This window comes from Nannobrachium achirus (genome assembly GCF_963921795.1).
Source record: "Nannobrachium achirus genome assembly, chromosome: 4".
Taxonomy (NCBI): Eukaryota; Metazoa; Chordata; class Actinopteri; order Myctophiformes; family Myctophidae; genus Nannobrachium; species Nannobrachium achirus.
Genome location: NC_137813.1, coordinates 58,059,653 through 58,328,941, shown reverse-complemented (window position 1 = coordinate 58,328,941; position 269,289 = coordinate 58,059,653). Strand labels below are relative to the sequence as shown.

The window sequence follows — 269,289 nt, the reverse complement described above, 5'->3', positions numbered from 1 at the left end:
ACTTTAGTAGAAAATGTGAGTACTTTTTCCACCTCTGCTAATGACGTCAGCACGTACACAAGTAATGCGGAAGCAATTTGAAAGTAAAATATAACAACTTCAGAGCTCTAGTTCTCATCCAGTATAAATCAGAGAGTTACCAGCCTGGTATGAAAATGCTCAGAATATTTTTCAGTATTATCTGGGTGGCAAGGTGTGTTATATAATGCAATCAATCATGTATTTTAACTCACGTTGTGTATTGCTATTGTGTCAATGGGAACCCACGGACAGCACGTGACCGCCGTCGGTCGTCCCTTTAGTCAAACGGTGACTGGTGGGGAGTCAGAATGTGACTCAGCGCCGTTCTGCCCATACGTCAGAATATGACTCCCAGGCAGTGAGACTGTGTTGTTTAGTGTGTATACTTTTTTTTAGGGAAGAGGGTCCCATTGTCCTTGATTTACATCTACAATGGAAAATACACCTTTAAATAAATAAATGGGGGATCTTAAAAGACAGATTGGTGTCTTCAGGAAGTGTGGATTTGTAAAGGATAACAATTACCTAATAAATATATCTAATACGGCCACTTGTATGCTTATATATCACACAGGCACTTATATGTCAGTGAGTCGAGTGTCAACGGTAACTGCGTGCATGTGCAATTTATTGACGGTGTAATAGACTTCCTTTGTACTGTATTCAAAGTGTGTGAATCGTAAGAGCCTTTGTTTGTGGGGTTATAAATCGAGTGAAGCTGGAGGCTTTCTCGGTCTTCTTGGGGACCACTTTGAGCGATGGTCACTGCATTTTAGGCTAGAGCTCATCGTCGTTGTGGACGCCCAGCTGGAGATGACGGTCGGGGGCGGCTCTTCGTCGAGACCGGGGCGCCGGCCGATACGTTGGCCGTCGTTGCCTTCACGCTGCGCCGGTTGCCGAACCGCCTTGCTGGCGAGTGGTTTCCTGGGCGCTTTGACCAGAATTAAAGTAATGAATAGGAATTATCTTTTAATTAAACAGTGGGTGGCTCTTAAAAGAGCCTTTGTTTGGGTTCTTGTTGTGGATACTGAGCTCCATGTCATGTCCTAGTTCCTCTAAAATGACACATTTAACATTGGAGTAATTGATTGAGCTTCAAATGTTAGTTAGCACGCTGCAGAATATAGTCACATTGGCAAACGTTTTTATTTGAGTTATGATTATTATTATTTTTTTTATTATTTCCTTACGAGCGAGCCCACACTGTTTCGTAGGAACAGTACTTCAAATTTTATATAGATATTTTTTGAAATCTCTATGGGAAAAAAAATATGGGTTTTCAATCTATAGCATCATAAAATGTCTCCCTATAACCTAGCTCACATTCAAGATGCCTTCAAAAATAGCTTAATATAGATATAAACAGCGGAGGGATCAGACTGAAACCGTGGCCAAATATAGGCATGTCATATGTCATGATTACGTCATAGACGACAGCCATTGAGTCACTTACAGTATTTACAGGCTGTGAGATTGGGAACATACTGCATTAATCAGTCATTCACTTACTCAGGCAGTTAATCAAGCAATCAAGATATTCTGCAAACATGGTCGATTACATTAACAAGCCCAGAGGAAAGATGTCCGCTTATGCTTATTATGTCAAGATCAGCCGAGAGGAACTAATGAAGAAGCGATTGGTTAGTCAACTTCACAGTGTTCTCAGAGACATGCTCACAGGGGTGGAGGGACCTCAAGTGCGAGGACAAGAAGAAGTTTGAGGACATGGCCCGGACCGACATGGAGCGCTACAATCGGGAGATGAAGAGCTACATTCCTTCTAGCTACATTCCTTCTAAAAAGCCAGCCAGAAGAAGCGCGCGTTCTTCGCGTTCATCAGCGATAAGCGCGACAAGATTAAGGAGTTAAACCTGGGCAGCATCGGGGAGAAGGTCATGGCGCTGGGGAAGCTGTGGAACGAGCTGAATCCCGAGGACAGGGCTCCTTATGAGAGGAAGGCTGCCTATTAGGGGGATGAGTACAACTAGAAAGATGGAATTGGAAATTGTGAGTGTGGTTGCTGACGGTTCCTGACCAGTGGAGTGATATGGATTTTTGAAGTGGTGGCCCTCTACATTCATGACGTCATGTGCTCTCCACGTGCACGCGCATGTGTGCACGCATGCCTGCTGCTAGTTGAAATACTGTATTCACACACACTTTTAATGTAATTATATTTCTTATTATTTAGTTACATTGTTAATTTGTTGTTTTTATTTGTTTCAATTAATTCATTATTAATATTAATTAATGTTGTTTCACCCACACACAATAAAGTCTGCTAGCTCCATTCGGAACCTCTCCCTCAGCTATGCAGCTCTGACAAAATAAGTGTTTTAAACTCTTTTATTTCAACACGCTGCTTCATTTTTCCGCCACGCTTGAGAAGTAAACCCATGAGAGCCCGGGATAGGATATTACTTTTTGGATTGAATGTTCACAAAAGGTAAGGAGTGTTCGCGACTGGCGGAGCTTCCCTGCAACGGACTGATTGTGGATGACAAGAGTGTGGAACCTCATCTCGGAGCTGCATAGCGGAGGGAGCGGTTCCGAAAGGAGCTAAACGTCTGCAAAGAATGCTGGGCGAACATGCTGCTAGCCGCATTTACAACTGTAAATGAGGACGTAGGTGAGAACTGCCTACCAGAGTATTGTTATGCAAAGCAGCCAGGTAGGGAATTGTAGGCTAGTGCTGACTGCGCCGTCCATCACATAACGTATTGGCGGCGTGCATGTGGGCCATGCGTTCGTGCAGCTTGATAAGTCTGGGCTCGCAGAGCCCATGGCATCTCACCCCTGTTCCTGACTATATTCTACAATAAGCTAACTGTCATGTGAAGCTCGACCTATTGATTCTCACTCATATCGATTCCCTATCCCTGCCATTTCCAATGGCAGCGGAAAAGTTACCCTAAAAGTCTATAAAGTTTCCCTAGGACTATAATGTGTAGTTTCAAGTGTAGTTGCCTATTTATTTTCTGGAGAGCCAAAGTGTCATGTGAAGCTTGACCAATTTAGCCTCGCAAGCCATCCCGAGCTACGTCATCACCAATGTGCTTCCTTTCTCTCTTCCTTTCTCTCCCCTGGGAGAGTCTGGCTGTTGCGAGGCTATGACCAATTAGCCCTTGGGACCGCGCCGTCTATTGTGTGTTTCATTGATCCCCACTCAAAAACTACATTGTTTTTTCACAGTAGACATATAAAATTCTTATGAGTACTGTGATTAATGTTTTCATATTGAATTCGTACGCACTAATGAGAAAGACCGATTTTATCAAATGCTATTTAAAACAGGCAAATATACAGGGCACCTAAGACATCTCCATGGCAACCATGAAGAAAACATTACACAAAGCTGACATTTCTCGCCCAAAAAGACTAACATTAGCGTAATAAATTGATTTTTCCTAACAAACTTGCAGCAGGTATACCATAGACTACTAATAGTTAATTAATAATTCATAACGGTTTTGGACTACTTTTATATACCAGTTTATATTTTCGCTATTGCCTGTCGTTCACTGACACTGTAGTCTCTGGAACGTGGGCGTTTCATACTACCATTATCATAGAATAAGTGGTAACATTATTTTTCTGCTTTCAATTCTAAAAGTAGAGATTAGATTATGAAAGGAAGGTGATTAGGTGATGAAAACTAGCAAAACTATACCAGTCATTCACTTTGATCAACGCGATGCATCTCCCGTCCAATGTAATTGTGATGGATGTCAAACAAACGTTAATCACGTCGTATTTAATTATACTTTATCTGTTACAGATGATTGTCCAAATAAACCGTACGTTATTTAAACTGTGAGCCATTTATAGACAATATGCAGTGTTGCCCTGGACATCGTTGTAGGCTGTTTAATAGGTCTGCATTAACATATGAACTGAACGAGTAGGCCTATGCATGATCAAGTTATCAATGATTTAACTCCATGATTGGGACTTAGGTGTGAAGTCATTAAAATATCGTAGCCTACCCTAAACAAATCACAAAAGCAACGCAAAGTACCTTCATTGATGAGCTGCTGCTTCTTCCTGTCATCTGATCAGTGTCCACACAGTGGATTAATTCGAGTTGCATTTTATCAAATTAAACTAACAGAACAAAAAACAATGTGCTGAACCAATGCGAGTCTTTGAGAAAATTACAGTTAGTATCTTCACCAATAATGAGCACATTTCTAGAGACACGGTAACACATTCATTGTACTAAATGACAAGAAAGCATAGATTCAGAAGGATATGGAAACCAGTGAAATAACAAGTTACCTCAGTAATTTATTCAAAGTTAAAGATATTACATAACAGCAGCAAACTGTGGCTGACCCAGCAACGACTTAACACACATATTTTCTGCATTTTGAGTGGATTTCACACCAGCCTGAACTTAACACAGCAGGTGTCAAAGAGCAGCACAATGATACATAGCATGCACAGAAAAAAGACACCTAAAAGTGTGATGAATCTTTATTTTCCAGAATCGTTTTAAAATGGGCACATCATTATATGTTCAATCATGAATGTAGACCCATCTCATAAGACTGCTGTCTGCATTATGACACAATCCATGTCACAATAATTTCCCAGATCTTGTGGTTTGTGTCCCAGACTCCTGCAGCTCTGCAACCCACGTCAAGTAGTCTGTAACACATATCATCACATAACAATGAAATTATGAAAGTACTCAAAGCACTCGATGGATTATTCATTCATGTATATCCAATTAAGTTTGTATAATTTAATCTCGGGTGTTCTGTTCTGTATTATTTAGGCTCTGTAGATTATTTAGAGCCAAAACTGTGAGCATAACCTTTAACACTCACTACATTCTAAATACTGTACTACCACGCCAGGACAAGTAGACGGAATGGCATCCGAGCCTGAATCTAACTGTACCAGCACATCAACTTGAAGATTGAGATAAAACAATTAACCTTATAATAAACCTTTAATATTTGACTGTGCAGTAAATCATATAGCACTGAACAGGGTCGTAGTATATAGTATGTAGGTGGAGCACTGTGACAAGACGAACGTAATCTAAACACTTCAAACACATTAACAGCTGTCTTAAGGTTAGATCTTTTCAACAGAAAATGAACAAATCACAAACCGTTGCTAGCACCAACTTTGGCAACGTGACTGCAGAGATATGAACAGAAATGATACGCGATGACACAATGTGTAGCATTGCAATGATCGTGAGCCATTATAGCTATATTAAAGATCGGGGCATATTGATTGGCCACTGCTTAATATATCTTAACCATTTGCAGCTGTAAATATTCACGCTAAATGTGAAACCGCCTGCTGCCATCAATCTTGTCTCATATTGTCTATGATCGCCACGAACGTTATAATGATCCATGTTAATGCGTCGTCAACACGGTTGATTCTATAGTCTGCGTTCATTGTAAATGTTAATGAGTATATCAAACAATGAGCATCATCACAAAACAAATATTACCTTCACAGGAGTTATCGTTGTGTTGATATGATCAGAGTTTGTTTACCACTTCGTCCACTACGGGTACTTCCGGGTACTTCCAGCTTCTTCCATCAAGGAACGTGATTGGCCGAAACCAACACCGAAACAGCTGAGCCGTATAAGGAACACACGCTTTGATTGGTTTATACTTCGGTTGCCAGGTATCGTGTTGCCAGATTTTTAATAATAAGTAGTGAAATTATATATTACGTTTTCTTATTGTGAAGTTCGCGTTCAGACTGGAAACATCTGATACTGTGTTCACAAAGAATTTATCTACACAATACTAAAAAAAATATCCTATTTTATGATGGGGATCAACCAAAACCTTAAGTAAAGCCGATACAGTTTTATTTCATGTGTCTAAATCCTCAATTCTCCATTCTGGACTGGACAGGACAGGCACGGGACAGACAAACCCAAGCCTTGGAAGTGGTTCTCACCTCTTCAACAAGCCTTGGAAGCGTTTCTCACCGCTTCAAAAACAACAATAAAAATCACACCCAATGTGAAGTGAGCGGTGGTCGTGCATGCTTGCATAACATCTTCAGACTAGAATTTAAGTCTAGGGTGTACAGGCTATGCTACACACACTCATTTTGCTATGGCAAAACGCTGATAGCTGGAGAGGAACTGGTCAGAAATCATCAATTTCGTGCACTTGGTGAAAAGTTTTTGATTTTTGGTATGGTGTTAGGTATGGGTATAAGGTTTTCAAAAACCATCGCAAACAAGTTGGGCACGCCCCCTAGTGGTCTGTTTGCAACGAATCAAATATTATGTACTTCAGTATATGGTTGAAACCCCAAATAATTGATAAAAGAGATTTTTCAATGGATTCTGTTACTATTGGGTATGATGAACAACATACTAAAAGTTTATGAAAAAATAACTACCGGAAAGGTGTCATTTTCAAGATGGCGTCCACGATGGCTGCCGGGAGCTGAAAATGCCTATAAACTGGGTTTTAATGTGTAAAAATTCATAATAAATCTGCACTTGGTGAAAGGTTTTTGATTTTTGGTATGGTGTTAGGTATGGGTATAAGGTTTTCAAAAACCATCGCAAACAAGTTGGGCACAAGTTGGGGTTTCAACCATGTACTGACCAATCTACTATTGAATTAATTGCAGACCGACCACTAGGGGGCATGCCCAACTTGTTTGCGATGGTTTTTGAAAACCTTATACCCATACCTAACACCATACCAAAATTCAAAAACTCTTCATCAAGTGCAGATTTATTATGATTTTTTTACATTAAAACCCAGTTCATAGGCATTTTCAGCTCCTGGCAGCCATCGTGGACGCCATCTTGAAAATGGTGCCTTTCCGGTAGTCATTTTTTCCAGAATTTTTAGTATGTTGTTTATCATACCCAATAGTAACAGAATCCATTGAAAAATCTCTTTTATCAATTATTTGGGGGTTTAACCATATACTGACGTATCTGATATTTGATTCATTGCAAACAGACCACTAGGGGGCGTGCCCAACTTGTTTGCGATGGTTTTTGAAAACCTTATACCCATACCTAACACCATACCAAAAATCAAAAACTTTTCACCAAGTGCAGATTTATTATGAATTTCTACACATTAAAACCCAGTTTATAGGCATTTTCAGCTCCCGGCAGCCATCGTGGACGCCATCTTGAAAATGACACCTTTCCGGTAGTTATTTTTTCATAAATCTTTAGTATGTTGTTCATCATACCCAATAGTAACAGAATCCATTGAAAAATCTCTTTTATCAATTATTTGGGGTTTCAACCATATACTGAAGTACATAATATTTGATTCATTGCAAACAGACCACTAGGGGGCGTGCCCAACTTGTTTGCGATGGTTTTTGAAAACCTTATACCCATACCTAACACCATACCAAAAATCAAAAACGTTTCACCAAGTGCACGAACTTTACCACTTCCTCTCCAGCTATGAGGAAAAAGACTACAGACATACAACATATGACATCACTAGACAAACATGATGCTACGCACACACATTTTACTATGGCAAAACGCTGAGGAAAAAGGCTACTGTATGGACACACACCCATTTTGCTATGGCAAAACGCTGAGGAAAAATCAAACCTTGGTTCGAAGTGAAGCGGTGAATCTGTCTATAAAATTGTCTAGAGCTACGTACGGGACAGATAAAACCTGTTCATTCTGGACTGAAATGACCATATATGGACATGGGGGACACACATTTACGGACAGATAAAACCTGTTCATTCTGGACTGAAATGACCATATATGGACATGGGGACACACAAAGCCACTCCTTGGAAGCGGCTTTCACCGCTTCAAAAAGGCTAGAGACATACGACATATGACATCACTAGACAAACATGATGCTACGCACACACATTTTACTATGGCAAAACGCTGAGGAAAAAGGCTGCGGACACACGCACAGCCACTTATAGGAGCGGTTTGCACCGCTCAAAAAAGATTTGGTAGAAGACTTGGATTGTGTGACGCTCTGACTGTGTGTTTAGCAGCTGTGCAGAGTGTGTGTTACTTTGCACAGGAGGAAAAGGACATTTTACTGACACTCCCATTCAGAGACACAGCAACAGCAAGCTGTTTTTTTCTCCGCTTTTTTTTAGCCATCTTTAATGTGGAGCTTTAAAAAAGCCAATGTTCGACGTGAAGCCAAATTGTGATTAGACCCGCCCTGTAAAAAAAAGGAAATTAAAAAGAAATGTTCAGGAGGAATGAGGGTCTGTCCGAACCAATCGTAGTCACATTTCTTCAATAATGATAGTCAATAGTCAACTTGGAGTGACAAGTCATACGGTACATAATGTCATAGATGGCTGACGTCACATGCTGGTCACTTGAAGTCTGAGAAGTTCCTTATTGGAGACCCCTGTTGTGGATACTGAGCTCCATGTCATTTCCTAGTTCCTCTAAAATGAAACATTTAACATTGGAGTAATTGATTGAGCTTCAAATGTTAGTTAGCACGCTGCAGAATATAGTCACATTGGCAAACATAAGAAATGAAGGAAAAACAACAATTTATTTGATTAAGAGGGGGTCCCCGGTGAAAATAGTTTATATAGCATCACAAACATTTGACCTTTTTATTCCTCCATTTATGTTGGCTATTCAAAAAAATATCAGGTCTACAAGATCACAGTGTGTCACATCATCTGCTATTTTGACATAATTAGAAAATTATCTGAAATGTTTAAAAAGGGACAAAAATGTCCATGATGATGATGATGATGATGATGATGATGATGTTAATATGATCATACTGTATCTGTTTTATCAAACATAAAACTTTTTGCAAGGAAGGTTCTATATCTATCTATCTATCTATCTATCTATCTATCTATCTATCTATCTATCTATCTATCTATCCCACCCACCCTCCTTCCTTCCTTCAAGTTCGAGACGTTTGCCTGTGACCCAAACTAGAGAGACCTACAAGCACACAACGTGTTTCACTACTTTATTGATGGAATTTTTGCTATCTATATAACATGTTAGCCTTTGCTTAAGACAGCAAGGTCGTCAAGTGCTACTGTAAGTCATACATAAGTCACTAGCAGAGGTCAGTATTTGCAATGTTACAGGTTATGAAAGCAAACAAGGTGTGTATATGCGGTAAATAGCACCTGGATGATATGATCTGTATTAAATTCAATCAGTTTTATTTTCTCTAATCCTTTGAGTATGAATGTATCTTCATGATCAGCTGGGCTGAACTGATGTGAACCATAGAGGAGTGACTTGCCAGAGATCCTTAACCACAATTAACCATGTTGGTGTCACCTATGGACATGTACTGTACTGAACTGTAAACTGTTACTGAGGGATATGAAAAGACAATGAATTAGAGGAAGAACGGAGGGAATATAACATGGCATTATGGACTGAGATAATGGGTTAGAGTGGGGTGGTTCTGTGCCTTTCCTCCTTCCTGCTGCAGGTAACGTGATGGTGATACCTGTCGCTCTGCCATTGGATGGCAAGAGCATAAAGGAGCGAGCATTCGGCAGCGCGAGAGAGAGACACGCCGCTGAAACCGAACAGACGCCGACACCACGCTGGTTGTGACCAGGTCCACGTCCAACTAAGCCACGCCGTTCGTCCGACAGAGAACACCGATGCAAAGACCCGCTGATATGCCTACGAGCCCTGCTTTAAAGGGACGTTTCCACTGAGCTACGATCGTGTGAGTGTGACGCCACATTGACAATAGATTACCGTTGCTGACGGCCTATCTTCTTTCCCAGTGTTCCCGTGCGCCGCGGAGCTCATCGCTGACGGCTCGACGAGGATCGCCGCTTCCTTCCCAGTGTTCCCGTGTGCTTCAGAGCAGCATCGCCGACGGCTCGACGGCCCGCCAGGGACGCCCGATTCGCCGTGACGACAGCACTGTTGACTACTGTAACACGCCAGCCAACCCGGCCTAAAAGGGACGGTCAATCCGAGCTCTAACATTGTGTGAGTGTGATGCCACATTGATCTCTTCACTCCATCGCTTACCGAGCCTTTGTTTCCCTCCTCAGCCACCATCGACACCACGCTGTTCTCCGGGACTCGTTGCCAGGCAACCACGGGGCTTCCATCCACCTAGAGCCACGAGTGGGTGGAGCCGGTGGACAGTGACATTATCCGGCCCGACTGGGCAGCGATTGGAGGAGAACGGACTATCGGAAGGTTGGGCTCTGGGGCCGAGGTTTGGGGGTTTTATAATAGGTTTTGTTATTTTATTATTAATTCTTATGAATTTGATGCTATGGAAATTGTATTGTATTATTCTAATGCTATTTTAGTATTGGGAGTGTGACGGCTATAGTTGTTTGAGAGGGGCTACTTGCAGAAGGGGAATTATACTCAGTGGGGTCCATCACCTGTCCTCTACTGCCCCCTTATGGTGGACGTGCACATTTTGGGGTTTTATTATTGAACCAATTTAATTAGAAGTGTATTGCCGTGTGCATTTGACTTGATTTGCGGTGACATCCTTTTTACTGAAGTGTGGAGTGCTGTGAAGTGTATTGATCCTTGGGGCTGTTAGTGGGGATTTTGGGGGGGACAAGCGCTGGGTTTAAAACCTATTTCCTGTGGCTGATTAAGGGGGATAACTATTGCTTGCCCGTTATACACTGCTAATTGCTAAATCTTATTGCATTTCCTTTCTGTATATTAATTAGCCTGTCAACTGTTTTGCTTGTCTTGTGTATTGATCATTTTATATTCAACACAACCATTTTATGTAATCTAGATTGTTAATAAAGGTTTTGTACACTTTCTATCAACGACTGGCCTGCTGTTGTGGTACCTCAGGGGTATTGAATATTTGGAGCCCTTGCTGGGCGACATAAATTGGCGTTGTCGGCAGGATCCCTGACACCCACAACAGTATGAGTGAGGAGCAGTCAGTTATGGAAAATGTAGAAGAGCCTTCAACCGAACCGCTAGATTTATCTAATAACGATTCAACAGAGTCATTACGTACGTCAGGCATGAACGCAGTTATGATGCCTTGGTTTATGGGGGCCTCCTGGGTTCCTAAATTCAGCGGAGGGGGAGGGGCGGTTAAGTTTAGCCAGTGGCGGGCTCAGGTTGAATCCTTTCTACGGGCTCAAATGCTAAACCCCCAACAGAAAATGGACTTCTTGTTGAGTGCCCTAGATGGCAGTGCCCATAGAGAGGCCATGTTATTACCCCACGCTGATAAAAACGCTGATCAGATCTTGCAGGCCCTAAGTCAAAAGTATGGGGACCACCGTTCCGTAGAGACTCTCCGAGAAGAGTATTTTGATTGTAAGCAGGCAGCGGGGGAAGGGGTTGAGGATTTCATCCTTCGCCTCCGTGAGAGTTTCAACAGGTGGCAGATGAGCGATCCAAGCCACGCTGGGCCTATAGATGGAGTGCTGCGGTCGCAGTTCTCCAGGGGACTTAAGGAAGGGCCGGTGAAACAAGAGTTACAACGCCACCTGAGGAGAACCCCAAACCTGACCTTTGATGCAGTCTGTAGAGAAGCAAAGTTCCTGGAGAAGGAAGGAAAGGCCCAAGGGGGGGAGGCCATGGCCTGTCAGGCTCGAGCTACACCACAGCCTTCTGCACCAGAAACACAGTCCTTACAGCAGTTAAAAGAGTCCCTCCGAGCAGAACTGAAACAAGAGATACAGGAACAGGTGACCCTGCTGGGAAAGACCATCGTTGATGAAATTCGTGGTCAGTTTTCAGGCTCGCAGCCGGATCCCGGGCCGGCATCTCAGTGGGGCAGGCCAGCTGCTGCACCGCCGTCCAGCCGACGTGGACGTCCCGACGCCCGGGAGCCACGAGATTATCAGTGGGACGACCAAGGACGTCCCATCTGCCGGGACTGCGGAGAAGCAGGGCACGTACAGCGGTATTGCCCACGCAGGCCAACATCTGCGCAGGGTTTTCGGCCCCACCGGTCACTGCAGGGCGAGTGACCGGGATGGGAACATCCTCCGAGTCCCTAGAACATTCTGTCATGGTGGGCCGCTGTCCAGAGGTCGAGGTCCTGATACGTGGAGAGAGGGTTCCTTGTGTTCTGGACACTGGCTCTCAAGTGACTCTGTTCAGCCAGTCCCTGTTTAAGCGATGCTTTGGCGATGCTGTGATGCTAGGAGCTGAAGACCTTTCCTGGTTGACTCTTAGGGCAGCTAACGGCCTACAGATCCCTTATGTAGGGTACGCAGTTCTGGACTTTACCATTGGAGGGATAGAGGTGCCGGGTCGGGGCATCGTGATCGTAAAAGATGACTGTATGAGCACTGACTATGGACTACTGGGCATGAACGTGATGTCCGAATGCTGGGAGGCCCTGTTTAAGGAAGGCCGTCCGAGGCAGGCCGCTTTCAAGTCCCTCTTCTCCCCAGCTGCCCGGAAGGTGTGGGAAAAGGCGTTCACCATCTGCCGACGAATACAAGTCACCCCCACCCAAGATATGACCCAAGGCGTGGCCAAACTGGAACGACAGGCACCCATCTTGGTGCCGCCGGAGTCCGAGATCATCGTCTGGGCCTACGTCCCTCAGGCCTTGGGTGGAGAAGACTGCCCTGTGCTGGTCGAAGACCTCCCTGACGGCCAGGGCATGGAAGAGCGCAGCTGGCGGGTTGCCAGGACTTTGAGCTGGGCTCGAGGAGGCAAGGTGCCTCTCCGAATCTGCAACCCTAACCTCACTCCTGTACACCTCCCACAGAAACAAGCACTGGCTGTAGTGTCCCGAATCGACCCGCTGGAGGTGCATGGAGCGAAAGAGCTGGTGATCAGAGACACCGAACCTGGGGTGCTGGAGGTGGATGTGCGATCCGTGACCCATGCACCGATCGCGGACCACCCAGCCCTAAAGTTGGAGGGTGATCAGCTTGCGGCGGGAGAACAACAACAGCTCACCGCCCTCATAGGTCAGTGGACACATGTCTTTGCCAGCCATGAGGAGGACTTTGGCCACACCACCGCAGTCCGTCATCAGATCCCCACTGCTGAGGCACCCCCTATTCGAGAACGTTACCGCCCTGTTCCCCCTAAACTGTACTCTGAGCTGCGGCTGCTGCTGCAGGGGATGATCGATGGCAAGGTGATCAAAGAGAGCTCTAGTCCCTGGGCTGCACCGGTGGTGCTAGTACGCAAGAAAGACGGCTCCTGGCGCTTTTGCGTCGATTACCGCAAATTGAACTCTGTCACTCACAAAGATGCGTACCCCTTGCCCAGGATCGAGGAATCCCTGACCAGTTTGACACAAGCAGCCTGGTACAGTACCCTTGATCTGGCCAGCGGATACTGGCAGGTGGAGGTGACTCCGGAGGACAAAGAAAAGACTGCTTTTACAACTCCGTTGGGGCTCTACCAGTTTGAGAGGATGCCCTTTGGGTTGTGTAACGCACCCGCCACCTTCCAGCGGCTCATGCAACGCTGCTTGGGAGGACAGGTGCATGACCATCTGCTCATCTATTTAGATGATGTCATCGTGTACTCCCCTGATTTCCAGAGCCACCTCAAGCATCTAGAGCAAGTGTTCCAGCGCCTACAAGACCATGGCCTCAAGCTCCAACCGGCTAAATGCAAGCTCTTCAGACGCCAGGTGACCTACCTTGGACATGTGGTCAGTGCCGAGGGGGTTTCCACAGATCCGGAGAAGACTCATGCAGTCGTCAACTGGCCGGTCCCGACTACAGTGAAGCAGGTCCGCTCCTTCCTTGGGTTCGTAGGCTACTACAGGAGATACATCAAGGCCTTTTCCCGAGTGGCAGCCCCACTGAATCACCTGCTCCAAGGGGTGACCGGCCGCCCCTCTGTCCCCGTGAATTGGACACCAGACTGTCAGAGGGCTTTTGAGCAGCTGAAACGGGCCCTCCTCGGTGCCCCTATCCTGGCCTTTGCCGACTTTGCCCAGCCCTTCAAGGTTTACACCGATGCCAGCTTGGAGGGCTTGGGCGCAGTGCTATCACAGGTGCAGGATGGACGAGAGAGAGTCATTGCCTATGCCAGCCGCAGCCTCAACCCAACTGAACGCAACGATCAGAACTATAGCTCCTTCAAGTTAGAATTGCTGGCCCTTAATTGGGCAGTGACCGAGAAATTCAAGGACTACCTGTGGGGGGCGCAGTTCACCATTTATACGGACAATAACCCCCTAGTGCACTTGAACACGGCCCGACTAGGGGCGGTCGAACAGAGGTGGGCTGCTCAACTTGCCAACTACTCATTCGACATAAAGTACCGCCCTGGCACCGCCAACAAAAACGCAGATCTGTTGTCCAGACTGCCAGAGACTATGACTGCAATGGCTCAGGTGGTTGAGGTACCGGACGGCCCAACAGATGGATTGAGGCCGGAGCCGGCTACCACCACCACCGCCCCGGAGACGATGCTCTGGCAAGCATGGCAGCAGGAGGATGCAGAGTTGGGTCACGTCCGGAAATGGCTGCAAGCAGGTGAACCACCATCTCGAGATGTCAGACGATGCCTATCTCCTTACCTGTCTAAGCTGTTACTGGAGTGGGACCGTCTGGACCTACATAAGGATCTGTTGGTGCGGGTTTGGGAGGAGCCCGATACCAAGACTGTGGCACGTCAGCTGATAGTCCCTCCTGCCAGAACGTATGCACTCTGGAAGGAGTACCACCAAGCAGCCGGCCACTCCAGCGCTGAGAAGGTATTGTCTATCCTGCGTCGGCGTTTCTTCTGGACTGGTATGGGGAAGGATGTGCGGGGTTGGACTGCAGACTGTCCAAGGTGTGTCGTGAGTAAGGCCGGAACTGAGCCCCGTGCCCCGTTGATGTCCATTCAAAGCAGTTACCCCTTTGAGGTGGTCGGTCTGGACTACTTGTCCTTGGGCAGGCCCAACGATACGTATCCGTACATACTGGTCATAACTGACTTGTTCTCCCGTTACGCCTTGGCAGTGCCAACCAAAGACCAGACGGCTGCAGCTACAGTGAAGGCGCTATGGTCAGCGTTGATCCAACCTTTCGGATGCCCAGAGAGGTTTGTGACAGACCAAGGGCCTGCGTTTGAGTCCAACCTGATGCGGCAGCTTTGTGACCTCTATGGTTGCACGAAGAGCCGGACCACACCTTATCATCCCATGGGGAATGGGACTTGTGAGCGCTTTAACAAGACCCTAATCAGCCTGCTGAGCACGCTGGAGCCTGAAGTCCAACCCCTGTGGCACCAGCGGCTCCCCTTCCTGGTTCAAGCATATAACAACTCAACACATGCAACCACAGGGATGACACCGCACTACGTCTTGTTCGGCCGACATGCCAGACTACCCGTTGACATGCTTCATGAAGTATCACCCCCGCAACAGAAGGACTCCTTAGAAGGATGGGTGCAAAACCACCATGAACGCTTAACAGCTGCTTATACCCAGGTGAAGAACAATGCCTCTCAACGTCAGGCCTGGGATCAAGCCCGCTACAACAAGAGGGCCAGACCGCTCCCGTTATTGCCAGGCGAACGGGTTCTAGTGAGGAACTTCAGGTGGCGGGCCCAGGGGAAGCTTGCCCCACGTTGGGTTCCGAACCCCTATGTGCTTGTCTCCCAACTACGTCCTGAGCAACCGGTGTACATCGTCCGTCCCGAAGGAAGGGGGGGCCCTACTCGTACCCTCCATCGCAATAATCTGCGGCCATGTCCTGCAGATGTTGGAAACGGGCCAGAAGAAACGGCACCCTGTACTCCTCCTGAAGAACCTCCCGGGGAATCCAACTGCCCCGCCATTCCCTTTCTCCCATTGCTTGCACCTAACCCTGCCACCCAAATGGGTCCACATTGTCCAGCTGCATCCCCGATTCCGCCACCTGGACCTATCCAAGTCGAGCACGAAGCAATACCCCTTGGCCCCGATGTCCAGATGGCGCCCATTCCTCGATTAGAGGAGCCCCTCATGCCCCCTACCCCTGAACTGGCCAATGCCCCGGGTCCGTCTGCACCCCCTACCCCAGATATCCCCAAAGTGCCCATTCTCCCATTAGAGGAGGCCACTGTCTCCCCTGCCCCTGAACCGGTAGATGTCCCCGGTTCTCCTGAGCCCGCCCAAGCAGGTCCTAGCAGGTTGGTCATTAATGAGGGTTTTGTTTCTACTGATAGAAGTGTAAGCGGTGCCCCTACGTTGTTGGGTGGGAGGGTTGCGTTTCACCCCCCAGAGCCTGAAGAGGACCAAAGCCGGGACCAAGACAATGTAGGGAAGGGTCAATCGGTGGGAACTAACCTTCGTTGCTCTCGGCGTGCGAACTTTGGTATGCGCCCATTACGGTTCCGACAACTCTAGTGGTCGGGACGACCACTGACAAAGTGGGGGGGAATTATGTCACCTATGGACATGTACTGTACTGAACTGTAAACTGTTACTGAGGGATATGAAAAGACAATGAATTAGAGGAAGAACGGAGGGAATATAACATGGCATTATGGACTGAGATAATGGGTTAGAGTGGGGTGGTTCTGTGCCTTTCCTCCTTCCTGCTGCAGGTAACGTGATGGTGATACCTGTCGCTCTGCCATTGGATGGCAAGAGCATAAAGGAGCGAGCATTCGGCAGCGCGAGAGAGAGACACGCCGCTGAAACCGAACAGACGCCGACACCACGCTGGTTGTGACCAGGTCCACGTCCAACTAAGCCACGCCGTTCGTCCGACAGAGAACACCGATGCAAAGACCCGCTGATATGCCTACGAGCCCTGCTTTAAAGGGACGTTTCCACTGAGCTACGATCGTGTGAGTGTGACGCCACATTGACAATAGATTACCGTTGCTGACGGCCTATCTTCTTTCACAGAACCAATTTAATTAGAAGTGTATTGCCGTGTGCATTTGACTTGATTTGCGGTGACATCCTTTTTACTGAAGTGTGGAGTGCTGTGAAGTGTATTGATCCTTGGGGCTGTTAGTGGGGATTTTGGGGGGGACAAGCGCTGGGTTTAAAACCTATTTCCTGTGGCTGATTAAGGGGGATAACTATTGCTTGCCCGTTATACACTGCTAATTGCTAAATCTTATTGCATTTCCTTTCTGTATATTAATTAGCCTGTCAACTGTTTTGCTTGTCTTGTGTATTGATCATTTTATATTCAACACAACCATTTTATGTAATCTAGATTGTTAATAAAGGTTTTGTACACTTTCTATCAACGACTGGCCTGCTGTTGTGGTACCTCAGGGGTATTGAATATTTGGAGCCCTTGCTGGGCGACATTGGCTCTATGTTTTAGCAAATATTCAAAGATTTCCCACAAAAGTTCATGTAAGATTTGTCTAAAACAGTGAAAATAGCCCATCTACAAGCTCAGGGCACTTTAAGCTTGTAAATCAGTCATTTTCACAAGTTGTCATAATATGACAGTATGGATCAGGAATTATGGATTAAGTAGGTTGTAAGTTGAAGCATATAACACAAAACAACAACCTGTGAGCGGGTGTAAGTGGGTGCAGTGATCCAAATGCAGTATTTTGGGTGACTATGTTTAATGTGCCACAACCCAAGCCAAGAATATTGGTGTAGTCAACTAGTCGTGGAGTCAGACCTGAATCTAAACATTCTGGGAATCACCAAGGCTATCTAATCAGTGTGAATTCTAACAGGCACATTCACACAATTGAAAAAGCATTATGTTATTGCATGCTAGTATTACTATCAGAGAGAGATGACCATAAATGTTTATCATACTCTACCCTTGATCATGCAGCTCAGCTGTCAGATAGATGACTCGTGATTGCCATCTGCCGGTGAAATGCATGTAATGCAGTCAAAGTAAAAGCTGCTGTATGGCCATAAGTTGCTAATACTAGACTATTTGTCTTGCACTGACTGCTACATGGTAAAACAAAACTCATGTCTATAAAACACTTAACAGGGTTACAATAATACACTATTTGTATAGCACCTTTCATGGCTTGAAATGCGGCTCAATATGACGTACTTAACAGAAAAACTGCATATTAATAAGGAGCAGAAAAGTAAAAGCGTAAAATATTTGAAACTTCAATAAGGACTAACATAAAAACGAAACCTTTTCAAAACAGTGCGGACATGAATAACGTAATAATGTGTGTGTGTGTGTGTGTGTGTGTGTGTGTGTGTGTGTGTGTGTGTGTGTGTGCGTGTGCGTGTGTGTGTGTGTGTGCGCGTGCGCGCGCGCTATGGACCAAAGCTACACCGTTTTCAAACACACTGGACAAGAAGGCAAGGTTGGAGTTGAGATATAGTCGGGGGATATCTTTAGAAATAGTGTCAAATCCTGGAATAAATTCCTTACCAAAACATTTCTTCACCAATGTGTTTGTAAAGGTGTCTAGTAACACATCTCACAAAGACTGAAATTCAGTTTCCCTAGGAAAATCTTTGACAGCTAGGGTAATTCTTGGTCTCATTCACTCACTATACACTATACTATAGGGGAAAAAAATCACTCCCAAAAAATATGGGATGTGAGGGGTCTAACTAGGTGTTTTCGATTATTCTGAATCTATTGCAAGCATTTGTTTTGCACCAAAAACATTCCTTGGGCTAGACATGGACCCCCATACCGCTGTGAAAAGTGATGACTCATCACTAAACCATCATTTTATGGGCTGTTTTTAGCCCAATGAATGTTTTTTTTTGTGCAAAACAAATGCTTGCAATGGATTCAGAATAATAAACCCTTTTGCAAATCCCGCCCCATTCTGCCCTGTTACTATGATGGGACACTTGACTCTGGGCAGATTGTTTTTATAGTGGCAGTGAATGGGATTTTTTTTCCCTTCATAGCCTCATTACAGCTATATAAAGTACCAAAGGAAAAACATCTAGGTGATATTAATAAAAAGGGAAGACAAAGTAGTTACATTGCAAAACAGGGGGTTTACCCGAAAATATATGTTTTAATGTGTTTAATCCCAGTGGGACAGAATCCTCTTTTCAGATTCTTTTATAGTGGAAGTGGATGGGATTTTTTTCCCCTTCATAGCCTCATTACAGCTATATAAAGTACCACAAAAAACACATCTACGTGATATTAATAAAAAGGGAAGAAAACGGTACAGTAATTACATAGCAAAACAGTAGTTTTCCCCCTGAAAATAAATGTTTTAATTAGTTTAATCCTCTGGATCAGAGAGAGAATAAAAATAGAAAGAGAAGCGCATTGCATCCTGGGTAGGAAGATAGTCCCCCCAGGAATCCGCGGAGAAAAATTCTTGATTCCGCGGAGAACAATCCTGATTCTGCGGAATTCTGTGGTGAACAATTCTTGATTCCACGGACATTAATAAACAACCTAAAATGACCAGTTATCAAGCTAAAAATGATATAGTTCTAATAATCAAGTAAAACCCTTCATGAAATAGCTACAATTAATTGTAATTAGTGGTTAGACTTAGAATAATCAAATAATCATTTTTGAGAATACAAATCTAATATTAAATCTATTATTTCTTTAATTGTTATTGTTTTTAATAATTACTTTCTGTTGCAAAGACTATATTGTCATGCAAATTAACCAATGCCCATAGTAACCACATTTTAGAGGATACCTAGTATGGGTGTAATATTTATTTATTCTCTTCTGCATTAGCATTGTTATTGCCAGGACCATTATAGAGGCAGAGAGAGAGGAACTATAGTTCAGGACACAGTTTCTGTCAGGAACGAATGTGGGACCGGACCAATACAGCGTCAGTGCAACTAGCAGGAGGGAAGCTAAGCTATTCCCCAGGCTCTGTATGAAGTGGCCACTTGCCAGACCATGTACACATCGTTTTATAATAGTAGTAATGACTACTCCCGACGCTCTGCTGCCACTCGCGACCGCTATTCCGCGGACGTCAGAAAAGTCCGCGAACGGCCGAGAAATCCGCGGGTGGTCGCGAATTCCGCGGAAAATTCTGCGATCGCGGAATCGCGGATTCCTGGGGGGACTAGGAAGAGGACAGAACTATAATGCTTCTCCTCACATAATAGGCTGGCTTTTCGTAATTCTGCCCATTTAAAATATATGTACCCAATCGTGACTCTTAGACCATTGATATGGTCCATGTGAACTAGATGGTTGAAGCTTATTCATTATGATGAGCGAGATCACGGCCGAGATCGTGGCCGTACCGGGCGATCTCCGTGTCGCGCACTGCGGACAGTTGTTGAAAGCCACATTTAACATTCTCCACTGCACAAACTCCACCCCCGATAGCAAAAAGTGAATGGTTTTTTCTGGTTGGCCAGTCAGGGAGTCTCAGGGACCAATCAGAAGGCTGACAAACGGTCTATTAAAAACACCTAGTTAGCCCCCTCACATCCCACTTAAAGCTTTTTTTGAGCGGTGGTAGACCGCTCCATAGCATGGCCGTGTGTGTATCCGTGTATGTATGTATGTATGTATGTATGTATGTGTGTATGTAGCCCGAAGTATGTAGTGTGTATGTAGCACTCAGTGACCAGAGAGGGTGCTGTTGAGTCTAGTCTGAGCATCAACTGCAATACTCTCTCTCTCTCTCTCTCTCTCTCTCTCACACACATACGCACACGCACGCACGCACGCACACACACACACACACACACACACACACACACCACGACCACCGCTCAGTTCACACGCAGGGTTTCCTGCAGCACTTTATTGGCCAGGGGGGCCCCCTGGCCTAAAATCTGGCCCCCCTGGCCTAAAATCTGTAGCACCTGGCCAAGAGACAAGAGTCAACCTCTCCTTTTATGTTGAGGGCAAAAATAAGAATTAGTCTAAAATAAGGGAATTCATTTAGTTGTGTTTTCCGTCATCATGGGCACATTCATGTGTTTTTTATAGGGCAAAAATAAGAATTAATATTAAAAATTAAGTGAATTAATTACTCGAATTAATTAATTAATTATCAAAAATCTTCGCTGCACGCGCTTTGCGCGTGCGGCATGAGTTCCCCCCCTGGTCAAGACTTTTTCCTGCAGGAAATCCTGCACACGGGTGTGATTTTTTGTTGGGAGTGATTTTTTCCCCTATAGTATAGTGTATAGTGAATGAATGAGACCCAGAATTACCCTAGCTGTCAAAGATTTTCCTAGGGAAACTGAATTTCAGTCTTTGTGAGATGTGTTACTAGACACCTTTACAAACACATTGGTGAAGAAATGTTTTGGTAAGGAATTTATTCCAGGACTTTTTAAGATATCCCCTGACTAATAGGCATGCAAATGGCTTGAACCTCCAGATTCCAAGATGGCATTTCAGATATGGCACCCTTGAGTGCAGGTAGTGCATAAGCAGTTTGAAGGGAAAGGGTGTGTGTGCGTGCGTGCGTGCGTGCGTGCGTGCGTGTGCGTGTGATGAAAAAGATACAAATATGTATATTTTTCATAGAGTTCAGAATCAAGTATCATTATTATGTGTGTTAATGCATATCAGAGTAAATAAATGAAAAGGTGGTGATAGAACTGATGAATACATAACACATTTTTTTTCTCCTGCTGGGAGCAAAGGTTGCTCTTAGGCGCCGTACAAACATTTGCAATAGCTAAGGTCACGTGACTCACATGATTTTTTGTCTCTTGCAAATCTCTTGGCCAAAAGACAGCCTTCGGTTGAGCAAGAGACACGGCAACGACATGAAACCACGTGACTTACATAGAGAATGAATTGGACCCCCGTGATTGTGGCCTCACTTCTCTCGGTTTTTTGTCCAGGAAGAGTTCTCCCAATTAAAGTGAGGTCTGGGGCACCCATATTTCCCTGAAATGTCAGTTTCCCCATAAGATTTCCAAACTCACAAAAAATAGCACACTGCTATTTTTGAAAACATATAGATTTTCTTTGGGAGCGGGGACAAATTATAGGAATATTCTTGAGTTTTATTTGTTTACTTATTTAACTAAATACAGACAACATCAAATCTTGATAATGCATTGTGTGTGTCCACACCCTGTCCTGATGTCACCATACCAGCATTGATTAACAGCTGGAACCAGCTGTCTTCTCTGCGAGTGTTTGAGATTCAAGGTTCAGTGTTTGCATGTTTTGAATTCCTTTGTCAAGTTAGTCTTACTTGTTGTGTTTAGGTGGCAGATAGTTTAGGAAGCTACTTGTTTTTTTTCTGATGAGAGCACAATGGTACTCTTAGATCATTCAGGCGTTCTGGCACTGTTGGTATTAACAACTGTCAGTGTCGCAAACGCCATTCGTGCTTCAAAAGATGGATCCATGATCGATGCTGAGGGAAGGGAATATAAATTGACCGGACTGACAACTGATACTACTGCTTTCAAGAGCACAGCTCAGTCTTCTGGTGATGCCTCCAATATACGTATAAAGTGCACAGGGACTGCAATGCTTATCATGATACATGCAGACCTGTATAACAATGGACGCCACATATCTCCTGGAGAAGTCTGTTTAGGACAAGCATTGCATCCGTGCAATCCTCAGTGCCAAGCTTTTGCTGTCAGCGACACTGAATATATCATTGAAGCGGAACTGCAAGATTGTGGCTCCAGGTTAACTGTAAGTACCTGATTATTGTTATCTTGCCCTTTTTATTTAAAGCTGCAATCTGGAACTTGTTTTAATGACACGTTAATTATTTTCACCTATCTGTATGGTAAGGTATGTGCAGTGGTTTGGATGCGGTCTCCCTATTCTTCCATCGAGACATTTACATCTTGGTGCAAGCCAGGCCTAGGCTACACGGAGCTGGATTTTTGATATATCCAGGTTTTTCAGATATCCACATATAAAAATATCTAGGTCCACACGGAGCTGGATATTTCATATATCCCGGTTTTTCAGATATCCACATAGAAAAATATCTAGGTCCACACGACAAAGATATCTAGGTCTAACAAGCACACACACAGTGAAGTCTTCAGAGATATCCGGGTATCATGACTACACGGATCCAGTGAAGCGGATATTTTTCAGTGTCTCCACTTATTTATCTGGATTGAAAAATATCCAGATCCACTGCCAAAATATCCAGCTTCGTGTGGCTACAAGCCTCAACAGCACCAAAAAATGTCTAGATTCACAAATATCCAGCTCCGTGTAGCCATGGTAGCTCATGAGAGCACAATAAGCATAAAGGCCCATTCCCCCTGGGCCAGATAACAAAAAATATATATATTTCTCCATTCAAGTGGATGGTAAGATACAAATAAAAAATATCTGTCACAGATACATTTTTGTATCTGTGTCTTACCATCCACTTGAATGGAAAAATATATATATATATATTTTATCTCTTTATCTGGCCCAGTGGGCATGGGCCTTAATAGTTACGTATTGCAGCTTTGATGGATTAATCTCAATTTTGGTTTTCCACCACATTTCATCCATAAACTTCAAAGGAGTGTGTTGCACATTTTCAATCATATCTTTATATAACTGGCGCTCAACTAATGGCCAATGTAGGATGGTACCCTTTGAAGTGTCCACAGCCGATCTCCGAGATGCAGAGCAAGTAGACAGACATGGTGACTTCTTATAAAGAGCATTAGTGAAGAACAATTGCATGAAGATATCGTCGTTGTCCGATGAAAACCTTGTATGTCCAAAACCGTTTGTTTTGCATTTATCATTTTAAAAATGATTCAAACTAGTGAAAACAGCCGATCTACAAGCACACAACGCGTTGCGTGCTTGTAGATCTGCTGTTTTACTACTTTTGTGCGACGGCCTTGTGGAGATACGAGGTTTCCACCTGACAACGACTATTTAACATGGCTCCTTTTAAAGACATCAACTCACAGATGACAAAGATGGCTGTGTTAAATCCACAGACAACTGATGACTTATTGATCTACTCTAATGAGCTGATGTTCACACCGACCGCCAGATACCATGGCATCATAAGGATGAACAAAGTTGTGGTGCCCGTCTCCTGTCATTATAAAAGGTTTGACATTTTATCGTGCTCTGTTGCATTGTATCCTCTCCATGTCCTACTTTGTCGTTTGTTGAACGGGGGGAAAATCAAATAATAATAATAATAATAATAATAATAATAATAATAATAATCTACAAACTCGCCACCCGTCCAGTCCTGAGCTTGTTGATCTATTTCTTCAACTGAATATGTAAGTTTATAAGAAGTACATTTTAAACTTTCCCCCCTCTTTTGTTGTTATTTTGCTTATGATGACTGAGACAACATGGTAAATGTGGTTAATTAAGTTAATTTTGTCAGTCACACTCTCATTCCCTCACACAGGACTCACTTGGTGAGCAGTCACCCTGAACAGCCGTCGCTGGCAATTGCTACGCCTTCCTCCGAGTTCTCACTAAGGCTAATGACCGGTAATTATGTCAAAGTATACACACACACACACACACACACACACACACACACACACACACACACACACACACACACACACACACACACACACACACACACACACACACACACACACACACACACACACACACACACACACACACACACACACACACACACACGCACGCATGCGCACGCAAAGCCAACAGCACAATAACCTAATTCAGGGGTCTTCAACGTTTTCAGGCCAGGGACCCCTTAGATGAGAGGGAGAAGAAGCAGGGACCCCCAACATTAGATTCCGTATAGTTCCATTGTTTGACAGCACAATCATCAGTGTATTTTGGAATCATGTCAATTTGTGTTTTCAGATATTTAACCACTTGAACCGTCAATACTTGATAAACTTGACCACAGTACTCCGTCTGCTCTTTTTCCCCTCTACACCAGGGGTCTTCAACGGGGGGTCCTCAGAGTTACTACAGGGGGTCCTCCAAATCTTCCAATCCTATTAACAACTTGAACCCTAGTGTCTATATTCTGAGAAATGTAGCCAAAAATAGCTGATCTACAAGCTCACAACGCCTCGCGCTGCGAGGCGTTGTGAGCTCGTAGATCGGCTATTTTCGGCAAAGAGGTTTGGTGTAGAGGGGAAAAAGAGCAGACCATGTTCAGAGTAAAAGGTCCAGTTTATTAGGTGATGACGGCTCAAGTGGTTAAATAACTGAAAACACAAATTGACATGAATCCAAAATACACCGATTTTGCTGTCAAACGATGAAACAATATGGAATCTATGAACAGGTTGTGAGGGTCCCTACTTCATCTCTCTCTCCACTAAGGGGTCCTTGGCCTGGAAACGTTGAAGACCCCTGCTCTACACCAAAGCTCTTTGCTGAAAATAGCCGATCTACAAGCTCACAACACCTCGCAGCAAGAGGCATTGTGAGTTTGTAGATCTGCTATTTTTGGCAAAATAATTCTCTGAATATGGACGCTAGGGTTCAAGTGGTTCATTTAAAAAAACCTTTCTATCACACAAAGATTTGAAGGACCCCCTGTAGTAACTCTGAGGACCCCAAAGGGGTCCCGGACCCCCTGTTGAAGACCCCTGACCTAATTTACTGGCTTAGGGGACCCCTGGGGTCAAGGCCTGTTTGATAATCTGTCCTTGAGAGCATAATTGCTGTCTGGAAATATGGATCGAAAGTAGTTCTTATTTAGTTCATACTTTTCTTTGATATTTATATCCATAAAAACCCACAGACACATAATACAAAACAGCCAAACGACATGCTTGAAGCACATTGTGGAGATGCAGTACAAGGTTTCTGCCTGACAAAAATGACATCTTTATTCGTATGCAGATAACTGGAGAAATGAAAGGTCCTCAAATGCCTTGTACCTGGGAGAAACACTCTACATCAAAGCGTCCTACGACGGTCCCGGTCACGAGTTGAGACGGTTGTTTGTGGATAACTGCGTCGCGACTTTGGACCCTGATGTGGCCTCAGTTCCGAGATACTACTTCATTGATAACCATGGGTAACTAGGACACATGCACCCACACAGATGCACATTATACATGTCTTGTTGATACAAACACTGTATAGGAGTGTAGAGGTTTTCAGCGACTCATACAAGTACAGTATGTGCAGTGAAATGCTTCACAGACTTTGCCAACAATATATATTCTTAAGAGTGCAATTTTCATTTTTTTTTTTAATGTGTTAGGTGTTTCACCGATGCAAAAGATGAACGTTCAAATGCTCAGTATGAAACACGAGTGAGATCCAACATCCTTAATGTCAAGAATCAAAAATCAAGAATCACGAATCCTTTCAACAGCCTTCAACTGAAGCTGGAAGCGTTCTTATTCCACGATCCACGAAACACTGTGAGTCGTTCATGAACGATTACAGGTCTCATACATCGGTACAACTGGAGTTTCTTTTTATTTTATTTTGCTCTCTGTCCTACTGTAGGTTTTCATCACATGCAAGCTAAAGGCTACGACTGAAGGAAGCAGCCCGACCGACAAGGCCTGCAATTATACACATTCAAGGTTATATCACTGATGTATTTTTATAGATTTTGTAATACAGTGACCAGAATGGCCATGCACAGCAATGTGTGTACAACACTGTACATTATGGCAAGTGAGCGTAACCACTTGAACCCTAGGTATTCTATTATGGGGCAGACATTTGATTAAAAAATAAACCAGTAAGATCAGGATGTTTTAACCTGCCGGTGCTGCACTAATGTGTTGTATGTACTTGTCTATGGTATTCATGTTTTTGTCCAAATAAATAATAATAAATAATTGGGAGATAAGCAACCGTCGGGTCGAATACACAAACTTTAGAAGGCAATCATAGCCAATCAGGAGGGAATATGGGAATGAGACAGATACATGTTGATGACATGACTTGTGAAGCGGGTGAGCTTTTGATTTAATTGTATTTATTTATTTATTTTATTGCCGGTGGAGAAGTTTTATCCCTGCTTCTAGTCAGACTGAATGAAATGCATGCATTTACGTTTAGGAAATGTAGACTGCCTGATATTTATGTTTTATATCACAAGGCACCCCTATCTTGGTCAGATTTTGGTAATTATATGAATTGTAATGTATTAATTCTAAAATGACTAAACTAGCACATCGTTTTTTTTTTTAATGGTGTATGGCATGACAAATGGGTCAAGTGGTTAAGAATATGTCCCCCATTCACATGAAACAGTTTGGATGTAAGCATTATGGCTTTTTGATACCTCTTTTTAGATGGACAAATGTGGATGTGGATCATAATGATGATGATGATGATGTCTGTAGCTGTTGTGAAACTACCTGTAACAAATATCCTCCCAAAGGCAACAGCAACACTAACCTACTACAACATGCAGGTATGTTGACGTGGGATGTTTAGTTGTGTTTCCTGATGTTGTGTTTTACTAAAGTATAAGTAGAAATATCACAATAGCAATACTATTACAAGTAAACATCCAAATTTTTACTTTTAGTGAAACAGTATCAACCACATTATGTGAACCCATTTCACAAATTCGATTGCCTGATTTTGAATAGCCAACACATGCTTCAGTACTAACATTCTGTAACTTTATTTATTTTTATTTTATTTTGTCAGATACTGCGATTTATGGCATGGAGACACTCGATGTGATGGTATTGACCAGAGAGTAGCATGATAATCACCTTTTGAATAATAAACAATCACAACTGAATATATTGTTTTTTTTGTTTTGTTTTTTTGTTTTGTTTTTATTATTCATGGTATTCATTGTGCATGCATGTGAATTTTTGAAGTCTCTTTTTTTAACCTTTATTTAACCAGATAAAAACACATTGAGACATAATCTCTTTTACGAGTGTGACCCCCCGGCTCCACCGAGCGTCGCGTCAACGTCAACGCTGGGAACGCTCCCGTTCTAATCAATGAAGGGTGCTCCACTGCCGCCATCAACGTCGGCGTCGGATGCTCAAATTCACCCGGTTCATTTTTTGACGCCGTCCGACGCGGGCACGACGCCGTCATTTTGGTGGAGCCCTAGCCTTACCTGGCCAAGAGGCAGAAATAAAAATTACACAATCCTTGCTTTACATACAAGACATAAACAACAAAAATAGAACATCCATGATACACAAACAGATACCTAATAACAACTCCAAAAATACAAAATGTACACTAAATAAAAAACTAGTTTACATTTCTCAGGTAGCAATACATGCAGTGTGCACAATGTACTCAAAAGGAATACATGCAGTGTGCACAATGTACCCAAAAGGAAGAGATCTACAGAGCAATTATTACAGGTCTGAACAAGTGTAAGTGTTTGTAGCTCTGTCTAGAGCAGGGGTGGGCAACTTTGATGATGGCGAGGGCCACTATATTTCCACCTTCACTGCAGAGGGCCACATTGCATATTGCTATGTCCTACTTTGTCATATCTCATACAAAAGAAGCATAAATAGCAGATCAGCTCAAAAACGCATCGCGCTGCGATGCGTTTTGAGCTTGTAGATCAGCTATTTTTGCTTCTTTTGAATTGGAATCCTGAATTATTTGTTGTTGTTTTTTTATTGGAATCCTGAAATGTAACATTTTGATTTAATTTCAAACACATTTAATTATATACTCAGGTTAAATTTATGAACCTAAATACAAATACTTTGGACATGAAAAAATACATTTTAATAGGCCTACTACTATAATAGTCATTAAGCTACTAATATAGACTGACGGAATTACATGTTCATGTTGGAATTGTAACAGCTGAAATCAATAATATATCAGTATTCCGGTATTAACCTGCGGGCCGCATTAAGTAAAGGTGGGGGCCGCATGTGGCCCCTGGGCCGCCAGTTGCCCATGTATGGTCTAGAGTGATTCTCAAAGGAATTAACACAGCCAATTTGAGTCTGGACTGAAGGTCATTCCATGACCATGGGCCAAAAAAAAGAGAGGCTTTTTTTTGCCTCCCTCAGATGTAAATGCAGGTACTACACAGCGTAACCAGGCATTTGATCTGAGATTTAGCCCATTCTTGACCAGTTCAAATTTGGAGGAAATGTAAAAAGGAAGCTCACCAAGTATCGCTTTGTATACAAAATTCAATGTTGTAACCTGCGAGATGTCAGTGAAGACCAATCAACTGCAGCATACAACGTGCAGTGATGAGTCCTGAAAGGCGAATTTGTTATGAATCTCAGAGCTGCATGATAAAGGGGAAATCCCCTTAAGGCAAACCCTGATAAGGCAAACGCCGTTAAGACAAACAACAGAGTAGCCTCCTTTTGTTATGGTGAAATGAATAAAGATACAAAAGCTACAACAAGCAATACAAAAGATACAAAAGCAATACAATGGTTATATGTCACAGTTATTGTCCACGACATTACAAGTGGCGCGAAGAGCGGGCCAGGCGCCGGCCGCGCGAGTTACGAAGCCGTGGTGAATGCAATCGTTATATTTATGCCGCACGATAAACGCACAATAAACGCATGAATGGGATCATGAAACGCGATGCAAGTGAGCTCACATTTCACCATAACAAAAAGGAGGTTTAGTACAAACAAAAGGAGGTTTAGCCCCATGATAAAGTAGATCCAATTTGGCCAAAGTGGAGGCACAAGCAAACCTATAGTATAAATGGTGTCCCCATAATCAAGCTGGGACAAGAACAGACCATTTACCAATCGTTTGCAGGAGGAACGAGCAAAACAGGCCTTCAATCTGTAGAAAAAACCTGAAGTGAATTTAAGCTTCTTTCCTAGAGCATCAATATGAAATTTAAAGTTGAGATGTTTATCCAGCCAGAAACCTAGATATTTATAACGCTCCACCCACTCAATGGGGGTACCATCTAGAGTGGCGATATTTACTGTTATTGGATACGCTATAGTGTGTGTGTGTGTGTGTGTGTGTGTGTGTGCGTGTGTGCGTGTGTGCGTGTGTGTGTGTGTGTGTGTGTGTGTGTGTGTGTGTGTGTGTGTGTGTGTGTGTGTGTGTCCGATGTACAAGCCTTGTAGATCTTTTTGGAATATCCAACATATAAATGGAAAATAAAGGATACAATGATTGTGATATGTGAAATACTTTTCCAAATGTTAGTACACCCACTCAATGGCTTTTTTTTTCTCTATTGAAAACTGTAGGGGTTAAGTGTCTATGATTTCATTTGGCTGCTGTTAAGTGTCTACTTTTAATCTATTTTGGGGCACTTTTTTTTTTAAATAGTGAAAATGCATCGTAATGGCATGGTGTAGGTCAGCCATTTGCAATTTGGCATAATGGCAAAGTCTGAAGCATAGACTGTAAAAAAAATATGGACGATGCGAAGCCATTGGTTTCTATGTGGAGAAAATGACGCTTTTTTGTCCCTTGTATGGGTGTCGCCAAGACTCGCCATCATTGTTTGAATGGTACCCCAGGAATCATAAGGAATGCTATTGGCTTCCAACGGTCACGTGGAACCGCAGGGATACATGGGAGAATGTGGTGTTGAGCCTCCGGAAATACAGCACACGAAGAAGAACACAGCCGGCTGGTATCAATTTAGTTGCAACTTTATCATCAATTTTAACATAAATGGTAATTGAAAGGCAGTTTTTCACTAGCGACAGGAACCATAAAGTATTTATGACGATGTTTATTAAGGTTAGAAAATCAAAGAGGTGAATGAATGGTACCTCGCGGGGGGAAAACAGCGCAACTAACGGCCAATCATGGGATCTTTCTGTTCCGGGAAAGCTTCATGAACAATCCAGCCAGCGACACCCCTGGTCTGAAGTGGTTAATGTAAATAACTCACAGTAAAACCACAATAATAAAACACTTCCGTGTTTAAATTTAAAGCACACACAAAGCATATATTATGGTTCCTGGGAGACGAGCTCTTTACTGTATGAGAGGCTCTGTGTGTGTGTGTTGCAGAACTCTTGATCAAAGCTTTCTCTCATGCATTTAGATAATCTCTCATTGAGATTCACTTGGTTCCAGATGCCATTGTTCTGAACTAAAGCCTTCAAAGTTGTATAATAGCCCCTGCTGTCTTCCTGAAACAATTGAGAAAACAAATCGGAAAACTTTCATGGCAGTCATACTATTTCTTGTATGTATGAGACATAAATAATGGTTTTGTTGGTAGTGAAATCAATGCATCCACCTACTGTACTCACCGGGGTTGTGACACTCAACAAGACTTCCTCACATGATTCTAGTGACAGTCTGACCCCTTCCTCAAGGCATCCTTCAAAAGCCTCAAAGCACTTTGTCATGTATTGATCAACTTCATCAATCCAATTCTGAAGTCTTGTTTCCACTAGGTCTGCTTTGAGGCAACCCTGAAATTATACAACTCAGAACTATGGCACCAAAATATGTAGTACAATAGCACTTGAAAGTGTGTGTGTGTGTGTGTGTGTGTGTGTGTGTGTGTGTGTGTGTGTGTGTGCTAATCTCACCAACCACAGTGTTTCATTTCTATTGCACTTAGTCTCTAACTACACTTTTAACACACACTAACAATTAAGGCAGATTTTGCCAATGTCAATAGTAGGACTATAACAAAACAACATGATGTTGTCTGTTGAAAGAAACAAACAAAAGAAAAACACATAATTAATGTTTCACTAAACACTCAAACCAGGTCGTGGGGGGAAGCCAAAGTGCAGGGGCTTATTTTTTGGAATGAGATGGTTCAAAATCCTAACTCCCACATTCTGTACAATACTTGATTGAATACGTTATTAGCCAGAAATGTAAAACAGCACATGATACAGTTTGACAATGAAGCTAAAAGTACCACATGAAAAAGTCCTGTGGACTTAATTGTTTCCATTGTGGTCATATGCATTGTATAATAACATTATTAAACAAATAAAATCTATAACCTCACGTACAGCACATTACATTGTGAAGCTTTGTGAGCTTGTAAATGGGCTATTTCATGAATGTACATATAAGAGGTCATGGTCGTGGTAGACTTATACATACATATGATATACTATACAAAATGTAGGCCTATGTAATCTGGCCATTAGAGAGAGGCCAACTTGAAAGTGGTTAATGTGCCATCATGTAAATGTCTTCCACACCTATTACAGGTGCAACAGGTATGGTATAACTGGGTGGGGCGTGCATTTCCAACTGGCATTGTTCCTGATTTGCATCGTTACAGAGTAGGACAATGCTCCCTGCTGGGACACTAGATATCCTGGTACGAGCCACTTCTGTACAAAGCTCTGAATCATTCATGGCTATCAATCATTCCTTAAGTAAGTGTTTTGTAGTAAATCTAATCAGCATGTCTATCAGTGGCTTCTCAAAGTGAAGGTTGGGGATTGAGGGGGTCTCCAGCATGGGTTCAGAATGTATTCAAATATTTGTAATCAAATGACTTTGTTTGTAAAACATATCTTGTCTTAACACATATTGTCATTTACAGAAGAGAAATGGGAGAGATAGAGGACATTTGATTAATTGCCCAATCATTTCAGTATTGTATAATAATTTTGAGTTGGTCTTTTAACCTAGCAGTGAATATAACCATGAATAAAGTGTAACACCACTACTGCACACGTGCACACGTGCAAATGTGTGTGTGTGTGTGTGTGTGTGTGTGTGTGTGTGTGTGTGTGTGTGTGTGTGTGTGTGCGTGTGCGTGTGCGCGCGTGCGTGCGCGTGCGCGCGGGCGCCTGATGTGCGTGATATTTATGTATTTTTTTTTATTTTATTCAACTTCTGTTTATATCTGGGTGTTATTGTAATGATGACAAAATGTGTTTCTGTTAAATGCAATTACCACCATCTGTCTGCGACTCTGCGGAATAAAATTAGGCCTTCTGTTGTTCAGTTCCAGTTAGGTGACAGTTGTGATAGCTATTTAAACAGTTCTGTCACATGCTCCTATAAGTGCATGGTGGCAGAAATAACATCTTATCTGTAGTAAATATGGCATCACTTTTTATTTGATTCTATACGGATCACAATGGTGAATTACGCATAACATTTTGATATATAATGACACCTTGAATCATGAAGTAGGCCTACTGCCTGAGAAGTGTGATACAGTTGATTGGATATTTAAATGTTTAGTTTACTGTAGCTTGAGAACAAATAAGTTATCTGTCCAAACTGTTCCAGCAGTTTTCATCATTAGTCAGATCAAAGTTGGATCAAATCCATCATGCTGCAGAAACTGAAGTGTGTTTGCTGGGGTCAGAAAACCTTATATTTATAGCAAAATGGATAGCAAAACAAGATTATGGTTTAATGTATTGTGTCACCGGGTATGTCTTCTAAGAGGATTGTGAGTATTGTTCTAAATTTAATATAGTTAAACATGTTTTAGAAGGAAAAATGTGGAGGGAACACTGTTCTCTGACTGTGGAAGGGTGATGTTTTAAGCCTATCACTTAAAAACTAGATCGCAGTTTTCTTCTCAGATATATTTGTGACAAAAAGTCACATGTGTGCTAAGTGTTCAGCTCTTTGTTGCATTAAATAATACACACTGTAGTTTGATATATCTTGTTTTAATCGTGGAGAAAACACACACACACACATGGCACATAAAGCCACCTAGACAAGAGGGGCTGTGTGTCTGTTGTCTCTACATGGTTCTCACGTGGTGTTTAAGTCCAGCCCCTTCAGAGCGTTCAGCACCAGTCTGACAGACTTTAGGAAAGGAAGGATAAACTACTGAGGAAAGAACAATGGCAGAAGTCGCACCAGCTCCAGCCCCGGCCAAGGCCGCCAAGAAGAAGGCAGCTTCCCGCCCCAAGAAGACCGGCCCCAGCGTCGCTGAGCTGGTCGTCAAGGCCGTGTCCGCCTCCAAGGAGCGGAGCGGTGTGTCTCTGGCTGCCGTCAAGAAAGCTCTGGCTGCCGGCGGCTACGATGTGGAGAAGAACAAGGCCCGCGTCAAGATCGCCGTCAAGAGCCTGGTCGCTAAAGGCACCCTGGTCCAGCTCAAAGGCACTGGCGCGTCTGGCTCTTTCAAGATGAACAAGAAGGCAGAGGCGGTGAAGGCGAAGAAGCCCGCTGCAAAGAAGGCAGTTAAAGCAAAGAAGCCCGCTGCCGCCAAGAAACCCGCAGCGGCTAAGAAGCCCAAGAAGGCGGCAGCAAAGAAGCCCGCAGCCGCCAAGAAATCACCCAAGAAAGCCAAGAAGCCTGCCGCCAAGAAAGTAGCAGCTAAAAGCCCCAAGAAGGCCGCCAAGGGCCCCAAGAAAGTGGCGAAGAAGCCCGCAGCAGCCAAGAAAGCTCCAGCAAAGAAGGTTGCCAAACCCATGGCAGCAAAGAAGGCAGCCCCCAAAAAGAAGTAAATCATCTGTTCCATCTCTACCCACAAAAGGCTCTTTTAAGAGCCAACCACTTTATTTTATAAGAGCTTCCTCACTTTTATATGCTGGAATAATAACCTGTCTTTGTGTTAATGGTCTAATGCCACTCACAAATAATTAATGACACAACAGTCTAGACATAAATGTATTTATGACAAGTTAATAAAGATAACCACAGCCTAACTTCCTACATTTTGAATATGGACATTTCTCTCACTTTAGCTATAGAGCTTGCAAACCCACCCACCTCCCCTATGACCTAATTTTGTTAATCCATAAATCACTATTAGATTCGCCATTGTCCTGACTAGTAGGTCTATGTGTTGGTATTGAATAGGCTAGTAGCCACTAGCCTACTACCATTGTTGTTCAGAATCATAGATATTATAGACAGTAACCCTGGTCCACCTCAAATAAACGAGACAAGAATTCCGTATTAATACTTAATTATTGATGAATTATTATAACTTTATTTAGGTTATGTCTGTGACAATACAAACGTTTAAATGCTATGGCCCAGAGGGTGTATTAGGCATGTTATTCAGTAACACCAAATGTACATTGACAAGAATATGAATGGGGGGATAGTTACAAAAATTAACAATTATTATGAAATAGAGAACTTGACTAGCAATACCGGTATTACTATAAACTAGGGGGTGATGTGACCAAAATGAACAAGGGGGGAAGGGGTGGCAACGCCCACGCAGTCTGCCTGTCCTCCCTTACGTCGAGGCCGGCTACAGACCTAAAGGCACAAAAACGAGTGCGTGTCGTGTGGGGGAGGCGGGGGGCAGGCACAGCGCAATGCATTCCGGATGGGAGTCGAGTGGTTTGAAGTCGAGTGCGAGTCGTGTGGTGTTGTGTGGTTGCGTCCAACTTGCTCACGACTCGCAACGAGACAGTTGTAGGCGAGCACTGGGGAGCAGACAAGCTGCACTTGATGAGACAGAAGGCAGGGTTCAGCTGCCAACCAATAGGAGAGAACCACCGTTCTGCGGCGAAACTGGGCAGAGCACACTTGTAGTCCACTACACTACAGTGCGTTGAGCCTTCGGTCTGCAGTGATCATCGCGCTGTCTCTCCTCTTCCCTCGTTCTCCTGGCCATTTCAAGCCGCTTCTCCCTCCTTCTCCTTCTCCTCGCCACCAACACCGCCAATACAAGCGCCCTTTTGCGTCCTCTAAACAACATTTTGCCCAACAGGTGTCACCAAGCAGCAGCAGTACTGTCCACCGACGCCAACTCCAAAAAGACTACACGCTCGAAATCCACTTACACTTCCGCCTCTCGCTGGACGGCCCACGTCCGCAAAGCATTGTGGGAAATGTATTCTTTTTTGGAACAGACTTTCCAAACGGAATAGACTCGCACTGAACACAGAACGTTCCAGTCTGAGTGCGGCCTGAGTGAGTGAACACACATAAAAAGGCATGGCTCAGCGCTCTAGAATCATTCTCTTCTGCATCTTCAACTGAACTGAAGCTAGAAAATGAGTGGGCGTGGAAAAAGGCGGAAAGGGACTGGGAAAAGGAGGCGCCAAGCGTCATCGCAAGGTTCTCCGTGATAACATCCAGGGAATCACCAAGCCCGCTATCCGCCGCCTGGCTCGCCGTGGCGGTGTGAAGCGTATCTCCGGTCTGATCTACGAGGAGACCCGCGGTGTCCTCAAGGTGTTCCTGGAGAATGTGATTCGTGATGCCGTCACCTACACCGAGCACGCCAAGAGAAAGACCGTGACCGCCATGGATGTCGTCTATGCTCTGAAGAGACAGGGACGCACTCTGTACGGCTTCGGAGGTTAATGACTATGACTTTATCTACCCAATAACCCAAAGGCTCTTTTAAGAGCCGCCCACACGTTATGTAACGAGTTTATTCCCACTTGTGTGCATAACTACAGCTTTGAAAATCTACATGTGAATATATTTATGAATACAATATGATCAGTTAACTAGACAAATATTGTTCCTTCGAAACAATTGTGGGCTCGCTTCAAGCCAGAAAACAATGGCTATAAAATCACAAAATGTCAAGATCGCAGGCAGTGCTCACTTTGACGTTACTGACGTCAAAGATTGGTCCATTTTGTTCCAAAAAATTGTTATGCAAAAGTTGACCCGCTGGTGGCGCTATAACAGGCCAATGTGAGAAGGGTGGTATCTGTTCCTTGACCTATTGGGAATGTGCTTGCAAGATTTCACGCACATTGCAGGCTGTGTTCATGATTTGAGGTGTTTTTGGCTTTGGCCACTTTATCGCTGCTTGCAGCTATATTTATTATTATAATATTTTTGTGTGTGTGTGTGTGTGTGCACTTCATAGGCATATTAGATAAAGGTCCTTAGATAGTGTGTAGAATGTTTCATGCAAATTGCTAAAGAAATCCTAACAGCTTTAAGCGTTTCACAAACTGCTCAAAATGATATAGCGCCCCCGTTTGGCCAATTGGGGTAAGATTGGTTTTAGTGATATTTGGACTAACACTCTACATCTTTGCCAAATGCCATGAACATGTTACTTTGCATGTATGATTTAGAGGCAGAAGAATAATTTGCATAAAACTGCAATATTCATTGAATTTATTAAAAAAGCATGTTTCAATTTTAAAGAAATCCGATCTGACAGATCTTTAGAGATTGGTCCAAAGTTCACGTAAAAAAAGTTTTGTGCACGTGGAGCGAAAATTCCATTTTGAGCAGTTTTACAAACTGCTCAAAATGGCGGAAAATTTAAGGGCGGAGCTTACTTAACAACGACACAGATGTCTTCCGCTTGAGTCAAAGCACGCGTGTAACAAGTTGCATGTCTTCAAACAAAACGAGTCATGACTTATGCCCGTTTGAAGTTTGAATTTTCAAACGCTTCGTATAGCGCCCCCCTTTGGCCGATTGGAATAAAATTGGTTTCGGTGATACTTTGACTAACCCTCCACATCTTTGCCAAATGCCATGAACGTGTAACTTTGCATGTATGATTTAGAGGCCGAAGAATAATTTCCATAAAACCGCAATATTGATTGAATTATTAAAAAATTATATTTCACTTTAAAAGAAATCCGCCGAGATAAATCTGACCGTATTGGTCCAAAGTTCATGTGAAAAAAGTTTTGTGCGCGTAACGAAAAAAACCCAGGAGGAGATAGATTTTTACTGTTTTTCATATTATTCCGAATTGTGGGAGACCTAAAGGTCAGAGGTCAAAAGTTAGAGGGTAAAAGTTGTTCGGCATGAGGAGACGCATACATGTATACAGGTTTCATGGCTGTACCTAAAACACAGCATGAGCTATCCCTGTTCAAAGTTCGCACTTTCGAAGGCTTCCTACAGCGCCACCATTTGGCCGATTGCTGTATAAAATAATAGCACACTTCGCCACTGTAAGCTGAACACATTGATGTTTTTATTTTCATTTTCTCACTAAGTATGTAGGAGTAGAAAGGAACCGAAGTTCCCGTCTACAGTATGCATGATATGACTGATAGATAAATAATGACAACATCTAAAGTGTGCTCGCCTTTATAGGCGAGCCCACAATTATCCAAAACATGAATATACTGTGCTGTTACAATATAGATATAATTTTGTAATTCGACACGCACGAACAGGCAGAAACGGCTATTTCCACATTTGCCCAAATTAAACTTGTCTTTACTTGTAGAATAAGTTGTGATTTGAATATTAACTTGAAATAGAATCATATTACGCTCTGCGATGAACCATAGTACAACTGGGTTTAAACAAGCACTTTTGGCTGCCATTCGCTATAAACATGTAGAGGCGGTAAACACTGAGTTCATGATCTTGAAATACTCAGAATACAGAGTTTACATTGCATTGTCCCAACTGAAGTTAACTGGATTGATGGAACTAAATCGATTCTGCTTTTATTGTCTTGAAGTAATAAACGGGCTAGGAATGGAGAAAAATAAAGTCACACACACACACACACACACACACACACACACACACACACACACACACACACACACACACACACACACACACACACACACACACACACACACACAGAGAGAGAGAGAACACACACAGAGAGAGAGAAAGAGAGAGTGCACCCGTTTCGCTATTTTGTCCAGAAGAGCGGAATCAAATGTACACATTATAATACTTAGCCTAATTAACTATTTCTTATATTATAGACTAATATTGGGAATAATGCCAGTGTCTCAATGAATTGACAGATTGGTATAGTCTATACCTTTTGTTAGTCAAGAAAGCACTATGGCTTGTTTCCATTGGGGACCTTTATGGACATTAAAATACACATTTAACCTTAGTGCATATTTAGCCGCTCAAATAATACAGGGACAATAGAGCGCGCGAGCGGGAGAAATACTACAGAAATAAAGACACCGCCCTCTTTGTGGGAGGATCAGATCAGCCAATCATCTGCTGGGAGTCACACAACCACATTGGCATTGGCTGTGTATAAGTAATGGTGCGACCGCGGTCCCCAACACATTCGACACTACGAGCCACTGATAGATACCTTCAAAATGCCCGAGCCAGCAGCCAAGCCAGCGCCCAAGAAGGGCTCCAAGAAAGCCGTCTCCAAGACCGCCGCCAAGGGCGGAAAGAAGCGCAGAAAGTCCAGGAAGGAGAGCTACGCCATCTACGTGTACAAGGTGCTGAAGCAGGTCCACCCTGACACCGGTATCTCTTCCAAGGCCATGGGCATCATGAACTCCTTTGTCAACGACATCTTTGAGCGCATCGCCGGTGAAGCCTCTCGTCTGGCTCACTACAACAAGCGCTCCACCATCTCATCCAGGGAGATTCAGACCGCCGTCCGCCTGCTGCTCCCCGGTGAGCTGGCCAAGCACGCCGTGTCTGAGGGCACCAAGGCTGTCACCAAGTACACCAGCTCCAAATAAACTGACTATTCTACTGTACTAAAACCAACGGTCCTTTTAAGGACCACCCATATTTTCAAAGAAGGAGTTGATCCAAATGCTAACCATATAGCCTGTCTAAAATCATTATCAGATATTGTGATGACGGGTGACACGAAACTAGATATACAATCAGACATGGCAAATTATTAAGTAACGCTGGCTACTAGCATAACAGTCCTTGTATTACAGTAGCATAGATTTATTATTTAAACCATAAACTTAAAATAATGGGTGCATCGCTATGCTTGTAAAAATGTATAGGATATTCATTTCACATCGGTCATGAGTGTTGGCCTAGTTTTTATTTTGGCAGCCAAGTATGTTGTGAAGTGTAGATGATTATGCTAAAATGTTAATAAAAGTTGTCATGCGTGAAACGACCCACAGAGCTAACAATTTAACAGATTGAATACATCCGAGTAATGAGTCTATTCTGAAATGGTGTTTTAAGTAAAATACGGTACTTTAAGTGCACCTACTGCTATAAATTCTATCATTGTTATAAACTCGTGTAGAATAATAAAGTAACCACAGTGCTTATTTCACTAGGATATTACAGTAAGGTATTGTGGGCACTAAAAAGTTATATTACTTTTTTTCTCCTCATAGGGTATAAGGAGCAACTCTTTGTTGAATTAGTGGGTGGCTCTTAAAAGAGCCTTTGTGGGGTTTATTCAGACGAATTAGGTTTATTTCTTGGCGGCTTTCTCGGTCTTCTTGGGCAGCAGGACGGCCTGGATGTTGGGCAGCACACCGCCCTGAGCGATGGTCACTCCGCCCAGGAGTTTGTTGAGCTCCTCGTCGTTGCGGACGGCCAGCTGGAGGTGACGGGGGATGATACGAGTCTTCTTGTTGTCACGGGCAGCGTTTCCAGCCAACTCCAGGATCTCAGCGGTCAGGTACTCGAGGACAGCCGCCAGATAAACCGGGGCGCCGGCGCCGACTCTCTGGGCATAGTTGCCTTTACGCAGCAGCCTGTGGACGCGACCCACGGGGAACTGGAGCCCGGCACGGGATGAGCGGGTCTTAGCCTTCGCCCTGGCCTTTCCGCCTGTTTTGCTTTTTTAAAGTACTTTATTAAGATTTGCAGGGTTTACAATCATTGAGCATGTACATTACAGTGAAAATAGTCATACAAATATATAACAAACGTATTACAGCAAGTAAGGAATACATGTATTTAAGGGCATTACTTTTCTTTTTGTTCTCTCTCCTTTATACCTCCCCTTTTTACATTAAAGCCACAATCGGCCTTTAAATATTAAAAAAAAAGAGTATAAATAGACAAGATATGAAAATGGACAGTTATTACACAGTAATAAAAAAAATGTTTTTTTTTTTTTTTTTTCCTTCAGTGTCAACAGGTGCCATGGCTTTAGTCTCTTTTGTCGAGAGTCAAGTGTTCTTTGCCTTTTAAGTTCCGTTATGATTTGCTTGTAAACCACCTCTCCTGAGATGTACTCCTGGTTTATAACCTGTTTTGCTTTTTTTTAATTTTTAAATAAACTTTATTGAAATTTGGCAGTTTACAATCATTTCAGCACTTTCAAAATACATACAATTCAACAAAAGCACTTTCAAAATACATACAATTCAAATGCATTCAAATACAAAATAATAGTCGCATATAGAATATATTTGTAAGATCATTACTTTCCGTTTTAACCCCTCCGTTTTAACCCCTCCCCTTATTCAATATCAAGTCCAATTCTTTAGCAACAAAAAAAAAGACATAATAGAAAAATAGAAATATAATAAATATAAGAGCAAAGTAGTATATATTACAAAGTCAAAAGGTGCCACGGCTTCATTATAGCTTGTTCAGAATCCAATGTTCTTTGTCTCTTCAACTCAGTAATTATCTGTTTAAAGACCACCTCTCCAGAGATAACCTGTTTTGCTTTTTAAATAAACTTTATTGAAAATTTTGCAGGTTTTACAATCATTTCAAGCAATCAAACAGGCATATGAATACAGTCATTTTAAGCAGTAGACTACAAAAATGCATATGAAAACAATCATACAGTAATTACACAATTATATTACTACATGTAAGGGCATTACTTCTCTTTTTTTTTCACTCCCCCTTTTTTTTTACATTGAAGCCAAAAGGCCTATAAATACAAAAATATAAAATAGAAAAGAAAAAAAAAAAATAGAATATATTTTTTTTTCTCTCTTTTTTTTTCTTTCTTTTTTTTTAACAGTACTTTTTAAAGTGCCAAAAGGTGCCATGGCTTGAGTATTCTTTGTTTTGAGTCCAGTGTTCTTTGCCTTTTCAGTTCAGTTCTTATCTGCTTGAATACAACTTCCCCAGATATGGATTCCTGGTGAATCACCATGGCACATCTAGTGTTCCATAACTTGTTTACCACAGTGCAAATCACAGACCAATAGAAGTCATGATCCATAGCAGACATTTTTTCCTCAAACACACCATACATAACAGCGTTATAAGTCACCTTGATTTTAAAACCGATGAGTGTCATCTTCCCCCAGACATATCTTGACCTCTGGCAGTCTACAAGCAGGTGTTCTATTGACTCATCGTCATTACAATTTCCCATTGGACATTTCACCGTTGTCACAAAGCAGCTCCATTTTACAACTGCTCTAACAGCTAGCCTCCTAACAGAGACAAGCCACATTACATCCCTCTTTTTTTCAGATAAGTTTTTGCTCCATATATTTTTCAAGCACACCTGTTTCTGCACATCATCAAGACCTTTATAGGGGAAGATGCCACCATACAGATCATCACAAATAATAGAATAAATATGCTTACTGGACATTTCGATCCAGTCAATGTTCAGGTGTTCAGAGTTGGCTAATAAATCCCCATACATTAATTTATAATAAGGTACTGAGCTCCTTGCCCTACCCTTCTTTTTGGACCAGCTTAAAACCTCTCCAATCCACAGAGCTTTCCTTTTAAACCCAGATGCAACATTTTTACAAAAAGAAATTTTTAGTTTGAGCCCAAAGTCCACAGCCCCCAGCCCCCCTTTCTTTTTACTTTTATAGAGCACATAGAGAACTTTTATAACCTGTTTTGCTTTTTTTTTTTTTAAATAAACTTTATTGAAATTTGGCAGTTTACAATCATTTCAGCACTTTCAAAATACATACAATTCAAAAGCAACACTTTCAAAATTCAAATGCATTTAAATACAAAATAATAGACGCATATAGAATATATTTGTAAGGTCATTACTTTCCGTTTTAACCCCTCCCCTTATTCAATATCAGGTCCGAGTCTTTAGCAACAAAAAACATAATAGAAAAATAGAAATATAATAAATATAAGAGCAAAGTAGTACATATTACAAAGTCAAAAGGTGCCACGGCTTCATTATAGCTTGTTTAGAGTCCAAAGTTCTTTGTCTCTTCAAAAGACCACCTCTCCAGAGATGGCCTCCTGCTTAATAGTCATTGCACAACGTGTATTCCACAGCTTATTCACTGTGGTACATACAACAGACCAATAAAAGTCCTGGTCCATGGGTGAAAGCTTCTCGTCAAAAACACCATACATTACCGCGTTATAACTCAGTTTTACAGTGAAACCAATGCGGGCCATTTTCCCCCACACATACTGCGATCTGGAACAATCAACCAGCAGGTGCTCTATAGTTTCATCTTCGTCACAATTAACAAATGGGCATTTAACTGTTGTTACATAACAACTCCATTTTACAACTGCCCTAACGGCTAGTCGTCTTACAGTAACAAGCCACATGACGTCTCTCTTTTTTTCAGACAAGTTTTTACTCCAAATATTTTTTAGACACACCTGCTTCTGGTTGTCATCCAGATCCCTGTAGGGGAAAACGCCACCATACAAATCATCACATATCACACCATAGATTTTCTTGCTCGACATTTCAGTCCAATCAATATTCAGATGTGCAGAATTACACAATAAATCACCATACATGATTTTAAAATAGGGAAAAGAGTTCCTTGCTCGGCCCATCTTTTTGGTCCAGCTTAAAGCCTCGCCAATCCATACTGCACTTCTTTTAAAGCCGGAAGCTACATTTTTACAGAAGGCAATTTTTAGTTTTAATCCCAGGTCAACAGCTCCAAGACCTCCAAAACGCTTATTTTTATATAAGAGGTTTCTTTTGGTCACCTCCCTGGTGGTTCCCCAAATAAAGTTGACCAATAATTTATTTAACTTTTTCAGTGTCTGGTCCTTGGGAGGAAAAATCGTTGCGAGAAATAGTAGTTTTGATACAACACATGATTTTATAATTATAATCTTCATTTTATAGCGACATGATTTATTTTCCCATTTATCTAATTCTTCTTTTATAATTTTTTCCTTGTCATCCCAGTTTTTCCCATAGCTATCACTGTTACTGAACTTGATGCCCAAGACTGTCAATGTTTCACTGTCTTTTATATTTACTGTTGGCCGGGCCTCCCTCCTCCCGAACCAGACACCCTCCGTTTTATCTGGATTCAGCTTAGAACCCGAGACCTCTTCATAAAGTGCCAAGTGCTCATTTATAACGTCTAGCTCAAACTGATTTTTTATTATGATGGTCACGTCGTCAGCGTAGGCCAGGACGACCACCCTCTCACCGTTACTGGTTTTTATACCTGAGAGTCTTTTATCATTTTTAATTATTTTTAACAAAGGGTTAATGGCTAAAATATAGAGCGCTGCGGACAGCGGACAACCCTGTTTTACGCCCCTCTTAATATCAAAACTTTCAGTCAAAACACCATTTACATTTACCTGTACTGTAGACTCCGCATAAAGTAACTTAATTAAATTAATAAATTCATTCTTAAAACCATATGCATTTAAGACCTCCCATAAATACTCCCTTGAAATATAGTCAAAGGCCTTTTTTTGGTCTAAACTTACTATAAAAAACTCCTCTTTAACATCACCACCAGTAATTTCTCTCAACAGACCCAAATTGTCCCACATAAGCCTACCCTTAATGGCACAAGTTTGTTCTTTTTCAATAATTTTATCCAAATCATTATTTAATCTACTTACCACTATTTTAGCAAGAATTTTATAATCTACATTCATTAATGTGACATGTCTCCAATTATCTAAATTATGCACTAAACCTTTTTTATATATTAAAGAAATAATACCGTGATAAAAGGAAGTATGCATTTTGCCTGCTTTAATTCCATCATTAAAGGCTGAAGTTAGCATGTCCACCAAATCCTCTGTACAGGAGAGATATATCTCACTAGGCAGGCCATCTGGGCCTGACGACTTACCCTTACTTAAAAGTGAGATTGCTTCTCTTACTTCATTTTTTGTAATTTCCCCACCTGCTGAATTAAGGCCAACCTCGCTTAAAATAGAATAAAGAAATCTATGCAACTTTGTCTTATCAATATTAATTTTCTGATACATTTTCTCACATAGTTCTCTTATGGTTTCCCTTTTTCTTTTCTCTTCTTCTATTAATTGACCATTGTCATTTAAAATTGCACCAAAATGTTTACTTTGTAGTTTCTTTTTGTGGATACTAATTAAACTCTGTGCATTACTGGGACAATCTGTGTCCCCCATACCTGCCTGTAGGCGGAGGCAATATGATACGTCGTTTAATTTGGCCAATTGAGTTTCCATTTCCGTCAAAAGCTCTATATCCCCCTCTGTTTTATCTGCTTTTGTTTTGAGTTCTACATAATCAGCCATCAAAGTATTATATTTTTCATTTGTTTCCTGGTTCAATATTTTAGACTTGTATTTAAAGAAAAAACGTAGGCGCTCTTTCATCACTTCCCACAACTCAGTATATGATTCCGTTAATACATGTAACGTCTTAGTAATAGCAACCTCTCGTTTTAGCTCTGCACGCACATCCTGATTCTTTAAACTGCTCACATTCATCCTCCAAAAACCTTTCTTTTCTGTTTGACCAAGCCTTAAAAGGACCACTACAGCCAAATGATCAGAGTTGACCAAAACACGGGTTTTATAGTTAATAGGAGTAATATTATCGTTAACATAAATGTGGTCTATCCTTGTTTTAACGTTTCTGTCAAAACGAGTAAAACCCACCTCAGTTGGATGCAGCATTCTAAACACATCTTTGACTCCACAAAATTCACTCATTTTCTTCAATTCAATACCCTCCCTATTACGACCACGGGGATTTACATGCACAGTAGAAATTCGATCATTTCCCCCAGTATAGGCGTTAAAATCTCCACAAAGAATCGTATGGTAACTAACAGTTAATAACTCATATAGTTTTTTAAATATTCTTACTTTTGCTGCTGAATCTGGTGGTGTGTACACGTTTATAATTCTCAGTTTTAAGTTTAAATAAAAACAATCAATTAATAAAATTCTGCCTGGGACTATTTCTCTTTTCTTAATAATTTCAGCTTTACTATTAAAAAATATGCCTACCCCGTCAGCTTTATCAATACCTATAGAGACAACAGACGTGCCTTTTTCCCACATATCAGTTACATCAGAGACATCATGTTGTGTTGTCAGACGCAGTTCTTGTGCACATATGACATCATACCTTGTGTCATGGAGGATGCTCATCTTAGCCTTTCTGTTCTCCAAAGACTTAATTCCTCTCAAGTTGCAAGTAGCGATTGAGAGTGTAGCCATGATGACAAGGTGTGAGTGTTAATCAAGCTTTCATTTGTGTCTATATTTCTTTTCTTCATTCGCCAAAGGCGACGTCTGTCTCTTTTTGTTAACACTCACGTGAGCTCCATCTCCTCCGTCAGCAGCAGCGGGGAGAAGCTCCTCTCCTCCGCCCGAAACAAAGCTGTTGTCGCTCGGCTCACTCGGCTCCTCGCTTGCCGAGTCATAATCTGACTCCTCGCCCTTCTCCTCATCACGTTGCTCATCATCCTCAGCTCCCTTCTCCTCCTCGACGCCAGAAGAGTCGGACCAGGGAGGCAGGATGTTTTTCACAGCGTTCTCCAGCTGTCTGACCGCCTCCTCCGTCTCCTCTGCAGCGGCTGCCTCTGGACAAGAGGGTGGCGGCGACTGCTGCTGCTGTCCCACCATCTGAACGATCGCCCCTCCGGAGCGCGCTGCGGCTGCTCTCATGTTGGCGGCTGAGAAAGAACTTCTCCCACGGCCTCTCCCTCTGCCTGGCACCATCTGCTGGTTCCCCTTCTTCGTCTCGGCTGTCGTCCCAGCTTCACCGCGCTCCCCTCTCGGAGTTGGTGTTGAAGCGCCGGGTTCCAGCTGAGTGCGACCTCTCCCAGTCACCAGCTTAGAGAGGGAACTCAGGATTGAGATTTGCCTGTAGTTGTCAGGGTCAGGCTCCTCCCTCCCCGTCCCCGCTGTCATCCCAGCTTCACTGCGCTCCTCAGTCGGAGTTGGTGTTGTAGCGCTGGGTTCCAGCTGCGGACGGCTCTGCTGCCCACTGTCAGCCGACTGTGGGGTGCTGTCATCATCTGGTGGCGGCACCATGTTATAGTAAGAGGGCGTCACCTGCTGTCTGCTGCTCCTTAGTAGCTCCACGACCTGTCTCTGCTGTTCCGCTGCTTGATCTTTGCGCTGTTCTTTAGCCTTGTTGCTGTAAGACTTAGGGCACTGGAAATATGAGTGCCCGAGCTCTCCACACAGGCTGCATACCGCGTTGTTCTGGCAGTCCTTCGCCTTGTGTCCCAGGCCCGAACACTTCCAGCACTTGACTTCCTTGCACTCCCGGACCTGATGCGCTGTACTGCCGCACACGAAGCACCTGGTCTCCTGGCCCGGGTAGAACACACGGCCGTTGTATGGGCCCAGAGAGATGGAACTGGGCAAGCACATCCGTTTACCGTTGGTGTCGAGCTTGATCTCCACCTTGTACTTTCGTACTCCATACCATATCCCGAAGGAATCCACCGGCTTGTACGGTTTCTCTAGCAGGTTGCAGTAGCGCTTCAAGTATAGCTCCACGTCGTGGTCTGAGACCCGTCCGGTCCAAAACTTAACCACCACGTTCACCACACTGATGCTAATAGAAGACTCTATGGACCAGTACTTCCATTTCTCCTCCTCGACCTCAGAAGCGTACTGCTCAAGAAAGCGACGCAGCGTCGTCTCTTGAAAAAAGCACAACTCGAACTCACGCCGGTTCGGCAAAGCGATAAAAGAGTAGATATCCTTTGCACTAACAAGCTTGCTCTTAAACAAAAGCTCTTTCCCCACAAACTCCCGGGTGGGGAGGTCTGCTTCGCCCGTATACTTTAACCGAGCCCAGTTATGAACGTAACGGGAGGCAAACGTAGACGACATAATTACTACATTGTTACACCGTCTACAACGTGTAGGTTATTTCTGGAGTATAAGCTCGAAGAAAATGTCCTCGCCCATCATTCCCCATCACCTCGCCCGCTCATTCTGAAGGTTTATTTCTAGAGTAAAGCTCGAAGAAAAATAACCTGTTTTGCCTCGGCCGCTCATTTTGTGGATTTTATTTCTAGAGTATAAGCTCGAAGAAATGTGATGGAGGAGAGGAATACGAGACCTTTTATACGTTTGACTCTGTAACACACTATTATGTGATTGGTGGGACAGACTCTGTGTGCGCCCCACCAATCATAAAAAGGAGTGTGTGCGCGGGCTGAGTGTGTATGAGCTCCCCACCAATCACTACTAGTGGCGTGATCGGCTCCTCCCAGTCTAAACTCTGGTTCCTCCCAAACAAGGAGGTTCCTGACCACAGACCAATCAGAGAAAGACGGCGTCTCAGAGTCGCTGAGATAAAAAGAAAGAGTTTGCGCTCGTTCTATCACAACTTCTTTGTTAACGTAGAAGAGAGGAAATGGCCAGAACCAAGCAGACCGCGCGCAAGTCCACCGGAGGCAAAGCCCCCAGGAAGCAGCTCGCCACCAAGGCAGCTCGCAAGAGCGCGCCGGCAACCGGTGGAGTGAAGAAGCCTCACCGTTACCGTCCCGGTACAGTGGCTCTGAGGGAGATCCGTCGCTACCAGAAATCCACCGAGCTGCTGATCCGCAAACTGCCCTTCCAGCGCCTGGTGAGGGAGATCGCACAGGACTTCAAGACCGACCTGCGCTTCCAGAGCTCCGCCGTCATGGCTCTGCAGGAGTCCGCCGAAGCTTATCTGGTCGGTCTGTTTGAAGACACCAACCTGTGCGCCATCCACGCCAAGAGGGTGACCATCATGCCCAAAGACATCCAGCTGGCCCGTCGTATCCGTGGAGAACGTGCTTAAACTTTGTTGATCACTGTCTGAACCCCAAAACGGCTCTTTTAAGAGCCACCCATCTATTTATTTAAAGAGCTTTTCCTCATTTGACTATTTCATTTGACTATTTCTGTACAAAAACTTGCGTAGCGGTTCCATGTTCTGTTTTGGTGTGGGGCCTCATACAACATCTTCACATGTAGGCTACGCCAACTATTATTAGCCCCGAATAAAATGTCCACTTCTGAGGACGTAAGGGAGGACAGGCAGACCTTTCTGCTTGGGCGTTAACCCTTCCCCCCCTCACCCAACGAGAAGCCGCTTTCTTATGCCAATAAAGCTCCATTGAATTGACTGTAGCCCACAGTCCCACACACACTGACAAAGCATTATTGCTAGTCAACTCTATTTCATTATTTGCTTATTTTATTTGTTCTTGTATCTTTTCAAGTGCCATCACTGATGCAATAATGTATATGCATATGGTGTTACAAGATACACCATTTGCTCTGGACCATAATATTAACGTATTATTAATACTAATAAAGAAACTTGGCATAGCTCATGCAGTCTTGTAAAATGCATACCTTTTACAGTGTAGTTATATCACTGGTGTTTCACATGACATAGATTAAAACAACAATGCTTTGCACCAACACAGGTAGTTTAGGTATTATGCAGCCATATAAGTTGCATATTTGTGATAGTATGCTTTTAATTTGCCTGTTAAAATATTGTATCATGAAAACAGCAAAAATGCAGATCTATAAGCTAAAACACGTAAGCTTGTAGATTGGCTATTTTAACTAATTTTAACTAATTTAGACAAATCTTACACGATCATTTGTGGAAAAGCTTTGAATATGTCCAATATAGGACCAACATGGTTTTGTGTTGGTGATTATAAAGATACATTCATACGAAGGATTAGGGGAATGAAATGACCACTTTCGGAGTTAAACCAACGCCTGGTTTTATGGTGTAGACTTTGAGTATCATTTTGCGGTTATAGCGCCATATACTGATTATTATTAGACTTTGTTGATTTAATGATGTATTATTATAATAGCCTAATGTTACTTATTTTAATAGTGTGAAAATTCTATTTCACTATAATACCACTAGAGGTCAAAGCCTGCTTATGGAAAACCTTGGCTTGCACATTAATGCATTCAAATCACACAGTAGTTTGTAAAGGAGAAAAGCTTTTAATCATATTAGTCTAGACCAGAGTTGAGATATTCTCTCCTAAATGATGTCCTCTACCTAATTGAGTTATTGGATAAAAACAACATTTAGGTAACTATAGATGACATGACTGGACTAAGGAAAGGGTCAAAATAAGCATGATGGCTTCTTCCTCTCCTTGCACTGTATGTTGTTTCCTTATTGTTCTATTTTATGCATTAACAATGTCTTAATACAACTAAACTAAACTATACAATTAGGGGGAAAGGGCACAGGGGCAGAGGCAATCAATATATGTCAAACGAATTAATTTAACACCAGTAACGGAGCTAAAAGAACTGAGTCTGTTCTGGCATTCCTTGCATGAGTGTTGCCAAAGTGCTTGAGTTCATGATTCAGTTTTTTCTCTGTGAAATATTGACACATATAGTATTTACTAAGCAGTGACAAACACTTGAGAAACATTTACATCTTCCCAGTAGGTTTTGTTAAGGAACCATTGGTGAAAGTCTTTGAGATTAAACTTTCAACAGTTGTTGCAATGCAAAGGTTTCTCTATTGCGTGTGTGTGTGTGTGTGTGTGTGTGTGTGTGTGTGTGTGTGTGTGTGTGTGTGTGTGTGTGCGCGTGTGCGTGTGCGCGTGCGTGCGTGCGCGTGTGTGTGTGTGTGTGTGTGTGTGCGTGTGTGTGTGTGTGTTCCCCCGCCAACCCCCAAGGTCTGTGCCCAAGCCCCTGCCAGACTCATCAGAGACAATAAAAGCTTCAGATCAAACCCAGTAACCACAACTGCAGTGAGGGTCTTTCCATTCACAGCTACAGGAGAGAATAGAATAGAACTGATCAGATTCAGAACACTGGAACCTATACTACTCTGTCAGCTGAATTGACTTTAGAACCAGGATTCACATGCAGTGAAAGTCAACTTCAGGGAACATTCTATAAAAAGGGTGCGTTAAAACCACCGTTTCACCGTCTGATTTTATCTGTCCTGTGTGTCATGACGTCTTTAAAGATCCTGTTGTCCTGTCGAGTAGTAGTAGAAAATTACGGAATGGCCGGTTTGTAAGGAAACGTCATCAACGCATAATCCACCCTGCAACCTGGCTCTGAAGAACCTGTGTGAAACTGTCTCACAGGAGAGACACCAGAGAGCTTCAAAATGCCAGAGAACATCATCCAGATCGGAGGATCTCTGCAGTCTGCACGCAGAGAAACTCAAACTCTTCTGTCTGGAATGTCAACAGATGGTGTGTCTTGTATGTCTTCATTCAGAAAAAACACACCAAGCAGAAATCACTGACATTGTTACAGACGAAACTGGACGTTTTCAATGTATTTAAAACAAACTGTGACCAAACGGCAGAATACATTCAGATCCAGACCCTGAACACAGAATGGCAGATGAAGGAACATTTTAAGAAGCTTCATAAGTTTTCTACACGAGGAAGAGGAGGGTCGGATCTGCACTAAGAGAGAAAGAGCAGCAGAAGAGTCAGACGATGAAGGAAAGGCTTGAGGATCTGGACAGGAAGATATCGACCCTTTCACACACGATCAGAGACGTAGAGGAGGATCTGAGAGCTGAACACATCTCATTCCTGCAGAACTACAGAGCCACAAAGGAAAGAGTCCAGCTCACACTGCAGGACCCACAGCTGGACTCAGAAGCAGTGATAGATATGGCCAAACACCTGGGCAACCTGACCTTCAGAGTGAGGGAAAAGATGAAGAACATTGTCTCCTACACCCCTGTCATTCTGGGCTACAGCGCTGCCAATCCAAGGCTCAAATCCTGTCTGAAGGTCTCAAAAGCAGCAGCTTCCTGACAACCCAGAAAGGTTTAACTCCCTCTGCGTTGTGCTGGGTTCTGAGCGGCCTGACAGGTTCAGGGTCCTTTCAGAGGAAGAGAAGTGGATGGGGGTTGAATACTGGGATATGGGTTCATAATAATGTATGAGTTTATTTGTACAGTGATTACTGTTATTATTATTTTAAACAAAGTAACAACATGCTTTGCAGAAATGTTAAAAACAGAAAACAATACTATCAACAACACATTAGGCAGGTGTATATAGAAAGCATTCAACTCAGGGTCAACCACCGATCTCTCATTTAGGCAGAATAGAGGACCATAGTCCAGCTGGACTGGATGGAATAGAATAGAGGGAAGCTGACATTCTCCGATCCTGATACTAACACAAACATAAAACACACTTTCGCTGCCACACTCTTTTACCCTGGTCACAACCTCCCTCTAAAGATGTTACCAGGGAAGGTCATGTGACTCAGAAGCAATGATTAGACTATGGAAACAATGATGTGAAGTGATGTTTCTGTGACGAGGTTGTGGATTTTTCATGATCCATGATGACTGCATTTGTGTGATGCCTAGAAGAAGATTAGCATATACAGTATGTTGTATGGACTCAGGGCTATTGTTCTAAAGAGTCTTAATTGGTTGTCTACTTCTTCTAATCTCTAAACAGCTTTTTCATAAACAAATACTAGTAGCCTAACCTTCGATGATCCTGTCACGGTACAACATATTTAGCCAATGGATTAATTTGTGGTCTGATTTCTCTGTAAAGAAAACTGTATGTGATGGAATTATGCTTAATTCAAATAAAAATCTGTCCAAAGTGTGTGTATAGCCTATATGTATTTTTCTTCTTCAATCTGTGCCATATGTTATGACTTCAGGCAGAATCAAACAACGGACAAAATAGCATGGGTAAATAAAAACATTATTCCGCAAATTATTCCACAAATTAATTATTCAAAACTTGTGATCCGTTTCCATTAAATAGTTCTAAAGTAAGATCATGTCCAACTAGTTCATAGGGTGTTTTATTGAGAAGGCCTCATTTCTTAAGCAAGTTGAATTAATTGGTACAAAGTCTTTCGGTTACACCAATTGACATGTTTGTCATCATTCCTCCAAATATTACATCAATATTGAATAAAACCTTGACCTTTTCATTATAGGTCCTCAAAAAGAATACATTTTGCAAGTAACCGTTATCTTTATTTTCTAATGTCCCTTAAATTTAACTAGATCATATCTATGGACACAACATGAAAATAGATCTATATTTTCCCATTTATTCAAAGCATTTCCATGTTTATACTTATGTATCTTCATAAAATGTTATGAAAAACACCAATTGTGTTGGGGTCGGGGAATAATAGAATAATAGAATGTGCATGTGCATTTTTCATTGCAATGCTGAACACCTAAAAGCAAATAGGCTAAATTCTACTCTATACACGTGTGGAAAATATATGGAGACAGCAATTGTTTTGAAGTTTAATTTTTTTTCTACAAAAAATGTTTCGTTGCATTTGCTATTCCCCTTTTAGTGTTGAAAATCATCAACATCTCCATAACAGACATGTTTCAGACAGTAAATTAAGGCATTTGACAACACATATATGCTACGAACATTCATAACAGCTCTTTAGACTCAAATGGCACATAAGACATTAATGTAGTTAACAGTTGAACTTAAAGTGGGTACATGTATGTATTTATTTATTTACTTTGCTAAATGCTGAATAACTCTACATTCCGAGAGTCTTATTTTTCTCCCCCTCCCCAGTAACAATGGTCTCCCATCCCCATCACCCCAGCACTTTAGAAAACACTGCCCACGGCACTCTAAACACCTCAAGGCACACTTCAATTTATATACATGAAAAATAGCATTTATTTTTTAATTTTTGTATATGTATTTATTGAAAGAATAATGCTAAGTGGTTCTCTCTACTGATTGGATACAATTGGTATCCAGACCTAAACATTTATATTCTGTTTACTAAAGAGCTGGGGAGACAGGGAGATCTCTGTTATTTAGAATATCAGAATATAGACTTTCTCCCCACCCGCCTTTTCTACAAAAACACATCACCTAAACCCATTTTAACTGTAAGATATGCTACATGTTTTTCGAGCAAGGACAGGCAACATTCTTAGAGATTTAATCTGATGATGAAATGTACATCAGTCATAATGGCTATGACTCCTGAAGGATCTGCACTGATGCTCTTCAATAAGCTGAGTTACCAGATCTTTCCACCAGAGGGTGATGCTGTTCCACCACACATGCACAGCACACCTCTAGGATTGTTTCATCAGATCAGGGCAGTCTTCTTCTCCATCATCTCTTGAGTGATTTAACAGTTTCCTCCAACGTCCTCTGTCACTTCGCTTTAATATAATACATAGTGTTCATTTATCGTTGTTTTATAACTCAAGAGATTGTAATCTCTGCAGTATTAAACTAGAACTGCACTCTGTCGAGTTGCCAACTTGCGCCTTGCACATGTAGGCCATGTACTTGTGCGCCAGCAGAGCGCGCCATGAGATGCGCTCACCACTGTCATCACCAGGAATGCTGGTCCCTCAATGGCTGTTAATGATGACTTTGCCAGAAATGCTGGACCCTGATGGGTCCAGCTATGGACTATGGGCTTAAACACGGACAGACACCAACATACATGCATACGTACATACGCAGTCGAACGCAGCACTTGCGCGCTCCGCTGGCGCAAGTCATCACCGCATAGTATTTCTACCGTGGCACCTATGATGCCACGACGAGGTCCGACATCAGCTCCTCTTTCCACGGCGACTCCTCCTCCTCCTCCGCCACCTCCCTCTTTCCCGTTCGTCTGGAGGAGAGGAAGAGGAGGTGGTAGTGGTAGCACCACCCTTCTTCTCCCTGGTGCTCCTCTGCAGGGACATGCAGGGACAGCCCGGGAAAAAGAGTTGGAGAGGCCCTCATTGCGCGCTATAGAGAGAGAGATCTCTCTATAGCGCTGCTGCTACTATTTATTTATTTATTCATCATTCCATAATACAGTATAAACTAGTAAGACACCTCAGGGCGACACGCGCCAATTCGTGGCCATCTGGCCCGGACCAGAGATCCCTGGTATCCATATATGGAGATCCATGTATGGTATATGGAGATATGCCCAAACATGCTTACTCAGTTATTTGTTATGTGAAAGTCCTATGATGTCTATGTGACATCTGGCATCATACCCTTTCGTGCCCATACATGGAGATCCCTGTCTGTAGAACCAGCCACACATATATGGGCGGTCTTGGACATCTGTCTTGGCCATTTTTGGTTTCTGTTAGTGTGGTATGTGGCCGATGTGGCCTCCATATATGGGCATTCCCATATGAAGTACTGTTAGATATTGATGACATCAGGGAACTCCATATATGGGCATAAAAGGGATTCTGTTAGTTTGACATCACAGTGACGCCAGAGTGTGATGTCAGAGCGGCAAACCCATTCTGTTAAGAGCGGTTCATGGACATGCACTCCGATTTTATTTCCAAGTTACAATGACAAGCAATTACAAGCTTGTAGATCGGCTAGTTTAAATCATTTAAAATTATAAATACAATGCTGGCTTTCAAGCAATTTCAAGGGGCACACATGACCCTTCTCAGGGGCACACCAAAGGTCCCCAGGCACAGTGGTTGAGAAACACTGCCTTACAGTGGTTCTCACAAGGACCAATGGCCCTGTTGTAGAATTCTTCAAACATCATACTTATATAAATAATAACATAATAAATTGAATTCTTAGAGGGTGGAGTATAATGAATACAACATTTATTAACAATATATTCAAGAGCTCTGAGACAACACACGTGCAGAGTGTTGCCTCCCGTTTCTCAGGCATGGTCCCATTATATACACTGACAGGAATACAGGAATAGCAGGGGTAAATCAGAGACATCCATATAAGGCTTCAGTCAGGAACAGTTAGATGACAGGACACGACATTCTGGTGGCAGGTGAGGGAGTGACTCATTCCACAGTTCGACTAAAGCCTAGGATATAAACCCTGACATGACACTATGCCAATGACATGACCTCTGGTTACTTTAGAAACAAATGAATAGTTACATTTATCTAGATATCTATCACATTCCTTTCTCTGATCATATATGGTCATATAATGGTCATTAACAGTAAATGTAATGATTTGTTTTCCATCTCCAGGAGGATATTTATTAAACACATTTTAATGTGGTAGGGGCGAAAAAACCAATGATGCATATCTTGGGAAAATTCCATCCTACGACCCTCAGGTTTGAGCGATCACTTCGTAAAGCCAGCATTTTGTTTGTGTATGTGTTTCTTTTGCACTCTCCTCCACATGAACTCGACATGAATGAGTCCCTTCTCTTCTTGGTTCTTCTCTTCTTTCCTTATTTGGGCAATGTCGACACAGGGCGACGTCCTTCCTAGCAGCCGGATTGACCACCGTGGCCTTCAGCGTCCTTCATGGTTATGTCATGGCAATCGGCAATCGGGTTGGGATGCAGGCCGGCAATTCCATGACATCTTTTGGTTCCATACATCTCCTTTTTTTTTTTTATGGCTCCGTCTCATTTCATTTGTATGGCTTAGTTTTTTAATTTTACAAACTGGAAATAGAAAGCTCAGCACCAAGGGTTATGACATCCTATACTAGAATAATTATTATAATCTATACGCTATGAATATTCTGTATTTTCCAACATGGCAATGGGAAGCATTTATCACTTAAACCATATTCAATTTGTAGTACAACATGGTCATAAATAGTTCAATAATGAATGATATCTTATATTTTTACATACCTTAATTTGTGGAAGTATTTTCTTACCATAGTGTTTAGACACATTTGACATATTATTCCTTCCATTTGTAGAAGTGTTCCTTTACCATATTGACAATGTTTTTTAGAAACATCTGACATCTCCTGTAATTACATTCCATCTATCCGACAACATTTCATAGCATAGACAACATTGTTACTGGTTTAGTTTAGTTAGTTTATGTTAACAACGCATACAGTATGTTGGGAAGAAAAGAATAAATCTGTTAGAACATTCACGACTTAACATGTGTCTTAAGACCCCCAGAGTATTTCAGCACCTATAAATTGGAAAATCCTTTCATGGGAGGACCCAATTTTGCATTAAAACACTTGACACCTTTCTCCGTGCCTAAGTGATTCGTGGGAGAAAACAATCTTTCATTAGACAATCCCATGACATATAGGAGAAGACACGTTTCTCCTTACCTAGAACTGAAAATCATATCATGATTTGTGGGAAAAGACAATCTTTCATTAGACCAATCCCATGACATACAATTTATTTAATTTCCGTCCAAAATGGGACTCAGGATCCCTATAGAGAGAAATCAAAAATATAGTTAGCGTGACTTTTCTTTCACCTTACATACTCCGTATAATGCATTCAACATTATTATCCAACAAACCAGTGATTCTCAAAAAACACTGTCCCATTCATTCTACCCGGGTATCACTCAATCATATTAGACTTACACTCTTTGAATTCCCTTCAGTGGCCACAGTCACTCCTTGCATTTCAATTCAGTGAATTTCTATACAAATTCTTCTTCTTTTATAATCCATATTCTCCTTCTTCTTCTACGAATTCTTTATATCCTATCTTCTTATAATTCTCTCATCACCTCCCCCCTTATTTTTGAGAAGCACTGGTAGAGCAGGCAATGATCAGCTGACTGCCACGTCACCTGTTATTGAATGCAACCGCATTGACCCACTCGAAGCACTGGTAATATAAACCCAGTTCCCAGACTTCAACATGAAGCTCACACTCTCCAAACCGAAGCATTTCGGCACCAAATAAAATGCATTCTTTAAATATACTCCTAAACCCAGGTTCAACCCGAGTATGACCTACAGTACAAGCCCACAAAGGTTGCCCTTGCGACGCGCAGCGCAACACAGAATAACTACCAGGAGCATTTCTCTATACAGACAACTCTCAAAACAGCCCACTGGTTAAGCCTGTACTTAATTTAACAACTTAAATAGTAACCCTCCTTATGCACCGAAACATGTATTATTTTCCTAGGATCATATATTATATTCCTAGGCTCAGGACCCATTCCTTGGGTTACGTAGGAAATTAATACAATTCTATATTGTCTATTAGTAGGTCAATTCTATTGTCTATTAGTAGGTCAATACACTTAACATATAGATCAATCCGCTCTGGTAATGTACTGAACTACTCTAACAAGTTTCCACATTACTCCTATAGATAATCTATGAGAAATAACAGTACTATAGGCCAAACCGTATAGCGGATTTAGTACCTCCAAACTCAACCTCATGTACGATCTACTTCCAATCTTTGAATGCTATACAACAGATATTTATTCCAACCTTGTCAATTAATGTCCCTTGAAGACAACTATTATTCAACTACCCCCCTTTTTCCTTGTGGGCGTGAGCCTATCACAATCTGGGACAGCTGAAACGACTCCTCCAAGCTTTTTTTTTTTCCCCCAATGTTTCATGTCGGACTTTTCCAACCCACCTCAGACCTTAAGGGTAAGTGGCCACACCAGCTGTGATTGGACCTAAAAATAAAAATACAATTTGTGCTGTCCTCCTGTATGTCCTATTGCAGAGCTAGACAATAGTGTGTGCCATACATTACTTATACACCAGTACACCACCTCTAGACTTTATTTGAGTTATCATTACCACCAGTATTGGAGACCACTAGTGTTGTATGTTCATACATTCAAAATAAGAGTTATATTCTAATTATTTATTATTTATGTCTAAGACATTAGACCCCTTTATTCATATAAAAATGCATTATTCCTACTTTAATCTCAATAGATTTAAGATGACTACTCTATTTAGCCGGAAGAGAACAACATTTGTTATTGGCCTACGACAGGGATTCATTTAAATACTATCTTAAAATAGTTATCATTATTCTAATTACAGTCTTATCAAGATGCCACTGTTGTGTTCTTAAATCCCCTGCCACTGCACTATTTTACATGATCTGGGTCCAATATTAATGACAATGCGACACTTATTCTATGTAAGTGTAAAAATTAGGCTTTTATGGTTAGACAAATCCAACTTATTCCTTTGTGACCCCCCCTCTTTAAGCTCAAAGGACTATTCTATGGCTACTGTAGTAGGGGTGTAACGATATAGTAACTGTATCGAAATATCGTTTTTAACTTAAAAAATCGAAGTAGATCGAAATGAAAACAGCTAATATCGAATCGTATCGTTTTATTTTGTATCGTATCGAATCGGCAGGGTAAAGAATCGATTGTATCGATACTACCTACTTGTCCATTGTATTTGGCATTTTTAAGAAGAACAAATTAAAAGGAGGGGTTTAATTTATTTTCCTTTCCATATAGCTACACTGGTCCATCGATAAATGTGTGTAATCTCTGGGTTCATGTCAAGATGCAGGTCTGTCAATATACAATGTCCACGTATTTGGCAGATAATCACTGTGTTTACTTATTTATATCCATAATAATACATGTTTCCCTTAAAAACCTGCACTATCCACACCTTTCACACAGATACCCCTATACTGTAGGGCTAAAGAACATTTTATGGGTGAAATAATTTCCAGTGAGACAATTCTCTTCACAGACTGTCCTATGCCTGGCAAGGTTAAGAACCATCCCAGTATACATAGTTATGGGCATATTAACTAAGCATACTACTACTGTAAAGTATTTTAAATAGGGTTTAAATTTCACAGAATACTTCATTCCCATTCACCCTCTTTTAGTTAGGCCTATATTTCAAATCCAAAATATCATGGTTTCAAACACTCTACAAAACTCTACATGTTCTTTAAACAATTTTGATTGAGTTATAAGTAAATGGTTTATCTATATTCTGGTTTGTATCACCCTGGCATAGGACTATATTTATCTAGATAGTAAAGTTGCATTTTTTATCATATGGAAGCCACTTATTCCTAGAGAAACAGCCTTTCTACTCACAGTCAGCTCACTACGGATCCATCAATGTCCCACCGCCACACCGCGCTCCACCCGGAGAGGAAATGCACCCACTCAAGAAAAAAAAAAAATAGTCAACGGAAAGACAAAATCATTAGTTCATCAAGAGAGTCCATTCTTCCCATGTGACTCCAGGAATGTTCGTCATCAGAGTCTCTGTCCTTGTTGCCAGTTGCCACCTGGCGACCTTCGTGTGCCCTGGTGACCTCTGTGTGCCCTTCACAGTAGGTCATGCCAATCTCAAAATGTCTCTGGAATTAGATTCCTTCTTAGTCATTGTGTTTCCCCATGTCAACACATGTCGTTCTGGAAGGGTGAATGTACGTGCAGTTTTCCTCCCAGTAATAGCATTTTGCGACAAGTGAGACACTACATAGACACGCAGTGAGCAGCTGAATGGATTCCCCATTTTGTTCACCACTACCATGTAGTGAATCCGTTTGTCTATGTTTTGAAAAGTTGGCCTTACCCAATATGATCAAACAACACAACCATACACTATCTTTACACTAATGCTACGATTATCTTCATATCCTGGTATGTAATTATAATTTCAATGATGATGCATAAGTAGTAAATGTCATGCGATCTTATTTTACAGTTACACAGAATCTTCCTTCAAGCAATTCTGTAAATACTATGGACCGAACAGCTGCTGTGAGAGAATTATTTCTATTACGTCCTGACTCCGGAATACATGCACTGTCCGTATACCGTTTTATACTAACCTTCTTATAGTCAGTTTTCTAGATCTGACTACTAACCTGTCCTCCATTAATAACAGGTACAAAAGTAGATGATATTATAATATTATGTCTATTTTGCACATGGGAAAACCCAAATATATATTGGATAATTTCACTACCGATCTAACAATATTAACTACATACATTCGCCACTATTTTTTAGTGCCCGTTCGTCAGCTCACTTTTCTAGATACATTTATATGTTACATCTCCACTTAAAAGCTAGTCATATAAACGATCAGTTAGCTTATTTTTTCTCAAAGAAATTGTCATGTCCCTGCTTAGACCCAGAAATAAACTAGAAGCAGTGCTCCTTTGAACACTGGTCTTCACACGAGCCGAAGTAGATGTGTGAAAATATACTGGCCGATTGGCAACTCTTTTAACTATTCTATATTTTAAAACAGATTTCACTGAAACAGATAAACATTTTTTTTTAATAAAATGAATAAAAGTTTTAGCCAACCATATATACTTTGCACTCCTGTTATTTTCCACCCTTAGTCCTTGCCTGATCTACAAAGATAACAGCCTGACAACAAGCTGACTACAGCCTATTTTAAATTAATGTTCATTAGTTTATATGGTCACTTTTATCTTGACAACATAACAGCTAAACTGTAGGTTAAAGCATTCATTTTTGGACAATCTTTCCTTCAGTCCACTGGCTGACATACTCCTCTTTCCAGATGAGCGTACAAAGGCAAAATAGGCCCAAATATCGAAACAGCCATTCCACCCAGACTGACACCCATTTGGGATGGACTACAGAAACGTCACCCTCACAACAGGGGTCGTTTCCCACAGCCCCTCACGTTCTCAAAGTATGGCACCTGTTCCTTCATGTCCATCTATTCTACACTGTCCCCAAGATAAAAAATTGCATAATGACAATTCACAGCCCAAGCTGTCTTTTCAATGAACTATTAAACTTCTTGAGACTCTCACCCACAAATACAATACTTAATTCCTGCCACAAAGAATAGACTGCTATACCAACCTTAATTCAACCCTGGTAAAGTCATCTAAGTTAAGCTTTAGAGGTCAACCCAGAATGGTCTGGTCAACACATTCTACATGTAAATACATCCATTAACCTTCAAACATCACTGTTTACCAAACAATGAGATACTCTGTCACAACTATAGCCTAGTTTCCAATCACTGCAACTACAGTATACATTCACAGTACAGTATACAGCCTCAATAGTCAAACTGACTTCTATGTCCTACTTAAATATTAAGACAAAATTAAGCCTTCATTAACCATTATAAATTACAATCAATATATTTTCCAACATGCCTTGGAAACAGCTGATCTTACTATTAACGAGAGTAGCGGTCTGTTATGCTACAACCTTATAATATCCTACTCTCATTAGGTCTGTCCTGACGCCCAATGTGTCCCTGGGTTTTAGAGTTTAACTAAATACCGTCTATTTAATTGTGCAGAGGTTCCCCTTGCTATAAGAAATGATTAGACTAGCATTGGCGCACGAGAACAATTGTCTACTTAATGTAGACCTATACGTTTCTCCGTATGGCCGGTGCGCTTCTATAATAGCAAGCAAAGGAACCATGCATTATCTGCTCTGACACTGCATCTCCGCATGGCTGTGAGCGCATTTAAAAATAGCAGACATACAAGCCCACAGCGCCGTGCATTTCAACGTGCTGTCAGCTTGTAGTTTGACCAGGTCCGTGAAGTGAACAGAAAGAACATTTCCGGTCTGGGAGCCGGCAGAAATAAGCCAGGCTCCAAGAGCTTCAAACCCAACGTGCAGTACATAAGGTATTATTATAGCCGGCTTTAGGGGTACCCTTATTCTGAAGAGACCAGCGCCGGAAGCTTCATTCTGCTAACGCTATTTCTGCTCACTTCACATAGGCGCTCTGTCAACCCCCACCACGCGTAACTGTTGTACGGCGAAAATAGAACGCAACCGAAGCAGGCAGCTGCCGTGTCAGACAGACTCACAAGAGTTTGACAGGTCTAGACTCATTATAATAGGGGTTTTGTTGTAGCTCTAACACTTTAGACAAATAATAATGTGTAATTTGAAGTCTATAGGCTTAAATTATAGCCTAAAATTTTCCCAGCCGACCATGGCGGTCGGATTTTTTATTACCAGTCAAACTGAAACTCCGGCATTCCCTCCCAATAGTTTCTTCATTTCAGATATTTTGATCGCTCGACCACGACTGACTATTTATATAAGGTAACAGACTCTCCCGTTGCCTGGTATTTTTTACAATAGCATCAGTTATTTGATATAGGCCAAAAATGTATTTCCTTACATTTTACACACTCACATTCACACCCCCATGCAGCAGCTCGAGTCTTACGCTTTTCACAACATTTTTAATTGTGGCAGAACCTATATACAGTCTACCCAATGTCCTAATGACATAAGACCTTTTTTATTCTCCTAGGCCATTTTTACCCCAGACAGAGAAAAGAAAAGATAATAGCCTACCGATTCCTATTTTGGTTCTGGTTTCAACTACCCACTTCTAGTTGATTATCATAAATGCATAATTAATATCATTACCATGTAATATATTAAATTCATACTATATCATCCCCCCTTTTGTGAGCAACTTTCACAGGAGATGGATGCCCATAAAGGCACCTCAAATTAGGCACATCCAGAAAGATGCTCACAACACATTGAATTTAAAACATTAGTTGTACAGTATCCCCTGTACTTGTATGAAATAGTTATTTAACAACCAAGTCCGGCTTTCATAGTTAAATATATCACGTCTGGTTACGACTATTTCATAATTACATATTTCACGCCTGGTTACGTGTTATTTACGTTCTTTAACGTCTCGTCTCTCACGAAGATTTACTCGCCCACGCGCGGCGTCCTAGAGAATATTTCGTCATGCAATATCCTAAACCGAGATGATTATTTCCGAAAGGCGATTCCCCAATCGATAATCAACCCTAACCCTGGTTCCCTACAGGTACTGTACTTAAACAGAAACAACCCACGATCACGTGGAGCTATGTATTAAATAGCTTTCACCCCGAATTCCACGGGCAGACACCTTCTATCCATGCAAGGCATCTCAATATTAAATTTTGTGCATGAAGTACGACAGCCGCATCTTAATGTTGTGGCCTGTCCTGGGTACATGCAATTACAATGACCACGTCTGGCCTCCCAAATAATATTGTATACACGATACTCTCACCCCGTTAAGTTCGACCGGCGATTCCCTGTCCGTCAGCCGCCCTGAATCAATAGCCAGTTCTGTACAGAAAAAGAGAAAAGCTGACAGACAGATTATGCCAGGCGGCAAGGACCTCCACTGTTGTAGAATTCTTCAAACATCATACTTATATAAATAATAACATAATAAATTGAATTCTTAGAGGGTGGAGTATAATGAATACAACATTTATTAACAATATATTCAAGAGCTCTGAGACAACACACGTGCAGAGTGTTGCCTCCCGTTTCTCAGGCATGGTCCCATTATATACACTGACAGGAATACAGGAATAGCAGGGGTAAATCAGAGACATCCATATAAGGCTTCAGTCAGGAACAGTTAGATGACAGGACACGACATTCTGGTGGCAGGTGAGGGAGTGACTCATTCCACAGTTCGACTAAAGCCTAGGATATAAACCCTGACATGACACTATGCCAATGACATGACCTCTGGTTACTTTAGAAACAAATGAATAGTTACATTTATCTAGATATCTATCACAGCCCCCAAATTGAGCTGCATTTGGCTGAGGACCCTTTGTGCGAAGGACCCCCAGAAGAGATGTTAATGCATATGACAAATGGTTAATGCATATGAGAAATCACATGTGAAAATGAAGAGTGACAAACCCCAAACTTAAAAAACTAAACGGTACTAAATGATTAATCATTGTTCTCATTTCCTACCATCGCCTAATAATCATCATCATGATGTTCCACAGTTATACTGACCTTCCGTGGTAACATCGTCAGAGGGAGAGTTTCAAATGTGTGGATGTATGGAACAAGCTTGTTGGTGAACGTGTGTGTGAAGGTGTGTATGTGTGTGTTGGTGTCAGGGTCAGAGAACGACAGCTTTCCTCTGTTCCAGTCCAGCTTGACTCTGATCTTCTGAGGTTTCTGCTTCAATGAGATCTCAGTGAATGGCCCTGGTGTGCAGGCTACACTGTATGTACCTTCGTCGAACTCCATTCTCCAAGATAGACGTGGCATGTCGTCTGTGTCCTCGCGGAACTCTTCAGACACACCCACATCCCAGTTTGTATTGTCTCCAACCTCCACATCCCAGCTGTGAATCCCTGAGTCAAAGCGCTCTGAAGCCTGGACAACCATGTGTTCAAACTCTGTGAAGGGATTCTGGATCTCTGGATCATATCTCAGAATGGTCATATCATCAGACAGGACAAGTCTTTCATAGACAGTGCAGGGGTCCAGAATGACAGGATGGTAGGAGACAATGTCCTTCATCTTTTCCCAGACTCTGAAGGTCAGGTTGCCCAGGTGTTTGGCCACGTCTAACAGCTCCCATGCGTAGTCCCGCGGGTCCTCCAATGTGAACTGGGCTCTTTCCATTGTAGTCTTGTAGTTCTGAAGGAATGAGATGTGTTCAGCTCTCAGCTCCTCCTCTATGGCTCCGATTGTGTGTGAAAGGGTTGATATATCTCTGTTAAGACCCTCAATCTTCTCGTTCAACATCTGACTCTTCTGCTGCTCTTCTGCTCTCACTGCAGTGATCCTAGCCTCCTCTTCTTCACGAAGGAACAGATGGAGGCTCCTAAACTGTTCCCTAATCAGCCTCACTGTGTCCTGGCCCTGGCGCTTGATGCATTTTGATGTGTTCTTGACACATTTAGTTTTAAATGCATTGAATGTCTTTAGTTTCTCTTTTAAAGGCTTCAGTGATTCCTGGATTACATCCTTGTGGTCCAGTGCAGCTTCATCGATGGGTCTGAAACTGTGGTTTGTGTGTTTGTTTGAATGAAGACACACATTGCACATTGGCTGTTGACATTCCAGACAGAAGAGCTTGAGCTTCTCAGAGTGCAGACTGCAGAGATCGCCAGACCCTGATGAAGTTCTCTGACGTTTTGAAGGTCTCTGATGTCTCTCCTGCTGGGCTGGCATTGCAGGGCGGCGTGAGGGGGCGCAGGCTCTGCTACCCTGTGTGAAGGCCTCACACAGGTTCCTCAGAGCCAGGTTACAGGGTGGATCGTCCGTTGAGGATGTTTTCTTACAAACTGGACATTCAGTTATTTTCTTCTCTCTCCACCATTTCCGCACACAGGCTTTGCAGAAGCTGTGGCTACACGGCAGGAGAACAGGATCTTTAAAGATGTCATGACAAACAGGACAGGAAAAATCCTCTTCTGAAAGAGATGACTTGGAAGCCATTTGGAATGAAAGCCACAAACAGTCTCTGCTCAAAGCAACAAAAAAACAGCCAGCCGGTCAGTGGTGGTAACACTTCCTCCTCTAGAAAGTTGACTTGTGGTTCTTCTTCAAGTCTGTTCTGCTGAAAGTGGTCCAGTGGTCTGGGTCAGTATTCCCTCCTGTAGCTGTGGATGGAAAGACAGTCTGTCTTCCCTCACTGGAAGTTGTGTTTGGTCCGAATAGCTGAAGCTTTTATTCTCTCTGATGAGTCCGGCAGGGGGTGGAGCTTTGACACATACCACAGCTGATTAACAATGTGGTGTAAAGTAACTAAGTACTTTTACTTAAGTACTGTACTTAAGTACAGTTTTGAGGTATTTGTACTTTACTTGAGTATTTCCAATACCTTTACTTCTACTCCACCGCATTTCAGAGGCAAATATTGTACTTTTACTCCACTACATTTATTTGAAAACTTTAGTTACTAGTTACTTTGCAGATCTAAATTACAATAGTATAAAACATACATAAACCACTTAAGCCTGATTTTATACGGTGGCCATTTGAAAATAGGCGATCTACAAGCTCACAACGCGTCGCGATGTGAGCTTGTAGATATTTTCGAGTATTTTCAAACATTTTGTACTTTTACTTTTGGTACTTTAAGTACTTATTGATCCCAATACTTTCACACTTTTACTCAAGTACATTTTGAATTCTGGACATTTACTTGAACCAGAGTACATCTGCCGTGCAGTATTGATACTTTTACTTAAGTACAAAATGTGAGTACTTTTTCCACCACTGATAATGGTCTCTCAAACTGATGGTTATGGTAAATACAATCACTACATCATAATAACATATGTGATATTGTATGATTAACAATTCTGACAAAACCCATACTGTAAGAGGCCGATGCTCTAGGGCAGGCCTATATGAAATGCAAAGAGACACACATAAAGCAATAAAATGTGTGTGTGTGTGTGTGTGTGTGTGTGTGTGTGTGTGTGTGTGTGTGTGTGTGTGTGTGTGTGTGTGTGTGTGTGTGTGTGTGTGTGTAAATGTTTGCAGTGTTTCTACAAATCTATACATTTCCCCAAAAAAGTGTTTAAAGGTAATTGCTTTGTGTATACAGTGTTTCTACAATTGTCAATGTCTTTCTTCTCAAAAGTGGTAAAAAAATATGTTTTTATGTTGAACAGCTGTATCTTAAAGACTTTCATCAGTGGTTGAGTTTACTCCAAACTGAGTGTCTTAACTACGACAGTGTAAAAGGTTCTCACAGTTTCTACAGTAAATCTATATTTCAATTATATCCCCCCAGAGTGGATTAGTCGCTAAATTAACAATATACAAACGTACATATACGGACTCAATCACCATGGCAACAAAATATGTTGGAATGTCATAACAGACGGTAGTGGTGTTAATTTTGTTAGACAAATATTATCGATTGATATATGCGCTGAGTGAGGAATGACCAACTCAAATGAATCATACAATACTGAACATGCTCTGGAAACTAATCAAATCTCCACTCTGAAATAAACTATGATTTTTATGAATGGTTTTCAGGCCAGCCAGCCACACAATTAAACTCTCTCAGCGTTATGTATAAAATAAAAATGAGGATTTTACTGTGTACATGATTATTAGCATAATTCTACTAACTCTGTAATTTGATTATAGTTATTTAAATATATTCTGAACTTTTCCCCCAGATGCTGGAGACCCCTTCAACCCCCAATCTCCACTTTGAGAAGACACTGATAGACACGCTAATTAGATCTAGACATTCACACTTACTTAAAGATGGATGATGTGTCATGAATGATTCAGAGCTTTTTACAGAAGTGGCTCATTCCATGACTATGAATATCTAAAGTCCCAGAAGGGAGTTCTGACTATGAATATCTAAAGTCCCAGAAGGGAGTTCATTGTCTTGCACTGCTGCACCGGCCTACTCTGTAACGATGCAACTCCAGAACAATACCTGTTGAAAATGCACGCCCCACCCGTGTATGCCTTACAAGTTGCACATGTACAGTAGCCAGTAAGTGTGGAAGAAATGTACACATGACACATTAACAACTTTCATGGCCTCTTCATTCTTTTGGCAATTAAAAGGCAAATGTACAAAAATGTACAAACATAGGAGAGCTACAATCAGTTACAGCCTGTCCTGCTCCAGCCTACCACTGTACCCCATCTTAAAAATATAAATAATGGGGTGAAGAAGAAAGAAAATAAATAACTTCAGCCAAATAGCCAAAACTTCAGCCAAACTTCAACTGATTTAGATACAGAAGAATAATTTGCATAAAACCGCAATATTCATTGAATTATTAAAAAAATATATTATTTAACGTACACACTTCTCACCCCATAGCCTGTGTAGATATAGGTCCAAATTTCTTGTGAAAAAAACTTTTGTGCGCGTAACGCAAAAATCCCAGGAGGAGATAGATTTTTACTGTTTTTCATATCATTCAAAATGGTGGGAGATCTAAAGGTCAAAAGTCAGAGTGTCAAAGTTGTTCGGCATGAGGTGTCCAGGTGTCATGGCTGTACGTCAAACAGAGCATGAGCTATATACCTGTTCAAAGTTTGCACTTTCAAAGGCTTCATAAGTTCCTACAGCGTCACCCTTTGGCCGATCGAATATTAAAAGACGGAGCAATCCTGCAAACTTTGGAAGCTAATATTAGCCAATCAGGATGGAATATGAAATATCAGAGGATCAGACTTGATCACATGACTATAGAGATACTGTGTACTGATTTGTGTTATTTTTGGAGAAAATCTGAAGGAGTAATATCCAAAAATGTGTTTTACATAAGTTGGCCCAAGGGTGGCACTATAAAAGGCTGATGTGAAAAATGCAGTGAAAAGGTTTTTCCTTGGCCTCTAGGGACTGCGTGTACAAAGTTTGACACTGATCGGTGGAGTTATAGGTAAAACCACAAATCGGCCTGTTATAGTGCCACCATGAGGCTGATTTAAAAAATATATATAATAAGAAGCATTTCTTCCTCGGCCTAGTGGGAATGTGTGTGTGCGATTTCATGATAATTGCATTTTGCGTTTGTGATTTGAGGCATTTTGTTCAAAATGGCTCAATCATACAAACTTTGGAAGCAAATCTTAGCCAATCAGGATGGAATATGCAAAATCGGACAGATCCATGTCGATCACATGTCTGTCGAGATACAGAAATGTGTTTTGCGAACATCAGTCACGGTGGCGCTAGAACAGGCCCATTTGAAAAATGTGGGTCAGAGGTTCTGAATTGGCATCCAGGGAGTGTGTGCTCATTTTGGCAGCAACCGGGCCAACAGCGACTGAGATTAGGTGGTAACAAACTGCGAGGACACACGGACGGACGCATGCACGGACACACACACACACACACGGACGGACGGAGGGGAAAACATACTCTCCCCCATGCCTTCGGCTGGTGGAGACAATTACAGTACAAAACTTGATGCGAGTCCAGGGGTGCCGCAGAATACTTTGAAGATATCTGGAATTCACCAATATCACTTCAGTATAACCACTTAAGACCCTCTATACTTAATAAAATGGACCCGAGTCACACTGCACTTGGTGAGATCTTTTCACCGAATCTCTTTGCCAAAAATAGCAGCGCATCGTGAGCTTGTAGATCTGCTATTTTTGGTGAATGTGAACTGGGGGTGAATGTCCCCAGAAAAATGTATTTTCAATCTGTCCTATGATGGAAAGTGATATTCTCTCATGTTTTCCTTAACATACTGTATGTAAGTGGGACTTAAAGTATGCTACTATTTACAGTAATATGACATGCAAGGTTCTAAAATTAACTGTCATTCAGGGGTGCTGTGGATGAAAATGTTATTTCCAGGGGTGCACTGAGTCAAAACATTTTGAGAACCAATGGTGTAGATATTAAAAGCAAAAGCTAAACATGGAGTGCAGAGGTCAATTAAAGCTATACTGTGTAAGTTGCTCAACTTGTGGTCAGTAGCTCTATAGCAAACCTCGGTCGCGTCCGCGTCTTTCGGCCGTTTTTCGGTTCTCACACCCCCGCGTCTGCCTCCACCTCGCCGAGATCTATCTTTTGAGGGGTCCCTGTTCCTGTGCGTTCAGCCATTCCGGAGATACACTCCTTCACCCATGCTTTATATACTCTATGGCTTCACCGTGCACCCGAGTATATAGACACACGGGAGACTACAAATATGGCGACCCCACTCCAAGATGCGCTGTGATTGGCCGGCAGTGTATAACCCTCGCTGTGATTGGCCGGTAGTATGATGACGTCATTTTGCCGCGAAATTCTCCCCCCCTCACGGCTCATAGAAAACATATAAAGAGAAGGCTTTTGAAGCTGAAAATAACGGAGTGGGGGTTCTAAAACTTTCGCGATTTAACAGTTAGGACCATTTTAAGATTTGTTTTATAAAAAAAGTTACATGGTATAACTTTAAGTCAGTGGTCTGTTGAATACACAGATGAGAGAAAGGTGTGTAGAATGTGTAACACTGTTAAGGGCTGAAAACCTAAACAAGCTCACATCAAAACTCAAAGGAGTTTTAGACCTCAGTCAGAAAAGCAGTGCTATGTTCTTTAGTTTGACAGATCCATGGGTGTTTTTGTATCTTCATGTCGCTGGCTTCCATTGAGAATGAGTGGTAGCCTGTAGCTTTGTATCTGTATCTACCAAAGTTGGTCATAAATATCTTACAAACAAGATGTCTGCAACAAAGTGTGAAGTATTTTATAAAAAATCAACATAATTGTTACATTAAATATATATATATATATATATATATATATATATATATATATATACACAAACACAAAACATGCTTTAAGACTATACAAAACAGTTTAATGTATATATTTATTTAGTGTAATTTTTCTTTCACAATAATGAAAAGAGAGAGACACAGATGCGTTTGTGTCTCCATCCAGAATCAATTGGGGTAAATCAAATTATGAGTCAAAAACAAAAACTTTTAAGTCGATCGGCACGGAGCCCCCTAATTAGAATGTCGATATGGGAGTCTATTGGCATTGAAAAAGCTAGAGAGGATCTAGACTTTACTGAATTTCTCACACATTTTGCTCTGTTCATCCAGTACACCCTGCAGATCTTTGGCCAACAAGCAAACTCTGCTCATAAACATATTCACGGCTGACTTCTTCAGCTTCTGACTGTCTTTCCCTGTAAAGTACAGGTCCATCTCTCTTTCAATGCTCTGAAGCACCCGCTCAGATGACATGCCCTCTATGTGAGTCGTACTGTACATAGCCTGTGATAGCACTGCCATTCTCAGTGCCTCGGGCTGAGAGTTAGACAGGACATACCTCCTCAGTTCATCCATCCCAGAATGGATCAACACCACACAACTCTCCATATCAGTGGCACAAGCCCTGTAGTCCTGCACTATCTTTTCCAACATCTTCCTGTTCACACGCTTCTTGCGGGCAATAACTGCTTGGGCGCCCACGCCCCCCACTGAAGCAGTCAACATGCCAGCACCCACAGCTGTAACAACCAGAGACACCCCCAAGGTAAAGGGAGCCAGGGCTAGGCCCACCACGGTCGCGACACCGCCCACGGCACCAGTTGTGCCCCCAGCAATTCCCTCGTTCTTGGTCTTCTTCTTCGCCTTGTCCAGGCTGTTGGAAATGCCATTGAGGTCGGAGATGTGGCCCTGCAGGGTGGTGCTACGTTGATCAAGGAGGAGGTTATAGAGACGTAGAGCTTTCTTCACGTTCATGGCTCTCTGGTTGAACTCCCTGTATAGGGTAAAATGACGGAACAGATTGAAGGAAAGGTCATCATTCTATGAAACTGCACTCATGGTTAGACCTGAGATATTCTTAGTTGCAGTTGCACATTGCAAACGGCACAGCACACAACTACAGTAACTCAAGCTCAAAATCAAGGCCTATTGTAAACATGCAATTACTTGAGAAGTCATGGAATGATACATATCTTTTGATAAAAAGCTAACTTGATAACATTTGGAGACAGGCATAATAATATATTATAACAGTAAGGCACAGGACGGAATTCACACAGGATGGAATTAATTTGCAAGTGTGATTCGAGTTCCGGTTGTTTGTTTAAGTTGGACAAAATTCGGACAAATATTTTCCCAAATATGGATATGACTGACGTCTGATATCATAGATGTCTTACATATATGGTACGGTAACCGCCAGACAAAAAAGAGGCTATTTTTATTGAGAACGAGCGACTTTTAAAACGGGGGAGAAGCTCTGCTCTGGGCCGCATATCACATGTTTGGAAGCTCGGGGAGAGTTTGGGATTCTTCAATATCACTTCACTATGCTTAGTAAAACAGACCTGATTTGCACTGTACTTGATGAGTTCTTTTTCCATAAATACTGACTCTCTTCACCAAAAATAGTAGATCTACAAAGATATGCATGTTTACATAACGTAATATGATATAAGATTAAAAGGGTAATAATAATAACAATTGTTTTTGGTGTCTACGGCAGGCAGTTTCAATGTTAATGACCATGGCCCGTGTACCCTTTGGAGCCGGTGTACAGTCATTGTACATGTCTCATAGTGACCATGGTGCGTGATCACTCGCTGGCTGCCTTTCGTGTACAATTCTGTGCCGACTATGTTTTATCAATGGGGGGCAGCAGAGAGCTATAGTCTAGCCTACTACTGCCTGGTTGGTTCCCAAAGTGTGGTTTGGGGACCCCGGGTTTCCAGGGGGTCCCTGGCTGGTTCCCAAAGTGTGGTTTGGGGACCCCCAGGGTTTCCATGGCTGGTTCACAACAGCCTAGTACATTCATGGCTGGTTCCCAAAGTGTGGTTCGGGGACCTCTGGGGGGCCCTACAGGGTTTCAAAGGGGTCCTTGGCTGGTTCCCAAAGTGTGGTTCGGGGACCTCTCTGGGTCCCTGAGGGGTTTCTGGGGCCTTGGCCTCGGACTGCAGAGTCCGGGGACTACCGATCAGGGACCACCTCCAGGGACCCCTGGCGATATGACTGTGGACCTCAGATATGGCTTTGGAGAACCAGACGGGCCGCTGCTCCGCTCCTGTCCGACTTTGGGGCCTCGGCCTGGGACTGCAGAGTAGCCAGGGACCCTCCGGAGCTCTGGGGACCCCCGGGGACCACCGCCAAAAAGCTAAAAAATTACCAAATGATCCCCCCAAAGGGGCTGCTCACAGGGAATTCCCGGGGACCATGACTCCTGGTGCTCCGGAACGACGCACCAGGTCGCGCCCCTAGTGGAGGACCCCCCGCCACTGCAGTGCAAATAAAATGCTGTAACTCGATCTAGGAGCGACCGGGAGAGCTGGGGCCGGTACCCACGCGTCCGCCTCGGCGGCCCGGAGACGGCCGTTCACAGAGCGCCACCTAGTGGCAGACCCCTGCAACTGCAGTCCGCTAAAAAGGCTTTAACTCGGCCCCGGAGCGACCGGGAGAGACGGGGACCCCTGGAGCTCCAGGGACCCCCAGGGACCCCAGCGCCACCGGGAAAAGAAATATGGAAAATACTCAAGTAGCCGATCTACAAGCTATTGCTCCACTCCAAGGACCAAGGACCGAGGCCCGGACGGGGAGGGGGTCCGCAGACCCCCGCTTCTCAGGAGGGTCTCCCGGGGGTAAAACGTATATATTACACTATAAGTGTAATAGTGTAATAGCACAATATGTGTAAATAGTGTAATAATGTAACAGGTTTAATAGTGTAATAGGTGTAATAGTGTAATAGTGTAATAGTGTAATAAGTCTAATAGTGTAATAGTGCATTACATGTAATAGTGTAATAGTGTAATAGGTTTAATAGTGTAACAGCACAGGCCACCAGAGTCCAATACAGCCCAATAGAGTCCAGCACACTTAAGTCCAGCCCAGTCCTGCACAGTGGGAGTATAGACAAGGGAAGGGGGTGCATTTATGTATGCACCAGGCCATTACAGGCCGGATCTAGCTGGAATAGGCCAGACCAGGGTGCACATGACTGCATATAAGTCAGTACTCTATTCAAGCCTTGACATGTTCATGTAAAACTATTGGCCATGTACACAAACTCATGTTAAACTATTGCCCGTGTACACAGGGGTTAATTGCATGTGTAGGGAGCTGCAGGGCTGGCTGTAGCCTGGAGCATCCTGATGGAGACTGTTGGAGTCTGGTGCAGTCCTGTCCACCCTGGTCTGGCCTATTCAAGCTGGATCCGGCCTGTAATGGCATGGTGCAGCCATCAAAATACCCCCCTTCCCAGGTCTATACTCACACTGGGAAGGACTGGGCTGGACTTAGGTGTGCTGGGCTCTATTGGGCTCTGGTGGGCTGTATTGGGCTCTGGTGCGCGATGCTTTCCTGTGCTGGGCTCTGTTGGGCTATACGAGGCAGTACTGTATTAAAGCCTTGACATGTTCATGTAAAACTATTGGCCGTGTACACTAAGGCATGTAGAAACTATTGCCCGTGTACACAGTGGATAATCCCATCAACGAGGAGCTACAGGACTGGCGGGAGCCTTGAGCAGCCCGGTGGAGACTGCTGGAGTCTGGTGCAGTCCTGTGCACCCTGGTCTGGCCTATTCCAGCCGGATCCAGCCTACTGTAGCCTAATGAAGCCATCTAACCTCTCCACTTCCCTAATATATTCTACCACTGTGCTGGACTTGGATGTGCTGGGCTGTGCTGGACTCTATCAGGCTGTGGTGGGCTGTTTTGGGCTCTGGTGGGCTATGCCGGGCTCTGGTAGGCTATACAGGGCAGTACTGTACTATAGCCTAGACATGTTCATGTAAAACTATTGGCCGTGTACACTAAGGCATGTAGAAACTATTGCCCGTGTACACAGTGGATAATCCCATCAACGAGGAGCTACAGGACTGGCGGGAGCCTTGAGCAGCCCGGTGGAGACTGCTGGAGTCTGGTGCAGTCCTGTGCACCCTGGTCTGGCCTATTCCAGCCGGATCCAGCCTACTGTAGCCTAATGAAGCCATCTAACCTCTCCACTTCCCTAATCTATTCTACCACTGTGCTGGACTTGGATGTGCTGGGCTGTGCTGGACTCTTATCAGGCTGTGGTGGGCTGTTTTGGGCTCTGTGGGCTATGCTGGGCTCTGGTAGGCTATACAGGGCAGTACTGTACTATAGCCTAGACATGTTCATGTAAAACTATTGGCCGTGTACACTAAGGCATGTAGAAACTATTGCCCGTGTACACAGTGGATAATCCCATCAACGAGGAGCTACAGGACTGGCGGGAGCCTTGAGCAGCCCGGTGGAGACTGCTGGAGTCTGGTGCAGTCCTGTGCACCCTGGTCTGGCCTATTCCAGCCGGATCCAGCCTACTGTAGCCTAGTGAAGCCATCTAACTTCTCCACTTCCCTAATCTATTCTCCCACTGTGCTGGACTTGGATGTGCTGGGCTGTGCTGGACTCTATCAGGCTCTGGTGGGCTGTTTTGGGCTCTGGTGGGCTATGCTGGGCTCTGGTAGGCTATACAGGGCAGTACTGTACTATAGCCTAGACATGTTCATGTAAAACTATTGGCCGTGTACACTAAGGCATGTAGAAACTATTGCCCGTGTACACAGTGGATAATCCCATCAACGAGGAGCTACAGGACTGGCGGGAGCCTGGAGCAGCCCGGTGGAGACTGCTTGAGTCTGGTGCAGTCCTGTGCACCCTGGTCTGGCCTATTCCAGCCGGATCCAGCCTAGTGTAGCCTAGTGAAGCCATCTAACCTCTCCACTTCCCTAATATATTCTCCCACTGTGCTGGATTTGGATGTGCTGGGCTGTGCTGGACTCTTTCGGGCTCTGGTGGGCTGTTTTGGGCTCTGGTGGGCTGTGCTGGGCTCTGGTAGGCTGTACGGGGCAGCAATGTACTAAAGCTTAGACATGTTCATGTAAAACTATTGGCCGTGTACACAAAGGCATGTAGAAACTATTGCCCGTGTACACAGTGGATAATCCCATCAACGAGGAGCTACAGGACTGGCGGGAGCCTGGAGCAGCCTGGTGGAGACTGCTGGAGTCTGGTGCAGTCCTGTGCACCCTGGTCTGGCCTATTCCAGCCGGATCCAGCCTAGTGTAGCCTAGTGAAGCCATCTAACCTCCCCACTTCCCTAATATATTCTCCCACTGTGCTGGACTTGGATGTGCTGGGCTGTGCTGGACTCTATCGGGCTCTGGTGGGCTGTTTTGGGATCTGGTGGGCTGTGCTGCGCTCTGGTGGGCTGTGCTGGGCTCTGGTAGGCTGTTCGGGGCAGTACTGTACTGAAGCTTAGACATGTTCATGTAAAACTATTGGCCGTGTACACAAAGGCATGTAGAAACTATTGCCCGTGTACAGAGTGGATAATCCCATCAACGAGGAGCTACAGGACTGGGGGGAGCCTGGAGCAGGTGGAGTCTGGTGCACCCTTGTCTGGCCTGTAATGGCTTGTGCAGCCATCTAACTACCCCCAGTCCCTGGTTTTAACTCCCACTAGGCTGGACTTAGTGTGTTGGACTCTATTGGGCTCTGCTGGGCTGTATTTGTTTCTGGTGGGCTGTACTGGGCTCTGGTGGGCTGTGCTGTGCTGTTCTAGGCTCTGTTGGGCTATACAAGGCAGTACAGTACTAAAGTTTAGACATGTTCATGTAAAACTATTGGCCGTGTAAACAAACTCATGTAAAACTATTGCCTGTGTACACAGTGTATAATCGCATGTGCAAGGATCTACAGGGCAAGCTGGAGCCTGGAGCAGCCTGGTGGAGTCTGGTGTAGTGCTGTGCACCCTGGTCTGGCCTATTCAAGCCAGGTCCAGCCTGTAATGGCCTGGTGGAGACATCTAACTACCCCCCTTCCCTGGTCTATACTCCTACTTGGCAGGACTGGGCTGAACTTAGGTGTGCTGGACTCTATGGGGCTCCTGTGGGCTGTATTTGTCTCTGGTGGGCTGTGCTGTGCTTTGCTGGGCTCTGTTAGGCTGTATGGGGCAGTACTGTACTATAGCCTAGAAATATTCATGTAAAACTATTGGCTGTGCGTGCACACAAACTCATGTGGTAACTCAATATGGTTATTGTGAGGCTAAAGATGCTTTCCATCATAGTGACATGCAGAAAAAACTGTCCATATAGTATGGTTTACATAGAAGTCAGGCAGTTGTCCTTCACGTATTCATATATATTTAATGTATTTATTCCATAAATATTTTTTGGGTGAGGGGGGCTCAACCCAATACAGCAGATCTACAAGCACCTCGCAGATCTACAAGCACCTGCCAGGGACACAGTTTGGTTGGCCTGCATAAGCCTTGCTCAACACACTACTACACCAACCATCACCTGCCTACCAATCAGGTCACCAAGCCAGGAGTGTTCAATTAGTGCCTGTCTTTTGATCAGTGCCTCCTGCCAAGTGGCCTCAGTCTTTCTTTGGAGTTCACTAGGAGAGAAGCATGTTTGAGCTCAGTGCAAAGTGTGTTTGTTTTCCATTTGGACTTACTGTGTTTTGTTGGTGTGTTTGCAAACAAGACCAAAGGAATAACATTATGCACATCGCCTAACTTGTGAGAAAGTCCTGCTGGGCAAAACCTTCTCACTTAATATTTGACAGTTTGTCCTGTTTGGTAGCACAAAAAGAGTTGAGGCGTTTGTAAAACACGGTCTTGTGAAAATAGCAGATATACATGCTCACAATGCCTCACAACGCAAGGCGGCGTGAGCTTGTAGATCTGCTATTTTCAACATTTTAATATTTAATTTGTTATTTTAAAGGTATTAAAAAGGTCCTTAAATTGTATCTTAAAAAATGTGCAGATAGCCTCTGTACACTGTTGAGTGGAAAAAAAAAACAATGTTCACATTAAGCTAATCATTTGGGACCACCCAAGATCATTTGGAGACCCCTCTGGGGCACTGTGCCAGGATCTCACCAGCACTGTAGCTCCCCACACTTGAGATTAACAACTCTGTACACGGGGAATAGATATACATGAGTTTGTGTACACGGCCAATAGTTTATTTACATTAACATGTCTAAGCTTTAGTACAGTACTGCCTCGTGTAGCCCAACAGAGTTCAACTCAGCACCGCACAGCCCACCAGAGCCCAATACAGCCCACCAGAGCCCAATAGAGTCCAGCACACCTAAGTCTAGGCCAGTCCTGCCCAGTGGTATTGTAGACCAGGGAAGGGGGGTATTCTTATGGCTGCACCAGGCCATTACAGGCCGGATCCAGCTTGAATAGGCCAGACCAGGGTAGACAGGACTGCACCAGACTCCACCAGGCTGCTCCATACTCCAGCCAGCTCTGTAGATCCTGTGTACACGGCACTCCTAACTCGAACGGTCAAGGGAAAGGGTCGTTTTAGGCGTCAAAACGGGCCCTTTGTCCTTAAAATGAATAAAAAAATCAAAAAAATATGTTTTGTTTTAGGCCGGACAAACTTTTCATATTTGAAGCATGCCCGATCCGATGGAATGGGTTTCGTGTCTCTCCGACACTTTGAACCCTTTACGATTGCGAAAAAGACACCGAAACCCGAATTTTTGTCCTTAAAATCAATAAAAAAAACAAAAAAAATCTGTTTGTTTCACGCAGGAAATACTTTTCATATTTGAAGGATGCCTGATCCAATGGAATGGGTTTCGTGTCTCTCCGACAATTTGAACCCTTTACGATTGCGAAAAAGACACGAAATTTGCACGCCACCAACACGATTACACATTCTTTCGGATAAAAGACACTTATTCTGACTTACTTTTTGACGCTGAATCCAACAAACCCGGTCTCGTGTCTCTACGACACTCCTAACTCGAAAGGTCAAGGAAAAAGCCACTGTGTACACGGGCCATAGTTTTACATGACTTTGTGTACACGGCCAATAGTTTTACATGAACATATCTGGGCTTTAGTACTGTTCTGCCTCGTATAGCCCAACAGAGCCCAGCACAGCACAGCACAGCCCACCAGAGCCCAATACAGCCCACCAGAGCCCAAAACAGCCCACCAGAGCCTGATAGAGTCCAGCACAGCCCAGCACATCCAAGTCCAGCACAGTGGGAGAATAGATTAGGGAAGTGGAGAGGTTAGATGGCTTCACTAGCCTACAGTAGGCTGGATCCGGCTGTTATAGGCCAGACCAGGGTGCACAGGACTGCACCAGACTCCACCAGGCTGCTCCATACTCCAGCCAGCTCTGTAGATCCTGTGTACACGGCACTCCTAACTCCAACGGTCAAGGGAAAGGGTCGTTTTAGGCGTCAAACCGGGCCCTTTGTCCTTAAAATGAATAAAAAAATCAAAAAAATATGTTTTGTTTTAGGCCGGATAAACTTTTCATATTTGAAGCATGCCCGATCCGATGGAATGGGTTTCGTGTCTCTCTGACACTTTGAACCCTTTACGATTGCGAAAAAGACACCGAAACCCGAATTTTTGTCCTTAAAATCAATAAAAAAATCTAAAAAAATCTGTTCGTTTCACGTAGGAAATACTTTTCATATTTGAAGGATGCCTGATCCAATGGAATGGGTTTCGTGTCTCTTCGACAATTTGAACCCTTTACGATTGCGAAAAAGACACGAAATTTGCACGCCACCAACACGATTACACATTCTTTCGGATAAAAGACACTTATTCTGACTTAATTTTTGACGCTGAATCCAACAAACCCGGACTCGTGTCTCTACGACACTCCTAACTCGAAAGGTCAAGGAAAAAGCCACTGTGTACACAGGCCATAGTTTTACATGACTTTGTGTACACGGCCAATAGTTTTACATGAACATATCTGGGCTTTAGTACTGTTCTGCCTCGTGTAGCCCAACAGAGTTCAACTCAGCACCGCACAGCCCACCAGAGCCCAATACAGCCCACCAGAGCCCAATAGAGTCCAGCACACCTAAGTCTAGGCCAGTCCTGCCCAGTGGTATTGTAGACCAGGGAAGGGGGGTATTCTTATGGCTGCACCAGGCCATTACAGGCCGGATCCAGCTTGAATAGGCCAGACCAGGGTAGACAGGACTGCACCAGACTCCACCAGGCTGCTCCATACTCCAGCCAGCTCTGTAGATCCTGTGTACACGGCACTCCTAACTCGAACGGTCAAGGGAAAGGGTCGTTTTAGGCGTCAAAACGGGCCCTTTGTCCTTAAAATGAATAAAAAAATCAAAAAAATATGTTTTGTTTTAGGCCGGACAAACTTTTCATATTTGAAGCATGCCCGATCCGATGGAATGGGTTTCGTGTCTCTCCGACACTTTGAACCCTTTACGATTGCGAAAAAGACACCGAAACCCGAATTTTTGTCCTTAAAATCAATAAAAAAAACAAAAAAAATCTGTTTGTTTCACGCAGGAAATACTTTTCATATTTGAAGGATGCCTGATCCAATGGAATGGGTTTCGTGTCTCTTCGACAATTTGAACCCTTTACGATTGCGAAAAAGACACGAAATTTGCACGCCACCAACACGATTACACATTCTTTCGGATAAAAGACACTTATTCTGACTTAATTTTTGACGCTGAATCCAACAAACCCGGACTCGTGTCTCTACGACACTCCTAACTCGAAAGGTCAAGGAAAAAGCCACTGTGTACACAGGCCATAGTTTTACATGAGTTTGTGTACACGGCCAATAGTTTTACATGAACATGTCTAGGCTTTAGTACTGTACTGCCTCATATAGCCCAACAGAGCCCAGCACAACACAGCACAGCCCACCAGAGTCCAATAGAGTGCAGCACACCTAAGTCCAGCCTATTCCTGCCCAGCAGGAGAATAGCCTAGGGAAGTGGGGTAGTTATGTGACTTCACTACGCTACACTAGGCTGGAATAGGCCAGACCAGGGTGCACCAGACTGCACCAGACTCCACCAGTCTCCATCAGGCTGCTGCAGGCTCCCACCAGCACTGTAGCTCCTCGTTCATGGGATTAACCACTGTGTACAAAGGCAATAGTTTCTATATGACTTTGTGTACACGGCCAATAGTTTTACATGAACATGTTTAGACTTTAGTAGAGTACTGCCTTGTATATCAGAGCCCAGTAAAGCCCACCAGAGCCCAATAGTCCAGCACAGCCCAGCACATCCAAGTCCAGCACAGTGGGAGAATAGATTAGGGAAGTGGAGAGGTTAGATGGCTTCACTAGGCTACACTAGGCTGGATCCGGCTGGAATAGGCCAGACCAGCAGTCTGCTCAAGGCTCCCGCCAGTCCTGTAGCTCCTTGTTGATGGGATTATCCACTGTGTACACGGGCAATAGTTTCTACATGCCTTAGTGTACACGGCCAATAGTTTTACATGAACATGCCTAGGCTATAGTACAGTACTGCCCTCTATAGCCTACCAGAGCCCAGCACAGCCCACCAGAGCCCAAAACAGCCCACCAGAGCCTGATAGAGTCCAGCACAGCCCAGCACATCCAAGTCCAGCACAGTGGGAGAATAGATTAGGGAAGTGGATAAGTTAGATGGCTTCACTAGGCTACAGTAGGCTGGATCCGGCTGGAATAGGCCAGACCAGGGTGCACAGGACTGCACCAGACTCCAGCAGTGTCCACCGGGCTGCTCAAGGCTCCCGCCAGTCCCTTAGCTCCTCGTTGATGGGATTATCCACTGTGTACACGGGCAATAGTTTCTACATGCCTTTGTGTACACGGCCAATAGTTTTACATGAACATGCCTAGGCTATAGTAGATTACTGCCCTGTATAGCCTACCAGAGCCCAGCACAGCCCACCAGAGCCTGATAGAGTCCAGCACAGCCCAGCACATCCAAGTCCAGCACAGTGGGAGAATAGATTAGGGAAGTGGAGAAGTTAGATAGCTTCACTAGGCTACAGTAGGCTGGATCCGGCTGGAATAGGCCAGACCAGGGTGCACAGGACTGCACCAGACTCCAGCAGTGTCCACCGGGCTGCTCAAGGCTCCCGCCAGTCCCTTAGCTCCTCGTTGATGGGATTATCCACTGTGTACACGGGCAATAGTTTCTACATGCCTTTGTGTACACGGCCAATGGTTTTACATGAACATGCCTAGGCTATAGTAGATTACTGCCCTGTATAGCCTACCAGAGCCCAGCACAGCCCACCAGAGCCTGATAGAGTCCAGCACAGCCCAGCACATCCAAGTCCAGCACAGTGGGAGAATAGATTAGGGAAGTGGAGAAGTTAGATGGCTTCACTAGGCTACAGTAGGCTGGATCCGGCTGGAATAGGCCAGACCAGGGTGCACAGGACTGCACCAGACTCCAGCAGTGTCCACCGGGCTGCTCAAGGCTCCCGCCAGTCCCTTACCTCCTCGTTGATGGGATTATCCACTGTGTACACGGGCAATAGTTTCTACATGCCTTTGTGTACACGGCCAATAGTTTTACATGAACATGCCTGGGCTATAGTAGATTACTGCCCTGTATAGCCTACCAGAGCCCAGCACAGCCCACCAGAGCCCAAAACAGCCCACCAGAGCCTGATAGAGTCCAGCACAGCCCAGCACATCCAAGTCCAGCACAGTGGGAGAATAGATTAGGGAAGTGGAGAAGTTAGATGGCTTCACTAGGCTACAGTAGGCTGGATCCGGCTGGAATAGGCCAGACCAGGGTGCACAGGACTGCACCAGACTCCAGCAGTCTCCACCGGGCTGCTCAAGGCTCCCGCCAGTCCTGTAGCTCCTCGTTGATGGGATTATCCACTGTGTACACGGGCAATAGTTTCTACATGCCTTAGTGTACACGGCCAATAGTTTTACATGAACATGTCTAGGCTATAGTACAGTACTGCCCTGTATTGCCTACCAGAGCCCAGCACAGCCCACCAGAGCCCAAAACAGCTCACCAGAGCCTGATAGAGTCCAGCACAGCCCAGCACATCCAAGTCCAGCACAGTGGGAGAATAGATTAGGGAAGTGGAGAGGTTAGATGGCTTCACTAGGCTACACTAGGCTGGATCCGGCTGGAATAGGCCAGACCAGGGTGCACAGGACTGCACCAGACTCCAGCAGTCTGCTCAAGGCTCCCGCCAGTCCTGTAGCTCCTCGTTGATGGGATTATCCACTGTGTACACAGGCAATAGTTTCTACATTCCTTAGTGTACACGGCCAATAGTTTTACATGAACATGTCTAGGCTAGTACAGTACTGCCCTGTATAGCCTACCAGAGCCCAGCACAGCCCACCAGAGCCCAAAACAGCCCACCAGAGCCTTTGTGACAGGTGATAGATTTAGAGCTACAAATTATGGTATGGAACTGCCAATGGAATTAGATCTACAAATCATGGGGATGCGACTAGTTTTAGAATTAGATCTACAAATCATGTGGATGTGACAGGTGATAGATTTAGAGCTACAAATTATGGTATGGATTAGATCTACAAATCATGGGGATTGGAATGGTTTTAGAATTAGATCTACAAATCATGTGGATGTGACTGATTTTAGAATTAGATCTAGAATGTGGATGTGACAAGTGATGGATTTAGGGCTACAAATTATGGTATGGAACTGCCGTTGGATTTAGATCTACAAATCATGGGGATGGGACTGGTTTTAGAATTAGATCTACAAATAATGTGGATTTGACAGGTGATAGATTTAGAGCTACAAATTATGCTATGGAACTGCCGATGGAATTAGATCTACAAATCATGGGGATGCGACTAGTTTTAGAATTAGATCTACAAATCATGTGGATGTGACAGGTGATAGATTTAGAGCTACAAATTATGGTATGGATTAGATCTACAAATCATGTGGATGTGAATGGTTTTAGAATTAGATCTACAAATCATGTGGATGTGACTGGTTTTAGAATTAGATCTACAAATCATGTGGATGTGACAGGTGATGGATTTAGAGCTACAAATTATGGTATGGAACTGCCGATGGAATTAGATCTACAAATCATGGGGATGTGAATGGTTTTAGAATTAGATCTACAAATCATGTGGATGTGACTGGTTTTAGAATTAGATCTACAAATCATGTGGATGTGACAGGTGATGGATTTAGAGCTACAAATTATGGTATGGAACTGCCGATGGAATTAGATCTACAAATCATGGGGATGCGACTAGTTTTAGAATTAGATCTACAAATCATGTGGATTTGACAGGTGATAGATTTAGAGCTACAAATTATGCTATGGAACTGCCGATGGAATTAGATCTACAAATCATGGGGATGCGACTAGTTTTAGAATTAGATCTACAAATCATGTGGATGTGACAGGTGATAGATTTAGAGCTACAAATTATGGTATGGATTAGATCTACAAATCATGTGGATGTGAATGGTTTTAGAATTAGATCTACAAATCATGTGGATGTGACTGGTTTTAGAATTAGATCTACAAATCATGTGGATGTGACAGGTGATGGATTTAGAGCTACAAATTATGGTATGGAACTGCCGATGGAATTAGATCTACAAATCATGGGGATGTGAATGGTTTTAGAATTAGATCTACAAATCATGTGGATGTGACTGGTTTTAGAATTAGATCTACAAATCATGTGGATGTGACAGGTGATGGATTTAGAGCTACAAATTATGGTATGGAACTGCCGATGGAATTAGATCTACAAATCATGGGGATGCGACTAGTTTTAGAATTAGATCTACAAATCATGTGGATGTGACAGGTGATAGATTTAGAGCTACAAATTATGGTATGGATTAGATCTACAAATCATGTTGATGTGAATGGTTTTAGAATTAGATCTACAAATCATGTGGATGTGACTGGTTTTAGAATTAGATCTACAAATCATGTGGATGTGACAGGTGATGGATTTAGAGCTACAAATCATGGTATGGAACTGCTGATGGAATTAGATCTACAAATCATGGGGATGGGACTGGTTTTGGAATTAGATATACAAATCATAGAAATGAACTGTCTGTAAAGTTAGATCTACAAATCACGGAGATGGGATAGTCTATCAAATTAGACAGTAATTTTTTCCATTCAGTAATGCTGGCTGTGTACACATGTCCACTTCCAATAGTTTTGGAAAATAGCCTGCCGCCCTGTGGAATTATGCTTGAACTGCAGAAAAGGACCCTAAATTAAAAAAAAAGAAACAAAAATCATCCGTGGGACTGATGGGCGAGCAAGTGGTGTCCACACGCAGAGGGGGCCCCGGAGGACATTTTGAGTCCACCCGGTGAATTTTCGCGCCCCCACAGTCCGCACAGTGGGGCCCGGAAATTTGGCTGTGTACACCGGCAATAGCTCATTGACTTCAGAGACACCAAAAACAATAGGGGTAATAATAATAATAATAATAAGGGTAATAATAATAATAATAATAATCAAAGTCGTGTACACTGTAGGGAGCTACAATGGAAAAAACTATGGCTCGTGGACCAACCGGTGACTTTGTACACGACTTCGTACATTTCCCATAGATTCTATGGGACTTGACCACTTGCTCCTGCCCTTCGTGTACACGGTCTGTGCCATCTATAGTTTCTTAATGGGGGGCAGCAGAGAGCCATATGTACACAGGCCCTAGGTGGTGTCCACGACCAGTAGTTTTACATGAACCCTCAGAGGGACACTGTGGGCTTATCAAGTGGTCCGTGGTGGTTCTCAAAGTGAGGTCGGGGGACCCTCAGAGGGACACTGTGGGCTTATCCATACCTTGGCTACAGGGGGGAAATAATTAAATGTACTTTTCATCGTGCCTGTTGCTAAGGTATGGCAACATGATTGGTGTCTTGCAAGACACCAGTCATGTTGCCATACCTTAGCCTTTCCTGAACTGACGCCGCTGTGAACATGTGTACACAGCCAGCATATTACTCAATGCCAAACTTTGCACACACACTCCTTGCCTGCCAATCCACAACCTCCACCCCTCCAGGGACCCCCAGGGCTTATCTCCCGATTAGGACACTTTCCAGCATAGTGACATGCAGAACAAACTGTCCATATAGTATGGTTTACATAAAAGTCAGTTGTCTTTCACACACACACACACACACACACACACACACACACACACACACACACACACACACACACACACACACACACATATATACATATATATATATATATATATATATATATATATATATATATATATATTTCATTTATTTATTTCATAAATATTTTTCATCACAATTGGGTTTGTGGGGAGCCATCCCTGCTTCAAGCTGTCACAGCACGGCACCAACACTTCAAACTAGTTAAAAAACCCAATACAGCAGATCTACAAGCACCTCACAGATCTACAAGCACCTCGCACATGCCAGGGACAGAGTAGGTTGGCCTGCATAAGCCTTGCTGTCAACACACTATACTACACCACTCAGGCCACCAAGCCAGGTGTGGTCAATTAGTGCCTTCTTTTGATCAGTGGCTTCTGCTTGATGAGTGGCACCAGTCTGTCTTTGTTCCCTGGTCAGTCAAGTTCACTGGGAGAGAATGTTTCAGATCAGTGCAAGTGTATTTGTTTTCCATTTGGACTTACTGTGTTTTGTTGGTACAGTATGCGTGCGACTAACTAATATTTCTGATAATTCCAATTTGTTTGTTGTTTAATTAGCCGGATTGTGAATGCCCTGCATTTTTCTTTCATCTTTAGAACCACACTTGTGTAACAAAACAGAGTGGTGATCATTTGGTGTGGGTGAAGAGAAGAAAAACATTTCATTAAAGGAGTAGTTCACCCCCAAAGTGACTTTTTTTCTATTGAACTCAAGTCTCCATGGCGTGAGTAATACATTGAAAAAATAAGTCATTTTGGGGGTGAACTACTCCTTGAATGTCAGTTTTGTGGTGTTTTGACTGGACACCCTGAGGATATTGCCAGATAGATAGACAGACAGACAGACAGACAGACAGACAGACAGAGAATTGTAGGCCTTGCATTTATTTGACTTGGTTCCAACAGATGGCGAAAATAGCTAATCTTCAAGCTCACAATGCCTCACTGTTTGGACAAAGAGTTGAGGCGTTACATTTTGTAAAACACGGCCTTGTGAAAATAGCAGATCTACATGCTCACAACACCTCACAACGCAGGGCGGCGTGAGCATGTAGATCTGATATTTTCACAATTTCTGCCCCTAATATTTAATTTATCATTTTAAAAGTATTAAAAAGTCCTTAAATTGTCTCTTTAGAAATGTGCAGATAGCCTCTGTATACTGTTGAGTGGAAAAACAATGTTTCACATTAAGCTAAACATTTGGGACCACCCAAGATCATTTGGAGACCCCTCTAGGGGTCCCATAGTTGAACCACTGACTTATAAGGGGAGTATGGAGACCCCTCTAGGGGTCCCATAGTTGAACCACTGACTTATAAGGGGAGTATATGAGGCTGGATCCGTCTGGAACACTGCACTAGGCTCTCGCCAGCTCTGTAGCTCTCCACACTTGAACAGTTGTGTCCTTAAATTCAATTATAATAATTAACCCCTGTATATACGGGCAATAGTTTTACATGACTTTGTGTACACAGCCAATAGTTTTACATGAACATGTTCAGGCTTTAGTACTGTACTGTCTCGTGTAGCCCAACAGAGCCCATCACAGCACAACATGGCCCACCAGAGCCCAATACAGCCTACCAGAGCCCAATAGACTCCAGCAAACCTAAGTCCAGCCCAGTCCTGCCGAGTAGGAGTATAGACCGGGGAAAGGGGGTAGTTAGATGACTCCACCAGGCCATTACTGTCCAGATCTGGCTTGAATAGGCCAGACCAGGGTAGACAGGACTGCACCAGACTCCACCAGGCTGCTCCAGCCAGCTCTGTAGATCCTTGCACATGCGATTAACCACTGTGTACACGGGCAATAGTTTTAAGTTTTACATGAACCCTCAGAGGGACACTGTGGGCTTATCAAGTGGTCCATGGCCGGTTCTCAAAGTGAGGTCGGGGGGCCCACAGTGTCCCTCTGAGGGGACACGGCACAGACCGTGTACACGAAGGGCAGGAGCAAGTGTTCAAGTCCCATAGAATCTATGGGAAATGTACACAGGCGTGTACAAAGTCACCAGTAGTTTTACATGAACCCTCAGAGGGACACTGTGGGCTTATCAAGTGGTCCATGGTCGGTTCTCAAAGTGAGGTCGGGGACCCTCACAGGGACACTGTGGGCTTATCAAGTGGTCCATGGTCGGTTCTCAAAGTGAGGTCGGGGGACCCTCAGAGGGACACTGTGGGCTTATCAAGTGGTCCATGGTCAGTTCTCAAAGTGAGGTCGGGGGACCCTCAGAGGGACACTGTGGGCTTATCAAGTGGTCCATGGTCGGTTCTCAAAGTGAGGTCGAGGGACCCTCAGAGGGACACTGGGCTTATCAAGTGGGAGCACAAAGTTGGTGAGGGGGGTACTAGCTATAGTAGGATGATCAGGCTTGTCGAGGCCAAAGGGTGTACTAGAGTCTTAATAGGCACCATTAGGTTGTTCTAGGCCGTTGTCTGCCCTTTAGCTGCTCACACAATTGAGACCAAACACTGTGTACAGGAGCCTTAGTTTGTGTGTACATGACCAATAGTTTTAAATGGATATTTCTAGTCCATCGCACACCGCTGCCTTGTGCACCCTTGGTTGGTTCGTCTGTTTGGGAAGGAGGGACTTTGAGGATGTGCCTCACTTTGAGAACCGACCATGGACCACTTGATAAGCCCACAGTGTCCCTCTGAGGGTCCCCCGATCTCACTTTGAGAACCGACCATGGACCACTTGATAAGCCCACGGTGTCCCTCTGAGGGTCCCTCGACCTCACTTTGAGAACCGACCATGGACCACTTGATAAGCCCACAGTGTCCCTCTGAGGGTTCATGTAAAACTACTGGTGACTTTGTACACGCCTGTGTACATTTCCCATAGATTCTATGGGACTTGAACACTTGCTCCTGCCCTTCGTGTACATGGTCTGTGCCGTGTCCCCTCAGAGGGACACTGTGGGCCCCCCGACCTCACTTTGAGAACCGGCCATGGACCACTTGATAAGCCCACAGTGTCCCTCTGAGGGTTCATGTAAAACTTAAAACTATTGCCCGTGTACACAGTGGTTAATCGCATGTGCAAGGATCTACAGAGCTGGCTGGAGCAGCCTGGTGGAGTCTGGTGCAGTCCTGTCTACCCTGGTCTGGCCTATTCAAGCCAGATCTGGACAGTAATGGCCTGGTGGAGTCATCTAACTACCCCCTTTCCCCGGTCTATACTCCTACTCGGCAGGACTGGGCTGGACTTAGGTTTGCTGGACTCTGTTGGGCTCTGGGGGGCTGTATTGGGCTCTGGTGGGCTGTGCTGTTCTGTGCTGGGCTCTGTTGGGCTATACGAGGCAGTACAGTACTAAAGCCTAGACATGTTCATGTAAAACTATTGGCTGTGTACACAAAGTCATGTAAAACTATTGCCCGTATATACAGGGGTTAATTATTATAATTGAATTTAAGGACACAACTGTTCAAGTTTGGAGAGCTACAGAGCTGGCGAGAGCCTAGTGCAGTGTTCCAGACGGATCCAGCCTCATATACTCCCCTTATAAGTCAGTGGTTCAACTATGGGACCCCTAGAGGGGTCTCCATACTCCCCTTATAAGTCAGTGGTTCAACTATGGGACCCCTAGAGGGGTCTCCAAATGATCTTGGGTGGTCCCAAATGTTTAGCTTAATGTGAAACATTGTTTTTCCACTCAACAGTATACAGAGGCTATCTGCACATTTCTAAAGAGACAATTTAAGGACTTTTTAATACTTTTAAAATTATAAATTAAATATTAGGGGCAGAAATTGTGAAAATATCAGATCTACATGCTCACGCCGCCCTGCGTTGTGAGGTTTTGTGAGCATGTAGATCTGCTATTTTCACAAGGCCGTGTTTTACAAAATGTAACGCCTCAACTCTTTGTCCAAACAGTGAGGCATTGTGAGCTTGAAGATTAGCTATTTTCGCCATCTGTTGGAACCAAGTCAAATAAATGCAAGGCCTACAATTCTCTGTCTGTCTGTCTGTCTGTCTGTCTGTCTGTCTGTCTGTCTGTCTGTCTATCTATCTGGCAATATCCTCAGGGTGTCCAGTCAAAACACCACAAAACTGACATTCAAGGAGTAGTTCACCCCCAAAATGACTTATTTTTTCAATGTATTACTCACGCCATGGAGACTTGAGTTCAATAGAAAAAAAGTCACTTTGGGGGTGAACTACTCCTTTAATGAAATGTTTTTCTTCTCTTCACCCACACCAAATGATCACCACTCTGTTTTGTTACACACGTGTGGTTCTAAAGATGAAAGAAAAATGCAGGGCATTCACAATCCGGCTAATTAAACAACAAACAAATTGGAATTATCAGAAATATTAGTTAGTCGCACGCATACTGTACCAACAAAACACAGTAAGTCCAAATGGAAAACAAATACACTTGCACTGATCTGAAACATTCTCTCCCAGTGAACTTGACTGACCAGGGAACAAAGACAGACTGGTGCCACTCATCAAGCAGAAGCCACTGATCAAAAGAAGGCACTAATTGACCACACCTGGCTTGGTGTGTTGACAGCAAGGCTTATGCAGGCCAACCTACTCTGTCCCTGGCATGTGCGAGGTGCTTGTAGATCTGTGAGGTGCTTGTAGATCTGCTGTATTGGGTTTTTTAACTAGTTTGAAGTGTTGGTGCCGTGCTGTGACAGCTTGAAGCAGGGATGGCTCTCCACAAACCCAATTGTGATGAAAAATATTTATGAAATAAATAAATGAAATATATATATATATATATATATATATATATATATATATATATATATATATATATATATATATATATATGTATATATATATATATATATATGTGTGTGTGTGTGTGTGTGTGTGTGTGTGTGTGTGTGTGTGTGTGTGTGTGTGTGTGTGAAAGACAACTGACTTTTATGTAAACCATACTATATGGACAGTTTGTTCTGCATGTCACTATGCTGGAAAGTGTCCTAATCGGGAGATAAGCCCTGGGGGTCCCTGGAGGGGTGGAGGTTGTGGATTGGCAGGCAAGGAGTGTGTGTGCAAAGTTTGGCATTGAGTAATATGCTGGCTGTGTACACATGTTCACAGCGGCGTCAGTTCAGGAAAGGCTAAGGTATGGCAACATGACTGGTGTCTTGCAAGACACCAATCATGTTGCCATACCTTAGCAACAGGCACGATGAAAAGTACATTTAATTATTTCCCCCCTGTAGCCAAGGTATGGCAGCTGCCATAGCTTGCCATACCCAATTGACGCCCCTGCATGTTCACCTCCAGTAGGTTGGGAAAGTAGCCTGCCACCCTGTGGAAATAGGCTTGAACTGCAAGATAGGACCCTAAAACAAATAAAATGGAATAAAAAAGCATCCGTAAGACGGATGGGCGAACAAGTGGTGTCCATACGTAGATGGGGTCCCAGAGGACATGTAGAGCCCACCCCCTTATTTTTCACGCCCCCAGGGAACACACAGCGGGGTTTGGAAATTTGTCGTGTACACCAGCCCTAGGACCTCGGCTTCGTGGACCGATTTAACGATAGGGGTAATAATAATAATAATAATAATAATAATTCATGGGTGCTGTGGATGAAAAGCTTATTTACAGGGGTGCCCTGAGTGAAACAAGCCCCTGCTATATAGGTTACTTTGTAACTTTGTACTTTGTCAGCTCTTACCTAGTTTCATCTTCTATGTTGAGGCCATAGAGTGATGGAGCCACATGTTATTCGAGTCTACAAGAATACAACAAGAGATGAGTTAGATGATGCAATGCACTTACTGGTTCTGTGTTGGGTCACCAAGGATAACAGCACAACCCAAAACTAAACCTAACGCAAAACAGAACTAAACATACATAGGCCCCACAAAACATGTTGTATTTACCAAGCATTGTCTTCAGCCATCTCAACAGACCGTCTATGTCCTCATTGTCCTGGGAAGAAGAGGTTTTTTATTGTCAGAAATTACAACATACTAGCTGCAGCCAATGCATTTACAGTGGTTTCTTTGTAATCCCACATTCAAAGGGATATTTCACTTGCAACGTAATGGAGAAGTCACGGCACCCTCACACATTAGAATGTCCCTCTAATGCGTAAGGGCCACAATGTTTTCATTACTTTTTCACAGCAATCCAAAGTTTCATTTATGATTTGTCATTTGTTTGTAAAATAGGCCCCCACTAACTTTGGAAGCCTATTACAGAGAACAAACGTAATATACTTTTTTATGACTTGCCTGAACATGTTCAGCTAAAATAGTAAAACATTGGCACATTGTGACACAATGTGCGTGTGTGTGCGCGTATGTGCGTTCATGCATGTGTGTATACGTGTGTGTGTGTCTCACCCTATCATCATACTCATCTAGGGACTCATAGATGCTGGAAGAATGTGACAACGCTGTCCTCCCTGTTTGGCTTGGTGAAGTTGAAGTTGTAGGTGTCGGTGGAGGGCTGAACGTTGGTGGAGGTGGCCGCTATTGCAGATGAGAGACACAGTTATTGAATGATTCACATTATTACATCCTGATATAATGCTATAATGTCTGTTTGAGGAAAATTCCAAATAGCAGAAAATCTACAAGCTCCCAATGCATTGTGAACTTGTTTATGACGCTATTCTTGAAATAATTTAAGATGAGAGGAGAGGCTTTAATTGTATAAAATATGGCATATCTACATAATACATGTTGCTCCTGTATCGTTTGTCAAAAGAGACCCAGAAGTGTGTATGTCTGTCTGTTATATATTGTTACTTATCTGTAACTTGTAACCTTAAAACTGCTGTGCTGACTCTGGGCAACTGATTTTAATAATAAAGGTATCTATCTATCTATCTATCTATCTATCTATCTATCTATCTCTCTCTCTCTCTCTCTCTCTCTCTCTCTCTCTCTCTCTCTCTCTCTCTCTCTCTCTCTCTCTCTCTCTCTATATATATATATATATATATATATATATCATCTATCTCTGTGTGTGTGTGTGTGTGTGTGTGTGTGTGTGTGTGTGTGTGTGTGTGTGTGTGTGTGGGTGTGTGTGGGTGTGGGTGTGCAAAACATTTTTCTGTAACAGTGGCAGAGATATAAGTAGGGGAAAAGTGTGACATGATGGACAGACTGACAGACAGACCATAGAGACCCCCAGAAGAGTAGATTTACCCTTTAATATATACTAATTTGACTTCTTGTTTTCAAAGTATCGCACAAATAGCAGTTGTGCAAGTGTGAGCTTGTAGATCTTCATTTTTGAAAAGCCGACATATACAAGGAAAATAAAAATAAAGGCTAAAATGATTGTGATGCTATAAACTACTTTTGCTGCAGATCGCCCTTCAAATGTTCAACATAAAGGTGTTATTACAAGCTCACAACACCACTTTATCACATCACCACTGTATGAATTTTAAAATAGGCTAAAATAATAAATACAAAAAATTACTTAAGTGGTTGAAGTTATACAGTGATTCCACCTTACAGCTGTTGCCTGTCCAGCAGTGTTGTTTGGTATCAACAGCTCAGCATCACTATCACGGGTCTGTACAGTCCATCACACAAATGAGTTATCCACTCACTCATCCTGTCCTGTTTTACTAACCTGCTCCCTCTCATTACCATACACACAGTGATTAACCTCAGCCTGCAGGTCATGTATCAAAATGATCAGGACAGCCATGGCTAGGCAGTGGGCACCCACATGGGCACCCAGTGCTTCGTTATGAAATGCTCCCACCTAGTGGGTAAATGTAGAATCGCATTTATTTGTCTCATCACTTCCAATTCAACTTGACTGTCTTATGATTGATTGAACTTGGTATCCTTGGCATCATTTCAGGGTGGTCTGTATCTCTATCTACTATGCTGTATTTCATAGTAACTGGGTGGTCAGTAATTCTCATTTTACGATCCTTCCCATTTAGGTTTAAATACAACCCCATGTAATGTGTTGTCCAGATGGTGGTAGTAGGATACAGCACATAGCAGAACAATTTAATGTATGGAGGAATTTAACCTTTGTACCAAATAATTCAACTTAACCCTTTCAACAAGTTCTGCATGATCTGCAATAACATTAGACGTATCATATTTCTACTACTAGTGAAAGTGCAGTTTTGTTGGCTCCAAACAAACCTCCTCCAAACCCACTGATGCACCCAGGCCTTTAGTTTAGTTTAGTTAGAAAGCAATGTCCACAGCTTCATATTTAACTTATCTTGCTCCACAGAGTGCGTACAAACAACAGCTTCTCCTATTGGCATTGTGCTCCGTCTCTGGTAGCTCTGTTCTGCAAAAACACTTGTCCACCCAGGTGCATGTCCTCCCCTCATGCAGGCCTACTTATGCCCTTGCTACCAGTCAATCAATTAGGCCTGCCCTTGGTGTACAAACTAGTAAATTACCTATCAAACGATTACAAATAATAATGCCAAATAATACTGAATATCACAAATATAATAATGAAAATACTATAATAATGAAAATAATAGCAACAATACAACAAACAAAACCAGTGCAATGGCTTATACAACTAGTAACTATTACATATTTCAATGTTTGGAATAATATGTAATAGTCAATGGAAGTAATTTAATGGATCACCAAACCTCTCAATATATAATTCAGTTGTGTATTGAGATTAAAGCTAATGACTGGGGGAATGAAGTCCTAACGTGTTAATGTGCAAGTAAAATCTATTACATCTGGACCATGTTACTTTGTCTACTTCGAAAAGTGTGTTTGCATTCATAGACCTTTAATAACATTGCGTATCTTTGTATGTTGAGTTAATCATGTAACTTGATGTGTCCATACTGTTGGTATTTAGTAATTAGGCAAGGTCAGGGGTGTCACACAATCACAAGGGGAGAAAAGTGGGACTGAATTACTAGCAGATGTGTGCAAGTCCCCAACACAGTCACAGTCAGTTTCACAAACAGTCTCTCACACACACGCACGCACGCACGCACGCACGCACGCACGCACGCACACACACACACACACACACACACACACACACACACACACACACACACACACACACACACAGTCCCATTGTTCCTATGTTTTAAGTTTAAGTTTATGGCTGTTGGCCTTGTTGAATTACAAATTGCTTACCATAGCTTCCTACTGGTCCACCTAAATGCAAGCATGTACTAAAAATACATATTTTATTATGTGTGGGCGGAGACAGTTGCGCCCATTCACATGCATTTCACTCTGGAAACAAGTATTTCCACCACACAACCAGTGGCATTAGCATTAATTTTGAAATGTATTGTCTAGTCATTTTTATGCCCTATGCATGTTAACCACGTGAACAGATCTCATTTGCCTTACAACTACAAAAAAAAGCACAATCACTGTTCAAACTTTTGTGCAGCACTCCATGCATTTTTAAAAGCAGCTAGTATACTGACAAGTTGGTGTAGGTCTATGCACACGCATAGTTTCTATATGCAATTTGATGTAGCCTTACCATGAAAAGGAATAATCTAAATCTTATCACGTAGTAGAAAATCGCTCTTTAAATAAGTTGGTGGGTGGCTCTTAAAAGAGCCGTTTTGGGGTTTGGACAGTGACAAAGGTCTAAGCACGTTCTCCACGGATACGACGGGCCAGCTGGATGTCTTTGGGCATGATAGTCACCCTCTTGGCGTGGATGGCGCACAGATTAGTGTCCTCGAACAGACCGACCAGATAAGCCTCGGCTGACTCCTGCAGAGCCATGACGGCGGAGCTCTGGAAGCGCAGGTCGGTCTTGAAGTCCTGGGCGATCTCCCTCACCAGGCGCTGGAAGGGCAGCTTGCGGATCAGCAGCTCGGTGGATTTCTGGTAGCGACGGATCTCCCTCAGAGCCACTGTACCGGGACGGTAACGGTGAGGCTTCTTCACTCCACCGGTTGCCGGCGCGCTCTTACGAGCTGCCTTGGTGGCGAGCTGCTTCCTGGGCGCTTTACCGCCGGTGGATTTACGAGCTGTCTGCTTGGTTCTTGCCATAGCTACTTCTGACTGAGTTGAGTGTAGAATGCAAGAACAGCGCAGACCGCCGCATTTTATCAGTGTCTGCGAGACGCCGTCATTCTCTGATTGGACAGTGGTCAGGAACCTCCTTCTTTAGGGAGGTACCATAAGTCACTTGCTACCGATTGGCGGGGAACACTTACACATTTCACACTGGAGCTGCTAACGCAATGGAATACTATAGTTTCCACTTTCCAGCAAACTGAAAATGCTTTGTCATGAGATATTGACAAGAAATAAACATTTGTACTTGAGTGACAATAACACTTGGATCTGTTGTATAAAGAATATGTATGCATATTAAATAATATACACTTGTCCAAATATATCATGGACAATGTATTATGCTTATAGAAAGTCAATGAATACAATATCATATTGTATTGTTGACTAAGAGGGCATATCTTGTCTTTAGATTATATTTAACACGGATGTGTATCAGCCTTCAATTAAGCATCAGCTTTCATTATGGATATAATTAACAAGGCACATTGCTTAAACAATAAACATGACAATAAGCTAATGAAAAGAAGAAAAAAAAAAGGAGCTTACATAAATTAAGCACATTTTAAAGAAATGGGAATAGAATTAATCTTTAAATTGAAAAAGTGGGTGGCTCTTAAAAGAGCCTTTTTGGGGTTTGTCAAACGATTGAAGTGGAATTATTTCTTGGCGGCTTTCTCGGTCTTCTTGGGCAGCAGAACAGCCTGGATGTTGGGCAGCACACCGCCCTGAGCGATGGTCACTCCACCCAGCAGTTTATTGAGCTCCTCGTCGTTGCGGACGGCCAGCTGCAGATGACGGGGGATGATACGAGTCTTCTTGTTGTCCCTGGCAGCGTTCCCAGCCAACTCCAGGATCTCAGCGGTCAGGTACTCGAGCACAGCCGCCAGATAGACAGGGGCGCCGGCACCGACACGCTGGCCATAGTTGCCTTTACGCAGCAGCCTGTGGACACGACCCACGGGGAACTGGAGCCCAGCACGGGATGAGCGGGTCTTGGCCTTAGCCCTCGCCTTTCCGCCTGTCTTACCTCTCCCTGACATTTTTAAGTTATATTTCTAGAGCAGTAGCTTGAAGAAAAGTGCGGGTTGAGAGGCGCGCGAGACATTTTATATCTTCGACTAAAGAAAGGAAAGTAGTGCCTGGGTGCGCCCCACCAATCACAACAAAGGATGAGAGCGCGGGGTGCGTGTGTTTGTGCTCCCCTCCAATCAGCATCATCGACGTCATATGGTTCCTCCCAGAGCCCTGCCCCCTGTCTAAAAGCTTTGGGTTCCTCCCCAAAGAACGAAAGAAGGAGGTTCCTCTGAGTCTGAGGACGTAAGGGAGGACAGGCAAAGCACTGCAGCAGCACCCCAGCACCCCCACTCCCCTATTCGTTTTTGGTCACAGCAGTTTACAGTAATATTGCCAATCTTTTCGATATATGATATATGATATGAGTATTTGTTTTATTTATTTTCCTATACTATCTAAATTGTATTGAGAAAACAATATCTATACCCTGTATAAAATGCCACAATGCAACATCAAGTAGCTCTGTTTATACAATGCTGTAGCCCCTCCAACTGTAAATATGTTCAACATTTTCATATTTATTTATATTTTTTACACTTGCTTTGGCAATGTAAACGTATGTTTGCTCATGCCAATAAAGCTCCTTTGAATTGAATATACAATCCCTATACTATACAATGTGTAATGGTGCTATTTTTTATCAAGTTGAATCAAAACGTCAGGACAACAGCCGCTTATAGTTTAACAAAATATCTAATATGGGTGGTTTGGCAAGGAAGTGGTTGGATTAGAAGCCAGGCCAGCTACGAAAATGTTCAACCTTGTAATAAATGAAATGTATTTTAGCAGGGACCCCATTTCCATCATGTTCTAAACGTATTTAGTCAGTGCTCATGTGTGACTGTGGTGCATAAGTACAATTGAGGATACTCTCATAAAACAATGTGGTTGGCTCTTAAAAGAGCCTTTGTGGGTATAAATATGGAACCGACAGCAGTTTACTTCTTTTTTGGGGCTGCCTTCTTTGCCGCCTTAGGTTTGGCAACCTTCTTGGCAGGAGATTTCTTGTCTGCTGCGGGCTTCTTCGCCACTTTCTTGGGGCTCTTGGTGGCCTTCTTCGGGCTTTTAGCCACTACTTTCTTGGCAGCGGGCTTCTTGGCTTTCTTCGGTGATTTCTTGGCGGCTGCGGGCTTCTTTGCTGCCGCCTTCTTGGGCTTCTTGGCCGCTTCGGGTTTCTTGGCAGCAGCGGGCTTCTTTGCTTTGACGGGTTTCTTAGCAGCAGGCTTCTTCGCCTTCACGGCTTCTGCATTCTTGTTCATCTTGAAAGAGCCAGACGCGCCGGTGCCTTTGAGCTGAACCAGAGTGCCTTTAGCGACCAGGCTCTTGACAGCGATCTTGACGCGGGCCTTGTTTTTCTCCACATCGTAGCCGCCGGCGGCCAGGGCTTTCTTGACCGCAGCCAGGGACACACCGCTCCGCTCCTTGGAGGCGGACACGGCCTTGACGACAAGCTCAGCGACGCTGGGGCCGGTCTTCTTGGGTCGGGGGGCGGCCTTCTTCTTGGCTGCTTTGACCGGGGCGGCGGCTGGAGCTGGGGCGACTTCTGCCATGATTCTCTTCTGGTTGGAGTTTCAAACGCACTGAAAAAAAGGCTGAGTGAGACTGATAGAGAATGTAGAGCAGGGGGAGGAACTTAAAGGACGTGTGAGAACCATGTAGACTCAACCCACTGGGTCAGTGCTCTGTGTGCTGCAGAATACTGACACAGTTGTGTTTTCTCCCCAACTAAAAGCAAATAAAACACAGGCAAATTATATTATTTAAGATGAAACAACACGTGGATCAGATAGCAGAGTAGTTTCACTTCATAATCAGATCGTGTAGAGCCCTAGGGACCCCTGAGTTTTGTTTTAGGACGTTTAGACCTCACTAGGACACTGTGATCATTCAATAAGCTCTTGCCCAGACAGCACAGCGGCGTCGCGCCTATTTAGCTTCGGCGGACAGCGCGACTTGGACGCAATGGGCCTCATTGGACCTCGCTACGTCCGCTACGTCCGCGCTGTACAGCAGCGCTGTGTGATGCTCATTGGGAAGATGCATTTGCTACGTCGCTGGCGATGCGGCAACGACATATCTACGCTCTCTGCGCGATATTAATGCCTACGGTTCGACACTTATTCTCCCTCCCCCCTCTCTTCTCCCTCCCGTCACCCCTTCTCCCCTCCCCTCACGCTCCCTTCTCACCCCATCCATTCTACACTTGCAAATGATGTTACTATGGTTTGTATTCTTACCTGCTAACTGCTGTCCTTACTGGCTGCTGCACCTGGTAATGGAAGACTTTCCTGTTCAGTTAAAACGCAACCATAAAAACCCTAATAAAAAGGGGCATTGTTGTGTCTGTGAAAAATCAGACCATCACGTACGTCCTAATAAACTTTAAAAGTGCAGGGCAGCACCAACAACAGCAGTAGTGTGAAAACGTACATCAATCGATCCCAGAGCATCACAACAGGGCAGGCAAAGCTAGTCAACAGATGCACACATCGAACGGAGGATCTAAACATAACAGTGAGACATGATGCAGTATTCAATATTTCATATTTATTTAACTGTTATTGTATATGCAGCAATAAACCTTCAAGCAATTGATAGAAAACAGATAGGCCTACATTTAAAATTGCCCTATTTAAGTTCCTATCACACAAACATTTGGAGGACCCCCGGTAGTAAATCTGAGGACCCCCTGTTGAAGACCCCTGATATAAGTTTAAAAAGAAAATCAGTATTCAAACATTTATGTACCAGAACAAATGTAGGCTATATACCATAATTATATAATGCACTTAACCATTTCCAATCAAATTTGAATGGAACAAGAACTCTTCACTGAGAGTAAAAACATTCACTGAAAAGGTAGGCCTTATGTTGGTGAAATGATCAGGCCATCACATAGTTTCCCAATGAACTTTACTTAGCAGCAGCAACAAGAGAACGATGCCCCAAAAAAACCCACAGAGCAGAATAGAACACCAGTCAGACAGTAAGACTTAACAGGCCTAGTAACATTATTACATTAACTGAAAAATTATGCTTATATTGTGTAGCTCATTAGGTGTTTAAAATGTTTTTTTTTAAACAGTTCCTCATTTTGCTGTGGGCCGCTTGACAAACCCCTCCAGGATCACTGCATGTCACCGGACCACCAGGCACATTTTGAGAACCACTTCCTTACGATATTCACATAAAGAATACAGCCTGTTCTAAATGAAATGATCAAATATCTATAATGTCTATAATAGACACACAAATTGCCTTCGGTATTCTGTCCTCCCTTATTTAAATTATGTATTTACCCAAGTGCTGCTTGGGTTCAGTGGCTGGTTAATTACAACATATAGCCTTCTGTGAGCCCATCATTATGAGGGTAAATTCATGTTCCTGGGTCAGTAGCTACGATGGTGGGGCCAGCCCAGTCTGTGTCTCCGGTCATACACAGCTTTCTAGCCATGGCGGGCCAGAGGCCGGCTCCGGAAGACTGCAGGGGGACTTGCAGCACCCCATGCTGCGGTGTCGTCCATGTGTTGATGGGGCGCACAAGCTGGATCTCACCGAGAACGCTAGCAGTCGCAGAACCAGGGGCTGAGGGCCAGCTGCACACAAGTGCAGACCGTGTGCAGGCTGCTGAAGATCTGGGGGAACGCACACGCCACGCACGCACACACGCACGCATGCACACACACACACAGAGAGAACAGTGATATTTAATTATCTGGATAAAATAAGTTAAATGGCTCTATATTGTGAAAGTTATTTTGATCGGCATTAATACAGAGAGCATTGATGGACTTGATCATTACTCCTAAGGACAAAGAGATGGAGAATGAGTATTTCTTTAAGGATTGTAGCACAGTATTCAAGATCAAGTGTGTGTGCGTGTGTGTGTGTGTGTGTGTATGTATGTATGTACCTGATAGATGTGGTTGAGTTTGAAGTGTTTGAGAAGCAACAGCAGGATGGTAGAGATGGCCTTCACAATGATCTCTTTGTGGCGATTGACATCAACACAGAGATTCATGTAACAGCCCCCCGGATTGATAGTGGACGTTAATGATGAGACAGTAGAGTTCCAAACAGATGCTGCTTTATTGTGGTGAAGCACCTGGTAGCACCGTGAAACTAGACAAATATGACAAAAAGAAATATGCATATTAAAGTGGGTCTAGTTACATAAATAATACAAAAGGTTGTCAAACAGTTGACCAAAGAAATAAACTACAGTTTGGCCTGACAACAAACAGACAAGATGCACTTTAAACTGTACAAATTGGACCTCTTAATACAATAAAACAATATTAATATGAAATTCACCATGAAAGTAAACAAACATAACCCTAAAGACAACATGCAAGTTGGATTCATTTAACATGGCATAAATGTAAATGAGTGAAAACACAGAAGAAATGTGGGTACTCTGCCACCTAGTGGACCTTTTAAAACACTACATACCAAAACTGCAGATATCAGATCAACAGTAATTAATCACAAATAGTAATAACCTTTAGTTGGTGGTCATTTACAATTCATGCTCTGCAACACTGTGGTTCTGCAGCCACAAATACTGTTCCCATAAGTTCTACAGTTTCACTGGGATTGTGAGTGCATCACATTATCAACAGGCATATTAACAACCATTTAGGCTTGAGGCTGATTCTAAAACACTTTCTAAAGCCTGACCTAAGTTTTCTGAAACCACAAATAGTATTACAAATTTACAAAAACAAATGTTGCTACATACTGTACAGTACATGTACTACACAACAATGTGTTCCCATCCATAATGGGTTAAATCCATAAAAGACTGTGTCACCACTTTAACCATTATTTTTTGGCTACTGGTATTCAAAAATAGCAGATCTACAAGCTTGTATCTGGGGGTCCCTGGAACATATTTTGAGATGGGGGTCAGCTGCAAAATACATATAATCTTGGGGGTCCTTGACATGAAAAGGTTAAAACTACATTAGGCAGCAGAAATTAAAGGAAAGGTCCAGCCAAGTTTGTGTTTACATATTCAGATCTTTGAGCAATGGAGTATTTAAGTTATAACAATTTGTTGGAGTACTTTGGTCGCGTCGTTTAAATCACACCCAAAACTATGTCTTGAATGCCATGGCCTCTTGTGTATTATTGCTTTAATTATTACATTGCAAGGAGCTCTCTACTGGAACCGTTGACTCCCCCCCCGACCCGACTCTGGATAAGCGGAATGTGGGTGTGAAACGAATCAATCAAAGATTAAGTCATCTTTTTACTGGTTCATTTTAACATTGGTTGGAGAGGTGGTTGCTGACATTACATCATTATCTTGTATTTCTGTATTATAGCTGTAGGAAAGAAAGAACTTAGGAATACACTTGCAGTGGAGTGTTATTGGTCCAACTCTCAGAACCTCAGTCTGTGTATTTTTTTTAAATATATATTTAGGGGGGCTTTTTCCGCTTTTATTGGTATACAATAGACTGATATGACATGGGGAGAGAGAAGCTTGTTAGGATCTTTACCAGCCTAGGTGCCCAGACTGCTACGCCAGCTGTCTGAATTAGGAGTCCAGGGCAGCCTGACGGAGGGTGTGGGATGGGTGGAGACATGACCTCGTCCCTCTCCAGGGGGAATGGCTCTGCCTCTATGGAGTTGCCGTTGTCATCTTTATCCTCGTGGGGTCGTCGGCCTTGTAAGGGTCTTTATCGTTGAATGCGTCCAGGTTGTCTTGCTTTATCAGGGACTGTAATTCCAGAGTACAAGGTGATGAGCACTGAAAACAGCCTGACGACATGTCATCAAAGCTGTTCCCGTACGGTTCTTTGTTTTGAGACCAGGGAGGAGGTGCAGGAGTGACACTTACCTTGTGCCCGTTTCTGCTGCTGTTCTATGAAGTCTGAAGCAGATGCAGGGGGAGACGCAGCTCTCATGCTCCTCACCACCCTGATGCGTAAGCCTCCAGCTTACGCACCTTGATGCCCTGGAGCTGCTCGAATCCTCCAGCGTGAACTGAAAGAGCAATGAGAGGTTTTCATGGATTAAAGATAAATTAACTCACATCTGAAAAGTCCTAATCTACAATTTGTGAAATGGCATCAAAGGCGCCACACAGAATTTGATGACCATCCCAAAGGGCATGACAGAAATGGGCTTGTTGTTGTACAGCGGAGACCCTGGTTGAAGAGAGGAAATGGTCGAATTAGATTTAAAATGGGACTTGGACACAGTCAAACATTACACACAGTATTGAACATCACACATAATCACACCATGATGTGTGCATCCACAGCATATACTGTTATTGAAGCTAATTGTCTCCCTCTCACACAGTCACACACACCTCTCTAGTTGCATAGATGCCATTTGTTTTATTTAATTGAATTACTTCTTATATGATAGCTAATGCTCTTCTTGATTATTATATCCACCCGTTTCCGCTACAATATACTCGAGCATTATCTGTAGGACACTTCAGGTTAACAGCAGACCTCCAAGTCCAAGCACACATCGCATCTTCAACAAGCTGTGAGCTTGTTGCATGTTCAATGATGTGTCTCACTTGACTGGAAAAATAGCGCCACGACTGCTTATTTCATAAACTATATCTCCCAAAAAATCCCATTTTATCAGTGGATGGAAACAGGCTAAATTAGCTTTGCCTTTTTTTTGATAATTTCTGATAATTTGCTTCCTATTTTCAAAAAAAGCTTTATGGAAACGCAGCTTATGTCTATGGTCCAGGGTGTGTACCCGTCTGTCTGTCCCCCTCCCACAGTGTTTACCTGTCTGTGTGCCTGTCTGTCTCCCTCTCACAGCAGTCCTCTGGTATCCAGGGTATGGATGAGTCTTGCAGACAGCTTGATGTTGTTGTGGAGTACCGGTTTGTGGTGCGTCAGACCGTTGCTCACAGTCACGCAGCTATGCACACGCACACAAAAAAACAGGTTGAGAACCACTGTCCTAGTACAGGGGTAGAGCAGACAAGGCCCGGCAACTTTATTTATAGAGCACCTTTGGTACATTGAGGTAATTCAAAGTGCTTTACAAAATAACAATGCAATCTAAAAATAAATTAAAATTACAATACATACATTGAAAACGAGAAAAGAGTATGGGGACATCAAAAGTCTATGTGCCTGGTGTTCAGACTCATAGCATATTCACGTCCTTAGACACCTCAGGACATGTTCCTCATGAATGCAGAGGTTCCTCCTCTCTCTCCTTTCCTCGCTCCTTCCCTCCCACACACACACACACACACACACACACACACACACACACACACACACACACACACACACACACACACACACACACACACACACACACACACACACACACACACACACACAACATTCTATTTCACTAATGCATATTCGTATCATCTCTCTATATATTAAATATGTCTCTGCCTGTGTGTCTGACCATAAACTCAACAACACACCAGAAATTCCATGCATTTGTTGCACATAGCGGTGCAATTTGTATAGATGGTTTCAGACATCCAGACAGTTAAAGCTGTCACGATTATGACATTTTACATGACGATTAATTGTCACTCAAATAATGGCGATCGTATTTTTGTCATTGACAATTACATTACTCTTTGGCTTTTAGGCTTTGAAGTTGCACATGGCAAATATGACACCTAACCTAAATATACAAAGAAATTACGACATATTTGACAACTTTATACTTAAAAAAGAACACTGATGGTTGAAATAGCCGATCTACAAGCTCACGAGTCGCGATGCGACGTGTTGCAAGCTTGAAGATCTGCTATTTCCACTATTCTTTACTTAAATATATGACAATTTTTCAACATGGAAACGATAATGACGATTATGAAAAATAATCGCGATTATGTCAAATAATTGTGATTTGACGATGTAATAATTGTGACAGCCCTACCAGTCAGTCAGACATTCATTCATTGACAGATGACTTTTTGATTGACATACCGTCCTCTTCCTCCTTCTCTCCGTCATCCCCGCTGTCCGCCGACACGCTGCGCTTCCTCTTCCTGTCCTGGTAGGGATGGGAAGATGTCACAATTATTGTGACCCAAAAAAAAAAATCACGATTTACGACATTATAGCAATAATCAAACTATCCCCAGCATCAATTATCCTGGGGCGGAACATATGCCAAATAATTGCTGATCTACAAGCTCACAACGAAGGATTTGGAAGACAATGTCGAAATATTCAAAGAATTTCAAGGTTTTTCAAAAATAGCAGATCTACAAGCTCACAGCGTTGGACTTGGTGCCGCACTGTGAGCTTGTAGATCTGCTGTTTTTCAATAGTTAAAGCATAGAATGATGTTTAAAGTAATGCGTTCCAGGTCTAGATGGGTTTATACTTTAGCTAATCAAAAATAGCAGATCTACATGGAATTCTGGGGGTCCTTGACATGAAACAGTTTCAGAACCACTGATTATAGAAACATTTTTTTTTTAAGAAGACATTATAGAAAGGACCTCTGGTATTAAAGGGTTGTGCTTTTCCTCCAGTAGGTTTGTTCCAACACTTACTTTCTTTCTCTTCTTCTCTCCTCCTTTCTCCTCCTCCTTTTCTCCTCCCCTTCCTCTCCTTCCTCATCCTCCTCTTCCTCTGCTTGCTCCCTGTTCTCTTTCTGCGCCTCCTCTGTCTGCAAACACACCACATCATTATTACATCACTGTGACATCACTATAACACCACCTTCTGCTGCTCCTCTGTCTGTTCAGCCTGGAAACACCATGACATCACTAACACCACCTACTGCTCCTCCTCTTGTCTGCTCAGGCTGGGCTCCTGTTGCATTGTATTCATCCTAGCTGGATGAATTTTATATTATATGTGGATATAAGAAAGACGCAGGAGCATAAAGCAACAACGAGCTGGCCAGATGTATGGAGAACCGGGACGACCGGAAGCGACGATGAAAGGCTCGTCTGAGGACGACCTAGACAGAAAGCTTAGACACGGATCATCGCGGTTGTATTTTTTCTTGTCCGCGTGAAAGTCACCAGTGCGGCAGTGCCACAGAAAAACTTTGACAAGGGAGGACTTGAAGCTGAAATGCTAGTTTTTGCTGTTTGTAAAGTACGTTCCACTAGTTACAAATGTAGCGGTCCCCTTGTGGTCATGTATTAAGGGGAGGGCTTTTGTGTTCTTTTAAATATATTTAACTTAACTCCGATTAACTCAGTATTAATTAGCTTGGATCTCTTTTTAACTAATAAACACACAAGCAGTTTTTTAAAGTCACAATATCAATGAATTACCTTTTTAAGTACTTTTATATTAAAGTTATATAAAATGAGTATTTACTGAGCTTAGATTATAACCAGTAACCATGACTTCTAATCTAGTAACCAAATGGACCCTTTAAATACCAGAAAAGGGTACACAATAAATCTACACAACTCAATAATTCTCAATTATTTAGTTAGGATCTTTTATGCAATGACTGTGCAAAAGTAGTAAATATGAATATGAATAGAAAATAATAAAATAGAAAATGTAAACAACAGTTTAGCAGATTGAAAACCTGAAATGTGAACCATAAACCTCTTCTTTCAGGAATACTGTCACTACTGTAAGTGCAAAAAATAATATTACCTTCTCAAAGTTAATATTCAAAATAAAGACCCTTGAGTTGTCACCCTTCAGTCACTTAGAAACCAATTAAATAATTTGTGGGCCCACACACTCACACAGTCCCTAAAAGCCGGCAAAATTAACTACTACCTAAAGTAATTAGTTAACCCCCAAAACCTCTTCTTTGTGTCCTCCAGTCGAAAACAACAGACTACCACTTAATCAGTCCAACTGTGGAAGTTAAAACTGTGTCTAGAAAAACGTCTGCTCATGAACTGACTATACTCACTGAGCTTGTTAGCTTAGCGTTAGCAGGTAGCACAACCAAACAGTCTCTGAACCTCGTGAAGTAATTCCTCTTGTCTTGCAAACTTGCAGCTTGTCCTCCTCTCAGAACGTTGTGTAAACACTCACAGGACTGAAAACTACAACTGTTTGTGCACAGCAAACACTTATATAAAGAACGCCTCTGAATCACTGTTGTGTTCCCTCTCTCCGATCCCGTAGCCTCTCTCTCTCCCCTCTGGGCAGCCAGTGTTACGCTCAAAGCTGTCCCTGCAGTTAGCCCCATAAATGCTGGTACAGAACTTAACATAACAGGAAAAACATTGCTTTTAAAACTAAAACAAAATAAAACTCCTAATGAATTAAGTATGACATAATTACGTTTTTAACAAAACCACATCACACTTTTTAAAGGCTTAAAATTGTCAAACAAAGCCTTATTTAAATGTTTTTAATACTAGTTCAAGTAAACAATGTTGTAACTGGTTTACACAAACAGCAAAAACTAGGGTTTCAGCTCATTAGTCCTCCCTTGTCAACGTAGCTTGACGTAACTTAGCATGGCACGGCTAGCAGCATCAGTAAATGACAACATGTAAACATAGCTAGCTAGCATGTCAAACCAGCAGAAAGATTAGGGTGTTTTCAGATATAACATTAAACATAAAAACCTATTTGACATGTCATCAATGAAATTATGAAGTTTAGAAAATATCCTAACTAGTTCTAGTGCATAACTGATGTTTTACATAATACAAACCTGTTTGAAACAGATGAAACGAGGGGAGCCAAGCCAACGGTGCTGCTTGGGAGTTGCCAGCTGAGCTGTGAGTCATGTGACGCAGCTGAAAATAGAGTCCTCGTTATGCCCCTATGGTTATGGCGCGGTCTCGCCAGAGAGCTCACTGTGACGCGAGTAACGCGACAGAGCATAGATGCAGGCGCTATGCAAGAAAAATGGGTAGCTCTGGAGACCTAAAAGCTATCTAAAAGCTATGAAGTGACACAGGCAGCAACACAAACGCTACGAAGCTATGTAATAGCTATGTCGCTCCGCCCCTTTGTGCTGTCTGGGTGTTTTGTTTAGTTTTTATTAATTGTATGAAACCTGCTCATTTCACACTTGCAATTATTCAAGAATGGTCAATTGAGAGCAAACTTACTATTATTATATTATTATTTGTTTCAATGGTACCATTTACAACTATACATAGGTCAAACAAGACACAATTTAAAATAGTATGTGCCACGCTTATACTCAAATTGTATGATGCGTGTGCATGTTATATGTAAGGGACTACAATAGCAGTGTTGTTTGTGGATTTAGTAAAACTAATTTGTATGTGATTGTATGTCAAGGTACCTTCTCTAGGCTGTGTTTCACACTGCACAAAGTGGTCAAGAGACGTCTGGGTGCGGACCACTCCCCATCAAAATAAGTTAATATAGTAATTATTTGAATCACCTTTATATACTTTTACTATTCAAACATAGCTGATCTACTTTGTAGTGTGTGTGTGTGTGTGTGTGTGTGTGTGTGTGTGTGTGTGTGTGTGTGTGTTTCTCCCCCTCCCCCCTCCTGTCAGTTTGGCTGTCATGGACACAAAATAGAGAATCTTATAAAACACGCCATGATCAGTGATTATGGATTTGACCTCACTGCAAGCTAAAGACTATTTAGGTTAGATCAGAGGCTAGCTCATACTTGTTGACTGTCAGTAATAATTATGAAATGATCACACCCATTCAACTCTAATATTGTGGTGACACATAGGACAATTTGAGGTAAACAATCAAAAGGCCCTTTGCTTCATTTACATTTCAAAGTGTGTTGCATATGAATCAGCATTTCGAACAATTAACACAAAAGTGCATGTCAGTGTAAGTACAGGACAACCAGAGAGCAGGAGAAACTCCGTGTAACCTATATGAACGAAATGCAGCCAGTTTGGCTAGAATACTGGACAGTGTACATTAATTTAACTAATATAGGCCTATATCTTGCAAGTGTAAAGGCTAATAAACAGATACTGCATTTAAAGGCTCAATCAAATCTGCATTCCCCGTCGTTCGTCATACAAAAAGCTGTTGACATTAAATTCACGGATAAACTCTTTTTTGAAAAGATGGGTGGTCCTTAAAAGGACCGTTGTGTTTAGAGCAGACAGAACAGTTTACTTGGAGCTGGTGTACTTGGTGACAGCCTTGGTGCCCTCAGACACGGCGTGCTTGGCCAGCTCACCGGGGAGCAGCAGGCGGACGGCGGTCTGGATCTCCCTGGATGAGATGGTGGAGCGCTTGTTGTAGTGAGCCAGACGAGAGGCTTCACCGGCGATGCGCTCAAAGATGTCGTTGACAAAGGAGTTCGTAATGCCCATGGCCTTGGAAGAGATACCGGTGTCAGGGTGGACCTGCTTCAGGACCTTGTTCACGTAGATAGCATAGCTCTCCTTCCCGGACTTTCAGCGCTTCTTGCCTCCCTTTGAGGCCGGTCTTGAAGTCCGACTTCGGTGGCTTGGCAGGTTCGGGCACTTTGTTCTTTCCCTGGTGGAAATTGAAGGATGCGCTATGACTGCATCCAGGCGTCCCGGGTTCCGACTATAAAACAATAAGTGTAATAAAAGTACAGGAAACGCTTGCCTATATGCTGTTTTCACTAGTTTTGTGGGACAGTCTTGTAAGATGAAGCAGGGCTTTGCTTTACCAAAAAACGTACACATTTGAAACTTGGAGCTCCGCCTCCGCTTACTGACAACGTAAGGGAGGACAGGCGGCGTTGCAAACTCGTGGACGGAGGGGGGCGGGGGGGGGCTGCATTTTCATAACCGTTTATTCGAGAGAATGACTCTGACGGCTCCCCACCAATCAGAGAACTCGCAACAGTTATGTATAGTGCTCTCCACCAATCATTGCATGCGTAGAGAGATATGTTCTCGTTATGGTCCGCAAAAGGTGTATAAACTCTCAGCAGGTTCATGGCTTGGTACCTCATATCGCGTCTACACTTCTTGGAGCAGCAGCGGAGATCGGAGAAGAGCAGAAGATGGCGTTCCAGCCGTTGATTGTGCCGAAGCCGTTGCCAGTGAGGCCGCCCGCGAATCACCGTATAGAAAGGTTGAATGAACTCATTGAGAATTGGTATGGAGCCAGATGGCGTTACTATGAAACAAAGGTCTATAGAGAGAAAGAACAGGCTATGCAGCATTTCAAGCAGCAGAAGGCGGCGCCCAAGGGGAAGGTGAAAAAGGTTAAAGCTAAAGCAAAGAAGACGAGGAAGCAGAGTCTTCCGCCAATCAAACACACCTTGAAATCCAAAGCCTGGGCTGACCACAACGCACTGATGAAGATAAGGAACGCGGCCGCCATCGCCGCCGCCGCCCCGCCACTACCCGGCCCAGTCGTCCCGCCGCCGCCGCCGCCGCCGCCGCCCGGCCCAGTCCCGCCACCCGGCCCGGTTCTGCCGCCGCCTGGCCCGGTCCTGCCGCCACCACCCGGCCCAGTCCTGCCGCCGCCGCCCGGCCCAGTCCCGCCACCCGGCCCGGTTCTGCCGCCGCCGCCCGGCCCGATCCCGCCGCCGCCGCCCGGTCCCGCCCTGCCTCCTGCTCCTGGACCTGCTCCCGCCCTGCCTCCTGGTCCCGGCCCCGGTCCTTCCAGCCCCATCGTTGCTGCCGGCCTTATTGCCACCCCCGCCCCACCTTAAAAAAAAACGAATGGGTTAAGTAAAAAAAAAAAAGACTGAAAAAAAAAAAAAAAATATATATATATATATATAAAAAAAAAAAAAAAAAAAAGGCTCTTTTAAGAGCCGCCCACACTTTCTTCAAAGAGTTGGTTCCATGTGCATGTGTTGTACTCAAGATTAATTAAAGTATGCCTACTGGAAACCAGTCAAATTACATCATCAAGCTTACAGTCACAAGGGCGTCCCTTCGTGTCACCGTATGAGCTAATTTATGGAGTTTCTTCATGTTGGCAACTACAGAATAACATCTTTCCAGATCAACCACATAATTTGGATTTCTGTTCCTTTCTGCACGTGGCAAGATTGTTCTATCATAATAGTTGTAACTTGTCTGCCTATTAGGTTGATAGCTACTGTCTGGTGATAAAAGCAGGCCATGAGCCTCGCCCCTTTTGGGGTTCTCAAGTAGGGTCTGGGGAATCCCAGGGGGTCCTTGGCGGGGTCCACATAAAATTGAGCATCAGTTTGACCAACATAATTAACCCTAGTTTATACTAGATCCTTCAAAAATAGTGTGTAAAGAAGCAGACGCCATACAGTAGCACCCCAATTCAATTCCCAGTTCAGAAGGTTGACATTTTTGTATTATAAATCCTTGTTTTGTGTGGTGTCCTGGAATATATTTTGAGATATGGATTTCTGGTTTTCATGAGCTGTATGCCATTTAAAAAAATGAAGTAAGCTGTGCCCACATAAAGTCTCATCGTTATATTGTCCAATTAGAAATATCATGGAATGGATAATGATGTAATTAATAACTAAGCATTTGCGGGGGTGTTGATTTTGCATTGGACATCTTATGTAAGTATCTGTCCATTTTGCATGGACATACACACAAAGCCATACTGTACCGTACTGTACCGTACATAATTAGTCCTTGTTTTGTGTGGTGTCCTGGAATATATTTTGAGATATGGATTTCTGGTTTTCATGAGCTGTATGCCATTTAAACAAATGAAGTAAGCTGTGCCCACATAAAGTCTCATCGTTATATTGTCCAATTAGAAATATCATGGAATGGATAATGATGTAATTAATAACTAAGCATTTGCGGGGGTGTTGATTTTGCATTGGACATCTTATGTAAGTATCTGTCCATTTTGCATGGACATACACACAAAGCCATGTATTAGATTATCAATCATATAGCCCAATCATATAGGCTTTGTCACAGGCAATGGGCAGTTATTTGCAGTTTAAAAAAAAAGGTAAGGGTGGGGGACGGGTTGGGATTTTCTAAAGCACCGTTTCCCAAACACTGGGTCGGGAGACTCGGGACCCATTTCTGGATCACGGACGAATCTATGCGTCACAACCTAGTAAAAATATATGAAATATGTATCATTTTACTTTTAGAAATTAAAAAGAAATATGAATTTGACAAATGTTCAAACAAACAAACACACACATCTAAATTCCATAAATACACAGTAGTAATAATAATGATAATAAAGAAGTAGTGAAAATAGACGATCTACAAGCTCTTAAGACGGCGAGAAGCAACGCATTGTGAGCTTGCAGATCTAGTTTGGGTCCTGGGTGAATGAATATAATTTGGGTCAAGGGCTAAAACGTTTGATATACTGTTCTAACTAAATAAACAGGTTATATGTGTCAACAATTCCTACTTGGTGTGGAGTAAAATATATGCACGAGCATGTAGGCATAGACTAAATAACATGATGGACCATGGCCAGACTTTACATTACATTTGAGTAAAAGCTTATTTAATGTCTCTCTGAAAGTGTATGAATGACCATGTCCACTTTCAGAGTTTAACTAAGGCCTGACTTTATTATGTTGACTTTGAGTATCACTCTGCTGTTATGGAGCTATAGATACTGAATGATTATACTCTGCTTTATTTTTCAGATCGTGAAAATAAAATGTAATTTCACTATTATACCACTAGAGGCCACAGCCTGCTTATGGAAAACCTTGGCTTGCACATAATGCATTCAAATCACATAGTAGTTTGTGAAGGAAAAGCATTTACTCATATTAGTCTAGATTTGAGACATTCTCTCCTAAATGATGTCCTCTACCTAATAGAGTTGTTGAATGAAACAACTTTTGGGTAACTAGATGACATGATTATTATTCCTATAGTAGTTACCAAAATGTAATTTGCCGACCGAAGCTTGCAGGTTACCATGAGAAATGTCACAGTTTACCACGTGTAGACTTGTGTGTACACATGTTTTACACTACATGGGACGGTTCCCTTTACACATCACTGTGACACCACAGGTGATATCACATGTGACATTGCCTATGAAAAGTCCATACTATTCCCCAGAATCCCTTTTATGCCCATATATGAAGATCCCTGAGGTCGCATGTCGCCCTGAGGCGTCAATAATAATATAAGTGGGTTGGACGAGATCCTTTTGAAGAACCAAGTAAGTATTGAATTGAATTACATTTTGCCTTTTAAAATAAAGGGTGTAGACCCATTCAAACACGCACATCCACTTTGAGAAGCCACTGATGATAGACATGTTGATTAAATTGACACCAAAACATTTAAATGTGTGTGATTGTGAATGATTCAGAGCTTGAGGTGGGTATAAGTATCACTATCCTTGCCAATATTTGAGAAACATCTAAGCAATACCGGAATTCTTCCTCACTGTCGTCAATGATTGTCCACATGATTTCATCTACTGATGTGTTATCTTACCCAATGTGTTTGTTGTTGTCTTGTTTTTTTTTCTCTATCTCTATTTTGTGCAGTTTCTGTTTTTATTTCTGTATTATTATTGAACGTTTAGTCTGTTTAATTAATGACCGTTGGAAAGGATCCCAAATAATCCTGCAGGCTTATTCCTCTCCTTGCACAGTATTGTGTTGCCTTGATGTGTTCTACTTGTTTTATAACTTTGTGCTAATAAAACTAAACGCCATACCTGACAAGAAAAGTGCACACAGGACAGTGGCAGAGGCCGGGATTGTTACACACAGTGTGTGACATGCAGAGATCACCTATGTTTGTACATTGTTGACACAATCTATAGGCCTACCCGAAAAAGGGAGCTAGGCCATGTTGAACGAATCTAGATCTACACATCTAAATCTAAACCAATTTGTGATCAGCATGCAAATGGTTTGAATCCCCTCAGTCACTCAGACATTCACGCCATGGCTACACAGAGCTGGATATTTATGAAGCTAGAATTCTTTTTGTGCTGTTGGGGATTGCAGCCACATGAAGCTGGATATTTCAGCTGCGAAGCTGGATATTTTTGAAACCGGATAAATAAGTGGAGAGATTGAAAACTATCCGATTCACTGGATCCGTGTAGACAGGGAACCCGGATATCTCTGAAGACTTTACTGTGTGCGTGCTTGTTAGACCTAGATATCTTTGTTGTGTGGACCTAGATATTTTTCTATGTGGATATCTGAAAAACCGGGATATATGAAATATCCAGCTCTGTGGACCTAGATATTTTTCTATGTGGATATTTGAAAAACCGGATATGAAATATCCAGCTCCGTGTAGCCATGGCCTCAGCTCCACAGTGGGGAGGTGAGGGTGTTGAACTCATCAAGATGCTTCGCACCAAAACCAGCAGATACTATTCATAGTCCTGGAATGAGGCACTTCTGTACAAAGCAAGAGTAAGCGTTTTGGTGTAAAACGTGTGTGTGTGTGTGTGTGTGCGTGCGTGCGTGCGTGCGTGCGTGCGTGCGCGCGTGCGTGTGTTCCCCCGCAGACCCTGGCTCCCTAGAGAAAACAGACTTTACACCAGCCTCCATAAGTCACATTACAAATTACACATTATTTGATCTTACCGGCATTTAGGATTTTTAGTTTTTGTTTTTGTTTTTTGTGTGCGTGTGCGTGTGCACGAGCATGCGTGCGCTTGCGCGCGCACGCGAGAGAGAGAGAGATTATACGGTCAAATCTCACTCAAACGTTTTTGGAAAGGTTGGCAGCCCTCATATCATGGTGACTCACATCTCTCTACATACAGTAACATCAACACATGTTTTTTGTGGTTGTAGGAAAGTTAGCTGTTTGCTGTAAACATGTTGACATGATGTACGTGTGAAAGGCGGGAGGTTTACTTGAGCAGGGTGGTTTTAACACCTTTTTGTATATAGAATAGACAAAGCGAAGGGACCAAATTGACTGCATGTACCCTGACATTGTGGTCAGCTTCGGTTCCAGAAGCTGCTCACAATCCACACCAATGATTTACAAGACATTTAGGTACCCTGGAAAACATGTTTTCCCAGAGTGGGTCATTTGAATGTATTTCTATTAAGTGTCAAGGCAAAACAAACATACATACATACATACTCACTCCACCTCACTCTCATGCAGAGTATGTAAGGGTAGTCCATACTCTCTCTGACCACAAACTTTTCATTGGAGAGTCACACCGTCTGGGAATTCGGCTTTCCGAACTCAAATTCGAGGTAATGCTTTTCAGAAGTTGCAAGTGACATCATTTTGTATAGTTGAACCGGACCTATGAGACGGAAAGCTTGGCGGTCGGAGACAGTATGGAGTGTCCTTTAGCCTCATCTGTGAGCTCCCACTGTCCTGAAGCTTCAGCGAAGTGGAAGTTCACTGATGGGGTGGATCCTCCCTATAAATACACAATCAGAAAATCTACATTTCTCACATGCACTGTATCTCCGGGTGAAATGATTGAGACACTGATAACCAACTGCAATACAAAGATTTATTCAGCAATAAGTAATATGCATTTATCACTGAAAAACAATGTGCAATTCAAGGACACATTCTGCACACCAATGATTTTATTGATCACTCCAATGATTGATGATTGATCACTGTTTCTCAAACAGTCGTCCACGGACCATTTTAGTGCACAATGGCATACAAAAAGTTTTAAAATGTATAAAATGTGTTTTTAAACTTTGCCTGACAAAAAAAGTTGACTCTAGCTCCTTTAAGTATTTCAACAATTTATAGCCTATCCAACATTCCCTAAGTACATTTTTAAATAGGCATAGTGATTGCAAAACAGACCCTGATTCAGAGAGATTGTTAACTACAGTAGGGTCTTGATTTCATTGTTGCACACTTTAGGATTGTTTGAAATTACACTATGGTCCAAAGATCATAAAAGGTTGAGAATCATTGATGAAGATGACAGCTACGTACAGAATCACTGATGACGACAACAGCTAGAGTAACAAAATCACTGATGAAGATGACAGCAAGAGAAACAGAATCACTGAGGAAGATGGCAGCTAGAGTAACAACAGTTTACAGTTTAGTTATCAGCCATGGTCTTGTCCATCCAGGCACGCAGTGCAGTGACACGAGCAAACCCAGCAGGTGCAGTGGTGATGCAGCCTGGTTTAACCCACGAGGTGACACCAACCAGGGTCCAGGCTCCATTCTTCTTACAGACCAGGGGGCCACCAGAGTCAACCTGAAACAACATGCAGTTGTGTTGTAATCTGTTTCATGTCGATAATGACCAGAGCTGACGTCGGAAGATAATGTGTTATTAATTTACTCTACATATGTTTCAGAATTTAAAAAAAAAGGTGGTTATGAATGTAATGAAGCCAAGCAGCGAAGTGACAAGTAAGGGATAATGAATGGCTCCGCGGTGAATGACGACAGATAACTGACCGACGGACTGATAACTCCCCGAGGCGCTAGCCGAGGGGAGTTATCAGTCCCAAGGGAAGTTATCTGTCGTCATTCACCAAGGAGCCATTCATTATCCCGCTTATTACCCGGCTACTAAATCGAATTAATAATTTGACTAAAAACTAAAAACAAAACAAAGTATTTCCTTGTTTACAGACGGCTGGAAGTGTTCCACAAGTGTTGCGCTGGGCGTCCTCCCAGCGCGACACGGTCGCCTTGGAAAACAAGGAAGTGCTGATTAGATAAGGTCCATTTTCTGACACTACGTCGTCTATTTCTCACTTAAAATGTTTTTAAAAACATTCTTCAGAGCAACGTTTAGTTGTAAATGTCGCTGTGTGTTTCTTTTCGTGGCTGACATGTTGGATACAGCACAAGATTCACGCAGTGCAGCTTGACTGCAGCAGGTGTTCTGAGTCTTTGATTAGCCATCGGTCTGTTATTGAGCTGAGCGGTCTGCTATCCAGAAATAACAGACCTCTGATTTCAGCGCTCGACCAATCAGAATCAAGCATTGAAACAGGCCGGGTAATAAAACATGTAATTCCCTTCATGAAAGGAAATCAAATGTGGCAGTGGCTCAGGAGGAAGAGCGGCCAATTGGAAACTGGCAGTTTCCCAGTTCCATCACAGGCTTGGGTTACTATCGAAGTGCCCTTGAGCAAGATTGCAAAATTCTGTTTAGCCAGCAGATCCTATAGCCTAGCCCATGGGTCTTCAGCAGGGGGTCCGGGACCCCTAGGTGGTCCTCAGAGTTACTACAGGGGGGCCTCCAAATCTTTGAGTGATAGAACGTTTTTCTTTTCTCCTTTTTTTATAGCAACCACTTGAACTCTAGGGTCCATATTCTGAGAATTTTAGCCAAAAATAGTCGATCTACAAGCTCACAACGCCTCGCGCTGCGAGGCGTTGTGAGCTTGTTAATCGGCTATTTATGGCAAAGAGCTTTGGTGTAGAGGGGAAAAAGAGCAGACTAAGTACAGAGACAAAGGTCAAGTTTATTAACTATTGACGGTTCAAGTGGTTAAATATCTGAACACACAAATTGACAAAATGCACTGATGATTGTGCTGTCAAACAATGAAACTATATGGAATCTATGAACAGATTGTGGGGGTCCCTGCTTCATCTCTCTCTCTCAACTAAGGGGTCCTTGATATTAGGGTTAGGGTTAGGTTTAGGGTTCCGGTTAGGGAGAGAGTCATGTCACTCACATGGCAGGTTACAGATCCAGCAGCTCCAGCACAGAACATCCGTCTGGTGAGAAAACTGCCCCAGATCTCCTTGCACTGATCGTAGCCGATGAGAGGCAGACAAACCTGCTGGAGCTTGAGAGGTACATCACGAGCTGAGAAGAAATATACACAATTCAATGGTTAGGTTTGAGCTTCGAGCTCTTATGTTTCACTGGGAATGATACATTGTTATTAAATAGTAATAGTCTTGATCCTTTTTGAGAAGAAAATACATTTGTATATTAGGCAAAAGTGATAATGACTATTTGGAGTAGCTCTCACTTTGTTATTTTTCATTAAACCATTTTGAAGCTCTGCTATATTTTCAAACTGATTAACATTTGAAAGTTTCAAACTGACTAACATTTGAAAGTGAATATGTTTACTCTGGAGTAACTTACTGTGTTTGCCACTTGTAGGCTACAATCAAGCTACTCTATCCCATTAAAACCAGGGAAGCATCCATTTTATTTTAGATTTTAGCAACGTATTTTCTTTCAGAAAAATGTTCAGAAGGCATATTTGTAGACTCTGCCTCAGGCCGATGCTAAATGTAAAAGGTCTCTGCTAAGTCATTGAAGTGGATGGAAGGAAAGTATGTTTCCTGTGTTATTCCCTCACATTCGAAGTGGGTCCATCCCCAGCCAGAGACCACACACTTTGTGTCAGAATAGAAGATGTCACCAGTCTCAGCCACACACACGGGGGACACATGCTTGTTCATCTGGGCAGGGCGTTGCAGCTTGATCAGTGCGATGTCATAGTCGAGAGTTGTATGGCTGTAGTCTGGGTGATTGAAGACCTATCAAAAACAAATTACACATGCTTGAACATGAAACTTTGTAATTTTCTGGCATAATATGCTATAGTTGTTGATAGTGCTGCTTCAGGTCTTAAAATCTAGTTCAAGTAAATCTTTGGTCTAAAGATAGAGGATACCATACTAACTGCAGTGTTATAACAATGACATATCCTGGTGGATTTAGCCTTAACTTAGAGATAAAGGCAGAGATGAAAGATTAACATGAAAAGGCAATATTGTGTTGTGTGTGTTCAGCTAGACTTGGACTCTTACTCCTATTGCATCTTAGCCTTTATATACGCATATTTGATAAAGAAGCTGATCATGATCTGATGTTGATCAGAGCACACTTTATAGTTTTATACTTGATATAATGTTTTTTATAATTGCAGCTGTGCAGGCTGTAAAAAAAATACACATTAACATTAAATTAAACATAAAGATTATACAGTTGTTTCACAGTGAAAGTTTACCACAACTTCTTTATACAGTATGTGCGAACTTTGGACAGTCTACATTGTTGACACAATATTGCACTGTTTTGGCCTGCACCCTGATTCTGGATGGAAATCTCGGTCCCTGAGAAACATTGAAAGGGAAGCTAACAGATGGGGCTAATCCTCTCTATGAGAACACGATTTACAGCGAATAACTACACAACTGAAATTCAAATATGTTGCACATCAAGGACACATATCATACACCCAGGTATTTGTATTGGCTGCAGGCCGGGCATAGCAGTGGGGGTGGTTTTCTAGTCTTTTTTCTTCTTCTTTTTTAATCACAGAATTTGGTTTTATGGTCATGATTCACCAGGATCCTGGATGGCTTGATTCTTAAAATAATTAATATAAATATTTGTGTATAGGAAAAATGAATGGCAGATTTTTTTCAGTAGCAGCAGTAACCCATGCCCTATTGATTGTGTTGATGCCAACTACCAGCTGTTTACACTTTAGTTGTTAGCCATGGTCCGGTCCATCCAGGCGCGCACGTTGGGGATGGAGGTTGGATGGAGGCTTATAGTTGCTGTCGCAGCCTGCAGCGCCCCAGGAAGTAATACCAAACAGGGTCCAGGCTCCATTCTTCATACACACCAGGGGCCCACCAGTCACCCTGAAACAACAAGCAATTGCTTTATGTTGTTAACCACTTGACCAACACTCCCCAGCCAGAGTGCAGCTAACACTGTGTCTGCTCTGACAAACTCATTAAGCCAGCCACAAACACATGTCAACTTCGTCGCAGCAAGGCTTTATTTTTTTACTTTGTCACTCACCTGGCAGGTGTCAGCTCCACCAGCTTCAGCGCAGAACATCCTGTTCGTTATTTTACCCCAGTACTTGCTCTGGCACATCCTGTAGCTGGTGGTGGACAGACACACTTGCTGGAGATTGGTAGGACTCAGAGGAGCTGGAAGAAGACACAAAGGTGGGGGGCACGGACACGGTGGTGTAGTGGTTAGCACTTCGCCTCACAGCTAGAAGGTCCTGGGTTCGATTCCCGCCGGGGGAAGCTGTGGGCGCTGGGGGCGTGTTCCTCCACCCACGTCATCAGCGCGCACACCCTAGGTGGGGTTGGCGATAGGGCCTTTCTGTGGTGAGTTTGCATGTTCTCCCTGTGTCTCCTTGGGCATAGGCCCTCACACAAAAACATGCTGTAGTCCTGGTTTCCATACTACCTCTCCCTAGCCAGCCAGGTGCTCCCCAATGTCCCCTGGCGCTGCAGGGGAGAGTGGAAACCAGGACTACAGGTTAGGTAGTCACTGGGTGAGAAAAATGGGTTGCAAAAACCATAAAAAAAAAAAAAAAAAAAAGAAGACACAAAGGTTAAGTTTGACCTTTGAGCTGATAGACACCTATACTTGACCTAAAATTACAGTTTATTTTACTGTGTAGCCCTGAAAGAGGCTAGATATATTATACATTCCATTATAAAAATGCATATAGGGGGGAAATATTAGATGGTTCATTGGATAATAACAAATGCAAGGATTAATATTTGAATAATTTAATTATATACATAGGCCTGTAACATTTAACCAAACTTAATGATTTAACCATTGACCTGAAGAATAAAATGTAGGCTACTATTTACAATGGAGGAATTTTGTCTGTGACGGCACTCAGGGTTTGGAGACAATCCTCCTCAATGGCTGGTACTCTAGATCTGCCATGCTGTACTGTATGTTGTTGTGCGTATTACATAATTGACTGAAATATTTGTATTCAGATCATTGTGGTGTTATGCTATGAAAAGATTGTTTTGTAAATTAAACTGAAAGATGACAATCAAACCAGCGTCAGGTCCGTGTCAGCTTGTCAACTTCCTGACAAGTCAAGGTGCTTTATTTCCCAGTGTTCAACTTAAGCAAACACATCGGTCAGTTCAAAGTGATGGCTGGGCATCTGCTGCTAAGAGTCACTTTATATGCCTGATGTAGTTGCAGCCGTCTAAACGAGGGTGTCTGCATACTGCCATTCAGACATCCCCCATTCAGACCCTAACCCTGTACCTAACCTTAACCCTAATCTCTATGGAAGTGTCGCCATGCATGACTGAATGAATGGAGAGCGGCCCGAGTCTATTAGCTGGTAAAATAGTCCAATCACTGTGTTGTGGATGATTGATGGAAAGAGCGTGTTTTGTTATGCACTCACGTTCGTATTGGGTCAGGCCCCAGCCAGTGGCCACACACTTGGTGCCAGCATAGAAGTCAGAGTTGTCACCAGTCTCAGCCACACACACGGGGGACACATTCTTGTCCAGCTGGGCAGGGCGTTGCAGCTTGATCAGTGCGATGTCATAGTCATGAGTTTGGGGGTTGTAGTTGGGGTGATTTAAGACCTATCAGGGAAATTTAATTAGTTTAATGTGTAGTTGATTAAATGCTCCGATCAGGAACCATGCAGGAACACGGTTAACAAAATGTTCAAGAATTAAAAGATTGCAAAATGACATGCAAGTAATGCATGGAGAACAAATGTGACAAAATAATGTTGTGTCTACACATTATATGCCATATAAAACAGATCACCAACCTTTCCAATTCTCATATTCTGGATGTTGTATATTTGTTCTTGAGGAGGTTGTGCTGGCCCAGGATTAGACGGTTAGATTTACTGAAAAGATGTTGAGAGATTTCCTGAAAATACTGTTATGAGCCTCATAGGGACTGCAGCATTGTCCGTCTCCCCCCACACACACAATTAATTAACACAATAAAACACCAATTGGTTGAGTTGTAGGAGGTTGCTTGGGGTTTTGTATCCATGTTGTTCTCATTTTGCTCTTATCTTTTTTTTGAGCGGTGGTCACAACGCTCCTATACGTGGCCGTGTGTGTGGGTCTGTCTGTCTGTCTCCGTCCGTCCGTGTATGTAGCCTGAACTTCCTAAACTTCGGCGCGTAACTAGTGCCGCACCATTTACGCCACTCGCGCAATATATACATAAAAATGTGCGGCTCTGCCGGGAATGGTGTTCTATTACCTTTTGTTCCGATCCGCCTTACCATGACGACGTAATCACACACTCACACGTGTGTGTGTGTGTGTGTGTGTGTGTGTGTGTGTGTGTGTGTGTGTGTGTGTGTGCGCGCGCGCGCGCGGGGCGGCTGTAGCTCAGGATGTAGAGGGTTGGCCAATGTTCCATGGGTCGGCGGTTCAAATCCCAGCTTCTCCTGTCTACATGTCGAAGTTGCTCATCATGCATCATCATGCTGCATCATATGATGCAAAACGCATCACTAGCACAGCTGAAATACTAAAATATCTCAAAACACCGATTGAACACAAAGAATAACTCAGGATTGTGTTGATTGTGTCTCAAACAACAATAAAATAAGATCTGGTTGTACCAGAGGTGAAGTGGCCCTTTAAAGAGGTGGTGCCATGATTTCCCCCCTCTAAAACATGATTATCAGGTATTAAGATTATACAAGGAGGAAGATTTTTTTCCAAAAAAGTATACAGAAAGAGTTTAAATTGGGTTTTTATGTGGCCACACCCCCAGTTCATTAAGTATGCATGGATGTCATGGTGGGTGGTGACCCAGCTGAGTTAGCCACACCCCACAGTGTTGGGTGAATGGTAAAAGGGGAGGGGTTGATTATATGATGTCATTTAATCTGTGTTTTCCGACTGGGCCTTTTGAGGCCCAGTCTTTCAGCTTTCAGGAAGAAACTAAAATACACAGGGAAGACAAATCTTCACATTATAACCACGCCTGTGGGTCTATTAGAGTAATGTCAACTCCATAGACACATACAAAACAGAAAAAGTACAAAACTATGGCACCACCTCTTTAAGCCTTTGTCATAAAAGAGTCATGCAAAATTAGTGAAAATAGCAGGCCTTTACACTCTCAATCAAGTGTAGTTGTGATGATAATGTTGTACTTTTACTCTTTCACCCCCTAATCTTCTCTAAAGATGTAATTACCGGTAATTATTGTGTATTGTCTTATTCAAGGTGATATTGTTTAGGCCGTATTTGAACACATGAATTGTTATTTTCTATAGGACAAGCATTTATAATGTTATATTTTAGATCTGAAATGATAAAATGACAACATCAGCATCATATAAATTATCAAACACTTGAGTAGCCTACAGTGTTTGCAACTTTGCTGCTGTACTCACATCTGCCTGTGGTACCATTGTGGACAGTAATCACATCTTCAGGGGAATGCAGGTGGACTATTGATGCCAGAATTGTGCCTGGTGAAATGATGGAGAGTACCAGTTAAAAATAGTACTAAACTGGTCAAAACCTAAAATGACTTATTTTGACATTTTCTTTTCTTTTCTTTTTTGTTAACTAATCATTTAAGTACATGCATGCTTATTGCGACCGTAGGTCGCATTTACTACCAAAACCTCCACCGGCTGTCTGTCTGTCTGTCTGTCTCTCCGTCCGTCCCTCCGTCACATGTCACACGTCACACTTTTTCCCTGCTCATATCTCTGCAACCGTTGACCCGATCCATGCCACGTCATAAAAAATTATGTCATGCATGGAGGCACCCGATTTGTTCACCCTTTAGGCCATTGAATTTGAATTTCAAAATTGTATTAGATGAATCTATCTATCTATAAATGCGAGAAGTCTCTGCGTGTGTGTCTGTAATCCGCGTATCTCGAGAACCGTTCGTCCCACCGGCTTCAGATTCGGCACGCGCGTTCCCCGCCGCGGCACAGAGTGCAGTGCCGGGCCTCGACCCGACCCGACGCGCAGTTTTCCCGAACCGGCGCAAAACGTTCGGAATCTCCTTATGCGGGGCTGATTGTTGACATCAGGCTGTTCCGGAGGAAATCGGCGCAAGCGCTGACTCATTGTGAGATTTGTGACATCACCTCATAAAAGGCTCTGACATCACGTATGCCACATGAGTCAACAAAAAATCTCTGTGAGTGTGTATGTATGTATGTAATCAGCATATCTCGAGAACCGTTCGTCCCAGCGGCACGCGCGTTCTCCATATTTGGGAATAAAATGAATGCCCGTATGCAGAGCTGAAGTCTGACATCAGAGTTTTCCGCAACCGGTACTGTGTGTGCAGAGATCTTATATGGGCATAAGTGGACAAAGACAAACAGATGGTCAAAACGGGTCCTATGACAACAGGTATATTGGGGTTTGCATTAAAGGGTGGGGCATAAAATGGATGCAGACAGACAGATACAGATATCTCCATATATGGGCATAAATGGACACAGGCAAACAGATGGTCAAAGATCTCCATATATGGGCATAAAGTGGACGCAGACAGACAGATACAGATATCTCCATATATGGGCATAAATGGACACAGGCAAACAGATGGTCAAAACGGGTCCTATGACAACAGGTATAATGGGGTTTGCATTAAGTTTGTCTCCTCCTCCATCTGTTTGTCTGTGTCCCTTTATTCCCATTATGGAGATCTCTGTATCTGTCTGTGCCTCCGACTGTGTTGCAGACACAGTGCCGGTTCCCCCTTTAATGCAAACCCCATTATACCTGTTGTCATAGGACCCGTTTTGACCATCTGTTTGAAAAAGCGACAGAGATCTCATATATGGACATAAAATGGACGCAGATAAACAAATATCTCCATATATGGCATATATGGGCATACAATGGACTCAGAATCACAAAGTTCTCCATATACGGGCATAACAGGGACACAGACAGACAGATACAGAGATCTCCATGTATGGGCATAAAATGGACGCAGATAGACAGATATCTCCATATATGGGCATATAAGGGACCCAGAACTATAACTGCAGTGATCTCTATATGGACATAAAATGGACGCCGACAGACAGACAGATATCTCCATATATGGGCATAAATGGACACAGGCAGACAGATGGTCAAAACGGGTCCTATGAAAACAGGTATAATGGGGTTTGCATTAAAGGGCGGGGCATTCATTCCCTATTTACATTGTTCCGAGTTGGCCAGGTCGCCGACTAGACGCTGGGCCTCCCGAAAGCGATAAAATAACCACAGACAGACAGACTGTGGATAATTTCACAGGTTATAAATGACTAGAGGTCCGCGGCCCTTCGGGCCGCTCACATCTAGAGTCCACGCCCGCTTCTTTACTGTAGTGTACTGTACCTTACTGTGCTGTACTGTACCTTACTGTATTGTACTGTACCTTATTGTATGGTACTGTGCTGTACTGTGCTGTACCTTACTGCACTGTACTGTACCTTACTGTACCTTACTGTGCTGTACCTTACTGCACTGTATTGTACTGTACCTTACTGTATTGTAGTGTACTGTATCTTCTGTACTGTACTGTATCTTCTGTACTGTACTGTAGGCCTACTGTACTGTACTGTACTGTACTGTACTGTATTGTACTGTAGTGTACTACATGTACTGTACTGTACTGTACTGTACTGTACCATACTGTGCTGTAGTGTAGTGTAGTGTAGTGTACTGTACTGTACTGTACCATACTGTACCTTACTGTGCTGTACCTTACTGCACTGTATTGTACTGTACCATACTGTATTGTAGTGTACTGTATCTTCTGTACTGTACTGTATCTTCTGTACTGTACTGTAGGCCTACTGTACTGTACTGTACTGTACTGTACTGTATTGTACTGTAGTGTACTACATGTACTGTACTGTACTGTACCATACTGTACTGTACTGTACCAAACTGTACTGTACTGTACCCTTAGGCGCATTTCCACTGCAGGGCCAAGCCAGAACCAGAACCAGAACTTTCCAGAACCAAGAACTTTCACGAACCTGTGAAGTTCCAGAACCAAGTTCTGCTTTTGTTTCCATATAACCAGACCCAACTGGGAAGCTCCACTGGTCAGCCTGATTTGGCTGAGACAAAACAGCTGGTCATTTTAACAGCAGCACATTCGGGAATCTAAAATCTAAAATAACAGCTGTATGTAAATACGTATATTATTAATTACTACTTTCTGAATATAAAAAAACAATAGAACGTTCAAACAAGCTGCTGACTGAGCGTTTGGTCGGTACGCTGCCTTTGCTCTAGGGAGGAAAAAAAGCGTCTCCCTCTCTCTCACACACACACACACACACATGCGGCGCACGCACGCGCGCACACACACACACACACAAACACACACACACACGTCACAGCACGGCTCGGCTGCTGCCTCGCGACTCGGGAGTCTGTAGAAATGCGTATCTCCACCGTAGTTTGTTGTCTGTCTATCGACGTACATTTTCTTTATTTTTGCTTGGCACCGTGTCTGTCTGCTTGTGCACTCGACGCTCATTTCAGAAAGACGACGGCGACGGAATTCGTTTGAAAATCCTTTCATTTAGAACGGATGCTTCTAGCTCCTTCTGGATATGGCGTCGCGTCCATAGTGTTTCTGTGTTTCTGTCTGTCGGAATAGGATTTTAAAAATGACGCTGTTGTGTTGTGAGAGATTTCTCCCCGTTCTCCTCGGTGTCGTTACCTCCGCTCGACCAATCGAGAGCAGGAGCGCTGCTAGCCCCGCCCATAGGTTCCCAGAACTCAAGTTTAGTTCTACATCAGGAGCAGGACCTAAAAAAGGTTCCAGGAGGTTCCAGGAACCTTGTCTGGAACCGGGCCGTTCGCAATGGAAACAAAACCAGAACCAAAAAAATAGGTTCTGGTTCCTGAAAGTTCTGGTTCCACCTTGCAGTGGAAAAGCGCCTATACTGTACTGTACCGTACCGTACCGTACCGTACTGTACTGTATTGTACTGTAGTGTACTACATGTACTGTACTGTACCATACTGTACTGTACCAAACTGTGCTGTACTGTACCTTACTGTATTGTACTGTACCTTATTGTATGGTACTGTGCTGTACTGTGCTGTACCTTACTGCACTGTACTGTACCTTACTGTACCTTACTGTGCTGTACCTTACTGCACTGTATTGTACTGTACCTTACTGTATTGTAGTGTACTGTATCTTCTGTACTGTACTGTAGGCCTACTGTACTGTACTGTACTGTACTGTACTGTATTGTACTGTATTGTACTGTAGTGTACTACATGTACTGTACTGTACCGTACTGTACTGTACTGTACCATACTGTACTGTACTGTAGTGTAGTGTAGTGTAGTGTACTGTACTGTACCATACTGTACCTTACTGTGCTGTACCTTACTGCACTGTATTGTACTGTACCATACTGTATTGTAGTGTACTGTATCTTCTGTACTGTACTGTATCTTCTGTACTGTACTGTAGGCCTACTGTACTGTACTGTACTGTACTACATGTACTGTACTGTACTGTACCATACTGTACTGTACTGTACCAAACTGTACTGTACTGTACCATACTGTACTGTACTGTACCGTACCGTACCGTACCGTACTGTACCATAGTGTACTGTACTGTACTGTACCATACTGTACTGTACTGTAGTGATGGGCAATCCCGTTCATTTCAGTGATCGGATCATTTCGTTCACGGTAATGATCCGTTCAAAAGATTCATTCATTTTCCGCGCATGCGCATGCAAGCGCGTGTCTCAGAGCGGACCGCAGTTTCGCTGAAGTTCCAGGCTGAGCAGTGAGCACTGCTTCGTGCCCTTACTGCAGCTTAGTAAAAGATCTCGCAGAGTTAAATAACAAAGCACTGTAAAGAAATGGAAAACTGTCATATGACTGCTCAAATACACGGTCCTTTCACAGCTGACGAGTCGAACTTTATGTTCGCTGTGTGTGACTGTGACGTGTGTGTGTGTGTGTGTGTGTGTGTGTGTGTGTGTGTGTGTGTGTGTGTGTGTGCGTGTGAAATGAACTGAAGTAACCTGGCTGGCAGACAGCGTATGGCTGTGGACTGTGGACGTATGCATTGTTTGCATAGACCTATTCATTCGTCAGGTGAATGGTGATGATTTGACGACCATTAGTGTGTCTATTGTCGTCATTATTCCGACCCTTTCTTATGCTATGATTTTGCACCTCCAAATGAGGCTGGACTCATATACATGAGTCCTTTAATCACATGCTTAACACATTGGCCGCCATTTTAACATTGACTGTATGGCTCCCCTGCCATTTTGTTTAATGAAAAAATTGATATATTTTTTTTATATTGACATTTTTCCTAAATTCTGTGTTTTTTCAACAATGTTATACCGTACCTGACATGAAAGAAGACAAGCTCTAGTCTCATCAAAAAATAAAGAAATTGAATAAAAAGCTTTTTTTTCTATAGTTGTAGCCATCTCAAAATAGCCATTTTTGACCAAAATCCAGCTATATTTGAAATAACAGGAGTTATTCACCTTTTTGTGATTGATGGCTTTTCGAGCGAATAACTCTGTTGATATTTGTATTTATGGCGTCAGGCACTTATCAGATAAGTGTACTAGTGTAATAAGTGTAATTGTGTAATAGGGCAATAACTGGAATAGTGTAATAGGGCTGTAATAGGTCACCTCTTGCCCTTAGGGCGTCTTACTGACTTCACACAAATAGAAATAAGCTTTTTACCTTTTATTCAGCATTCAAGTGTTTTATTTTGCACAGATCACACACGCACGCACGCACGCACGCACGCACGCACGCACACACACACACACACACACACACACACACACACACACACACACACACACACACACACACACACACACACACACACACACACACACATAACTTTATATAAGGCCTATGTGTATAACTGTAAATATGTTCCCCATATTCAACTTTTTTATTTATTTGTGGCACTTGCTTTGGCGATGTAAACGTAGCCTATGTTTTCTCATGCCAAAGCAAAGCCCTGCTTCATCATACAAGACTGTCGCACAAAATAGCAGAGTAACTTCATTGCTATCAGTTCTCTATATGTCGTTGTTGGGTGGAAACCTTGTATGTCCAAAACCGTTCGTTTTGTATTTATCATCTATAAAATGTACTAAACTAGTGAAAACAGCCGATCTACAAGCACACAACGCCGGCGTTGTGTGCTTGTAGATCTGCTGTTTTCACTAGTTTAGTACATTTTATAGATGATAAATACAAAACGAACGGTTTTGGACATACAAGGTTTCCACCCGACAACTAGAGAACTGATAGCAATAAAGTTACTCTGCTTGTTGGTGATCCGGCCTGGGTCTGTACCGGATGCGGAGACGTTTCTTGCGTGCATGTGAATGTTACATAACCGGATACAGTAGGCGGGCTTTAGAACGGAACAGACTGCAGCGATCACACAGACACCCACGCCCTCCTTCAAGCTGCAAGCACTCCAAGCAGTTGTTGCGCGGCGCGCCTCAAACACGAGCACATGCGCGATTGCGCGTGCACGCCATAGGGAGGACGCACGCTGCTGCTGCAGAACAACAACAGTATAGTTTAGGTTAGGATGTAAACCACAACAGTAAACTTACTGACAATGACGATCGCCGTGTTTGAGTTTCTTCCTGTTGGATTCCACTCGGTCGCGACGCGTTGTAGATCTGCTATTTTCACTACTTTTCTTTTGTTACACCGCTGGTAGTTTGGACGCAACCTTCTTGTGAGAACTGGAATATAATACTCCTCATCAGCCTCCATGGTCACGCTTGGATGCAAGGCGTTGTGTGCTTGCATATCTGCTATTTTCAGCAGTTTTGTTACATACCGATGGAAGTTATATGGACGCGACGCGTTGCTTTTCTTCAATGGTTGCCTGACTTGAGGAGTCCGCCGGGGGAGGGGGGATATTTTCTCCTCTCCACTCCCGTAGCAGGGCTTGAAGATCGGTTGGTGCTCGACTGGACCGGCCAACGGCGCTGCATCTTGTCCAGTAGGTGATTGTGTTGTTTGTAACCTCGCCTCACCAGGCTTTATATATGTGTGTTTGTAGTGGGCTGAGGATCTGTTCCAACTGGGTGTCGGACCAAATGATGGGCCCTGGGTACAAGGATTCACTGCGGGCCCCCCATGAATTTTCTTGGGTGATTTCAAAAATAGATATATACAAGCTCACAGCATGGCACCGAGTGTCGCGCTACAAGCTTGTAGATCTGCTATTTTTCAATAGCAAAAGTATAAAATAATGAAGCCCCTTCCACCTTGGGCCCTAGTAACTCAGACTCAGTCCCACTTTTCCCTTGTGAGTTGTGACGCTCCTGCTCTGATCTTGTTGTCTGACTGGGCCTGGGACATAATATTTTGTCGTGGAGACTTTGGGGGTTATGAAGGTGTGTGTTCTGTTGGCCCATGTGGCAGGTTATGGCTTTCCAAGTGAACATTTTACTGGATTTTGTTTGATTTGTGCATGGTCTCAGATCCAGCTGCTCCGTTTCGCTTCTGCGAGCCCTTGCACCAGGCATGTACACACATAGACATCAAAGGGGGCTTGAGCCCCTGCCCCTGAGGGCTGCATTCAATAGAATTGTCCACCAAAAGGCCCCTTTAGAAATGTCAGCCCCTGCCTCTCTAAATATTCTCTGCACATCCCTGCCCCACATCCCTCTACATGCGTGTGCCCAGTGTGTCGCTGATTTCACTCTGCGGGCTGCAGGCTGCCACTCTAAATGCATTCACTGTGGTTTATTGAGAGTTTTATTCATTTTTATTGAGATTTATACATTATTACACTCTTGTTTTCAAACACACTTACTTTGATGAGTGATATCTTTGGTTCCCTTTAAGTGAGAAACCCCAAACTTTGTCACAGGCTAATTAAGAGTCCAATTAAACATTACATTATATAAAAGCAAATTCTCGGGACTATCGGGCCTGGCGGGGAACGACATTTAAAATTTCTCGGGACTATCGGGGGAGGCGGGGAATGAGTTAAAGGACGTGGCGTACGTGCTAATGAGTCTCTAACCGTCAAAGGAAATTCATTTGGAATTCAAATGTGAAATGAATCGCTGTCTGCTCTGCTTTCGCTCTGCCGTCCTCTCCTTTGTGGAGGATTTGGGACTCGTAAGCGATCAGCGGGGAGGCGGGGCGGGTGAACGAAAGAATGAACGAATGAACGACACATTTCAGGGATTTGAACGAATCGTTCACGGGTCAGTCTAAAGATTCGAATCTTATGAACGAATCACTCATGAACGACTCATCACTACTGTACTGTACTGTACCGTACTGTACCGTACCGTACCGTACCGTACTGTACTGTAGTTTATGGTACTACTGTAATGTGCTGTACTGTACTGTAGTGTAAAAGTACTATATAAAATCCAGATATTAATGTTTGTATTATTATTATTATTATTATTGTATTATAATATCTATCTATCTATCTATAGATGTGTGTATGTAATCTATCTTTCTGTGGCTCTCAGTATAGATAGATGTGCTATATTAATTCCATATATTATTATTGTTAATAATATATGTTTTAATTATTATGATTGTTTTTATTATAATTGATTCTCTATAGTACTATCTATCTATCTATCTATCTATCTATCTATCTGCAGATAGATAGATACATCTATGATCGACGTATCCATCTACCTGTGCCTCTCTATGGGGGGAACTATTGTTGGGCGGAACTATTGTGGCGCAGCACGTTTCTGGTGGGACATATTTTACCGGCGGACGCACTCCCTGTTAGAAACTGCGCCTAAATAAAAAGCCTAACATTATGTGGCTGTAATGGGATGTACATACATGAAGATTAGGATAATATGATCGGGACTCGTGCCTAAGTGATGGAATGTACTGGAATGTGGACAGTAGTGCTATTGACTCTGCAAACCAAATGAGTAGTGCTATTGACTCTGCAAACCAAATGGACCCCTAAAGGATTATTTTGTTCCATATTATAATGGCCAATGGAATATTATCTGTCAGCAAACAGGTAGGAAAAGGAAAACGTCTTGGCACTCGCCCTCCCTCCGTCTGTGTCTGCTGTGGATGAGTTCATGTTTGTTTCTCTCTCTCTAGCTCTCTGTCGCGCTCTCTCTCTCTCTCTCTCTCTCTCTCCCTCTGTTGTAATTCGATACACGGCTACGCTCAGCTCCCCTTCTCTCTCTCTCTCCCTCTCGCTTGCCCCCTCCCCTGTTGCCTTCTCTCTCGCACGCATAGCGAATGAGCGGACGGCATAGAGTTATGGGCGGTATTATTCTGTACGTTCTACCTACCGTTGTCCCTACCGTTGAGTTGGAGTGGATGCAAAGTGGGCGTGAATGGGCTTGGAAGTGGGATGCGGCTTTTGCTCAATTGTATAATAAAGATAGGCAACTAGTTTGTTGTAGTTTAAAATACAAATAAACAGCTTTTGAAAAAAAATTATGATGTCACTAATGATGATAACATGAGTTAGCTAGACCAATAAGGCAATTAAGGTCACATATTGTTGTGATTGGTTGTCTAACTGACGACAGGGACCACCAGAGTCCTCAGGCTCTGGTAGCAGAGTTGGTCCAAACCTCTTATAAGGTCTCAATGTAGATGCAATATTACTAATATATTCATCCTCTGTCTGGCCTCTTTGGTTCTCGAATGGTTTTGCCTTCAAATACTTCGGCTTTGCCGAAATAATTAGTATAGTGTCATAAACTAAAATAAGTACACTTTTAGATACACTGTAGATAACTGTAGATAACTTCACAGGTTATAAATGACAGACAGCTAATACAAGTTGGTCTTGGTTTTGGTGTCTAGAGGTATGGCTCAAAGTATCTAAATATCCATCCATCCATCTTTAACCATTTATCCGGAATCAGGTCGCGGGGGTAACAGTTCCAACTGTGACTTCCAAAACCGGTCATGTTATAAATTGACCAAATTGTATTAGATGAATATCACTCACAAGCTTTTAGACAGACTGTGGATAATTTCACAGGTTATAAATGACAGGCAGCTAATACAAGTTTAAAATACAAATAAAGAGCTTTTGAAAAACCTCTTACGCCTTGGTCTTGGTGTTGAGCTCTAGAGGTATGGCTCAAAGTATCTAAATATCCATCCATCTTCAAACGTTTATCCGGAATCAGGTCACGGGGGTAACAGCTCCAACTGTGTCTTCCAAAACCGGTCATGGTATTATATACTGACCAGGGGTTCTGGTCTGACGTAACATATTGTTTTCCCTCCATATGTATCACTATGACATCACCACCATAACGTCAGAGATCACTCATTTCATTTTCACACACTGGATTATAGTCAGGGGCTGCTATAAGGGCTTCTTTAGCATTTTCCTCAGTTTCCTCTCGTTCATATATAACATCATGTTTGAGACAAACTCAGATAAAGGATTTGGTCAATTATAGTAGTATATATAGATATAGATAAACAGATGAATTAATTTATTAAATTCCACATATGAATTGCAAAATATTAGATGAAAATAACCACACTTTTAGACAGACTGTGGATAATTTCAGGTTATAGATGACAGGCAGCTAATACAAGTTTAAAATACAACTAAACAGCCTTTGAAAAAAAAACTTATATTATTTAATATCTTCGATTTAAAAGGGAAAAGCATATATGATTATTTAAAGAAAAAAAAACAGACTTGAAAATCGAAGTCCACTGTATATCATACTCCCTAAATATGTTTGCACCGCTCACTTCGCACTGGTGCATTTTTTTTTTTATAATTTGTTTTACTGATTATATCTACTGCATAGTACTGTGTTCTATTCGTCTGTCATTCAATGTTATATGAGATTTCCTGTGGAAATAAGCTTTCTTTTCTAGGATCTCCTTTTAGTAGACCTTGTACCAGTGAACTGTACCGTCATGAAACTGTACCTTTTTCTATGCAAACTTCTAATAAAGTCTTCAATCAATCAATCAATCAATCAATGAGGGGACTTTTAATTGAATTGATATTTTCTTTAAATATTTTATTTTCAAAGAAAAATCCTCCCCCTCACACGTATGCCAGTGTGCCAGCGATCACCCTCCCCTGTGCCAAGGTTGGCAGCAGTGCCCAATGTTGCCTACCCCTGTTGTACTGTATTGGATTTGTGGATCCAAATATTACCTAAAACAATAGAATGTCTAGTTAAGAACCTAGTCTAATTTTGACCCTTTTTTTCCAATGAAATCTTCAGCCCTATTTTCTCCAGTCTTATCTTCAGTTGTAGGCTACTGTACGTTTGGACGCTTTGGGAGCAGCTATGCACCGATGGAATGAGATGAAATTCCTGACATAAAAGCATCTCCCCTCCCCCCTTTTACATTCTACTGCATGCATTATAATTATGACCAAGGTTGATGATGATGATGGATTCCAGTGGTGTAAAGTAACTTAGTACATTTACTCAAGTACTGTATTTTAAGTTGGATTATTTACAATGTTCTAATATTGTGCTTTTACTGCACTACTACATTTACTTACAGCAATTATTTGAAAACTTATAGTTACTTTATAGATTTGTATTATTATTACGAATCATACCATACATTAACCACTTCAGCCCTATACATTTAGGCCATTTGAAAATAGCTGATCTACCCAAAAAAAAATCAAAGTAGCAAATCTACAAGCTCACAATTGTAGCATGGCAAAGCATTGTGAATTGACATTTGAAAACTTGAAATGGGACTTTTTCTGCTTTTGCTTCTTTTTCTGCTTCTGCATACCAGGAAGGATATTTGTACTTCTTAGTACGTTTTGATTCTAACTTTTGTACTTTTAACTCGGGTAAATGTTGAATTCAGGACTTTTACTTGTTGTAGCCAAGCATTTCTGTATTGCAGTATTGATACTTTGACTTGTGAGTACTATTTCCACAGATATAAAAAGCTAGATGACTTGTTCGCCTCTGCAGTTCATTAGAGCAACATACAACAATTGTAGTCCGGACTTCCTGGAAAAACCAAGGGATCGCTGTCAGTCAAAGAGACTACTGGCCAATCACAGCATGTCTTTTCCGGGACTTATCCAAGGACTACAATTCAATTCACTAGAGCCAGTTCCGATGTTGCGCGGCTCAGCTGTTCTTTCAGGCTGCGTACGTAAAGACCCGCCCCCACCTACCTCTGATTGGCCTAGCAACTTCCCTATGTGTGACGCACGTGGAAGCAATGCACACGTGATTGCCTTGGTCCCTCGATGCTTATGCCCCATAGTCGAAGGAGGCACATTTCTATGTCTATGACTATTTCCACCACACTGGTAGTTATACTTCCGGTCTGGGGGCTGGGCAGGAAGTGGGGCGCTGGTTTAATCAGGCGGTAACCACTAGGTAAACATGTCTTCTGAGGAAGAGGAAAAAGGATTTAGCCAGGCGGGGCAATGATCACATACAGGCTGCTGTAGCACTGCACGGTGGGGTGATGATCACATACAGGCTGCTGTAACACTGCACAGTGGGGCGATGATCACATACAGGCTGCTGTAGCACTGCACGGTGGGGTGATGATCACATACAGGCTGCTGTAACACTGCACAGTGGGGTGATGATCACATACAGGCTGCTGTAACACTGCACAGAAGATGAGGTTTCTCCAGGGAAAGAGTTTCCGCAAAAAACAAAGTTCTGAGTCGCCAGACTCGCCACAACTGATTGTGTACATATATGGACAATGTAAATATGGAAATTTACATCACTACATGAATAGTATAAAAGGAAGGTAAAATAGCACTCACACCTATCAGGAAGCAATCAATAGACCTGGATGACCAAGCTGCTAAAAGAAAACAAAAGCTGTATTTTAACAGACAGATATCAACTATATTGAATTCCCTGGACCGTGAATTCCTTTGTCTCCACACACTCCCCTGAGTGTTGATCGTAGTAGGGCCTTAGGGAAGCAATCGATCTGAATCCATTTCATTGTACAGAATGTTGCACTTGACATTTCATCAGAGAGGAGGGCCGATGGCAGCCCATGCTGCTGTTGTGGTGGAGCACCAGGTGTACTGCTTCGGAGGCCTGTCCGACAGGGCCAACAAGTACCATATGAATGTCTGTGTCTTCAACACGGTGACTTTGTGCTGGACAAAGTTGCCTCCAGTGGCGACTGGACGAAAACGTCCCCCTGAGGTTCCTTCCATGTGTTGGGGATACACGGCTGTGCTTGTAGAAGATGTCATCTACATCTGGGGAGGATACCCTTACCGCAACCGGCTTTATGCGTTTGATGTCGATACCCATGGATGGTTGAAGTGTGAGGTTTCTGGGACTGTTCCGGAGGGGAGGCACAGGCACTCAGCTGGTGTCTTGGGGAAGGTCATGTATGTCTTTGGAGGATTCACAGAGTCGATTGTAATTGACATGTACAAGTTGGACACCAGCACAATGGTCTGGTCTATAATTAACAGCAGAGGAACCCCATCAAATGTTTCAGATCTTTCAAAATCTTACCCTGCCATGATCATCAAGACAAAGATTCTTGTATTTGGAGACTTTGGGTTTGACACAGAGACCAACTTATGGCTGAAAATACCTCACACACTCCAACACACTCAATATGTCTACAATGGAAAGCTGTACGGATTTGCTGGTAGCAAAGGTACCCATATAAAGGGGAAAGGTCCGGGCAAGTGTCTAGAGAAACACGTCTCGTACTGTTGCGTGGTGGGAGATTGTATTTTGCTCTTCATGCGAGCAAATAAGAACAATGAACTCTACATCTTAGAATTGAATCCTAGTTTGAAGACGTTATGTAAGCTAGCAGTTATTCAGTATGGTCTGGAGCAGTCTGGACTCCCACACAACATCAGGTGGGAACTGGCAGCCATGACAACCAACAACAACAACATGCAACAAGAAAAGGGAACAAACTCCAGACTAGAGCTGGGATCGGGCCCATTTATTCCGTCCATTCCGAAACGTTTCCGACAGTTCTTTGTCCGCCCCGAATCGATGTCCGAGCATTAATCATTAACACAACGGCCGCCACCGTTCACTTGCGCTTTATTTTGGAGAGCCCCGGAAGCTCCGTGCGTGTGCATGTGGGTGCGCATTGACGATCCAGGAAGGAGATCTGTTGTTTACAAACGCTCGCGAAAACTAAAATCCTAACGGGGGCCGACCATCACGGCGTAGTGTAGCCGTGTAGACAAGCTGATCTCGGCCTCCTTGGCATTATTTGCACCTTATTTCGAGATACAGCCGTTTTTATGTTTCAGTATAGAATAGAAGTCAATGGGTATAGGCCGCTCGCGGTCGCTCCTGGCTGCGCTGCTTTATGACGTAAGCGTTTTTTTCTTTCACCAGTACCCGTAACAAGCGTCTGAGATGCGGGTTACCATGGAAACCTTATCTCGTTCCTGAACGTGGTTGGCTCACGTAGGCGGCCAATCAGTTAAAATGTGTCCGGCACGTGCAGAGGCCCGAATCTTAGTTTTCACCACTTTTTCTCCTCATTTCTTTTTCTTTGAGGAAGCCACTGATTTTCACTCTAGTGATGTGTCGGTCATGAATGACCCGTTCAAATGAACAGATCTTTATGGTGAACGAGATCGAACGGGTCACCATCCGGAAAAGACCCGTTCAACCGTCCACGGCGTTGAGTTGCAAATGCGATGAGAGAGAGAGAGAGAGACGGGTCATTCAACGTATCTCACAAGAGAAGACAGACCCGACCGACCGTTCCGTCCATCCTTTCCACCGTTCCTCTTTCCTTAGACACTGTAGTGGGCTGGAGGCGGGCTCTCCCTCAGAGAACTGAGAAGCAGGACTGTGTGTGCGTGGGGGTGTGGAACAGAAATCAGGGACCTACAGTTACGGAGCAGCAGAGTGCCTCCGACCGCGAGAAGAGTTGTGACTGATGATTGATTGACCGAGACCGACTGACTGACTGCGAGTGAAAAGGGTGTTATCGTTCATTCTTTGAACGGGATGTTCTAATTACTAGCCTGATTACTAGACTACCCTACGAGACTGCAGACTGACTGACTGACTGACTGACTGACTGACTGACTGACTGACTACTGTATTAAGTTTGCAAAAAAAGCGGTACAGTTCTATACAAAAGAATGCTAGAAGATACGCCATAGAAAACACTATGGCATTAATCTATCCTACAAGTAGCCTATAGTAACACATCTCATCTCATACAATGGACCATTGAGCCAGTGTCGTGTTAATTCATGAAGTGTGAACGCAATGCTAATGGTAAAGGATAATCGTTCATTCTCTGAACGGGTGAAATGTTAATTTGCGCTTTATGTTGGCCGTTTTATAATGATAGAGTGTGTCAATCAATACATCATCTTCGTCAGATCACGTTCACATTATAGGCAGCAGGCGTGCCAGGCATGAGTCTGTCATCTGACCGAAACAGTCAGGCAGAGAGGAAAAAGCCGTGTGTTTTTGACTGCTTGTGCTTGACTGACTGACTGACTGAACTCGACTGATTATCGGTCACGGCTCTGAACGAGAATGATGTGACGACCGGCTCAACACCGGCTCCAATACCCCCCCGCTTCCCGAAAGTTGTGAACGACCGATTGAAAGATAATGACCGAATCTATCTTGTGAACGAACGAACGATGATTTGGTTCACGGAAATGAACAAAAATTCCCACCACTATTTCACTCACTCACTAGCAAGCTCAAGGGCACATGTGAGAACGGTCGCTGCTCTCAGAAATAGATCTGTGGCCAAGTAAATAGCACTATTAGAAAAAGTTAGATTAACTCAATAAAATCACTGAATATAATGTACGTGATTGTTTGAGTAGGTCACACCAAAGTAAATGCGTAAAAAACTAAAAATTCAACTGTTTGTTTTGATTTAGATGTACATATATTATTTGAGTTAATTTCGTGAGAATAAATTAGTATTTGACTAACTGATTTTATTCATGAATTATACTCAATGTGTTTTGGTAAATTTCCTTCATAATATTTGAGTATGTGTTGCAGGGTTGGTTTTGTGTAGCTGATTGGGGAAATGGCCTGCACCTGCATATTTGGGTGTGGCCCTTTAAAAAGCAGGCTGCAGTGCAGAGAGAAGGAACTGGCTGCACATTTGAAACTGGGAGCAAAGGAGAGCAGCCATGGACGGGTGCCGGGGCCCTGTCACCCATGAGCGGACCCGTCTGTGGGGTGCTGAAGGACCCGATTTGAGATGAGGCCTGAACCAGCACACACAGCGACGCAGAGCATGAAGGCGAGAACGGGGAAGCTGGAACCACAGCGAAACACTGATGAGACGTCCTGAAATGGTCAGCAGTACAGCGGTGCAGCCGGGTCCAAGGAATGGAGGCAGCAGCCGCGCTGGCCAGACGGCAGTGGTGGGGCCGTTTCCACACAAGGCCAGAGTGACAGAGGGGAGGCCGCATACACGCAGCAGAGGGGCTAAGTTGCGACTTACCCCTCTCTAAAGCTAAGTCCCCTCTACGACTCATGATACCTGCGTTGCCAATGTTGTGTTGTTTTACCCCCCTTATTTTAGTCATTTTAGTTTTATTCCTTTTATTGGTATCATCGCTCACTGAAAGCTCCGTTTGGGTCATTTTAACTATTTCATTGTTTGCTAGTCCTCACTGCTTTGTATAAACTATTGCATGTTTTTATTTCCTTTAAACTGTAATTGTTTTATTAGAGATTATATTGTTGTGCATGTGTTTTGAATTGAGTGTTATGGCCCATAGGCCATCATGGACATAGCAATTGATCTGAGTTTTGTTTGACCCTTAAAGGAGACCTGAAGGAGGAGAAGGACATTTCCAATAAAGGGACTGAAGGACTGGTTTTCTTGTCAAAAGGACTACATGGGACTAACAGGAAGCCAAACCGAAAGAAAGCCGGTTCATTCTGTTTTAATGTTTTTGTACTTTGTAGCAATAAATATGCTTTATTGCACCCCTTTGTTTGATTATTCTCTGCTCAACCCTGTATTATAAGAACCTGTGTGCTCTAGAGAAGTGGTTAAGTGAGTTCCTGGGCTCACAGCCTCCAGGTGGCGTTGTCGGCGACTAACATTTTTTAATACATTTTAGACCTCGCCACATATGAGTACTTATATGGATCGATTTAAAAAAAAAAGGGTTCATGGGAAAATTCTACTGGAACATTCTGTCAACAAACAGCAGCAGCACACATCTTTCTCAACAAGAGACCTGGAGAGAGTTTGCAAATCTTGGTAAGTAGCACATGATTTACTAAAGCAATAAGCCACAAGAGGCGAGTGGTTACCCTGGTAGTATACACCGGCTGAGAGGCGTTGGGAAACACGAGGCGCAGCCGAGTGTTTCCGACCCTCTCAGCCGGTGTATAATACCCCGGTAACCAGTGACCACAAGCCTCGCGTGGCTTATTGCTTTTCTAAAACGGTCACAATATTGCAACATGAAAATCATAGACATGTACCAATTAAAACTGTTCTATTTCACTAATAATACACTCTGCAAGAATGCTCTGCAAGAAAGTATTTCCCGGCCGCGAGTTTAGAGACTCTACGCTTTCTAAGGGAAACCACGCCCCGCACTCATTTTTGAAGCTTGTGATTGGCTGAACCGGAGGTAGGGAGCGCTCCATTGTAGTCACTTGGACTGCGCGAGGTGCACCAAAACCCAATTATCATGGCGTTTATAGAACGAACATGGCATAAATAGAACGATTGCATTCACCACGGCTTCGTAACGCTGCCCTGGCCCGCTCTTCGCGGCCACTCGCGCCTGCGGCGCTCGGGGGCGAAGAGCAGGACCAAGAACCGCTGGCCTTCGCGCCGCTTGCAATGTCGTGGACAATAACTGACGACGCTGTAGAAACGAGCAATCTGAAATCTAGATTCTGAGATATTTGAGTTCAAAGAAAAAAAACTTTAGGAAGCCATAGCAACAAATTGGTAAATGGTAACGGAACACAAGTACCCTTGACATAAAGAATGACATGCCTGCTTTCATTATGTGCAAAAAAAGTTAAAAAAATATTGTACCATCGTCTAGTTTCAAGGGGGCAAAGTGAAAAAGTATGAAATGACTCAGAAGGTAGAAATTGCCTTACATTTTGATAGAACTATGCACTGTGAATTCACTGTGTTTTTACCTGGTCTAGAAGGTCAGGAAGACAAAAAGTCAGAAAAGCGATGTCAACCTTTTATTTTATGGCAACATCGAACCCTAACCCTGGTGAGTACCTCACACATCCAGCATGAACATATTTATGTTCAACAATATTTACAAATATTTCCAAAAAAAAAAAGAAATCACAAATATGACTTCACAAAAATAAAATATAACTGGATAAAAGTAAAATAAAATAAATGTGCAGCAAGTAAAGATAAATAAAATAATATAAAAGTCAGTACTGTACTGTATTCTCAAAAAAAGGCATTCAACAAGCCAACATTCAGGAGTCAAAGGCACCACAAATAAAGGTCAAAGATGGTACTGTTCACCGTGTGTGTGTGTGTGTGTGTGTGTGTGTGTGTGTGTGTGTGTGTGTGTGTGTGTGTGTGTGTGTGTGTGTGTGTGTGTGTGTGTGTGTGTGTGTGTGTGTGTGTGTGTGTGTGTGTGTGTGTGTGTGTGTGTGTGTGTGTGTGTGCGCCTCAGGTACCTCAAAATGGCCTGGTACCTGTTTCTTGCCATTGTTCTGGGAAAGTACGGCATGCAATGACAGGGTTTTTTGACCAGTGCATGGCAATCTCCGCCTTGTGAACGATAGCTGTGAGGAAGAGAAGTCCCAGAAAGTTCTTCAGCTCCCCTAGAGTGACATTGGTCCAGGCAGCGAACCTACAGTGTGTATGACCTATGCCTGACTCCTCCGCTCTCGCTATCTCAGCCATCATACTGTCCTCTCCATCCTTCCTCCATCCAGTCAGACTCCACGGGCCCTGTATATGATAGAAATAAATAAAAAATACTAAATGATCGTGCTTCTGTATAATTTGTATGTTCTTTAGCAAAGGCTGTCGCACAAAAGTAGTGAAAACAGCAGATCTACAAGCACATAACGCCTCGCGGTGCGAGGCGTTGTGTGCTTGTAGATCGGCTGTTTTCACTAGTCTAAATAATTTCAAATGTATATATGTATATATACGTGGCCACTGAATTCTATAGGCTCTGCTTTGATACATATCTACAGTAGCTATGCCAGTCTATTGGCTCAGAGCCTATAGACTGGCATAGCTACTGTAGATTGCACATACAGTATGAAACAGAGCTGATACCTTTATGTAGGAAAATAATGCTGCTATGTGTACCCTGTATATATATAAAATGTCACAATGCGACATAGCTCTGTAAAATGAACAATGCTGTACCCCCTCCAACTGTATATATGTTCCCCATTTTCAACTGGTTTTTATATTGTATTTGTTATACTTGCTTTGGCAATGTAAACATATGTTTTCTCATGCCAATAAAGCTCCTTTGAATTGAATTGAATTGTATAATGTGCACCCAAAAAAATGCACAAAAAAAAAAAAAACAATAGCAGGTCAGGCTTATTGATTGATTGAAGAATGTATTAGAAAGAGGTGGTAAAAAAAAAGAACCTAGCCCCACCCTACCCTCCCCTGCCCCTTCTTTGTATATACTGTTTGTTTAGACTTACTGTCTTTTTTTGTTTTTCTTTACATATCTACTGCATAGTACTGTGTTCTATCTGTCTGTCATTCAATGTTATATGAGATACTTCAATGGTTTCCACTTTCCAGTGGAAATAAGCTTAGTCTTTTCATGGATCTCCTTTTAGTAGACCTTGTACCAGTGAACTGTACCGTCATGAAACTGTACCTTTTCCTATGCAAACTTCTAATAAAGTCTTCAATCAATCAATCAAAGTAGGCTACAGATGCATGGCTCATTTCAACAGGAACCACACTTTATGCATCTCATACAGTGGTGTGTTCTAGACTCATATTTTATTGTTAGTTACTAGTTAGTGCCTAAAAAGGAGATCGGCTGTTGTTGTAGATCGGCTGTTTTCACTAGTTTAAATAATTTCAAATGATAAATGCAAAACGAGCGGTTTTGGACATAAAAAGTTTTCACTCCCTCCATCACGGAGGTATAGAGGCCGACGCCGAGCGGCGCCATGCCCAGGAGGGTCTCCCAAATCGGGCTTGAGTTGTGGAGGGTGGTCGCTAGTGCTTTGGAGGTTCCAGGGCGAGCGCCCCCACCCCGGGGCTCGAGATCAAACCTTTTGGGAACCACTGTTCTATACTAGGCTGTGATGTGATGTCCTTGGCTCATTATCGCCAAAATAAACAATGTTCTAACGTGAGTGGCACATAGTATGCAGTGAAGAATATAGCCTAAAATCAGCGTTTCTGAATGTCGACTTTACAATGAAATGGATGCTTCTCTCGTTTGGGTCGGGACCCATTTGTGAGTCACGGAGGTATAGAGGCCGACGCCGAGCAGCGCCATGCCCAGGAGGGTCTCCCAAATCGGGCTTGAGTTGTGGAGGGTGGTCGCTAGTGCTTTGGAGGTTCCAGGGCGAGCGCCCCCACCCCGGGGCTCGCGATCAAACCTTTTGGGAATCACTGTTCTATACTAGGCTGTGATGTGATGTCCTTGGCTCATTATCGCCAAAATAAACAATGTTCTAACGTGAGTGGCACGTAGTATGCAGTGAAGAATATAGCCTAAAATCAGCGTTTCTGAATGTCGACTTTACAATGAAATGGATGCTTCTCTCGTTTGGGTCGGGACCCATTTGTGAGTCGCGGAGACAGTTTTATGGTTTATGGGCCATATATTTCATACATTTTGATACATTATACAGCACTTATCTCATATAACATTGAAAGACAGACGTATAACAAAGTGAAACGTAGAGAATATACCGCAGCACAGCTCAGCAGTGCATCCTACAGGGCGCGGGGAGAAACCGTAGCAATCGGTGGTCTGTCCCTGGCAGCATGCATGCCTCGCCGTAGAAGGAGCCCTTCTGGCCGCCAGAACCAAAATCGAGGCTGTGGATGTACCAGCGGAGGTCCTCGCTGATGAACCGATCGCCCGTAGAAGGAGCTCTTCTGGCCGCCAGAACCAAAATCGAGGCCGTGGATGTTCCAGCCGAGGCCTTCGCTGATGAACCGATCGCCCGTAGAAGGAGCTTTTCTGGCCGCCAGAACCAAAATCGAGGCCGTGGCCCGTGGGTGTAGCAGCCGAGTACCTCCGTGATTTTAGGCTGGCCCGTGGTGGCGATGTGTTCTTTTTTTTTTTTACAAAATGGACCCCCCCTCCAACCTAAACAAAGAAACTAGCCCTTCCCCCACTCCTCCTTGCTAAAACCTCTACATTCCGATCTCTCTCTCTATCTCTATCTCTCTAAATAATACTAAATCTAATGATTTTATAACTAAATTCTCTGCTTCTGATTCTCGCTCTTTCTCTCAATATATCTATCTCTCCCTCTGATTGCTGTGTGTCCAGTGACTTTGTTGTGTATATAATGGGCCTCTAGAGTCTAGACCCTTGTTTCTGGGGGGAACCGGCCAACCGGAGTGCTCGAATTTGGTCACATGACGTGTGACTTCACAATCCCATAGCCCAGAGGGCCCTGTCTGTGCTGAGGGCAAGATCAGACTGTGTGCTACTGTAATATGAAAAAAAAGCATCTGACGTCATATGACGCCAATATTAATTTCTGACATCATTGCCAAGGTCGTGTCGGACGTCATATGACGCCCTGGCACTGAAAGTGTTAAGGTCACAGTGAGGGGAATGTGCAAGCCCTCTAGTCATTGTGACTTTTTGCATTTATTACAAGCTATACACAGCTGCATACAATGGTGTGCACATAATGAAGATAAAATGCACATGTACTGTAGGCCTACATAGTATCTACATGTATCTATTATGGTGTTCAATGAGGATTACATGGGTAAACTTGAAAGAAGTATGAAGTAAATAAGCAACAGGATTATACAATATACCTTGATATTGGTTTTGCCAAGTCATTATTGGAATCATAAATTGACTAAGCCTCACATGGTGTCAGTTATTTGAATTATTATTCTTTTTTTTATCGAGCGGTGCAAACCGCTCCTACATTTCACTTTCGGTTTATCTAGTTAAAACATATTAGCACGGGGCGATTCTTTCATTCTTCATCGATTGGCTAGTTGAGTAATTAAACATAAGAATCAACCAATCAGAAACTGTTCTACTCATGACGACATGTGTTAGCCAAACAGAACAGACCAATCAAATGCTGTGTTGTTCATGTTAATTTAGATCTGTCTTGGCCATTACACTTGCACTTGAGACCGGTTTAAAATTCATGAAAGGTCCAGGCGTAATGGCCAGGTTGTTTCATATCCTGGACCTCTCCTAAACCTTAAACTAACAGATTGAACATCACACAGGATTCGAAACAGCAACCACGCTACATTAAACCCTGTAGTCTATGATTACTGTTTCGAATCCTGTGTGCTGTTCAATCTGCCAGTTTAAGGTTGATCATGCCAAGAAGTGCTGGGTTTCCCTCCTGTCTGTTGGTGAAGTGAGCAGAGCACTCAATTCTGTAAGACTTGGGCAATGGTTCAAGGTTGTGTTTATATTGAAGCTGCAATCCGTACCTTATTTTAACCATTTTAACCCTGGCATCACTGCTTTGGACATTAAATACAACAAATTCGATACATCTGTTTGTGAGTCTCAAACATGATTTTAGATGTGAAAGAGGAAACTAAGGCAAAGGAATGGACTGCCTTTAGCAACCCTTGACTATAATCCATTGAGTGATCTCTGACATTATAGTGAATATATGTCATAGTAATAAATAGTGAGCGGTGCAAATCGCCTTTGCACCGCTCACTTCGCACGGGTGCGATTTTCTTTCTTCAGAAATGACCAATTTACAAGCTCAAGCTTGTGAGCTGTAGATCAGCTATAACCACTATTTTTGAATATTTTGAAATATACAATTATTATTATTAACTATATCCCTGTAAAATTGGGTTGCAGATTTTAAGCATTAGATGACGTGATGTCGTCAGCCAGCAAACATCAAGGAGTTGGCCTGCCTTGTTAAATGTTTACAGAAATGGTTACAGAAATTAGACCTGAATGTGACAAACATTTTGTCATTGTATTTAAAGATGGGGTGCCATGACCCCCCCCCCCCCCCCCTATAAAACATGATTATCTACTTATGATTATACTAGGAGGAAGATTCTTTCCAAAAAAGTGTGCAGAAAGAATTAAAATTATGTTTTTATGTGGCCACACCCACCAGTTCATTGGTATGCGTGGTTGTCATGGTGGGTGGTGACCCAGCTGAAGTTACTGAGGTGAGAGTACTATCGGCTCGTAGGATAGTAGGATTTAAGACATATCAGTGATGTCAGTTATCTCCAAATTTGGGCACTATTTCAGCAGGTGTCTGTTACCAGGGCGGAGGTATCAGTGATGTAGGATAGAAAGATTTTAGGCATATATCAGTGATGTCAGTCATCTAAAAATGTTGGCACTGTTTCGGTATGCGTATCAGATAGTTTCGGCATGCGTATCAGATAGTTTCGGCATGCGTATCAGAATGGAACAGAATAATAATAATACATACATCAGACAGACAGACAGACAGACAGACACAGACATTCGGCCATTTATTATATACAGTAGGAGGATAATGACCTTGATGTGTCCTTCAGGTTCAGATGCAGTGCAGGATAAGGAGGTTGATGGAACCACTGTTGACCCCAGAGTTGCTTCCTGCAGCAGGTAATTTGTTTATTTTCTATTTCTATCACATTTACACAACATCCTAGATTCAGTCCAGATCATTTGTGCGGTCTTTTTCTTTCATACTTATTTGTTTCTATTCTACTCTATGAATCAAATCAGAACAGTATCCCAAATGTCCTTTCAATAAAACATTTTCAGCATATCAATGATATTTGAATGGCCTTACTTTGGCAAAAGAGCTAAGAAATGGTCATTACAGCTAGCCTTCACACCCTGCATTACTTCTGTAACTGTCGGTGACACTTGTTTCTTTTAACTTCAATTATTCTTTATTTTGAAGTTATTTGTTGTTTTCTTTGATTATTTTTGTTCAATTTATTTTGATACTTCCTGTGACCTTATTTTGGAACTTCCTGTTTCTACACCAGAAGGTATATAGTTGACACACCTTAGCTTCACTCGCTCACAAACACACAGCAGACAGAGTGACACAGGTGGAAGCACAGCATGCATTTTGAAGGCAACATGGCAAGGTATGAATGTTAGTTTGTATGCAACATTCAGTCATTATTGAAACAGTTGGAAATATGTTGGTGAAAAGTTTGAAGTAATAATGAAGCAGTTTGATTGATGTTGTTTATTGTCCACACAGTGCCTACCTGTTGCTATATGCTGTGCCCATCTATTGTTTGGTGAACCTGAAGTGCAGGTGGCTTTCTTGACCTAGCATCCCCCAGTTAGCGGAGTGAGGTACAGGATCTTTGTTTGTTGTTTTGGGTTTCTTTAATTTACTTCAGAGTTAATTGTAATTGTTTGGCCTTTTGTTTTGGGTTATGGGGCTTTTGATTAGTTTGCTTTGGTGTATTTGTTTGCAATTCAAATGGATTTGTTTATTGATTGTTTGCTATTTAAAGGAATTGAATCACTGCATTATAATCTTATTGTTGAATTATTGAAAAGTCTAATTGAATAAGTTGAATTGAGGAATTGAATCACTGCATTATAATTTGGCCTTTTATTGTTGAAATGAATAAGTTAACTTGAAATGAATTGAATTGAGGTTATGAATTGAAATGCACTGATTTTATTGTTTGTGAAACTGTGAAATGACATTTGTGGTAATATTTATTCTGTTTATTTTATCTTTCATAGTTTTCACGGTGTCAAAACGAAGCTTCATCTGTGTTTGAAGTCTAAATAAAAACACCCGTTGAGACCATCCGATTTCGTCTTATTCACAACTGAGGGGCCGCTACAACTTCCATCTCTCATCTGGCACCGTACATGTTGTGTAAATAACATGCTACTGTATTGTACAATATTCTGCTAGTCTACAGTTGCATGGTGATGAAGGTCCCGCAAAGAGGAAGAACCAAACTGAGGACAACTCTGGCACCTTACAAACCGCGATTCCAAATAGCTCCTCCAATCCCAATTCTTGGGACCGTGATAACACAGGTAGTTTTACAGTTTTCTTTAGTTGACGGAATCAGACACAAACCGTACACATTTATTTCGACAGACCTTACTGTATGTATATTGACAAATTTGTTTTGCTACAAACAACACTGCTATTGTGGTCCCTTACTTACACACGTATAGGCATATCATACAATTTGAGTATAAATGTGGTACATACACTATTAAAAATTGTGTCTTGTGTGTTTGACCTATGTATTTAGTTGTAAATGGCACCATTGGGAAAACAATATATAATTGGCCTTTCTTCAATAATTACAGGTGTGAAATGAGTCAAAATTAATAATAACAAAACAAGAGCTTATGACCACAGTGTCCTCTCATAAGTTGCCATGCCACTGGCCAGGTGTGCTTGCAGACACTGGAAAATGTTGATTTCAAAACAAAACACTTTGACACAGATGACTTGTTTTACTTGTAATACATTGCCAGACATCTCCCCTTGCTGTGCAGTGAATATTTGCCAGGGTAATGTATGTTGGAAATATTCTAAAAGACAAATAACAAAGGAAAGTTGGTCAACATCTCTCCATGTAGCGAGGTTTTAAACGTCCCAAAACAAAACTCAGGAGTCCCTAGGGCTCTACGTGATTTTTTAGGACATGAAACTAGTCTGCTATCTGATCCACTTGTTCTTTTGACTTAAAAACTTTTATTCACTTGTGTTTTATGTGTTTTTTGTTGAGGAGAAAACACAACTGTCTCGGTATTCTGCAGCACACAGAGCACTGACCCAGTGGGTTGAGTCTACATGGTTCTCATGTGGTGTTTAAGTCCAGCCCCTTCACGCGTTCACTGTCAGTTTGTCAGTGTCAAGTTTCGAGAGGACAGGATTAAGTTACTACAATGGCAGAAGTCGCACCAGCTCCAGCTCCGGCCAAAGCAGCCAAGAAGAAGGCAGCACCCCGACCCAAGAAGACCGGCCCCAGCGTCGCTGAGCTGGTCGTCAAGGCCGTGTCCGCCTCCAAGGAGCGGAGCGGTGTGTCTTTGGCTGCGGTCAAGAAGGCTCTGGCTGCCGGCGGCTACGATGTGCAGAAGAACAAGGCCCGCGTTAAGATCGCCGTCAAGAGCCTGGTCGCTAAAGGTACACTGGTCCAGCTCAAAGGCACCGGTGCGTTTGGTTCTTTTAAAATGAACAAGAAGGCTGAAGCGGTGAAGGCGAAGAAGCCTGCTGCCAATAAAGCCGTCAAAGCAAAGAAGCCCGCTGCCGCCAAGAAACCCGCCGCGGCAAAGGAGCCCAAGAAGGCGGCAGCAAAGAAGCCCGCAGCCGCAAAGAAATCACCGAAGAAAGCCAAGAAGCTGCCAAGAAAGTAGCAGCAAAAAGACCGAAGAAGGCCACAAAGAGTCCCAAGAAAGTGGCTAAGAAGCCCGCAGCAGCCAAGAAATCGCCTGCCAAGAAGGTTGCCAAACCCAAGGCAGCGAAGAAAGCAGCCCCCAAAAAGAAGTAAACTGTCAGTTCCACATTTATACCCACAAAGGCTCTTTTAAGAGCCCACCACCTTATTTTATAAGAGTGTCCTAAATTGTACTTCTCCACCACGGACCACGGTCACATGTGAGATGACACAGATGGGCCCCTGCTAAAATACATTTCATGTATTACAAGGTTAAACGTTAAACATCGTAGCTGACCTGTGTTCTAATCGAAATCACCTTTTCCTTGCCTTTTCCTCATGCTTGCAAACCCACCCACCACCCATGTTAGATATTGTGTTAAACTTAACGACCTTTTGGTTCAACATGAATAGTAAGTACCTATTACACATCATATAGTATAGGGATTGGATATAATTCAATTCAAATGAGCTTCATTGGCATGAGAAAACATACGTTTATATTGCCAAATCAAGTGTCAACAATAAAATTAAAAACGGATTAAAATGGGTAACATAATATATATACCGCTGGAGAGAGTATAAACAGAGCTACTTTGTGTTGCATTGTGTCATTTTATACAGGGTATCTTATACAGGGTGTCTTTTTTTCTTCACAGTGTCAACAGGTGCCATGGCTTTAGTACTGTAAACTGCTGTGACCAAAAACGAATAGGGGATTGTGTGTGTGTGTGTGTGTGTGTGTGTGTGTGTCTGCTCTGCCTGCACGTTACCGTGATGCATGAAAACTGTTTTCACCTGTATATATTTTGTTCTGATTGTATTGTATTGTATTGTATTGTGTACACTTCTGCTTTGGCAATGTAAACGTATGTTTTCTCATGCCAATAAAGCCCTTTGAATTGAAAAATTGAATTGAAGTGTGTGTGTGTGTGTGTGTGTGTGGGGGGGGGGGGGGGGGGCTGCTGATCTGCCTGTCCTCCCTTACGTCCTCAGACTCAGAGGAACCTCCTTCTTTGGGGATGAACGGACTCCACTTTCCTTTCTTTAGCCGAAGATATAAAACGTCTCGTGCGCCTCTCCTCTTTGAGCACATTGATATAATTGGAAAAATGAATTAGAGTATTATTTTACTATATGCATCCATATTCTTTATACAACAAAGCATCCTTGTGTCACTCAAGTAGACATGTCACATGTTTGTTTCTTTGTCATTATTATCTATTACAGCAGATCCAGTGTGAAGTGTGAGTGTTCCCCACCAATCGGTAGAAAGTGACTTATGGTACCTCCCCAAAGAAGGAGGTTCCTGACGATTGACCAATCATAGAATGACGGCGTCCTGCAGACACTAATAAAATGCAGCCGTTTGCGCTGTTTTCGCATTCTAAACTCAACTAATCCAGAAGATTCGTCGTACGTCGCCACCGAGCAGCAGCCATGGAAAAAATCGTCGGAGTTATGCCCGCCCATCATCAGTGGATGAAGTGGACTACCATCCTGACTCGCTTAGGCAATACTCCGATGCCCGTTATGTGGGGTTCGTGGGACCACTACATGTTGAAACTTCTGAAAGCCAACAGGGTGCTATTTAGATTTGGAAGCGGTGCCGTTGGTGGATCACTTAGGTATGCTGACCGGCACCAAATAACAGCTCTCAACCTGCCAAACACCTACTGGTATGTGATCTGAGAAGATTTCTCAACCCCTCAAAAGGCTCTTGTAAGAGCCACCCAACAAAGGCTCTTTTAAGAGCCACCCACTCTTTCAATTTTAAGACTACAATTCCTTATTTCATATCTATACTATATGCATGTTAACGACCAGAGAACGGCGGCGTCTCGGAGCAGATCATATAAATACGGGCAGCATCTACCATGAACAACGAGAACCACATCCTCGGCGACATGCGTGCTGAGGCGTGGAACCGTGGATGGGTTGGGATTATATCCGGCATAACATCTGAACAATATCTTAACTTAGTATCACCCGCGCCGCGGTTGGTGTGAAACCCTAGCCAAGATTCGCTCATCCCTCAGTTTTCATGCCTAGCAGCAGTTTAGTTTAGCTTCGCAGCTTTGCTTAGCAGCTAATTGGTAGGCTACTGAGGTAGAGGCAGCCTTATATATATACGGTACTCTATGGGTAGACCCTAGTGACCGAGGTCCCAAACTGCTGCTGTGTGAAGACTGTGATAATGGATTCGGGTAGTTACCTCGGATCCTTTTTGATTGACACATTTATTATCCTAGAACTCTGATCTGTCTGTTTCTAATTTGTAGGACATGTTTTTATAGTTTTGAAACGAATACAGTCAATGTACGATCAAAACCAGTTGTCCTAAATTCAGGAAGTAGGCCTACAATATCGTGGAGCGCCAAGATCAGGAGGGCTTCACAACCAAGCATCTGGTGGCCGATTAATTCTTCTGTATGTTGTTATGATGTTTGAATAAAAAAAATGGGGCAGAAATACAGTGTGCGCGTGCTCTGCCTGTCCTCCTTTACGTCCTCAGAAAGCACAAAAACAATTAGCTTGATTTCGGAGACATATCAGCGCCACAGTAAACAGTAACATGTGTTATATAAATATATGATTATCAGATAAGTGGATTTTATTCCCACCATGTTTAGATAAATAAATATATGATTATCAGATAAGTGGATTTTATTCCCACCATGTTTAGATAAATAGATAGATAGATTTCTTCGCAAGGTTACTTTGACAGACTTTACTTTAGAGGAAGGAAGGAAGAACTACTAGCTGAAAAATAACTATGGCAGAAGCAAAATATTACAGGGAGGGGAGGTGCGTGTGTGCAACGCCCACAAAGTCTGCCTGTCCTCCCTTACGTCCTCAGAACACACATAAAAACGCATGGCTGAGCACTCCGGAATTGAAAATGAGTGGGCGTGGGAAAGGCGGAAATGTCTAGTAAGAAAATATATGGTATTGTATGTGATGATTTGTATGGTGGCACTTTCCCCTATTAAAACGTGGATGACACATCATGACAGACAAAAGCAGGTGTGTATTAAAAACATTTGGAATAAAAACCTGTCCGAAAAAAAGAGGGACGTCATGTGGCAGGTGTCAGTAAGAAGGCTGGCTGTTAGAGCAGTAGTTAAATGGAGCTAGCTGCTTTGTAACAACTGTTAAATGTCCAGTTGTAAACTGTGATGAAGATGAAACGATAGAACACCTGCTTGTGGACTGTCACAGGTCACAGTATATTTGGAGAGAAATGTCACGGATTGGTCTTAATGTTGGTCTTCTTTGTTGGTCTTCTTTGTTAAAGCAGCAGAGAGAGAAGATGGCAAGAACCATGGCAGACCGCCCGTAAATCCACCGGAGGCAAAGCCCCGAGGAAGCAGCTCGCCACCAAGGCAGCTCGTAAGAGCGCGCCGGCAACCGGTGGAGTGAAGAAGCCTCACCGTTACCGTCCCGGTACAGTGGCTCTGAGGGAGATCCGTTGCTACCAGAAATCCACCGAGCTGCTGATCCGCAAGCTGCCCTTCCAGCGCCTGGTGAGGGAGATCGCCCAGGACTTTAAGACCGACCTGCGCTTCCAGAGCTCCGCCGTCATGGCTCTGCAGGAGTCAGCCGAGGCTTATCTGGTCGGTCTGTTCGAGGACACCAACCTGTGCGCCATCCACGCCAAGAGGGTGACCATCATGCCTAAAGACATTCAGCAGGCCCGTCGTATCCGTGGAGAACGTGCTTAAACCTTTGTCACTGTCCAAACCCCAAAACGGCTCTTTTAAGAGCCACCAAATACATTATTTGAAGAGACCATTTCCTCCAAACGGACTAGGCACTAAAATAAGGCAATGATGATATAATCCAATATGACAAAGTACATTGCAACAACTCGAATAGCAACATATTAAACAAGTCACACATCTGGAGAAACTACACATACGTACCTAATTTCATACATAAAGAAGGCTACTTTTTGTTCTATGTAGTAAATGTGTCGTAGCTGTAATGCTGGACACATTAGAGACAGTATAGTAAATTAATAAAATAGCAGGCCCGTCGTATCCGTGGAGAACGTGCTTAAACCTTTGTCACTGTCCAAACCCCAAAACGGCTCTTTTAAGAGCCACCAAATACATTATTTGAAGAGACCATTTCCTCCAAACGGACTAGGCACTAAAATAAGGCAATGATGATATAATCCAATATGACAAAGTACATTGCAACAACTCGAATAGCAACATATTAAACAAGTCACACATCTGGAGAAACTACACATACGTACCTAATTTCATACATAAAGAAGGCTACTTTTTGTTCTATGTAGTAAATGTGTCGTAGCTGTAATGCTGGACACATTAGAGACAGTATAGTAAATTAATAAAATAGAAGGTTGGCTTGGCAAACATTTCATGGACAACCGTTTGATTTAGGCTACCACACAACACAAAACAAATATGAATTTGACAAATGTTCAAACAAACAAACACATCTAAGAAATTCTATAAATACGGGTAATAATAATGATTGCGACCGTCAGGTCGCAGTTTAGTTGCGACCGTAGGTCGCAGTTTAGTATCAAAACCTCCACCGGCCGTCCGTCGGTCGGTCGGTCACACGTCACACCTTTGCCCTGCTCAAATCTCCGCATCAGTATGACATCACAGAATGCCCCTTTATACTGTAGGGCTCGTTTGTGTATTGTATGACATCACGCCACATCATCGGCTGAGGACTGTGTGATGTCATCATATCTCCATATATGGAGACATAAGTTGCTCATGCCCAAATATGGGCTGGTGAGGTCAGACTTAGTGTGATGCGTAGGTTATCTCCATATTCTCCATGGTTACTCATTGAAGTCCGTCCGTCGGTCACACGTCACACCTTTGCCCTGCTCAATGTATACGTGTAACGCCTGATACTGAGGTGATGTGTCACTGTGACATCACAGGTGAGATCGCAGTGATGTCAGATACTCAGAGCGGGGATCTCCATATTTAGGCATAAACAGGTGACATCACAGTGATGTCAGATACTCAGAGCAGGTATCTCCATATATGGGCATAAAATGGATTCTGTTAGGGATCTCCATACTGTATATGGGCATAAAAGGGATTAGTGATGTCAGATACTCAGAGCAGGGATCTCCATATATGGGCATAAAAGGGATTAGTGATGTCAGATACTCAGAGCAGGGATCTCCATTTATTGGCATAAAAGGGATTCAGTCAGATTCTCGGAGCAGGGATCTCTATGGTAAAAAATCACACCCGTGTGAAGTGGAGCTGTGTGTGTGTGTGTGTGTGTGTGTGTGTGTGTGTGTGTGTGTGTGTGTGTGTGTGTGTGAGTGTGTGTATTGCAGTTGATGCTCAGGATCATGTGTACCGATTTTTGTGACATTTGAAGAAAATATGTAGGAAAAGGAGCAAAAAGTGTGTTTTGGAGAAAATTCAAGATGGCGGAAAATCTATCCTGGCGCAAATGGGCATGGCCGGAGATGCGTCTTGACCCAAGGAATCCAGGGAAAAAATAATTTTAATTTTCCGATCTACGGTTCAAGAGTTACGGGGCAAAACGTAAAGTGGGCCGTTATAGCGCCACCATGAGGCCGAGTGATGTAATTATGTTTCGATTCATTCTTAAAATCATTATGAATCTCCTCCCCGAGGTTTGAAACTGTAGCTCCTATGGTTTACGAGAGAAAAATACTTTTCTCTCACTTTCTCTATAAACTTTCTCTATAAAGTGATTTCTTGCATTGTCCCATTATAAGTCAATGGGGACAATTAAGCATAGTTTTTTGCCGATTACGTCGGCATGGTAAGGCGGATCGGAACGAAAGGTAACAGAACAGCATTCCCGGCCGAGCCGCACAGTTTGATGTATATATTGCGCGAGTGGCGTAAATGGTGCGGCACTAGTTACGCGCCGAAGTCAGGCTACATACACACACACACAGACAGACAGACAGACAGACAGACAGACCCACACAGCCACGTATAGGGAGCCTGTGTTCCACACAGCTCCAAAAGAAGGCGGTTATGAATGTAATCAAGCCAAGCAGCGAAGTGACAAAACATGTAATTCCCTTCATGAAAGGAAATCAAATGTGGCAGTGGCTCAGGAGGAAGAGCGGACAATTGGAAACTGGCAGTTTCCCAGTTCCATCACAGGCTTGGGTTACTATCGAAGTGCCCTTGAGCAAGATTGCAAAATTCTGTTTAGCCAGCAGATCCTATAGCCTAGCCCATGGGTCTTCAGCAGGGGGTCCGGGACCCCTAGGGGGTCCTCAGAGTTACTACAGGGGGGCCTCCAAATCTTTGAGTGATGGAACGTTCTTTTTTATATTAACCACTTGAACTCTAGTGTCCATATTCGGAGAACTTTAGCCAAAAATAGTCGATCTACAAGCTCACAACGCCTCGCGCTGCGAGGCGTTGATTGGCTATTTTTGGCAAAGAGCTTTGGTGTATAGGGGAAAAAGAGCAGACTAAGTACAGGGACAAAGGTCAAGTTTATTAACTATTGACGGTTCAAGTGGTTAAATATCTGAACACACAAATTGACAAAATGCACTGATGATTGTGCTGTCAAACAATGAAACTATATGGAATCTATGAACAGATTGTGGGGGTCCCTGCTTCATCTCTCTCTCTCAACTAAGGGGTCCTTGGCCTGAAAATGTTGAAGACCCTTGGCCTAGCCAAAGACATTAGGGTTAGGGTTAGGTTTTAGGTTACGGTTAGGGAGAGAGTCATGTCACTCACGTGGCAGGTTACAGATCCAGCAGCTTCAGCACAGAACATCCGTCTGGTGAGGAAACTGCCCCAGATCTCCTTGCACTGATCGTAGCCGATGAGAGGCAGACAAACCTGCTGGAGCTTGAGAGGTACATCACGAGCTGAGAAAAAATATACACAATTCAATGGTTAGGTTTGAGCTTTGAGCTCTTATGTGTCACTGGGAATGATACATTGTTATGTATGCGATAAGGTCTTGCTGCACTTATTACCCGGCTAATACATAAAATTAATAATTTGACTCAAAACCTAAAACAAAAAAAAGTATTTCCTTGTTTACAGAGGGCTGGAAGTGCGTCCCCCCGAGCGCAACACGGTCGCCTTGGAAAACAAGGAAGTGCTGGTCAAATAGAATCCATTTTCTGTTACTGCGTTGTCTATTTCTCGCCTCAAATGGTTTTTAAAACATTTTTCAGAGCAACGTTTAGTTGTAAATGACGCTGTGTGTTTGTTTACATGGCTGCCATGTTGGATACGGTGTCAAATTCACGCAGCGCATCCTGACTGCAGCAGCTGTTCTGAGCCGTTGATTAGGCAGCGGTGAATTATAGAGCGGAGCGGTCATTATACGCTCATAATTCACCGCTGATTTCAGCGCTCGACCAATCAGAATCAAGCTCCCAAACGAGCCGGGTAATAATAAATAGTAATAGTCTTGATCCTTTTTGAGAAGAAAATATTTTTTTTATTAGGCAAAAGTGATAATGACTATCTGGAGTACAGGGTTCCCACGGTCATGAAATTCCTGGAAATATTTTTGAAAAAATATATATATATAAAAAATAAAAAATAAATCCAGTACTGGAAAAGTTTTGGAATTGATCAAGGGTCCTGGAAGGTCCTGGAAAAAATAGCTATGCATTGTCTTTGGTTATTGATTTTTTTTAATACTTCTGAAATTTCAAATTAAACATTGGCCAAATTGGCAAATATTAGAGGCAGAAATTGTGAAAATAGCCGATCTACATGCCCACAACGCCTCGCAACGCAAGGCGTTGTGAGCATGTAGATCTGCTATTTTCACAATAGAAACATGTTATACAAAATTCCTCAACTCTTAGAGCTCGTCAGGGTGAGGGGGTCCCCAGTTAAAATATGATTATTTCAGGGGTCACAGCCTGAAAAGGTTGAGAACCACTGGCATACACTACCTGTCTTTGGTCATTGCACATAGGAGTAAGCGACTTGTTATTGAGCAGAATTATTGTTATATAGTGGGTTAAATTTTCTGGAAATGTTTTGTAAAAGTTTTGGAAATGAATTGGTAAAAAACGTGTGGGAACCCTGGCAGTAGCTCTCACTTTGTTATTTTTCATTAAACTATTTTGAAGCTCTGCTATATTTTCAAACTGACTAACATTTGAAAGTGAATATGTTTACTCTGGAGCAACTTACTGTGATAGCCACTTGTAGGCTACAATTAAGCTACTCTATGCCATTAAAACTGGGAAAGCATCTGTGTCATTTTAGCTATAAAGCAACATATATTTCTTTCATAAAACTGTTTAGAAGGCATAACCATAACCATAAAATATGCAGTAGGCTAGTTGGTCACCTTGTAACATTACAAAATCCAAACACCATGGCCTATTCAATGTTACGATTTATTAGCTCAGTCGGTCGCTTCACATGTAAACTGGATTAATGGTAACTTTAAATAATAGACAAGATTAAATTACACTTGACTGCCAAAATAAACGCTAGGCTAAGGCAACCACATCTCATGAATTAGGAGTGCCCATTACTTCTTGTTTAATTTATAAACCAGTAGCCAGAGTTATTTCAGAGATTTCAGAATCTCATGTCTCATCACAATAAATAGCTGATGATACAGGTTATATTATATTGTTTGCGATTGAATCAACCCTTTCTTGAAAAGATCGGTGGTCCTTAAAAGGACCGTTGTGTTTAGAGCAGACAGAACAGTTTATTTGGAGCTGGTGTACTTGGTGACAGCCTTGGTGCCCTCAGACACGGCGTGCTTGGCCAGCTCACCGGGGAGCAGCAGGCGGACGGCGGTCTGAATCTCCCTGGATGAGATGGTGGAGCGCTTGTTGTAGTGAGCCAGACGGGAGGCTTCACCGGCGATGCGCTCAAAGATGTCGTTGACAAAGGAGTTCATGATGCCCATGGCTTTAGAGGAGATACCGGTGTCAGGGTGGACCTGCTTCAGTACCTTGTACACGTAGATGGCGTAGCTCTCCTTCCTGGACTTTCTGCGCTTCTTACCGCCCTTGGCGGCGGTCTTGCTGACGGCTTTCTTGGAGCCCTTCTTGGGCGCTGGTTTTGTAACTTCAGGCATGGTTCTCTCTCAATGGTGTGAAGAAAAGAAGTGACTGAGAGGCGGCGTTGCACCAGTATTCATAGCAGGCCCATGCAAATGTATTGCGCAAATCCCAGCATTTGATTGGCTGGCCCACTGCCTATGTGACTCTCAGAGGGAGGTGTTACACTGTCTTTGTTTCTGCACAATGTTTTCCCTCCTGACTCCCTACTAGACTAAACTAGTATAATAAACATGTAGGGTGAATCTATATTTGAATTGGAATTAATATGTAGCCTATATGCCACGCTCCAATTTTAAACCAGTTATAACACACATAGGCCTACACACATACATAGCCTACACACACACACACACACACACACACACACACACACACACAATAGTCAGTCCACTAACTGCAGACTAATATGAATTCGACATGACAATTTTGTATAAAGAAAGTAATCAAAATTGCATTGGAACATGTTCATTTTAGCTCGTGAGTAGGTGCTTTGAAAAATAATAAAAGCTATGTAATTTCATAATTATGAAATAAGTGGGTCATTATCTCTCTATGAGCCAGTTTGTACCACATAAAGTAAGTCAATCAAAAACTGCATTTGATCATGTTCATTTGAGCTGGGGTGAGTGCTTTGGTTGGGGGAATAATAATAAAGCGGTGTGTAATGCATATGAAACTAGAAGCAGTGCTCTTCCGAGCACAGGTCTCCACCAGGCCACACAAATCGGCCTGTTATAGCGCCACCATGAGGCTGATTTAAAAAATGTGGGGCAGAGGTTCTGAATTAGCATCCAGGGAGTGTGTGTGCTCAGTTTGGCAGCGATCGGGCCAACGGCGCCGGAGATTAGCTGGTAACAACCAGGCCACACAAATCGGCCTGTTATAGCGCCACCATGAGGCTGATTTGAAAAATGTGGGGCAGAGGTTCTAGATTGGCATCCAGGGAGTGTGTGTGCTCAGTTTGGCAGCGATCGGGCCAACGGCGACTGAGATTAGCTGCTCACAAACTGCGAGGACGCACGGACGCACGGACGGACGCGCGGACGGACGCACGGACGCACGGACGGACGGACACACAGACGGAGGGGAAAACATACTCTCCCTCAGCCTTTCGGCTGGTGGAGACAATAAGTGGGTCATTGTGTCCCATGCGCAATTAGTACAAAAATAACTGATAAGCAGCAGTACGGCCATCGGGCAATGGTTTCCATAGCTGTATTCCTTGTTTTTGTATAATAACCTTATGAACTTAACACATTTGTGTTATGACATGGCCACATTAATACCGATCTTGAAATGTATTTATTAGCCTAAGGATCACCACAATACGCCTCCATAGCTCCCCACAATTACAATGAGGTATGACAGATGTCATTTAAAACTTGATCGCTGTTCTAGAAGCATGGCTCATCTAGAAAGAGGTCAATGCAAACAGATAGTTGTGGAAGATATACGGCTTCACCAAATAATTAATATGGAATAAACTCCGTAGAGAAAGTGTGGGCGGCTCTTAAAAGAGCCTTTGGGTTGTTGGTAGATCAAGTCAGCATTATTAACCTCCAAAGCCGTACAGAGTGCGTCCCTGTCTCTTCAGAGCATAGACAACATCCATAGCGGTCACGGTCTTTCTCTTGGCGTGCTCGGTGTAGGTGACGGCGTCACGGATCACATTCTCCAGGAAGACCTTCAGGACACCACGGGTCTCCTCGTAGATCAGACCGGAGATACGCTTCACACCGCCACGGCGAGCCAGACGGCGGATAGCGGGCTTGGTGATTCCCTGGATGTTATCACGAAGCACTTTGCGATGACGCTTGGCGCCTCCTTTTCCGAGTCCTTTTCCGCCCTTGCTTTTTAAATAGACTTTATTGAAAATTTTGCAGGTTTACAATCATTTTAAGCAGTCAAAGAAGTCATATGATTACAGTCATACAGTCATACAGATTACAGTCGTAATTACACAATTATAATATAATAGGCCTATGTAAGGGCATTACTTTCTTTTTTTTTGTTTAACCCTCACCTTTTCCTTCTCTTTTTTTTTTTTTTACATCGAAGCAAAAAAAAGAGCATACAAAACAAGAAAATAGAAATATAATAAATATAGAAAAATAGAAATTGACTTTTTTTTTTTTTTTCTTTTTTACAAGTTCAAAAGGTGCCATGGCTTCAGTTTGTTATGTTTAGAGTCCAGTGTTCGTTGCCTTCTGAGCTCAGTTTTTACCTGTTTGAAGACTACCTCCCCAGAAATGGTCTCCTGGTGAATGACCATGGCACTCCTAGTGTTCCACAATTTATTCACAACAGTGCAAATAATAGACCAAAAAAATTCTTGGTCCATGGCAGACATGTTTTCTTCAAAAACCCCGTACATTACAGCATTATACGAGACCTTTATATTAAAACCAAGTTGTGACATCATCCCCCATACATATCTTGACCTTTGACAATCCACGAGCAGGTGCTCTATGGACTCATCATCGTTACAGTTTTCTACAGGACATTTTACAGTTTTTACAAAGCAGCTCCATTTTACCACTGCCCTTACTGCTAGCCTCCTAACGGAGACCAGCCACATTACATCCCTCTTTTTTTCAGATACATTTTTACTCCAAATATTTTTAAGGCAGACCTGTTTTTGCACATCATTAAGGTTTTTGTAAGGGAAGATGCCACCATATAAATCATCACACAAAAATTCATAAATACTTTTGCTGGACATTTCAACCCAGTCAATATTCAAATGTTCAGAAATATCTATTAAATCCCCATACATAATTTTATAATATGGAAATGAGCTCCTTGCCCTACCCTTCTTTTTGGTCCAGCTCAGAGCCTCTCCAATCCACGCTTCTTATAAAGCCAGATGCAACATTTTTACAAAACGAAATCTTTAGTTTGAGTCCAAAATCCACAGCCCCTAGCCCTCCATTCTTTTTACTTTTATAGAGCAGGTCTCTTTTTGTCACCTCTCTAGTAGTTCCCCATATAAAGTTAACCAACGTTTTATTAATCTTTTTCAGTGTCTGGTCCTTCGGTGGAAAAATGGTTGCTAAGAATAAACATTTAGAAAGAATATATGACTTAATAATTATTATCTTTGTTCTGTAACACATAGACTTGTTTTCCCATTTATTTAGTTCCTCCTTAATTTCTTTATCTTTTTCATCCCAGTTTTTTCCATAGGAATCGTTATTACTAAATTTTATACCAAGCACTGTCATAGTATCTGTAACTTGTATGTTAACATTTGGCCTTGCCTCTCTCCTCCCGAACCAGACACCTTCTGTTTTATTCTGATTTAACTTTGATCCGGAGACCTCTTCATAAAATGCTAGATGCTCATTTACAATATCAAACTCTTTCTCATTTTTAATACTGTTACGTCGTCGGCATAGGCCAGGACGACCACACGCTCACCTCCACTAGTTTTAATACCTGTTAGTCTTTTATCGTTTTTTAATCTTTTTAATAAAGGGTTAATAGCCAAAATATAGAGGGCTGCTGAGGCTGGACAACCTTGTTTTACGCCCCTCTTAATTTCAAAGGTTTCAGTCAAAACACCATTTACATTTACCTGTACTGTGGACTCTGAATACAGTAATTTAATCAAATCAATGAATTCCTTTTTAAACCCATAAGATTTTAAAACCTCCCACAAATACTCCCTTGAAATGAAATTGAACGCCTTCCTTTGATCTAAATTTACAACATAAAATTCCTCTTTCACATCACCACCAGTAATGTCTCTCAAAATCCCCAGGTTATCCCACATAAGTCTACCCTTGATGGCACATGTTTGTTCTTTTTCAATTAGTTTTTCCAAATCATTATTTAGTCTATTTACTATTATCTTAGCAAGTATTTTATAATCTATGTTCATCAAAGTGACATGTCTCCAATTATCTAAGTTATTCGAGGGCCCTTTTTTATATATTAAAGATACAATACCATGATAAAAAGAATCGTGCATTTTACCCAACCTGATTCCGTCATTAAACGCTGAGGTCAGCAGGTCCACCAAATCTTCAACACAAGAGAGAAAGAGCTCACTCGGCAGGCCATCTGGACCTGGCGCCTTGCCCTTATTTAACTGTGAAATAGCTTCCCTTACTTCGTTTTTCGTTATTTCCCCACCTGCTGAGTTAAGGCCAACCTCGCTTAGTTCAACGGAATCAAGAAAGGTATGCAACAGTGGCTCATTAATAGTAATTTTCTCATACATTTTTTTACAGAGTTCTCTAATGGTTTCCCTTTTTATTTTTTCATCTTCAATTAACTGACCATTGTCATTTAGAATTGCGCCAATATGTTTATTTTCCAGCTTCTTCTTGTGTAAACTCATTAAACTATGTATATTAGTGGCGCATTCTGTGTCTCCCATACCAGCCTGTAGGCGGAGGCACTGTGACACATCATTTAATTTAGCCAATTGTGTTTCCATTTCACTTAATAGCTCGTTATCTGCCTCCGATTTATCTACCTTTGTTCGAAGATTTACATAGTCGGCCATTAAAGCATTGTACTTCACATTTTGCTCCTGATTTAATAGTTTAGATTTAAATTTAAAGAAAAAACGTAGCCGCTCTTTCATTACCTCCCATAGTTCAATATATGATTTAGTAAACACATGTAATGACCTGGTAATAGCAACCTCTTTTTTTAGTTCTGTAAACACATCGTTATTTTTTAAACAGCTTACATTCATTTTCCAAAACCCATTCTTTTCTGTTTTGCCAAGTCTTAAAAGCACAACTACGGCCAGATGATCAGATTTAACTAAGACACGGGTTTTATAATTTAGAGGAGTAATGTTTCCATTGATATAAATATGGTCTATCCTCGTCTTGACATTTTTGTCAAAACGAGTATAGCCCACATCTGTTGGATGCAAAATTCTAAAAACATCACTGACACCACAGAACTCATACATTTTTTTCAGTTCCTTTCCCTCTCTATTGCGGCCCCGGGGATTTACGTGCACAGCAGAGATTCTATCCAATTCCTCAGTATAGGAATTAAAGTCACCACATAATATAGTGTGATAACCGACAGTCAACAACTCATATCATTTTTTAAACATCCTTACTTTTGTTGCAGAATCTGGTGGAGTATACACGTTTATAATTCTAATTTTTAAAGTTAAATAAAAACAGTCAACAAGTAAAATTCTACCTGGAATAATTTCTCTTTTCTTAATTATTTCAGCTTTACTATTAAAAAATATACCCACACCGTCAGCTTTATCAAAACCTATAGAAATAATAGAAGTGCCTTTTCTCCACATAGCAGCAACATCATCAATATCACTCTGTGTCGTCAGTCTCAGTTCTTGAGCACATATAATATCATACCTCGTATTGTGGAGAATGTTCATTTTAGACCTTCTGTTCTCCATGGATTTGATTCCTCTCACGTTACAGGTAACGAATGAGAGTGAAGCCATGATGAAGAGGTGTGAATGTTAATCAATCTTTCATTTTTTTCTAGACTTCTTCTCTTCATTCGCCAGAGGCGACGTATAACGCTTCTTGGTAACACTCACGTGAGCTCCGTCTCCTTGTGTCCCTTCTGCAGTAGTGGAGGGGAGCCCCTCTCCTCCGCTAGAATCAAGACTGCTGCTTGAGCTGCTGTCGCTCCGCTCGCTCTTCTCGCTCTTCTCGCTTGGATCCTCACTTGCTGAGTCGTAGGCGTCTGACTCCTCGCCCTGCTCCTCATCACGCTGATCATTGGCCTCTGCTCCCTTCTCCTCCTCGACGCCAGAAGAGTCGGACCAGGGCGGCAGGATGTCTTTGACAGCTTTCTCCAGCAGTCTGACAGCCTCCTCCGTCTCCTCTGCGGCAGCGGCCTCTGGGCAAGAGGGGGGCGGCGACTGCTGCTGTAGCTGCTGCTGCTGCTGTCTCCCCATGAGAGCGGACGCCCCTCCAGAGCTCGCTGCTGCTTCCCTCATGCTCGCGGCGGAGAATGTGCCTCTCCCTCGGCCTCTCCCTCTGCTGGCCACCGGCTGCGTGTTCACCGTCATCTCGCCACGCATCGGTCTTGCCGTCTCAGCTGTCATCCCAGCTTCACCGCGCTCCTCAGTCGGAGTTGGTGTTAGAACGCCGGGTTCAAGCTGAGTACGACCCATAGAGTTATAATAAGAAGGGGTACGACCTCTCTCAGGCACCAGCTTCGCTGTTGTCACGTCAGGCACCTTCCTTCCCGTCCCAGCTGTCATCGCGGCTTCACCTCGCTCCTCAGTCGGAGTTGGTGTTGGAACGCCGGGTTCAAGCTGAGTACGGTGGCTCTGCTGCCCACTGTCAGCCGACTGTGGGGTGCTGGCTCCGTCTGGTGGCGGCGCCTGCTGTCTGCTACTCCGCAGAAGCTCCACAACTCGTCTCTGCTGTTCCGCTGCTTGTTCTTTTCTGTGCTCTTTAGCCTTGTTGCTGTACGACTTGGGGCACTGGAAGTACGAGTGCCCGAGCTCTCCACACAAACTGCACTCCGCGTCGTTCCCGCAGTCCTTCGCCTTGTGTCCCAGGCCAGAACACTTCCAGCATTTCACCTGTTCGCACTCCCGGACCTGGTGCTCCGTGCTGTTGCAGATGAAGCACCTGGTCTCCTGGCCCGGGTAGAAAATGCGCCCGTTGTAGGGACCCAGTGAAATGGAGCAGGGCAGAGACATACGTTTCCCGCTGGTGTCAAGCTTAATCTCCACTTTGTACCCGAACGCATCCACCGGCTTATACGGTTTCTCAAGGATGTTGCAGTAGCGTTTCAGGTACAGATCCACATCATGATCTGAGACCCGTCCGGTCCAGAACTTAACCACCACATTCACGATGCTGATACTCACGGAGGATTCTATGGACCAGTCCTTCCATTTTTCCTCCTCCACATCAAAAGCATATTGCTCCAGAAAGCGACGAAGCGTTAGCTCTTGATAAAAGCACAACTCGAACTCACGCCGGTTCGGCAGGGCGATGAAAGAGTAGATGTCTTTTGCACAAACTAGCTTGCTCTTAAACAACAGCTCTTTCCCTACGAACTCCCGTGTTGGGAGATCTGCCTCGCCCGCGTACCTCAGCCTAGCCCAGTTATGGACGTACCGGGAGGCAAACGTAGTAGACATGGGCGCGTTTCCCAAAGCGATTTTGAGTGCTCGTAAGCGAGGCATGGTCGTTGAGACCAAAATCGTCCCTCGCAGCCTGCGCAGGCACCTGTCAATCAAGAGCAACGAGGGCTTTCAGGAAACCGGTCGTCTCGTACAATGGAACCAAATAGCTGTGATGATGGTTGAATGCACACCTCACGAATGGCCATCGTAAGGAGGATTTTAGAAGCAAACACCGGTCCGCAAGTTTCACACGGGTGCTGCAGACGTGTCTGTACGAGGGTTTTTTTAAGGGTGCGCCGGGGCGCCCGTAAGCAACCTTCGTAGAAAACTGAGCACTATATAACTAAGTATAACTATGAAAGTTTATTTTAAAAAGCTATCTAAGTCTTGTGGATGGTAGAGTAGGCTATTCTACACACCTGCTATACAAAATAAACAAGTGAACTATATATTTGTTTACGGTCGCAATAAATAAATAAAAAATAAAAAGGTGAACTATATGTTTTGTGTTATGCGTGTCGCTTGCTTTGATATAGGACTATAGGCTACGGAGAAATAGCGCACCACAACACACACTTACATACAAGGCATGGAGCGATGCGTGGAAGCGGTGATAGAACTCGGATCATCCAATCGTTAGTCCAACACACAACCCCTCGCGCCAACACGCCTATGGGAGACTCAGTCCGCTCAGACAGTATGTTGCAGCCAGGCACTCATCATCCTACACTCTGAGAGTATAGCCTATACATTTTGAACCATTGGGTTCCTAACTTGCAAACTTCCAAACTAAAATATAACAGCCCTGCGCCTCGAGCCCCTCGTGCGTCGTGCCAACACTGAGGTAAAGATACAGGGCTGTTATATTTTAGTTTGGGACGTTTGGAGTTAGGAACCAAATGGTTCCAAAATCACAACTCACAAGTTGAGAGTGTAGGATGATGACCACTGAGCGGACTGGTTCTCCAGTCTGAAATCAGGCTAGGATGATGAGGGTCCATTGGTTCATATATAACTAATTGTAGCCCTATAATTATTACAGCCAAGACGGGGCGGACAACAGATTAAACATAGCTGGCTTAATAGCATGACGGGTGGTGAGTTGGGCTAGACACTGAGAGCCTCGGGTTCGACTCCCGCTTAAACAAATGGGACGATACAGAGATTCCCCGAGTATCATTTTGAGAACCAATACTCTGGTCTACAATACTGTCATAGTAGGCCTAGCCTATTAAATAAAATAAATACATATTTAAGACGGGCAGTTAAGTCCATTTGTGCAGTCAGTTATAAGCCTACCTATACAGGCAACAGCGCTTTGCAGCTTTGCATGTTTCAAATTAAAACAAGGGGTTTGGTACAGTCAGTTTAGCTGCTATTCTATACACTTGCTATACAAAATAAACAAGTGAACTATATATTTATATATAGTACAAAGGTGAACTAGGCCTATATGTTTTATGTTGCGTGTTGCTTGCTTTGATATAGGCTACTGAGAAATAGCGCACCACAACACAAGCTCCAGCGAAGACGGAATGGACAACAGGCTTGCAGAATTAATACACAGCCTTAATAGCATGACTAGTTGCGTGTTGGATTAACATGCTAGGGCCTCGGGTTCGAATCTCGCGTCCGCGGTGGCCACAGAAAGATCCCCTGGGACTCCCGTGACCCCACCTTGAGGACCAATTCTCTGCAATATGGTGTCAAATTAGACCTATAAAGTAATAGATGTTATTACATCTACATAACATGGTATGTCTTAGTTTTAAATTAAAACAAGGGTTTGGATATATATATATATATATATATATATATATAGTAGCTTTTATTATTATTGGTGGTGGTGGTGGTGGTGGGGGGGGGGGGGGGGTGTAGTGTGACTGTGTTCAGCTGGTGCACTGCTTGGTGACTGGTGAAAGGTGACGAAAGGTGGTGAAGTCAGAACAGCTCAATGAGAGCCTGTCTGGTCCGGAGGCCAGCCTGGTACAGTACGTTTCTGGGTTCGTGGGGGCCGGGAGGTGGTAGTGGTGGGTCCTGGTCGTCATCATCATCCTCATCGCCGTCCTCCTCATCCTGCTCCACATCGGGTAGCCCAGCGCGGACAGCTATGTTGTGCAGCATGGCTGTGACAACAATGACCTGGCATGCCTTCAGGGGGGGTAGGCGCAGACCACCAGCGGAGCGGCTGAGGCAGCGGAACCTGGCTTTCCACCTGCCAAACACGCGCTCAATGTGAGTCCTGGTGGTGGTGTGGCTCTCATTGAAGGCTTCCTCCGCTGGTGTTTCTGGCTCCGGCACCGGTGTAATCAGGTAGGTGCGGAGGGGATAGCCACTGTCGCCGAGGAAAAAGCTTGCGCCATACTCTCCCCTGGCCGCTCTCTCTCCCACAGCGGAATTCTCCCACATGAAGGCATCATGGGTTGCTCCTGGCCATCTGGCGACGATGTCCCTGATCAGGCCGACGTCATCCACCACCACCTGCACATTCAGTGCTGTGAAGTGCTTCCTGCACACCCAGCACGGGTCCACCAGGACTGGGTTGCGGAGTGGAATCAGGGTGCCATCCAGCAAACCCATCACCCGAGGGATCCCAGCCATGTCGTAGAACCCCTGTTGGACTGCACGGACCTCCTCCCTGGTGGTGGGCAGCTGGATGTGCTGCCGTGCATGGCGCACGAGGATCGGCGTCACGGCTGCCACACACCGTGACACCGATGCCTTGCTCAGGGCGGTGCCATCTCCCACCATGTGGAAGATGCTCCCACATGCGTAAAAACGCAGCGCAGCCAGGACCTGCACCTCCGGACTGAGCGCGAAGTTTCGCTGGGTTGGTCTCCTAACATGGGGGGCTACCACCTCGACGAGGCGCAGGATCTCTGCCCTAGGCAGCCTATATCGGCCTATCAGAGCACGGTCTGTCATCGTATCTAAATGACATAGGTGCTCTCTGCAAAAGGCATTCACATACGTGATTTGACTCCGCGCACGGCGACGCCGTTGAGCGAGAATAAAGTGTCTAACAGCCATTCTATCTCACACAAGTGTGAGGGAGACGTGCCTTGATATAGACAGGCAGTCAATCACTTGATTGTTTCCTGCTGTCTCATCTGAGTGGGGGAGTGGTAGAATGTATCTATCAGAGGCGTCAATTGGGTATGGCAAGCTATGGCGCTGCCATACCTTAGCAACAGGCACGAAAGTAAAGAGTTGATCTGCATGTAATATTAGTATTAACTACTATGAATAAACTTAAAGAGGGTGTGTTAGTGTAGTGGCAATGTATTTAACACAGATCATTTTAAATGGACTAATAGCTTACAGGCTTTTAGTTGGTTTCACACTTTTCTTAGATTGTATCAGTCTAACCCATGATATGCGGGCTGTATCTCATGTCTGCAAACCATAATATAGATGAAAGATCATTACACCATGCATGTTATAATATAGGCCTACATGTTTGACCTAAGAGAGTGTGTGTGTGTGTGTGTGTGTGTGTCATTTTGGAATGTATTGTCTAATAGTCACAATTTCTTGGCTTTATGCATGTTCATAACGTGATTGTGTCATTTCAGAAATCACATTGCATGTCACATTGTGCGCAGTATGCATAAATTGGTTTGCCAGCGCAAGTATTTCGTCAAAGTATTACTGTAGTGATAGACCAAGTCATCTTAATGAATAACTCTTTAAAAATAAAGTGTGTGGCTCTTAAAAGAGCCGCTTTGTGGTTAAGACGATGACAAAGATTTAAGCACGTTCTCCACGGATACGACGGGCCAGCTGGATGTCTTTGGGCATGATGGTCACCCGCTTGGCGTGGATGGCGCACAGGTTGGTGTCTTCAAACAGACCGACCAGATAAGCCTCGGCTGACTCCTGCAGAGCCATGACGGCGGAGCTCTGGAAGCGCAGGTCGGTCTTGAAGTCCTGGGCGATCTCCCTCACCAGGCGCTGGAAGGGCAGCTTGCGGATCAGCAGCTCGGTGGATTTCTGGTAACGACGGATCTCCCTCAGAGCCACTGCCACTGTACCGGGTGAGGCTTCTTCACTCCACCGGTTGCCGGCGCGCTCTTACGAGCCGCCTTGGTGGCGAGCTGCTTCCGCCGGTGGATTTACGAGCTGTCTGCTTGGTTCTTGCCATGACTCCTTCTGACTCAGTTGAGTTTAGATTGAGAACATATCGCAGACTGCTGCCTTTTATTTGCACCTCGGAGACGCCGCCATTCTCTGATTGGTCAGTATAGACTTCTTTGGGGAGGTACCATAAGTCACTGCTACCGATTGGAGGGGAACGCTTATAGCCTGATTTTCAAGACTCTACGCTGGGGCTTCACTCAGAGAGTGGGCGGGTCTATTGGCTGGAGCCAGGCTAGAACGCTTACACTTCATACTGGAGTTGCTGATACTATGGAATATTAGTTTCTAGCAAACTGAAAATGTTTTGCTGACTGTTTATGTTGTATGACATGGGTTAAATAAATATATTTCTATTTGACTTACAAAATAACGCTTGACACGGGTATATAATTACATTCTGTTGTATATGAAAAAAGTAATGCCCTTACATGTCCTGTATGTGTTTATTATAATTGAATGCTTTTCTGAACTGACGCCGCTGGTATCTATGATGCATGTTTTTCCTCCCCGTAGGCTAATGATCTATCTAGCTATCTCAGAGGGCGCACGGGCGCGTGCATGTGTGTGGCTGTCACTGTGTGTACCAATACCTTTTTTTATTAAAATCCACAATCTAATATTTGCAGAGAATCAGAAGTAACGGTTTGCACAGTTCATGGGCACCTAAGGGTAAATAGAGCACAGTCTCCTCCACAAACTTAATATAACAGCTGAACCAGCATTTAGCAAGTTGTTTGACATGTATGCCAGTGATTTTCAGGCAGCTCATGGTCAGTTGAATGTTTATTTGAACAGCCTGGTCCAAGTACAAATCAAACACAGCCTACTTCAAGAATCTGACCTCTTTAGTGACATGTCAGCAGGTGAATTCAGGATGCTGGTATAATTAAACCATTCTGGTAACACTTAGACATTGCAGCACTGGATTCTAGATGTTCAGAATCAGATGGTTTAAACAGAATGTACCATGGATGTTATTGGCCCCAATAAACAAGTATAACAGGAAAACAAACAAAGTAGTAAGTAAAGTAAAACAAGCTCAGTGCCACCATGCATGTGGCATCCAACATAAGCTGTTCTGATTAGGACTGGAAGAGGACCTAACACCAAAGCTGGGATTCACACAAGACAGTTGAAAAGGAACCAGTGTTAAGTACTTTTTATTAGTTACTGCAACAAAAACATGCCACAAGATGGGCAAAATCCAAATAAAAACACTGAAATACTTTAAACTGAAAAACAAAAAACAAAAAAACAAACAAAAAAAACACAATCCTCCCATCACTGGGGTCCACTGGGTCCAGCATCTGCATCATCTGCAATAGAGAGGTTGATTAGTGAAATGGAACTGGATATGGTTGATTATGCATGGGAAACGTATGGACTTTATAAACTTTGTTTAACAATTAAGAAGCCTTTGCATTTCATTTATTAGCAAGCTGTGGCTCATAGCTGGGGTCAAAGGGACATCACTGTCATCTAGTGGTCAATATAAATCATAGCATATCACTCACAAGAATGTTAACCTCCTATAGCACAGCTAAACTATCCACCCATGTTAAGGGACTAATACATGCAGTTAACTTCAGAATTGTATGGCTATGTCAGGCTACATTTAACCTACCTTGAGCTTTGGGCAAATGCACACCCTGGATGAACTCAGCCTCTGAAAGGATCATCATCCTCTCCTGAAGCTCCAGCTTCCTCCTTTTCAGGGCCAAAAGTTCAGCCCTATGGGCCTCAGTTTGATCAAGTTCTGTTGTTTTCAAGGCCACAATCTGTGCCAGATGGGCCTGAATTCCCCTCAGCACCTCCATTTTCTGGGCCTCGCTCTCCAGCAGGGCCACTCCACACCTGCAGGGCTCCTCTCTCACTGGTGGCGCCAGCATGGCCCTGGCGGCACTCCACCTCCTGGACCGGCCTGCCCTTCTGGGTTGCCGGTGCTGGCCACGGCCTGCCCGGGATTGCTCACTGCCAGTGCTGGATGCTGGGGCTGGGATGTCAAAACTGCTGGGGAGGGAGGCTGCTGTTGCTGCTGTGGCCCCTGCGGTGACCTCCCTCTGTTCTTCCTCCTCAGCAGAGGATAGCCCATCCCCCCCAGCCATATCAATCCCACCTTCAATCCCCTCCACGGCTTCCTTGCTCAAAATGTCAAGCACCTTCTCCTCATCAGGGGTGAGGACATCAGGTGATTTTGGCCCACCACCAGTGGCCTTGGCCTCCCTTGTTATTTTGCTCTTTTTTTTTCTGACCAGGCTGCTCCAGTCCTGCCACTTTTTCCTCACCGACCACCACTCCCGCAGGCCACAGGGACTGGAGGGGGCCATTGACCTGGCTATGGCCATCCATATCTTCTTGCGATTATCTAGGTCTTTTGGCCCACTTGTCCCCCCAAACAGCCGCCCACGATTTGCCATGATCCCCTCCAGCAGGAACCCCAGCTCTTCGTGGTTAAATGTTTTGCTCCTTTTTTTCTTCTGGGGTTGTTGGCTTTCATGTTGTTCTTCTTGTTCTTGTTCTTGTTCTTGTTCTTGTTCTTGTTCTTGTTCTTCTGCAGGTGCAGGTCTTTTGCTTTTTGCCTTTGCCTTTGCCATTTTGTGTTCTGAATTTCTGCTCCAACCCCAGGGTTTTAAAGGCCATGGCTGTGCAATTAATTGTGATTGCTACTTGAATACACCTGTTTGCTACAAGGAAAGAGTGCATTTAGAGTAAAGCCCACTAGAGCTGATGTAAAGTCTATCTGTCTATCCATCTATCCATCCATCCATCCATCCATCCATCCATCCATCCATCCATCTATCTATCTATCTATCTATCTATCTATCTATCTATCTATCTATCTATCTATCTATCTATCTATCTATCTATCTATCTATCTAATTGAACAAAGTGAAGTGTACGGCAGTGTTCACACCTGCTTTAAAAATATACACAGGCCTATATATTTATATTACATAAAATAAAATAAATACAATGGTACATGTCTGTGCGCGTGTGTGCGTGTGCACACACATGAAAAAATAATCGAGGAAGTGACTGATATTTCAAAATATCCTTTGTTTTTATATGAGTGTAAAGATTTATCCTTCAGGGAGTTCCAGGTCCGCAAATTCTAAGTTATAGACAGTATAATGCATACGCTGAAGAGCCGGTGGGGAATGAACCCGGAGCACTTAATCCCCAGTCCAACACATATCCCGTCGTGTCACTTGAACTTGACCGTGGACTTGTCAATATAGCGCCTTGGCAGCCTGTTGGAAGTTAGGCACCAAATGAACCCTCGTCCTCATCATGGGTATGTTATCATGTAACTCAGAGAGTATACTCTCTGTCTGAGTGACAGACCCGGTCCATTTGATTCATTGTTATTATAACTAATTGTAGCCCTATAGTTATTACAGCGAAGACAGCGTTTATACTGCAGAGCGCAGCCTTATGAGAGATGAGCCAGCAGCCATGCAGGTCGGACGCGTTTTTTCTCGCTCCTCAACTTCTCGCCGGAGCCGCCGCCGCGCGCCAGTAAACTACTCACCAGGGACAAAGGGATGGATATTTTTATCTTTTCTAACGTTTCTCGTATGGTTTACCGACTCATGCTTGAGTTCACCGTGGATCCCACATAACTTGGATACGATGGATTATGTGCAGGACAGAGAGGAATCACACAGTGATTTTTATCTCCACGGTGGGTCGGAATCCAAACACCTTGGCTACGGGAGAATGACTGTCTTTGGTGCGCTGATCTCAACAAAGAACAAACCCCCAGTTGGCAGTAGTATGGACAGAAGGTCCTGTATTTACTTTTTGCTGCTACTCTGTGGAGATATAGAGACCCACCCTGGCCCGGTTGCAACCCGACAGATGACTCGCAGACTCGCCGCCGTTCTCGCAGCCGCGGATGGTCTTTCCACGGTCGACTCATCGCCATTGTCGACCAGTGAGGTTACCAACACGGCCAACTCGGAGGAACCACGGATCCACGAGGGACCACCCGACCCACGGAGCACCTCGGACGTCGGTGTGTCCACCCCCGCGCCGGCTCCACCACCCGACATCGTGGCTGTTGGTGCCCAGTTCGCGGCAGTCGGATCCCCGGAGATTACCAGTACCACCGAGCAGGATGTCCCCCCGCTGGCCCCGCCACCCCCCAGGGATCGAAACCAATCATGGCTGTTGGCGTACCTCGGCTTTGATACAATCTGCGCCGGCGCCGCCACCTCGACACCTCGCGCCGATGAAAGAAGCTGGATATCCCATTGTCTAGGTTCTCAGACATCAACGGGACATGACCTCCCCCCCACCCCCAGCGCCCCCCTACCCCCAATACACACGGATGTGGACTCACACACAGGGGAAACCCCCTCCCCCAGCCCTGATAATGGCTATTTGAACACCTCAGACATGAAAGGTACTTTTGTGAAAAGAGGACTGAAAATGATTCATCTCAACATCAACAGTTTGAAACCCAAACTGGAACAAATCAAAGCTATGTTTCTTGATGGTAAGGTACACATTTTAACCTTCTCAGAGACTAAACTCGATGACTCATTCTCAGATACTAGCATTGAAATAGCCAATTACACTGTCATTAGGAATGATAGGAACAGGAAGGGAGGCGGTGTTTGCATGTATATTCACAATGATTTAAATTTTATCATTCGCCCTGACCTACACCACAGCTCTCTTGAAACTGTATGGGTCGAGATAATTTTTGAACATGCTAAAAATATACTAATATGCGCAGTCTATAGACCCCCTGACCAGAATGACTTCTTTGAGCTGTTTGAGGTGAGCTTAGCAAAGGTGGACGGTATTGAGTATTATGCTTTGGGCGACTGGAATGTTTGTGCTTTGCGTAAAGAAGCACCCCTGTTCAAGTCCTTTAATGGGTTATGTAATCAATATGGTCTCACTCAGCTCGTTACCGTACCTACCAGGGTGACGGAGCACTCCCAAACCCTCATAGATCTCATCGTAACCACAGACAAATCCAAAGTCACCGCTAGCGGGGCTATTGTATGCGGTCTTAGTGATCATTACATGATCTACTGTACGCGTAAAATACACAAACCCAAGGCTAGTGGTCACAAAACAGTGGTAGCTAGAAGCCTCAAAAACTACTCCAGTGAGGCATTAAATCACACACTAGCGAATACTGACTTTTCTTCTGAACTGAATTGTACAAATGTCGAAGGAGCATGGTGTGGTTTTAAAACCAAATTGACCAATGCTCTAGACGACGTGGCCCCCTTGCAAACCACCAGGGTTAAAGCCCGCCAAGAGCCATGGTATAACTCAGATATAGCCGAATCAGCTAAACTCAGAGACAAAAAGTACGATGAAAAACGTAAGTGCTGCAAAAAGCTTAGGAAAAAATTCAACCCTGACCTCAAGATCCAAATCAAACATCTTACTGCTCAGTGCAAGAAACTCAGAAACCAGACGATCGCACTATGTAGATCCGCCCAAAAAGACTACATCGACACCAAAATCGACGAATACAAAAATAAACCACGAGACCTATGGAAGTTGCTTAACAACCAATTAGGCTTAAAATCTAAAAACATATGCCACAGCATAAACATCAAAACGGACGCCGCTCTCATTTCTGACAAATGTGAAGTAGCTACCCATCTTAACAAAACCTTTACCACCATGGCCCATTCACTGGTTGAAAGACTGGTCGCCCCATCTGGGCGGTATGGTATAAATTTTGTTAAGAAATACTACAATAAACTGGGTGTCACAAAAGACAGTTTTAAACTTGCCACAGTGACAACTGATGAAGTGTTTAAAAAACTGAGCGCCCTACCTCAGCACAAGGCCACTGGCCTTGATAAAATTCCAGCTAGATTTCTCAGAGATTCAGCCGCCACCATTGCTCCAATCATTACCCACATAATTAACCTTTCCATCGAACAGGGTCATGTCCCACAGGACTTCAAACTAGCAAAAGTAACCCCCCTGCATAAAAAAGGTAGCAAACTAGACCCTGGAAACTACCGTCCCGTTTCCATTCTCAGCTCCATATCCAAAGTCATGGAGAAAATAGTCTACGAACAGATTGCAAGATATCTCGATGAGAATAATCTGATTTACGAGTTCCAATCTGGATTCAGAAAATCTCATTCCACCGACACATGCCTTCTCTATTTGACTGACCAAATCAAACGCGAAGCGGATGACGGCAAATATAGCGGCATGGTCATGATGGACCTCCAGAAGGCATTTGATACCGTAAATCATTCTATTCTGATTGAGAAACTAAAAGCCATCGGTCTTGACAGCGCAGCAGTGAGTTGGATGCAATCTTACCTGGTGGGGAGGGAACAGGTGGTGGAGATTAACGGTACCATGTCCCCCCCCCTCCCAGTAAGCTGTGGTGTTCCTCAAGGTAGCATACTGGGGCCTCTGTTGTTCCTAATATACGTGAACGACATGGCATCTGCTTGTGACTGCAACCTGTTCCTGTTCGCGGATGACTCGGCTCTCCTAGTCTCGGGCAAGGACCACTTGCAGGTTGAGAAGACACTTAACTCTGAACTAAGTAAGATCTGCACATGGCTTAACGACAACAAATTATCAATTCACCTGGGAAAAACGGAGTCCATCCTCTTTGGAACAAATCATAACCTCAAAAAGGTCGATAACTTCACAATCAAAGTGGGTGACAAGGTCATAACACGAAAAAACGAAATCTCTTACTTAGGATGTATCCTGGAAGCTAATCTTTCCAGTGAAAAGATGACTTCTAAAGTAATAAATAAAATCAACCAACGAACTCGTTTCCTACAGAGGATAGCCCCGATGGTCAATTTTAACACACTGAAGACCATAGCTGGTGCAATAATCCAGCCCCTCTTTGACTACGGAGTCCACGTATGGTATCGTGACGCCCCACAAGCCCTGAAAACTAAACTCCAAACAGCCCAAAATAAACTAATTAGGGTCCTGCTTAGCCTTCCCTATCAGACTCACCTCACCGCTACTCACCAATTAAGAGTGGGGTGGCTCAGAGTAGATGACAGAGTACAGCAGCTTGCAATGGGCCTGGTGTACAAGATACACTACACCACTATGATACCCAAGTACCTGTCAAAATACTTTATAAACATTAAGGATGTCCATAATTACAACACCAGAGGCAGCGCCACAGATCACTTTCAACCCAGAGTCAAAACCAACAAAGGGTCAAACTCTTTTTTCTGCTATACCACCAAAATGTGGAAAGCCTTACCGAAGGCCATAAAGGAGTGTGGATCACTTGCATCCTTTAAAATTGCCCTGAAAAGCCACTTACAGGCAGCAGCCGTTCGCAACTGGTAATAATGAACCTAGCCCCAACCCTACCCTCCCCTGCCCCTTCTTTGTATATACTGTTTGTTTAAGAATTACTGTCTTTGTTTTGTTTTTCTTTACATATCTACTGCATAGTACTGTGTTCTATCTGTCTGTCATTCAATGTTATATGAGATACTTAAATGGTTTCCAGTGGAAATAAGCTTAGTCTTTTCATGGATCTCCTTTTAGTAGACCTTGTACCAGTGAACTGTACCGTCATGAAACTGTACCTTTTCCTATGCAAACTTCTAATAAAGTCTTCAATCAATCAATATAGCATGACGAGTTGTGTCTTCGACTGTTAAGTAAGCGCTTAGGGTTCGATCCCCGTTTCAGCATATCTGGAGATCTATGAAAGACACCAGGCAGTATGATTTTGAGAACCGATGCACTATAGTCTACAAATTAATAAATATTCAAGACGAGCAGTTGTCACATAGATTTTAAAATCAAAACAAGGTTTTTGTGCAGCCAGTCAGTTATAGCCTACCAGCGCTTAAAAATTGCAATTAGAGATTCAAATTAAAACAAGGGGTCTGTGCGGTCAGTTAGCCTACCAACAGCTAAAAAGTGTGTTAATTTTCAGTGTTGTATGTTTTATTTATGGGCCGATACAATCACACAAGCCGCTGAAATTCATTTCGGAGCGCAGCTACATGCTGACGTCCTATCAACCGAAGCCCAGAGCCATTCAAGGAGTTTCAGGGAGAGTTACATCATCTCCGTTCACATAGGGCCAGAGTTGGCAGAACTCTCTAATACAAGGCTCTGGCCAGTCTACTGGCGTGCGAAGGCTGTTTTGCGAGGGGCTCTTACAAGCGCGTTTGAGAAACGCCATAATCGTTAGGACCGCAGCCGAGCGAAGGCCCTCGTACGAAAATCTCTTTGGGAAACGCGCCCACATTAGCCTATAAGTCCGCCCTTCCCTCGGCCTGACATTTTGCTGCAGCTGTGTGTGTAGATACAAAACTGAATCACGGCATCACGGATCACGTTCTCCAGGAAAACCTTGAGGACACCGCGGGTCTCCTCGTAGATCAGACCGGAGATACGCTTCACACCGCCACGGCGAGCCAGACGGCGGATGTTATATTTTCCGGCTTGGTGATTCCCTGGATGTTATCCCAGGTGAAAAAAGAATATATTTTTTATATACTTAAGTATATTTATTTCACATTAAGTATGTTAGGAGTATACTTGTACTTGGGTCCAAGCATATTTATAGTACATTTTTCCCAATTCATATTTAGTAAATTAGTAATAAATATGATGACAATGCACTATAATTATATTTTTTGAAAAATACACTGTAAATCAACATAACTTAATTTGTAATTTAGTACATTTGTTGTAAGTGCACTAAATATAAAATATATTTCTAATAGTCTGAAAATGTGTTTTTTAAAAGTGTATTCACATCATGTTTTCTTGTATTATAACTTAAATAGATATAATTAAAAATGTATTTTTGTTTATTATATTAGAAGTACTTTAAAAATATATTGATAGCAAGTTGTCCTTAACATGCATTTATTATAAGACATACTTAAGTTATAATAATCAAAAATATATTTTCAATCATTATATTTGAAGTACTTTAACAATTTATTCATAGCAAGTTGTCCTTAACATGCATTTATTTTAAGACATACTTAAGTTATAATAATCAAAAATATATTTTCAATCATTATATTTGAAGTAGTTTAACAATATATTCATAGCAAGTTGTCCTCAACATGTATTTATTATAAGACATACTTAAGTTATAATGATCAAAAATATATATTTTAATCATTATATTTTAAGTAGTTTAACAATATATTCATAGTAAGTTGTCCTCAACATGTATTTATTATAAAACATACTTAAGTTATAATGATCAAAAATATATTTTCAATCATTATATTTTAAGTAGTTTAACAATATATTCATAGCAAGTTGTCCTCAACATGTATTTATTATAAGACATACTTAAATTATAATAATCAAAAATATATTTTCAATCATTATATTTTAAGTAGTTTAACAATATATTCATAGCAAGTTGTCTTCAAAATGTATTTATTATAAGACATACTTAAGTTATAATAATAAAAAATATATTTTCAATCATTATATTTTAAGTAGTTTAACAATATATTCATAGCAAGTTGTCCTCAACATGTATTTATTATAAGGCATACTTAAGTCATAATAATCAAAAATATAGTTTAAATTATTATATTTTGAGTATATATTCATTGCAAGTTCTCCTCAACATGCATTCATTGTAAGTTATATTTAAAATATATATAATATTTTATTATTATATTTTAAGTACTTTATCTACCGGTATACATTATAATTTATCAATATACTATTAAGTTCTCCTTCACATACATTTGTTGTCAGATATACTACATATATTAATTAACAATAGGCCTATATTCGTAATAAGTCATGCACTTAGGTGCATTCTAATATACCAGGGGTCAGCAACACTTTTGACATGAAGTGCCATGTTGTATTTCCTTGATTGTCAGTGTGCCATATCAATATTACGTTTAATTATGACACCAAATCAAAATGTAATATTTCCAACTTTGATTGTCCATAATATATAACCTTTATTTTTCTTTGGAGATATTTGCTTTCACATCAGTATGTAATGATCGTTAGACTCCCACTCCACTCACTGTCCCCAGTCACAGTTAGGAGTTTGAATGAATATATACTGCAGATGTCAGTGGCCTTAATTTAAAAACCTTTATTTGAAATATTTAAATTCAAAGAAAACTCCTTTCTCACACATATGCCAGTGTGCCAGTGATCATCCTAAGGTTGCCTACCCATGTAATATACTAATTACATCTATATTTTCACAAAGATTTAGTTAAAGGCAGTTAAAGGCATCTACATAGATAGATAGATAGATAGATAGATAGATAGATAGATAGATAGATAGATAGATAGATAGATAGATAGATACCGGTAGATCTCGGAGGACTTTAAATCTGACCAGTCTCTGTCATGCAGAGCATCTATGACTGTATGTGGAACAGAACACCAACTTCCACTGACTATAATGGACAACTGGTCAAACATTGACCAAATTGTAAAATAATAAGGAAGAGGCAAACATTTCAAAATAGCTGATCTACAAGCTTACAATGTGAGGCATTGTGAGCTTGGAGATCTGCTATTTTCACAATATCTATCTGTGGAACAGAGTCGGACTAAATGTAATGCCTCATCAACTCCTACAATTCCACAGGCTTATCAGGGAGTGGGGTCCACTTCCCAGTTCATTTATTTGTTTGTATTCATTATTTTATTATTTAGATTTATTTAATAATAAGAATAAGAATACATTTTATAAATATAGCACTTAACATTTGAAACAAATCTCAAAGTGTATCAACGCAATGAAAGAATACAGATGTCTCTGACAGAATGTTAATAATGTTCCTGTCTCTAAACTAAAGTTTGGTTGATAAATGCCATAGTGAACTACAAGTCCCAGGATGCAAGATTGCCCATGTGACAGAAAGGGGACATGTGATTGGTTGGGCTGCGCTGCACGATAGGAAGCGACATCCGGAAGTGACGTCTTCCTGAGATTTATTTTGAATTTAGCGTAGCGGGCGCGCTAACGTACGCTGAACTACCAACTACGCTCCTCTCGCAGTGAACTATTTAAAGTTGTACTATGTAACTTTTTTTATAAAACAAATCTTAAAATTCTCCTAACTATTAAATCACAAAAGTTTTAGAAGATCCGCGCCGTGAATTTCAGCCTGTAAAGCCTTCTCTGTATGTAAACTGAGATCCTTGCCGTGGACCGGATCTCGCGCCAAAATTGCGTCATCACACTACCGGCCAATCACAGCGAGGGTTATACAACTGCCGGCCAATCACAGCGCATCTTGAAGTGGGGTCGCTATGGCAGCCATATTTGTTGTCGCCCGTTTGTACCATCCCTTCTCTAGGTAATTTCGCCTACCAGGCAGGGTGAAGGAGTCCGTATCTCTGGAATTACTGAACGCACAGGAACAAGGGACCCCTTAAAAGATAGATCTCAGCGAGGTGGAGGCAGACGCGGGGGTCTGAAGGTACGAAAAACGTCCGAAAGACGCGGACGCGACCGCGGTTTGCTATAGGGCTAATGACCACTAGTTGGGCATCTTACACAGTATGGCTTTAAACCTTTATATATTACCTCTATGGATTAAACGAGCAGGAATAAAACCAAAAACGGCTGTATTCCCCGAATCCCGATCTATTTCCTGGAATGAATACACTCCCAGGAGACGGAGGGGACGGGTAGCAACAGTGAGTGCATCTCTCCACTCCGACATGTCTCAGTGTAAGTAAGTACAGTAGGCTACATAGTTTATACCTCCCTTCATTCTTTACAGGACTAAAATGTGCTTGTTTCAACCAGTCTAGATATTATACCTTTATGGTTTTCTACACGTGCTGGGGGATCACATGAGTGTTGATTGCTGTCTGTTGTTTATGTTTAAAAATTAGTAGAACTCAATGCTAATGCTAACAAACTGATAACGTTTGCCAATGTTAGTCATTTTAGTTCAGTGGTTTTAAACCAGTGGTCCGGGGACCATCAGTCATTGAATGAATAATATACAGTATGTGTGTCTGCTGTACATTGTGGTGGCTGGTTTTAACTAACAAGCATCAGCAGTGAATATTATAAAGTGTGAATGTTATTGATTGATTGATTGATTGAAGAATTTATTAGAAGTTTGCAATAGAAAAAAGTACAGTTTCATGACAGTACAAATCACTGGTACAAGGTCAACTAAAAGGAGATCCTAGAAAGCAGAGGCTTATTTCCACAGGAACCACACTTTAAGTATCTCATATAACATTGAAAGACAGACGGATAGAACATAGTACTTTATCTAGGATAATATCAGTTTCAAAAGCATAACATCAAATACAAAAGGCAGAATACAAAGAAAAGGGGGGGGGGGAGCATGGGGGCTTAGTCTATTTACAAGTCACGGGTAGCTGCTGTCTGTTAATGTACAGTTCTTCAGTGAAAATAAGTCTCACAACGGTTCCTAAAAGCAGTTGTCATGGATCTGTAGTGTCAATATTTGACTTCATAAAGATGAACATGTTTTACTTTGAAAGCCTCAAGAATGTGTTGCTACCCTTGTAAGTTTATTGGATATTTTTGTGTGGGACAATGTCTTGCATAGATATACCTCATATTGGTGTAACTTAATAAATGCACCCATAGTTGCATTTATTTAGTTGTACACTAGTTTTCTTGTGTAGACTCTTAGTCTTAGTAATAGGTCTTAGTAATTGGTGGTGTTTATTGATGAATTAGTCTCAACTTGAACATAATTCTGAGTGGTATTATAAAGTCTTAAATGTTTAAAATCTGACTGCTAAAGGTGCAGTGTAATATTGTCTAGGCATAACAGTAAAGTACAATATGTCTATGTTGTCAGAATATTTAGAGCAGTGGTTCTCAACCTTTTCAGGCTGCATATTTCTCATATATTGTATGAGCTGTTTGACATGCATTGTCTAGCGTCTAGCCCACAGGATGCTACTGCTTAAAGTTACTTGTTTATATGTTTTGTCAAGTGACCTACACCTCACTGTGGAATGAACAGCTCCTAGAGAGTGAGCCGCATGTATGTAAAGTATGGAATTCAATTTTTTTTCCCTTTATCAAGCATCCTAACTGCAAACCTCCTCCCCACTGGAACCCCAAATGTGAGCACCTCAAGAGGGAAACGACAGAGCCGCTCCACTGGAACCTGTTGTAAGTTCAAATCTCTTATTCCCTTCAAAATGTAGTTGTATTTTCTAATCAGTCTGTTCCTTTTGATTGCATGCACACAACGGGCATTGATGGAGGGCCGTTCACTCAATACAGCATTTCATTTCTTTGACTTTTATCACACTCAGGTTGGCATCATTGCAGTTGGCAGTTCACTAGACCTGTACCTGGAGGATGACAGTGTTCCTCACGGTGTCCAATCTTGGGACATGGCAAGAGGTCCTTCCGAGCCTGCATTTTTTGATGTTCTAATCTATATGGTAAAGTTGACTTTTATTTTCTCACTCAAAAATGTCCATGAACATTCCTTTTGTCGTTCTAACTTTAAATGCTGTTTGGCAAAAAAGTTTGATGTGTGATGTACAAAAGTAGAAGCATGCCACAGAAAATTGAGAAGGGATCAAATCATTTTCAGCAAAGAATCCTCAATATGCATGCAGCAATAATAACTTTACCGACCTTTCTTGTGGTCATTCTATACATAATCATGCAATTTCTTGTATCACTTGGCCGTGTGTTTAGCTTGTAGTACAACTCTCCACCCTAAGACCAGCTGCTACCACAAATGCTTAATCAGGTTTAGATCAGACAGTTATGATGGCCAATCCATTAGTTTGTTATCAAATCTGTTCTTGGATTTGACTCAGTTCTTTTTAAATATAAAGCTTTTTAAAGCATGTCTGTCTCATAAGGTTTCATATTGTGAAAAGCAAGCTAGCATTACAAATTATTAAGTTGCTTCTTGTCATTTTTAGGGGCACCAAATAAGAACTGTGATAGTCATACAGGACGGCTAAATCTCGATATTCTGATGGCCTGAAAATCCGACGGCACGGAGATCCAAAATCCGATGTCCCAGAGAGAGAGAGAGAGAGAGAGCAAGAGAGAGGTCCGGTCCAGAATTATAATCTAGCATTTTGAGGTGGAAACATGGAGAATGCACAGGCTTGATCATATTTATATTTAGGCTTTATAATAAAATGTTGCTTTTTATATAAATAAGCAAATTAAGAATTACCATGGGTGATTTGAGGAGCCCGACTGTCACACATGTGGTCAGTGTCACGATGACCCACAGTGCATGCATTCAGCGGCAGCAGGCTGAAAATGTATCTCTTTCTCTCTCTCTCTCTCTCTCTCTCTTTCTCTAAGGCCATCGGAAAATCACCACACGCTCATACAGGACAGCCACCAGAAGGAGGAGGGAAGGCTCTGTCGAAGTGGTTCACAGAAGCTTGTGATCGAGGTGAAAACATGGTAGCACTTGAGAACCAACAGTACAATGGGGCAACAGCCCCAATAGGCAAAATGTAATCTCCAAGGTCTTGTAAAACACACAAGTTGAGTTCAAGTTGAGAGTGCACGTTTTAAATTATTGTCGAGTCAAACAGGTTGTGCTTTTTGTGTTCAGAATATTTAAGTTCCTCATGTAATGTGCCCATGCATACACTGTTCTAAAATAATTGTTTACAAGAGGGATATTTCACTTTCAAACATGGGAGTTATTTTAACCCATTCAGGCCGGGTACACATTTTAGTGTATGGGAGGGGCTTACAACATATTTGTTTTTCTAGGCTAATTTCTGATTTGGGCCTAACTATAGGTTAGGCCTAAATGGGTTAAGGTCTACTCACGCTTTTGTGAGCACCCCATGCAGTTTCTAAGTTGCTTGATTCAGTATTTAGATATTTCATATTCATTTTATTTTAATTAATTATTGTATTTAATGTATTTATTTTTTCCCTAAAAAGAATTGGAATTGTTCCTGTACATTTCTCATGTACTGAGGCATACCCCCAAAGTGCTAGAAGGCATTGAATTTCTGTCTGTCCACTGAATGCTGCTCGCCATTTCTTCTGTAGTGTAAAAAATATGCAAATCAAAATGCATTTCTCGCGCTCTGTACTGACAATTCAGTGGTGCTCGGGTCGCGCTGCAAATGACGTTTTGGACAGTGTGATATGTGACTTGGCTCGTTAGATCAGATTAGTGCATTCAGACAGACACATCTTTATAAATCAGATTTGAAACCACCTCTGGATGTGGTTTGTAAAAATCGGATTTCATGTGACCTGCAAGTGACCCGTCTGCATTTAGACTATTTTAAGCAAATCAGATTCCAATCTTGATGTGACACAGATCGGATTCAGGCTGGATTTGGCTGGCAGTGTAAATCAGGCCTTAGGCAAGTGACCTTTGTAATTTGTGATTCATGTGTTATTAAGCACTTAACTATTTGTCTGTCTGTCTCCCTATCGGATGTGCAGGGCCAGATATCTCCCTCTAGATCCGACCTGCTGGTACAAATCTACCTCCCAAACTCAAATGTGCAAGTGCCGAGGACCACGTTTGAACGTCTCAACAGGTCCAAAGTGTCTATTCACCCAGGAGCTCTGCCAACTGGTCTTTGGGAGAGATGTCCTCAGAAACTCAAACCTCACAGGAAAGAGCCCAGAGGGAAAACCACCCAAGTTCCAACTGGACCAAAGATTGGTCGAAGCTGTGATAGGTAAGTGTACAGAATCAAATACCCCAAATATATTATCCAGTAGTCTGACTTTTAGAGACACTAGGCCCTCTGGACTCACCACACCTAGCTCGGCTACTGGGTAGTGTAGCCCAGTGGTTCTCAACCTGTGGGTCGGGACCCCCAGGGGGGTCGCCACATTATTTTGGGGGGTCCCCAGATGATTAACTTAATGTGCAACATTGTTTTCTCACTCAACAGTAAACAAACCAACATAACGTTTAAGTGTATAGAGGGTTTATGCACATTTCTAAAGTGACAATTTAAGGACTTTTTAATACCTCTAAAATTACAAATTAAACATTGGCCAAATTGTCAAATATGAGAGGCAGAAATCTTGAAAATAGCCGATCTACATGCTCACAACCCCTCGCAACGCGAGGCGTTGTGAGCATGTAGATCAGCTATTTTCACAATAGAACCGTGTTATACAAAATGTAATGCCTCAACTCTTAGTGCTCGTAGGGTGAGGGGGTCCCCAGTTGAAATATGATTATTTTGGGGGTCACAGCCTGAAAAGGTTGAGAACCACTGGTGTAGCCTGCTCTATTGGCATGCACAGGACACAATTTATCCAAATTATCGTCATTGTTCGAATGCCTATGGCATCATTGGTGATGACGTAATAATAATTTTGGTCAAACAGTGTCACTGAACATCACAACATAATTACTGTGACTTGTATACAGTATATCTGGTGTTGGGAAGAAACCAACTACGGTATATCATATGTCAACAATATTACCTTTTTTGGGATATGAAAATAAAATGTTTTTACTGCCTCATCAGACTTGGTATGGTGACTTAAAACCTAGTTGAAATTGGAATTGTCTTTATATTATCTCTTTACCAAAATACAGCTCAAGTAGTTAGGAGTGTTTTATTTATTTATTATTATTATAATTCTTTTTACCATTAATTTTTTCCATTGATTAGAATGACAAAATCAGACGGGGAGACATTTCTAGTGTTGGATGGTTTGACCTTCAATTTATGCTTGACAGAGACAACATATTAGGACTACACTGGATTTTAGGTTGGGTCACATGGCCAAAACCTTTAACATGTGGAGAAGCTGTACTGTATGTCTCATATTGGACTACCTCATTCACTGAAATGGTCACTGACCTTGCTTATTCATTAAATGTCTTGCGGAAACGGTGAGGGCGGAATTCAACACCGCAACAGTGTCAGAGTTTCGAGGTGCAATAAGAAGTGCAACAACTGAACAAACCCACAAGCTGGCCAAAGGCCTACACAACTTATCTCAAGCCTTGCCTTAATCTGTAAGCCATTTTTCATTGAATCATTTGTACTTTTTTTGTTACTGATGTTACAATGTTTAGTTTTTCTACAAAGTCCTAAATCTTTGGCAGCGCTAGAGTTTTTCTGCACTTTTGTTACTGATGTTACTACTGTAAAAGAAAATAAATATTGTAATTGCACTATACCTATGTTCTTTGCACTAAGCTCTGTTTGCTGACTTGCACTGAAAGCACTTTGTGTTAAAATTGAAAATAAATGACAAACCTTGTCAAAGAGTTGTACACAAGTTCCTGCCACATGCATCTGGTTATGTTTAATATCTGTTTTGAATGGTTAAAAAGGTGATTTGTTGATTGAATGTAATGTTACCAATGTTACTGTATAGAAGAAGTAGCAAATGCAGTGTCGGTACGTTTTAAAGGAGTAGCTCACCCCTAAAATGACTTTCTCTTTTTTTCTTCTATTGATTACTCACACCTTGGAGACTTGAGTTCAATAATATTTGTTTGTATTTGTCGCATTCCTAAGACAAATTTGATTAGAGTGAATTCACCTCCATTGATTCCGGATGGGGACCCGAATGCATTTGGGTCCGAAATCAATGGGGGTACATTTATTGCCTTAGGAATGTGGCAAAAACCAAAAAATATTGAACTCCAAGTCTCCATGGTGTTAGTAATCAATAGGAAAAAGGTAATTTTGGGGGTGAACTACTCAAAGTAAATTATATTTTACAAACTGCTTTCAGTATATTAAGTGTTAATATACTTGTAGTGCACTAGCAGTATAGCACTAAAAAGTAAACTGCAGACTAGTATATTAAGTACTAATACATTTGTAGTACAATACTATTAAATTACTAAAAAGTATACTTGAAACCAGTATTTTTAGTTAACTAACAATATATTTTAAGTGTGTTAGTATTAAATATATTTAGTATATTTTAAATGTATTTTTTGTATACTCAATATGTACTCGATACACATCTAAAAATACACTTTAAATGTATTTTTTGTATACTTTATATGTACTTGATACACATCTAAAAAATGCACTTTAAATGTATTTGTTGTATACTTGATATGTACTTGATACACATTTAAAAAATACACTTTAGATACACTCAAGTATATTTAAATTTAATTTAAACACAACTTAAGTGGTTTCAGAAAAACACAACTTAAGTACAACTTAAGTGGTTTCAGAAAAACACAACTTAAGTACTATTTGTTTCAAGTACAAAGAAGTATATTTAGTATACTTAAAGAAAATATATTTAAGTATATTCTTTTTTCACCTGGGATCACGAAGAACCTTGCGATGACGCTTGGCGCCTCCTTTTCCCAGTCCCTTTCCGCCTTTCCCACGCCCACTCATTTTTCAGCTTCAATTCAGTTGAAGATTCAGATGTGAATGATTCCAGAGCTCTGAGCCATGCCTTTTTATCTGTGTTCTGAGGACGTAAGGGAGGACAGGCAGACTGCCCTCCCCCTCCCCCACAACACACACCCCACACCCTCTCCCTCACCACACACACGAACCTCCCCCTTGTTCATTTTGGTCACATCACTCCCTAGTTTATAGTAATATTGCTAGTCAACTCCTCTATATCATAATTGTTCATTTTTTGTATTCTCCCCTATTAATATATTGTTCAATGTATAGTTGATGTTACTAAATACATGCGCATGTACACACTCTGGGCTATATAGCATTTATTCCAGACTCTCAAATGTGAACTATATGCACACCCTCCTCTGCCATAACATTTCTTTGTCTTTTTCTCCCTTTTTTTCTTTAAACGTTTTTATTGTCACACAATCTAAATGTTATTGTCATACAATCTAAATAGCCTACATGTATAGTGAATCATAAATAATTAAGTATTAATACGGACAATTCATGCCTCGATTATTTGGGCAATGTGACATTATGCCATTTGTTGCACAATGAGATCGTCTTGATGGGCCAGGGTTACTATTTATGTGTTTCCTTTCCCAATGATTTTGAACTATAACGTGATGTTACGTTGAATTTGAACCAAAACATACAATCAGTCAGGACAATAGCGAATCGAACAGAATTAGGTCATAGGGGAGATGTGCGGGCGGGTCCCGTTTGCAAGAGAAAAGGTCGCATGCGAAATGTATTAACTTTGTCATAAATAATTAGATGTTGCATTATATTTATAGACTTATTTGTGAGTTAGACAATTAACATACGTCTAATAAAACGGACTGGTTATTATTCCAGTGCTCACATTTGACCATGAAATATAATAAAGCCGGGATACTCTTATAAAAATGAAGTGGTTGGCTCTTAAAAGAACCTTTTGTGGGAATACTGATGGAACAGATGGTTTACTTCTTTTTAGGGGCTGCCTTCTTTGCTGCCTTGGGTTTGGCAACCTTCTTGGCTGGAGCCTTCTTGACTGCTGCGGGCTTCTTGGCCACTTTCTTGGGGCTCTTGGCGACCTTCTTGGGGCTTTTAGCTGCTACTTTCTTGGCGGCGGGCTTCTTGGGTGATTTCTTGGCAGCTGCGGGCTTCTTTGCTGCCGCCTTCTTGGGCTTCTTGGCCGCTACGGGTTTCTTGGCGGCAGCGGGCTTCTTTGCTTTAACTGCCTTCTTTGCGGCGGGCTTCTTCATCTCTGCCTTCTTGTTCATCTTGAACTGGACCAGGGTGCCTTTAGCGACCAGGCTCTTGACGGCGAGCATGTGCCTTTTTGTCACAAATATATCTGAGAAGAAAACTGCGATCTTTTTTTTAAGTGATAGGCTTAAAACATCACCCTTCCACACAGGGCCGTTTTTAGCTATAGGCGGACTAGGCGGTCGCCTAGAGCGCCAGCCTAGAGGGGGCGCAGAGGGGGCGCCGAAATGGAGGGAGTGGACCCAAACCAGCCCAAAACCGACTAAATTCACGGCAAAACCCGCAAGGGGGGGGCGCATTCGAGAGAGCTCGCCTAGAGCGCCGATTAGGCGCGCTACGGCCCTGCTTCCACAGTCAGAGAACAGTGTTTCCTCCATATTTTTCCTTCTAAAACATGTTAAACTATATTAAATTTACAACAATACTCACAATCCTCTTAGAAGACATACCTGGCGACACAATACATTAAACTATAATCTCGTTTTGCTATCCATTTTGCTATAAATAGAAGGTTTTCTGACCCCAGTAAACACACTTCAGTTTATGCAGCATGATGGATTTGATCCGACTTTGATCTGACTATAATGATGAAAACTGCTCGAACAGTTTGGACAGATAACCTATTTGTTCTCAAGCTACAGTAAACGAAACATTTAAATATCCAATCAACTGTATCACACTTCTCAGGCAGTAGGCCTACTTCATGATTCAAGGTGTCATTATATATCACATTTTATCACATGATTAATTCACCATTGTGATCAGTATAGAATCAAATAAAAAAGTGATGCCATATTTACTACAGATAAGATGTTATTTCTGCCAACATGCACTTATAGGAGCATGTGACAAAACGGTTTAAATCACAACTGTCACCTAACTGTAACTGAACAACAGAAGGCCTAATTTTAGTCTGCAGAGTCACAGACAGATGGTGGTAATTGCATTTAACAGAAACACATTTTGTCATCATTACAATAACACCCAGATATAAACAGAAGTTGAATAAAATAAAAATAAATAAATCTCACGCACATCAGGCGCCCGCGCACACGCACACACACACACACACACACACACACACACACACACACACACATGCAGTAGTGGTGTTACACTTCATGGTTATATTCACTGCTAGGGTAAAAGACCAACTTAAAATTATGATACAATACTGAAATGATTTTGGGCAAATCAAATCTCCTCTATCTCTCCCATTTCTCTTCTGTACATGACAATACATGTTAAGACAAGATATGTTTTACAAACAAGTCATTTGTTTACAATTATTTGAATATATTCTGAACTTGCTGGAGACCCCCTCAATCCCCAACCTTCACTTTGAGAAGCCACTGATAGACATGCTGATTAGATTTACTACAAAACACTTACTTAAAGAATGATTGATAGCCATGAATGATTCAGAGCTTTTTACAGAAGTGGCTCATACCAGGACTAGAATATCTAGTGTCCCAGCAGGGAGCATTGTCCTACTCTGTAACGATGCAACTCAGGAACAATGCCAGTTGGAAATGCACGCCCCACCTAGTTATACCATACCAGTTGCACCTGTAATAGGTGTGGAAGACATTTACATGACACATTAACCACTTTCAACACTTTCTAATGGCCAGATTACATAGGCCTATGTTTTGTCAAAATATGTACAAAAATAGGTCACACTGTGTGTTGATGTGTTGTGAGTTTGTAGATCTGGTATTTGATATACAAAGTAAGTATATCCCCCCCCCCCCCCTTTTTTTTTTTTTTTCAACAGGCAACATATTGTTGTATTGTTATACAGTATTATTGGTATTGGCAAAATATGTATGTTAAACGTGCAGTTAGAACCAAAGTGCAATAGAAATGAAACACTGTGGTTTGTGAGATTTGCACCGGACATACACACAAGTGCACATGTGCACACACACACACGCACCAGAGCTTGATAGGAACCATGCTTTTTGTGCGATTTAAATTAAAACATGGAAGTGTTTTAGTATTGTAGTTTTACTGTGATTTATTTACACTAGACGCTGGGCCGCCCTTCATTCTGGGGGGAGTTTGTTCATGTTTTGTGAGGGTATCAACCCTAGGAGACACAGAGTACCGGTTTTATACAAGAGCGAAAAAGCGCTACACTTCTGGAATCCTGTGCGTCGACTTAAAGTCGGATGCAGGACTAATAACTTTATCTGGCCGCCCTGTTGCCACCTCCTTGTTACATTTTCTTTTCTGAGACTGCCGACTGCACATTGTACCTCATCCACCCTTTCTTCTCTCTCCTTTTGGTATCTTTATCCTCCTCCTCCTTTTTTTCTTTTTTATTCTTCTCTTTTTTTGTCTTTCTTAGTCTTGTGTATCCTTCTCTCTTTTTTTGTCTTTCTTGGTCTTGTGTAGCCATCCCGTACAGGAAGTGATGTCACAACTCGCTGACATCATACTGACATCACAGAGGTTACGGAAGGAAGGAAGGAAGGTCACTCAAGCGACACGGTTTTTCAGAGTATATGCGACCTTCGGTCGCAATAAATTCAGTTCCTGCAGAAACGGTGTGGGCTAGCAGAAAACACAAACGAAGAATATTATGTACAGTAGTGTACACATCCCTCCTCCTCAAACAGAATTTAACTTCAGCTCAAGCCCAAGCAGTAATAATGGTAAGACAGAATTCATTTACCGAAGGAATTCATTGGCAACTAGCAACTATACTTAGTTGTGTGCCAGTGTCGTGCACAGTAAATAGCAGATCTGCAAGCTCACAAAGCATCACCAATGTACGCTTTGTGACGCCAATGGAAAGCCTTTATGTGGCATGAAAGTTCATGATGAACTCATGGTGCAAAAAGGTCAGACAACAGGGGCCATGTATTTGTTTGTGCAACAGAATGCTGTTCTATGGCAGCAATGTTAAAACGTGCTTTTCCGCCATAATAATGAATCAGGTCACACAGCATTAGATTAGATGTCTTTATTATCCACAAGGGAAATTTGTTTTGCTCGGGTCAATGCATATAAAAAACACAATACATAAATATACAAATACAATAAAACACCCAGCAAAGTACTTCAGTTCTATAAAAGAGTATAAGATGATTCAGAATTTTAAAATATATTTAAAAGAAAGCAAAGTCCTCCATCCACACTGTGGAACACTTATGTTTGTTGTGTGTGTGTGTGTGTGTGTGTGTGTGTGTGTGTGTGTGTGTGTGTGTGTGTGTGTGCGCGCGCGCGCGCACACGTGCATGCATGCACGCACGTGTGTCCGTCCCCGTCCAGTTCATCCGGGAACCTGTGTGTGTATGTGTGTGTGTATGCTAGTCCAGTTGAGGTAAATCAGGTGTTGGGGGGTTTGTGTTTGTTGAGGAGCCTAATGGCAGAGGGGATGAAACTGGCACTGCCCTTTGCCTTCTTGAATGTAGAGGCATCATATCTCCTACCCGAGGGCAGGATCTTGAAGCAGGTGCTGAGATTATGAGTTGGGTCTCTCGCGATCTTTGCTGCTTTCTTCACTGTCCTCTGGTCGTATAGATGCTGAAGGGCAGAGCACTGCATCCCACAGAGCTTAGACCCCACTGAGGTTACTCTCCGCAGCTTAGGGTCGATTCATACCGTTATAAGGAGCCTAACTAATTTCGGTTCGGCACTAGGCAAACCCAAATATGGTTCGCATCCCCCGGTTCGGGGGGGCGTCAACCGACTAAATTCGGCTCTACGGTGCTGACGAAATGTTGTGACCTCCCGACTTAATTTCGGTACTCAGCGGTGTCTTCTCATTCATTCATCCCGGCTTCACGTTCATATTCTCGGCTGTGAATCCAAGGAAACAGCCGTCGTTTGGGTGGGAGACACGCCGACTTCCAAATGCTTGTGTGGCCGTGTATTGGGCATCAGAGAGCGGATACATATTCAGCTGGCTATCGCTCTGACTGGAGACGAAGAGTGGTGGACTGGGAGGCGCGCGCGACACACACACACACACACACACACACACACACACACACACACACACACACACACACACACACACACTATTTTCTGCCAAGCTTTCTTCAAAACACAATTTTTGCTGCTCCTACAGATGTCCAAATTTCACAATGGTACACATTATCTCTGGACCCATGTGATAAACATTTGGGTAGTCCATATGCATATAACGGATTAAATCTAATGAGCATTAATGCATATCAGGATGTAATCATGTGAATCGTTGAATAATGTTGTCTCTTTTCTGTAATAGTGTCTCAGTGTAGGAAAAAACACGGCACCACAGCTGCCACCTCCACCAAAGTTCAGCCCTCCACCTACATCAAGACAAACAGAGAGGCCAGATGTGTCACATTCCTCCAACATCTGTGATTTAACAGATGACAACGATGATGGGGTGAGAGAGACACGCACGCACGCACGCACGCACGCACGCACGCACGCACGCACACACACACACACACACACACACATTACACCCCCCCAAAAAAACGAAATTGACTCGGCCAACTGGATAATGCTCCTACTGTATGAACACTGCGTGAACAATAAATTAGATGTTCATGGGAGAATGATCCTGTGCGAGCACTGTGCAGACACGTTCTCTGAATGAACAGGGCCAGACCAAATCTTTTCCCTGATACCTGCTGCAGAAGGCTGTGTCACACTGATTTACACACAAGTAGTAGTTTATCATGGGGTAAATTCCTATTAAAGAGACTCTTACTGATCTTCCTTTGAATAGAAAGAACTGAACTATCTCTCTGTGTTAGATTAGTACCCTATAAAACCCTGAAAACCTGTTCGCTCAACACTCAAAGTGGATGGACCGGGTCTATTGTCACACGTATTAACCCTGGAATTTAAACATTTAAGCAAACAATTTGTTTTGTGCTAACTGTTCCCACAGTCACCTGTACCTCCCAGGACAAGACTTCTGGAGAAGTCCTTTTCTACTGTGTCCTGGGACCTCCCTTCTTCCATCCCAACTAAGTCTGTCTATGAAGACTCTAAGGGAAGAAAGGGAAGGAAGGAGGGTGGGTTAATATCTTACCCAGATTTACCCACATTTTTTATCAATACCGCAATGTAAAAACTCGGTTACACGTAAAAGTCCAGAATGCAGAATGTGCTTGAAAGTATGAAAGTATTGGCATCAAAATGTTCTTAAAATACCAAAAGTAAAAATACAAAATGTGTGAAAATACAAGCTCACAACGCACCGCGATGCGACACATTGTGAGCTTGTAGATCGGCTATTTTCAAATAGCCACGGTATAAAATATGGCTAAAGTGTTTTATGTATGTTTTATAATATTATAATGTATATCTGCAAAGTAACTTGTAACTAAAGTTTTCAAATAAATGTAGTGGAGTAAAAGTACAATATTTGGATCCCAGTTGTAGTGGAGCAGAAGTAAAAGTATTGGAAATTGGAAATACTCAGTAGAGTACAAATACCTCAAAATTGTACTTAAGTATCGTACTTAAGTAAATGCACTTAGTTACTTTACACCACTGATGTTGATATATAGAGGTTTAAAAGTACAGCAACAGATTAAACCTGTGATGTGACCATGAAGTTGAGTGGAACATTTCTCCCTCGATTATTTTACTAATCTGTTAAATCTGACAGGTTGTTTGTGGCTGCTTTTTGCGTTTTGTGGATTTTTTGTCCAAATAATTCCACTGCATGGGTTACACATAATGCCAATAATGTACTGTATTTGTTCCCACCTTCAGACTGAAAGAAGCCAGTCACTGACTGACACCACCAAGACAGCACCTCTTCTTAGGTCCAAATCATGTCGCACACACGCACTCTCACAAAAGCTGGTACACATGATCTCTGGACCCATGAGAAGGCAGCAGGCGTGGAAATTACCCACTCCTGGCACGGTGAGGTAGTGACGAAAAATAACAATCCAGGACTCTTTGGAGGCCCTGTAATTGGAATGGGTGGACTTTAAATCCTTTGATAAACATGGGTTTAAACATGACCTAAACCTTTTTTATTTTTATTTTTTTAAGGTTGATAGTCCATTGTATGGATTACATCTAATGAGCATTATATCAGGATGTAATCATGTCGTTGAATAATTTGGTCTATTAACTGCAACAGTAGAGAGTCTGTCTATACAGACTATACAGGAAGGAAGATAAGGAAGGATGATGTTGATGATACATAGAGGTTTAACCATACAGTAACAGATTAAACCTGCAATGTGACCTTGAAGTTGAACTGAGCATTTCTCCCTTGATGCTTTTATTAATCGGTTAAATCTAACAGGTTGTTTTATGGTTGCCATGTGGATTTTGAGTCAAAATAATTCCACTGCATGGCTTACAAATAATGCCAATAATTAATTTGTTTCTACCTTCAGATTAAAAGTAGCCAGTCATTGACTGACACCATGAAGACTACACCTTGTCTCAGGTCCAAATCATGTCCTCGTCCTGTTCATCCCCCTCCCAGTCCACCTAGAAACAAGCAGCTGTCCTCCTATGGTTCAACAACAGCTGTTCATGGAAGCCACAATAACAGCTTGGAGGTAGGAAACATGATGATGTGTTGTGACCAGAATCACCTGGTACACATTGGTCATTCCAAAAGGTTGAATGACCTACCAAAATATGTGAGCAGCCTTGACTCCCTCCCTACCCAAACTCAAACTGTACATGACTTGTATATGAGTGACAGCTAGTTCTATAGTCTGTTCATTTGATATTTCTCTGAATATTGACTTTGTTTTCGTGAATGACTAATCTAAAGAAGGTGTTCTCCTTAAAGGGCCACTTCACCTCTGGGACGACCCTATCTTATTTTATTGTTGTTTGGGACACGATCAACACAATCCTGAGTTATTTTTTGTGTTCAGTCTGTTTATTGAGATATTTTAGTATTCAGCATGTACTGGTGATGCGTTTTGCATCATCCAGTGATGGGTTTTGCATCATATGATGCAAAATGCATCACTAGCACATGCTGAATACTAAAATATCTCAAAAAACAGACTGAACACAAAAAATAACTCCCAAACAACAATAAAATAAGATAGGGTTGTCCCAGGGGTGAAGTGGCCCTTTAATGCTATGTCAGTAACCATCCACTGCGCCTGCAGGAAAGCCTGCCCAGCTGTCTCGTCTGGTCTAAAAATACAGTCTCACTATACTCACCAAAACAAAGACGGCTTTTGGGAGTTGAAGTCTACTTTCCTTAGTGGAAGCACTCAGAGCCTCCCACCTCACGTCTAAAATACACTTTTTGGCCAGAAAGGAAAATATTTAATCGGAAATTTTAGCTACTCCACAGCGCCCCTACAAATCTTGTTGCGAAGTCAGGTCGCAGTTATTATCAAACCTCCACCGGCTGTCAGTCAGTCTGTTAGTCTGTCCGTCACGTCACACCTTTGCCCTACTCATATCTCTGCCACCGTTGCCCCTATCCATGCCAAACTTTGCACACACACTCCTTGGCTGCCAAACCACAACCTCATTTCTTACATGGCCCTCTTTTAGAGCCACCATGAGACAGATTCTTGCAAAACAATCTTTTGGAACCTGCTCCCACAGATTTTGCCCTAAAATCACACAAAGTGGTAAACAGTATCTCTAAAGTCATGTCATCAACATGGATCTGTCCCATTTCCCATATTCGCTCCTGATTGGCTACCATAGCCTTCTAAAGTTTGTGTATGCAACCTATCCGATTAGGGAATCTTATACTGGTGAATAGAAATGTCCATTGACCAGATTGTCACCTTCCGGTGAAATATGTTATGTCTGTATTTGTTATTTTTGGACTATAGACGAGAGGGTGCACAGGCTTTCCTGCAGGCGCAGCGGATGGTTCTAACGCTATGGACGAGAGCTATAATCTAATGAGCATCATATCAGGATGTACAGTACACGTGTGAATCATTAAATAATGTTGTCTCTTTTCCACAACAGTGCGTCAATGCAGGAGAAAACTGGGCTCCACAGCCTCCTCCACCACAGTACAGCACTCCACCTCCACCACGCCAAATAGAGAGGCCAGCTTTACTGTATCCCTCCAGTAGCCTCTCCAGCATCTATGAGTTACCAGATGACAACCATGATAGGGTGAGAGATAGAGACCAACACACACTACCACAACCACACCCGCACACACACGTGCACACACACACACACACACACGCACGCGCGCGCGCACCGCCTCCACCGCTGCACACAAGTAGTTTATTGTGGGGGAAATTCCTCTTGAATGTGTAAAGAGACTCTTACTGATCTTCCTTTGAATAGAAAGAACTGAACTACAGTATCTCTCTGCATTAAAGGCCCACCTCACCTCTGGTACAACCAGATCTTATTTTATTGTTGTTTGGGACAGGATCAACACAATCCAGAGTAATTTTTTTGTGTTCAATCTGTGTTTTGAGATATTTTAGTATTTCAGCATGACTAGTGATGCATTTTGCATCATATGATGCAGCATGATGATACAAAATGCGTCATATGATGCAAAATGCATCACTAGTCATGCTGAAATACTAAAATATCTCAAAACACAGATTGAACACAAAAAATAACTCGGGGTTGTGTTGATCTGTCCCAAACAACAATAAAATAAGATCTGGTTGTACCAGAGGTGAAGTGGCCCTTTAAATTAGTACACTGTAAAAGCCTGAAAACCCTGTTACCCTGCATTTATATAGCTACTTTATCCAAGGCGCTTTACATAGATTGTGCATTACATTCACCCATTCACACACTGATGGGGGAGGAAACCATGCAAGGCACGAACCTGCTCACCAGGAGCAACTAGGGGTTCAGAGTCTTGCTCAAGGACTCTTCGACATTAACTCAGGGGGAGCCTGGATTCGAACTGGGAACCCTTCGGGTACCCTTCGTGCTCTAATGACGGTTTCTCTACCCCTGAGCTGTGCCGCCCCAATGGGCCGGGTCTATTTCACACTTATATTAACCCTGGAATTGACTGTGTAGATTAATAACTGCAAACAATTTGTTTTGTCCTAACTGTTCCCACAGTCACCCGTACCTCCCAGGACAAGACTTCTGGAGAAGTCCTTTTCTACTGTCTTCTGTGACCTCCCTTCTTCCACCCCAACAGAGTCCCTCTATGAAGATGTAGACACCCTAAAGGTGATGTGACCATGAAGTTGAGTTGAGCATTTCTCCCATCATTCTTTTACTAATATGTAAACCTATTTTGTGGTTGTCGTGTGGATTTTGAATCACATTAATTCTACTGCATGGGTTACAAATAATGCCAATTATTGAATTGTTCCTACCTTCAGATTGAAAGAAGCCAGTCATTGACTGACACCATGAAGACCTCGTCTCAGGTCCAAATCCTGTCCTCGTCCTGTTCACCCCCCTCCCAGTCCACCTAGAAACAAGCAGCTGTCTTCCTCTGGTTCCACAACAGCTGTTCATGGAAGCCACAATAACAGCTCGGAGGTAGGAAATGATTTTTTTGCTAATGACTATAATCGAATGAGCATCATATCCAGTGGCGGCCCCAAGGGGGTGCTAGCGGGGCGATTGCCCAGGGCGGCACTTTGCGGGGGCGCCAGAAGAAGAAAAAGAAAAAAAAAAGTAGAGTGAACGCCGTGCAAAAACAGCTCAACCGTCCACTCCCTTGTCTGTTTAAATCAGACCGAATACAACAACACCACCTGGTGGTATGATAGAGGCTGGCAGCTCCAAGCAATACACTCTGCCCCCCCCCCCCCCCCCCCCCCCTCCCCTCCTTGTGATGTCATATCCACGCGCCAGTATTGAAATATTGAAAACAACAACAGCATGGAGTTCCTCCCTTCTTATTATAACTCTATGAGTTCCTCACGTCTGTGGACATGACTAGATATTATAATATAGTTGCTTGCCCTGAAACATCACATGGAGAGGATAATTTTTGTTCCCGACTTTACTCTACAAAACACAGACCTCAGGCTCTATCAGCCAGGATATAGGACTATAGTCTTGTCTCACTGTGCGTGACTGTGAAAGAACCATCTCCCAGCCCAAGGTAAGAAGACTAAGACAGTCAGATCATGCTTTAATAAACACTATTATATTAAGCCCAAAATGGTTCTGCCGCCGTGTAGAACCGAACCGATTTTAACTTAAAAAAATGCATAATTTGCCCGCGAATATCCGATTTTTCCGGCCGCGCTTTGCGCGGCCATAGGGCGGCGCTATACTACCTGGCACAGGGCGCAATATAGGCCAAAACCGCCACTGATCATATCAGGAATGTAATCGTGTGAATTGTTGAATAATTGGGTCTCTTATCCACAATAGCGCGTCAATGCAGGAGAAAACTGGGCTCCACAGCCTCCTCCACCACAGTACAGCACTCCACCTCCACCACGCCAAATAGAGATGAGGCCAGCTTTACTGTATTCCTCCAGTAGCCTCTCCAGCATCTATGAGTTACCAGATGACAACCATGATAAGGTGAGCAAGAGAGACAGAAAAACATGCATGCACGCACCCACGCATGCACGCACGCACGCACACACATACAAACTGTACACACACATACACACGCTATCGGTAAAAATTAAATAAAAATGCTCTGCCTAGTTGATAATTCTCCTATGAACATTGCGTGACAATACGATAGATGTTCATGGAAGATTGTGTGCGGATACGTTCTCAGAATGAACAGGGCCAGACCAAATATGTACGACGGGCCAGCTGGATGTCTTTGGGCATGATGGTCACCCTCTTGGCGTGGATGGCGCACAGGTTGGTGTCTTCAAACAGACCGACCAGATGAGCCTCGCGGTAATGGTGAGGCTTCTTCACTCCACCGGTTGCCGGCGCGCTCTTACGAGCAGCCTTGGTGGCGAGCTGCTTCCTGGTTGCACAACACATCAAGCTAAGGAAACAAATGAAATGACATTAGACAGAAAGCAGGTAGTGAAGTATATATATATATATATATATATTTTTTTTTTTCTTGTAACCATCATTCATTCTTATTGTGTTCTTATGTGAATCAGTGACTTCTTTTTTTTCGAGAAATTTTGATCTATAAGCTCAGTTGCAGGTCAACTGGAAAAACATTCACCGTGCGATACAGATGTATAATGGACGCATTATGTTTAACTTAACAAAGCATTTACAGCATCTCAAATGTTAATGTTTTTTTTTTATGTATTTATTTTTTGTCACCTAGTGTCAGTACCATGAAATGTGACAGAGATAATATATACCGCGTGATACTGTATAGTACCGCTGTTCTGTCAAGCGCCGCCCTGTCTGCGTTCGATTGGATGAATGCAAGACTGAGAAAACAAGGACAGCGGCCCCAGAACGAACAGTGGAGGCACTGTCACATTCTAATACAGACAAAAACTGTGTTCTGACACATGGCTTGGTGGTGGGACGCGTTGTTGTCACTGGACACTCGACCCCAACCTCTGTTATCGAATGCCACTGCTGCCATTACTTTTCCTTTCCGACCACGTTGGAAGCGCGGTGTCTCAGGCGACCTTGATCCACGAGAGGCAACACCGAGCGAGCTAAAGCAAGCAAGTCGTTGTGCCGAACGTTGTGAAGATCACATGACTACAGAGATAATATATACTTGATTTCTGGAGGTCTGGAGAATATCTGTAGGAGTGGTACCAAACAATTTATTTTGCGAAAATCGGACTCGTGGTGGCGCTATAACACACTTTATAAAGAATTGTGGTGGAGATTATTCCTTGGTCTACTGGGAGTGTGTTTGCAGAGTTTCCCTGCAAAATCAGGCCCTCACGCAAACTTTGAAATCCAATCATAGTAATAATACAATACCTACTCCTCCGCGAGGGAAATTCTGTATTATCAGCCCAACCCAGCTGATTCGCTGCCCACAAGGAGCGTGTGAGCAATTAGGAGATGAGTGTCTTGTGATCCACATTGCTGGCCCGGCCTGGAATGGAACCGGCGACAACCAGGGGCTCTGGTTCCCCATGCAGGCAGGCTCCCTAACCATTCAGCTATGCCCGCCCCTTATCATTATCCTTATTGTGTGTGTGTGTGTGTGTGTGTGTGTGTGTGTGTGTGTGTGTGTGTGTGTGTGTGTGTGTGTGTGTGTGTGTGTGTGTGTGTGTGTGGTGTGTGTGTGTGTGTGTGTGTGTGTGTGTGTGTGTGTGTGTGTGTGTGTGTGTGTGTGTGTGTGTGTGTGTGTGTGTGTGTGTGTGTGTGTGTGTGTGTGTGTGTGTGTGTGTGTGTGTGTCTGTGTGTGTGAAACAGAGCTACACTTTCTAACCACCTGCCCACTATACCAAGACATTAGAGACGCATACTTCCCACAGATTACACACACCCGAAGTGAGTTTGAAAACTCGACCAATGATGAAAAACTCCCATATCTACTGGGAGAAATACAACAATGCGCAAACACAGCAGCAAGATTTGTGAACTGTTGTGACAAAAGAAGGCTAGAAACACAACCATCCTAAGGACTACAAACCATGGATTGACATCTAGACCTACCGCACATACAGTATGAAACAGAGCGGATACCTTTAAATGCATTTTGAGGAAAAAAAATGCTGCTATTTGTACCCTGTATATAAAATGTCACAATGCGACATAGCTCTGTTTACTCAATGCTGTACCCCCTCCAACTGTATATATGTTCCCCATTTTCAACTGTTTTTTATTGTATTTGTGATACTTGCTTTGGCAATGTAAACGTATGTTTTCTCATGCCAATAAAGCTCCTTTGAATTGAATTGAATTGAATTGTGTGTGTGTGTGTGTGTGTGTGTGTGTGTGTGTGTGTGTGTGTGTGTGTGTGTCTCACTGCCTGTATCCGTGTGGTTGCTGTCCTCCAAGGTGAAGGTTGGATGAGCCATTGCATGGTCTGTCCTCCAGGGGGCAGCAGAGCTCAGGTCTGGACTCAGGGCTGCTGAGTGGGGCTGAGGGACCTGCTGTGACTGGATAGATGGTCATCACCTGTAGGCGTCTGATTTACACACACACACACACACACACACACACACACACACACACACACACACACACACACACACACACACCATTGACATAAATACAAATAAAAAAGGTTTGACAGATAGACCGGAGCCAGTCACATTGCTGCATTCAGAGTGAACGAGAAAGATAATAATCACTTTTCACATTTGTTCTCAGTCAGTCAGTCAGCCAGTCAGCTGGTCACTCCCTTCTCCTCTGCCCGTGTCTGTGGGAGAGAAATGTTACCATCGTCAGCCCCAAATTCGCTGATTGACAATATATTTGCCTATACAAACAAGGATGTTCAAGTCCTATGATGTCTAGGGCTTAATTTATCGATTGGGCACACATTTGGATCTTGTTAAAAGCAAGGATTAACCACGATTTGTCTCTATGAAAAAAGCCACTTTAGTATGAACATTTTGGGAATATGTGGCTTGCGGCGACCGGGTCCAATATTTAGTTCAGTGACTGTGGGGCTGAAGAATGGTTCAGAAGCTGTGTTCACGTTCACTCTGCATATCATGCACAGTATACATCTGCTGCTAAGTGTTGTGGTCACACACCTTTGTTGTATCTTATCTCAGTTACCATGTGTAAATATGTAAACGTAAGTGCTGTGGTCACACCGTATCCTATGCGTGACTGTCTGTATGTAACTATGTAACTCTTCCTCCTAGTATAATCATAATACCTGATAATCATGTTTTACGGGGGCGGGAGATTATGGCACCCCATCTTTGAGATAATAGCAGGTGAAGTGTCTTTGCCAGTGGGGACACAGTCTTACCAGGTTTCTTATCGCACTGAGAAGATCTCTGACCCGGCGTCCGTCATACCAACAAAAACGTTGTTCTCTGATGAGATCTGCCAATGAGATTAGTCACACCCAATGTATTTGTGTTGTTTCACCACTTTGTCCATTGCAGTCACTGTATTTGTTTGTCTAATATCCACACCTTCCACAGAGTTGGGGTCCCTGTTTTATTATCAATTGGGATTCTATTCCTTGCTGCAGCACAAAGAGGAATTAACCCACATTGACATTAGGGTCATGATATGAATTATTTTCCATTATTGTGATTTTAATTGTTATAAACTACGTATTGCAATGTTGTGTTACTTTATCTAAATATTAATATATTAGGCTTAAAGCGGAAAACCACCCATTTTCAACATTGAACTATGTCATTAATATACCTTAGAGTTGTTGTAGTTGAAATAAGAAAAAAAGTCCCCCCCCCCCCCCCCTCACATTTAAAATCAGTATGTGTGCTATTTTAGTAAGGTCCCATACATGTCCGTAGAGGCTTTGTGATGTGCTGTAACCAGTCATCCACAACAATGTACTCGGCCCCAAGGCGGGTCAACTTATTCCCCCTTTCCAGCTGTCTGATTATTGGTCCATCCTATTACTCCATGTCAAGTACAAAATCTATGCAGCCGAACATGACTTTTATTAGTGTGGTTACCCTAACAGGGCCCTGACGGGGCAACCAGATTATAGTACTTGTCAGAATTTATTTTCTTTTCATCTTTCCAGATAACCTCCCACAGTTTTGGTGGCATGGACTTGGGCCGTATGTCAAATTGACCAGCTTCATCGGGACTCGTCTGCTTGCATTTTGCTAAGCGTGTGGGAAATGGGAAAATGCAAAATTTTAACTTTCCAAAATATGGAGATGACTGACATCAGAGAGTAGATATCTGACATCATAGACCACAATATGGGCATTCCAAGATATGGGCTTAATATTGATGACATCAGGGATCTCCACATGGGCATAAAAGGGTCAAGGAATGACACGGAGATCTCCATATATGGCCATTAATTTATTAGTGAATCAATTTTCCCCATTGACTTGAATGGGGAAAAATCTAAATGGTAAGACGGAATTGATCTTGCGATTTCCCAGAATAGCATCTTTCTAGTTACCTTTATTAAAGTGTATTTGACCGGAGAGGAACACTAACCTGGAAGAAGTCTCGTGCCTTCTTCGGCTTCCAGAATATTGGGTGTTTCAGGAGGTCCGACTGATTCAAACATAGCAACTGCATGTTCACAATAAGATCTAAAGCCAAAGCGCGATCTGCAAGAGACAGTTAAAACAAACATGAGGGTCATTAGACCTCATGTGAGTGAGTGTTACACACAATGTGTTACTTACAACTTTTTATGACCTGCCTTCATGGATGGAATGTGTGGGGGGAACTATGGGAGGGTGGAACTGAAGTCCATAGGTAACGAAATGTTGTGTATTAGCGTGACTGACAGACATGAAGTGGACATTTTGACACTAACTGGTCTATGAGCTGGTTCCAGCTGGTTCCAGGTCATAGACCTGCCCACTCTCAGAGTGGACTGTTTCTGGACCAGTGTCACAGTATCCCCATTTTGACTAGAAACCCTGCTGTACACCCACTGTTGAATGTGACTGGTTATATCAAGTGTGCTGGTATTGCAGCTAATCAAAATATTCTTACTGTATATCTTCATATATATTATACTATGAATAAAAATCCCACCTCCTTCTCTTCTTCCTCAGACACATCTCCACTGTTGCGCTCCTCTCCTCTCAGGTCTCTGCAGCTCTGGTTCACTGTGCAGAGCAGAGCAGTAGAGTCACACAGTCACTCACATACAAAACAGGTTGACATGACAATGACAATAGTGTTTTCTTTTGACTAGATCTGTGGGTAGAAAACTGCAGTGAATCAAAGTTTTTCCGGTATTATTTTACTTTCACAGGATTAACACCAGGTCTAATGTATAGGCCTATTCCTCACCTGTGTTCGCTGTCATTGGTCGTTCTTCTAAAGTAGTAGTTCAGAATGATGTTTCCCATCCTGAGTCAGACCCGTCTTCCTCCTCCACAGAATGAGTCAGGGTTGCCAGATTCTGTGAGAGAAATAAGCAAACAGGTCTATGAAAACAAAGTAAAAAAAAAGTGACGAGGCTAGACTTTAAAGAATAGATAAGCTATTTCAAAAAAGCTGATCTACAATTTTCAACAAACATATCTTGGGGAATTACTGGTATGTTAAAAAAAATCTAGATATGTTGTAAACATTTTAACTCACTGCCAATTTAAAATGCCCCTCGAGTGGCACTAGTGCCAGAAGCCTCCATAGACTCCCATGTAATTTATAGTGCACAGATCATGCACGCCCATGCACAGATCATGCACCATGTTTGTGCAGGCTGTTCACAGCTTTCAAACAAAAAAAAAAGATTGGAAATCCGTTCAGGCATTCATGATTTATCAGCCATAATGTTTTCTTCAGATGTAAACAAAAATGGCTGCCATGTTTGAAAGATGGGGTTGTATGGGGGGTGGAACATGCAAAATCGCGATTGAAATTATGTTTACTAGATTTAATTGGGTCCAAAGTAAGTAAAAGTCGCCCAAAGTCGCTTGGCAGGGAACTCCATAGTGAGAAAGTTGCTCTAAAAGTCGCCTGGCACTGTATAACAAAACTCTAGTACAGGCTACAGGGGTCCCTGGCCAAAATAAAAAGATCTGATGGAGGGCATACGGTGAGAATTAGCTACATATTAATTTGTTTAAGAACCACTGATTTAAACATCGTTTAAAAGGCTCAAATAAGAAACTACACTTTAGAAACAGCCCCCCAAAAAATGCAACCTGCAAACGACCAATATTTGCAAGCAACGTTACAGAAAGACTAGCCCAAATAAGTCCTTTGATTGATTGATTGATTGATTGAAGACTTTATTTGAAGTTTGCATAGAAAAAGGTACAGTTTAATGACGGTACAGTTCACTGGTACAAGGTCAACTAAAAGGAGATCCTAGAAAAGCACTTGGCTTATTTACACAGGGGGCGGCATAGCTCAGGGGTAGAGAAACTGGTATTAGAGCACGAAGGGTATAAATCCCGTAGGGTTCCCAGTTCGAATCCGGGCTCCCCCTGAGTTAATGTCGAAGGGTCCTTGGGCAAGACTCTGAACCCCTAATTGCCTCCGGTGAGTAGGTTGGTTCCTTGCATGGTTTCCTCCGCCACCGGTGTATGAATGTGTGTGTGAATGGGTGAATGTAATGCACAATCTATAATCTAAAGCGCTTTGGATTAAAAGCGCTATATAAATGCACCATTTACCATTTACACAGGAAACCATTGAAGCAGCTCATATCAAACATATAATTTTCCGAATGTCTGTCTGTCTGTCTGTCTGTCTGTCTGTCTGTCTGTCTGTCTGTCTGAGTGAGTGTCTGTCACAGCGTTTCTCCTCGGTGGCTGGAGCAATTGATCTGAAATCGCATCATCATTAGCATATGAACACACCTGACATAACTGTGAAGCCCGTTTGTCACTTTCACAAATCGTATGCTGTATATTAGCATTTTTATAGTGTATTCATATCTATTCTGCATCTAGCTTGAGGCATATCTATTCTGCATCTAGCATGAGGCAACGTGTTTAACCAGCTCTGTGTGTGTGTGTGTGTGTGTGTGTGTGTGTGTGTGTGTGTGTGTGTGTGTGTGTGTGTGTGTGTGTGTGTGTGCCCAGGCGGGTGGGCGGGCGGGGGGTCGTTTGTCTTGCCCTGTTACAGATTTTGTCCAAAAATCATGCAGATCGGTACACAGTATCTCTGTAGCCATTAAACGAAACGGGTATTTCTTACATTGATGCCCCTACATATTATCATGCAAGCACCAGTTAAAGTTACTTTCCATCCCTCATATACTGTGTGCACAGTGCACATCCCATAACCCACACACTGCACATCATTTCGGAGCTCATATCTTTGAACGGGTAAGGGCTAGTAACATTGAATGACAGACGGATAGAACACAGTATTATGCAGTAGATAGTCAGGAAAATAAGGGGGGGGGGGGGGGGGGACGTATAATAACAAGACTTAGCAAACATTGCTGCACGTTCAAGACTCTACTTGAACTAGAATGGCCTCCTCCGGCGCGTTCACACCGCCCGCCATATTCACAGTTGATCATAATAATTATACAGATTGATCATGAAGACGAATCGAAATAAAAGACTGTGCACAAACACACAAGCACGCATAACATGGACTTAGACAGACAGATATCTCCATATATGGGCATAAATGGACACACGCAAACAGATGGTCAAAACGGATCCTATGACAATGGTATAATGGGGTTTGCATTAAAGGGCTGGACATTCATTCCCTATTTACATTGTTCCCGAGTTGGCCAGGATGCCGACTAGCCCTTGGGGCGGCCGAGCTTCTAGTTTAATATAAATTGGGATCCCAGTGATATAAATATAATTAAATGGGTGTCTGTAGCCTAGTGTATTTAGAAATCCTATTTCTAAGTTCAAACATTAGCCAAATTGTAAAATAAATATAAGAAATAGGCAAACATTTTGAAAATAGCCGATCTACAAGCTCACAGCGCTCGAAAACATTGTATTGAGGACTCATAAAACATTTCTGAGACCCATTTGAATGACCACCTGTGGGTCCCGGGACCCATTACATTGAAAACCTAGTAACATCACTGAGTGACACTTCTTAATGTGTGTATAATGTTTGACAAACTGTGGTACAGAATAAAATAAATATAGAAACCAAGGTTTCATAATGTTTAACAAAATGTGCTACGGATTACAATAAGGTCACCAAGGATCCACCAGTGATATCAAACTATTGCCTTGTCACAAGTTTTATGATCAACCCGTGGCTGACATGGCCAGTAACAGTGCTATCCTATCTTCATTCTAAGATTGTATTTATTTATTTATTCATGCATTCATAACACTGGTATGTATCTTACACAACCAGGAATGTGGTGTACAGACTGCATGTCCTTCTGTCCGCTCCTATGAGGACAGAACAGTTGAGGTGAACAACAGAAGGTGACACTAACTTGTTTGCCCACATCTTCCAGAGTAGTGGCCATGGTGTGCTCTGTAAACATTGTGGATATGCACATTAAACACACATTCATAATATATCTGTTTGGTTTAATTACATTAATATTATGTCTGTTTGAGTAGGTTTAATTACATTAATAATATGTCTGTTGGGTTTAGGTACAGTGATAATAGTCAACAGCATCCGTTGTCAACGATTTATAAATGGCAAACATTACTTAAAATGTGCACACTATTGATTGGGTCAGCTACGGCTTTGCCCCGTAAATGTTAGTGAAAGGTGAACATTGATAGCAGCATGGCACATAATATATGCTGCAATTCAAGGTTCTTTGTATTCACATCACAGCCTGCATGCTCAATCTCCTTCATACAATAAAGACCTTCTACATCTTCACCATCACAACAACACTGGCACTGACTGGGTCACTAGACTTTACCACCAAGGTTTATTGTCTATAAACTAGAGGTTGTACAGAACAGACTCATTCCTTGGAATCAATGAGTGAGTGAACGCAGTAGACGTCGGGCCCCGCCAGGCTAGGTCTATTCTCCATCTAGCTTAAGGCCTCAGTACCCGTTGGCAAACGGTCGTGATGTGGCTGGCTAGATTTGGGCTGGATCAGCTCATGAACAATTATATTCTACAGATTATAATATAACAGAATATAATCTTATATTTTATAGATTATAACAGAATAGAACCAGAATAGATCTTAAATGCTACAGATTATAAAAGAATAGAATCTTATATTGTATAGATTATAACAGAACAGCGCACATATCGTCAGTTCATTTTCATTGTGTTTATTTGTGTGATTTTAGGGTAAAGAGGGGGCGGGGCGCACATAAACAACATGCATCTTTATCTTAAACTCAACGAACATCACAGCCTAATGAAGCTATTGAAATAAACTGTCGTCTTGTGACAAACACTGCGGTTAGAAGTCCACAGGGAGACTCGTTAAAGAGCAGAGAACACTCAGTAAATGGTGTTTATTTGAAAGACAAACTCACAGTTAAACTTCTTCCATGCTCCTCTGCTGCTACACGGACTGTGACGGACACTTTATGGAGGACGGACGGTGGTGTGCTATCTGGTCCTCACAACAAGGGGAAACGACTTATGTGGCAAAACGTTCCTGGGCCCTACCTCAGATAAGCATGGAAATATATAGTTTATGTATCTCCACTCACTGTAAGTTATACATCTGACAGATTCATAAATATAATAAGTGATTAAATAAGAATTTAATCAGGGACGCCCTTGTGAGCTCCACCGATCAGTTTCAAATTGTAGAGGCCAAGGAAAAACCCTTTCCCTGCATTTTTCACATCAGCCTTTTATAGTGCCACCATGACACATTTTTTGACACTTCACTGTCTCTGAAGCTAACTTGTCCACTCACCTTGGATTGCGTTTGACCCCGCTCATTCATAACAACCTAATTCAATACCACCCAATGCACACCCACAACCAACATACCACACCTGGTGGAGACCTATGCTCGGAAGAGCACTGCTTCTAGTTTGTGTATGTGCTCTGAAGTCCCTCAGTTCACCATTTCTTGTTGAGCAGTCGACAGCATTGTCTGTAAGTGGGAATCTTTCTTTTCTTTTACTCATGTCAGGAGGCTGTAGTTTCTGATTTGAATGCAACATTATTATGAGTGAATTTCATGCATAATTGATTTGTTTGACATTGCTAGTAGTATATTAGAATTGTCACTGTGTAGATCAGTGTTTTTCTTCTGCTATTTGTTTGTTTGTTACAGCCAGTAATCTTTCTTTATTTTGTTATAGTTTTACTCCATTACTTGATGATGTGCAAGTGTGACAATAAAACACAGGAGCTTGGACGCTACTTCCTAACTCCCATGTCATTTTGAAAGGAGTTTGGCTGACTGTCTAACTACTATATACACTAACTAACATGTAGCGAGGACAGTACAGAGCACATTAGAGAGATCTCGCATAGATAGATAGATACCTTAGGGGGAAAATGTGTTGCCCAGAGGCAGCACAGCAGTATAAGGTTATTTACAAAGTTGAAAAAGTATGAAAAAGATAAAAAGAAAAAACAAGAACAGAGTACAGTAAGTACAGTAAGAGCAAGGTACAACAGGAAAGGGAACTAATAATATATATACATAAAGTGTCTTAAAGCACGACTATCAAAATAATACAGTGCCCAAATCAAAGTGACCATAACAGTCAATGCTAGTTAGTGCAACAAGTATCTCTACAATATGTCAAACACAAGCAGAAATACAAAAAAACTATTAACACAACCTAATAGTGCAGTGTCCAAAGGTCAGAGCGATAAAAACAACTAGCAAAAAAGAATAAAAATAAACAAGAAAGGGTGATGCGGCAAGACGCACACAAAAACACCCTCCCTGGAAGGTCCTTAGAGGTCAAAGTCAGTGCAGATATAGTTCCAGTAAAGAAAAAAAGGCTACCGTCGTCCTACGTTAGGAAAGTAGTCCTTGTCAATCGACCGTTGTGTGTCTCGTTGTACAGCTTGAGAGAAGCCGGTACAAAAGACTTTCCTAGTCTCTCGCATCACCGTCCTGGGTAGACAAAACGGTCATTTCCTCTCTTACTCCAGTAACTGAAGATCTCAAGATGGAGGGGGTGGGAGGAGTTGTTCAAGATGGACTCCAACTTCCTAGCCGTTCGCACTTTGGCTACTTCCTCCACCCCCTGCAAAGAGGACCCAACAACAGCGCCTCCTTTCCTCACCAGTCTATTTAGGTTAAAGGTGTCGCACGCTCTGTTGTTGCCACCCCAGCAGGTTATTCCAAAAAAGAAGACACTTGCCATGACAGACTGGTAGAACATCTGTAGCATCCTATTGCACACGCCAAACGATCTCAGTCTTCTCAGGAAGAACAACCTGCTTTTCCCCTTGCTGTGAATCGCCTCCGTGTTGTTCGACCAGTCCAGTGAACTGTTCAGGTGCACTCCTAGGAATTTGTAGTTGTCCACAAACTCCACCACCTCTCCATTAATAGCGACATTAAGCAGACCGTTTCTGCTACCGCAACGTGAGGCGGGACTACGGCTGCTATGACGTAATCGCTGTAGCGATCAAAATGGTTAAGTAAAGCCTCGGCGGCGACGGGTTCCCACCCCTTTCATTGAATGCTTTGGTTCCCATGGCGACGCGCACATGCAGCAGACGGAGTAGGCGCTACGTGGGAAGGGACCTTCTGCCGTAGTAGAGACGGCCGCGGCGACGGCAGGTTGATCTATCGAGCGCGGATCATTTCCGATTACCGTTGTCATCTGCCGTTGCCGTAGCATTGCTTAAACTGGCTAATGGTGCTTGGCACCGGGGGGACTCTCTTGGAAGTGCGGAATTCCACCACCATCTCCTTGGTCTTGCTCGCGTTGAGCCTGAGGTGGTTGGCCTCGCTCCACTGCACAAAGTTCTTAACCACACCATCATGCTCAGCCGTGTTGTCACCCGAGATCTTGCTGACCACCACAGTGTCATCTGAGAACTTCTGCAGGTGACAGGTCTTGGAGTTGAAGTGTTAGTCCGATGTATAGAGAGTGAACAGGAAAGGTGAGAGCACAGTGCCCTGGGGGGCACCCGTATTGCTCACCAGCACATCAGACCGACAACTCTGCTGCCTCACGTACTGTGGTCTGCCTGAAAGGTAGTCTGTGATCCATGCCAACAAGCCCTTGTCCACCCCCATCAGTGCCAGCTTCTCTGCAAGCAGAGGATGTTGGATAGTGTTGAAAGCACTGGAGAAGTCAAAAAACATGATTCTGACCGTGCAGCCCAGATCTTCCAAGTGGGTGAATGCCTTGTGGAGCATGTAGGTGATGGCGTTGTCAACCCCAATGTCAGCCTGGTAGGCAAACTGAAGGGGGTCCAGGTGTTCACTGACCGCCGGTCTCAGTTGGTTCAGTACCAGCCGTTCAAAGGCCTTCATGACTTGCGATGTCAGGGCAACTGGTCTGTAATCATTGAGGACCGAGGGACGGGTCTTCTTAGGCACCGGGACAATGCAGGAGGACTTCCAAAGTTGTGGTACCCTCCCCGTCCTCAGGGAGATATTGAAGAGATACGTGAGGGGGACAGCGAGCTGCTCTGCAGCAACCTTAAGCACCTTAGAGTTGATGTTATCAGGTCCCGCAGCTTTCCTGGTGTTGATTTGTGCGAGTTGGCGCCTCACTTGCTCAGTGGTGAGAGTCAGCGGAGATGAAGGTGCAGGGGAAGATGCAGCTGAAGGCCCAGCAGCAGCTTGTCGAACACTAACAGGAGCTCCGTCAAACCGGTTGAAAAAAAGGTTCATCTCATTTGCCAGCTCCCCCGTGCCTGACACAGTTGAATTAGCAGAGCCGTACCCCGTGATCTTTCTGAAACCACCCCACACTTGTCTAGTGTTGTTGTTCTCCTGCAAACAGTTCTCCAACTTAGCCTTGTAGCACAATTTTGCCTGAGCTTTGACTACTTTAAGCTCCTCCACCACCACCCTCACGCCCTCCGAGTCTCCTGCCTGGAACAGATCCTTTTTCCTCTTAACTCTCCCCACGCTTTTAACGTTAACGTTCGCCCCATTTTTGACAGAACCTCGATGCCAATACGGCGCTCGTTCGTTCGTTCGTCTGATGACTGTAAGCTGATGAGGGGTCGCGCGGCCGTGTACTGTAAACACATTTTCCGCGGTGATGGTGTAAAAAATCCATTATGCATTAACATCAACGGAGACCATTTCACTTCCTTGTTGTTTTCCTCTGGCTGTGAGTCTCTGTGGCCAGTGACTGCTCATAATCTACGGCAACACATAACAGGCAAATTCACATTCATTCTCGCATGACGCGCCCTCTGCTGCCTGGCAGACCAAAGTGCACTATTGCACAAAAAAAAAAAAAAAAAACAATAAAAAAAAGAAATGTCTATCTATCTACTATAACGTCGCAAAGGTAAGCCGCTTTTTGATGGCACCAGACCCAATAAATAAATAAATAATCTGGCAGTAGGAGAGTTAACTGGATTACTGCCGGGCACCGCAAGGTGCCGCTAGAGTGCCAGCCATTCTCCCGTTGACATTGACTATAACATCCGGGTCCCCAGCCTGAACTGGCTTGGCTTTTCACTCGAATGAGTGCTATGCTAGCGAGCCGGAGGAAGTTAGCTTTCAGTTAGCAATCGGCTCTGTAATTTTTTAGAAGACCGATCTAAAGTTATTCAGCCGCCAAAAAAACTTTTCTGCTGGCCTCGGAACACAATCCGGAGATAATCCGCTGTAAAGATGTGTTTTTCTATTGGAGTGGGCGGCGTGGCGCGGCCTTTTTTTCCCATTACGGGCCGTGTAAACAGAATCGCGGCCTTGTGCTAGGATGCTAAATTCGACTGGGGCTTTGTTGATGCCTCCGATTATTTAATTCATTATTCGGTTCCTTTTACTAAAGGAACCGAATAATGTCGGTTCTAGCAATCCTTAATACGTTTTGAATTCCCTCCAGTTTCTCGCACTGACTGAAACCTGACTGAAACCTGGATAACACCGAGTAATACAGCTACTCCTGCTGCACTCTCTGCAGCACATACATTTACACACACGCCGCGTCCCACAGATCGTACTGGGGGCGGCACAGGCATTTTAACATCTCCCAAATGGAAGATCCTTGCGTTAAACCTCTCTCACATCTCTCTGTCCACATTTGAATATCATGCTATCTATATAACACAACCTGTACCTCTCACCTTTATTGTGCTCTACCGCCCCCCAGGGACCCTTGGGGATTTTCTGGAAGAACTGGACTCTCTGATCAGCTCATTTCCCGAAGACGGAACACCGCTGATTCTACTGGGTGATTTCAACCTACCAACTGCAGAAAAGTATCTTCCAGTTACATCCCTACTGTCGTCATTTGACTTATCCCTGTCCCCTTCCCCTCCCACCCACAAGGCAGGGAATGTATTGGACCTTGTGTTCACCAGAGCATGCTCTCCCTCAAACCTCACTGTTACCCCTGTCAAATACTCTGATCACTGCTTCATAACCTTCTCTCTCTCCCTCTCTTCCCTCAGATCTGTACATACCCACCCGTTGACCGTCACCACACGACGCAACCTGAAAACCCTGGATCCCTCCACTCTCTCCTCCTCCATTCTCTCCTCCCTCCCAAACCCGGATGTCCTTCCCACTCTCCCTTCTGACACTCTAACATCTTCCTTTCTCTCCTCTGTCTCCTCAGTGTTTGATCGTCTCTGCCCTCTCTCGACCAGGCCAGCACGTGCAAATCCACCGCCTCCATGGCTATCTGAAACCCTCAGATCTGAGCAAACACCTCTCAGGGCGGCAGAGAGGAAGTGGCACAAGACGAAGCAACCAGAGGACCTATCTCATTTTCACACACTCCTGTCAGGTTTCTCACTCTCACTTTCCACTGCAAAATCATCATTCTACCACACAAAGATTCAATCATGTACCTCAAACCCTAGGAAACTGTTTAGCACGTTCTCAACCCTCCTCAAACCCCCTCCTCCCCCCCCTCCTTCATCCCTCTCAGCGGATGATTTTGTCGCCTACTTTGAAAAGAAGGTTGATGATATCAGTAGTTCATTCTCCCATCTCCCCCAGGATACAGTGTCTAACACACGGAATTGTATCCCCAACTTAACATGTCTGTCCTCCTTCTCCCCTCTCTCTACAGATGACGTCATAAAACTAGTGACTTCCTCTAGACCTACCACCTGTGCCCTGGATCCAATCCCTTCTCAACTCTTCCATACGATCGCACCTGACCTACTCCCCTTCCTAACCGCCATCATCAACAGTTCTGTAACCTTCTCTAACCTCTCCTACAGAAACGGCACTCCTAGCAGTCACGGAAGCACTCCATGTTGCCCAGGCTGCCTCCCACTCTGCAGTCCTGATTCTTCTGGATCTATCAGCAGCATTCGACACAGTGAATCACCAGCTGCTCCTGGACATCCTTGCTGACCTAGGCATCACCGGGACGGCACTAAAGTGGTTCTCCTCCTACCTGTCGGACCGGACCTATCAGGTCTCATGGAAAGGTTTGCTTTCATCCCCCCGAACCCTCCAAACGGGAGTCCCCCAGGGATCCGTACTTGGCCCTCTGCTTTTCTCCCTGTACACCAAATCCCTTGGTGCTGTAATCTCTGCACACAATCTATCCTATCACTGCAATGCTGATGACACTCAACTGTTTTTGTCCTTCCCCCCTTCTGCCACCCAGGTGGAAGAACGCATTGCTGCATGTCTGGCCGACATCTCACAGTGGATGTCAGCCCACCACCTTAAGCTGAACCCGGACAAGACGGAGCTACTCTTCTTCCCAGCTAAGTCTTGCCCCATGCAAGATCTCACTATTTCCATAGATAATGCATTTGTGACTTCAGTTCCTTTTTTTGATTGATTGAAGGCTTTATTAGAAGTTTGCATAGGAAAATGTACAGATTCATGACGGTACAGTTCACTGGTACAAGGTCTACTAAAAGGAGATCCATGAAAAGACTAAGCTTATTTCAACAGGAAACCATTAAAGTATCTCATATAACATTGAATGACAGACAAATAGAACACAGTACTATGCAGTAGATATGTAAAGAAAAAAAAAAAAAAAAAAAAAAGAAAACAGTAGGTCTATACAATCAGTAAGTACAGTATATACAATATATACAAGGAAGGGGCAGGTAACAGTAAGTCTAAACAATCAGTATGTACAGTATATACAAGGAAGGGGCAGGGAGGGTAGGGTTGGGCTAGGTTTTTACCAGTTGTGAACGGCTGCTGCCTGTAAGTGGTTTTTTAGGGCAATTTTAAAGGATGCTAGTGATCCACACTCCTTTATGGCCTTCGGTAAGGCATTCCACATTTTTGTGGTGTAGCAGAAGAACGAGTTCGACCCTTTCTCCTACTGCTAGAAACCTTGGTGTGGTCCTGGACAGCCAGCTATCATTCAAGGCACACATTGCATCAGTCACCCGGTCATGTAGGTTCACACTCTATAACATCCGTAGAATCAGACCCTTCCTCACCCAGGAGGCAGCCCAGCTCCTCATTCAGACATCTGTCATATCAAAGCTTGACTATTGTAACTCTCTCCTCACTGGTCTCCCGGCATGTGCACTTAAACCTCTCCAACTGATCCAAAATGCCGCAGCACGACTGGTCTTCAACCAGCCTAAGTTCTCACATGTCTCTCCCCTTCTCCGCAGCCTCCACTGGCTCCCGGTTGCGGCCCGCACTGAATACAAAACACTGATGCTGACCTTCAAAGCAGCCAAAGGTATGGCTCCTCCATACCTCCAGAAGCTGATCAACCCCTACACCCCCACCCGTTCACTTAGATCAGCCAACACAGGGATGTTGACAGAACCCTCGCTAAAAACTCCAGGGCAAAAATCCACTCGTCCAAGACAGTTTGCCCTCCTGGCCCCCAAGTTGTGGAATAAACTCCCTGTCGCACTTAGAACAACGGACTCACTGCTAGCTTTCGCTGTGGACTGAAGACTCACCTTTTCAGACTCCACCTAAACCCTTAGCACTACAGAAAAAATCAATGACCATACATGAAGCTAGTTAGTGGCCAAGGCCACGAAGTGGCAAAGGGCCACTCATTGATATTGGACTTCATCATTACTATTATTGTGGGCTCGCCTGTAAACAGGCGAGCACACTTTAGATATTGTCATTATTTCTATACTAGTCATACTAGTCAGTGCAAGTATCAAAAAACTTCGGTTCCTTTCTACTCCTACATACTTAGTGAGAAAATGAAAATAAAAACATCAATGTGTTCAGCTTACAGTGGTGAAGTGTGCTATTACTTTTTACAGCAATCGGCCAAATGGTGGCGCTGTAGGAAGCCTTCGAAAGTGCGATCTTTGAACAGGTATAGCTCATGCTGTGTTTGAGGTACAGCCATGAAACCTGTATACACTTATGCGTCTCCTCATGCCGAACAACTTTTACCCTCTAACTTTTGACCTCTGACCTTTAGGTCTCCCACAATTCGGAATTATATGAAAAACAGTAAAAATCTATCTCCTCCTGGGATTTTCGCGTCAAGTGCACAAAACATTTTTCACATGAACTTTGGACCAATACGGTCAAACTAATCTCGGCGGATTTCTTTTAAAGTGAAATATAATTTTTTAATAATTCAATATATATTGCGGTTTTATGCAAATTATTCTTCGGCCTCTAAATCATACATGCAAAGTTACACGTTCATGGCATTTGGCAAAGATGTGGAGGGTTAGTCAAAGTATCACTGAAACCAATTTTATTCCAATCGGCCAAAGGGGGGCGCTATACGAAGCGTCTGAAAATTCAAACTTCAAACGGGCATAAGTCATGACTCGTTTCGTTTGAAGACATGCAACTTGTTACACGCGTGCTTTGACTCAAGCGGAAGACATCTGTGTCGTTGTTAAGTAAGCTCCGCCCTTCGATTTTCCGCCACTTTGAGCAGTTTGTAAAACGCGTAAACCCGCTTTTATTCTGGAATTTTCGCGTCACGTGCACAAAACTTTTTTTACGTGAACTTTGGACCGATATCTAAAGATCTGTCAGATCGGATTTCTTTAACATTGAAACATGCTTTTTTAAATAATTCAAACAATATTGCATTTTTATGCAAATTATTCTTCTGCCTCTAAAACATACAAACAAAGTCACATTTTCATGACAAAATAGTGTAGAGGGTTAGTTCAAATATCACTGAAACCAATCTTACCCCAAATGGCCAAAGGGGGGCGCTATATAATTTTGAGCAGTTTGTAAAACGCTTAAACCCGTTTTTATTCTAGGATTTTTTTTGCAATTTGCATGAAACATTCTACACGCAATCTAAGGACCTTTATCTAACATGCCTATGAAGTGCACACAAAAAAATTATAAAATAATAATAATAAATATAGCTGCAAGCAGCGATAAAGTGTCCAAAGCCAAAAACACCTCAAATCATGAACACAGCCTGGGATGTGCGTGAAATCTTGCAAGCACATTCCCAATAGGTCAAGGAACAGATACCAACCTTCTCACATTGGCCTGTTATAGCGCCACCAGCGGGTCAACTTTTGCACAACACATTTTTGGAACAAAATGGACCAATCTTTGACGTCAGTAACGTCAAAGAGAGCACTGCCTGCGATCTTGACATTTTGTGCTTTTATAGCCATTGTTTTCTGGCTTGAAGCGAGCCCACAATTGTTTCGAAGGAACAATATTTTTCTAGTTAGTGGCCAAGGCCACGAAGTGGCAAAAGCCTTGGCCACTCATTGTTATTGGACTTCAGCACTATTATTATTAGTGGCCAAGGCCACGAAGTGGCAATGCCTTGGCCACTCATTGTTATTGGACTTCATCACTATTATTATTATTATTCCGCCACTTTTGCTCTAGCGGCTAGACCGTGCAGTCGCTTTTTACGAAACTCGGCAGTATGGCAGAGGACTATGCCAAACGGCTAAAACGCGAAGCTCGCAACAATCGGCCAAAGGGTGGCGCTGTAGGAAGCCTTCGAAAGTGCAAACTTTGAACTGGTGTAGCTCATGCCCTGTTTCAGGTACAGCAATGAAACCTGTATACACTTATGCGTCTCCTCATGCCGAACAACTTTTACGCTCTGACTTTTGACCTCTGACCTTTACCTCTCCCACAATTTTGAATTATATGAAAAACAGTAAAAATGTATCTCCTCCTGGGATTTTCGCGTAACGTGCGCGAAACTTTTTTTACATGAACTTTGGACCAATCCGGTCTGAAAACTTAGCCGGATTTTCTTTAAAGCGAAACATTATTTTTTAATAATTAACCGTATAATGCAGTTTCATGCAAAATTTTTCTTCTGCCTCTAAATCATACATGCAAAGTGACACGTTCATGGCAGTATGGCAGAGGACTATGCCAAACGGCTAAAACGCGAAGCTCGCAACAATCGGCCAAAGGGTGGCGCTGTAGGAAGCCTTCGAAAGTGCAAACTTTGAACTGGTGTAGCTCATGCCCTGTTTCAGGTACAGCAATGAAACCTGTATACCCTTATGCGTCTCCTCATGCCGAACAACTTTTACGCTCTGACTTTTGACCTCTGACCTTTACCTCTCCCACAATTTTGAATTATATGAAAAACATAAAAAATGTATCTCCTCCTGGGATTTTCGCGTAACGTGCGCGAAACTTTTTTTACATGAACTTTGGACCAATACGGTCTGAGAACTTAGGCGGATTTTCTTTAAAGCGAAACATTATTTTTTAATAATTCACTCAATGTTGCAGTTATATGCAAATTATTCTTCTGCCTCTAAATCATACATGCAAAGTGACACGTTCATGGCATTTGGCAAATATGTAGAGGGTTATTCCAAATATCACTGAAAGCAATCTTACTCCAATTGGCCAAAGGGGGGCGCTATACGAAGCGTTTGAAAACTCAAACTTTAAAGGGGCATAAGTCATGCCTCGTTTCGTTTGAAGACATGCAACTTGCTTACACGCGTGCCTTGACTCAAGCGGAAGACATCTGTGTCTTTGTTAAGTAAGCTCCGCCCTTAGATTTTCCGCAATTTTGAGCAGTTTGTAAAACACTTAAACCCGCTTTTATTCCGGAACTTTCGCGTCACGTGCACAGAACTTTTTTTACATGAACTTTGGACCAATATCTAAAGATCTGTCAGATCGTTTTTTTTTTTTTAATTGAAACATGCTTTATTAATAATTCAATCAACATTGCAAGTTTTATGCAAATTATTCTTCTGCCTCTAAAACATACATGCAAAGTAAAATGTTCATGATGAACTACCGTAGAGGGTAAGTCCAAATATCACTGAAACCAAAAAGAATCATATTTGAACTGGGGACCCCCCACCCTGACGTGAGTAGGGTTTTCCCATGATCTGGGCCTTAGGCTAGATGCAGAATAGAGCTGGGACGTTCGCGAACGAATCGAATCTTTTGAACGGCTCTTTGAAGTGAACGTTGGGATCCGGTTCGCGCAGTAGAGAGCCGTTCATTTGGGGGGAGACCCCCTCCCCCCAATTCAACATCTCCTTGCTACTCCACTGAGTACTGACTGAGTACAGTGAGTGAGTGAGAGAGGTAGCTTAATTTACACACACATTTTATGAAAAGGGTAAATACTAAATTGTGATCTCAACTGTCAGCAGAGGAATGTGGTGCCACCTTGTGGATTCATGTTTAAACAAATTCTTCTTAAAAATATATAAATATACAAGGAGCCAAATGAGCCAGTCTTTTGAACGGCTCTTTTCAGTGAGCCAGATCGATGGTACTGTCTCACTTCAAAGAGCCATAAATCCCACCTCTAATGCAGAATGGTTAGGCACAGGTGTGTGTGTGTGTGTGTGTGTGTGTGTGTGTGTGTGTGTGTGTGTGTGTGTGTGTGTGTGTGTGTGTGTGTGTGTGTGTGTGTGCGGGTGTGCGTGCGTGCGTGCGTGCGTGCGTGCGTGCATGTGAACTGAATCTAACTGATGGCTTAGTTTGGTTTTCAGAAAAACTACATTTCCCAGAATGCAGCAGCTAAGATGGCTGCTTGTTGCAATCAGTTTGATTTGTCAGCACCTGGCCGCAACACAGCTTCTCCGAGTCAGGCAATCCAAATGTTTTTGCTCTTAACCACCGAGCTCTGCTTCACTGTGTAGCTGGCTCTCGAAGGGACTCTTCCATCGAGCAGTAAGCAAAACTCCACTATGTTCTCCTCTGTCGCACATTTGCTCTGTATTTTGCCACATTGCTAATGGTGGTTCTATCTGTTCCCATTGTAGGCAAATTAGGAGCTGCATCTGAGTCTTGGAAGAGAAATGGCATGTGTTAATGGAAGCAACGGCATACTGTGAAACATATGTTTCGAATGTAACCCCTGTTTGTTAAGTTCTGGAAAGAAGCATATTTTGAGTTAAAAGCCCCGGTTTTGGGAAGAACTTTATTTCATGTTTTAGGGGAACGCCCCATTGAATAAAACAACGCTTATTGCGTTTTCACCTTGAGAACTGTTTCCGTGTGCTGGTTTGGGTTCAGACTTCACAATACTTAATGTTTAAAAACTTTATTTGAAGACGTTTACTACTTGAATTATTTAAAAACATTGTGATTTAAAAGACATGCCTGAAAATGGCTAGGTTGTTAACCCTCTGTTTTGAAGGTTTACAACCTGATGACCAACTCTTCAACAAAGACAACTAATGAAAAAGTTGGAAAATAAAGATATTGAGTTAAAACCTTGAGGAGTTCTTTGGAACTATTTTATGTCTGTTGCATATAGTCTTTTGCATACATGTTGTGTAGAGGTCAATTTGTGCTTTCACCAATAACTATGCCGATTAGCGTAAAATCGGCAGAGTCTGTCATTTATAGCGCCACCAGAAGGCCGAAAACGCATTCTTCGATATTACTCCTTCAGATTTTATCCGATAATCACACAAATGGGCACACAGTATCTCTACAGTGATGTAATCATGACGGATTTGTCCAATATCATATTCTATCTAATTGGCTAACATTGAATTCCAAGGTTTGCAGGATTGCTCCTTTTTGAACAAAATGTCTCAAACGCAGCCTGCTATTTGTGTGAGATTTTGCATGCACATTCCCACTAGGCCAAGGAACAGATGCCACCCTTCTCACATTGGCCTGTTATAGCGCCACCAGCGGGTCAATTTTTGCAAAACCCATTTTTGGAACAAAATCAAATCCTGCATGCAGCGTCCGATTGCCGTGAAAGGCCAAAGAACACGTGGTACCCTTTTGACTTTGGCCTATTATAGTCACCACTAGGCCAAAAAAAACACCTGACCTGCCGGAGACCTGTTCGGAAGAACACTGCTTCCAGTTTTTCTTTGATTTCTTCTTTGCTTTCCCTTGATGCTTTTTTGCTTTCCTACTTTTTCTACCTTGGCCACTTTATCGCTGCTTGCAGCTATATTTAGTGGCCAAGGCCACGAAGTGGCAAAAGGCCACTCATTGTTATTGGACTTCATCATTAGTGGCCAAGGCCACGAAGTGGCAAAAGGCCACTCATTGTTATTGGACTTCATCATTACTATTATTATTATTATTCTTCCGCCACTTTTGCTCTAGCGGCTAGACCGTGCAGTCGCTTTTTACGAAACTCGGCGGTATGGCAGAGGACTATGCCAAACGGCTAAAACGTGAAGCTCGCAACAATCGGCCAAAGGGTGGCGCTGTAGGAAGCCTTGGAAAGTGCAAACTTTGAACTGGTGTAGCTCATGCCCTGTTTCAGGTACAGCAATGAAACCTGTATACACTTATGCGTCTCCTCATGCCGAACAACTTTTACGCTCTGACTTTTGACCTCTGACCTTTACCTCTCCCACAATTTTGAATTATATGAAAAACAGTAAAAATGTATCTCCTCCTGGGATTTTCGCGTAACGTGCGCGAAACTTTTTTTACATGAACTTTGGACCAATACGGTCTGAAAACTTAGCCGGATTTTCTTTAAAGCGAAACATTATTTTTTAATAATTAACCGTATAATGCAGTTTCATGCAAATTATTCTTCTGCCTCTAAATCATACATGCAAAGTGACACGTTCATGGCAGTATGGCAGAGGACTATGCCAAACGGCTAAAACGCGAAGCTCGCAACAATCGGCCAAAGGGTGGCGCTGTAGGAAGCCTTCGAAAGTGCAAACTTTGAACTGGTGTAGCTCATGCCCTGTTTCAGGTACAGCAATGAAACCTGTATACACGTATGCGTCTCCTCATGCCGAACAACTTTTACGCTCTGACTTTTGACCTCTGACCTTTACCTCTCCCACAATTTTGAATTATATGAAAAACAGTAAAAATGTATCTCCTCCTGGGATTTTCGCGTAACGTGCGCGAAACTTTTTTTACATGAACTTTGGACCAATACGGTCTGAGAACTTAGGCGGATTTTCTTTAAAGCGAAACATTATTTTTTAATAATTCACTCAATGTTGCAGTTATATGCAAATTATTCTTCTGCCTCTAAATCATACATGCAAAGTGACACGTTCATGGCATTTGGCAAATATGTAGAGGGTTATTCCAAATATCACTGAAAGCAATCTTACTCCAATTGGCCAAAGGGGGGCGCTATACGAAGCGTTTGAAAACTCAAACTTTAAAGGGGCATAAGTCATGCCTCGTTTCGTTTGAAGACATGCAACTTGCTTACACGCGTGCCTTGACTCAAGCGGAAGACATCTGTGTCTTTGTTAAGTAAGCTCCGCCCTTAGATTTTCCGCAATTTTGAGCAGTTTGTAAAACACTTAAACCCGCTTTTATTCCGGAACTTTCGCGTCACGTGCACAGAACTTTTTTTACATGAACTTTGGACCAATATCTAAAGATCTGTCAGATCGTTTTTTTTTTTAATTGAAACATGCTTTATTAATAATTCAATCAACATTGCAAGTTTTATGCAAATTATTCTTCTGCCTCTAAAACATACATGCAAAGTAAAATGTTCATGATGAACTACCGTAGAGGGTAAGTCCAAATATCACTGAAACCAAAAAGAATCATATTTGAACTGGGGACCCCCCACCCTGACGTGAGTAGGGTTTTCCCATGATCTGGGCCTTAGGCTAGATGCAGAATAGAGCTGGGACGTTCGCGAACGAATCGAATCTTTTGAACGGCTCTTTGAAGTGAACGTTGGGATCCGGTTCGCGCAGTAGAGAGCCGTTCATTTGGGGGGAGACCCCCTCCCCCCAATTCAACATCTCCTTGCTACTCCACTGAGTACTGACTGAGTACAGTGAGTGAGTGAGAGAGAGAGAGAGAGAGAACAAGTGGAGGAGCGAGTTCATTGTTGCCTGCTTGTTTTTTTTTTTGGTGTTTTATGAATAACAAAAGTCAAGGTAGCTTAATTTACACACACATTTTATGAAAAGGGTAAATACTAAATTGTGATCTCAACTGTCAGCAGAGGAATGTGGTGCCACCTTGTGGATTCATGTTTAAACAAATTCTTCTTAAAAATATATAAATATACAAGGAGCCAAATGAGCCAGTCTTTTGAACGGCTCTTTTCAGTGAGCCAGATCGATGGTACTGTCTCACTTCAAAGAGCCATAAATCCCACCTCTAATGCAGAATGGTTAGGCACAGGTGTGTGTGTGTGTGTGTGTGTGTGTGTGTGTGTGTGTGTGTGTGTGTGTGTGTGTGTGTGTGTGTGTGTGTGTGTGTGTGTGTGTGTGTGTCTGTGTGTGTGCGGGTGTGCGTGCGTGCGTGCGTGCGTGCATGTGAACTGAATCTAACTGATGGCTTAGTTTGGTTTTCAGAAAAACTACATTTCCCAGAATGCAGCAGCTAAGATGGCTGCTTGTTGCAATCAGTTTGATTTGTCAGCACCTGGCCGCAACACAGCTTCTCCGAGTCAGGCAATCCAAATGTTTTTGCTCTTAACCACCGAGCTCTGCTTCACTGTGTAGCTGGCTCTCGAAGGGACTCTTCCATCGAGCAGTAAGCAAAACTCCACTATGTTCTCCTCTGTCGCACATTTGCTCTGTATTTTGCCACATTGCTAATGGTGGTTTTATCTGTTCCCATTGTAGGCAAATTAGGAGCTGCATCTGAGTCTTGGAAGAGAAATGGCATGTGTTAATGGAAGCAACGGCATACTGTGAAACATATGTTTCGAATGTAAGCCCTGTTTGTTAAGTTCTGGAAAGAAGCATATTTTGAGTTAAAAGCCCCGGTTTTGGGAAGAACTTTATTTCATGTTTTAGGGGAACGCCCCATTGAATAAAACAACGCTTATTGCGTTTTCACCTTGAGAACTGTTTCCGTGTGCTGGTTTGGGTTCAGACTTCACAATACTTAATGTTTAAAAACTTTATTTGAAGACGTTTACTACTTGAATTATTTAAAAACATTGTGATTTAAAAGACATGCCTGAAAATGGCTAGGTTGTTAACCCTCTGTTTTGAAGGTTTACAACCTGATGACCAACTCTTCAACAAAGACAAGACAACTAATGAAAAAGTTGGAAAATAAAGATATTGAGTTAAAACCTTGAGGAGTTCTTTGGAACTATTTTATGTCTGTTGCATATAGTCTTTTGCATAGATGTTGTGTAGAGGTCAATTTGTGCTTTTACCAATAACTATGCCGATTAGTGTAAAATCGGCAGAGTCTCTGTCATTTATAGCGCCACCAGAAGGCCGAAAACGCATTCTTCAATATTACTCCTTCAGATTTTATCCGATAATCACACAAATGGGCACACAGTATCTCTACAGTGATGTAATCATGACGGATTTGTCCAATATCATATTCTATCTAATTGGATAACATTGAATTCCAAGGTTTGCAGGATTGCTCCTTTTTGAACAAAATGTCTCAAACGCAGCCTGCTATTTGTGTGAGATTCTGCACGCACATTCCCACTAGGCCAAGGAACAGATGCCACCCTTCTCACATTGGCCTGTTATAGCGCCACCAGCGGGTCAATTTTTGCAAAACCCATTTTTGGAACAAAATGCCTCAAATCCCGCATGCAGCGTCCGATTGCCGTGAAAGGCCAAAGAACACGTGGTACCCTTTTCACTTTGGCCTATTATAACACGTGGTACCCTTTTCACTTTGGCCTATTATAGAGTCACCACTAGGCCAAAAAAAAAAACACCTGACCTGCCGGAGACCTGTTCGGAAGAACACTGCTTCTAGTTTTTCTTTGATTTCTTCTTTGCTTTCCCTTGATGCCTTTTTGCTTTCCTGCTATTTATGCCTTGGCCACTTTATCGCTGCTTGCAGCTATATTTAGTGGCCAAGGCCACGAAGTGGCAAAAGCCTTGGCCACTCATTGTTATTGGACTTCAGCACTATTATTATTATTATTATTATTCCGCCACTTTTGCTCTAGCGGCTAGACCGTGCAGTCGCTTTTTACGAAACTCTGCAGTATGGCAGAGGACTTTGCCAAACGGCTAAAACGCGAAGCTCGCAACAATCGGCCAAAGGGTGGCGCTGTAGGAAGCCTTTGAAAGTGCAAACTTTGAACTGGTGTAGCTCATGCCCTGTTTCAGGTACAGCAATGAAACCTGTATACACTTATGCGTCTCCTCATGCCGAACAACTTTTACGCTCTGACTTTTGACCTCTGACCTTTACCTCTCCCACAATTTTGAATTCTATGAAAAACAGTAAAAATGTATCTCCTCCTGGGATTTTCGCGTAACGTGCGCGAAACTTTTTTTACATGAACTTTGGACCAATACGGTCTGAAAAGTTAGCCGGATTTTCTTTAAAGCGAAACATTATTTTTTAATAATTAACCGTATAATGCAGTTTCATGCAAATTATTCTTCTGCCTCTAAATCATACTGCAAAGTGACACGTTCATGGCAGTATGGCAGAGGACCATGCCAAACGGCTAAAACGCGAAGCTCGCAACAATCGGCCAAAGGGTGGCGCTGTAGGAAGCCTTCGAAAGTGCAAACTTTGAACTGGTGTAGCTCATGCCCTGTTTCAGGTACAGCAATGGAACCTGTATACACTTATGCGTCTCCTCATGCCGAACAACTTTTACGCTCTGACTTTTGACCTCTGACCTTTACTTCTCCCACAATTTTGAATTATATGAAAAACAGTAAAAATGTATCTCCTCCTGGGATTTTCGCGTAATGTGCGCGAAACTTTTTTTACATGAACTTTGGACCAATACGGTCTGAAAACTTAGGCGTATTTTCTTTAAAGCGAAACATTATTTTTTAATAATTCACTCAATGTTGCAGTTATATGCAAATTATTCTTCTGCCTCTAAATCATACATGCAAAGTGACACATTCATGGCATTTGGCAAATATGTAGAGGATTAGTCCAAATATCACTGAAAGCAATCTTACTCCAATTGGCCAAAGAGGGGCGCTATACGAAGCGTTTGAAAACTCAAACTTTAAAGGGGCATAAGTCATGCCTCGTTTCGTTTGAAGACATGCAACTTGCTTACACGCGTGCCTTGACTCAAGCTGAAGACATCTGTGTCTTTGTTAAGTAAGCTCCGCCCTTCGATTTTCCGCCTTTTGGAGCAGTTCGTAAAACACTTAAACCCGCTTTTATTCCGGAACTTTCGCGTCATGTGCACGGAACTTTTTTTACATGAACTTTGGACCAATATCTAAAGATCTGTCAGATCGGATTTTTTAAACATTGAAACATGCTTTTTTAATAGTTCAATCAACATTGCAAGTTGTATGCAAATTATTCTTCTGCCTCTAAAACATACATGCAAAGTAACATTTTCATGATGAACTACCGTAGAGGGTAAGTCCAAATATCACTGAAACCAAAAAGAATCATATTTGAACTGGGGACCCCCCACCCTGACGTGAGTAGGGTTTTCCCATGATCTGGTCCTTAGGCTAGATGCAGAATAGAGCTGGGACGTTCGCGAACGAATCAAATCTTTTGAACGGCTCTTTGAAGTGAACGTTGGGATCCGGTTCGCGCAGTAGAGAGCCGTTCATTTGGGGGGGAGACCCCCTCCCCCCAATTCAACATCTCCTTGCTACTCCACTGAGTACTGACTGAGTACAGTGAGTGAGTGAGAGAGAGAGAACAAGTGGAGGAGCGAGTTCATTGTTGCCTGCTTGTTTTTTTTAGGTGTTTTATGAATAACAAAAGTCAAGGTAGCTTAATTTACACACACATTTTATGATCGATGGTACTGTCTCACTTCAAATAGCCATAAATCCCACCTCTAATGCAGAATGGTTAGGCACAGGTGTGTGTGTGTGTGTGTGTGTGTGTGCTTGCGTGCGTGCGTGCGTGCGTGCGTGCGTGCGTGCGTGCGTGCGTGCGTGCGCGCGCGCGCGTGCGTTATTCTTCTGCCTCTAAAACATACATTCAAAGTCACATTTAAATCACACTTTGCAATAATGTAGGTTAGTGCACTGTGCACTTGTGCACTTGTAACCCACGGTTCAGCGGGAATTACAGTCATTTTATTTTATTTTTCAAATGGAATATATTCTTATTTTTCGCATGCAATGTTTTGACCACGGTCCCTGAGTCACAGCTGCAGAGCATTCGTAATCACCACACCCTGTATAAAGCCAGTCTTTTTTCAGTTTGTTCAGTAACCTCATTGGAGCTGCTGCAGGTTTGTACACATTTCATTTCAAGACTATTCCAATTTCTAACAGCATTACTCCATTTATATTTAACCCACACTATATTGCTTTTAGATCCACCTGACCAACTCTGATATTGACACTGAGGCTGCGTGACTAAGATAATTGGTAAGTGAACATGTGGCTCGGAAATGTTTGTTTCTGGTTTTGGGATTGGAATGTAAAAAGATTCATTTCGGTAATGTAATTATTGCTTGTAGATAAGCAGATTTGTCGACTTTATTTAGTTTTAAGCTTGTAGATCGGCTGATTAGTTGATTTTTTTAGTTTTTTTGCCTGTGAACTGAATCTTAATTGTTTGGTTTTCAGAAAAAACTACATTTCCCAGAATGCAGCAGCTAAGATGGTTGCTTGTTGGGCGTCGGCCGATTGAATCCATCTGAACAGTTTGAACAAAACACTGCTGAGTTGAGTGTGTGCTGCTCTGTTAACCGGTAAGACTGTTTGCTTGTATTTTGTATGGTCTCTTTTACCGTTTTACTGTGTTATTTTGGTTCTATCGTTTACAGTGAGAATGTGTTTTATATTGTCAGGAGTGTGCAGTTGTGGATTATTGCCTGTGTCCACTATTGTTTGGGGTGTGGCCTCATCTCTTTCTTCAATGTAAGCATTTAACTAAAGAGATGTGAGTATTATTGCGACTGTTAGGTCGCAGTTACTATCGAAACCTCCACCGGCTGTCACTCTGTCCGTGTGACATCATACTTTTGCCCTATTCATATCTCCGTTACCATTGCCCCTATCCATGCCAAACTTTGCACACACTCCTTGGCTGCCTGATTTCTCACATGGCCCTCCAGCGCCACCATGAGGCCGATTCTTGCAAAACATTTGCGAACACTGCTCCTACAGATTTTGGCCTAAAATCACACAAATTGATTGTCAAATCACAACCTCCGTCCCTGATTTCACACATGCCCCTCTCTAGCGCCACCATCAGACAGATTTTTGCAAAACACATTTTACAACACTGCTCCTACAGATTTTGGCCTAAAATCACGCAAATTGGATGGCAAATCACAACCTCCAAATCAGCAGATCTGTTGACTTTATTTTGTTTTAACCTTGTAGATCGGCTGATTAGTTGATTTTTCTTATTTTTTTTATCCAGGCCCTGTTTTTTGCATGTGAACTGAATCTAACTGATGGCTTTGCTTGGTTTTCAGAAAAAACTACATTTCCCAGAATGCAGCAGCTAAGATGGCTGCTTGTTGCAATCAGTTTGATTTGTCAGCACCTGGCCGCAACACAGCTTCTCCGAGTCAGGCAATCCAAATGTTTTTGCTCTTAACCACCGAGCTCTGCTTCACTGTGTAGCTGGCTCTCGAAGGGACTCTTCCATCGAGCAGTAAGCAAAACTCCACTATGTTCTCCTCTGTCGCACATTTGCTCTGTATTTTGCCACATTGCTAATGGTGGTTCTATCTGTTCCCATTGTAGGCAAATTAGGAGCTGCATCTGAGTCTTGGAAGAGAAATGGCATGTGTTAATGGAAGCAACAGCATACTGTGAAACATATGTTTCGAATGTAACCCCTGTTTGTTAAGTTCTGGAAAGAAGCATATTTTGAGTTAAAAGCCCCGGTTTTGGGAAGAACTTTATTTCATGTTTTAGGGGAACACCCCATTGAATAAAACAACGCTTATTGCGTTTTCACCTTGAGAACTGTTTCCGTGTGCTGGTTTGGGTTCAGACTTAACAATACTTAATGTTTAAAAACTTTATTTGAAGACGTGTTAAAAGCCCCGGTTTTGTGAAGAACTTTATTTCATGTTTTAGGGGAACGCCCCATTGAATAAAACAACGCTTATTGCGTTTTCACCTTGAGAACTGTTTCCGTGTGCTGGTTTGGGTTCAGACTTCACAATACTTAATGTTTAAAAACTTTATTTGAAGACGTTTACTACTTGAATTATTTGAAAACATTGTGATTTAAAAGACATGCCTGAAAATGGCTAGGTTGTTAACCCTCTGTTTTGAAGGTTTACAACCTGATGACCAACTCTTCAACAAAGACAACTAATGAAAAAGTTGGAAAATAAAGATTGAGTTAAAACCTTGAGGAGTTCTTTGGAACTATTTTATGTCTGTTGCATATAGTCTTTTGCATACATGTTGTGTAGAGGTCAATTTGTGCTTTCACCAATAACTATGCCGATTAGTGTAAAATCGGCAGAGTCTCTGTCATTTATAGCGCCACCAGAAGGCCGAAAATGCATTCTTCTATATTACTCCTTCAGATTTTATCCGATAATCACACAAATGTGCACACAGTATCTCTACAGTGATGTAATCATGACGGATTTGTCCAATATCATATTCTATCTAATTGGCTAACATTGAATTCCAAGGTTTGCAGGATTGCTCCTTTTTGAACAAAATGTCTCAAACGCAGCCTGCTATTTGTGTGAGATTTTGCATGCACATTCCCACTAGGCCAAGGAACAGATGCCACCCTTCTCACATTGGCCTGTTATAGCCCAGTAAGCATTTTGAGGTGTATTAGTTGCCTAATAGTCGTGTTTTTATCTTCTACACCACGCGTTGAAAATCAGTGTTGTAAAGGTCTAGATTTGATATTTTTGACTAGTTGTTTAGTCGGCTATATTTACACGGGTTGCTACATATACCACTATTAGTCGGATACAAAAAGTCTACATTTCGCCGTTAGCGGCCGTCGAAAGTAGTGAAAAGTAGGGCAACGATGGGATTCGATCCACTAATCTCTGACACTCAAGTCGGCGGCGCTATCCACTCAGCCATCAATGCTGATATGATAGTATAGACTTTCTGGCCGTATTAAAAGGTGACATTGCCCACCTGTGTTCATTTTAGTGTAGTGCACATTGTTGAGGAAACTAAATGTTAGCGTGTGTGTGTGTGTGTGTGTGTGTGTGTGTGTGTGTGTGTGTGTGTGTGTGTGTGTGTGTGTGTGTGTGTGTGTGCGCGTGTGCGTGCGTGTGTGTGTGTGTGTGTGTGTGTGTGTGTGTGTGTGTGTGTACGCCCCGGACTCATTTTTGAAGCTTGTGATTGGCTGAACCGGACGTAGGGAGCGCTCCGTTGTAGTCACTTGGACCGCGCGAGGTGCACCAAAACCCAATTATCATGGCGTTTATCGTGCGCTTGCCCAGGCCGTAAATATAACGATTGCATTCACCACGGCTTCGTAACTCGCGCGGCGCTCCGCCGGCCGCTTGCAATGTCGTGGACAATAACTGAAAACGAGCGCTCCATCCATCTTTCCCAGTTGGATCCATAATCACGCGGCACTGCACTGTCTGACTGACAGACGAGGAGTTCATTTCATCGTATATTTTTGTTTTAAAGACTTTATATTGACATTGGTTTAAAAAAAGGCGTTGAAAAGCCGGCTATACAACGACTACACCCAGACAAATAGCTTAATGATCGGATGGCTATTGAAATCATTTTACACCAATATTTCGAGATCAGTTCTGCAACGTGGAGTTGTTTTTTTAAAGAAATGTTTATTGAAATATGGATTAAATCTAATTGTCTAAATTCGGTGTAAATATAAACGTTGATACGGCGACTATAATTAGTTGGCTAAATCTCGGCTAGATCTAAACTATACTTAATAATGATCAACGGATATTATAATTATGTTAGTCCAATATTAGGAGATCAGTTAAGCACCTTACTGTTGTTTTTTTTAAATAAATTGTTATCGAATCATGGAATAAATTGCAAAGTATATTTTCGGTGTGAATATAACCGGAATCTAGCCGGGTGAAATTAAGGCTAAAAAAAAACTAGTCGTGTAAAAAACGACTATTGCTTAGTGGGAGCGCCACCAGCGGGTCAATTTTTGCAAAACCCATTTTTGGAACAAAATGCCTCAAATCCCGCATGCAGCGTCCGATTGCCGTGAAAGGCCAAAGAACACGTGGTACCCTTTTGACTTTGGCCTATTATAGTCACCACTAGGCCAAAAAAAAAAACACCTGACCTGCCGGAGACCTGTTCGGAAGAACACTGCTTCCAGTTTTTCTTTGATTTCTTCTTTGCTTTCCCTTGATGCCTTTTTGCTTTCCTGCTATTTATGCCTTGGCCACTTTATCGCTGCTTGCAGCTATATTTAGTGGCCAAGGCCACGAAGTGGCAAAAGCCTTGGCCACTCATTGTTATTGGACTTCAGCACTATTATTAGTGGCCAAGGCCACGAAGTGGCAAATGGCCACTCATTGTTATTGGACTTCATCATAACTATTATTAGTGGCCAAGGCCACGAAGTGGCAAAAGCCTTGGCCACTCATTGTTATTGGACTTCAGCACTATTATTAGTGGCCAAGGCCACGAAGTGGCAAAAGCCTTGGCCACTCATTGTTATTGGACTTCAGCACTATTATTAGTGGCCAAGGCCACGAAGTGGCAAAAGCCTTGGCCACTCATTGTTATTGGACTTCAGCACTATTATTAGTGGCCAAGGCCACGAAGTGGCAATGCCTTGGCCACTCATTGTTATTGGACTTCATCACTATTATTATTATTATTATTATTATTCCGCCACTTTTGCTCTAGCGGCTAGACCGTGCAGTCGCTTTTTACGAAACTCGGCAGTATGGCAGAGGACTATGCCAAACGGCTAAAACGCGAAGCTCGCAACAATCGGCCAAAGGGTGGCGCTGTAGGAAGCCTTCGAAAGTGCAAACTTTGAACTGGTGTAGCTCTTGCCCTGTTTCAGGTACAGCAATGAAACCTGTATACACTTATGCGTCTCCTCATGCCGAACAACTTTTACGCTCTGACTTTTGACCTCTGACCTTTACCTCTCCCACAATTTTGAATTCTATGAAAAACAGTAAAAATGTATCTCCTCCTGGGATTTTCGCGTAACGTGCGCGAAACTTTTTTTACATGAACTTTGGACCAATACGGTCTGAAAAGTTAGCCGGATTTTCTTTAAAGCGAAACATTATTTTTTAATAATTAACCGTATAATGCAGTTTCATGCAAATTATTCTTCTGCCTCTAAATCATACATGCAAAGTGACACGTTCATGGCAGTATGGCAGAGGACTATGCCAAACGGCTAAAACGCGAAGCTCGCAACAATCGGCCAAAGGGTGGCGCTGTAGGAAGCCTTCAAAAGTGCAAACTTTGAACTGGTGTAGCTCATGCCCTGTTTCAGGTACAGCAATGAAACCTGTATACACGTATGCGTCTCCTCATGCCGAACAACTTTTACGCTCTGACTTTTGACCTCTGACCTTTACCTCTCCCACAATTTTGAATTATATGAAAAACAGTCAAAATCTATCTCCTCCTGGGATTTTCGCGTAACGTGCGCAAAACTTTTTTTACATGAACTTTGGACCAACACGGTCATCGCACAGCGGCCGGATTTTCTTTAAAGCGAAACATTATTTTTTAATAATTCACTCAATGTTGCAGTTTTATGCAAATTATTCTTCTGCCTCTAAATCATACATGCAAAGTGACACGTTCATGGCATTTGGCAAATATGTCGAGGGTTAGTCCAAATATCACTGAAAGCAATCTTACTCCAATTGGCCAAAGGGGGGCGCTATACGAAGCGTTTGAAAACTCAAACTTTAAAGGGGCATAAGTCATGCCTCGTTTTGTTTGAAGACATGCAACTTGCTTACACGCGTGCCTTGACTCAAGCTGAAGACATCTGTGTCTTTGTTAAGTAAGCTCCGCCCTTCGATTTTCCGCCTTTTGGAGCAGTTCGTAAAACACTTAAACCATCTTTTATTCCGGAACTTTCGCGTCACGTGCACAGAACTTTTTTTACATGAACTTTGGACCAATATCTAAAGATCTGTCAGATCGGATTTTTTTAAAATTGAAACATGCTTTTTTAATAATTCTATCAACATTGCAAGTTTCATGCAAATTATTCTTCTGCTTCTAAAACAAACATTTAAAGTAATATTTTCTCACTGTGCAGAGCTGTGCATAGCTCACATGGTAAGGCCTTTGTCTATCATTCCAGAAGTCCCCTGTTCAAGCCTTACCTCGTGCATTTAAAATACATTTTACAACATTTTGCCGTGAAAACCCTGGTACTGCAACTGAACATGGCAACCCGACCAAACATGGCAACCTTCTTAAGCAAGGGTATAAATAGTGGTTGAGTTGAGGCCACTCCCCCCCTCTCAGATTGTTTGAAGCCGCATGGTGCTGGTGGTTGCTGCTACTCACTGCTACATTATGCAGCAGCTGCAGGTCTGTACACTGTTCATTATTCCAACAACTATTCCAATTTCTAACAGTTTCATTCATTATACTTACCCATACTATAATGTGGCTTTTAGATTTACCTCACCTGACCATACCTACCTGATCCACTCGATACACTGGCTGTGTGTGATGGAGGAACAATGTGACTTGGTAAGCTAACCATGTGCTCTGAAATGTTATGTTGTTTTTGGTTTTAGGATCTAAATGTTAAACGATTTCTTTTGGAATGTAATGCTTGTATGTTAGCTGCTACGTTGATTATTGAATTGATGTATTTTGAGTTTAATGCCAATGCCTAGTTGGGCAGATTAATGGAATTATTTTGTTTCAAGCCTGTAGTGCAGCAGATTATTTGAATTTGTTGTTTTTCTATTCATTTGGCCTTTTTCTTTGATCCAGGCCAGGTTTATTGCCTAGAACTGAACCTGAAAGATGGCGAGCCTGCAGAAAGACTGACACAATCCTGTCTGACCTATGGTTATGGGTAGGAAAAAGCAGCCGCAGTGACACTCATTCCTAGTTTGATTTGATTTTGAAGTAATGACTTTGAGTTTCTTTATAAAGTAATGATGTTTGAGTGCATTCATTTATTCATTTATTGTTTCAAACCATGCAGGGGAAACTCAGCCTCACACCTGAAGCCCATCTGACAATCAGCTGACAATCAGTACCAGCTCCCAGATTGCTTCATTGAAGCCAAAGAAAGGCAGTGTAAGTGGGTTCATTATTCTGAACTGTGTGGAACGGGCAGATTGAACACCTCTTCTCTACCTTGTGGCTCAACTGTAATTATTCTGAAGCTCACCTCATTTCTCTCTCCCTCCCCCACCTAGGCTGGCTGGGTTCCAACACCCCCCAATTGGAATCCATAGTCTGCTCTGCCCACAGGACAGCAGCCCCATGTGAGCCCCTAAAGTTCCAAGTTTTGACCCCCAGCCGCCTTCCCCTCAACGTTTTTCAATAAAAACAATTTAAGTTTAGTTAAGTCTGACTCTGCTAGCCACTTACAGAAAATAATGCTGCTACAATATTTTGCAATTGCAAATCCTTTGTGTAAATAAACTGAAATTCATACTATTGCATGACTATTTCTTTATCATGTTTCACAAGCATCTGGGTCTACAATGCCAGTGGTGTAAAAGTAACTGAGTACATTTACTCAAATACTATCCTTAGTATAATTTTGAGGTATTTTATACTTCACTTGTATACTCTTACTTCTAGGCTACTCCAGTAAATGCTCATGCGTTGCATTGCATTGTGAGCTTGTAGATCTGCTATTTTAAAAAAATGTCAAGTTGATGCCAATACCTTTGTACTTTCATTCAGTATTATCTCTATATATTCATGTTATTCCTGGCACCGCCCCTGTTATCCTGTTCATATCCTGAAAGAGGCGGAGGCTGAAAAAGACGTACTGAAAAACATAATTTGGTTTCCTGTTGTCCTTGCATTAAAGTGTCAGTAGTTGGCGTTCTAGGCTCTGGGCTCTGAATGTACCTGGGTTGCCATGTATGCTTATAAGCAATTTGTGTCTATAAAAATACTATAGTTGCTTATTGGGCATTCTAATATTTTTAAACCAGTGTGTGAAGTTGGCTGATGGCCTAGGCTCTAAAGAACGGCTTAAGAGAGGTGTTTTAAGATTTTCATTTATCCAGCCGCCTCCATGCAATTTTGTAGCCTACAATGAAACCCAAAATTCAAAAATAGCAAAAATAAACTTTGACAAAAATAGAACTCAGGAACAAAAGGCAAAACTCAAGATAAAGGAAAAATAATAAACACAGCCCATGGATAGGGCCTTGCAGCTCTCTCGCTGTGTGGCGTGCGTGCATGCGTGTGCGTGCAATATCTTTAAGCAGAGTGCATATGTCTATAGGGCACAGGCGGCTAGACCGAGCCTCCAATATGGCCTCCAATATGGGGTCACGTGCACAAGAAAATATGATCACTCGAAAATTTCAGAAATACTCAGATTACATTTACTCAGATTGATTTCACCCCAAGCCTCCAAAATATGAAGAAAAAGAAAATCAATAAAATCAAGGCACTCAGCCTACATAGAACTTTTTTTTTCTTTTTTTTAAAACAAACATGGTTAACAGATGCTGTGGCTGTCTAGTGTAGTGGTCAGGGCATGTGCCTTTCATGCAGAAGGACGTTGGATAGAATCCCGCTTGGGGTTGATATAAGCTTAAAATCATGACATTTGGTAGACTTTACAGTTATGGTCTTCATGGCTTGGCAAGGCTTACTATGTACATTAGCAAACACTGCTTCTAGTTTTTCTTTGATGTCTTCTTTGCTTTCCCTTGATGCCTTTTTGCTTTCCTGCTATTTATGCCTTGGCCACTTTATCGCTGCTTGCAGCTATATTTATTATTATTATTCTTCCGCCACTTTTGCTCTAGCGGCTAGACCGTGCAGTCGCTTTTTACGAAACTCGGCAGTATGGCAGAGGACTATGCCAAACGGCTAAAACGCGAAGCTCGCAACAATCGGCCAAAGGGTGGCGCTGTAGGAAGCCTTGGAAAGTGCAAACTTTGAACTGGTGTAGCTCATGCCCTGTTTCAGGTACAGCAATGAAACCTGTATACACTTATGCGTCTCCTCATGCCGAACAACTTTTACGCTCTGACTTTTGACCTCTGACCTTTACCTCTCCCACAATTTTGAATTCTATGAAAAACAGTAAAAATGTATCTCCTACTGGGATTTTCGCGTAACGTGCGCGAAACTTTTTTTACATGAACTTTGGACCAATACGGTCTGAAAAGTTAGCCGGATTTTCTTTAAAGCGAAACATTATTTTTTAATAATTAACCGTATAATGCAGTTTCATGCAAATTATTCTTCTGCCTCTAAATCATACTGCAAAGTGACACGTTCATGGCAGTATGGCAGAGGACCATGCCAAACGGCTAAAACGCGAAGCTCGCAACAATCGGCCAAAGGGTGGCGCTGTAGGAAGCCTTCGAAAGTGCAAACTTTGAACTGGTGTAGCTCATGCCCTGTTTCAGGTACAGCAATGGAACCTGTATACACTTATGCGTCTCCTCATGCCGAACAACTTTTACGCTCTGACTTTTGACCTCTGACCTTTACTTCTCCCACAATTTTGAATTATATGAAAAACAGTAAAAATGTATCTCCTCCTGGGATTTTCGCGTAATGTGCGCGAAACTTTTTTTACATGAACTTTGGACCAATACGGTCTGAAAACTCAGGCGGATTTTCTTTAAAGCGAAACATTATTTTTTAATAATTCACTCAATGTTGCAGTTATATGCAAATTATTCTTCTGCCTCTAAATCATACATGCAAAGTGACACGTTCATGGCATTTGGCAAATATGTAGAGGATTAGTCCAAATATCACTGAAAGCAATCTTACTCCAATTGGCCAAAGGGGGGCGCTATACGAAGCGTTTGAAAACTCAAACTTTAAAGGGGCATAAGTCATGCCTCGTTTGGTTTGAAGACATGCAACTTGCTTACACGCGTGCCTTGACTCAAGCTGAAGACATCTGTGTCTTTGTTAAGTAAGCTCCGCCCTTCGATTTTCCGCCTTTTGGAGCAGTTCGTAAAACACTTAAACCCGCTTTTATTCCGGAACTTTCGCGTCATGTGCACGGAACTTTTTTTACATGAACTTTGGACCAATATCTAAAGATCTGTCAGATCGGATTTTTTAAACATTGAAACATGCTTTTTTAATAGTTCAATCAACATTGCAAGTTGTATGCAAATTATTCTTCTGCCTCTAAAACATACATGCAAAGTAACATTTTCATGATGAACTACCGTAGAGGGTAAGTCCAAATATCACTGAAACCAAAAAGAATCATATTTGAACTGGGGACCCCCCACCCTGACGTGAGTAGGGTTTTCCCATGATCTGGTCCTTACGCTAGATGCAGAATAGAGCTGGGACGTTCGCGAACGAATCAAACCTTTTGAACGGCTCTTTGAAGTGAACGTTGGGATCCGGTTCGCGCAGTAGAGAGCCGTTCATTTGGGGGGGAGACCCCCTCCCCCCAATTCAACATCTCCTTGCTACTCCACTGAGTACTGACTGAGTACAGTGAGTGAGTGAGAGAGAGAGAACAAGTGGAGGAGCGAGTTCATTGTTGCCTGCTTGTTTTTTTTAGGTGTTTTATGAATAACAACAGTCAAGGTAGCTTAATTTACACACACATTTTATGATCGATGGTACTGTCTCACTTCAAATAGCCATAAATCCCACCTCTAATGCAGAATGGTTAGGCACAGGTGTGTGTGTGTGTGTGTGTGTGTGTGTGTGTGTGTGTGTGTGTGTGTGTGTGTGTGTGTGTGTGTGTGTGTGTGTGTGTGCGTGCGTGCGTGCGTGCGTGCGTGCGTGCGTGCGTGCGTGCGTGCGTGCGTGCGTGCGTGCGTGCGTGCGTGCGTGCGTGCGTGCGTTATTCTTCTGCCTCTAAAACATACATTCAAAGTCACATTTAAATCACACTTTGCAATAATGTAGGTTAGTGCACTGTGCACTTGTGCACTTGTAACCCACGGTTCAGCGGGAATTACAGTCATTTTATTTTATTTTTCAAATGGAATATATTCTTATTTTTCACATGCAATGTTTTGACCACGGTCCCTGAGTCACAGCTGCAGAGCATTCGTAATCACCACACCCTGTATAAAGCCAGTCTTTTTTCAGTTTGTTCAGTAACCTCATTGGAGCTGCTGCAGGTTTGTACACATTTCATTTCAAGACTATTCCAATTTCTAACAGCATTGCTCCATTTATATTTAACCCACACTATATTGCTTTTAGATCCACCTGACCAACTCTGATATTGACACTGAGGCTGCGTGACTAAGATAATTGGTAAGTGAACATGTGGCTCGGAAATGTTTGTTTCTGGTTTTGGGATTGGAATGTAAAAAGATTCATTTCGGTAATGTAATTATTGCTTGTAGATAAGCAGATTTGTCGACTTTATTTAGTTTTAAGCTTGTAGATCGGCTGATTAGTTGATTTTTTTAGTTTTTTTGCCTGTGAACTGAATCTTAATTGTTTGGTTTTCAGAAAAACTACATTTCCCAGAATGCAGCAGCTAAGATGGTTGCTTGTTGGGCGTCGGCCGATTGAATCCATCTGAACAGTTTGAACAAAACACTGCTGAGTTGAGTGTGTGCTGCTCTGTTAACCGGTAAGACTGTTTGCTTGTATTTTGTATGGTCTCTTTTACCGTTTTACTGTGTTATTTTGGTTCTATCGTTTACAGTGAGAATGTGTTTTATATTGTCAGGAGTGTGCAGTTGTGGATTATTGCCTGTGTCCACTATTGTTTGGGGTGTGGCCTCATCTCTTTCTTCAATGTAAGCATTTAACTAAAGAGATGTAAGTATTATTGCGACTGTTAGGTCGCAGTTACTATCGAAACCTCCACCGGCTGTCACTCTGTCCGTGTGACATCATACTTTTGCCCTATTCATATCTCCGTTACCATTGCCCCTATCCATGCCAAACTTTGCACACACTCCTTGGCTGCCTGATTTCTCACATGGCCCTCCAGCGCCACCATGAGGCCGATTCTTGCAAAACATTTGCGAACACTGCTCCTACAGATTTTGGCCTAAAATCACGCAAATTGATTGTCAAATCACAACCTCCGTCCCTGATTTCACACATGCCCCTCTCTAGCGCCACCATCAGACAGATTTTTGCAAAACACATTTTACAACACTGCTCCTACAGATTTTGGCCTAAAATCACGCAAATTGGATGGCAAATCACAACCTCCAAATCAGCAGATCTGTTGACTTTATTTTGTTTTAACCTTGTAGATCGGCTGATTAGTTGATTTTTCTTTTTTTTTTTATCCAGGCCCTGTTTTTGCATGTGAACTGAATCTAACTGATGGCTTTGCTTGGTTTTCAGAAAAACTACATTTCCCAGAATGCAGCAGCTAAGATGGCTGCTTGTTGCAATCAGTTTGATTTGTCAGCACCTGGCCGCAACACAGCTTCTCCGAGTCAGGCAATCCAAATGTTTTTGCTCTTAACCACCGAGCTCTGCTTCACTGTGTAGCTGGCTCTCGAAGGGACTCTTCCATCGAGCAGTAAGCAAAACTCCACTATGTTCTCCTCTGTCGCACATTTGCTCTGTATTTTGCCACATTGCTAATGGTGGTTCTATCTGTTCCCATTGTAGGCAAATTAGGAGCTGCATCTGAGTCTTGGAAGAGAAATGACATGTGTTAATGGAAGCAACAGCATACTGTGAAACATATGTTTCGAATGTAACCCCTGTTTGTTAAGTTCTGGAAAGAAGCATATTTTGAGTTAAAAGCCCCGGTTTTGGGAAGAACTTTATTTCATGTTTTAGGGGAACGCCCCATTGAATAAAACAACGCTTATTGCGTTTTCACCTTGAGAACTGTTTCCGTGTGCTGGTTTGGGTTCAGACTTAACAATACTTAATGTTTAAAAACTTTATTTGAAGACGTGTTAAAAGCCCCGGTTTTGGGAAGAACTTTATTTCATGTTTTAGGGGAACGCCCCATTGAATAAAACAACGCTTATTGCGTTTTCACCTTGAGAACAGTTTCCGTGTGCTGGTTTGGGTTCAGACTTCACAATACTTAATGTTTAAAAACTTTATTTGAAGACGTTTACTACTTGAATTATTTGAAAACATTGTGATTTAAAAGACATGCCTGAAAATGGCTAGGTTGTTAACCCTCTGTTTTGAAGGTTTACAACCTGATGACCAACTCTTCAACAAAGACAACTAATGAAAAAGTTGGAAAATAAAGATATTGAGTTAAAACCTTGAGGAGTTCTTTGGAACTATTTTATGTCTGTTGCATATAGTCTTTTGCATACATGTTGTGTAGAGGTCAATTTGTGCTTTCACCAATAACTATGCCGATTAGTGTAAAATCGGCAGAGTCTCTGTAATTTATAGCGCCACCAGAAGGCCGAAAACGCATTCTTCGATATTACTCCTTCAGATTTTATCCGATAATCACACAAATGGGCACACAGTATCTCTACAGTGATGTAATCATGACGGATTTGTCCAATATCATATTCTATCTAATTGGCTAACATTGAATTCCAAGGTTTGCAGGATTGCTCCTTTTTGAACAAAATGTCTCAAACGCAGCCTGCTATTTGTGTGAGATTTTGCACGCACATTCCCACTAGGCCAAGGAACAGATGCCACCCTTCTCACATTGGCCTGTTATAGCGCCACCAGCGGGTCAATTTTTGCAAAACCCATTTTTGGAACAAAATGCCTCAAATCCCACATGCAGCGTCCGATTGCCGTGAAAGGCCAAAGAACACGTGGTACCCTTTTGACTTTGGCCTATTATAGTCACCACTAGGCCAAAAAAAAAACACCTGACCTGCCGGAGACCTGTTCGGAAGAACACTGCTTCCAGTTTTTCTTTGATTTCTTCTTTGCTTTCCCTTGATGCCTTTTTGCTTTCCTGCTATTTATGCCTTGGCCACTTTATCGCTGCTTGCAGCTATATTTATTATTATTCTTCCGCCACTTTTTCTCTAGCGGCTAGACCGTGCAGTCGCTTTTTACGAAACTCGGCAGTATGGCAGAGGACTATGCCAAACGGCTAAAAGGTGAAGCTCGCAACAATCGGCCAAAGGGTGGCGCTGTAGGAAGCCTTTGAAAAATGCCAACTTTGAACAGGTGTAGCTCATGCCCTGTTTCAGGTACAGCAATGAAACCTGTATACACTTATGCGTCTCCTCATGCCGAACAACTTGTACGCTCTGACTTTTGACCTCTGACCTTTACTTCTCCCACAATTTTGAATTATATGAAAAACAGTAAAAATGTATCTCCTCCTGGGATTTTCGCGTAATGTGCGCGAAACTTTTTTTACATGAACTTTGGACCAATACGGTCTGAAAACTTAGGCGGATTTTCTTTAAAGCAAAACATTATTTTTTAATAATTCACTCAATGTTGCAGTTTTATGCAAATTATTCTTCTGCCTCTAAATCATACATGCAAAGTCACACGTTCATGGCATTTGGCAAATATGTAGAGGGTTAGTCCAAATATCACTGAAAGCAATCTTACTCCAATTGGCCAAAGGGGGGCGCTATACGAAGCGTTTGAAAACTCAAACTTTAAAGGGGCATAAGTCATGCCTCGTTTCGTTTGAAGACATGCAACTTGCTTACACGCGTGCCTTGACTCAAGCGGAAGACATCTGTGTCTTTGTTAAGTAAGCTCCGCCCTTAGATTTTCCGCCAATTTGAGCAGTTTGTAAAACACTTAAACCCGCTTTTATTCCGGAACTTTTGCGTCACGTGCACAGAACTTTTTTTACATGAACTTTGGACCAATATCTAAAGATCTGTCAGATCGGATTTTTTAAACATTGAAACATGCTTTTTTAATAATTCAATCAACATTGCAAGTTTTATGCAAATTATTCTTCTGCCTCTAAAACATACATGCAAAGTAACATTTTCATGATGAACTACTGTAGAGGGTAAGTCCAAATATCACTGAAACCAAAAAGAATCATATTTGAACTGGGGACCCCCCACCCTGACGTGAGTAGGGTTTTCCCATGATCTGGGCCTTAGGCTAGATGCAGAATAGAGCTGGGACGTTCGCGAACGAATCAAATCTTTTGAACGGCTCTTTGAAGTGAACGTTGGGATCCGGTTCGCGCAGTAGAGAGCCGTTCATTTGGGGGGGAGACCCCCTCCCCCCAATTCAACATCTCCTTGCTACTCCACTGAGTACTGACTGAGTACAGTGAGTGAGTGAGAGAGAGAGAACAAGTGGAGGAGCGAGTTCATTGTTGCCTGCTTGTTTTTTTTAGGTGTTTTATGAATAACAAAAGTCAAGGTAGCTTAATTTACACACACATTTTATGAAAAGGGTAAATACTAAATTGTGATCTCAACTGTCAGCAGAGGAATGTGGTGCCACCTTGTGGATTCATGTTTAAACAAATTCTTCTTAAAAATATATAAATATACAAGGAGACAAATGAGCCAGTCTTTTGAACGGCTCTTTTTAGTGAGCCAGATCGATGGTACTGTCTCACTTCAAATAGCCATAAATCCCACCTCTAATGCAGAATGGTTAGGCACAGGTGTGTGTGTGTGTGTGTGTGTGTGTGTGTGTGTGTGTGTGTGTGTGTGTGTGTGTGTGTGTGTGTGTGTGTGTGTGTGTGTGTGTGTGTGTGCGCGCGCGCACGCGTGCGTGCGTGCGTGTGTGCGTGCGTGCGTTATTCTTCTGCCTCTAAAACATACATTCAAAGTCACATTTAAATCACACTTTGCAATAATGTAGGTTAGTGCACTGTGCACTTGTGCACTTGTAACCCACGGTTCAGCGGGAATTACAGTCATTTTATTTTATTTTTCAAATGGAATATATTCTTATTTTTCACATGCAATGTTTTGACCACGGTCCCTGAGTCACAGCTGCCGAGTATTCGTAATCACCACACCCTGTATAAAGCCAGTTTTTTTTTTCAGTTTGTTCAGTAACCTCATTGGAGCTGCTGCAGGTTTGTACACATTTCATTTCAAGACTATTCCAATTTCTAACAGCATTACTCCATTTATATTTAACCCACACTATATTGCTTTTAGATCCACCTGACCAACTCTGATATTGACACTGAGGCTGCGTGACTAAGATAATTGGTAAGTGAACATGTGGCTCGGAAATGTTTGTTTCTGGTTTTGGGATTGGAATGTAAAAAGATTCATTTCGGGAATGTAATTATTGCTTGTAGATAAGCAGATTTGTCGACTTTATTTTGTTTTAAGCTTGTAGATCGGCTGATTAGTTGATTTTTTTTAAGTTTTTTTGCCTGTGAACTGAATCTTAATTGTTTGGTTTTCAGAAAAACAACATTTCCCAGAATGCAGCAGCTAAGATGGTTGCTTGTTGGGCGTCGGCCGATTGAATCCATCTGAACAGTTTGAACAAAACACTGCTGAGTTGAGGAGTGTGTGCTGCTCTGTTAACCGGTAAGACTGTTTGCTTGTATTTTGTATGGTCTCTTTTACCATTTTACTGTGTTATTTTGGTTCTATCGTTTACAGTGAGAATGTGTTTTATATTGTCAGGAGTGTGCAGTTGTGGATTATTGCCTGTGTCCACTATTGTTTGGGGTGTGGCCTCATCTCTTTCTTCAATGTAAGCATTTAACTGAAGAGATGTGAGTATTATTGCGACTGTTAGGTCGCAGTTACTATCGAAACCTCCACCGGCTGTCACTCTGTCCGTGTGACATCATACTTTTGCCCTATTCATATCTCCGTTACCATTGCCCCTATCCATGCCAAACTTTGCACACACTCCTTGGCTGCCTGATTTCTCACATGGCCCTCCAGCGCCACCATGAGGCCGATTCTTGCAAAACATTTGTGAACACTGCTCCTACAGATTTTGGCCTAAAATCACGCAAATTGATTGTCAAATCACAACCTCCGTCCCTGATTTCACACATGCCCCTCTCTAGCGCCACCATCAGACAGATTTTTGCAAAACACATTTTACAACACTGCTCCTACAGATTTTGGCCTAAAATCACGCAAATTGGATGGCAAATCACAACCTCCAAATCAGCACATCTGTTGACTTTATTTTGTTTTAACCTTGTAGATCGGCTGATTAGTTGATTTTTCTTATTTTTTTTATCCAGGCCCTGTTTTTTGCATGTGAACTGAATCTAACTGATGGCTTTGTTTGGTTTTCAGAAAAACTACATTTCCCAGAATGCAGCAGCTAAGATGGCTGCTTGTTGCAATCAGTTTGATTTGTCAGCACCTGGCCGCAACACAGCTTCTCCGAGTCAGGCAATCCAAATGTTTTTGCTCTTAACCACCGAGCTCTGCTTCACTGTGTAGCTGGCTCTCGAAGGGACTCTTCCATCGAGCAGTAAGCAAAACTCCACTATGTTCTCCTCTGTCGCACATTTGCTCTGTATTCTGCCACATTGCTAATGGTGGTTCTATCTGTTCCCATTGTAGGCAAATTAGGAGCAGCATCTGAGTCTTGGAAGAGAAATGGCATGTGTTAATGGAAGCAACGGCATACTGTGAAACATATGTTTCGAATGTAACCCCTGTTTGTTAAGTTCTGGAAAGAAGCATATTTTGAGTTAAAAGCCCCGGTTTTGGGAAGAACTTTATTTCATGTTTTAGGGGAACGCCCCATTGAATAAAACAACGCTTATTGCGTTTTCACCTTGAGAACTGTTTCCGTGTGCTGGTTTGGGTTCAGACTTCACAATACTTAATGTTTAAAAACTTTATTTGAAGACGTGTTAAAAGCCCCGGTTTTGGGAAGAACTTTATTTCATGTTTTAGGGGAACGCCCCATTGAATAAAACAACGCTTATTGCGTTTTCACCTTGAGAACTGTTTCCGTGTGCTGGTTTGGGTTCAGACTTCACAATACTTAATGTTTAAAAACTTTATTTGAAGACGTTTACTACTTGAATTATTTGAAAACCTTGAGGAGTTCTTTGGAACTATTTTATGTCTGTTGCATATAGTCTTTTGCATACATGTTGTGTAGAGGTCAATTTGTGCTTTCACCAATAACTATGCCGATTAGTGTAAAATCGGCAGAGTCTCTGTCATTTATAGCGCCACCAGAAGGCCAAAAACGCATTCTTCGATATTACTCCTTCAGATTTTATCCGATAATCACACAAATGGGCACACAGTATCTCTACAGTGATGTAATCATGACGGATTTGTCCAATATCATATTCTATCTAATTGGCTAACATTGAATTCCAAGGTTTGCAGGATTGCTCCTTTTTGAACAAAATGTCTCAAACGCAGCCTGCTATTTGTGTGAGATTTTGCATGCACATTCCCACTAGGCCAAGGAACAGATGCCACCCTTCTCACATTGGCCTGTTATAGCGCCACCAGCGGGTCAATTTTTGCAAAACCCATTTTTGGAACAAAATGCCTCAAATCCCGCATGCAGCGTCCGATTGCCGTGAAAGGCCAAAGAACACGTGGTACCCTTTTGACTTTGGCCTATTATAGTCACCACTAGGCCAAAAAAAAACACCTGACCTGCCGGAGACCTGTTCGGAAGAACACTGCTTCCAGTTTTTCTTTGATTTCTTCTTTGCTTTCCCTTGATGCTTTTTTGCTTTCCTACTTTTTCTACCTTGGCCACTTTATCGCTGCTTGCAGCTATATTTAGTGGCCAAGGCCACGAAGTGGCAAATGGCCACTCATTGTTATTGGACTTCAGCACTATTATTAGTGGCCAAGGCCACGAAGTGGCAATGCCTTGGCCACTCATTGTTATTGGACTTCATCACTATTATTATTATTAGTGGCCAAGGCCACGAAGTGGCAATGCCTTGGCCACTCATTGTTATTGGACTTCATCACTATTATTATTATTATTATTATTATTCCGCCACTTTTGCTCTAGCGGCTAGACCGTGCAGTCGCTTTTTACGAAACTCGGCAGTATGGCAGAGGACTATGCCAAACGGCTAAAACGCGAAGCTCGCAACAATCGGCCAAAGGGTGGCGCTGTAGGAAGCCTTCGAAAGTGCAAACTTTGAACTGGTGTAGCTCATGCCCTGTTTCAGGTACAGCAATGAAACCTGTATACACTTATGCGTCTCCTCATGCCGAACAACTTTTACGCTCTGACTTTTGACCTCTGACCTTTACCTCTCCCACAATTTTGAATTCTATGAAAAACAGTAAAAATGTATCTCCTCCTGGGATTTTCGCGTAACGTGCGCGAAACTTTTTTTACATGAACTTTGGACCAATACGGTCTGAAAAGTTAGCCGGATTTTCTTTAAAGCGAAACATTATTTTTTAATAATTAACCGTATAATGCAGTTTCATGCAAATTATTCTTCTGCCTCTAAATCATACTGCAAAGTGACACGTTCATGGCAGTATGGCAGAGGACCATGCCAAACGGCTAAAACGCGAAGCTCGCAACAATCGGCCAAAGGGTGGCGCTGTAGGAAGCCTTCGAAAGTGCAAACTTTGAACTGGTGTAGCTCATGCCCTGTTTCAGGTACAGCAATGGAACCTGTATACACTTATGCGTCTCCTCATGCCGAACAACTTTTACGCTCTGACTTTTGACCTCTGACCTTTACTTCTCCCACAATTTTGAATTATATGAAAAACAGTAAAAATGTATCTCCTCCTGGGATTTTCGCGTAATGTGCGCGAAACTTTTTTTACATGAACTTTGGACCAATACGGTCTGAAAACTCAGGCGGATTTTCTTTAAAGCGAAAAATTATTTTTTAATAATTCACTCAATGTTGCAGTTATATGCAAATTATTCTTCTGCCTCTAAATCATACATGCAAAGTGACACGTTCATGGCATTTGGCAAATATGTAGAGAGTTAGTCCAAATATCACTGAAAGCAATCTTACTCCAATTGGCCAAAGGGGGGCGCTATACGAAGCGTTTGAAAACTCAAACTTTAAAGGGGCATAAGTCATGCCTCGTTTCGTTTAAAGACATGCAACTTGGTTACACACGTGCCTTGACTCAAGCGGAAGCCATCCTTGTCTTTGTTAAGTAAGCTTCGTCCATAGATTTTCCGCCATTTTGAGCAGTTTGTAAAACACTTAAACCCGCTTTTATTCCGGAACTTTCGCGTCACGTGCACAGAACTTTTTTTACATGAACTTTGGACCAACATCTAAAGATCTGTCAGATCGGATTTTTTAAAAATTGAAACATGCATTTTTAATAATTTAATCAATATTGCAAGTTGTATGCAAATTATTCTTCTGCCTCTAAAACAAACATTTAAAGTAATATTTTCTCACTGTGCAGAGCTGTGCATAGCTCACCTGGTAAGGCCTTTGTCTATCATTCCAGAAGTCCCCTGTTCAAGCCTTACCTCATGCATTTAAAATACATTTTACAACATTTTGCCGTGAAAACCCTGGTACTGCAACTGAACATGGCAACCCGACCAAACATGGCAACCTTCTTAAGCAAGGGTATAAATAGTGGTTGAGTTGAGGCCACTCCCCCCCTCTCAGATTGTTGGAAGCCGCATGGTGCTGGTGGTTGCTGCTACTCACTGCTACATTATGCAGCAGCTGCAGGTCTGTACACTGTTCATTATTCCAACAACTATTCCAATTTCTAACAGTTTCATTCATTATACTTACCCATACTATAATTTGGCTTTTAGATTTACCTCACCTGACCATACCTACCTGATCCACTCGATACACTGGCTGTGTGTGATGGAGGAACAATGTGACTTGGTAAGCTAACCATGTGCTCTGAAATGTTATGTTGTTTTTGGTTTTGGGATCTAAATGTTAAACGATTTCTTTTGGAATGTAATGCTTGTATGTTAGCTGCAACGTTGATTATTGAATTGATGTATTTTGAGTTTAATGCCAATGCCTAGTTGGGCAGATTAATGGAATTATTTTGTTTCAAGCCTGTAGTGCAGCAGATTATTTGAATTTGTTGTTTTTCTATTCATTTGGCCTTTTTCTTTGATCCAGGCCAGGTTTATTGCCTAGAACTGAATCTGAAAGATGGCGAGCCTGCAGAAAGACTGACACAATCCTGTCTGACCTATGGTTATGGGTAGGAAAAAGCAGCCGCAGTGACACTCATTCCTAGTTTGATTTGATTTTGAAGTAATGACTTTGAGTTTCTTTATAAAGTAATGATGTTTGAGTGCATTCATTTATTCATTTATTGTTTCAAACCATGCAGCGGAAGCTCAGCCTCACACCTGAAGCCCATCTGACAATCAGCTGACAATCAGTACCAGCTCCCAGATTGCTTCATTGAAGCCAAAGAAAGGCAGTGTAAGTGGGTTCATTATTCTGAACTGTGTGGAACGGGCAGATTGAACACCTCTTCTCTACCTTGTGGCTCAACTGTAATTATTCTGAAGCTCACCTCATTTCTCTCTCCCTCCCCCACCTAGGCTGGCTGGGTTCCAACACCCCCCAATTGGAATCCATAGTCTGCTCTGCCCACAGGACAGCAGCCCCATGTGAGCCCCTAAAGTTCCAAGTTTTGACCCCCAGCCGCCTTCCCCTCAACGTTTTTCAATAAAAACAATTTAAGTTTAGTTAAGTCTGACTCTGCTAGCCACTTACAGAAAATAATGCTGCTACAATATTTTGCAATTGCAAATCCTTTGTGTAAATAAACTCAAATTCATACTATTGCATGACTATTTCTTTATCATGTTTCACAAGCATCTGGGTCTACAATGCCAGTGGTGTAAAAGTAACTGAGTACATTTACTCAAATACTATCCTTAGTATAATTTTGAGGTATTTTATACTTCACTTGTATACTCTTACTTCTAGGCTACTCCAGTAAATGCTCATGCGTTGCATTGCATTGTGAGCTTGTAGATCTGCTATTTTAAAAAAATGTCAAGTTGATGCCAATACCTTTGTACTTTCATTCAGTATTATCTCTATATATTCATGTTATTCCTGGCACCGCCCCTGTTATCCTGTTCATATCCTGAAAGAGGCGGAGGCTGAAAAAGACGTACTGAAAAACATAATTTGGTTTCCTGTTGTCCTTGCATTAAAGTGTCAGTAGTTGACGTTCTAGGCTCTGGGCTCTGAATGTACCTGGGTTGCCATGTATGCTTGTGTCTATAAAAATACTATAGTTGCTTATTGGGCATTCTAATATTTTTAAACCAGTGTGTGAAGTTGGCTGATGGCCTAGGCTCTAAAGAACGGCTTAAGAGAGGTGTTTTAAGATTTTCATTTATCCAGCCGCCTCCATGCAATTTTGTAGCCTACAATGAAACCCAAAATTCAAAAATAGCAAAAATAAACTTTGACAAAAATAGAACTCAGGAACAAAAGGCAAAACTCAAGATAAAGGAAAAATAATAAACGCAGCCCATGGATAGGGCCTTGCAGCTCTCTCGCTGTGTGGCGTGCGTGCATGCGTGTGCGTGCAATATCTTTAAGCAGGGTGCATATGTCTATAGGGCACAGGCGGCTAGACCGAGCCTCCAATATGGCCTCCAATATGGGGTCACGTGCACAAGAAAATATGATCACTCGAAAATTTCAGAAATACTCAGATTACATTTACTCAGATTGATTTCACCACAAGCCTCCAAAATATGAAGAAAAAGAAAATCAATAAAATCAAGGCACTCAGCCTACATAGAACTTTTTTTTTTTTTTTTTTTTTTTAAACAAACATGGTTAACAGATGCTGTGGCTGTCTAGTGTAGTGGTCAGGGCATGTGCCTTTCATGCAGAAGGACGTTGGATAGAATCCCGCTTGGGGTTGATATGAGCTTAAAATCATGACATTTGGTAGACTTTACAGTTATGGTCTTCATGGCTTGGCAAGGCTTACTATGTACATTAGCAAACTGGGTGAATAGTATCACAGTATTTTATGTCTGTTGCATATAGTATTTTGCATACATGTTGTGTAAAGGTCAATTTGTGCTTTTATCTATAACTCCCCCGATTAGTGTAAAACTTTGTATGCACACTTCCCAGAGGCCAAGGAAAAACCTGTGCCCTGCATTTTTCACATCTGCCACCAGAAGGCCGAAAACACATTCTTCGATATTACTCCTTCAGATTTTATCAGAAAATCCCACAAATCAGTACACACAGTATCTCTACAGTGATGTAATCATGACGGATTTGTCCGATATCATCTAATTGGCTAACATTGAATTCCAAGGTTTGCAGGATTGCTCCTTTTTGAACAAAATGTCTCAAATCATGAACGTAGCCTGCTATGCGTGTGAGATTTTGCACACACATTCCCACTAGGCCAAGGAACAGATGCCACCCTTCTCACATTGGCCTGTTATAGCGCCACCAGCGGGTCAACTTTAGCAAAACACATTTTTGGAACAAAATGCCTCCTGCATGCAACGTACGATTGCCGTGAAAGGCCCAAGAACGCATGGCACCCTTTTCACTTTGGCCTATTATAGAGTCACCACTAGGCCAAAAAAACCTACCTGACCTGCCGAAGTCCTGTTCGGAAGAACACTGCTTCTAGTTTTTCTTTGATGTCTTCTTTGCTTTCCCTTGATGCCTTTTTGCTTTCCTGCTATTTATGCCTTGGCCACTTTATCGCTGCTTGCAGCTATATTTATTATTATTATTCCGCCACTTTTGCTCTAGCGGCTAGACCGTGCAGTCGCTTTTTACGAAACTCGGCAGTATGGCAGAGGCCTATGCCAAACGGCTAAAACGCGAAGCTCGCAACAATCGGCCAAAGGGTGGCGCTGTAGGAAGCCTTCGAAAGTGCAAACTTTGAACTGGTGTAGCTCATGCCCTGTTTCAGGTACAGCAATGAAACCTGTATACACTTATGCGTCTCCTCATGCCGAACAACTTTTACGCTCTGACTTTTGACCTCTGACCTTTACCTCTCCCACAATTTTGAATTATATGAAAAACAGTAAAAATGTATCTCCTCCTGGGATTTTCGCGTAACGTGCGCGAAACTTTTTTTACATGAACTTTGGACCAATACGGTCTGAAAAGTTAGCCGGATTTTCTTTAAAGCGAAACATTATTTTTTAATAATTAACCGTATAATGCAGTTTCATGCAAATTATTCTTCTGCCTCTAAATCATACTGCAAAGTGACACGTTCATGGCAGTATGGCAGAGGACCATGCCAAACGGCTAAAACGCGAAGCTCGCAACAATCGGCCAAAGGGTGGCGCTGTAGGAAGCCTTCGAAAGTGCAAACTTTGAACTGGTGTAGCTCATGCCCTGTTTCAGGTACAGCAATGGAACCTGTATACACTTATGCGTCTCCTCATGCCGAACAACTTTTACGCTCTGACTTTTGACCTCTGACCTTTACTTCTCCCACAATTTTGAATTATATGAAAAACAGTAAAAATGTATCTCCTCCTGGGATTTTCGCGTAATGTGCGCGAAACTTTTTTTACATGAACTTTGGACCAATACGGTCTGAAAACTCAGGCGGATTTTCTTTAAAGCGAAAAATTATTTTTTAATAATTCACTCAATGTTGCAGTTATATGCAAATTATTCTTCTGCCTCTAAATCATACATGCAAAGTGACACGTTCATGGCATTTGGCAAATATGTAGAGGATTAGTCCAAATATCACTGAAAGCAATCTTACTCCAATTGGCCAAAGGGGGGCGCTATACGAAGCGTTTGAAAACTCAAACTTTAAAGGGGCATAAGTCATGCCTCGTTTCGTTTGAAGACATGCAACTTGCTTACACGCGTGCCTTGACTCAAGCTGAAAACATCTGTGTCTTTGTTAAGTAAGCTCCGCCCTTCGATTTTCCGCCTTTTGGAGCAGTTCGTAAAACACTTAAACCCGCTTTTATTCCGGAACTTTCGCGTCACGTGCACGGAACTTTTTTTACATGAACTTTGGACCAATATCTAAAGATCTGTCAGATCGGATTTTTTAAAAATTGAAACATGCATTTTTAATAGTTTTTAATAATTCAATCAATATTGCAAGTTGTATGCAAATTATTCTTCTGTCTCTAAAACAAACATTTAAAGTAATATTATCTCACTGTGCAGAGCTGTGCATAGCTCACCTGGTAAGGCCTTTGTCTATCATTCCAGAAGTCCCCTGTTCAAGCCTTACCTCATGCATTTAAAATACATTTGACAACATTTTGCCGTGAAAACCCTGGTACTGCAACTGAACATGGCAACCCGACCAAACATGGCAACCTTCTTAAGCAAGGGTATAAATAGTGGTTGAGTTGAGGCCACTCCCCCCCTCTCAGATTGTTTGGACGCTGCATGGTGCTGGTGGTTGCTGCTACTCACTGCTACATTATGCAGCAGCTGCAGGTCTGTACACTGTTCATTATTCCAACAACTATTCCAATTTCTAACAGTTTCATTCATTATACTTACCCATACTATAATTTGGCTTTTAGATTTACCTCACCTGACCATACCTACCTGATCCACTCCATACACTGGCTGTGTGTGATGGAGGAACAATGTGACCATGTGCTCTGAAATGTTATGTTGTTTTTGGTTTTGGGATCTAAATGTTAAACGATTTCTTTTGGAATGTAATGCTTGTATGTTAGCTGCAACGTTGATTATTGAATTGATGTATTTTGAGTTTAATGCCAATGCCTAGTTGGGCAGATTAATGGAATTATTTTGTTTCAAGCCTGTAGCAGATTATTTGAATTTGTGTTTTTCTATTCATTTGGCCTTTTTCTTTGATCCAGGCCAGGTTTATTGCCTAGAACTGAATCTGAAAGATGGCGAGCCTGCAGAAAGACTGACACAATCCTGTCTGACCTATGGTTATGGGTAGGAAAAAGCAGCTGCAGTGACACTCATTCCTAGTTTGATTTGATTTTGAAGTAATGACTTTGAGTTTCTTTATAAAGTAATGATGTTTGAGTGCATTCATTTATTGTTTCAAACCATGCAGGGGAAGCTCAGCCTCACACCTGAAGCCCATCTGACAATCAGCTGACAATCAGTACCAGCTCCCAGATTGCTTCATTGAAGCCAAAGAAAGGCAGTGTAAGTGGGTTCATTATTCTGAACTGTGTGGAACGGGCAGATTGAACACCTCTTCTCTACCTTGCGGCTCAACTGTAATTATTCTGAAGCTCACCTAATTTCTCTTTCCCTCCCCCACCTAGGCTGGCTGCCCCAGACAGCAGCCCCATGTGAGCCCCTAAAGTTCCAAGTTTTGACCCCCAGCCGCCTTCCCCTCAACGTTTTTCAATAAAAACAATTTAAGTTTAGTTAAGTCTGACTCTGCTAGCCACTTACAGAAAATAATGCTGCTATAATATTTTGCAATTGCAAATCCTTTGTGTAAATAAACTGAAATTCATACTATTGCATGACTATTTCTTTATCATGTTTCACAAGCATCTGGGTCTACAATGCCAGTGGTGTAAAAGTAACTGAGTACATTTACTCAAATACTATCCTTAGTATAATTTTGAGGTATTTTATACTTCACTTGTATACTCTTACTTTTAGGCTACTCCAGTAAATGCTCATGCGTTGCATTGCATTGTGAGCTTGTAGATCTGCTATTTTCAAAATGTTTCAAGTTGATGCCAATGCCTTTGTACTTTTATTCAGTATTTATCTCTATATATTCATGTTAATCCTGGCACCACCCCCGTTATCCTGTTCATATCCTGAAAGAGGCGGAGGCTGAAAAAGCTGTCCTGAAAAACATAATTTGGTTTCCTGTTCTCCTTGCATTAAAGTGTCAGTAGTTGGCGCTCTGGGCTCTGAATGTACCTGGGTTGCCATGTCTGCTTATAATAAGCAATTTGTGTCTCTAAAAATACTATAGTTGGTTATTGGGCATTCTAATATTTTTAATTAGTGGCCAAGGCCACGAAGTGGCAATGCCTTGGCCACTCATTGTTATTGGACTTCATCTCCTTCTTCCGCCACTTTTTCTCTAGCGGCTAGACCGTGCAGTCGCTTTTTACGAAACTCGGCAGTATGGCAGAGGACTATGCCAAACGGCTAAAACGCGAAGCTCGCAACAATCGGCCAAAGGGTGGCGCTGTAGGAAGCCTTCGAAAGTGCAAACTTTGAACTGGTGTAGCTCATGCCCTGTTTCAGGTACAGCAATGAAACCTGTATACACGTATGCGTCTCCTCATGCTGAACAACTTTTACGCTCTGACTTTTGACCTCTGACCTTTACCTCTCCCACAATTTTGAATTATATGAAAAACAGTAAAAATGTATCTCCTCCTGGGATTTTCGCGTAACGTGCGCAAAACTTTTTTTACATGAACTGTGGACCAATACGGTCTGAAAAGTTAGCCGGATTTTCTTTAAAGCGAAACATTATTTTTTAATAATTCACTCAATGTTGCAGTTTTATGCAAATTATTCTTCTGCCTCTAAATCATACATGCAAAGTGACACGTTCATGGCATTTGGCAAATATGTCGAGGGTTAGTCCAAATATCACTGAAAGCAATCTTACTCGAATTGGCCAAAGGGGGGCGCTATACGAAGCGTTTGAAAACTCAAACTTTAAAGGGGCATAAGTCATGCCTCGTTTCGTTTGAAGACATGCAACTTGCTTACACGCGTGCCTTGACTCAAGCTGAAGACATCTGTGTCTTTGTTAAGTAAGCTCCGCCCTTAGATTTTCCGCCTTTTGGAGCAGTTCGTAAAACACTTAAACCCGCTTTTATTCCGGAACTTTCGCGTCACGTGCACGGAACTTTTTTTACATGAACTTTGGACCAATATCTAAAGATCTGTCAGATCGGATTTTTAAAAAATTGAAACATGCTTTTTTAATAATTCAATCAACATTGCAAGTTTTATGCAAATTATTCTTCTGCCTCTAAAACATACATGCAAAGTAAAATTTTCATGATGAACTACTGTAGAGGGTAAGTCCAAATATCACTGAAACCAAAAAGAATCATATTTGAACTGGGGACCCCCCACCCTGACGTGAGTAGGGTTTTCCCATGATCTGGGCCTTAGGCTAGATGCAGAATAGAGCTGGGACGTTCGCGAACGAATCAAATCTTTTGAACGGCTCTTTGAAGTGAACGTTGGGATCCGGTTCGCGCAGTAGAGAGCCGTTCATTTGGGGGGGAGACCCCCTCCCCCCAATTCAACATCTCCTTGCTACTCCACTGAGTACTGACTGAGTACAGTGAGTGAGTGAGAGAGAGAGAGCAAGTGGAGGAGCGAGTTCATTGTTGCCTGCTTGTTTTTTTTTGGTGTATTATGAATAACAAAAGTCAAGGTAGCTTAATTTACACACACATTTTATGAAAAGGGTAAATACTAAATTGTGATCTCAACTGTCAGCAGAGGAATGTGGTGCCACCTTGTGGATTCATGTTTAAACAAATTCTTTTTAAAAATATATAAATATACAAGGAGCCAAATGAGCCAGTCTTTTGAACGGCTCTTTTTAGTTAGCCAGATCGATGGTACTGTCTCACTTCAAAGAGCCATAAATCCCACTTCTAATGCAGAATGGTTAGGCACAGGTGTGTGTGTGTGTGTGTGTGTGTGTGTGTGTGTGTGTGTGTGTGTGTGTGTGCGTGCGTGCGTGCGTGCGTGCGTGCGTGCGTGCGTGCGTGCGTGCGTGTGAACTGAATCTAACTGATGGCTTAGTTTGGTTTTCAGAAAAACTACATTTCCCAGAATGCAGCAGCTAAGATGGCTGCTTGTTGCAATCAGTTTGATTTGTCAGCACCTGGCCGCAACACAGCTTCTCCGAGTCAGGCAATCCAAATGTTTTTGCTCTTAACCACCGAGCTCTGCTTCACTGTGTAGCTGGCTCTCGAAGGGACTCTTCCATCGAGCAGTAAGCAAAACTCCACTATGTTCTCCTCTGTCGCACATTTGCTCTGTATTTTGCCACATTGCTAATGGTGGTTCTATCTGTTCCCATTGTAGGCAAATTAGGAGCTGCATCTGAGTCTTGGAAGAGAAATGGCATGTGTTAATGGAAGCAACGGCATACTGTGAAACATATGTTTCGAATGTAACCCCTGTTTGTTAAGTTCTGGAAAGAAGCATATTTTGAGTTAAAAGCCCCGGTTTTGGGAAGAACTTTATTTCATGTTTTAGGGGAACGCCCCATTGAATAAAACAACGCTTATTGCGTTTTCACCTTGAGAACTGTTTCCGTGTGCTGGTTTGGGTTCAGACTTCACAATACTTAAAGGGATATTCCACTTTCAAAAAACTTTTTGTCATTGTATGGTCTAATCAGGCTTGTATGAACACCCTGAACAGTTTTTAATTTTCTTCATTCAGTATTTATATATTTGATGTAAATGTTTTCTGGCCCAACACGCCCAGGCCCTCTCCCCACACACACTCATTGTAACTTCAAACTCCATTTAAACCATGATAGATTATTTAAAAACACCCATTATTTTTTCTGGTGACTCATAATACCCTCCTAATACGTGAGCAGGCCGTGTTTTTTCCATAACGTTTTTCATGTATTTTTAATAATTCTTTGGGAAAATGGAAAAAACTAAATACAATAACAATATATAAAAAAATAATGAAAACTGTTATGGAAAAAACACGGCCTGCTCACGTATTAGGAGGGTATTATGAGTCACCAGAAAAAATAATGGGTGTTTTTAATGAATCTATCATGGTTAAAATGGAGTTTGAAGTTACAATGAGTGTGTGTGGGGAGAGGGACTGGGCGTGTCGGGCCAGAAAACATTTTCATCAAATATCTAAATACTGAATGAAGAAAATTAAAAACTGTTCAGGGTGTTCACACAAGCCTGATTAGACCATACAATGACAAAAAGTTTTTTGAAAGTGGAATATCCCTTTAATGTTTAAAAACTTTATTTGAAGACGTTTACTACTTGAATTATTTGAAAACATTGTGATTTAAAAGACATGCCTGAAAATGGCTAGGTTGTTAACCCTCTGTTTTGAAGGTTTACAACCTGATGACCAACTCTTCAACAAAGACAACTAATGAAAAAGTTGGAAAATAAAGATATTGAGTTAAAACCTTGAGGAGTTCTTTGGAACTATTTTATGTCTGTTGCATATAGTCTTTTGCATACATGTTGTGTAGAGGTCAATTTGTGCTTTTACCAATAACTATGCCGATTAGTGTAAAATCGGAAGAGTCTCTGTCATTTATGGCGCCACCAGAAGGCCGAAAACGCATTCTTCAATATTACTCCTTCAGATTTTATCCGATAATCACACAAATGGGCACACAGTATCTCTACAGTGATGTAATCATGACGGATTTGTCCAATATCATATTCTATCTAATTGGCTAACATTGAATTCCAAGGTTTGCAGGATTGCTCCTTTTTGAACAAAATGTCTCAAACGCAGCCTGCTATTTGTGTGAGATTCTGCACGCACATTCCCACTAGGCCAAGGAACAGATGCCACCCTTCTCACATTGGCCTGTTATAGCGACACCAGCGGGTCAATTTTAGCAAAACCCATTTTTGGAACAAAATGCCTCAAATCCCGCATGCAGCGTCCGATTGCCGTGAAAGGCCAAAGAACACGTGGTACCCTTTTGACTTTGGCCTATTATAGTCACCACTAGGCCAAAAAAAAAAACACCTGACCTGCTGGAGACCTGTTCGGAAGAACACTGCTTCTAGTTTTTCTTTGATTTCTTCTTTGCTTTCCCTTGATGCTTTTTTGCTTTCCTACTTTTTCTACCTTGGCCACTTTATCGCTGCTTGCAGCTATATTTAGTGGCCAAGGCCACGAAGTGGCAATGCCTTGGCCACTCATTGTTATTGGACTTCATCACTATTATTATTATTATTATTATTATTCCGCCACTTTTGCTCTAGCGGCTAGACCGTGCAGTCGCTTTTTACGAAACTCGGCAGTATGGCAGAGGACTATGCCAAACGGCTAAAACGCGAAGCTCGCAACAATCGGCCAAAGGGTGGCGCTGTAGGAAGCCTTCGAAAGTGCAAACTTTGAACTGGTGTAGCTCTTGCCCTGTTTCAGGTACAGCAATGAAACCTGTATACACTTATGCGTCTCCTCATGCCGAACAACTTTTACGCTCTGACTTTTGACCTCTGACCTTTACCTCTCCCACAATTTTGAATTCTATGAAAAACAGTAAAAATGTATCTCCTCCTGGGATTTTCGCGTAACGTGCGCGAAACTTTTTTTACATGAACTTTGGACCAATACGGTCTGAAAAGTTAGCCGGATTTTCTTTAAAGCGAAACATTATTTTTTAATAATTAACCGTATAATGCAGTTTCATGCAAATTATTCTTCTGCCTCTAAATCATACTGCAAAGTGACACGTTCATGGCAGTATGGCAGAGGACCATGCCAAACGGCTAAAACGCGAAGCTCGCAACAATCGGCCAAAGGGTGGCGCTGTAGGAAGCCTTCGAAAGTGCAAACTTTGAACTGGTGTAGCTCATGCCCTGTTTCAGGTACAGCAATGGAACCTGTATACACTTATGCGTCTCCTCATGCCGAACAACTTTTACGCTCTGACTTTTGACCTCTGACCTTTACTTCTCCCACAATTTTGAATTATATGAAAAACAGTAAAAATGTATCTCCTCCTGGGATTTTCGCGTAATGTGCGCGAAACTTTTTTTACATGAACTTTGGACCAATACGGTCTGAAAACTCAGGCGGATTTTCTTTAAAGCGAAACATTATTTTTTAATAATTCACTCAATGTTGCAGTTATATGCAAATTATTCTTCTGCCTCTAAATCATACATGCAAAGTGACACGTTCATGGCATTTGGCAAATATGTCGAGGGTTAGTCCAAATATCACTGAAAGCAATCTTACTCCAATTGGCCAAAGGGGGGCGCTATACGAAGCGTTTGAAAACTCAAACTTTAAAGGGGCATAAGTCATGCCTCGTTTTGTTTGAAGACATGCAACTTGCTTACACGCGTGCCTTGACTCAAGCTGAAGACATCTGTGTCTTTGTTAAGTAAGCTCCGCCCTTCGATTTTCCGCCTTTTGGAGCAGTTCGTAAAACACTTAAACCCGCTTTTATTCCGGAACTTTCGCGTCACGTGCACAGAACTTTTTCTACATGAACTTTGGACCAATATCTAAAGATCTGTCAGATCGGATTTTTTAAAAATTGAAACATGCTTTTTTAATAATTCTATCAACATTGCAAGTTTTATGCAAATTATTCTTCTGCTTCTAAAACAAACATTTAAAGTAATATTTTCTCACTGTGCAGAGCTGTGCATAGCTCACATGGTAAGGCCTTTGTCTATCATTCCAGAAGTCCCCTGTTCAAGCCTTACCTCATGCATTTAAAATACATTTTACAACATTTTGCCGTGAAAACCCTGGTACTGCAACTGAACATGGCAACCCGACCAAACATGGCAACCTTCTTAAGCAAGGGTATAAATAGTGGTTGAGTTGAGGCCACTCCCCCCCTCTCAGATTGTTTGAAGCCGCATGGTGCTGGTGGTTGCTGCTACTCACTGCTACATTATGCAGCAGCTGCAGGTCTGTACACTGTTCATTATTCCAACAACTATTCCAATTTCTAACAGTTTCATTCATTATACTTACCCATACTATAATTTGTCTTTTAGATTTACCTCACCTGAACATACCTACCTGATCCACTCGATACACTGGCTGTGTATGATGGAGGAACAATGTGTCACTTGGTAAGCTGACCATGTGCTCTGAAATGTTATGTTGTTTTTGGTTTTGGTATCTAAATGTTAAACGATTTCTTTTGGAATGTAATGCTTGTATGTTAGCTGCAACGTTGATTATTGAATTGATGTATTTTGAGTTTAATGCCAATGCCTAGTTGGGGAGATTAATGGAATTATTTTGTTTCAAGCCTGTAGTGCAGCAGATTATTTGAATTTGTTGTTTTTCTATTCATTTGGCCTTTTTCTTTGATCCAGGCCAGGTTTATTGCCTAGAACTGAATCTGAAAGATGGCGAGCCTGCAGAAAGACTGACACAATCCTGTCTGACCTATGGTTATGGGTAGGAAAAAGCAGCCGCAGTGACACTCATTCCTAGTTTGATTTGATTTTGAAGTAATGACTTTGAGTTTCTTTATAAAGTAATGATGTTTGAGTGCATTCATTTATTCGTTTATTGTTTCAAACCATGCAGGGGAAGCTCAGCCTCACACCTGAAGCCCATCTGACAATCAGCTGACAATCAGTACCAGCTCCCAGATTGCTTCATTGAAGCCAAAGAACGGCAGTGTAAGTGGGTTCATTATTCTGAATTGTGTGGAACGGGCAGATTGAACACCTCTTCTCTAACTTGTGGCTCAACTGTAATTATTCTGAAGCTCACCTCATTTCTCTCTCCCTCCCCCACCTAGGCTGGCTGGGTTCCAACACCCCCCAATTGGAATCCATAGTCTGCTCTGCCCACAGGACGGCAGCCCCATGTGAGCGTCTAAAGTTCCAAGTTTTGACCCCCAGCCGCCTTCCCCTCAACGTTTTTCAATAAAAACAATTTAAGTTTAGTTAAGTCTGACTCTGCTAGCCACTTACAGAAAATAATGCTGCCAAATATTTTGCAATTGCAAATCCTTTGTGTAAATAAACTGAAATTCATACTATTGCATGACTATTTCTTTATCATGTTTCACAAGCATCTGGGTCTACAATGCCAGGGGTGTAAAAGTAACTGAGTACATTTACTCAAATACTATCCTTAGTATAATTTTGAGGTATTTTATACTTCACTTGTATAGTCTTACTTCTAGGCTACTCCAGTAAATGCTCATGCGTTGCATTGCATTGTGAGCTTGTAGATCTGCTATTTTCAAAAAAATTCAAGTTGATGCCAATACCTTCGTACTTTTATTCAGTATTACTATTTATCTCTATATATTCATGTTATTCCTGGCACCGCCCCTGTTATCCTGTTCATATCCTGAAAAAGGTGGGGGCTGAAAAAGCTGTCCTGAAAAACATCATTTGATTTCCTGTTGTCCTTGCATTAAAGTGTCAGTAGTTGGGTTCTGGGTTGCCATGTCTGCTTATAATAAGCAATTTGTGTCTCGTTAAGATTTTTATTTATCCAGCCCCCACCATGCAGTTGTACAGTGAAACCCAAAATTCAAAAATGGCAAAAATAAACTTTGCCAAAAATCTAAAAATGAAGAACTCGGGAACAAAAGGCAAAACTCAAGAAAAAGGCAAAAATAACAAACACTGCACTAGGCTATGGGGCCCTTGCAACTCTCACTGAGATTTGTTCATCTCGCTCTGCAGCTATAGACAGAAAATCACACAAATCAGTACACAGTATCTCTACAGTGATGTGATCATGACGGATTTGTCCGATATCATATTCTATCTAATTGGCTAAAATTGAATTCCAAGGTTTGCAGGATTGCTCCTTTTTGAACAAATTGTCTCAAACGCAGCCTGCTATGTGTGTGAGATTTTGCACACACATTCCCACTAGGCCAAGGAACAGATGCCACCCTTCTCACATTGGCCTGTTATAGAGTCACCAGTGGGCCAAAAAAAACACCTGACCTGTTCGGAAGAACACTGCTTCTAGTTTCTCTTTGATGTCTTCTTTGCTTTCCCTTGATGCTTTTGCCTTGGCCACTTTATCGCTGCTTGCAGCTATATTTATTATTATTATTCTTCCGCCACTTTTGCTCTAGCGGCTAGACCGTGCAGTCGCTTTTTACGAAACTCGGCAGTATGGCAGAGGACTATGCCAAACGGCTAAAACGCGAAGCTCGCAACAATCGGCCAAAGGGTGGCGCTGTAGGAAGCCTTCGAAAGTGCAAACTTTGAACTGGTGTAGCTCATGCCCTGTTTCAGGTACAGCAATGAAACCTGTATACACTTATGCGTCTCCTCATGCCGAACAACTTTTACGCTCTGACTTTTGACCTCAGACCTTTACTTCTCCCACAATTTTGAATTATATGAAAAACAGTAAAAATGTATCTCCTCCTGGGATTTTCGCGTAATATGCGCGAAACTTTTTTTACATGAACTTTGGACCAATACGGTCTGAAAAGTTAGCCGGATTTTCTTTAAAGCGAAACATTATTTTTTAATAATTAACCGTATAATGCAGTTTCATGCAAATTATTCTTCTGCCTCTAAATCATACTGCAAAGTGACACGTTCATGGCAGTATGGCAGAGGACCATGCCAAACGGCTAAAACGCGAAGCTCGCAACAATCGGCCAAAGGGTGGCGCTGTAGGAAGCCTTCGAAAGTGCAAACTTTGAACTGGTGTAGCTCATGCCCTGTTTCAGGTACAGCAATGGAACCTGTATACACTTATGCGTCTCCTCATGCCGAACAACTTTTACGCTCTGACTTTTGACCTCTGACCTTTACTTCTCCCACAATTTTGAATTATATGAAAAACAGTAAAAATGTATCTCCTCCTGGGATTTTCGCGTAATGTGCGCGAAACTTTTTTTACATGAACTTTGGACCAATACGGTCTGAAAACTTAGGCGGATTTTCTTTAAAGCGAAACATTATTTTTTAATAATTCACTCAATGTTGCAGTTATATGCAAATTATTCTTCTGCCTCTAAATCATACATGCAAAGTGACACGTTCATGGCATTTGGCAAATATGTAGAGGATTAGTCCAAATATCACTGAAAGCAATCTTACTCCAATTGGCCAAAGGGGGGCGCTATACGAAGCGTTTGAAAACTCAAACTTTAAAGGGGCATAAGTCATGCCTCGTTTCGTTTGAAGACATGCAACTTGCTTACACGCGTGCCTTGACTCAAGCTGAAGACATCTGTGTCTTTGTTAAGTAAGCTCCGCCCTTCGATTTTCCGCCTTTTGGAGCAGTTCGTAAAACACTTAAACCCGCTTTTATTCCGGAACTTTCGCGTCATATGCACGGAACTTTTTTTACATGAACTTTGGACCAATATCTAAAGATCTGTCAGATCGGATTTTTTAAACATTGAAACATGCTTTTTTAATAGTTCAATCAACATTGCAAGTTGTATGCAAATTATTCTTCTGCCTCTAAAACATACATGCAAAGTAACATTTTCATGATGAACTACCGTAGAGGGTAAGTCCAAATATCACTGAAACCAAAAAGAATCATATTTGAACTGGGGACCCCCCACCCTGACGTGAGTAGGGTTTTCCCATGATCTGGTCCTTAGGCTAGATGCAGAATAGAGCTGGGACGTTCGCGAACGAATCAAATCTTTTGAACGGCTCTTTGAAGTGAACGTTGGGATCCGGTTCGCGCAGTAGAGAGCCGTTCATTTGGGGGGGAGACCCCCTCCCCCCAATTCAACATCTCCTTGCTACTCCACTGAGTACTGACTGAAAAAAGACGCTCAAAAGCCGTTCAAAAGCCAGCCGTTCAAAAGCCATCTTTTGAACGGCTCTTTGAAGTGAACGTTGGGATCCGGTTCGCGCAGTAGAGAGCCGTTCATTTGGGGGGGAGACCCCCTCCCCCCAATTCAACATCTCCTTGCTACTCCACTGAGTACTGACTGAGTACAGTGAGTGAGTGAGAGAGAGAGAACAAGTGGAGGAGCGAGTTCATTGTTGCCTGCTTGTTTTTTTAGGTGTTTTATGAATAACAAAAGTCAAGGTAGCTTAATTTACACACACATTTTATGATCGATGGTACTGTCTCACTTCAAATAGCCATAAATCCCACCTCTAATGCAGAATGGTTAGGCACAGGTGTGTGTGTGTGTGTGTGTGTGTGTGTGTGTGTGTGTGTGTGTGTGTGCGTGCGTGCGTGCGTGCGTGCGTGCGTGCGTGCGTGCGTGCGTGCGTGCGCGTGCGTGCGTTATTCTTCTGCCTCTAAAACATACATTCAAAGTCACATTTAAATCACACTTTGCAATAATGTAGGTTAGTGCACTGTGCACTTGTGCACTTGTAACCCACGGTTCAGCGGGAATTAGTCATTTTATTTTATTTTTCAAATGGAATATATTCTTATTTTTCACATGCAATGTTTTGACCACGGTCCCTGAGTCACAGCTGCAGAGCATTCGTAATCACCACACCCTGTATAAAGCCAGTCTTTTTTCAGTTTGTTCAGTAACCTCATTGGAGCTGCTGCAGGTTTGTACACATTTCATTGCAAGACTATTCCAATTTCTAACAGCATTACTCCATTTATATTTAACCCACACTATATTGCTTTTAGATCCACCTGACCAACTCTGATATTGACACTGAGGCTGCGTGACTAAGATAATTGGTAAGTGAACATGTGGCTCGGAAATGTTTGTTTCTGGTTTTGGGATTGGAATGTAAAAAGATTCATTTCGGTAATGTAATTATTGCTTGTAGATAAGCAGATTTGTCGACTTTATTTAGTTTTAAGCTTGTAGATCGGCTGATTAGTTGATTTTTTTTAGTTTTTTTTGCCTGTGAACTGAATCTTAATTGTTTGGTTTTCAGAAAAACTACATTTCCCAGAATGCAGCAGCTAAGATGGTTGCTTGTTGGGCGTCGGCCGATTGAATCCATCTGAACAGTTTGAACAAAACACTGCTGAGTTGAGTGTGTGCTGCTCTGTTAACCGGTAAGACTGTTTGCTTGTATTTTGTATGGTCTCTTTTACCGTTTTACTGTGTTATTTTGGTTCTATCGTTTACAGTGAGAATGTGTTTTATATTGTCAGGAGTGTGCAGTTGTGGATTATTGCCTGTGTCCACTATTGTTTGGGGTGTGGCCTCATCTCTTTCTTCAATGTAAGCATTTAACTAAAGAGATGTGAGTATTATTGCGACTGTTAGGTCGCAGTTACTATCGAAAACTCCACCGGCTGTCACTCTGTCCGTGTGACATCATACTTTTGCCCTATTCATATCTCCGTTACCATTGCCCCTATCCATGCCAAACTTTGCACACACTCCTTGGCTGCGTGATTTCTCACATGGCCCTCCAGCGCCACCATGAGGCCGATTCTTGCAAAACATTTGCGAACACTGCTCCTACAGATTTTGGCCTAAAATCACACAAATTGATTGTCAAATCACAACCTCCGTCCCTGATTTCACACATGCCCCTCTCTAGCGCCACCATCAGACAGATTTTTGCAAAACACATTTTACAACAGATTTTGGCCTAAAATCACGCAAATTGGATGGCAAATCACAACCTCCAAATCAGCAGATCTGTTGACTTTATTTTGTTTTAACCTTGTAGATCGGCTGATTAGTTGATTTTTCTTATTTTTTTTATCCAGGCCCTGTTTTTTGCATGTGAACTGAATCTAACTGATGGCTTTGCTTGGTTTTCAGAAAAACTACATTTCCCAGAATGCAGCAGCTAAGATGGCTGCTTGTTGCAATCAGTTTGATTTGTCAGCACCTGGCCGCAACACAGCTTCTCCGAGTCAGGCAATCCAAATGTTTTTGCTCTTAACCACCGAGCTCTGCTTCACTGTGTAGCTGGCTCTCGAAGGGACTCTTCCATCGAGCAGTAAGCAAAACTCCACTATGTTCTCCTCTGTCGCACATTTGCTCTGTATTTTGCCACATTGCTAATGGTGGTTCTATCTGTTCCCATTGTAGGCAAATTAGGAGCTGCATCTGAGTCTTGGAAGAGAAATGGCATGTGTTAATGGAAGCAACAGCATACTGTGAAACATATGTTTCGAATGTAACCCCTGTTTGTTAAGTTCTGGAAAGAAGCATATTTTGAGTTAAAAGCCCCGGTTTTGGGAAGAACTTTATTTCATGTTTTAGGGGAACGCCCCATTGAATAAAACAACGCTTATTGCGTTTTCACCTTGAGAACTGTTTCCGTGTGCTGGTTTGGGTTCAGACTTAACAATACTTAATGTTTAAAAACTTTATTTGAAGACGTGTTAAAAGCCCCGGTTTTGGGAAGAACTTTATTTCATGTTTTAGGGGAACGCCCCATTGAATAAAACAACGCTTATTGCGTTTTCACCTTGAGAACTGTTTCCGTGTGCTGGTTTGGGTTCAGACTTCACAATACTTAATGTTTAAAAACTTTATTTGAAGACGTTTACTACTTGAATTATTTGAAAACATTGTGATTTAAAAGACATGCCTGAAAATGGCTAGGTTGTTAACCCTCTGTTTTGAAGGTTTACAACCTGATGACCAACTCTTCAACAAAGACAACTAATGAAAAAGTTGGAAAATAAAGATATTGAGTTAAAACCTTGAGGAGTTCTTTGGAACTATTTTATGTCTGTTGCATATAGTCTTTTGCATACATGTTGTGTAGAGGTCAATTTGTGCTTTCACCAATAACTATGCCGATTAGTGTAAAATCGGCAGAGTCTCTGTCATTTATAGCGCCACCAGAAGGCCGAAAACGCATTCTTCGATATTACTCCTTCAGATTTTATCCGATAATCACACAAATGGGCACACAGTATCTCTACAGTGATGTAATCATGACGGATTTGTCCAATATCATATTCTATCTAATTGGCTAACATTGAATTCCAAGGTTTGCAGGATTGCTCCTTTTTGAACAAAATGTCTCAAACGCAGCCTGCTATTTGTGTGAGATTTTGCATGCACATTCCCACTAGGCCAAGGAACAGATGCCACCCTTCTCACATTGGCCTGTTATAGCGCCACCAGCGGGTCAATTTTTGCAAAACCCATTTTTGGAACAAAATGCCTCAAATCCCGCATGCAGCGTCCGATTGCCGTGAAAGGCCAAAGAACACGTGGTACCCTTTTGACTTTGGCCTATTATAGTCACCACTAGGCCAAAAAAAAAACACCTGACCTGCCGGAGACCTGTTCGGAAGAACACTGCTTCCAGTTTTTCTTTGATTTCTTCTTTGCTTTCCCTTGATGCCTTTTTGCTTTCCTGCTATTTATGCCTTGGCCACTTTATCGCTGCTTGCAGCTATATTTAGTGGCCAAGGCCACGAAGTGGCAATGCCTTGGCCACTCATTGTTATTGGACTTCATCACTATTATTATTATTATTATTATTATTCCGCCACTTTTGCTCTAGCGGCTAGACCGTGCAGTCGCTTTTTACGAAACTCGGCAGTATGGCAGAGGACTATGCCAAACGGCTAAAACGCGAAGCTCGCAACAATCGGCCAAAGGGTGGCGCTGTAGGAAGCCTTCGAAAGTGCAAACTTTGAACTGGTGTAGCTCATGCCCTGTTTCAGGTACAGCAATGAAACCTGTATACACTTATGCGTCTCCTCATGCCGAACAACTTTTACGCTCTGACTTTTGACCTCTGACCTTTACCTCTCCCACAATTTTGAATTATATGAAAAACAGTAAAAATGTATCTCCTCCTGGGATTTTCGCGTAACGTGCGCGAAACTTTTTTTACATGAACTTTGGACCAATACGGTCTGAAAAGTTAGCCGGATTTTCTTTAAAGCGAAACATTATTTTTTAATAATTAACCGTATAATGCAGTTTCATGCAAATTATTCTTCTGCCTCTAAATCATACATGCAAAGTGACACGTTCATGGCAGTATGGCAGAGGACTATGCCAAACGGCTAAAACGCGAAGCTCGCAACAATCGGCCAAAGGGTGGCGCTGTAGGAAGCCTTCGAAAGTGCAAACTTTGAACTGGTGTAGCTCATGCCCTGTTTCAGGTACAGCAATGAAACCTGTATACACGTATGCGTCTCCTCATGCCGAACAACTTTTACGCTCTGACTTTTGACCTCTGACCTTTACCTCTCCCACAATTTTGAATTATATGAAAAACAGTCAAAATCTATCTCCTCCTGGGATTTTCGCGTAACGTGCGCAAAACTTTTTTTACATGAACTTTGGACCAACACGGTCATCGCACAGCGGCCGGATTTTCTTTAAAGCGAAACATTATTTTTTAATAATTCACTCAATGTTGCAGTTTTATGCAAATTATTCTTCTGCCTCTAAATCATACATGCAAAGTGACACGTTCATGGCATTTGGCAAATATGTCGAGGGTTAGTCCAAATATCACTGAAAGCAATCTTACTCCAATTGGCCAAAGGGGGGCGCTATACGAAGCGTTTGAAAACTCAAACTTTAAAGGGGCATAAGTCATGCCTCGTTTTGTTTGAAGACATGCAACTTGCTTACACGCGTGCCTTGACTCAAGCTGAAGACATCTGTGTCTTTGTTAAGTAAGCTCCGCCCTTCGATTTTCCGCCTTTTGGAGCAGTTCGTAAAACACTTAAACCATCTTTTATTCCGGAACTTTCGCGTCACGTGCACAGAACTTTTTTTACATGAACTTTGGACCAATATCTAAAGATCTGTCAGATCGGATTTTTTAAAAATTGAAACATGCTTTTTTAATAATTCTATCAACATTGCAAGTTTTATGCAAATTATTCTTCTGCTTCTAAAACAAACATTTAAAGTAATATTTTCTCACTGTGCAGAGCTGTGCATAGCTCACATGGTAAGGCCTTTGTCTATCATTCCAGAAGTCCCCTGTTCAAGCCTTACCTCATGCATTTAAAATACATTTTACAACATTTTGCCGTGAAAACCCTGGTACTGCAACTGAACATGGCAACCCGACCAAACATGGCAACCTTCTTAAGCAAGGGTATAAATAGTGGTTGAGTTGAGGCCACTCCCCCCCTCTCAGATTGTTTGAAGCCGCATGGTGCTGGTGGTTGCTGCTACTCACTGCTACATTATGCAGCAGCTGCAGGTCTGTACACTGTTCATTATTCCAACAACTATTCCAATTTCTAACAGTTTCATTCATTATACTTACCCATACTATAATTTGTCTTTTAGATTTACCTCACCTGAACATACCTACCTGATCCACTCGATACACTGGCTGTGTATGATGGAGGAACAATGTGTCACTTGGTAAGCTGACCATGTGCTCTGAAATGTTATGTTGTTTTTGGTTTTGGTATCTAAATGTTAAACGATTTCTTTTGGAATGTAATGCTTGTATGTTAGCTGCAACGTTGATTATTGAATTGATGTATTTTGAGTTTAATGCCAATGCCTAGTTGGGGAGATTAATGGAATTATTTTGTTTCAAGCCTGTAGTGCAGCAGATTATTTGAATTTGTTGTTTTTCTATTCATTTGGCCTTTTTCTTTGATCCAGGCCAGGTTTATTGCCTAGAACTGAATCTGAAAGATGGCGAGCCTGCAGAAAGACTGACACAATCCT

At 42.5% G+C, this 269,289-nt stretch overlaps 9 protein-coding genes, 2 long non-coding RNA genes and 1 pseudogene across 12 annotated transcripts; 4 read left to right on the top strand and 8 right to left on the bottom strand.

The window, feature by feature from the left end:
• Positions 1–33,497: 33,497 nt before the first annotated feature.
• Positions 33,498–148,631, top strand: LOC308284290 (histone H1-like; the record flags this gene model as incomplete). Its single annotated transcript, XM_080724868.1, has 2 exons — positions 33,498–34,010; positions 148,497–148,631. 2 exons carry the CDS (start codon positions 33,498–33,500, stop codon positions 148,629–148,631), a joined length of 648 nt encoding a protein of 215 aa, XP_080580994.1.
• LOC308284307 (histone H4-like) lies at positions 35,613–35,925 on the top strand (the record flags this gene model as incomplete). The annotated part of the gene is given in 2 exon segments (XM_080724884.1): positions 35,613–35,627; positions 35,629–35,925. Coding segments are annotated over 2 exon segments (312 nt in total).
• On the top strand, positions 38,637–39,014 carry LOC308284299 (histone H2B 1/2-like; the record flags this gene model as incomplete). Its single annotated transcript, XM_080724876.1, has 1 exon — positions 38,637–39,014. The coding sequence occupies one exon, from the start codon at positions 38,637–38,639 to the stop codon at positions 39,012–39,014; it is 378 nt and encodes a 125-aa protein (XP_080581002.1).
• On the bottom strand, positions 39,725–45,579 carry LOC308284171 (histone H2A-like; the record flags this gene model as incomplete). Its single annotated transcript, XM_080724721.1, has 2 exons — positions 39,725–40,094; positions 45,557–45,579. 2 exons carry the CDS (start codon positions 45,577–45,579, stop codon positions 39,725–39,727), a joined length of 393 nt encoding a protein of 130 aa, XP_080580847.1.
• LOC308284167 (histone H3.2-like) lies at positions 47,619–48,220 on the top strand (annotated as a pseudogene). Its single transcript has one exon. The product of its transcript is annotated as a histone H3.2-like (transcript).
• LOC308284293 (histone H3.2) lies at positions 94,928–95,338 on the bottom strand (the record flags this gene model as incomplete). Its single annotated transcript, XM_080724870.1, has 1 exon — positions 94,928–95,338. One exon carries the CDS (start codon positions 95,336–95,338, stop codon positions 94,928–94,930), a length of 411 nt encoding a protein of 136 aa, XP_080580996.1.
• On the bottom strand, positions 96,025–96,408 carry LOC308284298 (histone H2A-like; the record flags this gene model as incomplete). Its single annotated transcript, XM_080724875.1, has 1 exon — positions 96,025–96,408. The coding sequence occupies one exon, from the start codon at positions 96,406–96,408 to the stop codon at positions 96,025–96,027; it is 384 nt and encodes a 127-aa protein (XP_080581001.1).
• LOC308283330 (histone H1-like) lies at positions 97,381–97,992 on the bottom strand (the record flags this gene model as incomplete). The annotated part of the gene is made up of 1 exon (XM_080723747.1): positions 97,381–97,992. One exon carries the CDS (start codon positions 97,990–97,992, stop codon positions 97,381–97,383), a length of 612 nt encoding a protein of 203 aa, XP_080579873.1.
• LOC308283227 lies at positions 99,160–102,398 on the bottom strand. Its single transcript, XR_013961906.1, has 4 exons — positions 102,291–102,398; positions 101,950–102,170; positions 100,356–100,564; positions 99,160–100,077 (listed from the first exon to the last, which is right to left on the bottom strand). It is a non-coding gene; the product is annotated as an uncharacterized lncRNA (long non-coding RNA).
• Positions 148,632–157,226: 8,595 nt separating the features above from the next.
• Positions 157,227–157,601, bottom strand: LOC308283807 (histone H2B-like; the record flags this gene model as incomplete). The annotated part of the gene is made up of 1 exon (XM_080724301.1): positions 157,227–157,601. The coding sequence occupies one exon, from the start codon at positions 157,599–157,601 to the stop codon at positions 157,227–157,229; it is 375 nt and encodes a 124-aa protein (XP_080580427.1).
• A 9,023-nt stretch (positions 157,602–166,624) lies between these two features.
• On the bottom strand, positions 166,625–167,608 carry LOC308283029 (putative nuclease HARBI1; the record flags this gene model as incomplete). Its single annotated transcript, XM_080723415.1, has 1 exon — positions 166,625–167,608. The coding sequence occupies one exon, from the start codon at positions 167,606–167,608 to the stop codon at positions 166,625–166,627; it is 984 nt and encodes a 327-aa protein (XP_080579541.1).
• A 35,751-nt stretch (positions 167,609–203,359) lies between these two features.
• LOC308283550 lies at positions 203,360–204,278 on the bottom strand. The gene is made up of 3 exons (XR_013961934.1): positions 204,167–204,278; positions 203,906–203,979; positions 203,360–203,469 (listed from the first exon to the last, which is right to left on the bottom strand). It is a non-coding gene; the product is annotated as an uncharacterized lncRNA (long non-coding RNA).
• Positions 204,279–269,289: the final 65,011 nt, after the last annotated feature.